Source organism: Balearica regulorum, chromosome 26, assembly GCF_011004875.1.
Source record: "Balearica regulorum gibbericeps isolate bBalReg1 chromosome 26, bBalReg1.pri, whole genome shotgun sequence".
Taxonomy (NCBI): domain Eukaryota; kingdom Metazoa; phylum Chordata; class Aves; order Gruiformes; family Gruidae; genus Balearica; species Balearica regulorum.
The window spans coordinates 5046078-5321231 of record NC_046209.1 but is presented as its reverse complement, the minus strand read 5'-3'; the positions used below and the strand labels follow the sequence as shown (position 1 = coordinate 5321231).

The following is a 275154-nucleotide window of genomic DNA, read 5'->3' as shown; positions in this document are numbered from 1 at the left end:
GCTTGTATGATGCTCTCTGTGGAAACCAAAAGCTAAAGAGATTTACAAAAGGATTAGACAGTTTAACAGTATTTGGTTACTTGTTTTTGGTACCTGGAAGCAATTTTTGGCTCAGATTTTTTTTTTTTTAGAAACTGGGAGTATATGTGAATGAAGAATCATTGTATGTTTGCCTCATTCTTTATACCTTTTCCCTTCAGCGTTTGCTACCAGCTGCTCTTGATCACCTGCTTACACTGGAATGATTGGCATAGATACAAAGTCATCCTTGAAGCCTTCCTCACATGTGGAGAGCAGGATACAATGGGTTGTGGTAGCCCAACCAAAATTATGAAAAACAACAAATGAAGGAAGGAATTTGGATTGATAAAATCTATTGATAGGAGATAACCCACCTGATGACATCTTCCATTTTTTGTGATCTCTTGCATCCAGTATTCTTTGGGAGTGTTCAAGGACAGGTAGACACTGTTTGGTGGCACTTTGCTTAGAAGTATGATGAGACAAAGAACCACAAATGGGCTTCACAGTTGCCAGATTCATTTGTTTGACTTCTTCTCTTGTTGCTGTGGATACTGGTGGCTGTTCCTGTTGACTTTTTTTTCCCCAGAAGGGGCATGTGAGGCTTAACCTAGGATAAACCTAGCCTTGGTTTAACATCACCTGTTTAAGAATGTCTGAAAGCTACTAGAGATCAGACTGAGTAGCACATGTAAAGTGATTAAGGGAGTGGGCAGAAGAGTGTCTGTAGAGTCAAAACAAAGCAAAATCATAAGTGCACACTAAACAGAGGCACTTCTGGGACTGTACTTCTCTGGAGATTTTTAGAGAGTCAGTAGACTATGTTGAGTTCCTTCCACTAGAACAGAGTTCAGTGCTGGGGTAGAAGGGTGCTTTCAATGAATAACCCTCTTGGGCTAGAAGTGTTGTCAAGTGTGTAATATCTGGCTAGTTCAGCTGAGCTGGCATTACTTTCCCTTAAGCCTACTGCTGCATTTGGTTCTCTCTTCTCTGCTTGACCAGTGCTGAACATAAACAAGACATTATTTTTTATTGTCTAGAAGGACCATCTTGAACTGTCCTCCAGTTCAGTTTATCATCTAAAACTTTTATCAATGTTACCATGTATCCGTATTCTCTTTGCATCTTGTGGTTGGAGTTCTGGCAAGGGTTGGTTTTTGTGTGGTACTTGTTGTTTCCCCCCCCAGTGATTGAAGGTGTTACTGCTCCCAGCTGTCTGCTGCCTCCCTGTGCTGGAAGCTGCAATGTGTCCTTATGTCTCAGTTATTTCCGTCTACTCCGTGCCTTAGCTTAAAATTCTAGTGAAAGTCACTTTTTGACTAACACTTTGGACTGTGAATTAGACCTGTGTGTTTCCTTCTTATGCTTGTTACTGGAATAAGAGCAGAGAAGAGGTTAACATGCTGCAGGAGAAAAATACATACTAGGTTACCGCAAGTGGTTATGCTGTGAATGAATCAGTCCTTTCTAAATAAGCAGCCCAGTGTCTGGTTCTCTTTTTACCAACAGGTTTTGTAAATGGCTTTCATCGTGCAATTTTTAGCTCCATCTAGCTACATTCCCTTTACACAGGAATTACATTAAGTGATTATTCTCTGTTCAGAATATTGTTGTTTGGGTGGTGTTAAGCTCTGTAATGCCTCAAAAGCATAAGTTATTTCCTGCCTTGTAAGTATCACACCAGCAACACCTCTTTGTGACAGTATTCACAAAAACCTAGGGAAAAAGGCTTTCTTCCTTTGTATCTTCACATGCAATTCCAGCTTATGCCCTGGAGTACAGCGAAGGGATTTGTCCTTGTGTCCTGCACTGTGATTTAGTGTGTGTCTCTGAACCTACAGCAGCACAGCCCCAAGTTATTGGTAGATGTCCCAGGGCAAGGGGTTTTTTTGCATATTTAAGAGTCAAAGGGCAGATGGTCTAAAGAAGAGCCAGGATTAGAGGAGGAGTGCTGTAAATCCTGTACTTGATGGTGCAGAATCAGTGCTTGGCCTTTGGGCAATTGTATTTTATATGGGGAAACAAAAACCAAACAACCAAACATCCAAAGCTTAAGTTGAATAAAGCTTGAAAGAATTAATTCTTTTAAAAAAAGAAGTAAGATTGCATGGATAGACAACCAAGTCCTTTCTGGTATGTGGTATGCTTGTAAACTAAGGCTTCTCAGCCCTCATACTATCATATTTTAGTTAATTTCAGAAGTTTTATGAGAATAAAGTCTATCAGGAACTTAATTATATCCTGACTGCTTTTAATCAGTCTTCTGAAGACCAGATGGGTGAGTCTGTCATTGGTTCAACTCTGATGTTGATGATGATAGGCACTCCTAGGAATAGCATAGTTTGCTTTCTTGTTTCTACATTTTATGCTTTGTTATGAAATTTCTGTTCCTAAAGTCGGTACATTCTGCTTTTGGCACTTCTCATTCCCTGATTGCTCTGTTTCTGAATTTCCATTAGTAATAGTTGTTCTGGTATCCTTTCATAAAAGCAGTAGCAGCAATTTTAGCTATCTGATATACCTTTCAATAATCTTCCATGGTATGTTTTGTTATGTCCCACTGGGAATAAAAATTAAATCTTGTCTTTGGGACTAGATCACATATAATTGTAGGTGCGTATTAATTGACAATGTTCAATATAGAATGCTTTTAAACAGAAATCATATCGTATGCCCTTTTTTCAAAGAAAGCTATGTGAAGCCTAGTGCTGTGTTTCAGTTCTTTGATAGATAGTCTTTGAGATGTTCTCATACCTGAATACTTTTTTATCCTTAGGTGAGTGGAATCAAGAGTCTCTATGAGTCTGAACTTGCTGATGCTCGAAGAGTTCTGGATGAAACCGCCAAAGAGAGGGCTAGATTACAGATTGAAATAGGAAAACTGAGGGCGGAACTGGAGGAGTTCAATAAAAGGTAAGGAAAGTCCTGTATTTATTTATTGTAATTACAATGGACAATATTTGCAGTGTGGGGAATGATACTGTTCATGCTTCTTAAAATGCCTTGGTGGGTGTCTTTTGGAAGCATTGCAGATCAATGAGAAGACACAGGCTTGTCAGAAGGAAATTCCTTAGCTTGTTGCTACAGCTAGTCAGAGAAGATAATCCAACCAGTATTTGCACAAATGTATTTGTAGATATAAGATTAGTATACTCTGATTTTAGCAATTCAGGCATCTAGAGGCTGTAACAATCGGTTGTACTGCTTCTGTCCTACTGTACCTCTTGTTATGTGAGCATGCATATGTGCAACTGCTTGATAAACTGGATTGAGAAACTGATCTAGATTAAAATTGACTCATCAAACAGAAATGGCCTAATAAACTGGCTACTGAAGCCAAATGTAATCCATTATTTCTATTCCTCCTAGGGAGTTTTTACAATGAAATACTGTTTAGGAGTTGAAACTTCATTTCAGAATGAATATATGTGGTGGCAAAATTATTTTTTTTTTGCTTGTGATTGAGTTTTGGTACCTATTTTAGTAGGTAAGATTTGGGAGTTACAGATTTTTCCTGAGCGTGTCAGTGTGTACATCACCTGTGTATGAACATCGTTGGCCATAAAATTGCTTTTAATCCAGGAGTGCCAATACAGGCCTACTGTAAGTCTTCCATCTCACTTCATTTGCATCTAAGTGGTTGTAAAAGGAATAAAGTGTTTCGTTCCCTTGTGTTTTTTCTGACTAGCTAATTGATTTATAATGAAGTATTTTTGTTTTCTCTGTAAAGTTTGCTCTATCACTGGATCTTCATTTTTCTGTGCTGGGCCTTCTTGTTAAAGTCCGCCATTGGAGATTTTTTGTGGACTTTGCCCTTAAAAATAACTGTCCAAATATGAAATAACTAATTTGACTAAGTCACTGTAAAGGCTATTGAACTTGGTGCACAGATCATACCAGAGGATATGCCTGCATGTGGTCAGATGACCTGTGTGCTAAAATTTACGGACTCAGTTAGCTAGGCCTTTGTTAAACATAAAAAAACCCTATGGTAACTAGGTCAGATGTAAACCCCTGAAGTTAGGTGAGAGGACTACCACCCAGCCCTGCTGTGATGTTCTGTTGGCGCTGATTTCTCTTTTAGAAGCCTTAGGCCAGCAGTCTTGGCACTTATTTCAGACGATACATTTTGCAAGGCACTTGGCATTACACGGCCATCAAAGTTGTCTCGTCTCTGTGATAGCAAATACTTCCCTTGCTTAACTTTAAAGCAAGCTCCAAAAGAGAGCAGCAGTAGTAACTGGGAATTTGGTTCATCTCTCCTGTTCTGCAAGATGCTTATTTGTGTATTTTGATTAAGGTATCCTTGTCAGAAGTATCTTCACTTGGCAGCTAATGAGAATCAGTGACAATTGATTCTGGTTCTTTAGCCTTTTGATAGTGCTGAGAGGTTTTACTAATAACTTGTACAATGTCGTGCACTTAAAGTGATGGAGATGGTGTTTTCCCTTGGATCATCTCCCTTGCCCTTTCTTTTGACAATTGAGTTACCCCTTACCAGTCACTTCAGTAACTGATTAACTCTGCCAGACTAATTTCAAACTTCTCTCTTTTTTTTGTTTTCTGAGGTAGACTAAATATGAGGAAAATATACCTGGTTTTCTATTTTTCTCTCTGTTCTTACAGTTCATAGGAGTAGAATTGAATTCTTCCTTGGCTTGAAAGTTCCTTCTATCAGATTACAGGCATCCAGAGGGACTGGAAGCAATGTACTTGGAGTGTTCTCAGGGTGCCTACCTTGGGTCACATGGAAGGTTATACTTGTGACATGGCCAGATTTTAAATGTGATTCTTGCAAATGCGCCTTTTAAGAGCCTGTTGGCGCAGTGTCCGCTTGACACCTAGCTCATGACTGCAGTCTTCCTTGCCCATGCTGATGGTCAGATGGTGCTTCTCACAGGCCAAGCTTGCTTCGGTGCTTTGAGAACTGTGTATAGTGGAAGAGTAGGTTCATGTATGATTTTTATGTTCGCTACGATTACCTTGTAATTCCAGAGCTGGACACAGTACTGCAAGGTGGGGGGAGTCTCGCAAGAATGGAGTAGGTGGAGAGAATTCCCTCCCTTGGCCTGCTTGTCACACTGCTTTTGATGCAGCCCAGGATACATTTGGCTTACTGGGCTGTGAGTGCACACTGCCAGCTCATGTCCAGCTCTTCATCCACCAGTACTCCGAAGTCCTCTGCAGGGCTGCTCTCAATCCTTTCATCCCACCAGCCTGTATTGATACTGGGAGTTGCTCTGAACCCATGTGCAGGACCTTGCAGTTGGCAGTGTTGAACCTCATGAGGTTCATTCACATGGGCCCGCATCTCTAGTTTGTCCAGGTCCCTCTGAATGGGATCCTGTCCCTTGGGAGTGTCAATCACACCACTCAGCTTGGTGTCATCTGCAAGCTTACTGAGGACGCACTCAATCCCACTGTTTGTGTCACTGATGAACATATTAAACAGTACCTGCCCCAGCAGGGACCCTTGAGGGACACCACTTGTCACTGATCTCCATGTGGACATTGGTCTGTTGACCTCTACAGTCTGGATGCGACCATCCAACCAATTTCTCATCCACTGAGTAGTACATCCATCAAATCCATCTATCTCCAATTTAGAGAGAAGGATGTTGTGGGGGACCATGTCAAAGGCCTTACAGAAGTCCAGACAGATGACATCCATAGCTCTTCCCTTGTCCGTTGATGTAGTCGTTCCATCATAGAAGGCCACTAAGTTGGTCAGGCAAGACTTGCCCTTGGTGAAGCCATGCTGGCTGTCTCAAATCACCTCCCTGTCCTCCATGTGTCTTAGCATAGCTTCTAGGAGGATCTGTTCCATGATCTTTGCAGGCACAGAGGTGAGGCTGACAGGTTGGTAGTTCCCAGGGTCCTTCTTTGTACCCTTATTTTTAAAAATGAGTGCAATGTTTTTCTAGGCACTGGGGACTTCACCTGACTGCCATGACTTTTCAAATACGGAGAGTGGCTTGGCAACTAAATCAGCCAGTTCCGTCAGCCCTCTGGGATGCATCTTGTCAGGTCCCATAGACTTACGTATGTTCAGGTTCTTAAGGTGGTCATGAACCTGATCTTTTCTTACAGTGGGAGGGGCTTCACCTTGTGTTGATGACCAACAGGTCCAGTATTGCATCCCTCTGGTAGGGCTGTCTATTACCTGGCTTAAGAAGTTATCCCCCATGCATTCCAGGAGTCTTCTGCATTGCCTACAGCTTGCTGTGCTACTTTTCCAGCAGATGTCGAGGTGGTTGAAGTCACCCAGCAGGATAAGAGCCTGTGAGAGCGATGCCTGCTATAGCTGAAGTAAGAAGTCTTCGTCAACAGGTTCCCCCTGATCTGGTGGTCCGTAGTAAATGCCAACCACAAAGTTCCCTGTGCTTCAGCCTCTAATTCTTACCCATAAGCTTTCAACCTGCTTGTGGCTATTTTTCAGAGAGTGCTCTTCACAATCTAACCATTTCTTGATGTGGAGGGCAACCCCTCCACCCCTCCTTCCTTGCCTGTCCCTTCTGAACAGTCTGCAGCCATCAATAGCTGCACTCCAGTCATGGGATTCATCCCACCAAGTTTCAGTAATGGCAACTAGGTCATAGCTTTCTAGCAGCATGGTGGCTTCCAGCTCCTCCTGTTTGCCCATGCTGCGTGCATTGGTGTAGAGGCACTTCAGCTGGGCTGTCAGCTGTGTCACCTTTTTAAGGTGTGTTCTTCTAATTAGTTTGAGGTGTTTCACTGGTGTTTCCCTGTTGGCTCCTATTACCTCAGGAGCCCCTGGCTCATCTCTGTAAGACTTCCAGTGTAGCCAGCCTGTTTCAGAGCACCAGGCTGAGGGCCTTTGCTGGCGCCCCATCCCTCTGACCTTAGCGTGTCATCCCACAGCTTGTCAAAGGCAAGCCTGATATTATCTGCCCTCTCAAGCCCAGTGTAAAGCTCTGTTGTTAATGAGCCCCGCTAGCTTCTGGACAAACAGAGAGGGGGCAGATAATATCAGGCTTGCCTTTGACAAGCTGTGGGATGACACGCTAAGGTCAGAGGGATGGGGCGCCAGCAAAGGCCCTCAGCCTGGTGCTCTGAAACAGGCTGGCTACACTGGAGCACGCTGGAAGTCTTACAGAGATGAGCCAGGGGCCAGCCAGTCAGTCACCTTCATCAGGGGCCCAAGTGAAATGGCTCTATGCAAATGAACATAGCATGAGGAACAAATGAGAGCAGTTAGACATGCGCATGCTGTAAGGTTACGAACTCAGGATCATGGAGATGTGGTGGGATGGCTCCTATGACTGGAGTGTTGGGATGGAAGGACACAGGCTCTTTAGGAAGGACAGGCAGGGGAGGTGAGGGGGGTGTCATCCTTTATGTCAATGACCAGCTGGAGGGCATGGAGCTCTGCCCGGGGATGGGTGAGGAGCTGACCGAGAGTTTATGGGTCAAGATTAAAGTGAGGGCAGGGAGAGGGGACATTAGAGTGGGGGTCTGCTACAGGTCACCTGACCTGGAAGACCGACTGGATAAGGCTCTTTGTCGGCAGGTAGAAGCAGCCTCCTGTTCATAAGGCTTGGCCCTCATGGGTGACTTCAGTCACCCCGATATCTGTTGGAGGGGCAACACAGCAGGGCACAAGTAATGCAGGAGGTTGATGCAGCCTAGGACGTGGTTGGCTTTCGGGGCTGCAAGCATGCATTGCCAGCTCATGTTGAGCCTCTCATCCACCAAGACCCCCCAACTCCTCTTCCTCAGAGCTGCTCTCAGCCCATTCTCTGCCCAGCCTGTAGTTGTGTTTGAGATTGCCCTACCCATGTGCAGGACCTTGCACTTGGTGCAAGTTGAAGCATCGTATCTTATCTTAACTAAACTTAAACCAGTTTCCTGTGAGGGAGATTTTCCAATAATTTCATTCATTGTCATAAAACTGCCTGTGTTTTTAAACTGTTTTTGTTAGGGGTATTTTTTGTGGGAGTTTTGGTTTTTTTGGTGTTATTCACAATACACATATGTATCCTTTACCACGTTCTTTGATCAGCAGTTGAGTTACAAATAACGATCAAGTTTAAAATGTAAATTAAGAAACAGAAAACACTTTGATATAGGGGCCTTCACACTAGGACAGTTGTTTTGCAATGAAAGCTAGTAGATAGAATTGTATGTGTTTGCTATTTGCAGCTTTTATTTTTGTTTGAAGATGCCAGTAAAATAAGAAACAAATATCCTTAAAAGAAATTGAACATGAGACTTGTGGGGGGGGGGGGAGTGCCACATGTGTAGTGTGGGTGATACTCCATAGGGAAGGGATGCCGTCCAGACAGAGGGACATCTTTGTTGGTGACGTGGACAGTGGGATTGAGTGCACCCTCAGCAAATTTGCTGATGACACCAAGCTGTGTGGTGCTGTTGACATGCTGGAGGGAAGGGGTGCCATCCAGAGGGACCTGGAGAGGTGGGCCCATGAGAACCTCATGAAGTTCAACAAGGTGAAGTGCAAGGTCTTGCACATGGGTCTGGGCAATCACAAATGTGGGTACAGGCTGGGTGATGAGTGGATTGAGAACAACCCCAAGGGGGACGACTTCATGGTATTGGTGGATGAAAACCTGAATATGAGCTGATAGCATCCTGGGCTGCATCAAAAGCAGCATGACCAGCAGGTCGAGGGAGGGGATTCTACTGCTCTACTCCTCCAGGTGGGGGTCTCACCAGAGCATACTGCACCCAGCTCAGGGGTCCCCAGGACAAGAGAGACATGGAGCTGTTGGAGCGAGTCCAGAGGAGGCCATGAAGATGATCCGAGGGCTGGAGCACCTCTGCTATGGAGACAGGCTGGGAGAGTTGGGGTTGTTCAGCCTGGAGAAGAGAAGGCTGCGGGGAGACCTTAGAGCAGCCTTACAGTACTTAAACAGTCCCTCACCATCTTTCCTGTAGACCTCCTTTATCAGGGAGTGTAGTGATAGGACAAGGAGTAATGGCTTTAAACTGAAGGAGGGTAGATTTAGTTTAGACATAAGGAAGAAATTCTTCCCTGTGAGGGTGCTGAGGCCCTGGCACAGGTTACCCAGAGAAGCTGTGGCTGTCCCTGGCTCCCTGGCAGTGGTCAAGGCCAGGTTGGATGGGGCTTTGGGCAACCTGGGCTAGTGGAGGGTGTCCCTGCCCATGGCAGGGGGTGGCACTGGATGGGCTGTGAGGTCCCTTCCAACCCAAATCAGTCTGTGATTCTATGTGTTTTACAATGTGTGCAATACATACATGTATGTACAATTGGTATCTTGAACACAACTCGTGAATTTATATGGAGCCAAGTTCATAAAGCAGTTGAATAGCTTCATTTTATAAAAAGTGAAATATCTTTAGGATGTTCTAACACTGTATGATCTAAGGAACAGCTTAACTTTTTAGTTTAAAGATGTTTGTATCAGGAGTAGGGACATATTTTTAAATTTAGGATTAAAATATTGTTGTAACAATAGACATTCTGATACTGTTCTGAAGCAAGGATGGTTCTTTCCTCTGTGTTATTTAACAGCTTCCAGCGCTTTTGTGTGTATCTTCAGCTGCTTGACAAAACTTTTGGCTGCTCGAGGGATGGAGGGAATGAGTGGAGGAGATATAGATGGGAAAGTTTAATTTACTAGTGAGATGCACAACATTTTTGCTTTGGTGGAACAGCACCTTCTCACAAGGCTGCTGAACCAGACCTGGTGTAGTGATCCAGGTGCTGTTCAGTCATAGCAGAGGTAATTTTGATGGCCTAGTTAAGGGAAGTCTCCTGTCCTGCTGTTCATGAAGTATCTGTTCATATCTTTACCAGCGTCACAGCACCCCAGGTCAAGCGAAGCCTGGAGGTAGATATATGTAGGCCTCATTCATCTGCTCCTTTTAGCAGTCTTCCTGCTTGAGCTGCAAGCTCCCAGCTCTGAGTTGTGTGACTGTCTTGCTGCAGCTTCCTCTGCCTGCATAGTCATGGAAATGTTCCCTTGAGCAAACTTGGCTGCTTTCTGGAAAAAAAGAGCTCTAGAGGGTTACCCTAACCTGGTGTCATTCAAATAACATCTCAACAGACAAATCAACTGCCATTTGTAACTTCCAGGCAGCTCGGAGACCCCCAAAAGCAGGTTGCACTTGTATAAAGCCTTCTGTCCATTTTTTTTGCACGAAGACAGTAAACCAGGCTGAAATTATAAATGCAAATAAAAATATGAATGAGAGCAGCTTGGAGCATCTTCCAGTGTCAGTGTTCATGAAGGAGCAGGAGTTATTTATCAGGGTCAGGAATTCTTTATGGTGCTTTGTCAAACTGTATTGAACGTTTCTGTTCATTCCCATCACCCTGGGCATACATGCTGCCTGGCTTCTGCAGGTGGGAGGAAGCTATGGGCTGGGTAAGCGTACACTGCTGTTCATACTCCGTGTGAAATGGCATTTGCCCTTTAGGTATTGCACAGACTGAAGGGTTCTAGATCTGATTGTCTGTGACACATGCACAGTAGTGGCTTGTTTGTGGTGCAATCTGTTTTGAAGACTCTCTGGTTGCTGCTAAATATTTGGCTTTTAAGTAGAAGTCATGTTTTGTCTCTGTCTTCTGCAAGCTGCTGAGCTTGAAGACACTGCATGGCTGTTGCAGAACAGGATTCGCAGTGACAGCTTGGGCCAGTGATTCAGAAAAATTGCTTACATATAAATGAAAACAAGTTCAGATATCTACACTAAGGAATGTAGAGAGAACACATGAGCCTCGCAGCAAAAGTGTATCACAAAATAATTGTACCAATTTATTCTGTAGCTAGAAAAAGATGCATATGCATACTGAAGCATGTAAATAAATACTGTCAGTAGCACATACCACTACCCATAAAGCAGGATTTTTGTAAAATAATTCTGGGCATGATATTTCATTAGAGTTATGGGCAAATTAGAAATTCAAGAGGACAGTACAAGATCAGAAGTTTGGGAGCCAAGACTCAGGATTTGGGCTGGGGAGGAAGGTTTGTATGATCTAGAGCAGTGGTTTTCAGCTTTTTTTTTTTTCCTTTGCAAACATAATGTTTTTTTCCCATGTTTGCAGTTGCAGACCAAATACAGAGTTTTTTAGGTAGTAGGACTCCTCTTCAAAGTTACTTCTGTGGGCCCTTAAAAGCAGCTCTCTGACCACAGTCTGAAAACTACAGATCTATAGAAGAGAAGTTTGAGGAGAGGGAAGGAAAAAATGGATTCTAAGATGGTTTAGGAGAAAAAGACAAAAAGCTGTTCCCTGCATTCTTAGTGGTGTGGGACTAGAATAGTGAGTTTAAACTGTAGCAAGGAAGGATTAGTTCGCATAGCAAAACAGTTTTTAATAACATAATGACACACACCTAGAGAAGCTGCAGAAAGTCTGTATGTTAGAGGGAAGGGTAGACAAGTACTTGGTGGGCAGGAGGAAGGATGACAGTGATGATTTCTGTTAGTTGGATATAACAGTTCAAATAATCATATTTAAAGTGACTAGAGTTGCTTTACTTGTAATCAATACTGCTGAAGAAATACTGTTTTATTCCTGAAAGTTGACTGCATTCCCACAGTGGATTACTTTACTACTTTGTGTGGGAATATATGCTAGGGAATGGGCTTGGCCACATCAAGAACAAAACATTGGGGATGCTCATGGGCTTCTTTGGGAGATGCATGCACTCTGTTTCTCAGGGCCTGTACTCCAAAGTGATAGATGTCAGCAATTAAACGTGCGGTGCAGCAGTGAGATGAAAAAATACTCTTTACACCTCGTGTAAAGAGAGCTTTACTGTCATCTCTTAGCTGTCAGAGTTGCCTTCTTGTTTTTCCCTTGCCTGCCTGTGACATGTTCTTTATTAGGCAATACATATGTAATACAGTGGTACAAGCTGTGAGTTTTAAGAGGTGTTTATGATTTTTATGATTACTTTTATTAGCTGCATTTGCAGGTTACTCTAGGAGCCACCTAGTGGTACACTAATCCTAATAAAATGTGTATAACAACAAAATATCTGTAGTTGTAACCAAGACATGCTCAAGATGTCTGTGCACACACATATAAACATAATTAACTTTTGTTTTTTCAGCTACAAGAAGAAAGATGCAGATTTGTCTGTGGCTCAGGGTCGCATTAAGGATCTTGAAGTGCTGTTCCACAGAAGTGAAGCAGAACTCAATACTGTCCTCAATGAGAAACGCAGTCTGGAAGCGGAGGTGGCTGATCTGCGTGCCCAGCTTGCTAAGGTATGGCAGTGAATTCTTCCTTGGTTTAGCACAGGAGAGGCTGTGTATTGTAAAACTCGTTATTTTTCTTTGCAGTTAGTATATAGGCTGAACATCATTGATCCAGCTTGCTTTCTGCTGAACCTTTGCCTGCCCCTCTTGGATATAGAACTAAATTGTAAGAAATCCCTGTAAAACAACCGAAGCAACATAGTGTTTTAGAACTTTTGCTAGTCAAAAGCTTTTATTAAAAAATTTCTAGTGTTTCCATATTTGTGAGATATTAGGTTACTAGATGTTGTCCTTTGTAAGGTTCTGCATAATTTTAAACTTATGCTGGACTACCCAGTGGGACTACGCTAGCAAGAAAAAGAAGAACATCTCACATATTGTGCTTGAGAAATTAATAATACTCAGATCCAGTATCGTATTGTATTGAAATAATCCTATGTTTTAAATAACTGACACCCAAACATGAAAGCTTGTTTTAAATATTCATAAGCACACACACTCTATCTTTCTTTTTTTGTTAGATTCTTTTGGAAAATCAGAGGGTTGATATTAGATTTGTTGTTGTGAATAATTGATCCAAAGATGTCAAATGAAGACCATAAAGGGATTATGGATGGACAATAGGGATCCAGACAAAATTAAATCTTTATCTTTAAAATTCTTTACTAGGCTGAAGATGGTCATGCTGTGGCAAAGAAGCAGTTGGAGAAGGAGACACTCATGCGTGTGGACCTGGAGAATCGGTGCCAGAGCTTGCAAGAGGATCTGGATTTTAGGAAGAATGTGTTTGAGGAGGTATTATCAACCTAGTAATCTCATCATAGTCTTGGGTTTATGTAGCTTTTGTTCAAACTGACTATAAGCAATTACTAACTAGTCCCTAACTAACAGGTAGGGAAAATCAGTATTATCCTTGCTATAAACAGGTTGAGTAAAAAAATAGTTAAAGGTTTTGCAAGAGTGACGTGGTACATCAGTGGCAGAGCTGGCACAAGAGCCAACTGACAAGGGTATTGTCCCATGAGCAGGAATGTAGCAGCTGACTGCTGTGGGAAAGGGAGTCTTGTTCCCCCTCTCTGGACCTGGTTACATGGCCCTACTCCTTACTTGCACTAGCTTTTGGCGATTGTTGAACCTGACTATAACCTGTTTTCATTGACAAGAACAGTATGCAACTACCCTGCTTTTTGCAGGGGTAGTTCTCTGCCTGTTTAGGGAGTTGAGTTGGCTCGTAGTGGTTCTAGTGAGGACCAGAGTTTTTATAAAGTAAATAGTGGGAATGCACAGGTGGGGATTGGGAAAGGGAAGCATGACCTTCTCACTGTACCAGATGCAAAGTGCTGTTATGTCTTGCGAAAACCAACTCTGTCCTTTGGTTCTTCTGCAAGCTCATTCAGTTAGTGGCTGCTGAGCAATTGCTTGATGCTTCTGCCCTTCATGTCACCTATGCTAGTTGTGATGTTTGGCTCACCATACACCAAACAATTTCAGCCTGATTAACTAGTAAAATACTTAGGGTTTTTTGGTTGAGTTTAATTTTTGCTAGCTTAGTGGCAGAGTTATGTCTTACCATGGAATCAGATGAGCGCCCAGGCTGGATTAAGGGATGGGGCAGGGCTGTGTGGCTAAGCACAGGGGCTGGAGCAGGGCAAAGAAACCAGCCAGGTAGATCACCCTGAGTTGTACTGACCATCATCTCACTTCCATGCCCTGGAGTAGTTGGATTGCTGCACGCGACTGCAACAACAGACCCGTGCTTGGTTGTAGGGCCTTAAAATAATTTTGCTTCCTGAGGAGAATTGTGTTGCTACTGACTAAAGGTGAAGCTAAATGAAACAGCAGAAGCTAATCTTAAAGCTTGCTGTGCTGAAGTGGGAGCGTTCCTTTAGCCATCCCTGGAGCTCTTTGATCCTTCTATGGACAAGTTCAACACACGAAAGAAAAAAGGAATTGGTTTCCTTTGGGTTAGTGAATTCATTTGGTTTGATGAAGGGTCCAAAGCTCCATTAAAGTTAGAACATCGTGATTGGGAGTATGGCAAGTGAAGCCTGCTTATTCTACTGAGGTTGAATTGCTAGATCAGCTCAGCCCTTCACCTTGTACTTTGTAGCCCCCCATGGTATTTTTGTGGCCTCCAAGGGGTCATTGCCTAAAGTTACAAAGAGACTGCTGCTTGCTAGTTTTCTTGGCATAAAACCTCATCACAGAAGGGAAAACTTCTTCCAAATCACGTCAGGGCACGTTGCTGTGAGAAGGGCAATGCTTCTAAGAGTCTATTTTTAGATGTAGAGCATTTCTTCAAAACAACTTGTAAACTCGCTCTGAATTTGTGTTAGCCTGCTATGACTCCAGTTTAGGCATGCAAAGTGAGCCTTGCTCCTCCTCATGGCCCTGCTGCTACCTTCAGGCCTCCTCCCAGTACTCAGAACCACTCCCTTGTTGTTGTCCTACCCTGAAGGGAGAAATTGTTTCTTTCTCATACTGTGCATTCAGGCCTGGCCAGGTCTCTACAGGGCTCAACAGGAGTAAGTGCATGAGTAAGTCTTACCTCACTAGTTTGGTACCAGTGTTCTAAGCAGAGAGAACTTGTACTTCTCTAAAAATGCACATTTTTTAGTGCAAACTCTGAGCAGAAAAAATTATTGTTATGTCTTCAGCATTGCTTGGGTTGCTGCTTTATTACTAATGTATTCAAAATCTAATGAGTAGAGGTCATCCAGTATATAGAAAAAAGAGAGAAGATCTGCATATGCTTAAGAGTGAAATTTGAAGATGTAGTTTTTTTCTATAATAATTTTTTTTTAATGTATGTAGTGGTCACAAAAGGCATTCATTTTTATCTGACTCCTTGTAGACTGCTATTCTAACATAGGGATATATATTGAGAAGGAAAGGGTTTGTAGTGCAGCGCATGGAATCTCTCTTTGCTATGTAAAAAATGTATGTTTTCTTCCCTCCTTCCCCCATTTTGAGTTTTGTAGCTCCTTACTTAAACTGTATATGGGTATTTTTAAGTCAGTTTTTAAGTTGGATCACTTTTAAGAACTGTGTCCTGCCAAATGAGAACGGTAATTTGCACGTGATAGTACGTGCAGTAATTCTTAGGCTTAAATGCCTTTAGTACTGTAGCTCCTATATATTAAATAATTAGTACTGAAATAGTTAATTGTTGTCTGAATGTAATTGCTTGTACTGTTTACCCTAATGTGGGAATTTGTCCCCATTTTTTGTGTGTGTTTAGGAAATAAGGGAAACAAGAAAACGACATGAACATCGTTTGGTCGAGGTGGACACTAGTCGCCAACAGGAGTATGAATCCAAAATGACTCAGGCCCTGGAGGATCTGCGAAATCAACATGATGAACAAGTCAAACTGTACAAAATGGAGCTTGAGCAGACCTATCAGGCTAAGGTAACTACTGCTATCCACAGCACTGTCTGACAGGAAGTCCAGTCGGTGAGATAAAACCCTTTCCGTCAGCCCTACTGTCTTTAAGGAGATAAGTAATTACAATTTGAAGAAGCTTTGTCCAGTGTTCATATGCCTCCTCTGGTGCTTGTGCACAGATGCATTTCCAGGGAGGGTATAGAAAAAAAAAAGCCAGGAATAGCTTTAGTCAAGAAAGGCCAATGTGTGAGAAAACACGTGGAACTGTTAGTCACTGTGGAGGACGCAGTGGGAATAGTGGATGTCACGCAATAGCTGATCAGATGATGTCTTCTGCTATAAGGTTTTTTTTTCTTCCTCCAAAATGGAGGTGGTGGTGGAGACTTGCAGTAGGTGCAATACATAGGCTCCAAGAAGTTGGAGGGATGGGTCGGAAAGCTTAGGGAATGGCTGCATTTCAATATGGGCTTTTGCCTGGATGCAGCGTGCTTGCAAACTAGTATGGACATACTGGGAAGGGCTCCATGTCTAAGGTTGCATTGTCACCTTACCTTTACTGTGGCCGTTGCTATGTTCTTACGACCCCAATACACTTTTAAATATGTGTAAGCCTTATCACATTTCAATGATCTAAGTTCTGGATTGGAAAATTACTAGATGCAATTGTAGTTTCACTGGTGACAGGGAAACTTCAGGCAAGGTATTGGACCTTTTTTGACCAGCTTTGGTGATGAAAACCATGCTATATATAATTGGAAATCATAGAATTGTTTGGTTGGAAGGGACCTTTAAAGGTCATCTAGTTCCAGCCCCCCTGCAATGAGCAGGGACGTCTTCAACTACATCAGAGCTCAGAGCCCCATCCAACCTGACCTTGAATGTTTCCAAGAATGGGGTATCTGCAGCCTCTCTGGGCAACCTGTGCCAGTGTTTCACCACCCTCATCATAAACAATTTCTTCCGTACATCTAGTCTGAATCTACTCTCTTTTAGTTTAAAACCATTACCCCTTGTTCTATCGCTACAGGCCCTACTGAAACATCTGTCCCCACCTTTCTTATAAGTCCCCTTTAAATATTCAAAGGCCACAATAAGGTCTTCCTGGAGCCTTCTCTTCTCCAGGCTGAACAACCCCAACTCTCCCAGCCTGTCTCCATAGCAGAGGTGCTCCAGCTCTCTGATCATCTCCGTGGCCTCCTCTGGACTCGCTCCAACAGCTCCATGTCCTTCTTGTCCTGAGGACCCCAGAGCTGGATGCAGTACTGCAGAGAGGTCTCACCAGAGCAGAGCAGAGGGGAAGTGTGAACATAGGAGTAATTTAATCCAGGAGAATGCTTCTTAAAATTCCTAATATTATTTTCACTCTTTTGGTTTATCTGCCTGTTGTCGTACATGAGTGCAATGCACCTCACTCAGAGAAGCAACAATATGTTTTATTGAGGTAAAATAATAATTTCATAGAGTTCAGTAAGTTTGAATGAATTTAATAAAGTTTAACAGTACTTTGATGGCAAGGTTCGCCTTATTAATTACTGCATGGAAGGAACGTACAAAGGAAAGTTGAGTTAGAATGATTCACACAGAGACCAGAGACGCAAAGAGTAAGGAGAAGCCTCCCATTGAGTCACGAGGTTCAGGGCGGTCCCCCTTTCTAAACTTCTTTTGGAACCTCAGTGCAGCTAGATCCAATTTTAATACCAGACTTGGTCAACAGTTTATGTCTAATGGAATTATCCATACAATGTTTATAATAATATTGGGTAGCTACATGGATTAGTAATGTTTCATAGTGTGAATTCAGCATGCTATCAGTCACTTATGAAGGATCTGTCTTGGGTAGGGGATCTCTCTGCCTTGGGTTAAGGAGGGACCTCTTAGTCTGACGTAAGGTATCTCAGACCTTGAGAGGCATCCCTGCTCAAGAGGAGAGTCACCTGGCTCACGATCCAGCTGCAGTTCAGGGAGAGCTCTAACCAGGCCCATCCTGATGGCAGTATTTATTGGGTGAAGTAGTTGGCTGCTAGTCAATAATATAGACAAGAGAGATGTCTTCATTTTAGCTCTAGTATCTTGTTCTGTGCTTTGGTTATCTTGCACTTTTGCATTTCGAAACCACCTAACCACCTTTCAAAATATTTTTCAAGACACCTTCACTCCCTTGTATGGGAGCCAGGGGCTGAAGTAGGTAGCCTTTGCTCTTATGACCAACAGGCAGATAGTGTGATCACGTGAACCACAGTTGCTGGAAACTATAAGGGTGCTTATATAATGGAAGGGCTAATAAACTTTTTTTTTTAATAGCATGAACAAATCCTATAGGAATAGGACTGAAATAGATTTTTCTGGTCCTTAGGGCATTTCCTTGATGTTATGCAATTCTTATCATAAACTTACCAGATTTCCATTTAAAATTATTTAAGATTAAATACCTTCTATTTTTTACCAAAAGGATTTTTGCAGGATATCTTAACTTAATGGAAGTGACTTATATAAAACTTGCCTTCCAGCTGGAGAATGCCAAACTGTCCTCTGACCAAAATGACAAAGCTGCTGGTGCAGCTCGAGAGGAGTTGAAGGAGGCTCACATGAGAATAGAAGCTCTCAGCTACCAGCTTTCTGGCCTTCAGAAACAGGTAAAGGGGCTAAATTTGCTTTCATCTGGAATGCAGAGCACTGTATTGTTTGGGTATATTCACATTTCTGTACCTTCATATTTTCTGAATTTTATGGAGAGAAATCTTATGTTCATTTGGGAGGGAGATGAATTTTCAACTTTTTACTGTATCCACATAGATGCCAACTGAGTTTTCCATTGTGCTGTCTACCTAGGCTAGTGCAGCAGAAGACCGCATTCGTGAATTGGAGGAAATGATGGCTGGTGAGCGGGAAAAGTTTAGGAAGATGCTAGATGCAAAGGAGAGGGAAATGACAGATATGAGGGACCAGATGCAGCAGCAGCTTACGGAGTACCAGGAACTGCTTGATGTTAAATTAGCACTGGACATGGAGATCAGTGCTTACCGAAAACTCCTGGAAGGAGAAGAGGAAAGGTACGTACAGATTCCATATTCTTTTCTTAGGACTAGCAGTTGTTAATTTAATTTCTTATGCTTAGTTTTTTTACTGTTTGAGCAGGAATGCCCAGATTTTGTTCCACTGAAGTCATACGGGCTTCACACCACAATGTGTTGCATGAAACACTCCCGTGGAACACTTGCAATTGTTCTTATCTGAACACCATCTCTATTTTATTTTGCTTTTTGTAATAGTCTCAGAGTACAGTGGAATATATAATTCTGTGCTTGACATTCATCTCCTCTTTTTATTTAAGTGCTAAATACTTAAGTGTTTTCCTGGTTTTAAATTATATGGCCCAAGAATAGTGTGTTTAGTAGTAGATATACTGGAGGGGAGGGTTAAGTGATCTGTGTTGCTCTCATTAGCACTGCTTTCTATGTCACATAATCATACTACCAGAAAATTTCTCAGGGATGGATAGCCCCCCTTCTCTAATATGAACTCTTCCTGACACACACAGTGAGGCTGCTTTTAGCCTTGGGGCATATTACAGTCTGGTTACTGAGTATATAGTAGCATTATTGCTTTGTGTGTAGTTCTCTGGATGAGTTAATTAAAATACTTGCTTCATTATCTTAAGGTTGAAGCTCTCTCCAAGTCCCTCCTCCCGTGTTACAGTCTCTCGGGCTACCTCCAGCAGCAGCAGTAGCAGTACTCCGCTTGTTCGCTCTTCCCGAGGCAAGAGAAAACGTATTGAAGCAGAGGAGCTTTCAGGCAGTGGAACAAGTGGAATTGGCACTGGAAGTATTAGCGGCAGCAGCAGTAGCAGTAGCTTCCAAATGTCCCAGCAAGCTTCAGCTACAGGAAGTATCAGCATAGAAGAGATAGACCTGGAGGGCAAATACGTTCAGCTGAAGAACAACTCGGAGAAGGTGAGTGTCAGCAGAACTCCTAGAAAACAAGGAGAAGGAGCTAAATTGAGATGTTACACAGCCTTTTGTAGCACAAGTAGGTGGAGTCACTTGGACAGCAGGAGCGACATCTCAAGGTGCAGCATCCTGCAATAATTAACCAGGGCATTAGAAAGTTGAATGTTCCAGCGTGCTAGCATGAGCGTAGTGTTTGCTGTAGGAACAGACCATAGCTTGTGTCCCAGATGTCTGAATGTGTGCTGGTGTCTTGCTGGTGTAAACAGCCTTGCTGGCTCTGGCAGAACTTTCTTGTGTGAAATGTGTGTCTTAAATTTTGCAGGATTTACACTTTAGACTATTGGTGGATATAGAAAACTGCTTTCAAGTTAGAATGCAGGTGACTAACCACCATGTAAATAATTTATATTTGCATTATTTCAATAACAAAGAAACCTAGAGAAAGCTCTGATGCTGTAAGTTCTGTTTCGTTCACCCTAAATAACCTTATGACTCTCTCCATTAGGATCAGTCTTTGGGTAACTGGAGACTGAAAAGACAAATTGGAGATGGAGAAGAAATTGCTTACAAATTTACTCCTAAGTATGTCCTCAGAGCTGGGCAGACTGTAACAGTAAGTTATACTTAACAGTATGTCAACAACAGATTATTTTATCGATGCTGTGGCAGTTGTAATTCTGATGTTTGGTACAGTCTGATTTGGTATATAACTTTTGGTTTCATGGATCTCACTTTAGAGGAGCAGGATTTCACTTATAAAAATGCAGAACAGAAATTGAATTTCTGTGTTAGCAGTTCAGTATTTAAGACCATTTCGGGCACAGAGAAAGTTGAAGAAGATATTTTGGGGGGTGGATCAACGGCTGTTTGCTTTCAAACACCTTTTCCCAGGTTTGGAACACTAATCCTGCTCAACCTGTTAGTGAAATAAGAACATTTCAGGGTATTCATTCAGTCTAGTAGACTTTATTTAAGTTTAAGACTAGACGTTCTCAGCCTTAACTATAGTAGAACAGCTGCTTTTCTATAATTTTGTATTTTATTTTCAGTCTGCAACAAATGTTCTTTCAGAAGAAAAAAAGGCTTTCTTTTAATCAGTTCCAACTATTTCTACTTAACTATTAATTGCTCAGATACATATAAAAGATTAAATTGATACACTACAAGCTGCATTTTATGCCTTGGCTCCATACAGTATAGTCATTGAGACAGTGGTAGGAGAAATTTGTATGTTCAGAAAAGAATTGATTGCAATAATATTTTTTTTTTAATGGCTAGTGTTACTTTTTGTTGTAGACTGAGAATAGTATCTTACTAGAAGTAATGGTGTAGGTAAAAGCAGGGTAAAACTTCCATTGGAATTCAGAAACAAAATTGGTATGTAGAGATAAGTAGAATTAGGGGGTTTGGTATATTTAAAAATAAACTGTGCATAAATAGCTAATTACAGAATGTCTTTCTCACTAGATTTGGGGTGCAGATGCAGGCATATCTCATAGCCCCCCTTCTGTTCTCGTGTGGAAGAATCAAGGCAGCTGGGGCACCGGAGGAAACATCCGCACATACCTTGTAAACTCTGAAGGAGAGGTAGGCTGTGTCTGTAGGAAAAAGCTGTGGGCTGGGTTATCTCAAAATTCTTTAATTTGGGGGGGCAGGGGGACATTGACAACAAAATCCTGATTTTAAGATTTTCCCTTTTGTTTTCTAAAATAAGACAGTTTATAATACTGAAATAATTAAATATCTGTATGTATCTCTGAGATTTTGGGGAAATTTTTTTAAAACTGTGATCATCATCCTGATTGTATCCATAGACTTTTTTTCCTATTTTAGAAAAACTGCTAGGAGAGAATTTGTTTGGAATTTCAGTATGTATTTTCAGAAGAGACAAAATAAGTATTGCTGGTAATTCAAAGTTACATTATATAGTACCTACAATATTCTGGGGTGCAATGTCAATACTAATATAGGAAGATAGCTGTCCTTTCAGTGTTGGAAGTATATCAGAAGATTTCATTTGGCAAAGGTTCCTGTGTATTCTGCATTGTCCTACATCTGCCCACAACGGATTTTTTTTAAAACCATTCCTGCAGAACACTCCTGCAAGGGAAGATTGTGCTTTGGCTGTTATTCGTAAATGTGCCATTATCCCAGCAATCTGATAGAAATAGGAAAGTGAAACAGACCACAGTTGTATCAGTTTTCACGCTGCCTTTCTTGCTGGCAATTCTGTGGAAGCACTTTGTGCAGGAACAGCAGCATAGGACAAGGTAGGAGGGAGGGTCATTTGTACAAACAGAAAGCTAACTCACTTAGTATTCAAATAGAAGTGGTTAAACTAGTATCTAAAAAAAATTTCAAATCCATGTCCATTCCCACTGTGGTTACCTTTAGTATCCCTGCTTAGGAGTGTACGTTTAGGGTGACTTTTCCACAAGTAGAAATTTGCACCTGTGATTTCAAGGGTGCTAGTGTACAGAAGAACTTCTTACTACTAAGAAGCATTACAAATAATTGAGTAATAAAGGCAGCTTCATGGGGTTTTAGAATTCTTTTTAGTGCCTGGTTTGGAAGACCATCCTGATAATTGATATATGCAATTGATATAGTATATTTAGTAGAAATTAGGAATATTCTTAATGCTCTGTAATCATACTGAGAAACTTTAGTTTCTCACATTATGATGTCTCAGACAGCTCCTAGCTGGGTCTGCTGTGAGCTTGTATAAAATTGACTAACAGCCACCTGAAACATGGGTGCTTCCTTTCACATCCCTAGGTAATGAAAGAAAATTCCTGAAGCCAAATTACGTTACCATGCCTTTTAGTGGATAGAAATAGGAATGTTGTTGTGGTTTGCAGGATATTACCAGTATTTGCTTGCATAGCTAACATGCAATCTAGGGCAAGTTGCTTTAAACCCTCCAAAATTTAACACGTGTATTATATTGATGGTATAGCAAAAACTTAGATATAGACTACTGGTCATCTCCTTATCTGTCATTTTGTGTAGGAAGTTGCAGTGAGAAGTGTTACTAAATCAGTAGTGGTGCGAGAGAATGAAGAGGAAGAGGATGAAGCAGAGTTTGGAGAGGAAGACCTTTTCAACCAACAGGTAATAAGATGCAGACCAGATCTTTAATTTGTGCCTCATTGGTTGGATTAATCAGGCATAAGATTTGGGGGGGACGTCTCTTCAACTTTTGCCAGCTCTGAGCTTCCTGGTCCATTTTTCCAATAGGTGCTTGCACAGGACGATCTTGGAATGGCTTGCAACCCTGCAGCATTACCACAATGCACATAGAGAGTATAACATCAGCAACTCCTCCAGGAATTGCTGCTTGAATCAGTAACAGTACAGCTTGAGCAGTGCATAGTGTCAGGTCAGGACATGACAGTGTTGCAGTGACATAGGCTATTTTCAGGGTTAGTACGATTAGTTTTAGCAGTCAGTGTTCCTCCCATTCCAGTATTTGCTTCTCTGTAAAAAAGAGTCTGTGGCATTCTTGCTGTAAGCAAGACTATAACCATTGGGAAATACAAAAACCAGGAAAGATGGAGTGCTTCTGTTGCTGCAAGCTTATTGGTTTATTTTCTGATAGTCTATACCTGTTACATCTCAAATACACTTGGGTTGTCTTAATAATACCACCTGTGTGTTTTCACAACCCTTAGTTAAGTACTGTGAAATAATTGACCAGCAGTCAGCAGAGTGAAAAGTAGAAAGATACTTCATACAGGTGATACCAGAAAATACTTTAAATACATTTCAAACTCAAGTGATTTGTTCGCCTCGTCAGTGGCAATTAGTAGCTCTTTTCACAAAGAACTCCTTCTGTGCAGGTTTGAAGTTCTGAAAGCTTTTCTGGTCTCCAGGAGATTGCACAGTGCATTTATAGTATGAAGCAACTGAAATAGAAACTTCTTTTTTTTTTTTTTTTTAACCTAAAGAAGCAGGTGTGCAGCATAGATCTCTGTCAAATGGAAACATCATTTGAAAGCTAATAACATCATGATTTTCATTTGTCATCTGTATCAGTGTTGAAAGTTGGAGATAAACCAATCAACCCATCGTAGAAAACTACAACCAGAGTAGCAGTGTCTTAGTGCTGGCAGTAGAGTGTGATGTCTGCTGTGCTTTCTTTATAGTTGTGATATTCCCTAGGCTTGCAGTATGAAAAGCTATTAAGAATTGAGTTCAACTATGTCTGTCTTATTTTAGGGGGATCCCAGAACAACCTCTAGAGGATGCTCAGTGATGTGAAGAAAGAAAAAAGAAACTATTGTTTGCTATTTTTTTCATTTATTTCCTTTTAATTTTGCTATTTTTTTCCCTCCAGAGCCACTGAAAACTATTTTTATATGCATCTTCTGATTTCTTTGAAGTTTACTCCTTGGTACATTTTTATAAAAAAAAATCAAAAAAAAACTTTACTGAACAAAACTGCCAGAATTTTTAATAGATTTCTTTATTTTTCCCTCTTTGTTGAAACACTATATTGGAATACAACATTTTTCCCCATACAGAGTTTAAAGTCTTATGTACAAACCTGCAGCAGAAAAGAAATTTTTAGCTAAAATGGGATGAGACTCCTTGAGTGTACGGTAAAACTATAATTACATATATAACCAGGATAACTAAAAAAAAAAAAAAGAAAAAAGTTTAAAAATGCATGTTGATCTGCAGGGCCCCAGAAGAGATTCACAGTAGTGTTTCCTTCGTACTTTACGAAATGGCGGTATCTTGCCTCGTATCCTCAGCAGTGCCCAGCTTAGGAAAATTAGACCCCATGTTCATTAAAAAAGGTACTCCACCTATGGAAGTAATGAAGGGAAGCTGCATTTTAGATATTCTTGGCTGAGGACCATGGCATCTTGTCCTACTCCAGAGTTTGACAGCCCAGTGGTAAAACCATTGGAGCCTGTCAACACCTTAGCTCCATATCATTATTTTAGAAGATGGAGAATGATGGGTGATTTCTGTTTGTTTGATGCATTTTGTATCTGACAGTGTCCCTTTAGCTGCATTTCTGTGGAGATAACTCTTGACTCCCATAAGGGTTAGTATTCATATAGTAATGCATCTTTAAGCACTAGGAAAAATACTTGACTGCTCCAAAGAATGTATTGGCTAGTGTACAAGCAAATGGGTTTTTTCACTAGTTAATAGTTTGGATACAAAATTTGGATACCATTTGATGCCAGCATAGAATCCTGTTTTTACCTGCACTCTTGAACTCTGATCCTGTCATTCAAATAGTTTAGACTCATCAAATAAGTGACAAGGTTTGGATGTTTTCGGTGGCTTTTGGACATTATGTTCTCTGAACAGTATTGTGACTGACAGATATAACCTAGAAAGTCAGTTTAGTGGCTTTGACTGATGGCTTTGTAATGCAAGCAGGGTGGGAACAAAAGGGGGTTTTTAAGCTTATGGATTTATTTTGCCACTTAAAAATAAATCAAAGATGCTACTTTTCTCTATTTGAATGGGATGACTGAATTACTGAAGTTGAACTAATAGAAATTTAGAATTATGTTTTAATCCGTTATCAGAAGATCCATTACAAAAAAGCAGTATGAAGATTTGGCTGTTTGGGCTAATGGGATAACTTTATTGATGTACTTGGCCGTTTTTCTAATGTAATTTTCCCACTCTGCTTGAGTAGAAGGTTAAATATGTAGTAAATCATGTCTATCTCTGTAAAATGTATCTAGTGAAATTATGTTTCTCAGACATACTGTTACCAATTACCTTTTCTAAATTTGTTGTTATCCAAATGAATGCAATCAATGTAGAAGTATTTTTGCAGTACACCTTCCAACCACTGGACAGCATTTCCCTTTCTGACCCACAGCTTCTATAATATACTTAGATAATGTTTGAGGGCTTTTTGCTTCTGGGTTGTTTTTTTTTCTAAAGGTCTGTATTTATTTTTTTTTTACATTGGCCAGTTTTCAGATTGCTTATTTTTCTTTAAGATTGTCCTGTAAATTTAAGATTGTTCTGTGATCTTAAATACTAAAGCAATGAGTGTGTAGTTCATTTGCATTTTTTCTGGGGTTGGTTTGTGGTTTTTTGCCTGTAAAGAATGGGCTAGAAAAGGCAGCTTGAATGAGGAAAAACCTCTTGCTACCTGAGCCATAGTTTTCTTAACAGCTACTGTATGGGAAATATGTCTTGTAGCCATAAGGACTGGTGCTTGCAGAACTTTTGTGAACACTTCAGTAACAGTCTGCAGAATTTGTCCTTCGATTTGGAACTGTGTCCTTTAACTTTGGAAACAGTGTATTTTATTCTTCAGTACCCTGTTGAGGTATATACAGGTGTTCATATAAAACAGTGATTGACACTCCGGAAAAAGCTGAATGCCAACAGGCTAAATGTGGCTGATTCTGTCACCACAGTGCTTTCTAAAAGGCTACTAAAAATATGAGAAATAATTCCAAGTTGTAAATTACAAGACACAGAAAAACTACTGTATTCCGCATACCTTTTTTTTTTTTTTTTGTGCATATCTTCTCTAGATGCCATGCTTTCCTCTTGCTTTTGGTGCTGAGCTTCAGTATAATGGCACTACCCCTTTAAAGTCAGTTCTCCATACTGGGAGGTTTTTTGGCTTTACCAAACCAAAATGCATTTTTTTTTTTTCCCCTCAGGATAATTAAAGCTTTTCGTTCAAATAAAATCCAGTGTTCCCTTGCCCTCTTTTCCTATTTGAGCCTGTATGTGAACCACTCTTGAAGAAGTTGGAGGATAGTCAGCATTTCTACTCCACTGTCTGATATCAGGTGTAGACCTTGAAGGAGAAATAGATTTGACTTGTTAGGAGAGAAAACATTTTAAGGCTTCTCTGATTAGGGAAATTAACCGGTATAGCTTTTATCAGAGTAGTTACTTGAGTGTAACTACTCATATGGATGTTCTTATTCCAGAAAAATAAGCAAACAACTTTATTCTGGATGCAATAGTAAAAATGATTCCCAAGTGATTCTCACTGGTTAAGAGGGGGAAGGAATAACAGCATAACTGGAGCAGAATAGTTGAGCCAATCTTTTCATTGCATAGATAATAACAGAATATCATATAAAATATCATAAATGCATACTACCTACTCCTAAGATCGTACCCTGTGAAAATGCTTGTGTCAGAACAAGTCCATCCATCTGCAGAACCATCGGTAACGTGGCGTCCTGCAGAGCAGGATGGTTACAGAGAGCCTCTGACGTTTCCTGCCACTTTTCTCCAGTGCTTCTATATTTGTTACTTTAGGTGTTGTGTTGCAGTGAGTTATTCCAAGCAATAGAGTAGCTACAATTCCTTTGTTGCTGCACAGCTTTATTTTGCAGTGCATCTACTTAGGATAGTTCCAAACTCTGGATTTGCCCTGACAAAACCAGTAGTTTACACTGAAGCATTGATCACTTGTCTCCAGCACTGTTTTGCCGTTAGATGGGAGTTGGCAGGCAGAGTTTGTGTTTGTAGCAGGAACCAAAAGTCTCAGGAATAAACTAAACATCTGCTTCCCATGACCTGTAACGTAAAGGCCAGACGAGCTTGTCATGACAGCTTGCATTAGTCATGAAAATTGTATTGCAGCGTGAAGCAGACTGTACTGTGAAAGGAGATCGCTTAATGTGCGTGTTTATCCTTGAGCAACAGGACACCTCATGTTCAGTTCAGGGATCTTACTGTTTTTTATACACCTTTTTTTCTTCTTTTTAATGCTCATCCTGTATAAAGGCCCTTTAACTGCAACCTGAACAGGGGTTAGTTAGAAGGGGCTTGTAGAAATCCTCTCTATACTCCAGAATATTTGAGAATGTTTCTTTTGTGTGCATCAGAAAGATTTTGATGCTGTATGAAAACATGCATGCTGTATGTTTTGTATCTTTTTGTAGTCTCTCACTTCCTCGCTGTTATGCCATTCTGTCTCTTCTTTCTGTATCTTCTTTTGAAAGTCTTATCTCTAAACAAAGGCATATCCATATTTGATACTGGATTTTATTGCCACTGTTGGGTCCAAACCCTGTGTGAGCAGGAAACAAACTGTTCTTGTAAACCAGTGAGTGGAAGGTGAGATAGTGATTGCATTTTTCAAAGCATTGTTTTAGCTGAATGTCAAGACAAATTATATTGGGAAGTTTCTTTTCTCACTTATAATGGCCTGGGAAACAGAATTTTTATTTGCCCTTCAATATGCTTAGCTTTAAACCAGTTTAAAATAATTTAAATGTGGGTTTTTTTAATACAAGACCATATTTACATGCAATTATTATTTGTAAACATAATGCCTTTCTTGAAATGCTAAGGTCTAGAGAGTGAAAAGGATGCTAATTATTCAAAGACTCTGTTCAGAACAGCACAAGCAGTGAATTGACTTGGAGTTCAGGAAAATAAAATGTGTTTTATTGAACTTCCAGATTTTCTAGTTTGCTTTTAATGAAGTGACAATTCTGTGTTGGTAAGGTAGATGTTACTGTGTATTCCAGCTACCCAGATCATCATTACACTAAAATTACAAGCAATAAGCTATTTAAACAAGTTTGAGCCAAAATGCTTTCCATTTGGGCACAATAGTACCTTCTCAGCTGAACTCTTATCTTCATAACAGTGATGCCTTGTGACTTGAATTGTGATTTTTTTTATTTTTATTTTTTTTAACACAATCTTTATTTAGATAGCTCTGGTTCTAGGTCACTGACCACCTCCAGTCACCTGCTGTGGACGAGTTTTTGGAAGGTTCAAGTTTTTAAAATAAGAAATTGTGAAAAAAGTTGCAAATTGAAATACAAAGACAAAATGATGAAAATGTTCACATGGAACTTATGAAAACTACATAATGATCTAGACTTTATCATTTCAAAGTGGTTTTTTTTTTCCTTTTTAGAATATGCATGCCAAATGTCTTGTCTTTTTCAATGATTTGTAATATACATTTTATGACTGGAAACTTTTTGTACCACACACTCGAATAAATGTTTTGCATTTTGTTTCCTCCTTTCATTTAACCAACACAGGCCACATGAACTGTCTGAGGTGATTCATCCCAGGGGACCCTCCTAGGTGTAGACACAGGGGACAATAAGCTATCCTCACTCCTAAGATCAGCTGAATCACGTGGTGTGCTCCAGAAGCAAATGAATACTTTCCTTTAAACTGTGGAAAGTGCTGTCCTCTCTGATAAATGGCACTGCTCTCAACAACAGCACAGAGAACAGCTTGAGTAGCTGGAGCAGATAAACTTAATAAAATCATCATAGAATCACAGACTGGTTTGGGTTGGAAGGGACCTCACAGCCCATCCAGTCCCACCCCTGCCATGGGCAGGGACACCCTCCACTAGCCCAGGTTGCCCAAAGCCCCATCCAGCCTGGCCTTGACCACTGCCAGGGAGCCAGGGGCAGCCACAGCTTCTCTGGGCACCCTGTGCCAGGGCCTCAGCACCCTCACAGGGAAGAATTTCTTCCTCAGATCTCATCTAAATCTCCCCTTCTTCAGCTTCAGACCATTCCCCCCCTGTCTTGTCACTCCCTGCCCTTGTCAACAGTCCTTCTCCAGGCTGAACAACCCCAACTCTCCCAGCCTGTCTCCATAGCAGAGGTGCTCCAGCCCTCGGATCATCTCCGTGGCCTCCTCTGGACTCGTTCCAACAGCTCCATGTCCTTCTTGTCCTGGGCCCAGCCCAAGGCCCAGCCGCCCGCCTTCAGGCCAGGCGAGCACCAAGCTGCGGCGTTACCCGGCAGTGCGGGGAACCCCCCCCCCCCCCCCGAGCTCTCCCCATGCAGGCACGTCTCCAGCCCCAGGACTTAAAAGCTTCCTCAGGGCCACCTCCACCGCAGTCGGCGGTGACGCCAAAACTCATCCCGCCACGGACCGCGGTGCGACAGGCGTCCCCGGGCGCCTCATGCGGAGCGCTCACCCCCTTCCCGCCTGCGCCGAGCGCGACGCGCACCAGCGCCTGCCCTTCGGGACACCAACCGGGCCTGCCCGCCCCCGCCGAGGCACCACCCGCGGCCCGAGCACCGCCCCCCCGCAGCCGCTGAGGGATGCGGCCCGGCCCGGCCCGGCCCGGCCCTGCTGGGGGGAGCGCGGCCCGGTGTCCCCGGGAGCGGCGGTGCCATGGGGGGGAGGCCCCGCCCGCCGGCGCGGTGCACGCTGGGAGCCGTAGTCCCGGCGAGCCGCCATTTCGCCGGCAGCGTGGGGGCCGGTGCCCGCGGTGACTTTGCGGCATGGAGAGCGGCTTCGGCTCCGACTTCGGCTCCGATTTCGGCTCCGGGGGTGGCGGTGGGGGCAAGCTGGACCCGGGGCTCATCATGGAGCAGGTGAAGGTGCAGATCGCCGTGGCCAACGCACAGGAGCTCTTGCAGGTGAGGAGGGGCCGCGGGGGGCGGGCGGGGGCTGTCCCGGTCCCGGTCCCGGTCCCGCTCTGTGCCGGCCAGCGGGGACTGCCCTGCGGCCCGGGGGAGCCCGGCCGTGCCGCTGCCCCTCAGCAGTGCGGGCACGGTGCTCCCGGCGGGGCCCGGCGGCTGCTCCGCGCCGGGGCCCACGGCCTCTCTCCCGGCCTCTCTCCGCAGCGCATGACGGACAAGTGCTTTCGGAAGTGCATCGGGAAGCCCGGCGGCGCGCTGGACAACTCGGAGCAGGTGAGCGCGGTCGGGGAGAAGCGGGGACCCCGCGGGCCACCCCCCCCGGGACCACCGCTGAGCGCTCTCCGTCCCGCAGAAGTGCATCGCCATGTGCATGGACCGGTACATGGACGCCTGGAACACGGTTTCCCGAGCCTACAACTCTCGGCTGCAGCGGGAGAGGGCCAACATGTGAAACGCCCCGGCTCCTGGACCAGGGAGGGACCATGCGGGGAAGGGACGAGCGGCCAGTCCAGGTGGCTGGGGGTGAAATCCTGGTGCCTTTCCAGCCCCTGCCATGGCAGAGCAATAAACCCTCGCTGAACCTTTTGCATCCATTGGCTTTTATTAGCACCGGCCCCAGGAGCGAGTGAATTTTCCAGCCTTGAGAGCCACCGTGAGCTGCTTGGTTTGCCTCATGCCCTTCCCAACGGTCCAGACTGGCCAAGGCATTTTAGCAGCTGATAAATCCCTGCTGAAAGGGCTGCGAGAGGCAAGGAGCCTTCTGTGGAAACGGGGGGCCAAGCCAGCAATACAGTCCCCTTGCCCAGGAAGCAAGCATGGACCCAGCCATCAGGTAGTTACCCGGTCCCTTTTCATCAGTGGAAAAGCTCCCGTAAGATGCTCCACACGCCACCCTTGGCTCTTTCTTCCCTTCTATTTGTATAGCTGTATGTGGGGCTCACCTTTGGGCTCGTAGGCTAAAGCAGGGTGTGGGGCTCACCTTTGGGCTCGTAGGCTAAAGCAGGGTGCTGGGGAGCAGGGGTGCGCTTATTAGGCTCGCAGCACAGCCTTGCTTGTGCAAACACGGTTGGGGGTGAAGAGCGTTGTTGGGAAGTACTTAGGTTGATTTCTTTGTAGAATAAAATGTGTTGTGTGGCTGTGACATTCTGTAACTTCTGGTTTGGCTCTGGCACAGACAATCCATCTTGGAGCCTACTTTCTAGGTGACATTTTTTGAGGGAGGAGCACTTCTGCAAGACAGAACTTGGGTCTGCTTTGGGGCTGAGCTCTATATTGTTCTTGGCTTACACACCTCTCCCAGAAAGATCGGTTCATGCTGTGTTGTCAGCAGTGCGCACAGCAGCTGGAAGAAGAGAGTATTGGAGATTAAAAGTGCCCATGCTTCTGTAGTGAGATTTTTGAAATTCCTTCTTTGGAAGCTCTTCTGTATTTTATAAAATATTTCACTGTTTGCTGGGGCAGGGAGACAGATTGGAAGGGTGACGTCTCCTTAGCTCCTAAGCACATTCAAAAGGATGTGGAAGAACCTGATTTCATTTAATCTCCCAATGTGGTGGCTTCTATGACGGTACTGAAGTGTTCTCACACAAGGTACACTATTAGGAGATAACTGGACATTTGGACTAATTGAAGCTAGAGCTTCCCACCCAGATTGGGCAGACGGACTACTTGAAAATGAAGTGCTTTCCAGCCATGTTTGCTTAGGGGCTTTTTTACTTTTCGTTATGGCTGTATGAATTTTGTGGTACTGGCTGTGCAGCAGTCCCATTTCATTGATGGGAGCATTCCACAAGTGGGCCAGCCACGGATCTGAACCCACCTTGAGCTGGAAGCCAGGTCTCCCACCTTGCTAGTGCTCTAGCTGGGAAAAGTGGTGGATCCCACTGCCAGCTGGATTGGGAAAGAAGAAACCTCTTGCTATACCCAAATGCAGAGCTTAAGTGCCAAAGACTAGGAAGGGGGTTGGGGTACTAGCTGCTCTTCAGTTTCAGTGGTCAAATCTAAGTCTGCCTAAGACTTGACACGTGAGCTCAGCAGTTTTTTGTGAACAAAGGTGTCTGCGTGCCTTACGCTGGCGAGTGGGACCTGACTTCCCACTGAAGGAGCCGCATGCTTGGGCACTTTGCTTGGGCACTTTGAATTTTTCCCACCTAACTGAACCAGAACAGTGGTCTGTGTGGCTGTGCCTTGATCTTTGTCAATGTAATCACCTCTTCCCTTACGCAGAGGGAGCTGGGGGCGTGAGAAGCCTGTCCCAATTCTCTAATACAGATGAGGGCCCGTACAGTCTAAGTCCAAGTGGTTTAGTCCTACCTTCTTTTGTGACCAAATGGTGAGCCAGAGGATCATCACTGAGCTTACCAGTACCAAGCACTCGGTGCAAATAGTAGCGTACATACCCTTTCCAAAAGCCGCTGCACACTGTAACAGCTCCATCAAGGCAGGGAGGTCTGAGGCTTCTGCAAGGACATACCTCTGGGCTGGAGCAAAGTCCACTTGTCTCTGGCAGATGTTTCTGGCACCCCCTCCAACTAGAAAGGCCACTTTTTATTGCGTAGGATGTTTGGCCAGGTCTTAAGATGGGACAGGCCTCATTTATTTATAGACAATGTCTAGAATTGTACCTTGCTATACAAAGCAGTTATCAAATGCCCTGGTGTCACAACTGCAGTGGGTCACACGACACTGGCATTTGCTTAATTTGCAGGCCATCTTCACCCCTTCCCGACATCAAAATAAAATGTACAATAGCTGAGGGGTTAGTGCATCCTCTGGCAATTACTCCTCTCGTTCGTCGCCTTCCCTGAGTGGCGAAATGCAGCTTCAGAGCTTGAGGTTCTGCGCAATCCAGCCCTGGACAGCTGTGACTTTGGTGTAGACACCAGGGAAGTGTGGTCTGGCACAGCCGTAGCCCCAGCTTGTGATTCCGGCTAGAAACCACTTCCCCGAGGGTTCTTTACATGCCAGGGGCCCACCTGCATCGCCCTGCAGAGAGAGGAAAGGGATCCTGTATTAAGCCAAAAAGGCAGCCCAGCTCCCCCAGCTGTGAGATGTTCTTTCTCTCTGGGACAGAGGAGCATTTGCTGTCCTGCTCCCCACCTCCCCAGACGCCTGCTTCCAAGCTAGAGGACTGCTTGGTGATGTACTTGCACGCACAATCTGAGGTTGGGGTTCTGGAACATGGAAAAGCCTGTTCGGAGGCACAAGAGGGTCATGTAACGGGCTCCATGGTATCCCTGGGGTCTCCTGCTTGTTTCCCTCCATGTTTCCCTGACCTCTCGCAGGTTGGTGGGGCAAGCAGAATGAGGCGTATGCAGGATGAACTTGGACAGCAGCAACAGCCAGTGGAGGTGGATGGACAGACAGCTGAGCTAGGGGAGGCACGGCAAGGGCCTCCTGAGAGAGTATAGCCAGGGGACTTCGCACAAGATTGCTCTGTCCCGGCCGCAGCATTTGCTGCTCTTGCACTCACTGAGCAGCTGTCGACGGTGCCCTGCGGGAAACCGGCACACACCATCCTGCTGCTGATCTGGACAGGGTAGAACGTTTTGCAGGCCTGGTCTCCAATCATGTTCACTGCTGCTTTTTGCAGATGCTTTGACATGAGACCTGAGGAGACAAGTATCGCTGTTAGCTTGGTGCAGAGCACGGGAGAAGCAGAAGCATGTGTAGGAGCGGGGTCTCTGCAGCCTTGCTTCCCAGAGACCTGCACTGGGAAAGAGAATCGGGTTCCTCCCCAGCAGAGCAAGCACAGGCAGGTCCCTTTGGTGTGCGGTTTGTCAGGCAGCTCGGCTGACCAGATAGAAATGGTATCAGCGTGGTCCTTGTACTGCAGGAGCACAGCTGGAGCAGCTGCTACAGGGATGGGGAGCACCGGGGCTGGCACGTAGAAAGCTTGGGAAGGCTGCAAGAGGGCAGGGGCGTAACCAAATGGAGGAGTACAGTGCATGGCCGTTGGGCAGGAGATTGTGGTGACACCAGCCTTGCCTGGGTTGGTATCCCCTGCAGGGTCTGGCCTGGCATGGGGCCGTGGAGTGGGAGTTGCAGATGTTTGGACTTGCAGGGTAGGTGGCACTTAGCTTCACCACCGTGGATGTGAGGGAGCCCGCTCAGCCAGTACCTCCTTCCTTCGTGGAGCCCCAGCCTGTGATGAAGCATCTGGCTCCTTCATGGAAGATGTGTGAATTGTCCGGGAGACATATAGGTTTGATGGTGTTGCTGAACTTGACGGGCGTGTTCAGCTCTAGCAGTGCCACATCATAGTCCAGGCTGTAGACGTTGTAAAAAGGATGCTTGTAGATACGGAATATTTTCTCCATTTTGCCATCGATGCCACTCAGGAAGGGTGTTCCTAGAAAGGCCACCCACATTTTGGGATCACTGTAACTGCAGAAAGACAGCAAACGCAGGGGTTAGGAGCATGACTCCAAAGGAGGGCCGTTCCTCTGGTCATGGGGCTGGGATGCACCATGGCCACACCGTGTGAGGCCAGGACCCCTGTCTGCATCACACTGTGGACATACCCCGGCTTTGCTCCACTCATTCCTCTTCACGCTTACCTGTAGGGACACATCTGCAATAGGGAGTGTGCGCTTCCAGTGGGGCACAGCATCCCAGCCACGGTGCTGGACTGCGAGGAGGGGCAGGAGCGGGTGGGCTGGGGGGAGTGAGGCCAAGAGCCAGCTGGCTTCACTAGCCCATCTCAGACTTACATATCAAAGCAGTGAGCTGCGGAGAGCAGCCACCGGTCGGCAATGAGGACAGCCCCGCACTTGTGCTCCTTGCGCCGAAGCCAGAGACTGACTTGCCAGGGCCATTCTCCTCGAGCCGCAGTGCTGCCGCCCACGATCTTGCTGAAGGCCAGAGCAGTTGTTACACCACAGTCTGGGACAGAAGAAGAGGCACCGTGGTTTTAAGCAGCCATAAGTGAAAGGGATACCTGCCCTCCTTCCATAGCGCGTGCCATGGGGCAGTAGGATGTGACGAATTTCGTTCACCCGTCTGAGGCAAGGCTTGGCAGACACGGTGTGGGTCAGGAACTTTTACTTGCTACCACAGATCACACCTTCCAGGGATGCAGTACGTGAGGAGGGAATGTTTGGATGGACTGGCTGAGCTGTCGCACAGCAAGGAACACGCAGTCCAAGGAACAGTCCCAGGGATGACAATACATCTTCTGGGCTGCCACGTTGTGCAGAGCTGTCTTGCCAGCTTGTACTAGGAGACTGACTGGCCAGAAGGCCTGTGTGCTAGGAAATGGGTTCTCATGTTTATAGCACAGGAGAAGAGGGCACATTCCCTGGCAAAAAATTTGAACCCTCCTCATCCAGCTTTATCTTGTTATAGGCTCTGGCAGCCTAAGTAGGTCCTGGACCACCAGGAGCTGGCCAAGGCCCCCAGTCTACAACGTGGGGGTGAAGACAGCCCACGCGAAGTTAGTGGGTTGCACTGGGGAGTCTGCGTACCGTAGAATGAGCCTGGGTAGCCGTCGCAGGCCACAAAGCCGTACTCACCACAGTTGCGCTCATCGAAGCCGTTGCTGCAGTCAACAATGCCATCACATTCGGGATTTTCTTTTCCAATACAGACCTTGCTGGAACACTTGAAGGTGAGGCTGGTACAAGGCACCACTGGAAGGCAATAACCCATGGCCTGCTCAGTATCTGCTGTGCTGGGGCTGGAGATCTCCTACAATATGTCAAACCCGTCATCAATTTTACCTGGGGTTTGGGTGGACTTAGCAGCCTCAGTGGTTTTCAGAGCTGTGGAGGTTTCTTTCATGGTTGTGGTCATCATCCCGAGGGTGGTTCTGTTGATTGGACTCGCAGCTGTTGTGCTGGGCTGGCGGGTGAGGATGGGTGCAGTAGAAGTTCTAGTGATGGCTGAACTGGAAGGGATGCCTGTGCCAGGGCTGGGCAACTGTGAGATGGTATCCAGGATCCAGTCTTTGAGTTTGGTAATTCTGGAGTACACACCGGGTTTCGTAGGCTGGGCACAACCAATTCCCCAACTCACAATGCCGGCCAGGTAAAACACTCCTGGGGTCACCTCACAGGCCAAGGCTCCACCTGAATCCCCCTGAGAAAGAAGCAAGGCAGTGGCTGCTCAGCCCAATCTCCCCAAGATAGGTCTACATGGAGCTGCCCCTCAGCCACCCTGGGAGAACTTAGCTAGCCCCAAACTCTTCTTTCTCCAGGCCTGCGAGGCTGTCTGCTGCCATGCAGTGTGCGTGCAAGACGTGAGTGTGCGGAGGCTGAAACTAGCGTCAATGTCTCAACCTGGCTGCACAGATAGAAGTGGCATTTGTCATGAAAGTGAATAGCTTGTGACAGCACCTTTCCACAAGTGAAGGACAGCCACCACTAACTACCACTGTCTCGCTGCCACGGGAGAAGACCTGCTTCATCCAGTACTCCGATCTGCCTAGGCGGAGCAGTGGGATGTTGGTCTAGGTCATGCTCAACTCGATGGAGCTTAATTTACTTTTCTAAAGCTCCAAGGCACTGCGCTGGGGTTTTTGAGCTAAGGTACCTGTGGATTACAGCCTGGCCACAGCTTTCTGGAACAATCCACAGAGGAGTAGAGAAATCCCAGACTCTTACCTGGCATGAGTCTATCTTGCCCTCCAGGAAGCCTGCGCAGATCATTCGGTCAGTAAGGGAGAAGTTGTAGAGGAAGTTGCAGGTCTTCTGGTCTATGATGCCCACAGAGGCTTTCTGCAGGATCTCAGGCTTGGTGACTGCATGAAAACCACAGGATTAGTGAGGGCAGAGGAGGGAAGTGGGAACTAACGGCTTTTAGACTGACTCGGCGTGTATTTCAGGAAACCAGGCTCTAATCCCACACGGGAGTTAAGTCCTACATGAGCTACTCTCTCAGCAGCCTGGAAGCTCCTGGCTCACCCCAGGGTGCAGTTGGCTACCTGTGCAAAGGCTACTGTACACAGGCAGCAAGTTTCTGTTGCCTTGACAGCTTACGGGCTCCTGGTCAACCGTTAGAGGGACAGTAGGACTTCTTTGGTAGTGTATGTGCCACCCTCAGGCCTTCTCCCTACAATGGGATCTTTGCTTTTTTTTAAATGGCTTGGAACATCTTTCCAGCTGATGGTGGTTGCTGAGGCTGACCTTCTGTCCTGCCAGAGCTGCAGCAGGCCAGTGGGGCCATGTCCCAGCTCTTGCTTAACATGGGAGAGCTACTGCGGGGAGCCCAGCAGGTTTTTCCCGGTTCCCGCCAAGCTGCTCACTCATTTTCTTGTTTGCTAGTGGCTTCTAAATAACTGCGGTTTAAGGTAGTGCTCTGCGTGCCCTTATTCTCACTTATCCTTGTGTTTCTGTCAGTTCCCGACTGTCCCCGTTACTGTCCCCTGTCCTGCGTGCTCCCGGGACCGTCTGGGTCGCAGCGGCACAGGCTTTACTGCCGAGTCTGTCGTTGCTGTAGAGCAAATCAACTGGTAACGCATCATTGCTTACCGTTCCCTTCTTGGAGGTTACCCCACCCAGAAATGACGCATTTCTTGCCAACAGGAAACTTCTGCACAGCGAGTGGGAGACAGATGGGCTGGATGTATTTGTTGAAGACAAGAGGTTTTGCCAGCTCAAGTACGGCCACATCAAAGTCCAGAATGATAGGGTTGAAGAGAGGATGCTGGATCACTCTTGTGACGTTTACTCTCACTGCCTTCCCATCTGTTCCATTTAGTGACGTTGTTCCCACGTAGGCTTCGATCTCTTCTGGATTTGTCCTGCAAACACGTAATCCTAAACACGCATGCTCACACACGTACGCCTAGCATGAATTCTGACATTTAAATTGCAGACAGCTTTACATGACCAGTGTGTGAAACCCTACTTTTCCAAAGCAGAGCCCAGCTCGCAGAAGAGCAGCCCTGCTAAGTCAGGCCCGAGGAACTGTTTCCAGCAGTGGCACATGTTGGATGTCTCCTGAAGAGCAGGTAACCACGTAGTAATCCTCTCACCTCCAGAAGTAGGTGATTTCGGGAGTGTTCTGTCACACAGATGGTGTCTCTATATTCAGTACATCCTGATGGATTTTGGAGTTTTATTGGGATTTTTCTAGAGTTGTGTTTTACTCCTCTTTTTTTTTTAACCCCATGTGAATTTTAAACATTCAGTTTAATGACATTTATGGTGAACTGCCTCTTTTTGATTGTTGGTGGTTATTTGATACCTTAGAAAAACAGTAAGAAGGCATTCCCTAAAGTTTGTCTGTAGGCTTGGGAATTGTATAGTCCCTACCACACACTTCCTTCCCACCCAGGTGTCGCTCTTCCCAAGTCTGGTCGGATCTGTTTTGTCACGCTTGCTATGGATGCTGTTCCACACCCAGCTCATCCTTTTCACAATGTTATTCTAGCACTGCATAACAATCTTTGAGAAGTCAGTATGCTGTGGATTACCAGCATCATACTGGTAATCTCAGTTGTTTTTCCAGTAATTACTAGCATTCACTTGCTCTTTAATTGCCACTGCCCACAGAACTGCTGTTCTCATGGCAATATCCACAGTATTTCTGCCCTTTTTCTGAACGGTAAAAGCTGATGGAGACCCATCATCTTCTGCAGACAGCAGAGAGCATTGCTTTTTTGCTATGATGTGCCTCACTTCACACTTGCCTACCTTGCATTTCACTCGCTGCTTTATTGCCCCGCTATTTAATGCATAAGGTTGTCTAGAGACTCTTCGTAGTTAATCCCCTACCTTCAGGAATTTTTATTCTTGACAAACACTATTCTCTTGCTACTCATTTCTTTATCTAGGTTATTTATAAACCCAGGCTTGGGCTCTTGCTGTTTAACAGAACTATGCAGGATTGAGCTGACCATCTTCCTTTTAACACCTGACCACACGACTCTATTTCCTGTATTACAGTCAAATTTAAGGTTAAATTTCTTAAAGAAACTCTCTGTGGCACCCGTCCTTTTCCACCCGTTAGATGTGTTGTCCTTGCTCCCTGCCCAGGCTACCTTAACCTTTCCCTGCCTCATCCCAGCCTCCCCACAAAACCCCTTTTACTGTGACTCTCTAGCTAGAACAAAAATTAATGTCCAATGTGTGTTCTTGTTTTCCCCCCAGTGCCTCCAGTGCCACAGCTGTGCGTTTGCCTACATGACCGCGTAGAGCTGCCCAACTCTGCCGGCGGGCAGGCGAGCTGGAACAGCAGTGCTGGCAGGGATGGACTCTTACTCATTGAAGCAGTGAGCTGCCGATACCAGCCAGCGGTCCCCAATTATGGTGGCTCCACAGAAATGTCTCGAGTCTTCTTTCAGGCTGACTTGCCAGGGGATCTCTCCTCTGAAAGCATCTGTTCCTCCCACGATCTTGCTGGGTTTAGAGAACCCAGGTCGTTCTCCACACTCTGAACAAAAGCCAAAGCGTGACTTGTGAGTACTCCTAGCAGAAGACAAGCGAGGAGAGACTTTTGCTCTCCCTAACCAGTAAGTCTGAGCAGGGTCAGGTCAGGGCTGAAGTGTGAGTCATCTGCCCAAGCCCTGCCTGCTGATCATGGCAGTGCCCGATGGTGGCCATTCACAGCCGTACGTGGGCTCTCACCCTAACTGCTGTGCTGCATCTTGCTCTTGGCAAGTCCTTAATCCTGTGCCTTTCTGGAAGGGAGAGTAACCAGCAGCTCTGTGCCTCTTTTAGCCTTGCCATTCCAGATAAAAAGTTAATAATAAATTTGGGAAAATACCCTACATCTGTATCTGCCTGCAGAGCTGCTGGGAGGGCTCCTTGGAGCTGACAGGTCATCCTCTAGACATCTGCCCTCCTTCCCTTCAGGGAGAAGATGCATGGCTGCTGTGAAGTTGCCGGCATCAACTTTGAACTGCTGGGAGCTCCTTAGGTGGTAAACAAAAGTGAGTGGTCAGGTTAAACAGCGTCAGATGCTGCTGCGTCTTAGTACCCTGTCCTGGGGCTGCTGGAGCAGACCACTTGCACAGCAGACAAAATTATCTATTCAGTTGCATAAGGAGCCCATGAAACTCATCTGCGCAGATACTGAGTGACTTTGCCGGGGTGCTCTGGGCTGAGCCAGGGCAGCCAGATAGTGTCACTTGTGCCTTGGCCCTTAGCACTTGGGCAAGGGTTGTGTGGGTCGCCCTACTGAGGGTCATTTCAGCTCAGCAGAAGAATGAACCTGACATTTGGACCTGTACCAGCCCCTCATCCTCCCAAGGTGCACTCACCCTGTGGGTGCTCATACCTTGTCGTCTCGATGCGGTCACTGGCTTGCTGGCGGCAGGGTCTGCTGAAGTGGTGGGGATTGCTCCAGTGGTGGTGGTGGTGAGCTCTTCAGAGCCGACCAAGTTGCTGTTAGTACTGGAGTGTATTAAAGGGACAGTATGGGCTATGGGAGTGGGGAACGCAGAAATAGCATCCAAGATCCAGTCTCTGAGTTTGGTAACACGTGTGTAAACCCCGGGCCGCCTGGCTTCAGCGCATCCGATTCCCCAACTCACGATTCCCGCCAGGAAAAACTTGCCAGATGGTTCTTGGCAAACCAGGGGCCCACCGGAGTCACCCTGCAAGAGAAGCCAGATGGTGAGCTCTCCCTGGGGACCCTCTGAGCTTGCCCTGGCCACCCTCAGCATACCTCTGCCGGACCTCTCTCTGTCCCTGTGTATTCCAGCTCACCTCTGCTTATTTGCTCCAGCCTAGCGATGAGTGAAGCATCTCCAGTGATGGCCCTTGGGTGCTCCTGTGTGTGGGCACACTGTCCTCCTATTGAGCAGTAGCCTTGTGCCCTTGATATGCCAGAAGAGCATAAGGACATCCTCCATAAAATCTAGGGTACCCATTTCTACTGGTTTTATCATTTGTTAAACTGCTGCTTTTAAAGGTTAAGCCCGGCAGCCCCTAAACAGCCAGATGATGGGTGTTCAGTGCATGATACGCAACCCAGGGAGACCATGCTAATCTTGGCAGGATGTTTCCTTGATTTGGCCGATAGTTCCCTGGTCAATTCTTTGGTACTGTGGGGCCATACAAGTGTCACTGATGTGGAATGTGGTGTCTGTGAAGCTGGCAGCACCTTCTGGGGCTTGGATTGCTCTAGGTGAGCAACCAGCCGGGTCACCTTCATCATCCAACCTCGAATCTTCCATTTTTGGCCTCTTCTCTGGTGTTTGTGCTACATTTGGTGCAGAAATATGAAGCGCTACCACCAGAGAAGTGCAGTTTTGCTCATCTAGTGGCTGCAGGTCCCCAGGGACAGCCATGGAAATCAGTCCTCCTCTCCCCACAGTCCTCCTCTCCCCACACGCTGTGAAAGGCAGGATTTTCTCCAGCTGACCACTTGCAGTTGCAGGCTGGATAAAGGCTAACTAGGGAAAACACCGAGTTGTTCACCAAAAACTGTTGTGTACGTTTTAGTTTCCGCTGCTGCTTTTTGCCACCCGGATTTTGATCTGAGGGCCTGCCAGGTACATAGGTAGCGCCAGCCCTGATTACAGCTCAGGAAGTGGAGAAAAGTAATTAAATAGCCAAAAGAGCCCCTTCAGCAGCAGTGCCCTGCTCTAAGCAGTAAAGAACATATCCTCATTTTTGTCTTCTGCAGTCTCTGATCTGTGCTTGCGTCCAAAGCAAGGCTTCAAACCCTGGGGGGGGACGGGACTGTCACCATGGTGTCAGATCCTGCTGCTTGATGCATACTGGGAGGGAAGAGACTCACGTGGGGAAGTGTGCCAGCATTCCTGGGCAAAGCTTACCTGGCAGGAGTCGATCTTCCCCTCCAGGTAGCCAGCACACAGCATCCTGTCTGTGAGGGCGTGGCTGTAGAGGCTGGAGCACAACGTCTGGTCCAGCAGCTCCACTGTCGCCTTCTGCAGGAACTCGGGTTTCACCACTAAGCGAGAAAGATGCGACCGTGAGCTCACCGCAGGGAGTCTTGCACGGGTCCATCCGCCCTTCTAGCAGCCCACCCCAGCTGGCCAGAGCACAGCCTGAGTTCCCTTCCCCGGTGCCTCCTGCACCGCTCACACCCCACTATGCTCCCTGCCACACTTTGCTTACAGAAATCCTCCTTGAGGTAGCCCCAGCCGGAGATAAGGCACTTCTTGCTGGTGGGGAAGTGATGCCCGGCCTCTGGCAGGCACACGGGCTGGATGTACTTAGTGAAGGTCACAGGTCTCTTCAGCTCCAGCACAGCCACGTCGTAGTCAGCTGTGTCGGCATTGTAGGAGGGGTGCGGGATGATCCGTGCGATGCCCATTTTCACTGCGCTGCTGTCTGAGCCTCTGAGGGAGGTGGTCCCTGTGTAAGCTGCCCACATGGCTGGGTCCTGAAACCTGGAAGAGACACAGCCGGGACCACGTGAGCCTGCAGCTCCAGCAGTGCTCTGCAAACCAGGGCCACCCGCTGCGCGGGGTGCTGTCTCCCGCCCAGCCTGCCATCTGCTCCGGGACAGGAGCGCCCCGTGGCTTCATCTGGGTGGGGAAGGAAACCAGGAGTGATGGGGCAGTGTGGTACAGCGGGAGCTTGAGCCAGAAGATATGGCAGTCTTTGGAAACGAGGGGCGAGGAGGTCAAGCTAGCATGGCCAGGGCTTACTCAGTAAAGCAGTGAGCAGCAGACACCAGCCACTTCTCCGTGAGGATTGCAGCACCGCAGAAGTGCTCGTTATTCTCTCGCAGGCTGACTTGCCATGGGAACTCCCCTCTGGATGCCTCTGAACCTCCGACTATCCTGCTGGCAGTCTTCATGGCGGGGCGGCTCCCGCAGTCTGAAAGGGAGGAGAGGGCCGGTGCATCACGACCCCGCTGGCTGCGCCCCAGCAAAGCGCTCTCAGGGGCGAGTGGGAAAAGCCGCTTCAGCTTCGTGCGTGCTCCCTGCGCGTGCTCGAGCAGCAGGACGTTGCCAGGGACATCACGGGGCAGACTTCAACCTGCAGGCTTGGAAAAGAGCACCGCAAAGCACTGGCCCATCAGAGCACACTCCCTGAAACTCTGCTAAAGCAAGAAATTCTGGGCAGACTTATCTTGGGGTAGTTTCACAAGCTCAGCCACCGCCTCGTGATCTGCTCCCAGCAGCTTGTGGGCATGTGGCACTTGCCCAGCGTGCCAGCCCACCAGGAAGGAGGGTCTTGTCATGACCCTTTGTGGTTGGTGGTGGGACCAAGGTGTTTCTAGGGTACAATTCCCCTCATCCCGATGCAGACATCTGCTATTGGCCTGACAAGTTGTGCCATGTCCTTGGCTCTCTTCAGTGCCCAGAAGACCAGTGGTGTTACAACTGTCAAGGTTTGCAGCAGTGGGTTGTGGCCCGTCCCCCATGTCCAGGAGACCTGCTGCAAGAGACTCACCGCAGCCCCTTTCATCAGAGGCGTCAGCGCAGTCTTTTTGGCCGTCGCATTCAGGGTTTTCTTTCCACACGCACTGGGTGTTGAGGCAAGTGAACGTGTCTCCAGGGCAGCTCCCTGGGGACAGCAAGGCTTGAGTCACTTGGGTCTTCCGCAGCCCTCCCAACACCCGTCCCCCGGCTTCCCCAGGGGCAACCGCCATGGTGTCCTTGTCACTCTGCTCCCTGGCAGTGCCAGAGTCCCTGCAGGCTGCAGCCGGGAGCGGAGCTGCGGCTCTGGTTGAGCTTGCAGGCAGAAAGGGGTGCAGGGCCCCGGACCACCAGGCTGTGAACAAGATGGGGCACAAAGGCCTCTCGTACCTGCAGCCAGGCCACCACCGGGAGGAGGCCACAGGTCAGGCTGGAGGGCACCCAAGGGAGCTGGGGCAGATGGCTCTTCCTGTGGCCTGGCTCTTACCTGATTTCAGTCCAGGTCTGTGGGCAGAAACCTCCTGGGGACCTGTGACAAAGGGGAAGGAATGGGGCTCAGTGAGGGCGTCCCAGCTGGGGCCGCAGGAGCTGTGTGTTCCCACGGACTGTGCTGCTCCCATGCCAGGGCTGGCAGAGGCTTTGCTTCATCTTTTTCTCCTGCCTGGCAATTGCTTTCCTTGCCCCACGACCAGCGGTGAGCTCCCGGACCAGTTCCCTTCCTGGGGGGGGGCCCTTCCTCAGTTTTCTCCACCATGGGCAGCGGAGCAGCGGCCATCTGCAGCCCTGCAGGCTTTGGGGATGAGCCCAGGTACAGGGAGACGTTCCCAAGAGCTGTGGCAGCGACCTGCCTGCCGGGAGCAGGAGCCAAGGCTGAAGCTATGCAGGGCTGTTGCCCAAAGCCAAGGGGTGTCTGTGTACCCTCCATTTGGGCTGCACAAGGCTCCCAAAGGTCCGGGGACACTGCTCAGCGTTGCAGGGAGTGCAGAGGGAACTGCAGAGGAACCCCCACCTTCATGTTTTCCAGGCACACGTTTGTTTTAAATCCGCTGGCCCTGGAGTCCTACGGTGGCATGCAACTCCCCAGTCACTGAAGGAAAGGCGAATTTCTAGACAGGTGGTTTTAGAGAATAATTCAAATATGAGAAATATCTACCTAAGCAGGAATTATTGCTACAACTCTGAGGACTGCCTAAGGGCTGCTGTACAGACAACCCAGCAATTAACCTCCTGAGGCTTGATCTCCTGTCCCTCAGGCTGGTTCCAGGTGCTGCAAGAAAAGCCAAAGAAGCTGCAATTTAACCTTTAGGTTCTGTTGCTGCTGCAGGCCCCCAAAGCTGCTCTTGCAGGGCAGAGAGCAGCGGGACAGCGTTAGTGCTGGTGGGGGACCTGAGGACTCCCCACGAATGTCTGCTGAGCAACTGCCACGATCTGGGGCTGTTTCTGCTGCTGTCTGGTAGCACCTGGGAGCCAGGCAGAGCATCTTCCGTTGGTTCGCTTGGGCGCCTGGCAGCACCTCCGTTTCCAACATCGCTGCTGGGCACGAGGCCTCGACTGGACATCCAGAGCTAAAGCCCTGTGGCAGTTTGGCTCTATATCTGAGCCACGGTTTGCGGTTTTGCTAGTGTCACCTTTGGGGCTGAGTGGCACCAGCACAGGGCACCGTGCTCTGGCTGCCCGGCAGCTGCGGGAGGAGCGTTACCTGTAAGAGAAGCTGAGGATATGGTGCCATAGGCAGCCAGGGAGAGACCCTGCTCGTGCAGGGCGGCCGCCAGCCCGTGCCTGAGAGCTTCCTCCTCCATGGTGGAGCTCAGGGGCTGGGAATCCTGGGCGGCAAAGCGGAGGCGGAAACGGACGATCACGCTCGAGTTCCCATTCCTGCCGGAAAACGGAGAAGTGATGGGTACAGTGGCTCTATGGTTAGTACAAGGGACAGGCTCCTGTGCTAGCTGCCTACAGGGAATTTGAGGGAAACAAAACTAATTCTTAATAATTTAAGGTGCAAGCTTCTCTGGAGATATGCTCGGGGTTGAAATGGTCATTTGCATTTTTTTTTTCTTTGGCCCCAAGTTCAGCTTTGGTTGAACAAAGCTGTTTTCCTCTGCCTTTCTGACTGCATTTCCAAATGAAAGAGTCCAGAAGATTGGTGGGATCCCAGAAGAAAATCCAGCCTTGACCAAAAAGCAGTTTCTCTTCATACTAGTTTTGAACAAGAACACAGGTATGAGCTCACCTTCTTGGTGGAGCTTGTCAGAATGCCCTGAAAATATGAGCTGCCCAGTCTGCGGGGAGAGCTGCCCACACTCACCTGTAGCCCAGGATAGTGCAACCAGTGCAGCTCCAGTCCAGTTGGGAGTCCTGGAAACTGGACAGAAACTGCAAAGCAAAGAACGATGGTCACACACTGACCGGGCAGCAGACCCCAGGGAAATGGGACTGGATGATGCCTGGGATTTTGCAGGGAGCTGGAGCTAGCTGAAGCATCTCTTGTCTCTGCAGGCAGCAGGAGCACCCATGTCCAGCTCACGTCTAACACTTTTCCCACCCTGGCACGAGGCAGCACAGCCCTTCTTTATGCCTTCCCGCCACCTCTCTTTTGCAAGGAACAGGCCTGAGCACACATTTCCCACTCTGCAAATGTCTCTTAGGGCCCTGCTGGGGCCTCTGGAAGTGCAGCTCAGCCCCAGAGTACCCTGCTGATGTTTAAGAAATCCCAGGTTTCCTCCTGCCCTTGGCATCCAGATCCTGCTGAATGAGAACAGTCAAGCTGGGCCCTGGGAACCGCCACAGTCTTTCCCAAGTCTTTTCCTGGCAAGCCCAGAGCAACTCACCAGCCTCTCAAGCGCGGGCGTCAGCACCCTGTAGTAGTCCGAGTTCTCCGTCTGTAAGCTGCTGTTGAAGGTGATGCCTTGCAGCTCCACTGTGTGCTCAAAGCTGGTCTCTCCCGCGGGATGACAGGCTGCCAGAGAGGGAAGGCGTCTGTCAGAGGCACAAAGGACACATGGAGGTTTGGGGCCATGGCTGGACCCAGCTTTCCTCGCTGTCTGCTTTGGACCATGGGTATCATGTCCTTTAGACACCCCCACCCACCCTGGTTTGAGCAGCTTGACTGTCCCTGGCCACCCCGGCTGCCTTGGGGATGCCCCGTGGCCGTGCCGGGCTACCTTGCACACAGGCAGTAGGAGAATTTGCACTGAACTAATCTGAACTTGAAAATGGTGGATTTTTGTCAGCCCTGAGACAAAAGGTCATGAGCAGATGGGTACAACCTGGTAGTGCAATCCCAGATTGGCCCCATCCTTTCAGGAACAGACATGGGAAAGGTGTGCTGGGTGGTGCTGTACACCAGTGGAGCTGTGCTGGTGGGATCTGTCCGTCATGTCAGGCTGGGGTCCACACCAGGGCGCTGGCCTGAGGTGGCATCTGGCCGTGGGGCACCCGAGGCAGCAGGAGGGAGGAGGGAGAGGCAAGGAGATGGTGGTCATGCTCTGGAGTGGGACAGTAAAACAGGCAATGGGCAGTGACAGGAGATGGCTGGGGCGGTGAGGGACAGTGACAGGAATTTGGGGAGCCACAGGCAGAGATTAGAGGAGAGGAACAGAGCATGCATGTCGTGTGACACCGGAGATAAAGTAAAGTCCAATATTCAGAATGTGAGTTGACTGCAGCCCTTGAAGCTTGTATGCATATGTGGGGAGAGCTGACCACATTTTCGTCCTCAGCAGAAGGCTTTTGAGGATTTTTGCTATGAGGACTGTGAGATGTGCAGATCATTTCTTTTTTTGGCGCAGATAAACTGAAAAAAAAACGTACCCAGCTGCACACTCACCCAGCAGGATCCCCAGGTAGAGGGCTGCCACGCTGCCCACTATGGTAGCAGCGATGGTTACCTTCCAGCAGCTGGCCCTCAGTCCCCTTCTCTGGGTGCCTAGCACTGGTTTTATCTGGTCCATGCTTTCTGAGCAGCTGTACTGATGTCCTCTGTGATTAAAAAGAAGAGGAGGAAAAGGACAAGACTGGGATGAAATGTGACACGCCAGCTATGGTTACCCCAGGAGCTCCAACCAGTGCGTTATCACAAAAAGTAAAAGGATGGATACGCACTGCATCCCTTGAATGTGCCACAGCTTGTAGGACCTGAGCACATCAGCCATGGTGCCCCCTCCCTGCCGTGCCCAGAGGGTGGTGGTAAATAGCTCCTTTTTGAATGGGCAACCTGTCACAAGTGCAGTCCCCCAGGGATCGATATTGGGCCCAACGCTGTATAATATCATCATAAGTGATTTGGATGGTGGGATCAAGTGCACCCTGATGAAGTTTGCGGGTGATACCAGAGTGGGGAAATGGACACTTCGGATGGGAGATCCGCCCTGCAGGAAGACCTAGATAGGGTGGAAGAGTGGGCTAACAAGAATCTTATGAAGTTCAACAAGGACAAGTGTGAGGTCTTGCACCTGGGAAAACATAATCCAGGAGTGCAGCACAGACTGGGATCCACCTGGCTGGAGAGCAGCTCTGTGGAGAGGGACCTGGGGGGTCCTGGTGGACAGCAAGCTCGATACATGTGCTGCAGAAGCAAAGCAAGCCAACAGGATGCTGGGTTGCATCAACAAGGACATCGCCAGCAGAGATCAAGAAGTCATTATTCCACTCAGCGCTTGTGAGGCCACACCTGGAATATGGTGTTCAGTTTTGGTCCCCACTGTACAAAAAAGATGTGGACAGGCTGGAGGGGGCCCAGAGAAAGGCCACCAGGATGATCCAAGGACTGGGAAGCCTGCTGTATGAGGAAAGGCTGAGAGAACTGGGTTTGTTCAGCCTTGAGAAAAGAAGGCTTAGGGGAGACCTCATCTCCATGTTCCAGTACTTAAAGGGTGGCTACAAAGAAGATGGAGAGTCCCTTTTTACAAGGAGTCACATGGAAAAGATGAGGGGTAACGGGTACGAGTTACTCTTGGGGAGATTCTGATTGGACTCAAGAGGAAAATTTTTCACAATGAGAACAATCGGCCATTGGAAGTGGTGGATTCCCCAACACTGGATTCAGCTGGATGGGGCGCTGGGCCATCTTGCCTAGACGGTGCTTTTGTCTAGATGGAGCTTTTGCCAAGAGAGGTTGGACCAGATGATCCTTGAGGTCCCTTCCAACCTGGCATTCTATGATTCTAGCGTAAAACCCACTCAGCTTTTCCTTCCTCAGTCCCAAAATCTGTCCTGCTGAGGGACATTTTGTCTGGTCACTTCTGCACTGGCCACTTCCTACCAGTTGAGAAGATGCTGTGAGTGGTTGGGCTGCAGCAGCAGCGCTTTACTGACGCTATAAATCAGGCTGTGACTTCAGCAGACAGCGAAGCTGCGGAGGAACAGCCTTTTCTGATGCAAATGCATCTAGCAATGAAAGAGAAAGAGGGAAGAAAGAGACCCAGGACACGGGGAGCAGCAGCACTGTTTCAGAAGAGCTTTTCAGTGTTTTCCAAGATCAGCAGCTCTTTAAACTGAAGCTTCTAGATAAGAGATTTTAAAAGGTCACTTCTTTGTGAGGCAGCAGACAGAGAGAAAGGGGAGAGGAAGGGAGAGTCTGTCCAAGATGCTTCTTTTTTCCTAACAGACCTCCAAATATTCTTTTTCAGCTGAAACTGAGCCTGGCCAAGATCGGCACGTTGGGCCCCTGTGTTTCGCTAACAATATCTCCATTTGACAATTCGGCTCTGGCTGAGAGGAGACAGGTAGGAAACATTTTTTCCAGTGGTCCTTGTGACCTAAATACATACAGATGAGCGATCCTTCCTTTGCTCTTTCAATAGGTTTTGGAGTCTGGCAGTATGCTGAGCGTGGAAGCTCAAGAATCTAGTCCGGATATGCTGACCGGTGCAACAGGGGTCTTGCTACCAATGGACTTGAAAGGTAGGACAACCACATCTGAGAACAAAAATTAACATCACAGACAAAACTGGCTATGGCTGGCTGTTATTTTGACAAGTTAGATTGAACTAATCTTGGCTGCATATAAAAAGTCGTGCGACAATAAAAGGAACTTGGGACCCTTGAAAGAAGTTCATGTTATTGATTGCACTGGCATTTTAACTGGAAAAAAATAGGATATTTAGAGACAGAGAAGCCTTCTACTTCCCAAAACAATCAAAACTTATCTTCTTTGCTCTCCCTTTTAGCATAAGGAAAGTATATTTCCTGTTGGTGTGAGTGGTGCAAGTTAAAAAATAATTAAAGACATGTAAATGGAAAGCCCATCTTGCAAGAGCAAAACAGAGTTGTTGGGGTTTTTTTAGTGAAAGAAAATAAGGACCAGCTATAAATACAAAGTGGAGATGAGTAGCAAGGAGCTATATACATTGAAAAACATCATTGCATAAAATCAGATGAGTGAAAAGTAAATTTTTGTTGCTGGGAGCAGAAATGGTGGGGGTCTCCGTTCCAGCCTGGTGAGCCCCATGGCGAGCACACAACTGTTCAGCACAAATCGTGGTGGTTCCTGTTTTCAGGTAGAAATTGGCTTCTTGCAAAACGCAGCAGCTCCTGAGGCTGAAGTGTGATGGTGACCTCCCAGCACTGCGCTGATGGCGACCCAGCAAAAGGGCTTGTGTTTGGAACACTTCCAGGGAGGGGGCATCTACAACAAATTTTTCTTCATTTACCCCCACGTTCCCTGGCCTCTTGTGTTCCACTACTGGGTATTATTTCTCTTCCTTTCCCTCTGCTGTGTCCCTCCCTTCATGTTTGTACCTCCTGAAGCCTTTCCTTCCACCTCCCCAGCCCTCTCCAGCTCTTTGTGCTGGGTGTCTCTCCCTTCAGAACAGGAATGCTCACAGCCCTAGCTCACACAGCTTTGCTCCATGCTCCCTCCTGCTCTTCTCCAGCTTCTCCTCCTGTTCCAGGTCTAGCAGCCCCGGGCAGCAGCCCTCCGCCACGAGGACACCAGCCTCTGATCTGTTGACCAGAGAAAAGAAACAGGAGAAGAAACACAGGAAAGAAACAGTGGTACCCGTGTCCTCAAAAGTCAACTTCATTTACAGATAACGAATGCGAGAGAACCTTAATGTCCCCAGACGGCAGAGTCTTTGTGCTGCACTTCTGTATTCTAGCATGTTTGGATGGTTTTCTCCAACCCTGGGATTATAAGGGACAACCGATATGCTGCAACCACTTGAGTAATCAAGTGTTAATAAAGCATTTGCTTTAAGCCACGTTAAGTTGGGGATAAGTCGCAGGGGAGTCTGGGCTCTCGGCACAGTAATGCTGTGTCTGCTGAGCCTTCAGACACAAGGGTTGTAAAACTGTCTCGTGGTCTAAGGTCATGCCTGTAAGTCCTCACCCAGACAGAGCCTTGTGAAATGATGGCACTGGTATGAAAAATATTTGCCTTGCTTGAGGCAGACAACAAGATTAGCAGCAAATCCACCTATAACCGCAGGAAGTAATGAGCATTTGGTCAAAGGTGAGCGAAGGACTAATGATTTTATCACTGAGATAAGAGTTGTGGCACTTCAGAGGAGGAATACAGCAGAAGCACCTGTCTCCAGAAGGAGAAAGCCCAAAACGAAAAAGCAGACTCCAACGCGCCTCGCTTGGTGGGTTCGCCATTCAAAATCACAGGTGCCAGAACAACAAACCACATCTGTGCCACCAAACCACAAGCTTGAGCAGAAGAGAGAAGATGGTCGCTTGCGGTAAGCGAAAGCAGAAGCATGACCAGAGGAGATGAAGAGGTGTCGCTGTGCAAAGAGGTCTGCTGGCAGAGCCTGGTGCCACCAATGGTGAAACTCAAACCTTTCAGCTAAAATGGGGTCAAGCCTTGTGCTTTTTTCCTTACAGTTGGGAATGTAATTGTACGCAAACGGGGCTCAGCGACTTGTGGCAGCAGCTACTGATAGAAAGTAGAATATTTTCCTAAGGGAGTGGATTTATAACCCGAGGTATCTGCTCACCCGCAGCGTTCCTCTTGGAGGTGCGTCTGGGTCAGCTGTAGTCCTGCTCTCAGCAAGCCCGATGTCACGGTGTGGGCCTTGTTTATTGTCCCTCTTGGACTTCAAATGTCTCTCAATTTACCAGTAAGAAGATCCTCTCCCTGCCTGCCAGCTCTGCAGGCTCAGCTGGGACGTGACCGACAGGCTGAGCTCCCCGGTGCTCCCGTTATCACCGGTAACAAAGGCTCTAACATCATTTCCACCCTGGAGCCGCTCAGCCCCGAGCTCTCCCTTTGGTAACAGACTACTGGGCAGATTTGTACCTGCAATTACTTTTTAAACTTTTAGCCGTGGATTACACAGTAAAATAAAGGCTGCCTTCCTCCCCCCCGACTGTGCTGGCTTGACAACTCGGTACAGATAGTAAATACTGAATACACACGGGGAGTATCCAGTAAGCAAGGAAGTGCCATTTTTGTCCAGGTACTTTCACAATAGGAGCACTATATAATTTGATACTTTTCGGCTCATGAATGGCCAAGAAAAACCTCACATGCTTAACACATGGCATTTCCTTTAGTGACAACCACCCTCCTCCCTTGGACACCGCGTCTGGCCCAGCGCAAAGGCGGCAGGAGAAACCCTGGTCCTGCTGAGGCTGCTGGACATACTGGGACCAGAGGGTCTTAGAGAAACCGGGGCTAAAGCAGGTGTCTTCATTTGGCAGATAATCACATTTTAGTCTTTCTTACCAACGTACATACATTGGAAGCAATGTATAAATTGCATTGTTTTGTACCTAGCTTCAGCCCTTATTACAGTTCGACAGGTAGACACTCTCACTCATGGGCACAACCCCCCCAGGCTGCCCTGACACCCCTCGTCGGCAACGCACGCTCCCCCAAAGGAAGCATTCGCACAGAGAAACCAGCCGGTGGGGAAAGGCGTCAGACAAGCAGAGACCTCACAGCATCGGGTTTTCATCATTGACTTCGGAGCCTACGGAATGAAACTCCGCACGTATCGATACGGGATAGCGTCAGCTGCTGGACTCGAGTGCTGCGGCTGCGTGACTGTGTAGAGCTTCAGTAAGCCCCTCCAGCCGGAGGCCGCAGGACACACAGACTGCTCAAATCCTGCACTGGGCAGTGCTGCCTCGCTTGGCACCTCCACCCCCAGGGACCTCCCGTGGGCAGGATTACGGGGGATGTGCCCGAACTCTCTGCGGGGCAGCCTCATGTCTGGAAGACAAGTGCGTGCAAAGCGGCACGGCAGCGCTCTCAAGCCCTTTCCTTCAACCATGGGAACAAAGCACCATCCGGCTGCAGAAACATTTACTTTAGCTCAAACGATGGTGCTATTCCAAGTCCGTGGAGGTCGCTACAAGATTTGTCCCATGCCCAGGTCAAAACTGCTCACAGTGTCACTAGCTTATTTCATACAGCGACGATGCTGCTTGTTTTAGCATTTAGGTCTGCTTTACTGCTAAAGCTGTGCTTATTTCCCATGAAGTACCCTGAAGGTTCTAGAATATTTCATAATTTGTCATAGTTTTTAAATAATGTAATATAGACCGTTCTCTGCATTTGTTTTCCAGAGTGTTACAAGAGAAACCGAAGACGTTCCTTAACCAGTACTTTCAGAGAAGAGGGTCTGGGGATCGCTTTTCACCAAGGCTCGTCCCTTAGCTCACACGTTTGGTACGCCTGGGGGACACGCTGGTTAACAGGCAAAAGCTGAAATCTCCTATAAAAATATAACCTGCAGGGCACAACTGGCGGCAGCGCCAACCTTCCAGAGACATTGAAAGGGGAGCCCAGTTCTGTGGCCGGTGTTGGTCCCTTCGGTCTGACGAGCAGAACAAATCACCTCCAGCGTCACCGACTCGTTTGTGCAAAGCGCTCCCAACCTTCCCCGAATCATTTTAGTGTCACGCGGAATCGAAAATCACTAAAAAGCACTCCAGGATCCCGTAAGGAAAATTATTTAGCCATAAGTGACTGAAAAGGAAGCACCGACGTTATTTGCTTCTATTACTTGAAAGACAAGGTTAGATGTTCCCCCCATCAGACAGTTAATTCAGAGACGAGCAGTTTCCTTCGAGCCAGCAAAGCAAGAGGCATTTCCCCAAGCATGGGGGGGGACCCAGCGGGGAGGAGCAGGCTCACAGCCCCGCTTCGGGAATCCCCAGGCAGCGAACCCTGCCCAACCCGCCGGGAAACTGAGGCCCAGGGCCCGGCCCAGCCCCGCCAGGCCCCCGGCCCGGGAGGGGAGGGCAGGGGAGGCTCTGCCCGCGCTGCCCGCCCTCTAAATCCGCCGTGGATGCTGCCTGCGGGACCGCGGGGGGCAAGGAGCACCCACGGGTGGGTGCAGCGATCGGAGAAGGTGCGAGTTTGTCTCTTCCCACCCGAGCCGAGGGAGCCCGACGCACCTTGACGGAAATGAAAAGGACTGTTAAGAAGGAGCAAGAGCTCACCCGCTTCGCTTCTCCCGTTGCCGCCGCGGTGGTTGTCCCCAGGCCCCTCCTCCCTCCCCCGAGCGGTGCCTCCCCGGACTCAGCCCGGGACTGCCCGGCCACGCCGGCGGGACACGCCGGGGGGGGCACAGGGGACTTTGCGTACGGAGCTTAAAGGCACAGGGCGAGCGGCAGAAACGCTTCACCCTGAAAAGCCGGTTTGTTTCTTCACTGGACTCGGGGTTTAAGCACTTCCCCCCCCCCCCGCCCCCAGCTGCCTGCGCTGGAAACTCGAGTGCCGCAGCTCCGGCTTCTGCCCAGCGCGCAGGTGGGTTTCTGCAGGTCTCCGCACGGCTCCCGCTCGGCTCCAGCAGCGTTTCTCCTGTTGGACCTGAACGCAGAATTGGTGCCCGATGTGCTGGTGGGTCACGCCAGCAGCGCTGAATTCACCCCGCTCACCAGGACGTGTCAGCTCCACGCAGCAAAACCGCGCTCGGTTCACAAGCGCTGGCCGTGCACGCAGCAGTAACGGGGAGCACTTCTACCAAACCCCCCTCCTCAGTCAGACATCCATAGCCCCTACAGCCCATACCGGTATCATCGTAACAATCTCTGTACGAGGAAACCGTCTGACTGCTGCACAGGGCCAGGCAGGGATACGCTAGATAAGAGCATCACGCACACCTATGGCAGAGGCTAAAACTGGCCAGGGTTCCTTGCGCTGAGGTTGACATTTGAGCCCACAAATGACCCTTCTGCCATCTTGAAAAGATGAAAAACACGAGAAAAAACTGAGAACTGGTTTTGCTTTAATCTGAATTTTTGCTTACCGCTTGACAGAGGCAGCTCTCACCCGATTGCCACTTCTGATCCTAAGTAGCTCCAACATTAATGGCAAACTTTAGCAGTGAGTGTGTTTAAAGAGCAAAGCAAGGAAAGAACATAAGAATTTTTAAATGATAAAATGATCATAGAGACTTCTCCGGAGCTGTTTTTTGTAAGAGCGTATTCGTTCATTCAGAACATCTGCTGCCCCACAGAACTCTCCAGACTGCGCAGCAACCACTGAAACCTCTCCTAAGCTTCCTCCTGAGCACTAATAATGAAGACTTGGCTGGTTAAAATTCCTCCTGCGGGTTCAATGAGCCGGGAAAATGCAGCAATCTCTGAATAGAAACATTTGGCTGTAAGTGAGGCAGTGAATGCCACAGCAGCCCCTGTCTTTACTGACAGACGGTGTGTGCCGTACATACGTCCCCGTAAAAGAGCTGAGCTGAGCTGAGCTGAGCTGCTTTATCTTTTATCAGCAGATAAAGAAGAACCTGCACATGTCTTTACGGGACTGGACAAGACAAAACTGCGTGACCCAACCCAAAAGCGATACGAGGAGGAACGAGCAAAATGTAGTAGGTGCATTAGTGATAGAATGGGGTAGAAAGGAGGAGTCTCTGCACTCCCACCGAGGGGCTGGGAGCAAACACATAAAAGTGAAGTGAGAAGACAGTCACTGTCGAGGTGATCACCGGAAACCAAACTCGCCAAACTCAATGGGGGCAGTCAGGGCACTCTGCTCATTGCAGATTTGCTGCACACACTATTACAGTGTACAGATAAAATAAACACCGCACTACAGCAATATAATACTCAAAATTCAACAGCACAATCAGGAAAACATAGTGATGCACCAGAAGGATTTAAATGCCTTTAACAGTATTTAGCTGGTTTGCTACGTTACACGTTGGAGCGCTGGAAAATGCTTTGCACAGGGTATATAATTCTTTTAATGGCCAAGAAAATTTCTAGATGCAAAATACACAGCAAGGTGTGAATCCTTTACGTGAAAGGATTTCAAAGGCCATTCCTTTCATTATGCTTCCTGGGAAAGCCTTTTTACTGACGGCATCAAAAAACCGAAGGTTAAATGGTTGTGTCTCTTGGTTCTCTTCCTGTGATACAACTGAGAAATGTCCCTTTGCTAACCTCATCCTACGTAAGGTACTAAATAAATGTACTCTTGATATGGACTTCTGGAGGTCACCCTACCACTCTAGTAGGTGCTACGTATCTTGCTGGTTTTAAAGACCTGCTACCTATGGCTAACATGACAGTAATAAGGTAACAGAGTGCAGTAAGCAGGCCAAAAGAAACCTCCTGAAGTTCAACAAGACTGAAGAATTCCACCCCTGAAATGGACAGATGCCATACGGTCCATGCAGCTCCTTAATGCCTTCCGCCTGTACTAGTCCATCCCCATGGTGGGAAGCAAACAGATCTAGGAAGAGACACTAGGCCACAGCTTGCTGCTCAGATGGTGTTTCCTCGTACCCTCCAGGGAAAAGACGATTTTTTTTCCCTGCCCCACACCGGAAAACATGGAACATCTGAGTGGCTATACCATACAGCTATGCCCTAGCAGAGGATGCATGCATACACGACCATGACAAGGCTAAAGACCATAAGAATAATTTGATGGCTACCTGGTCCTTTGCCCTCCTAACTTTTTTCCCCCTCAAGCATCTAGATTTTTTTATGGAAACCTCTTATGCAAGAACTAGTGACAGCTCTCCCGAGCTGATGCATCAAACCAAAAGTAAGTTGTAACAGTAGATTACTGCGTCTGCTCCGCTGCAGTCAACCAGGGAGGCAAAAGTGAAAACCCCCAGTACTTGAGAAACAGCTGAGAAGACTGGAGATTACCCTGGGTGAGAGCCAGGGGTTGTTCTGGACTTGCTCAGGAGCACCTGCTGGGAAGAGGGTTATTCCTAGGAGCCACTGGAGACACATAGCACACCTCTTCCCTGAGCTGCATCTCCTTCCAAGGAACTCTCCTGCTGCGAACAGTATGCAGGGGTGATCTAGAGAGTCAAGTCTGGCTTGGAGGTGATGCTGAGGAGAAGGGATGTGGAGACTGACAAACCATGAATATGAGAATCGTGTTCAAACAGAAAAACCTGAGATCAAAATTCAAAATACTGTATTTGCCTGAAAGCAGTTCCCACAAAAATACCGCAGATTCATACCTAATGTTATGCTTAAAGGTTAAAGAAATTCAGAGCTTTATATTTTTATTCATTATTATTTTTCTGTTCAAATAACTTCCTTCCATGCAACAGCACTGGGCCTGTGAATGCTGGAAGTCTGGGCTGCTGTGGTTCTTCATGGCGAGTGAAAAGCTCTCTCTTATTTGTTATGTACGATACGCAGTCTTTATTCCCTTCTAAAACACAAAAAAAAAAATAAAATCATTTGGGTTATGTGGCAAGAGCTCTGGAAGCTGTTACAAGTGAGCTGTGAGTATGAAACTCAAGTGTGTCCTTTAGTTGCGGTATAGCTGGGGAGCAAGGTTGTCCCTGCGTGCACAGCCAGCGCAGTTAAGCCATCGAGTCCCTTGGTAGTCCCGGAACTCCCCACTTAATCATCTGCACAAGTGAGATAATGAACTGATTTGAGACGAGAACTGACTTGAAACTCGGCAATCGACTGCAGAGCTTCACAAGAAAGTATTTGAGCAATGGGTGCGGGAGCTCCCCAGGTGGGAATTTCAGCGTGCCCTGAAGACAGCCTTGAGGCAGCACCCATGCATAGACCAATTCCTGCGCTTAAATGGGCCATCGTCCTGGGTGGAGAATCCAGCCTTTCCTTCCAGAGACTCCCCGGGGGGATTCTTGCTGCAAAACTGAGCAAGCTGTACATAGATAAGATGCTTGTAGTCAACATAAACTGTTTCTGCAGATGCAGAAATGGTCACGTAGGACAGATCTTTACTAAATATGTAAGAGAGTTGGGAGATGCTTTGAATGGGATTAACCGATAGCGATAGATCACCCGCGTGGTACTGGTGGTAAAACCATGGGCCAGCTCTACGGTAAGGATTCAGCAGAACAGCAGTTTAGGGTCTCACCTGACCTGAGGATGAAGACATCCTCCTCTTTCAATGATTTAATTCCCCACTAGAGCACTACTCTGTGCCAAGACCAAGAACTTAGGTTTAGGGATTTTGTTTTGTTTTTTAAACAAATGCTCTATCCATGTCAGTGCAACAGATACAGTAATACAAAAGTCTTAGAACTTGTTCATGGCGCTAAATTTACTCTAGTATACAGGTATATGTTTAAATCTAGAATACTAATTACTGTTTCAACTAATATAGGATGAGCTTTGTGGCCAGACTGTATCTTAATATTTCCTAAACTTTATTTAACACAAAACCAGTCTTTCTGGTTTTGAACCCTCTTTGTCTGAACGGAAGTAGCTGGCTCTTCATTCCCCAGCAACAGACTGAACAGAAAGGCTGTCTTGCTGTAACTTTTTTTTTTTTAAAGCCAGGTAACACAAGAAATGTCTCAATTTTTGCCTTCCCAGCTGTATTGCATATCTGAAAGGGAAATGTAGGCCACGCTGGAAATCATGGGCACAAAAACCAGAGTGGAAATGTACCTGTTTTCATAGTTTGTACCATTCTCAGATACATCCATGACTCGCCTTGTAATTCAGCAGAAATTTACTATTTTTTAAAAAGAAAGGCTGTAAGTAACTGCCTGCCTTCCCAAGCAATAGCAGTACAACATGCAACAGATTAGTCAAAACCAATTGTACCAGTAGAACTATACTCTGTATTGTATCAGTATTGCATCAGGATTATAAAAGCAGGGAGAAGAGATGACTTGGGTGACTGCTTGGGGACGTGAAACACTGTTTCTGGCATTGAGTTATGCACTTTAGCAGAAAACTTGAAAAAGCCACGGACAACTTTTAAGAATTTTGTGTGGAATCCAGCTCAAGACAGAAACTGCGTGCAGCAATCCTTTAAATCACTAAGGACACTTTACATCCTGGTGCAAACAATAAAAAAAAAAAAAAGACATAAACAACTGGATTTCAAATGTAAAGGTGATACAAACCAGCCAAGTTCAGTTCAAAAATTAAGTATCTTTATTTTACAGTTTTAGAAAATTTTTACAGTTTTAAACTAAAACAGGCTAAAGGAAAGTAAATTCCAGTGTTTTTTAAAAGCAAAAAGAAAAGAAGAAAACCCACTGCAATTTCAGTTGACCAGTTATTTTCAAGTCTGTTTTCTTTCACCATATCTATGTATGTCTGAAATAGGCTTAATTACTCCATGGAAAATTCACTCTGCAGAAACCCTTGTGATATTTGTCATCTCTTTTCCTAAGATTCTGATCCCCCCACTGTTTATTTTGAAATAGGGTTTTTTTTCCCCCATGTTTCATCACAGAAGAAAGAAGCAAATCTACATTTGGTCACTGGAAATGCTATGTATTACAATGTATTTACATATAGAAAAATATATATATTATGATATGCTGTGCAATTGGATACAAGGCTGTAATTCGGTCAGAGAGAGGACTGCTATCAAAACCATGACGAGCTATATCGACACAGGGTGGAAAGAACCCACCCAGGCTGAACTGAAAGTCTGGCGCACGTGCTATGGGAAGACCTGCAGTTTTAGAAAAACAGAAATATTTACCAAAAATGTCTTTTACTGTGTGGAAGTGACATTGCCTTTTCTCTTGGTCTTCACAATGGCTCTATCTTATTGTCAGTACAGGAAGATATTAGTAAGGTGACATGTTCAGTTCTTTGTTATTACTTGCAAATAACAATAACAAAATATAATCGTACTTGTACCCTAGATATAAGATACTTGTATCATAAATAGAAGTCACAAAATTACTGTTTTGTCATCATCCTTGCAGACACCATGCACCAGTTTTGCAAGTCATCACCTAGCAAATACTACATCTCCTACAATCTGTGTGAGTTGCCCTCTTCACACAAGGGGGTCTACGATTCAGCAATCCCCTGAACTAAACCGATGAAACTCATATGCGTAGCGTATGCGATTAACTGACAGGGTAAATGAGATGCAAGATAAAAATCAGGGAATCCGAGAAGGACGTTCATTTTATCAGCATCCCTGACGCAGCTGTTGAGGACTGACTACATCCTTACAGAGAACTAATCCCTCATTCTTTATGGCCCGTCTGCACTTCTTTTCCACAGCTTTCCAGCCCCTGTGCAGGAAAAATACTTGAACTGAGTTTTCAAACCGGTCTCCCTACACTGGCCAGCCCTCTTAGCTGTTTTTGGGGTGGTTTGGTTTTGGGGTTTTGTTTTGGGTGGGTTTTTTTTGGGGGGGGAGGGGCAGCTTTTTTGTGTCTTTATTTATTTTTAATTAAGGGGCCAAACTGCATAGAGGATCTTAAAATACCAAAAAATATCATAGGTTTTTGATCACAAAACAATCCTTCCCTCAGCACCATATGAAACGGGCTTAAAAAGTTTAATCCTCATGCATACATATGCAGTTAAACATATGCATTCGCAAGTGCTAAGATTAACAACCTTTAGAATTTGCACTCTTCATAACACTAGGCTATATACTATTATTTGAACATTATTACAAAGTCCTTCCACAAAGACATCAGACATTTAAAACTGTTCTACTTATAATGATACCTCCCAAGAATAAACTTCCTCACTAAAAGCAGCTACTATCAAGCATCCAAGAAACTAGCATTAAACAAACGGGTATCTTGCTCTCATCTCATAAATCCTCTTTATACCACTCTAAATTTTTGCCTCCAGCCTCCCATCTGTTCCACGTACGAAGCATCACCAATTTGGTTTTAGTAACGTAACACTAGGATCGTTCAAACAGGACTTGCGTGCTGCTAGGATGTTACTAGAGCCCCAGTTCCTCCAGAGCTGGGCTGGATGGAGAATCCAAAGGAACATGGTTAAAAATAATGAGCAGACCATCCATTGTTAGGGCTGTAAATCCGTATTTTTCTTTAAACAGTTAGGTTTTGCTCTCATATATCGCTAGGCTGAGAGTACTGGAGCTCATGCTTACTGACAGTGACTTCTAGGATCAAAAAGATTAATTTTTAGTGTTAAAATGTGACACCGTCCCATGATGAATGCAGGATGTGACCCAGGCATCAGGCTGGGCTACGGTGACCAATTCCCGGTTGCACGCTTTCAGACAGCACTAGGAGCTTAATACGAAACAGATTTCTTCTTGCTCTCGCACAGCCTGTGCTGGCTCTATGAAAGTTTGAGAATCAAAAGGTTGTTAGAGAGGACAAGTGACAAAGCATGAGTTGAAGACAAACAGGCAGTAGACGTTCACACCAGCACACGCAGACCATTGCCATTAACTGGCCGTTACGGAGAAGTAAGGCTCTCTCCCCATCCGGGCTTGCTGCCGTGTCAGTCTGTGGTAACATCTGTGACATGCTCTTTTGAAGTCTCCCCTGTGAACTATGGAAAAAAAAAACCAACAAACAGATTCTGACCCAAACCAGACTGAACTGCATCACTGTGGGGTTTTTTTGGTTGGTTGTTTTTGGTTGTCCCGCCCCAGTCAAACTAAACCTGAACCAGTTTTGAAGCTTTTGTTCAATGTGAACTGGAACAACTTCAGTCAGAGCAGAATAAAAAACCCCACTGGGCTGCAGAAAATGCAGGTCAACGATTGTGCTCCTCCAAGACCTCACCAGCTTCCTACCGTCCCAGCCATTGAAAGCTTGGATCCACAATGGAAAAGCGGGAGGTTTATGGCATTTTCCTGACTACAGCTACACCTTTAAGATGAAAAGGACTATTTTTATCCTTTGCAAACTTCTGACTTAAGGAAAAGGTATCAGCTACGACTCTTGTGTACCACCCAGCACTGAAGGGCTGTTCTCCTGGCAGCACCACTGAACCAGCTGCACAGGCTGAACAGGGTACTGCTGTTCACAAAGAGCACCCCGCTCTCAACACTGCAAATCTTTCAGCAGTACTTGACTATTAGGTGGTGTTTTTCCGCTACTGCAGGGCACCCTACCGGCTCAAGTCACTAATTTTAAAGAAGCTACGATGAACTTGTTTGAGACCATGTCTCCGCATGTTTTCAGCTAATGTTTACATTAAACACCTGAAGAAAGTCCACAACATACAGTGCACGTGTGACAGCAGTAAGCAATTTTCAACCAAAAATTTCTAGCCTACAGATCATCTCAAAGATTTCTCAGAAATAAAGACATGGATGAAATTTGCTCTCTGGAGCCAAGCTTGCATACTAACATGCAGGGAAGTATTGTAACTAACTTGATAAGCTGTCATGCTGCCTTCAGCTAAGGCAGATGGCTCCAAATTATCCCAGGACCACGTGCACTTCTAACCCTCGGCTACTGGCAGATCAACAACAGGACCAAGAGTTGCAATATTCCCAGCAGCTGCTAGGAAAACAGGAACAAAACTGAGTTCACTCCATCACATGAAGTTAAGTCCTCTACTAGTTCCTGAAACTATAGATGACTGGATAATATACTAGTTCCCAATTCAAGAAAATCCAATTTAAGCACATTATATATCATCTATCACTTATCTACAGATGGAAAACCTCATCTTTACTCCACATAATTTGAATATTTACCCACAAAACCAGAATAGGAAAAGGCAAAGGTGACACACTCACAGAAGAGCACATAACTGATAAACGTGGAAGATAGAGGACCAGTGAAGAGACAATTCTCTTGTGCCAGTGCCAAAGGAAGCTTCTGGTAACACACACGAGGCTGTCCTGTTCTGAAAGCGTTCCAGGGCAGCAGAAACATACAATACTATTCAACAAATTAATCATACATTTTAACAAGATTGTTCTTATCTCAGTAGAAAGAGCACTGCATCTACTTAACATGTGCTTTGATGTGGTTTCTCTCCAGATGATTTATCATCTTTAAATTAGCAAAAGTCTTTGCAATGTAAGATTTGAATTGTCAGGCACAATGTTTGCAAAACTCCATCGCAGCACTCGGAAGTTATAAACTGATTGCTGTGCGATAAAGTCCATGCTACAATAGCACTGAATTATACAAAGCCCGACCCTCAGACTACACCTGGACTAAAGGGGGCCTCTCGTAATAATAATGTCCTCACTTTCGTGAGGACACAGCCCTTCCACAGATTTTATTGTAAAACAGAGTTTACACCTGTCATGGAAAAAGGCACCCTCTCTGCAGGCTTTGGGCAAATAACTGGATCTGCTGGTATGTCTACATTTCAAACACTTACTTGTGTCAGTGTGGGGCGTGTCAAGTGTTAATATACACTGGTTGCACATTACTGCTTAGCCAGCTTATCTACCCATGAACGTACTACAAACAACAAGCTAAATGATGAAAGCATAATACAAAATACTCTGGTTTGTTGGTTTATCATCAAAGCTTCCATTAAAAAGAATTATTACAGGGCTTTACACTCTGTACAGCCAGTGTAGTGCAAGAAACCAGAAATACATGCACTACCCAACCATGGGGCTGAAGAGAAGACAGACAAGAACAAAACTGCAGGATCTTGCGCTAAAATAGCTCCATATAGGCATTTACTTCAAGGCAACACTGTCACCAAAAATAGGCTATTTTTAAAATTTATTTTTGCTTTTTTTTTTTAATTGTCTAGCCAGGAAAAGTTCTACAAACTGTGTGGTGAAATATCCAGGAGACACTGAGCATATGTGGACCCAAGTATTGTGTTTTGAAAGAGCTTTCAAAGCAAGAATCTGTAGGAGAACGTGGTTTGTAGTTAAGTAGAAAACTACCCTTATATTTTCTAAGCATTCTGTTGCCCATCAGATACTAGAGAACAAAGTAAGTGCTGCAGGTAAATACACAGCATCTCCCAAACAGCATATTAATGCTATACAACGTTAAGTTTTACATTAAGCTGGTCAGGGAAGTTTTGGAAAGACAAAAAAGTACAGCCTTGGTTTTTGATGGAAGTGGTTGAACTGCCCAGGATCAGGGTCTGAACAGTCGCAGCCAAACTGATGCACCAGAGTCACCTGATTTGTACAGTACTGGAATAGTCAAAGTACGTAACCCATTGCCGGTTTACATACTTTAACTGGAGATATTGCATTAAGTAGCTATTGGGTTTTCCCCGCAGTGATCTTTGTAGTTTTAAAAAAATAAAATCAAATCACACTTAAAACCCCCCAGAAACACAAGGTGAAGCACGTGCTCCAACCAGACTTACCTAGAATGTAATGTGAACAAAGCAACTGTTAAATGCCTACAAGTGTTACGAATTCTTCCACTTTAATTGAGTTATAAACAATTTGAGAAATAAACTGTTTCCTAACCCACAACATATGAGAATAAATGTTAAAATATGCTTCCAAGTAGATGACAATGCTTCATCATCAGAAAGCTACTGGCTTTTAAGTATATAAAAAGCTATTCCAAATAACATTATGACTGAAAGACAATCAAGGCAAAAAACAATAGAACTTTGAGTCATTCTCCAAACTTGTTTTCTTGCTATTTGTCAAGTTCATTATTTAAACACAAGATTGTTTTCTTAATTTAATATACATACTTATACAATGGCTTAAATTAAGGCATAATCCAGCTGGCTGAAGTTTTCAGTAAAATGTCTCTGTTGCTTTTCATTAGTAATAATTGGTTCAGATCACTGCTGGCAAAAGTAGCATAGTCCGTTAAAGAGATGATTGAAAAACAGATCTCTTTAGTAGTACTATCTTCCATTAAGGTGGTTTGTAAATTAAATGTAGCACAGGCCTTTGGACTCAGGAAGCCTTTCAAGAAACTCACCATTAAATCAACTTAGCAGTCAGGGTGTGAGGCTTTAAGCAGAAGCTGGTAAAACTCTGAAGCTGTAGTGTGGTTTTACAAAAAGCCTTTTACATTCTAGAGAAAGAATAATATCCACCCAATGTGAAACAGAGAAAAAACCAGAAGTTATCATCCAAAAAAAGCAGAGGGCAAGCTTTTTAAAGACCTAGCCAAAAAGACAATGGCTGAAATTTAACAGACAGACATTAAAAGAGAGCCCTTCAGAATCCAACTCAACATGCCAACTGGAGACTCTTAATTTAAAAGCATTGTCTCGGATCACATTGTCACTGTGATGACACTTTTGCAAATGACATTTTGGGCTCTCAGTACTCTGAAGAGTATTTCTTCCATGCAATTTGGAATCATATTCTAGGATCCTAGAATACTTCCATTTTCTATTTCAGTTTTAGTGTTTGAGGCTTTCTGGGATCGCAACTGAAGCGTAGAACAGACACCTTTGATAAAGCCAAATGTTCTTAGATGGAATAATATGCAAATCACATCATCCCTCTATGTGTACTAAAGTTGATGCATAAAAAAACCTCAATCACCTTATACAGGAAAATGCACAATTTCAGGAATATAAAGTGAGACCAGCTGCACCCCAGAAAGTTTTAAATTATCAAATTTAGTCCTTCACAATGTCATGTAGCAAGAGGTACGAAATAATAGGCTAGATCACAGCCTCATTCCAGAACCTGACAGGCCATGCTTTGGCTACTCTTGGGACAGAGAGAAAACATGACTGAGGCAGTTGATTAGTTACTGAGCAGCAAGTAGCTTTGTATTGTAACTGACTATAGCACCATATGTGCTCCCTTGGGAATGAAAACACCAGATTATTTTCTTCAGAATTAGAAATCACAATTGTATTCCTTAAACAAATAACAAGCAGAAGCTCAAAAACCCAAACATATCGACTTTTACTGCTTTACTTCAACATTTTCCCAGTGACAATACTGCCTATTACGGTTAGTATAGTGCTACCACCTATTTTCTTACTGATTTGGCCTGTATTTTATTTCTAAAACATTAAACATTCTTAATATGCTTTTGCTTCCAGACAGTGTTCTGTGACAAACACTGTTTATTTTCAGAGACAGCCCCTAGAATTCATACAAGTGCTTAGAAAGCTTCCTGCAGCTCCATTCATGCTGCCTCTTAAGCTAGACTAGTAGCCAACCCAGGTACCTGGAAGTAAAAACAAAAGACAAAAAAAGTTAAGAGATGCATTTAATGCACCACGGTAGTATAAATCCTTTCAGAGGCTGGTAATTTAACCATTCTCTGCATTTCCTGAATGTCAGTTTATACTAAAGCATTCCCTTGTATCAATGGCTTTGACAAGTAGGGAAAAGTAAAAGATGACAATAGGGAAAGTGCTAAAAACCTATCTTGTTTCTTTCAACGAAGCATTGTAGCAGACTTGTTCAATGCTTTTCCTCCATGTTAATCTACGCTATGCTAAAGCAGCAAAATAGCCACACAAGCACAGAGTACTGTGTAAATAAAAACTCTTAATACTACCCTGGTATAATGAAAATGGTCAAAGGCATTCACTAATAAAATGATCATTGAAATCCATACATCAGAACCCTTGTAGAGCACCATATTTCAGAAAGATGTTTGAAGTGTATAGCTGTACTGAAGCTGGAGGCAGAACATTCGTCGTTGGATTTGATGATCAGACTCCCAGTGAGGTTCCTCAATGAATGCAAACACTACTAAACCAGTCCTAAATACATACTGGTTTTATATGGATATGTTTGTGAAGGAAAATAAGGAGTTCTTATCACATTGTTTATTCCAGCTGTTTTTGCTCTGCATTTAGGCATTTGCTTTCAAGGTCACCCTTATTCTGAGCAGCTGGTTCTTCACTCTGTGCAATAGAAATTTCTGACTGGTCCGTCTTTGCGTTGGTATCAGCCAGCTCCTCTGCAGCTGAGATGGGGCCATGCAGATTCTTCACGTGGAGGGTAGGATTGGTCATTTGCTCTGTGTCTTGTTGAGAGGCTGGTACCTTGCTATCTTTGGGAAGCTCAGGGCAGTTGACAGGAGCTATCACCAAGGGAGGCTGAGGTAGGTCTTTCTGTAAATGAAAGATCACAGTCAGAATGATGGAAAGCAAGAATTACTGTGTCCAGTTATCAGGAATGATGGTCATACAAAAAGAAGATTAGAGGTCCATCATCTCCGTTATCATTCTCCAGTAGTGGACACATGCATACAGTTATCCTGTCTTCGTGTTTTATAGTACACAAGGAGATTTTTCTTTCAGAAATGTGTTTAATTGTTTTCTGTCTGATCGTTCCTCACCGATTTCAGATGCGCTCCGCTGATTACGTGGGAGCAGACAAACAGCACTTTGGCACTTCGTCACTCTCTTGTTTTTCCCCACCTTTACTATCAATGTACAACAATTGGTAACTTTTTCATTAAATTTCAGATTACCTCAAATATTTTTCCAACAATTCAGTTGTCTAGAGGAAAGTTGTGAAGGTTATCACAAATAGTTGAATAAAACTCACTGGGGAAACCTTTATCTTGATAGCTTTGCCCTTCAAGTAATTATTCAAAATCCATAATCATGCATCATGATAAAAATTATTCCTTTTGGAATCAAATTAATTTCACAGGTACCACAGTGAAACAAGTAATAATTTACTATATTGAACTAGATTTCTACCTTCATAAGCAGTAGGCTATGAAAAAATATGAAGAAAAATATTTTAAGGATATATTTTATATAATGTTATAAAACTACTACTAATAATAATAATAATTTCAGAGATCAAACCAGTAAAATTATGGCAGAATCAAGGATAAACAAGGTCTACTTTACTGTACACTAGCCACTTTAAGTAGCCAGAAACATTAAAAAAGAAAACCTTACTGAGGCAAAAAATGTAAAAAAGCAAACAATCAAGCAAAACAAAAATCTTTGGTTTTGTTTGATAATACTGCAATATTTTACTCAACTTTAATTCTAGTTAGGTTTTTATAATATTAGTATTTCTTGAAGACACTCATATCAAACTGGTATTCACCGCAAAGCCGCTGCCCGTCCAGAACATTGCAAGCTCCTTTCTCCAAAGAGCCACAAGGAAGCTTGTGAGAAGAGTACAGGGCACCAAGTAGAGGAGAGCGGGCTGGCCCATCTGCATCAATGCCAAGGCAACAAAGGTCACAAGAAGGCCTATGCCATAGGCTGGAAGGAAACAAAACCAGCAAAACCCAGTTATTCACATATAGCTCTGCTGAAGAACAACTAAGTAATTAGCTAGAGGAGCATTCTAACAGGAACTTTTTTCAAGTAATACGTAAAACAACATCTCCAGAGTTTTTTCAGGCCTCTTTAGACACAAGCATTATATACACAATGTAAATTTGGAATAGTGTTTTACTTAACAGAGATACTACAGTTTTCCTATTGATAACAACATGTTGTGAAAGTAGTGTGATTAGCCTAGTCCATACTGTGCAATAAAATCATTACCTTAAGCAGTCTGAAAAAGGCAAGATAAACAAATTAAGTATTGCACCTCATATTGTATTTATGAATTCAACAGATACAATTATTTTGACCGCTACAACACGTGCTTCTTGTTTGGCTCGGCTTTGGCTGTTTCTTACTATCCTACAACACCACTAAAAAAAAAAAAAAAAAAAGCCCGCTGTATGTTATAATTTGTTATTACTTTCTATTTAATTTCTGCATATATTCTGCAAAAATTATTAAGTAGAACAGAAGCAGCTAGCATCTCATATTGTAATTATTTTCAATTACATTTTCAGAACAATGAAGCTAAATCCAACTGATTTTTATTCAGGAACCAGATGAAGACAGACATATAGGTCTTGGAATGCGTCAAAGAAGAGCAAGGAAGCTGGTGAAGGGTCTGGAGCACAAGTCCTGTGAGGAGCGGCTGAGGGACCTGGGGTTGTTTGTCTGGAGAAAGAGGCTGAGGGGAGACCTGATGGCTCTCTACAACTCCCTGAAAGGAGGGTGCAGCCAGGTGGGGGTCAGTCTCTTCTCCCTAGTAACAAGCGATAGGACAAGAAGAAACGGCCTCAAGTTGCACCAGGGGAGGTTTAGACTGGAGATAAGGAAAAATGTCTTCCCCCAAAGGGTTGTCAGTCCCTGGAACAGGCTGCCCAGGGAAGTGGCTGACTCACCAGCCCTGGGGGGATTGAAAAGCTGTGTTGATGTGGTGCTTGGGGACATGGGTTAGGGGTGGGCTTGGCAGTGCTAGGTTTACAGTTGGACTCCATCTTAAGGGTCTTTTCCAACCCAAATGGTTCTATGATTAGCATAATCAATAATGTTTTATAGTTCTTCAAAATTATTTTTTTTCAGAGCACATTATGTTATTAGTGAGAGTTCCTTATATCTAGTTGAAATATCTTTTCTTGTGACTTAAAGTCCATTGCCTCACATCTTATCCCTGCGCACCTATAAGAACAGGCTGTCTCTGTCTTCTCTGCATCCTCACATTAGGTAGCTGAGGTAGAATCTCTTCTTTGCCATCTCTACTTTTAAAATCACGTGCTCCAGCCCGCAGCCATCTTGATGGCCTCCACTGGATTTACTCCAGTATGTCAATGTCTGTCTTGTTCCAGGGATCCTGGTTCTGGTTAAGACTCAGTCTTAACTGCCAGACTGAGAGGAATAATTACTTGTCTCATGCTGCTGACTCAATCTTGCTAACACAGCCATGTATGTGGTTAGTTTTCATTGCTGCAATACTACACTGCTGACTCTTCATTGATACAACATGTTCCTATTAGTTTCTGTAAACATATTTTGAAAGTACCAGGTAAGACAACAGTTTCATTTAAGTATATACAAGAGGAAATTATTTAAGATTTGGTAAATGGAAATATAAGCATCTCTAATCCTGCTGTAAGTCTCCAAGAGCCTAGATATTTTTTCAAAATAATTTCTAGAGCAATTTTTAAATGAATTTTTTTCATGACATTAACTGCAAACATCTAAGGTCTTGGCTAGCATAGATACTTTGTAACAAAGCCAAGAGAAATCTGTGAGATCCTATTCATCAGTCGTCTTTAAGTCCATGGCATGTAATGCTGTGGATTCTACAAACCAAAGAAGAAAACTAATTTAGAGGTGTTATAGCCATCATAACACAATTTGTTGCATCATAGGTCATGGATTTTTAGAATACACAAAAAGTTATGAAAAAGGTCAAAGGAAGATATCCCTAAACCTGAATTCTCATATGCAATAAACTCCAAGATTCATGAATCAAGAAACCAGAATGAGTAGCTAAGCATGGATAAAGATAGTGTAGATGTAAGGGTTGTAGTGAGACAAACCACGGTAACAAGAAGCTCCCCTTATACATAGGCTAAACAGCTCAGGAAAATGACATCAGATAACTTGGTGATGGAAGGTCTAGCCTCAAAAGCACTCTGCTAAAATACTTCTGTTTAATAATAAAAGGAGAAGAATAAAAAACCAAACTATGTCAGATGAGATTGATGGCATGCTTTTAAAGGCAGTAACTCCTACAGGTATTGTGTTCAAGAGTCACTGTTATACGTACCTATTGTGCAGGCTACAAAATAGACTCTGGACGACTGCACCTGAATATCAAATCTATGGCAATAGGCTACCAGTAAGCCTAGGAAAGGAAAGAACAATTACAATAGGCTTTCAATCCAGTCACACATTAAGATATACAAAACCATCACATTTTCTAGGAACTGTTAAGATTTTTTTTTTTTCCCCCTTCAACACTTACTGGGGCACCCTGGTGTTCAAGTACTGTGACAGCATCATTCAGTTTTATGATAATACAAGCCCAGTACAACAGAAGCACTCTAGTAATAAAATTAACATAAAATACCCAGATCCTAGATACAAAACATCATCCCTACCCTAACAAACAGTTGTCAAAATACAGCGTTCACAACAAGAATACGGGTAAGTTCATCCCTTCCAGCTCCTACTAAAGACAGTAGTAATTTATGGTTAATAACTATGCCTGTTATAGGTTGAGGGGAAGAGAGGATCCTGACAGGGATGACAGTTCATATTTCCCTACATACCAGAAAATAAGCAAATGGTTTCTCAGATTAATTCTGAAAGCCAGAAGATGCATACTTGTTTTCACCTGCAGCGGTGCCAGACATACTTCTACATACTACCTAAAGTCAAATCTGAGAGAAGGTCTGGTAGAAACACTGGATGTTGTGTGACTAACAAAATTATGAAGTTTTGAGTGGTCACTTATGTGTGTACTCAAATCATGTGCAAATGGACAAATAATTTCCTTTCTCACCACACTACTAAAGATGTCTTATACTATAAAATTAGTTGCTAAATCAGCTCTTGAGATTTCCCTACATTTCTTGACACCACTGCACCTGAAACTGAACCATAAGATTAATGTGCATTTAATTTCTTATGGAAAAAGCGATTAGTGCAGAAAAAAAACAACATAAAAGGTATACTCACAAATTTATCAGATTTACAGAAGTCAAATCAAACTTCCCACTTGAAGCAGAAGTACAAGAGGAAAAAACTAATATGACAGTGCAACAAGTAAAATTCATAACGTGCGAAACAAGAAATACCTGGAACTAAAATGTCTCCAAATCCTAGGAGAGAAAAAGGCCTGTCACACAGAGCCAATGGTGAGGAGTTCAGTCGCGGAACCTTCAGGACCATTGGGAGCTTAGAATGGGAGAGACGTATGCTTTATGAAAAGCTGTTTTCTCTACGTACTGACACAATCTACCAGAACTTGTTTCTGTTGTACTGAAACAGCAGACTTCAAATAGAGCAAATGTGGGTTTTTAAACGTTATAGATCCTTATGTTTAAAATCTTTTATTAATATTACAGACAACTAACGGAATGTATTTAACATAGGAGTGATGAAATACTTTTTAAAAAAACCAGCCAAGAAAACTCTGCATGACAGACATCTCAAAACACTGTATTAATTTCAAAGTCCTCACATACAATAGGGTATCAACTCTGCTACATAAAAAAATGTAGGTAAGCTGCCACATGCATAAGAAATAACTATTTATATTTCATTCTACTGGTTACAATAAAAGTCTCAAAAGAGTAAAGACTTGGACTTCCCCCCCAAGTGTTCCTATTTATTACATAATTCGCAATGTTGAGGCACAGTATGGCAAGGTTAATTGCAAACATGTATTCTCTTTAATACAGTACATTAAAGAAACTTTATTTTCTTTTTAATTTTTTCTTCTGTTAGTGCCAGAATAATTTTATCTACTTATACTATCATTATTGTTTTATATAATTCATTCTGTGCATAAAACTGAAACTAAAGGGTACAAAAGACAAGAACATAATAAGTTAAAGAAATTAGTATGGATTGATCCACTCGTAGTTCATCCTGCAAACTATTTTCCCATGCAACAGTACTACATGCGTTGCTGAAAAGAGACCAAACATCCTTAAATTAATAAACCCAGTTTTCCTACAGATTCATTTCTTATTTGTTTTGCACACTGAATCTCACCATCTGCTACATCTCACGTACTTTCCTCCCCGAGTCAGCCACATCATCTTGTGCAGCTCTGTGCGTACAGCTGGCTGCTGTCACACGGTACAGAACCACTGAATACTGGCTGCTGTTTTCTTTCTGTTTCCAGTTCACATTTTTCTCCTTTGCCTACAGCCTCAGGTTTTCATAAAGCAATTATCAAAACAGGGGAGGAGAGGGAAGAGACAGACTGATCATATGTTTTATCTCTTTAGGTAAAAATGGATATGCTTCATTAGCAATAAGTTATATTTACAAGTGTGGTCACATGTTTTTGTGAAGCTGAGCTAACCAGCTTCCTTATACTGAAACCCTTTTAAAGCAAGATAAAGGAAGACCAAAGCTGTTGTGTTGAACCACTAAAAGTCTGCTTTGATCTCTGTGTTTGGTGTTTTCCAGAGAGCTCAGGAGTGCTTAATTCCACATTAAATTCTTTTCAGACTGCATCTCCACTTCAGCTTTGTGGTATTTGAATTTTAGAGTTAAAAGTGTAATAGCTGGAAGTTAGTGCCATATTGTCCTGGTTTCTGCAGGGATAGAGTTAATTTTCTTCCTAGCAGCTGGTATAGTGCTATATTTCAGATTTAGGAAGAGAATAATGTTGACAACACACTGATGTTTTAGTTGCTGCCAAGCAGTCAAGGCCTTCTCAGCTTTTCATACAGGCCTGCCAACGAGAAGGCGAGGTGGGGACACAGCCAGGACAGCTGACCCAAGCCAGCCACAGGGATATTCCATACCATATGACGTCATGTTCTGTATAGAACCGAGGGTTGGCCAGGAGGTGGGGCAGCTCAGGAACCAGCTGAGCATCAGCTTCAGGTGGTGAGAAATTGTGCTGTTCATCACTCGTTTTGTATATTCTATTATTATTATTAATCTTCCTTTTCTGTCCTATTAAACTGTCTTTATCTCAACTCACAGGTCATACTTTTTTTTTTCGCTTTTCAATTCTCTCCCCCATACCAGTAGGGGCAGGGGGCAGTAAGTGAACAGCTGCGTGGTTGTTTTAGCTGCTAGCTGGATTAAACCATGACACACATTTTTAGACTACATACAGTACCTTTTCATGAGTGGCAGAATCCGATGGGCCTGCAGCCACCTCCACCATTATACTCTCCCCAGTCTAAAGAAAAAAAGGGAAAATTGTCAATCAGCACTTCACTCAGCAGGTCTGGGATCATTTAGGAACACACAGAGAAACAGGTCATTACACTTTGCTCTGTGAGCAGCGGGCACTAGAGAAATACTTTTACTTACCTTTGTTAGAAAAGGTGTGATAAATACAAAGAATACATCATACACAAAAAGAACCAGGAGGAGCAAGGTACAACCCTGAAGGAAGAGACAAGATACTTGGTATTTACATACTATGCATTAATAAACAGCAAAGAATAATTAGCAACTTAAGACTATTCAAGGCAAAAGCTAACAAAGACTAAAACAAGTCATCCACATACTTTTCTTAATTCCTCAAAATTTAGATGGAGGAATTTGGTCTCACATGCACCATATAAAAGAAAGTAATTCTTAGACACAAAATTACATGTTAGTCCCTAAAATTCTTTATCACGTAAAATCTGGAAATGGTGCAGTTTCAATTTGTTAGGAAATATTAAGAAGTTCTGCATTTTCTCTGGAGGATGCTAGGCACAGCTTGAAACAGTATCCACATTACTTTGGCCAATCTGTACAGGGAAACAAATTTATAGGTGAAGATAAATTGAAACGGAGTTTGAAAAGCTGCCTAGATTTGAAAAAAACACCAGAATGATGCATCAATTGTGTGTCAAATTTGAAAACAAAAACAAAACCAAAAACCCCAACCATAATAAAAAACCCCACAAGCGAGTGTGTGATTTACTAGTAGTCAACACTCTACAGAACTTTAAGTTACCAAAGACCACGCACAACAATCACATACCACTTACTGGTCTACATTATACTCAATGCATCCCTCTCTTGCAAGCTACATATGAATGGAAGTGCATTTCCAAGACAATGTACTCCATTATAAGTCGTTCCTCTGTTCAGCTATATACAGGCAAACATCCTCTTTTTACATCTGTTCAACTTTCATACCTTAAATGTAGGCAGGCGAATTGTTTTCAACATGTAAAGACAGAAAGCAATTCCCAAAGCATCTTGCAGAACCCAGGCCCACCTAAAGAAAGAGGAGAGTAACATTTTTGCAGGAAAGTAGGAAAGTCAGACCAAGCCTTGTCCTCACTAAGGACCTGCTTGGGACAAAAAAAAAAAATTATTAAAAGTACTTACTTGAAATCACCACTGGTGTCAGCACAGACTCGTGAATGTGAAGCTGTGCTTGATCAACCTGATAACCTTCTACAATGAAATGACTGGTTTGGTAGATGAGGAAAGAGCAGTGGGGATATTGTCTACCTAGACTTCAGTAAGGCTTTCCACTGAGAATCTCCCGTAAGCTCCTCAGAGAAACTGATGAAGTATAGGCTAGATGAGCAGACAGGTGGATTGAAAACAGGCTGAACAAAGGCAGTGGGTACCAAAATAAGAAGTGCTGGGGTCCTTTGGCCTGCATATGTGCATACACCCTTGTGTGCTGAGGGAAGCCTACAGTTGGGGCTGCCTCTTGATTGTGTTTACAAGTTAGGTATAGAAGTACCAAGGCTCTTTGCTTTACTCTCAATTGCTAGAATCAAAGAGAAGTAGGATTTGAGATACGAAACACTAAGGTTTCCCTAAAATCACTAAGGTCTAGATGCAGATGAGAGATTATCCTGTTGTGATCGATACCTTAGCACTTACTGATGGAGCTTGTTCAGGAGATACTCAGGTTCACTCCAGCTTTGACACAGAAAATGGATTTCTAGTGCTAAATATCCCAGGTAGGAATAGCTCTATAGTACTTCTTTACTGCTCAGTCTGACATTTATATCTCTAAAAGGTGTTTCAGAGTTTATGTTTCCTGGATTTAGGAGTTCTGTCAGTGAATGATCAACAGACTTAACACAGAAAATGGACCCCACAAATGCAATAACAGGCATTCAAGGCACAAGCAAGACATCTTTGGTACCATCAGCAGAAACACAAGCCAGCATTTCAGTTTCAACACAGAATCCCTGATAGAGGGACCAAAATGATGAAGACATCATGTATATATGGGGAAACTGGAGCATCTGGGAGTGAGGTAAGGGGTAAGAAAACCGAAACAAACAAAAAAAAACAACCCAAAAAAACCCTCTAATAAGAGTGGTAAGAACATGCTATAACTGGACACAGAGAATTACTCATACCAGAGAGTTGAGAGAAACTAAAGATCTGACAATCTTCACAGCTCTTATTCTCTCTGAGCAAATGCACATGCAGACCATCACCTGAAGAAATAAGTTAGACAACTTGCGTCCAACTTTCCATACTACTTCTGAAAAGCTTTCTTAAGCCAGAGAGATCAGAATACGGACTGGGACTGAGAGAGATTCAAGCTTAACAAGAGATGCTTTTCTGTAACTTAAACCAACAAGACAAAGATGAAGTACATAAGGAATAACTAAGAATTTCTGCCCAAGTCTCTAGTTTCTGTCCTGTCACTCCTAAATTCTGGATGTTTAGGCTTCTACAGATGTCAGTTACTTACACTATAAAGCATATTACAATTTCTAGCACAGAAACTAAAATATACACTTACTGATCTTCGTTTCTGAAGATTCCCCAGACTATGCTGACAGAGATACAAAATAGTGCCAACAGCAACATCCGGACCTGTGGACGCTTGTGAAAATAAGGCAAGTTGTTGTCTGGGATTCTGAAAATGAAACACACCAAAGCTACAATTGTCTATGTAGTTACCCTCCTCCTTATAAACATTTTAAAGCATGAAACCACTTTGTAAATCCCACGCCTATCCAACATCATAAAAAAGTAATTTTGCCTATTAAAAGTTTTAAAGTTGCCACATACCTACACTTTCCCAAGGGGAATCTTCTTACAAAGGGAGACAGACAACTGTAAAGACCAATTGAGGCAGCCAGGCAGAATATTCCTATGATAACATAGACTGAGAAAGAAAAAGTAGTAAGTTCAAGTAGGATAAAGTAAGAGATGCTTGTTTTCATATCCCAGCTGAACAAAGAACAGACAATCAAAAAGCATGAATGAAAAATAAGGCCTACATTTCACCAGTGAAAGTTAAATTCAGAGACTTCAAATGATTGTTGATTAGATTTATGCTCTTTAAGTATCTAATTCTAGCTCATTTTACTCAGGTGTACTTTATGCAATAGCTTCTTCAACACATCAAAACCTCTGTGCTAATATTCTTACAGTAAGTCATTAAATCACAACCCTAAAAGGTAATTTATGGTGAAGTGTTTATCTTCTCATTATGAATATACATGAGCATTATAAGGGAACTCTTTTTAAAATCACTCAGTAGCAAAATGAATTAATACAGATGGGATGCACCTTTCATAACTTCCTCAGAAATATGAGGATGGAAGTTCCAGTGCATTAGGCTCTCATGTTCTTTTGTCAATCAATTTGATAAGTGATCAGTAGAAATTTACCATCTTTATAAAGATTAAAAAAAATTGATCCTGGATCAGTAACTCAACTTCAGTTTGAACAGCAATAGAAAGACAAGTATACGTTTGAAAACACCTTTGACAAAAATAAAAGGTGGAAGACATTAAGTCTGTATCTACTTAATAGGCTTTAATGTTTGAAAGAAGCTCTATGATCACCCAATCCAACCTCACTAAAAGGAGGTATAGAAATCTACTCAGTGGGTTTTCTTACAGGGTTTTAAATCATATTGGGATGAAGAAACATGGCAGAAGACAGCCATTTCATGATTATTTTCACAGTAAAAATGCTCTTTAAATGATGGCAGCCTTGTGATACTGAAGATGTATCAATACAAATACAACTTTAAGAGTACCTAAGTGGTCATAGAAGAAATAAAGGAGGACCAGCATTGAGCAGCACATCACTACAAATACACAGATCATTATTGGAGTCACATCAACCGTTTCATCATCATGTTTCTCTGCCCCATCATCACGTTTGTGCTTCATGTACCGCCTGAAAGAGTAACATGGCTATAATCAGTCCATTCCTTCTGCAACAAAATATAAAAGGGCACTGAATCTTCAGCAAGAACTACACGGGGTTGCAAAACATGACACGACACCAATGCCTGCACTGATTTCCATTCAAGTCAGTGGAACTTCACATTTTACATGTATGTATGAACATCAGATATAACACAACGCATAAAACGGTAATTGCTGCACTAGTTTATCAAGAGTACTATTTTTCATTCACTAAGAACTCAACAGAATCCTGAAAATTACTGCAGAATAATTTGCTGACTTTAGACGAAATCCTGAAGTCAGGTTGTGTAAATAAAATAACTGTTAGAAATAAGCGTGACACAGATGACCTCCTCTGCCCAACTCCATTTACTGGCAAAAAGTAACTGTAAAATTTCAGTAAAAGATTCATAATAAACATATGTTAGCCATCTAATCAGATTATTTTGCACAATACTAGTAAGAACAATTTTTTTCCCCAGAAAATTTTTACGGTGAATTTTTGCACAAGCCCAAATAGGAAGCCTACTACTATCCAATTTTCCTTCTGAGTTTTTCAAATGTTTGGCTTTTTGACAAGGCAAAATACTAAAACACTCTACAAGCAAATTGTACTCTAATAATTTCATACAGTGACAGAGCCAAAACAAGCCTCGGGGCCTTTCAAATGTCACATCAGCATTTTCCCCACTCTGGTTATATAGACAGTCTCCAAACCTCATTAGCAGAACTACCAGGTGATCTTTGGACAAATACCGTGTATCTTTTTTTCTGTGAAAAATACAAGAAAACCGACATACTACTTTCCAGTTACTCACTTTTTCACATCTCTGCTTCCTGCCCAGTAGCCTCCAATTGCAACAGTCCCCACAGCCATGACAAATATAATCACCATGTTATAGTCTAGCACGGGCTCATTTGGCGCATACATCGCCCCTTTCACTGAGCTGCCGAAACTCTGTGGAGGTAAGTACAAGTTATGAAGAACTTCCAAAACACTACCTTAGCAAAGGTTCAGTTATTTAGTTTTCACTAAACAACCTCAGAATCAAGCTTTATTAGAGATACTTAAGAGCAATCTGTTGGCTCTACTATTAGTGATATTTATTTCCAGCACCAGGCTCCATTTTGATTGTATTCTGAAGATGAGAAATAACCTCCCAAGAGATTTGCATTTTTTTAAAAAGAAACATAATAATGCGATCTTCATGAGTACAACTCTCTACAGATTCAAAGCTCTTAAGATGCACTTCAAATACTGTTGAGCAGCAGCTCATTTAATAATATAATATACATTTAATATAAATTATAGCATTTAGTATCGAGTTTACCTTGCCAATATCTAACATATCAGTATAGCTGAGCAGAGCCACAGGAATATCAATCTCCTCATATTGACTTCTGTTACCCCCAGGAGGAACCTGAAAGACAGTTCAGACCAGGTAAAAATATATTCATTTCTGAAAATGTTTCTACTACTTCAAAAGGGTTAAAGTTGCAAATTCTGCTTCTGGCAATTTGGAAATTTTCTAGAAAGGAACATAACGACAGCAAAAACTCAAAGTCAAAATGTATGCCTGTTTCCAGTAAAACATAAGTCATTAAAGACTACAACAGCAAAATGCAGCAACCAAGCTGCGAGCAGTACCTTTTGCACATCAGGGTCATAGTTTTACGACTGATGTGTGCCTCTAGCATTGACTACAGTATTCAATACTACTAATTTTACAAGACATATACTGGTGATGGTCTCAGTACTCTAGATTTCATTGATGGTAGTAGTACGAGTTAAAAAACCAACGTCCTTCTTTGATTCCAGTATTTCATACAACATAAGGATAATTCTGAGCTCTTGACTTGAACATTACATGGGCTCTATGCACACTCTTCCTACTTAAATGAGCACCTCTTCTTGTTTCATTAATCCTTCCTTCAGATGTATCATTTCCATACATAGCTATGCAATGTACATACACACATAAACACACACACACATATATTATTTATTTTAAAAAGGAGTATCAAATCCCAGCAGTGAGCACTGAAGACAATATCTAACATCAGACGATTATCAGCAATACAGAAAGAGAGAAAAGGACTTACCAGTCTCTCTCTACTAACAATCAGCAGCCCACGAGCTCCATTTATCTGAGCAAGCCTCACTTTCTCATAGAAGGTGCAATTCCCTCGCATCACCATGGGGATTTGATTATTAAATCCCCCATCAGGTACATCAGAAGGAGAACACAAAACAGATGCTGTCTGGTCCTGCAGTTGCAAGAGTGACTGAAAAGAAAGAAATTAGTTAAATACATATATATAAAATAAAATTACAGAAGAAGTCAAGAGCAGAAACCACAGAGTTTTTCTAAAGGATAATTTAGAATTTTCAAGTAATGGAGTAATAGAGGATTCTCAGAGAAACTTGAAAATTGAAACAGTGCTGCCTTCTCTATTATGTAGGGTCCTGCCTTGTTTCACCTTATTGTACAGAATTCTGCTGGTAATAAAATTTGGGTTACGATCTGCACTTGCATTTGTTTTCTTCAGCACTGTTGCTCTTCTGATGCACGCATCCAGGATGTAGGAGTACAGCAAAGTGTTATACTTGCTAGGGTGGCACAGAGGGGCAGGCTGAGATGATGTAGGGTATGAACAGCTAGAAACGTACACACAGGCTGAAGCAAAGTATAAAAGCATAGGCGACAAAAATAAACTTCCATTTTGAAACCAACCACATGCAGTTAGCTGAGATTTTGGATCCTAAGCACCTCGATACAGGATTCTAAGCTGTTTCTCTAACTACTTGCAATTCAGAGATGTTGCAGGGCTGCCCCAATTCCTTAGTTTTGGCCCTCCTCAGACCCAAAGACATCTACTCTGGTATGTTTACAGAGGAACAGCCCAAAGACACTTCAAGGTTTTAGAAATAACAACGGTACAAATTGGTCCTTGCAACAAAACCTAAACAGAACTGGGCAAAGATGCTAATTGTTATTTGCAAGTTACCTGAAAAATGCAGTTGTCTACCAAATAACTGATTCTTGGTGCGAGCCACGCTAACAGAAGCAAGTCACAGCCTCACTCTTGCTAGGAGTTGAATTGTTAGGTTTGAGAAGTGTCAGGGTAAAGTTTTAACCTGAAAAGCTGCCACATGTAACACTTTGTAATTAGAAATCCATAGGTATGTGATACAATATCAAATACCTGTATAACTGACTCTACTGTTTTAGGAGGGAAAGGTAAGGGTCAAGCTGTCAGTAGTCCCAAGCTTGTTCAGAAAACAGCTGTCTCCAACTTGGCTCCTACTTTAGAGACAGTAAAATGTCCCTACACACAGTTCCTGGTTATCTAGGTTTCAGGAAAGCTTATCAGTTCTATGATAAGAAAAAAATGCAGAGTGAGCTCAGGTTGGTGCATTGCATCACCTCAGTTAAAAAATTGTACTGCTGGAATACTGAAGGGGAAGGAGGGAGAATGTCAAAAAAGGCAAAGGGAAAGCTGAGGAAGGAAACAGGGATAGGCAAGGGATATAGCATAGGCAACCTAAGTGCTCTGTGGAAGGCAGATCAGAACCCCTCGAGTACTTCAGTTTCTGTTCAGTGCAAGCTATTCTGGACTATATTAGCTTCTGCAGAGCTACTGAAATATATCTCCAGTCAATTTTTATGAGACTGGTTGAAACAAGATATCTACAGTACGGTCCCCAGCTCTCACAAATCCTAGAGTCTAGAATGACAGAGACTCCATGGGAAGCCTGCCGGGATCCAGTTGAACGAGACCCTAAGCCTCTCAAACCAGCTCCATGCATTTCTGCGTTCCCACTTCTGCTGTTGAAGCAAAGGGTACACAGTACACATGTACCGTCTACATGTGCTGACTTCATGTTACAGAGTCAAGTGCAAGAGTTTTAGCTGAGTCTACACAAGGCAAAGGCAGCTGCGGCATCTGAGCTATCTATGTATCTAGGGAGTAATTAAGACTTGATTATACATTGATAAGGAACATTAGCACTCAATCGGTAGATTAAGGAATACAATGATTAAAATGAACAGAGTACCAGTAAACTACCCCTTATCTTCCCCAATTAGTAGCTCATTCAAAGTGGATTTGCTGATTTCATCATTCAGTGACTGTAAGTTTTTCTCACCGAATAGAAAGAAGAATTGACTCAGTTGTCAGCTCATATGGCTTTGGATAATGCAGCAAAAGCTTGACACAGTTTGTGACTACTTATTCTTACAACTGGCAGACCTATGAACCACTGAGAAAGCACTAAAGGTCACAGTTCAGTAGATTAGCAAGGCCACATGGTATTTTTTTATTATACTGACATAAAAAAACTCCTTTCCAACCACTGGAAAGTGCCATTTTCAATTAATTGATCATGTTGTGCAAAAGATGTTTGTTTTTGAGCCAGAAATAGTCATTACCTCTGCATGCTGCTTGGAAAAGAATATTGCCATCATAGCACTGCCTAGGGTGATCTTAGATTAAAAGATTAACAAAGTAGTAACTTTGTTTTAGCAAACAAAGTAGTTACTTCAAATTCTGCTAATCCAAGTTAGAAATTAGAAGTTTCCCTGTAACAAAGGCACTTTTTAATACATTATTCTGTCATTGCTTGGCTAGGTACTTACAGCTTTACCAAGATCATGTGGCAAATGGGCCCACTGAGAGTTGAAGAGGATACAGTAGTCTTTTCCTTTGCTGCTCCCCTTCTCTGAAAGGACGTGTACCATCCCATACTCACAGTACACCTGAAAACATAACAAGAATTTCACTACAAGACTTTTAGGTCACGTGAAATAGCAGAAGTGATGGGCATAATTTGCTGTTGACTAGTCTGCTTTGTATTTTAAAGAAAATCTTTAACAAAAGATTCCATAAAGTTTCAGTATCTGTGCAGGGAGTACAGTGGAATTTGTTATTATTTCCATCATATTTCAAACAAAGACTTCAGATACCTTAGATTCCCTCCTATACAGGAACTGGTCAAAGAATCAATTGAAATCTCACTGAATGTTACTGGATGTTAAAAAGAAACCAAAACACAAACCAACAAAACCACCCCAAACACCACAGCTGGAACGGTGCATATATGTATATAACCAAAGCAATAGAAAAAAGCTGGACTACTGCAGAACAGATAAAGAGAGCTAGAATAAGAGGCTTGGCCCCTACTAACTCCTGAAAGTACAGTCTGAAGTAATGATCACTTCCAGATTCACATCGCTCAAAAACTCAGGCTTGGACACCTTTGCTGTAGGTCTGACAAAGACCCCACAGCATCATTGGCTCTCTTTTTACGTCCTAGGTAGCACACGTAGATTCTCAAAACTACGCACTGCATATACTTTTCACTGCTTCAGTGACCAGCAGTCACTGCTGTCAAATCTCCAACAATATTTGCTACAAGTAGTGAAGATTACATATCTAAGAGTTATAATTACATGCCTGTACTGGGTCTGGGTGGGATGGAGTTAATTTTCTTCACAGCAGCTGGTGTGGTGCTGTGTTTTAGATTTGTGGCCAAAACAATGCTGATCAACTAATGTCTTCGCTATTGCTGAATAGTGTTTGCACAGTGTCAAAGCCTTCTCTGTTGCTCACTCTGTCCCCTCCAGTGACTAGATGGGGGGGTGCACAAGAGGTTGGGAGGGGGCACGACCAGGCAGATGACTAAACAAAGAGATACTCCATGCCATGTAGTGTCGTGCTTCAGCAACGAAAAGTGAAAAGAGGCTTTTTTTTTTAAGGAGGTTAGCCGTCTTTTGCTCAGGAACTGGCTAGGCACTGTCTGCCTGTGGGAGGTGGTGAGTGATTTGTCTTTGCATCACTTGTTTTGCTTTCTTTCTTTCTATGTCTCCTTTGCTTATTAAACAATTTTTATCCCAACCCACAAGTTTTCTGGCTTTTAGTCTTCTTCCTCTTCCCTGTCACACTGAGGGGTGGGAAGAACGTGACAGCTTCACTCCAGTTGTTTATAGGTAAGATCCCTCAACTTGAATAATTAGGTCACCTTTAACTTGATGTTCAGCCTCTGGAACAGAGATGAGTTGCAGTAGAAGGACCATCTGAACTCTACACCGAATTACAGCCCAGGCTGCAGTCCTGAGCTGAAGAACCAGGAACACTACACCCAAAGCTGTGTGCACACATCATACACAGTTAGTCACAGACCGGGCTTCAAACATAACAACCTGGCCTACCATACTTCACTCAAAGCTCTCTTAAAACTATTACTAATTCCTCAGAGCTTCAAAAGGTACACAAAAAAACCCCAAACCCAAACCCAAAAAACTGAAAAAGACTCCACATGAAGCCTGAGTCTTCACCTAATCAAGGTATACTTATGGTATGTTATTTCAAGTTGATATGCAGCCTGGCTTCAGGTTGGAGCTACATCAGCCTTTACTGCAGCTGTCTCCGCACTGGGAGCAGCCCATGGTAGCAAGAATAATCCTAGTTGGCTTAATCATGGAAACTTCACAATTCTCCTGAAGAACTCCAGGAAACTGAAGTAGCAGAACCCAGATCCTGTAGGAATTTGGAGAAAGAGAAGAAGGACTGCAGAGAAAAGTAAACATAGTAACATGCAGCAAAGTATACCAGTTTAAGGCAGCTTCTCAGTTGTGATACGGTGTATGTAGTCTGTTTATTCAGCTAAGTGTTCTAACCACAAGTGCTCCTTTTAACACAAATATTTTCAGCTTCCCATCCCTGCACAATAACACATAGCAAACATAATAATTTCCTCATTATTTTGGTTATATCAGATTGTATCAGGCCATTTCCCAGCAAAATCAAAAGACCTAGGGGCTAGCATGGGCTGACTGGTCATCACGAGCAGGCACTAGCAAACACTTCCTTATTACAGTGTTAATTCACCAATCGTCTTATTCTTCAAGATGAGCTCTGTTCTTTTAAATATTTCCTCCCCTCCTTCCCTTCCCTGTGTTTAGCAAAAAACTCCAGCTATTTGCCACAGTGGGCTTTTTAACTCATATCTTAGCTATCCAACCATAGCACCTAAACCCATTTCAACAAAAGGAAGAAGTATTGAAAAATAATCCATTATTATTATCTTGAATTTTACTTTCAAGAGTAACAAGCCACAGAGATCCAAAGACAGACACAGACAAAAGACCAGAACAAAAGTGCTTCCTGCTTATTGTTACAGGATCTGACTAGGCTTAAAAAAAAAATGAAGTAGCACAGTTTTGAATATTGCATGTACAACTGCCTCCAAAATCTTCAGTTTTGCAGGAGCTAACTACCTGTAAGTTGAACAGCTTTATGCATTTGAGAAACAATCAACCTGTACAGTTAAAAGTTTTACATTTTTAAGATACGCATCTTTAAAATCAAGCAAATAAGTATACGGTGTGTTGCTACATTTCTATTTAGATAACCATTACTGGAACTCAATAATAATCCCCAAATGGCACACTGAAGACAGTAATACACAATTATGCTTTTTGAGCAACTTAGTGGATGCCCTTTAATGAACTATTAAGGGAGTAAAAGGTTCCTAATGTGAAGTCTCAAAACATTTTAGAAGCTATGTTTTTGTGTGCCAAAAGCCAAGTAAAAATCAAGGATGAGAGGCATTAAAAGGAATATGAGCAGGGCTAAAAGCAGAAGAGGATGTGCAGAGTTTTAGAAAGCCCATGAAGAATGGAGTCCACAGAGAATGTGGATTAACAGACATTTTACAAAGCATCAAAGCATAGTTTTGAAGTCTGTTAAGAGCTGCTACAAGTTTGTTCTTATCCTCCCACCTAAGCGGAGCCACAGACATCAGAGTTTCTTGTTTCAGTACCAGAGGGCTTTGATGCTTCCTGTTTTGTTTTTATTTATGTCACTAGGTATCAGACAACAAAAGTAAGTTCAAAGCAGTGCAGCTGATGCACTGGGATGGTGGCAACATTTATGATGTTTCTTAGTTCCTAGAGATCAGTCCGTATCCTAGACTAACCCATGAGGAAATGAAATCTCCTGTGCAGATCCTACACAATGTTCCTACAACCCCCAAGGGCTCTTTTCCAAGCGTTTGGATATCAAGCCCAACCTTTTTCAAACACTGACGGAAAAACAACAGCTGTTGTGACAACAAGGTGTTTTATGATACTTGCTTCTTACAGTACACATGATTTAGAAAGCACTACAACAAGCTTCAAAGGGAATGGCCTTCCTGGCCTCACACAGCAGAAGTAACTTCTCCCACTTAAGTACGGAACTATCTAGTTTCCCTAGATGAGTAAGGAGAGAGTATTTCTATTTAAATATTGTTTCCAGTCAGGCATCCATATTCAACAATGGTACAAGCAAGACCTCTGCAAAGCAGGAAACCTGCTAGAATCATAGCTTTATGAAGACTGTTGTATAATTAACACAAAGTGAAGCGGTTTATATAAAAGCTGCAAAACGACGAAAACGTTTGCACACGACAGAAGCGCAGAGTCTGACGGCACAGCTTAACAGGCAACTGAACCAATCGAGTAGTCTGTGGCATTAGAAGAGCACGCTTGTTTGCTCTGAACCTCATCAGACCCTTCCATGGTTTACTTAATGCATTTAAAGAGCAGAACACACCCAGCTTTTTGCTGAGTGAGGTTTTTTTGTCATGTTGTGAATTAATGTAGCTCAGAGACAAGCACTGGGGCTTGCAAGTTAAATAATGGAAGAAGGTGGAGAGGAAGAATTAAGCTCACCCACATTTCAAGAAACTGGAACGTGAGTGACTGAGCCAACCCGGTGGCTCATTCTTGTTCGTTCCTCCCTGCCTCTGTCCCCAAACTCACCCGGACACCCCATACACTTTTTCCACTTTCATTAGCTCTATCAGCTGATTTGGTCACCTGAACCTCAGAGATTTAACAGACACTAGGAGCTGTGTTCCTTGAAGAAGGAATGAAGAAGCTATGCCTACTCTTACAGTATGTATCATGCAAGACACAGAGTTCCCAAGAGCTGGGATGCATTCTTTCCTATGAACTGCATCAATCAGTTTGGAGACCATCAATAGCACGCAAAGAAAACTCTCCTTCAACAAGCACCATACAGTGGAGAGTTTCATATTCACAATGCAGCAATTCCATGAGACGAAATCGTCAATCACCACCCTAATCCAGAATTTCAGACAGTCTTTTCAACTCTTCAGACCTACCTCATAGGGCACTCTGATTTTAAATATAGAAACCATCATCTCAAGTCAATATTCTGCTGAAAGCCACTATAGCGAAAACCAGCTAGGTCCAACATGCTCACTGCAGATCATGTTTCTATACTCTTCGTTAGTCAAAGGACTAAAAGTCATGTATATCTGCGATCGTTACAGGACAACCAAGAGGTAAGCAATGCCATGGAGGAGTGGTCAGAATGAGAGGGAAGGGAAATGAAAAGTCAAGACTCAGATACCAAGGCAAGATCTAAGTGCAGATTGTACTTGGATCTGTAAGATCACACCCCTCTTTAGGTGTTTCCAAATGAGGACCCAGATTTGCAAGAGCCATGCTTCACTAGCCAAGCTGTTTGCAGATACTACCTCTCCCTGCCTCAGGGAAGAAACCCAAAATCCTATTATCCTATCTCATGAAAGGAGACCAAGATATATTCCAAATACGCCCAGCAGCACCAAGACAAGAGTAAACCATTGATAATGAGTACAGCTGGTGCACAGCAAATGGACAAACCAGCTCATTGTGAGAACTGTCAGCTTTGTCCCCCAGAATAACCCCATCCATCAGTGACTGGTGTACCACGGTAGTACAAGTGCATCAGAGCACTCCTCTCTGCCTCAAGCCGAGGATGATGTACTATCTAAAACCATACTGACAAGTGCAAGTACAAGAGATGTAGAAGTATTGCAAAATACAAGGTATTCAAAACATTTTAAATGAGCCAGCTTGGCTAACAGAAACATATTAGAAGCACGCAGTATGTTCGCTTTTTGCTGCTGCAGCAGGACTGTTTCAGCACTCTGGTCAGCCTGTACAAAGCTTGCTCAAGCATGGTAACACTATTCCACTGCACAAACAAATTAAATGACTTGTTACAGAAAGGAAGTATGCTGCAATGCATGGAGCTGAAGCCAAGATCTCCGAGTGGACTATCTCACCTGCTGTCCTTCCACACTGTGATGTGCTCACCTTTTCCAAGCTGATGGATCAAAATGACTCTGTGCGAGTCCTTGACCCATTCTTAAATGGTATTAATTTGTTGGGCCTATGCTGGCACTACCAGTCCACTTGAAGTATTAATAGAGATGCCAAAATGCACAGGGCATGTGGGAAATAAGGAAGGGATGACACAGGAAAAGATGATAGAGGAAGAGGAAAAAAGGGGATGATGCAGAAATAAAAAAGTAGTAGTTAACTGGCAACAAGACCATTCCGTAACTGAAAATCACTGGCAAGATATCAGTAAAGAGTAGGAGGGAAAAATTAGACTGTTATGTTAAGATGTTACACCAACAATACTCAAGAAGACATAGTACCCTCCAAATGACCTAATAAACAGTTAAGAACTTTAAATGACACTTCAACATTTTCAGAATACAAAACATGTGAACTTAAAAGGCAAAAACCTATGTACCATTCAATGACTAGAAATCCACTCTCTCCTGTATCAAGATTGCATGCCTAGTTTGTCACACCCTTAAAAGTTTATCACACAAAACTTACTAGTATTGTAAGCAATGAGAACACGAGACTCAAGACAGGCTATGGGGTCCGGTTCAGCAGAAATCCCCTTTCTTCTCTGCTGGCTGCTTTCTCAGAGTGAGTTTGTCAGTCAGGATGAACCCAAAGCCAAGAGCCATCCCTGCTGCGAGAATCTCAACCCCAACCTCTGGCCTGCACGCCCTTCCCGAAGGGCTGCCTGGAAGCAGGCTCCTGGCCCGACAGAACCACGTTTTAAGAACTACAAGGAATATGCCATTAACCATGGTGGGGGAAAAAACCCCGAAAAACTCAGCACCCACCCACCCCCCAAAAAAACCCCAACCACCAAAACAAACCACAAACTCCAACGTATACATGTAAGTACTGTTAAATCGCGGAGGACACACAACACAGAGTTTGGGGCTCAGCCAGCCGCCCGAACGACGCTTTTCCTCCAGAAAGAGCAGGCCGCAGCTCGGTCCCTGGCACCCCGCGGGCGGGCGGCCCGGCCCCCCCCTCCCCTCCCCTCCGGCGGGCTGCGGCACCCTCCCGCTGCTGCCGGCAGCCCAGGCTCTGCTCCGCGCCGTTACTAGCTACGAAAGGCGGCTCTCAGACCGAGAAACACCAGCACCACAGACCCGGCCAGGGCCTGCCACCAGCGTCGGGCCAGCGCCCGGCTTTGCCCGTGATCGCTCTCTGCCCGGTTGTTACCCCCTACATCCCAGCAGGGCTCCCCCTCCCCGCCCGAGACGTTGGGCCCAAGGGACTCCCATTCACCTGCGGCAGAAGATGCAGGAGCAGCCAGACACGGAGCCGGGCCCACCGCGCCGCCATACCGGGCCCGCTGCACCGCCGCCCGCTTTGTTTCCGACCGGGCCGGGTCGGGCCCTTCCGCACCGGGTAACCCAGCAACCCACCCCGGAAGTCCCGCCCCGTTTTTATGAGTCGCTAATGAGCTTCGCCGAGGTATAACGTCACTTCTGGCAGCAGCGAATGAAATGGCGAGCGTCGGTGGCGGCGGCGGCGGTGCGAACAAGATGGCGGTGAGGAGCGGGGTTTGGCGGGCCGTGCGGCCTGGTGTGAGGAGGCGATCGGGGTCCGGATCGTCTCTCGCTCATCGCTCCGTGGGCCCGACGCCGGGGTGGGGGGTTTATAGCCGCGGGGGCCGTGGCGGTGCCGGCCCGCTGCCCGGCTAGTCAGCCCTGGTCTCCTGCTCTTCCTTCGTGTGGAGTTGAGTTCTGCCTCGGGGCAGCCTTCGTAGCCGTGTTAACACAACAACAGCGTTAATAACACAACAACAGCGTTAATAACACAACGCGGCGTTATAACGCAAAAGCGTTACGGAGTATATATGTAACTGGGGAGGAAGGGCGGGGCAGGGGAGGGTTTTCTTTCATTCAGATTGCTTTTGCTCCTCCTTTTTCAGGATAAGGAGAAGAAAAAGAAGGAGAGTATTTTGGACCTCTCCAAATACATTGACAAAACAATCCGGGTGAAGTTCCAAGGTGGGCGAGAAGGTGAGGCAGCACTGGGCTCCGGGCCAGGGATGAGGCGTGAAGCTTGCTGTGTCTTGGCGTGTTTCCTCGCTCTTCGCTTTCGGGTTTTGTCTCTTGGGTGGTCATGTTGCTTCCTTTCAAGGAGAGGCGATGAGTAGCGGTTGCTTTTATTTGTTGCTGTTTGCTGTTACCACTGTGAAGATTATCTCTTTTAACTTTTCTGTTAATCCCCTGGCTGCAATTTTATCTTTTCATCTTCTCTTATTAGTTGTCTTCAACTGTCTTGGTTCTTTTGGCTGGTTTTTCACATTGCAAGGGTGGACTTAAAGCAGAAAAGAAACATTTATGGGGGTTACAATTAATACACCTGCCGTATCTTAACATACTAGAAATGCCTGGAGTTCGTAGATTGTTTCAATATATTTAACCGTGTCTTTTCATCGCTTTCGAGGCTCTTCCATCGTTGTTATCCCCCGGCCCCCCACTTGCTCCCTTGCCGTATCTATAGCTATCCATCCCGACGCAGCTGATAGTGCTGCCTGCAGAACACTTGTCTAGCTGATAGTTAACAGCATGCTGCATGGGAGATGCTTGGCAGAAGCTTTTGCAAAGCAAACATGGTTTAGTTTTAAAAATTCTCTGTTAAAACTCCACTGGGATCTGATGCTTACGAGGTTTTGGAAGTTACTTGGACTCCTGACTGATAAGTGTGGGGTTTTGAGTTGGTTTTTGTTTTGGCTTGGTTTTTTTTTTTTAGCTTTTGGAGAGTTGACAATTTCATTGAATCTATTGTTTTAGATTTTTCTTCTCAAAAAATTCACGCCAACTTCCTTTATGATCTTCATATAACACCTGGGATTGTAAGAGTCCCTTTACCATCATTGCTAACAGCCCAAATTAATGCTGGTAATCAACGAGTATTTTTCAAACTGGGAGATTCTGTGTAATCTTGCGATATATTTAGTGGCCAGTCTTGTGGAATCGTGTTCTGGTAGGACAAAGTGCTTGTCTGTCTGCAGTGCATGCCTATGAAGGCAGTGCTTGTGCTAAAGAGATTATATTCCAGGAGACCGACCACCTGGAAGATGGGTTTTCTGAGGAAAACACTTCATAATATTACAGTCTTGCCTCATTTTTTGCCATACCCCTTTGCAAAGGGTATTTCTTTGCGTTTGGTGTTTGGGGTTTTTTGTGTGGTGTCACTTGTATGGATTTGTTATGCTGAAGTATTCTTAAAATGCCCCTGAAATTGGCTGAAAACAAGAATGTTAGTATTTTGAAGAGTGTTTCAAAGAATTACTTGAAAAACCTGTAAGTTTCACTTGGCACAACACATACCGGTTTTTCATGTATTTGCACTTTGATAAAAAGGACACTGTTGAATATCTCTGGTCTCGTTTGCTTGATAGCCTTGCTGGAAGGAGGGAACAGAGCTGGAGAACTGAATGTGTCCTTCGTGCAGTCTTGTGTTGCCACATATCTGGTTTTGGTCTCTAATCATTGTTTTGTGTGTGATCTTCAATAGCAAGTGGTGTCTTGAAAGGATTTGACCCTCTTCTGAACCTTGTGCTTGATGGTACCATTGAATATATGCGAGGTAAGTAATATGCTATGTGTGTAAAGCTCCCCCCACTGCCAATAATTTTCTTAACAGAAATCTTACAGCTCTGTGACTGAATAATCAGAAACTGCAGGCTGACATCATCTGAACTGAGACATGTTTGTGATAACCAAATTGTAAAGGAAAGGGTAAGATAACAGAAATTAGGTTGAGCACATTCCCTGTGGTAGAACATTCTTGGTAGTCCTTGCTTGAGCTCCTCTTGTCCTCTAAAGCTTGAGTATAGAACACCAAATGAGTTAAAGTAGCATGTCCCCCTTCAGATAAGGCAATTGCCTTTGCCATTGTTTATACTGCTGGAGGGTTGCCAGTTTGTTCAAAGCAGGAAAAGCATCTCGGTGAGAACTAGTGTCTTACTGTCTTAAACTCTACTGTAAATGCAATCTTTGGATTTCTGTGGAACTAAAGCCTTTTATAGCTTCTTAGAACTAATAGAGCTGAAGTGTTTTTTCTTATTATTTGTTTCTTTTTCCCCTCTGAAACAGACTTTACCATATGATAGGACAGCATTTTTGAAGAGTATCCTCTTGTCTGCTTACAAGAAAGCACCTGAAGCTTTAATTTTATTCTTAGAAGGGAGTTTTAAAAGATGAATGTAATACTTTTTTTATCAAATATATTGACATCTCAAGGAGGGATAGAACTGGCTGTTGCTGTGTTAAATGTTTGTCCCCATCCACAGCCTTGTTTAGCTTGGTCTGGGAGTAGACAAGTGCATTCTTTACTTAGTGCAGTCTTTAGTCAGGGTCTTTTTCTGATGTGCGTTGATCCCAAAATGTTTGTTTATAATGGCATTTGAAATGAGACTGGGAGCTTTTATAATTACTTGTATGTATGCTTTTGGTTAGATGAATGAAAGGGCCTTTGAATTCTTCAAAAGATACATGTTCTGCTTTGCATACAGAGCAAAGTTCTTTATTGCTTACTGTGGCATGCGCTACTTTGAAAATCAGTAAATCAGTAATGTCTTGAAGACATCAGATATTACTGCTGCATCACTTCTGTAGTCTATATGTTCAATAAAACAATGCAGAGATGCCTGGAAAAACACTGTATGCCTGTGCCTTTTGAAGTTGATGGAATTTGGTTTCTTTTCCTTATGTTGCCTTTGTAACTGTGGATCTCTGCTTTTCAGATCCAGATGATCAATACAAATTAACAGAGGACACACGTCAGCTGGGACTTGTGGTCTGCAGAGGGACATCTGTGGTTCTTATTTGTCCACAGGATGGAATGGAAGCTATTCCAAACCCTTTCATTCAGCAGCAAGATGGCTAATGCTTTCTCTGGTTTGTCTCTAAGACTTCTCCGATGATCTGCACCCTTGGAAAACTGTCAGTGTGTGAGAAGCTTCCTGGTTTGGGGGAGGAGTTTGAATGTGTATTTGTTATTGTGAAAGAATGGTCAACTTTTATTTTTGTGGCTTCCCATAAATGATGAGAGAATGGGCCATGATGTGTAAGAAGTAAGTTCTGATTTTTATTTTTGTTTTCCTCAAATAAATGTGTAACTGTTGTTTAGAGCTGACAGAAGAGAATAGACTGTCATGGAATTGTCTGAGACCCTCTTGATCTTGTGAGTTTTGAAACAACCACATAAAGTTAGTAAAGAATGTCCTGAATATTTGTTATATTATTTACATTTTTAAATACATTAAAAATGTATTTAATCTAAAGCCTAAATACATTAGAACATGTTTTTCTTCCTCTTAGATGTCAGAACTCATCTGGAAAGTATTGTGTTGTAGTCTTCCTGCTGTTGAGTTCAGTCTTTTTTGCCTGCTTGCTCCAGTGCATGCAGGAAAATTACTTTCCTTGTCCAATACCTTGCCATCGCCTTTACAAGCTATGTAGCTAAGATCTCTTCTAGTACTTGTTCCAGATCTTGTGGGCTGCGATCTGTGTATCAGAAGGCTCCCACGCTTCTACAGGACTGGATTAACTTCTAGGATGATTCTTGGCTGAGTGACATTAACCTTATGGAAGTATCTATTTGATACTTGGAATTTTAGGGGAAGAGTATTTAAGATCCTGATGTTCAATTGTAGGCAGTGTCTGGAAATACTGCATATTTTTATATTGTAGCTGTCCACCTGTGGTTTTGCTTGTTATAACTTGATTTGTAAGTAAACATTTTTATTTCTTTTATACTGCAGAAATAGCAAGATTTGAGGAGTTTTGAGTGAATAAAAACCAAATTAATCTGTTCCTAAGTGTCTGGTTTTTAGTCTGAAAAAGTGCTCTACAGCTGACATTGCAGCTCTCCACAGTTGTAAATCTAAATTAAATTTATTCAAGAGGTGCGTAAACGCAGCAGAATCAGGAGGGACCAGATCAGAAGCCATGCTGTGCTCTAAGACAGGAAATCGATGAGAAGTTACTTGAGAGCATCTGGTCCCTTTTCTGAGGACCTGCGCATTTCTGTTAGGCATTTTAAAGGCTGTTTCGTAGAGGATTATGTGTCCGTAGGCTGTATGTAACCTGATTCTGCCACTCGCTTTTCCTGAGGACCCTTTATGAGGAGGCTGTGGCAGAGTAAGTTGTTTTGGTGGCAGCAGCAGCAATCTTGTTCCTAGAGGCTGTCAAGAAAACATGCCAAGGACAGGTTATTTTGGCTGTTCATCTTGGAAACAGCACTGTATTCCCATTCATAGCTGTTCCTGGGTCAGCTCTGAAATGGATGGGAACTGGAAGTAAATAAATTCCAGTTCAGAGTATCTGACTTTTCCAGGAGGCTATGAAACTAGAGACCAGTTGTCTTGTGTGGCACATTGCTTGTGTAAACTTGAGTGCTTCTGGATTTTAATTTCCTAGGGGTTCATTCTCTGAGTGCTTCACAGAGCAGTCTGAGTCATGCTCCTTCCAACATAATTTTTTCTCTAACACTACAAAACTTGTTCTTCATGCAATTGCACAATTCAAAAGAAAATCTATGGAGCAGAATTTGCTTGCCATCAGCCCAAGTAGAGGCTTGAACGGTCCCTTAGGTGGGAGACAGCTTGCTGGCTGTTGGTGCAGGATGTTGTTGCTAGCATCCCTGCGCTCTCTTGTTCTCAGAGTGTAGTGTCAGAAAACCTGTTGAAGCTCTCGAGTGGATTCCAGGCTCTAGATGCAGAGGATACAGAGAGATCTGCCTGACATCAGGTCACATGCATAAACTCTGGAGAGGGCATGTTTCCAGCATTTCCTGCTCAGTTAATCGGTTGCTCAGTCTTCATTGCAAGATACGTGACTGTCCTTTTCTGCAGTGCAGACTTCTAGGTTATATTTAGGAGTCAAGTACCTGAAAATAAGAAAGAAAATTATAGCTGAATTTTAAATGTGTATATGAGTTTCTATTGTATTCATTCCTAAATGTGACTCTCTATAAAACTATCTGTAACAGAGTGTTGCAGAAGCCTCTTGAAGAAATGCAGGAGGGAACCTCTGGGGGGAAGAAAGGTGCTCTTGATCCAGATAGTACTATTCTGCTTGCTCAACTCCACTGAGAAATGGGACTGAGTCTTGCTGGGATGGACCCTTAGGGATAATGGGCACTAGTTCAAGGTCACTATGCATATCTCTCCACTTAATAGCTCGGTCTAAACACTTTGGAAAACTTCACTGTGTGGAACCAGTGAGCTGTTGCTTGGACTATGACTATTTAGTGCATTGAGATTGAGGATGACCGAGTATCTGACAGCCCCTCTGGGTTTGAATGGGGGGCTCATTCCTTCCCCTCATATATTACTAAAGCTAAATATGTACTAAATATTGCTTGCTGTATGGAATTTCATATTAAACTTGAGCTGATAAAGGATGTGGCTTTGGGGAAACGAGTGTTTTTTCCCAGGAAGTCTTAAGCTTTCCTATGTTTTTGATTTGCAGAAGTGAAAAGTATTGTAATGAGTACTTTTTTCCAAATGGGTTCAATGCTCTTCTACAACTTCTTGATATTTAGTCAGTGCTTAGGAAGGTTTGGGTTGTTTCTCCTCTTTCCTCCTTGTAGTCCAGGCTCTGCTTGGCTAACAGCTCCCCTAATTTGCTGGGTTCTTACCAGGGTAAGGTAGATGCCAACTAAATCTGCATTTTTTTGGTTATATAGCTCTCCTGCTATTGCTGCTCTGAAAGCAGCAGGAAGGACTGAAGAGCAAAGCAGGAGGGTATAAAACATATTCTATTTTTAGGGCAAGATTGGCTTATCTTGTATTTATCCTTGCTAGGGGGATAATGTTTCCAGAGACTTCACATGAGTAAGGCCTGAGTTAATTTTAACTGCCTCGCAGTCAACAAGCATGGAGCCTGCACAAGAACCGGAGGAGCTGGGACCTCAGACTGAAGTGATTGCAGACACGGTTCTTGAGGTTGGAGAAAGACTCTTTCAGGTCAACCGTAGGGTGCTTTCAGTACACAGTCGTTATTTTGAAGCCATGTTTTTTGGGGGGGCAAGAGAGAGCTCTGAACACCACATAGTGATCAGAGAGATTGATGCAGTGCCTTTTCAGGCGCTACTTGAGTTCACTCGCACAGCCCACGTGCTTATAGATCAAGAAAATGTGACCAGCTTACTGGAAACAGCTGATTTTTTTCAGTTTGACAGGGTGAAACTGTTGTGTGAGAGATTTCTGGAGAGAGAGCTGCATGTTTCCAACTGCCTGGGCCTGATGACCTACTCGCAGCACTTTGCCTTTATAGAGCTCTATGCATCCGCTATGAATGTGGCTCTCACTCACTGGGGGGATGTGATGTGCCAGGAAGAATTTAAGGCATTACCCAAAGAAATGCTGATGCAACTCCTAAAAAGCGATGACCTCTTCGTTTTGCGAGAAGATGTGGTTTTTGACAGTATTATGAGGTGGATAATGGAGGACCCAGCAACGAGAGAGGAAGACTTTCTGGATTTGGTGGGTGAAGTCAGGGTCAGTTTTCTGAGTTTGTCCTTCCTCGATATCTTGGTGAAACGCAGCAAGCGCCCTGGAGAGACAGATACCTTTTCCAGACTGATAAAGAAGTTAGACAGCTGTCCTCCACCCAGCTGGCAAAATACGGAACTGTGTCCTTATGCTGGTCGGAGCTATGACACCTTATATGTCCTGGGAGGAAAGCATGACAAGGAACAGCAAGAATTATTTCTCTTTCAACCTAAAACGGGGACCTGGCAGTCTTGTTCTCCACTGCAGCGCAGGAACCTCACCCAATACGCAGTGGCAGCAGTAGGTAACTTACAGACCAGTGGGACTGAGCAAATGCAAACAGAAGTTGAGGTTTAGAGACCCAAATGCAGGGACTTCAGCTGCTTCTCCTGCAAAACTGCATTGTTCAGCATTGCTAAAACCTTATTCATGTTTGTGTTCATATTTGTTCAAAGAATGGTGTTGTTTTCCTTAGTCCTGGGAGAACGTTAGACAAGGCTGAATATTTCTTTTCATATAGCAGAAATTCTCCGTACATTAGATATATCGGGAGTGAGTCTAATGACTTCACGTTGAGCAGCATTTTTTTTTTCCCCTTTTCTTTCATGGTGGTTTTGACAGATGGTGACTTCTGATTTATAGTTAAGTTAAACTTAACCATGGATGTTGTGAAATCTTCATGCTTGGAGACTTTCAAGACAGCTCAATACCATGGCTTCCCTTATTTAGTGTTGGTAATAGTCCCATTTCAAGTGGGACTTTGGACATGAGTTCCTCAGAGGTTCTTTCCAACCAGTGTTTCCATGAGTCTGTTCTACACTTGGAAGGACTTACTGCATCCTGTAGGCCCAGCACATCTCTGCAGATGAGGAATCAAATACTACAAACTGATACAAAGAGCAGTGATTTTTCTCTGCTCATCTTGCACCTCATTGGTACAGCCCAAGGAGAAATGAGAACTTTAGTTCTCAGGAGCAGTTTTCAGCCTGTGTGTAATTGATACTTTTCTCTGCTGTCTTTCCAGGGAGCTTCCTTTTTGTCACAGGAGGATATTTCCGGGATGAGTTCGTGTGGTATAGTGTGGATTGGGTGCTTATCTACAATTGCCTGGACAATAGCTGGCTGGAAGGGCCTGCCATGAAGAAGTCCCGCAATAGCCACTGTGCAGTAGGAGCCGGGCTCTACCTGTACGTACTTGGAGGGAGCACAGATGAAGGGATAATCTCAGCAGTGGAGCGCATGGCTTTGATGGACTCAGAATGGGAAAGCATGAGTCCTATGGCTCAACCTGTGGAGAGAGGAGATGCGGTCAGTGTGGGAACCAGGATCTATGTGGTCTGTGGCCTGGATGAAAATGGACATGTATATGATGGAGTGCAAAGGCTGAACACAGAGACGGACAGCTGGGATGTCATCTCATTCTCCCCGCTTCCAAGGTAAGAAATAATCTTCTGGGACCTGGCAGGGGCAGAGAGGTTCTAGTGTCGGTCCTGGTCCAAGAAGAGGTTGGACTGGAGAAATCCAGAAGTCCTGTCCCGCTAACACTTTTGTGATTCTCTGTTTCAGTGGGACTCTTGATATGAAGACCAAGGTCATCCTGAGCATTTCAGGGGCCAGACCTTTCTATTGATTCTGACCAAGGGTTTATTCCCTCCCAGGTATGACCTCTGCATCACGTCACTGAACGGTGCTCTGTACACCATAGGAGGGGGAGCTTTTCGATTTGATGTGGAGACAGATGAATGGACCCAGGTGGATGAGGAATGCTTTACCAAGAAGTTCTTCATGGGATGCAGCACTGTGAATGGACGAATTTATCTCATTGGACAGAGGAAGGGGAACAGTGCCCTCCCTGTTGTAGTCCTCTTTGATCCCTACATTGATATGTGCCAGGTCATAGATAGCAAACTCCCTTGCCCCCTTCCTATTCATGGGTGTGTTTCTGTGCGAAGGTTTGATACGTGGCCGTGAGCGATGCCAGATCCAGCATAACCAAAAAGTAATGTGCTTTACAGCTGATGGGAGTTAGATTACATCAAGTTTGGTCTGTGAATTTTTTTAATTTTGAAAGTAGGTCTGTTCCTTTGTAACTTTGTCATCTTTTTTTTTTTTTTTTTCCATACCTGGCAAATGAACTTGAAGCAAAAACCAGTGAAACCTTGGTGTCTACACGAAGGTCCACATCACTGGAAACAGCAGTTGGCATTGTTATGGTACAACTCCTCAGGGCTGATGCTAAATAAAGGGCTGCTCTGACCTTTAACCTCTGTGGCTCTGTCCTTTGAACAGCTGGGAGAGACAGGAAAGTCATTGCATCAGCGTTAGAAAATATAGGAGGAGTAAAATAATATATCAAATAAAATAATATATCAAATACTCAGGTGTCCTAGGGATGGAGCAGCTGAGAGAATAGCTGCCACATGAGTCTCAAATGGAAGGGGAGAGTGCAACAGCACCAAGCTGGGAGGTTGTGCTACAAGCGTTACCGTTATCAATGCTGGCAGTCTCTGTTCTTTGCTGTGACATAGCAACGTGGAAAGGAAAATGTACTTAAGAGAGTTCCTGAGCTGACTGATTATCATCTCTGGAGAATGAGAGAGGCCTTAAAAACCGAGAGGTCCTGCTGCTGTGAGAACTCCATCAGGACAGCAGGAGCCAAGGAGCAGTAGCCAGAGGGCTCAGTCCAGGCTGGCTACTGCTCCTCGGCTCTTGCCCCTGTGTCAGCCTCCGGCCAGGCTCCAGCACTGCCAGCTCCGTGAGCTGAGAGCAGAGTTGGTGCTTCCCCAATGATGGGGCTGGCAGCAACGAAAGGCTGGGGCTGTTTTTTGAGTCCGATGGCCAGTTGTACTCTTGTGCCCTGGAGGCTATATGAATCTTTTAAAAGCTGCGATTCTCATGTATCACTTGGGGCTTTATAAGAGAGCATCATCCTTGATGGACAGGGCTAGATAATTCCTGGGTAAAGCCTTACACCAGGCGTCCTAAGGAAGGGTCTTGCAGCAAAGTACGGCTAGTTCGGGCTAGGCGACATCCTTCTCAAGGGCTGTGTCACCCAGAGAGGTGGCTGGCTGCCTCTCGGCATTGCTTCCTGCAGATCCGAATGTCAGAATCCTTCAAGGGAAGGTTGGGTGAGTTCCTTCTGCCTTTCTCTCCCACATCTTTCCTGACTTTATTTATATTTTGCCTTGCATAGGTCAGATGTGGGAGATGGACCGTGGTTCTTCACAGCAGCGTGTTCTAGTTTAATCATCCTTCATTCTCCAGCTCTTTGCATTTCTCAGGAACGGTTTTCCCTGGTAGTTGTGTAAAATGTGTCAGACCCTTTGGAAGCACACTCAAAGCCTGAGCAGAAAACATATTTTAAAGACAGTGTTTGTAGGTTTTTGTATATTATTTGCAGACATATATACACAGATTTATCTGTCCTCCCTACTTTCTGAGCCTTTTGAGTTAGCAGTGATGTCAGACTTTCAGCAAGCTTCTAAGATTTTTCCTACTGACATAAGATTTGATACTCTAAAAAAACCCCCACTTCTGCATCATACAAAATCTAGGTAAAACAGACTCTTTGGTTTAGGTGTGCCTCATTTTTACATTGACTTTAAATTTTATGTTCTACTACAAATTCTGAAAATGACATTGGATACAATATATTAGAAGGTGAAAAGTTGTCCAACCCCTAAACTATCCCATTAAAACATCAGTATTGTAACACTCTTATTTTCCAATTTTGAAAGTGAAACCTCAATGAAAAATAATACATCCCTATGGAAAGTTTCCATTTAGACTAAATTGTAATTTCTGGTGAAAAAGTGTGCATTTGGAAGAGTTTCAGTCACTTTCAACTTTAGGAGCCTTCTCCCTGAGTAGACATTCAGCTAGCAATATATTGTAGACACATGAGCTATTTTGTATAATTTACACAGCAAATACAGCTTGTATCAGTTGTCCAGGCCTTATTTGCAGAAATGGTTCATCCTTCCCCAAAGCCTGACCATTTTATACTATACAACTAAAAATTTATTTGCCCTTTAAGCTAGTGTCTTTCACATGCAAGTCCTTTCATGAGGTGGCTGGCAATGACTGCCAGCATCTTCTGAAATTGCAAGTCAGTTTTATCTTCAGCAGTTGTAAGTTATTATCTCATGAAGCTTTGGGAAGGTTTTGAGATAACCACAGTTGAGTGTCATAACTTCAGCAGCTTGTTCAACCCCTCTTCTCCGGTTTACGGTGAGACTTTGGCTTTTAGACCTTTCTTTCCATGGGTAAATGATCGTAGAGGAGTAGTAAAAGAATGGTCCCAATAGAAGAAGTGAAGGAAACATCTCCTGAAGTGACTTAGCTGCCTGTGAACGCTATGATGAAATTCGCTTCCATCTAGACACTGGCTGAGGCCGCAGGCAGACTATTGTGAGGCCATCTGTGAGCCTGTCTGGCCTTCCCCCCCCAAGTCCTATTTGGCCTCCTCACTTTTGAGAGTCTACCCGGTTCCTGGTGTTTTGCAGCAAGACCCGCGTTACTCTTTGTTCTTCGCCAGATCCTCCGCTTCGCTCCTGTCGCTTTCCTCAGTGTCACTTCGGGCATCTTTTCTTTTCTGTAGGAAAGAAAGACAATTTCAATGAGCAGCAAAAGCTCATGGTATATATTAGAGGCGACTAGTTCTGTTTTCGTTCACAGCACTGGTGTGTTAACCTGACCGCTAAAATAAAAATAACAGGCATGAGCACGTCCTTAAAGCCAGTGTTGCATTTGTCCCTGCATTGGGAGCTTGACTTAAACTGCCAGAGGTTGACTTTGTTATGGTTTCACCTAACTTTTGAAGGCTTTTTTTTTTTTTTTTTGGTCACCCTAATAATGTTCTTGTAAAGTGACCTTCTGAAAATAAGTTAGTATTTAGTCTACATACAGTTATTCTGCATATTTTACTGTGCAGGTTATTACTGTTGAAGCTCCTAAAGTCAACACATATTTGACCAGTGAGCATATTGACTGGTCTCCTCATTTTGGTACCATCTACAAACTTGATGAGAGTATGCTCCATCATTTCCTCCAGAAAAACTGTTTTTTCTCTTAATTTGGCTTCAATGAAGGGGTAGTTCAAGGTAAGCTGAAGGCATAACACCAGCACTGTGGGGTTTTTGTTGGGGTTTTGGGTTTTTTTTTCCTGGCCACAGATCCCCAAAGCCTTCACAAATCTACTGAAAGGCTACCAAGATGCCATCCACTTAGCTTAGGAAGGCAGGCCAGGGAACTGCCATCTCTGATGGCAAGGTTTCTTCCAATGATCCCTATACAAGTTCTGGCATGCATCAAAAGCCTGTGGAATGCACCCAAAACTCAGAGGCACAAATACACAGTGTTCTACCCACCAGGCTTACCTGATTGCTCCTTCCTTACTCCACTTTGGACATACCAAGAGCTTCCTGTTCTCCCCAACCACATACCGAGAAGCTGTTAGAAGGTGGAGGAGAAAGGACCGTGTCACTAGGACACAGCTGCAAACTAGAAGTGAGCTGCTGCTCTGATCTCCATGAGCAAAGGTATCCACACAACTCCCCACGTGTGACTTCAGAAGCTCTCGGGCTGTTTGTTGGGCATGCAGGAGTCACCCTGGATCTCCTGGTCTCTCATGAGTAGTGGTGGCACAAAGGAGACAAAGATTTTTTTTCATACCTCACCACAGAGGATGACACTGAAGATCATCTGGATGATTAGATAGGACCAGAAAACATGTAACAACTGCAGGATCATCAGGAAAGCGTTTATCAGACAGCTTACGATGAAGAACTGAAATTTTGTCACAAAGTAATAGTATGTGCTGTGGGAAAGAGAGACAAATCAGAAGAAAATTGTGAAATCAGAAGGGAAATTCTAACCAGTACAGTTTGTACCTTCTTTCTCTTGTAGGAACCAGTGCTTGCAACAGAAGGAGGGCACTTCCTACACACTGGAAGACTCGCACCAGGTCTTGAGCAGGAGTAGAGAAGACAGATTACCCTCAGACTCTGGCGGGGATGGCTTTAGGAGGATGGAGGAAGACAAATCCTAAAACATTCCCAGTGCCACAATAGCTCATGAGAAGTCAGCTGCATGGAAGCATCTCATCACCGCATGAGACAGCCCCAGGTGAGAGACAGTCCCTACCTAGGAGAGACAGTGAGACCGTGGGAATGGAGGGGCGGTGGCTGTGGCTCTAGATTAATTTAGTTAGTTAATTTATACAGTTAAAACCCTGGGTTTTTTTTCCTTGGGTTCCTGGGAACCTTCAGTTCCAGTTGGATTAATCTTTGAACGTACCTGTAGTGTCCTGTCCCCTGCCTTTGCTCCCCTCAGCATGGAGGGTCATCTCTTCAGAAGCTCAAATAGCACGCAATAGCCACGGTCAGAGAACGTTAACACATAACTCACATCAACGGGAAAATGACAAGCCGGGAGATGATGAAAACCACAGCAAAAACAATAAAGACTGCTTCGCAGACCCACTTCCATTTCATGTAATGGAGCATCTTGGCAAGCTGTAGAGAGACAAATTGCCGTATGTCCCATGTGCCTGCGTTCTTCTAGGGGGCTGAAGGATTCCCCGTGTCCTGCAAGGGTTACCGGGCTTGTGGGGATGCGTCCCAGTCCCCGTGCACTCGCGTACTTTTCCCCGAGAGCAGTAAATCTGATCCTTCCTAAATGCACTGGCACTGTAATACACGTGGCCCACTTGGGTGGCCACCGCACCCACACCCATCACGTGCTCTAAGGCACACAGTTCCCGGTGCTACCCACGGACACGAGCACATTTCTGCATTTCTGGGAGAGGGTAACTCACCTCTAAAATATAATCGGAGGCATCATGGACCAACATGACGATCATCCCAAACCGTATAAGATTGGCACAGTAGGAGACAAAGATCAGAGTGATGGTGGCGATGTGGTGGATGATCTGTTCCTTAAAGTCCTGGCATGAGAAGAGAGACTGTGTGCCAGTCTTACCTTGACCTGGCAGCACCTGTTCCTGGATGCTGCTGCCTCATTAGGACATGGCAAACACCTCCGCGAAGCATCGGTGCTCCCCACCGTGCTACAGCTCTCTGAGGTCCTGCACAATCCCAAGAACGTACGCATAGGTGCAAACATGCTAGAAGACAGATTTTTTATAAATTCTTCATGAATCAATCTGCCCTTGCAAAGTTCCTTTCTTAACACCCCATATTTTCCTCCCAGACACCTCCACTGTGTATGGAAAAGCTGGGGCAGGTCCTACCCACTAGCCATAATGGAGACAGCTCTTCAACCTCCCTGTACTGCCCACGGAGAGGGACCCATGGAGATGGGCTGGAGGTACTGCAGGTGGGGAATATGCCCTCTCACACAACTCATGTAAAGAGAGGACCTTGATGGGTGGTTCATGCCTACATGGACAAATCTGTACATGCAAAAAGGCAATGCTTGGGGTATAGGATGACTCTGGAGTGCTCTGTGGAGGGATTGGGAAGGGCAGCTCTGACCCAGGGAGGACCACTGCCAGGCAGCGTGTTCCTGCTTCTTCTGGGAGGCATTGCAGGTGGTCAATAACCAACCTGTCTAAAAAGACTATTGCAGTATTGGTAATTTTAATAGAGTTTCTGCAGGTCCTCTGGGATCCAGAACATGCTTTGCGAGAGCTGGGCAGAACCCACATCTGGGGAAAAGCATGAAGTTTCTGAAGAGAGATGTGATCCTCAAATTAAACAATCAAATGAAGCTGAGGTTGAACCTCAGCTTGTACAGTTGAGCTGCACAGCTCTGTGCAGTCTTCACTGCAGAATGAGGAGAGGGCAATGGTGGATGCTGGGTCCATGGGCCCCAGGAGGCCACCTCATCCCACACTACGAAAGCCGCACGTGCATCTACAGGACCTTCATCACAACAGTCCAGCTCCCCTCCCCGGGGAGGACACAGCCCCCTGGTTCAGGCAGCACCTGAGACCAGGGCTGGGAAGGGCCACGATGCCATGTTCACCCAGTGGCTGTGCCTTGGCCAGGCGTGGGGAGCCCATGTCAGCTCCTGGTGCTTCCCCAGGCAGGCAGGAAGGCCACACCACACACGAGCGGCACCCAGCGCAAGGTGCAATGGTGGGATATGAGAGCTGCAAGGAGCTCATGGGCTCGGGGGTCTTCGCCGCTGCATGCACGCCTTGTCCTTTGCACCCCCAGGGAGCTGACAGCGGGAGGGGAGAGCCTCGTGGCGGGGGCCAACCAAGCCAGCACATTGTGGTTGTGCTGCTGTCACTCACCTTCCTCTTCACGTCGAAGGGCAGGGTGGCCACCAGCGAGCAGTAGAAGGAGAGCTCCAGCAGGTAGAACCAGCCCAACGCGGGAGGGAGAGGCTGCGAGACAAGTGACAGGCAGCGTGAAGCCCTGCCTAGCTCTGGGGGGGTGGGAGAGGGGAAGGGTCTTCCTGGGCAAAGCCCCTTCATTCAACCTGTGTTTGGGAGAGCTGGGCTTGGTCATGCTTAAATTTTCACATTCCCTGTGACTGAGCCATTTGCCAATGCGCTGTCAAGCCCTGGCCAGTCTGCAGGGGGTCGGACACCTCTCATCTCCATCCCTGCTCAGAGAGGTTGAGGGATGTCCTGACCACCTGGTCCCTTTGGTGGCCACACACACAGAACCACTTCCAGCCAGGTTTGGGTTACAGAGAAACTCGTTGGGAAGAGGTGCCTCTTCAGGGCAGAGACTCTCTGCTTGCGATCATATGGAGCACCTATAAGGAGCCTGTAAGGAAGCCAGAGCCAAGCTGTTCCCCATGGTGCAAGGATGAGAGACAGCAGACATAAGTTGAAACAAGAGAGGTGGATGTAAGAAAGCTTTTTCATTATGAGGGCAGTCAAACAGTTTGCCCAGAGAGGTTGTGCTGGCTCCATCCTTGAAGATTTTCAAAACTAGGCTGGAGAAAGCCCTAGATAACCTGGTCTGATCTTGCAGCTGAGTGCTGCAAGCAGGAGGTTGGACAAAAGATCTCCTGGTCCCCCTTCCAATACAAATTATCTGGTGATTCCAGGTATTTGCTGCTCACCTGTTGTGGAAATCTCAGCCAGCACATTGTGTGGTCCCAAAACCAGGACTTCTGCGCAGAGAGAAGACAGTAGTAAGAACCCACAGCCTTCCAGTGACATGTAATGACCATATGAAGAAGCATGTCAAGAAGTTAATGAGCCCATGCTAGATCCAATCTGCCTTTGAGCTTTGGAAAAAGTGGTTGGCAAAAAGCATTTGTCATTAGTGAAGGCACAGGATGTCACACAGAGGGTCTTGATACGCAGTGGGCAGCAGCCACAGCCAGGACAGGGTCTGCTTTTGGCTGAGATGCAACGTCTGCGTGTGGGTATTAGTGGGGCATCACTTACACAATGATCTAAGACAAGGAGAAAACCATGGTAACATCACTCACACCTAGCCAGGTCCACCCAGGGAAAGGGGGACTGTTCTGCTGGATCAGCATTGGGGATGGTTCTGCTCCATGCCCCTGAATTTGTCACTCTTTGTCTTTGGACCCACAGTCATGGCCACACATGATCTCTGGATGGGCTCTTTGAAACTGCCCAGGGCCATCGGACTCATTTGCCATGAACGAGGAATCCTTGAAAGATGTCACTCCACAGCATTACCCTGCTCACATACTTACATCATAGAGGAGAGCCAGCCCAGAGAAGAATGAGGTGAAATAGAATGTAAATCTCCAGCTAAAACAGAAAAAAGCCAAGAAATTAAGACTTCCTCCAGAGTTGGAATAGCTCCCCAAGACGCTGCAAAGCCCACAGGGGAACCTACACTTGTTTGGGCTGGGATTTGCAGAACCTCAGCTCTGTTCACACATGGATGCGCTGCTGTTAAGGTAACTAAAGCATAGTAACAGGGTTCAAGCACTGAATAATTTATTTTTCAGAGGGGGAGGGAGAGTAGATCTCATGCCTGGTGGGGGCCTTTGTGTGCATACAGCATTAAACCTCAAGCAGAGAATCACAGATTGGTAGGGGTTGGAAGGGACCTCTGGAGATCATCTCGTCCAACCCCCTGCTAGAGCAGGATCACCCAGAGCAGGTTACACAGGATGGTGTCCAGGAGGGTTTGGAATCTCTCCAGAGAAGGAGACTCCACAACCTGGTGTTTCTCAGTTTTTACCTCCCTCCGTTCATGGCTCGCACTGCCTACTAACTCCACTTCATGGATTTATTTTATGCCCAATGATCCATGCTGAGAATATTTTAAAATTTTAATTTCGTATGAAGATCATCTTGAAAAGAAGTTTGACATGTTTTGCAAATGGCATTGCTGCTCAAAATCCCTCTAGCATCTGAGATTTAAACTCAATCTGCATCAAGGGCAGCGGACTCTTTTGAGGCAACTTTAACTTTTTAAAGTGAAAAGTGGAAAGGAAGGACGAAGCTGGCAGCCTGTGCAGTGGTGGGACCCAGCTTCATGGTACGAAGTCTGCTTTCGCAGCCGCAGCAGGCTTCTCTGGGAGTGTGCTTGGGGCTAAGGCCAGGGCCGGGGATGGTGATGGCGTGCAGACCTTGTTGGACGTCTTCATCACCAAAAGCCTCTGCTGGCCCACCTACCTGGCCTCACAGAACTTCTTCATCAGCCTGGGCCGGTCCTGGGCCCGCCGGTGCCGGAACCAGGTCTCCACCTTTTTAACCGGCAGGTCACTTTGCTTGGCCAGTGAAATCAGGTCCTCCTAGAAAGCAGAGCAGGGAAGCAGGACTCAGCCTTCCTGCGGTGGGCCGTCCCCACGTGGGTGGAAGAGCTGTGCTCCTGCAGGCTGCCTCTGCCACCATGGGTGCATGGCTCCCCGAAGAACACCTTTCTTTGGAAAAGAATCCTATCAGCTCTATTTGCACGTGTGAAGTCCCAAGTCATTTTGGCCATTTTAAAGCTCCGGGTCAGCAATATCTAAATGTGGGTTCGGAAGCAAGCGCAGGCTCGCCCTGGTTAAATTTTGCCAGCTGCACACAATGGGATTCGATGTCCTTGCTATAAAAGTCTAAACAAATTTTTTTCCACCCCGATGCAGTTTTGGCTGATAATTATCAGCTACAGATAGCAAACTTGAAGATAAAAGAAGCTTTGCCTTGTGATGATAAGAGAAGCACATAGTTCACTAAGTCATGTTAGAAAAAACATCCAGCTGTTCAAGTGACTGCACACTCACGGGCTAAAAAGCATCATTTCCAACATGCTCTATGAATTCCAAATAAAACTACCTAGCCGTAAGATTTATAAACTGTGATTAAAACTAATGTAAAGATGAGCTCAAGTAAAAAATTACTTTTAAAATCCATGCATCAATGCAAGTCATGATCTGGGTCCAAAGAGTGGTGGTGAATGGAGTTAATGCCGGTTGGTGGCCGGTCAGAAGCGGCGTTCCCCAGGGCTCAGTGTTAGGGCCAGTTCCGTTTAATATCTGTATCAATGATCTGGACGAGATCGAGCGCGCCCTCAGTCAGTTTGCAGATGACACCAAATTGGGTGGGAGTGTCGATCTGCTGGAGGGCAGGAGGGCTCTGCAGAGGGATCTGGACAGGCTGGGTCGATGGGCCCAGGCCAACTGTGTGAGGTTCAACAAGGCTCAGTGCCGAGTCCTGCACGTGGGTCACACCAACCCCAGGCACCGCTACAGGCGTGGGGCAGAGTGGCTGGAAAGCTGCCTGGAGGAAAAGGACCTGGGGGTGTTGGTCGACAGCCGGCTGAATATGAGCCAGCAGTGTGCCCAGGTGGCCAAGAAGGCCAACAGCATCCTGGCTCATATCAGCAATAGTGTGGCCAGCAGGAGCAGGGCAGCGAGCGTCCCCCTGTACTTGGCTCTGGTGAGGCCGCACCTCAAGTGCTGGGTTCAGTTTTGGGCCCCTCACCACAAGAAGGACATTGAGGTGCTGGAGCACGTCCAGAGAAGGACAACGAAGTGGTGAAGGGTCTGGAGCACAAGTCCTGTGAGGAGCGGCTGAGGGACCTGGGGTTGTTTAGTCTGGAGAAAGAGGCTGAGGGGAGACCTGATGGCTCTCTACAACTCCCTGAAAGGAGGGTGCAGCCAGGTGGGGGTCAGTCTCTTCTCCCTAGTAACAAGCCATAGGACAAGAAGAAACGGCCTCAAGTTGCACCAGGGCAGGTTTAGACTGGAGATAAGGAAAAATGTCTTCCCCCAAAGGGTTGTCAGTCCCTGGAACAGGCTGCCCAGGGAAGTGGCTGACTCACCAGCCCTGGGGGGATTGAAAAGCTGTGTTGATGTGGTGCTTGGGGACATGGGTTAGGGGTGGGCTTGGCAGTGTTTGACTTGATGGTCTTAAAGGTCTTTTCCAACCTAAATGACTCTGTGATTCTGAAGGACCTGTAGTTCTTCAAAAATAAGGAGCCTTTTACGTAGACTCCACCCAAATGGGGTGATGGGTGCCTCCCCACCAGAGCCAGCAGCTCTCACACTCCCCGCTCTATTTGATACGCAGCAGGTCGGGCGGTGCTGGGACTGCAGCCGCTGAACACGTTGAAAGATGCTGAAATATCCGCTTCTCTTCTTCCATGCAAGCGTGGTTAGCCGTAACTGTGAGGCTGGTTTGGTTGGGCTGGGTATCTAGGCAGGGAGGTGTTGCTTGCCTGGGCTCTTGGGACACCGGGACACAGGGGACACTCACCTCCTTTGGGGTCCTGCCCAGCAGAACATAGAAGCTTTCCAGCGTGGCATTGGGCTGAACTTTGGGCCTCAGCTTGTCGCTCACACCCAACCTCCTGCCCAAGGGCAGAGCTACGGTTCTGCAAGAGGAGAAAGAGTTCAGCCAGGAGAGGACGCGCCTGCCCACGCTGTGAGCCACGGTCAGCCAACGGCAAGATCCTGCCAGCACCGTATCCTGGGCGCGGACGCACTGCGTCGGGGGCCTAGCGCTGCCCTGGGTGCTCGCACACCCAGCCCCAGGGGTGCAGCACAACCCCAGCTACACATGCAGAGCCCAAGGGACCCAGTACCACTGCGGGGGCACGCGTGATGCCCAGCGCCTCTGTCAGGGACGTGCAATGGCACCAAAGCAAAGGTGAGGAACGCTGGATGTCCAGTAGAGACAACAATAACAACTACAAACTAAGCAATAATTAATTCCGCTGAGGCCCCAAGACGCCTTGCATTTCTCTGTGATGGAGCGCGCGCTGGTCCCCTATGTTCCGAAGCAGTCCAGACCGTGCCACAAAACCGGTCTGCAAGGGTCTGAGTGGCCCCTGTGCTCTGTGCCCAGGGTGGCAGCAGGAGCCAAGGTCGTAGCACACGGGGATACGCTGGTTCCCGCAGGAAATGTTAGCTTTGCGGGAAACCCCAGCAAGGCTCTAGTGGGAGGCACTGGTTTCTAAAACGTTGCTGTTTCTAGGAAGCCAGGCAAATGCAACATCTTTGAGGGAAGAACCTGATCACCCTGGAATTAATTCTGGCTCTTCCTACAGCCCGTCTGCCGCAGCTTCTCACACGGCTGCGCACAGCAGGCAGGAGCCTGCTCCCTGGAGAGAAGGGCCGGTGCTCCCCCAGCTCCTCTAGGTCACAGGAGAAAGTCCACGTCCCAGCTGAGTGCAGGTTTGCTGAGCACAGCCTTGATGCTTCATGTCCCCCCCCCTGCCCAAAGTCCTGCTCTGCCTGGGGAAGCGCCTGGGCAGCTCTTCCCGCACCAGCACACTGCCCTGCTTTAGCCGATCAGCTCCATTTCCTGCGTGCGAGGGTTGGTCCGTACCTCCTGATGTCTCTGTATTCCTGGAAACGGGGCCCCCCAAAGCCCAGCCCGAGTCCATCTCCGGTGCTGAGCCACGGGGACCTGCCTCATTTCTACACTTGAGCCCTGGGGAGATGCCTGCTGGTTCTCCAGCTCCGCTGGGGAGTTCCATTTCCCTCAGCCAGGCGAAAGCCCACAGCTAGGGCACTCGAGTGCATCATCCCTGACTGAACTGGGGATCTCTGGTGCCGGGAGGAGAGAGCAGGGCAGAGCTGGGCAAGGAGGAGCGGTGTGAGCAAAGCGATCGCACAACAAGCTCTAGGAGCCACGGTCACCCCCTCTTTCTGCCTCTGTGCTGAGAGTGGGGGCTCACATAGCACCTTTGGGAGCATCCTCTAGGATCAGGCTGAACCCTGGCTCAGCTGGGGGCTCCCAACACTAATGTACCCCAAAAATCCCTTATCTCTGTTGCAAGCTCCCACTTGGGCTGTCCCCAGAGGGACCCTCCACCGACAGCTGAGGTGTGACTGAGTGATGGACTTGCCTTTTCACGCCTGCTGGTATCGGTTATGTTACAGGTACAGGAGAGAGGGCAGGGCACAGAGCTGCCACGCAAATACCATATGCCACAAGCAGAGATTCAGCATCCTCAGGGACAATCCCCTGTCCACTTTCCAGTGGTCAGGAAGCAGGCAGGGATCAGTCTGGAGCAACCCTGCAAGACACTGGTGGCAACCAGCACAAGAGAAACCGGCTTCGCTGCACTCACCTTTCAAAGGTGCATCGGACAATGATCAAGAGCAGGGCACCAGGGATGCAGAGCAAGAGGTCCTGAGGCTGCGGGTAGCGTGTGCCTGCAGACTCCTTCATGTCTTCCCAGGTAGCTCCAGGTGGCAGCCAGTATTCATGGTGCCAGAACCTCTCTGACAGTCCCATCCTGGTCAATACGAGGGGCACAGAAAGCAGAGGCTCCGGGACTCAGCAAGCAGGTAGCAGCAAGGTGTAACGCTCCCTCCTAACTCCGGATTCCCAGCTCTCACTCAATCCCATGACTTCAGACTAGTTGAAATAGCATCACTTGTTCTGACCTGCCTGCGAGCTTGGAGGTGGGGTAAGATGTCTTAGTGTAAGAAAATAATTTAGTGGGCGTCAAGAAAGCAGCTAACTTCAATTACACTCTGCTGCACAGGTGACTGAAGTCCCTACCCGGTGACAGTAACAGCAGGGGCTTCTCTCTTGTCCCCTTTTTCTACCAGCCTTTCCCTTCCCAGGCTGCAAAGCCCTCACCTGTTCATCAGCTCTGACGCCTGGCAGAGGGTGTGGATGGAGGCCCCAGGTGAGACCGGCCACAGCCATGAAGATCTTCTGGCACCCTCTGGGCTCCCAACACTCTCAGCTTTGGTTCCTGCATCTTGCCCAGGAACAGACCACATCCTATTTGCATTTTGAACCACTGCACACGGAGCACTAAGTTGATCTACCACTGCCCCAAACTATTCGGAAGTGTTAACACAGCCCAGCACTTCAGGAGACTTTCTCACGCGCACCACGTTCCGTATTCAATCTCGCTTGTGTTTTATCACTTGGTCCCTCAGTGCCGTAAACCCCTCGGCAACCGCCTGCAGTCAGTCTGCATCATCATCATCATCATGAGGAACTTTCATTATCAGCCAATTTTGCTATCTGCCTTTCCCTCCTCCTTTTTGGGGCACCTGCAAGAATACGTGGCTGCAAAAAACCCCCAGCTGTCTCTCACGGTGAGCTCAGGTGGATTTCTTTAAGGCTGTGGTGAGGGACCTCTCCAAATGCCTCTGCAAAGCTGAGTAGGCAGCAGGTTCTCTCCTCCGCATGTGCTCGCTCACTGGGATGACTCCAGCAGAGTGAGACGTACTTTTCTCATGTACAGCCCATGGGGACTCTTTCCTATAACATTATGTTCACAAATTCCATCATTTATTACACTACCAGTCTGACCACTTGATGTCAGACTGCAGATGGCTGTAGCTCCTCACATTCCCACTCGGAACCTTCTTAAATTTTTCCAGTAACAAGATGACATGAAACAAAAAATGGCATTCCACAGCTGGTAGTTTAACTCCTTCTAGTACGAGTTTCCTCCTGATACTTGAGTGAATGCCACTTTGGGCGGGGGGGGGACACACATGAAGCATCAAGGCTGTGCTCAGGTTTGCCATTATTCAGTCTGTTCGCTGTATTACATCTTCATCCCCATCAGCTTGAGATGGATCCTCTTGGGATGCAGCCTTGGCAGGATGTCAGATATTGGACTTCCTTTGAGCTTCTCAGCAGGGAAGTCAGATGCAAACAGCTCATTGAATTTTTTGGCTCTAGCCTGATCTTGTCTCAGTGTTGTTGCTATATGCCTCGATTATCTACAACTCCTGCCGTCTCTCCAATGTTTCAGAGATTGGTATTGCCTTTCAAGTTGTTTCTCAAGATATTTCTTGGCCTGCTTTATTGCATGTTCACATTAATCTGCCAAAGTTACAGGTCCTTTCCACTTTCCTTGTCTGGACATGACTTCAGCTTTTTGAACAATGCCATGCTGTTTCTTAGGGACGCCCTTACCTGCAGGCGCTGTGTCTGTTGTACACGTGCAGTGAGAAAAGCAAGTGTAAGCCATCCAAATAAAATTTCCCTTGGGTGTACATGTCTACAGGAAAAAAATCACCTCTGATGTTTCCCGAGTGGGTGCAGGGGGAAGGGAACAACTGTCCCAAACTGCTCTTAAAACATGATCCGAAACAGATGTTCACATCTACTGGAGTCCAATGTATGTCAGCTGTAATTTTGGGCTAGGGTTGCCAGATGCCAGCCTGGGGGCCACGCTTTGCCCGTCCTTGCCTCACCCACCACACAGCAGCCTGGGAGCGCCAGTTAACGTTCTCTCGTAGCTCACCTGGAGCTGGACACCACCTCCCACAGCTGCTTGATAACATTACGTGATGCACGTGCTGCGTGCTGCACACCTCCCCTGTGCACGTGGGGTGATAAAGAGTCGGGGAAACAGACCGAGATTCTGCTGTGGTGCCCAGCGCTCCATCTGCTCTGCTGGCTTTTTCAGCAGTGACAGGCTTGGTGCAGGCTTCCCACAACAGCTTCCGTGTGCTGGGGGCTGATGCCCCTACCATGGAGGGGACGGAGGGAGGTGATACACTAAATTCATAAATGCTCTATCACAGCACTCACAAGCTTCCCAACACTGGTGTAGGCGTAAGGAGAAAAGGTGGAGTGATGTGGGGAGGAAGTTCGTTACACACAGAGCTTCTTTAAGCCTTATCAAGTTGATGGCAAGTAAACAAATTTGGCAGTTGATCTGCCCCAGTGACTCATCACTGTCATGCTCAGCTCCTCAGCTAAAAGCAGCACTCGGTAGTTCTTAATCGAGTCCAACAGCTCTCCGGAATCCTTGATGTATCCTTTCACAAGAACTAGGTCTGCCTCCTAATGAGCTTATCTCAATCTTCAGGGGACAGCAGAGCCCTGAGGGTGAAATTCAGCAGGCATCATGGTATGTCTGCACAGAGCATCGTGCAGACCCTGGGAAGCATTCTGCTCCTCCGGTCAGAGGTGTGATTTTACAGCAGGGATCTTTCCTAGACTTCTACAACCTCATGAAAAAGAAGAATAGACATTAATTTTTCTCCTCGTACCCTTGCAAGTCCAAAGTATCTCCCCAGTGCTGCAGTCTTAGACTTGCCACTGCCCTGGCAGTACCAAGCACCCTGCCCTGCCCCTAGGGCTAGCGCAGGGGAGCCCCAAAATGCCCCTAGTTCCAGGGCCAGGCACAGCTTTACCTAGTGGGAGACAAATCAGGCAGCTGCAGTTCTCTACTGGCACGGCGCAGTACGGCTACATGTCCTGGGTACGCAACATCCTCTCCGCACGCGCTGCACGCGTACCGGCCTTGGCAATGGTACCCACACGTGTCTCCTTCATCACACATCCACCTATAAAGCGCAACTAGCCAGGTTGTCTCCTGCTAGTTAAAGAAGTAGAAAAGAGCCCACAGAATCACACCTCTCAAAAGTAATTTATAAAGAATGTTTGCATTCAGTAGTACAAAATGATATAGAACCATCCCGCCTGAACACATCACCCGCAGAGGAGTTGCAAGACTGTAGACTCAGATTAAAGGAACATGACAGCATACAGAACACGTACTTTGAACTTCCAATTAGCTCAAGGTTTCAGAGACAGACTATTTTCAGCAAATACAAATTTCAATGACGATGCAGGAACAGATGTTCTCCTCCCAGAGCATGTTACTGCCCTGGAATCACCTGCGCTGGAACCACTTCTGCTCTGCAATTATCCAGTGTATTTTGACTGAAACCTAAGATGACCACGCACAAGGTCAGATCAAAGCGCTCTCAGTCACATCTCAGGTGAACTCAGTGGATTGCTGAAAACCCTCTTGTCCTTCTGTGCTGTCACTTGCCTTTTAAACATGTGCACCAACTCCTCAAATTGAGCATTTCCTTGGTCCATGTACCCCCCAGTTAGCACTGGCCCTTACTGGGCACATATAGGGAAGCGTCTGCATGGCCTTGGCAGTCCCTGCACTCGTTACAGTGAATCTGTTAATACTTTGGTTTCACAGATTAACTGATCTATAAAACAGAAATTCATGTCATACCAATTTGAGTCTTTTAAGGGATTACAGAATCCAAAGTCGAAGACTACACAGGATGTAAGATACAGGACATCTAAATGAACCTAATTAGAACTGCATCATGACTTCATGGACTACTGCTTTAAACTTGCTACTCTTGATATATCTGGGCAAAAGCCCTACAGTTAGACAGCCACGTTAAAGCATTATTCCATAAAGTTCAGCAGATCTTCTCTGGATCCTTTTTATTCTGAGGATAGGGGAAATGTATTCCCTTCTTGCCACAAGCTGACTCTGTAAACATTTCCCACTGTGCCAATCACACTAGGTGAAAACATGAGCACTTACTCAGTGTTGTCTTCTAGATTATCTAGTTTCTTGTCACCTCCCTTCTTCTGACTGTGTTTTCTTCCAAGACAGGTTTAAAGGATTACCTGACAGTTGAGACACAGCTGCCTGGATTTTCCAGCTCTTCCAATTATGAGTTGGGTGGATATTCTCTCCAATCTGGGCTTTGGAGTTCCCACCTTTGTGGCAATAATGGTGACAACAGAAGGGGCTGAGATCCCTAGCATTACAAAACTGGTCATATGGCACACAGCAGCACTTCTTTTGAGAACATGTTTTCTCCTATGTCTTTCCAAAGCTTTTATTCCACTATGTTCAGTTTTAATTTTCTGAGTGTGTATGGGGCACCTGTTTTCTCAAGAGGTGTCCCCGTATTAAGATTTAGAGTCTCACACTGACTTGTTAGCCATAATCATTAGTGGCAATAGGCCAGGGCCTCCAGAGGCTGATCAAGGCTAAACAGATTCCTACCAAACAGCATTAGATGGTTAAGACTTGACATTGCCAGAGTTTGTATTTTTTTTAAGTATTTTTCAAGATTAACACATTTAACAACAACTACGGTACAGTCTAATACAAGTCAAACCACTTTGATCCCTTTCTATCTGCTTCAAGGCTACAACCTACAGTAAGCTTTTATTGAAGAAAGACCAAAAACTTCCTTCAAATAACACTGACTATGAACACTTCTCCCCACGGGAAGCAGGAATTCAGCTATCTGCAATTGCACTCCATTTCATCTACACAATGAGCAAAACTGTTTCTAAAGGCGGTGGACTGGAGTCATCAAAGACCAGATGAGAAGCATGGGAACAGTAGCTATCTCTCCTTGACATGGCCATTGGTGAGGTGGGTTCTGTTGTTCAGTGGCTCAGACCCATTCCTCTGGATGTAATTGTTGCTTGTGACGCTGCTGAAATACGTGATCCCATTTTTCTCCTTTTCCTTAATATTTTCTCTTCCTTGATCCTTGTCGCTTTCTTCTGTGTCGCTTCTCATGTCCTTTTCCATCTACGGAAAAATGTAAATGAGAAGCAATACAAACATCGAAGTCTGCACAAGAAGCAGTGCTAGCTGAGCCACAGGCTAAACATTCATCTGCTACTTCAGCCGCTTGCCTTTGGCACACAGTGTCCTTTCCACTTTTACATGGATTCTCTCCATCTCTTTGATTTCAGACTCAGTGGAATCCTAGCTGTGATCCTGATAAACATCAGGAATTACCGTACAGGTTGAGAAGCAGCACCGAACCACAGATGCCTAAGGACTGAAGACAACTGTGTAGGACCGAGGAGATCCACATTGCTACTTTGGGCATCAGCATGTGGAAGAAGGATAGAGGGAGGCAGTTAATCGAGCTCTTTCACCTTTTCCAAAAGGGACACGGAGATAGGTTCTGACCACACTTGGCCTGGGTGGCTGCGGGTTGAGCACACTGCTTTGGACAGTTTGAAACAGTATGTTTTCAAACAAACCAACAGCTCAATAAAAAGCACTCAACTCTGATTACATTCAGTTTTATGTTCAGGTTTTTCCTCTTGCTATTGACTGAGAGATCTGTAATCCACTTTTATAAATATTTAATTCATTGCCTTCAAAGGAAGTCACAGAAGAAAAATGTGATGAAATGACAGTTTAGAAAAAGCAGCCTAGCATATGCTGGCTTCCCAGGCTGTTTCTACTCCGCAATACAAGATGCCAAAATTGGGGACAAATTCACAGTCTCACACTCCTTGTTAGAAAGAGTGCTCTGAGAGACAGCAGCAAAACCCTTCTGTGACCTGAGCTTTGAAAACTGCTCAGGGGTGTGTGTCAGCTGCTGCACGGACACCCATAGTTTCCATTTATTCTGCCTGCTCTCCTGGGGATATCTCCTGGATCCTACTAAGAAGTCTATTTGCTCTGATGGTCTTTCCAGAGATGACTACACCCAAATGCAGACAGGATTTGTTAAGAGTCTAAACTCTTAACTCTCTGAATTCAAACTGCCTCCAAGGACAACATGGGTAGGGGATGCTATCTTCTGAGAATAGCCTGGACCTCATGTCATTCTAGAATTAGCAGTTCAGGAACTACACAGGAGTCTTGATGTGCAGCATCAGGACAAATAGTAATCAATATTCCTAAATTTATCCATTCATGGCCATAGAATGTGGCTGAGGCCTTAAACGCAGCAAGATTCACAAAGGAACCACGTGAGTTACAACGATGTGTCTCAGGTTGCCTGTATGAGGGAATGAAACTGGTACTTCAGGATTTGGCTGAGTTCTAATTACTGGGGATTAGGGGACATCATGTGAGAAGGTGGTACAGATAATCCTGTAGCCAGAGAGGAAACTGTGGAAATCAGAAAGGCCCATGAGAAGAATGTGAACTTCTGACTGAGGGGAGAATTTAATGGCTCTCAAAAAGGGGAGAATGTCCTGTATTCTTGCTGATGCTACTTTGGATACTAAATATCAGCATTGAAACAGATCTGTTCAGGACAATTTTTCTTTGCTATTCACTGCTCAATATGGAAAGCTATCAGATATATTTTTGCATCAAATATGGCAGATAACTTTTAGATAAAATAGGGAAAATTCTGGATATGCTTCCGTATTTTTCTCCCAGATGGTTAATTTCTGATAAGGCTATTTATTACCTCATCATTTTACAATATGATAACAATGGTAATTCAGCCCACACTAGAATTAGGAAAACATTAAAAGGGCGTCTTCAGTTGCGTCTTAGTTTTCTGCCCTGTGAAGTTTCTGTTTCCTAATTTGCAAGTGATTTGCTCTGTGCTACCTTAAGGGAAGGCAGATAAAGAAAATGGGGGACAATATGGATGAAGCTGAGCCCTTAATGCCTGTTCTCAGTTCCCCTAAGACAGAATTCCCCAGTTGGATACTAATAAAACAACTCATCCTGGGCTGTAAGGTCAACTCCCACAAGGCACTGACTTGTTACTCCTGGACTATGTCCTTGGCATGTGACTAATTTAATGCCATTAAGTCATGTTTTTGATTTTGGGAAGAATTTCACGCTGAGCAGCAGTTTGGTCTCACAGCAAATAATACTATGGTCAGAAAGAGCTGGATGCATTTCACTTAAGTTTATACAGCTGCATCTCAGATACTTATTTAGGGTTGCTCTGTGACTGATAGAGATGAACAGCACTTGGGTGCAACCTGCAATGGATTATGCTTTGGGCATGCCTTTCTACTGCTACGAAGAGAGTCCAGACAGCTAGTTTAGACAGAAATATCTACTCTGTAGACATCTGCAGCACTGTAAGACAATCCATATGAAACATGTATTAATGATCCCAATGATGGGGCAGAGTGGCTGATATGCCAGAGGATGGTGGTGCCATCCAGCGGGACCTTGACAGGCTGGAGAATTGGGCCGACAGGAACCTTGTGAAGTTCAACAAGGGGAAGTGTGAAGTCCTGCACCTGGGGAGGAACACCACCAGGAACCAGTACATGCTGGGGGCTGACCAGCTTTTCTAAGATAAACCTGGAGGTCCTGGCAAACACAGTTGAACACGAGCCAACAATGTGCCCTCGCCCTTCCTGGCCTGCATTTGGAGGAGTGTTGCCAGCAGGTTGAGGGAGGTGATCCTTCCCCTCTCTCTGCTCAGCACTGGTGAGGCCACACCTGGTGTGCTGTGTCCAGTTCTGGGCTCCCCAGTAGAAGACAGACATGGACAATACTGGAGAGAGTCCAGTGGAGGACTGCAAAGATGATGAAGGGACTGGAGCATCTCATGTATGAGGAAAGGCTGAGAGAGCTGGGACTGTTCAGCCTGGAGAAAGGGAAGGCTCAGGGGGATCTTATCCAGGTATATTAATACCTGAATGGAAGGTGTAAAGAAGACAGCCAGGCTCTTCTCAGTAGTGCCCAGTGACAGGAAAAGAAGTGATGGGTACAAACTGAAACACAGGAGGCTCCCTCTGAACATCAGGAAACACTTTTTTACTGAGAGGGTGACTGAGCACTGGCACAGGGTGCCTAGAGAGGTTGTGGCATCTCCATCCTTGGAGATATTAAAAAGCTGTCTGGACATGGTCCTGGGCAACCTACTCTAGGTGACCTCGCTTGAGCCAGGAAATATGGACAAGACTTCCAGAGGTACCTTCCAACCTCAGCCATTCTGTGATTCTGTGATCTCAGTAACACTGTAATTAAAAATCCTGTACTACAAGGGAAGCACTTTTGCACTGGCCTCACCAATCACAAGTTTCCCTGCCTTGATTTCTTAGTTCTGTTACAAATGCGTATCATACTGGACCAAGTATTGGGATTCTTACTCAGATGTCACTGGCTTTGTTCACAGAAATCTCCCCTGGAGACCAATCCACATTTTTCTTGAACACAAGCATCAGAAGTGGACCCAATATTGTACTGACTCCTAAAAATTTTACTTTTTTTCAGTCAGCTTTCCCTAATAATATCGAGTGTTCCTTTCGCCTCACTGTTAGGAATGTACAAGTATAATTTCACTAGGGCAAGAAGGAATCCATCCCAGAGGAACCCCTGTGCTCCCACAGTGTCTAGGTGGACCCTCCCTCCTCACGTGATGTACAGGGGACTACAAACTGATCCATACCGTGCCCTGGAGGATGAACTTGTAGACCATGTGCATAATTAGGCAGGACCAGAAGACATGGAGCAGCTGCAGAATTATCAGGAGAGCATTCACGAAGTAGTATCCAAAGAAGGGTTGGAATATCTCCATGGAGTAATAGTAGGTGTTATAGAGCACTCTGCAAGAGAGAGGGAATTGCAGTGAAGGGAAAGTGTGTTGTTAGTAGGGTTCTAATTAAGCCCCAGAAAGCTCTAGTCACAGATGAAGTTTCAGGTCAGGCACCTCCTTCTTTTATGTAACACGAGCCAATTCTCAGTTCCCCACCAGAAATAAGCAGGGCAGAGCCACAGGCCAAGGACTCCTCCTCTGCAGTACACTTCAGGACTTTAAGACTACTCTATGAACTCCATGGCAGACCACCCTAGTTTACCCCAAGGCAGGTGCAACAGCCATGTGGCACTGTAGCCTACGCAAAGGGCAGGGACATATGCTCAAGGATTGAAAAGCAAAGGCTGCAGCAAAAATTCAGCACCCAGCTGAATTATCCTGTCTCTCAGAAGGCAGCTTTTCCATTTCCCTTGACTGCAGCAGACTCACGTGTAGGGGAAAATGACCAGGCGGCTGATGAGGAAAACAGCTGAGAAGATCATAAAGAGGCTGTCACAAGTTTTTTTCCACTTCATGTAATTGAATATCTTAGTTGGCTGGAAGGAGAAAGAACAATAAACAGCAGGCCAAGACAGTGCATCTGCCACATGCTCCAGGAGGCTAACGAGCCAGATACGATACAATCTGCATGCAGGTAATCAAGCATCTTCCTGGCTCTCTGCAGAGCGCCCTAGGCTGGGTCAGAAGATCAGTACTGAGTTATCTGTGAAACACCATAACATGTAGCCCATAGTGTGCCAGATCAAAAGACGCTCTTTGGCTGAAGAGCACCATTGCTAACTAGGCTTCACCTGGCATGTAACTCGTGGAGCTCACCTCTAGGAAGCAATCAGCAGCATCATGAATCACCATCACCAGTGTCCCAATGCGGATGTAATTCGCACAGTATGAGAAACTGATCAGGAAGATGGTTGCAGCATGGTGGACTATCTGCTCCTTGAAGTCCTGATGAGAAAGGGGACAGCAGAGAAAAAAAATACATAATGCACCTTCTGCCCTGGTTAAAGCATGCCTCCTGCAGGTAGAAATGAAATCTCTCTACCCAATGACTTAAGAAACCTCTTGCTATAAGGTCTTACTCATATAAGTCTTTTACCTAACACATTCTAGAAATGTAGGCAACCAAGAGACCCAGGAATGAAGAGTTTATGGTGTAAACTGACAATCTCACAACAGAGAATGCTCTTTCCCTCCACCAGTTAATGGTCCAATGATGGTGCAAATCAGAAGACAGAAGAGTAAGAGCCAATGGTTCAGTACAGACAATTTCAAGATAAAGACAGCTTCCTGTCACAGAGCAGTGCCCATATCCACCTCTGCTCTGTGCTCCTGGGCATGCCTACCTGTTTCATGACTATCTCATACCCCCAGGCTCGCTGATGGAGACTTACAACCACCCTTTATACTTACAAGGGTATATTCGCAGCCTCAACGCACATGTATGCCTAAGTAATCACGCAGCGCCCTGTCTATCGGGGCACTGGCACCTAGGAACACATACGACTTAACTGGCAGAGAATCATCTTTTCCTATCTCTATGATCAGTGCAGCCTAGAAAAGTCCCAGAAAAGCAATTTTTAAGTTTGGATTGAGGACTCTGCAGTGGTTTGCACCTTTCTGTATCAGAGTTTGTGTTCTCCACTTCCCAGAGGAGAGTGAAGCCAGTGACTGGGAATGGAAATTCCTGGGAATGAGCAAGGATAGAGTCCCCCAAAACCTCAGACTAGCACTACACATGTGCTCTTGAAGATCACTGTCCTGAGTGTTCAGCCTGGGTCCTGTTTGTGCTTGAGTCTTCCCCGAGGCTGCCACTCACCTTCCTCTTCACATCAAAGGGCAGGGTGAAGACCAGTGACCAGTAGAAGGAGAGCTCCAGCAGGTAGTACCAGAACAGGGAGGGTTGGAGAGGCTGTGAGAGAGGGAGAGACAGTGAAATACCCATTAGATAAAGCAGAGCAAGGCCTGGAAGTGAAGACTCTTTCTAGGCAAAAGAACATCAGACACCAAACCAACAAGACTGGTTCTTGCAGCTTCAGCGGGAAATACTTCCATTGAACAACGTGGTTACTTACTAAATGTCATCTGTGCTGAGGCAAAAGCAAATAGCAGGGGAAATTCCACTTTGCCGCACCATGCGGAACATTCAGGGGACCACCAGGAAGATCCTGAATATTTTTAGGATTTCTTCAGCACTGTGCAGTTTCCTGACCAGTCAGTATAGAGCTTTAAAAACTATGTAAACCATTTCACTATGGTGAAACAGGTAAGTAGTAGCTGAAGAAATCATTCTCTTCTTAGGATTCAAGGAGATGCTTCAGACACCTTGTTGTCTATCACAGATTTTTAGTTTAATCAAACTAATGGGGGGAAAGTACACTCCCAGTGTGAACAGTAATCTGCATTCTTCTGGGTCATTTTCTGGGGTTTTACAGCTGGAAAACTAAAAGATTAGACCCACTCAGCAAGATATGTGCTATTTAAAAAGTAATTTTTCACTGTTGTGGCACTATATGGACTCCTTAAACCCAAACCTATTTGATAAAAAAAAAAAAATTGCAGTGACTAAATGCAACTAGCATTTCCAAAGAATCACAGAGTACGGTGCTCCCAAATACTGATATATTTGGGTTTTCTCTACCCAAAGTGTTGATTTATGACCTTCATAGATTTTAGTTTCTCCTTTGTAGCACCAGCGACTGGCCAAAAGAGGAAGCACAGCTGGATGCACTGGTGCTACCAGGGGGGATATTAACATCTCCCATGCTGGTGTGTGCTGCTCACACTCTGGAGGTTATCCAAGTATGAGCTCTGGATCAGAAGGGATTTTTTTCCCCCAAAGATAAGATTATTTGGGAGAATTGGCATTTCTTTTGTCATTACCCCTAGCAAAAGGCATGGCCTGTTTAGTAGAGATTGTGTTTAATACATTCTTTGTTCCTGCTAACACACGGGTTTGTCCTTGATCTTTCTTGCTCTTTGTCAGTGGGACATTACTAGCTCTGATTTTGGTCTTTTCTGTTATAGATGCTGGAAAGCGTGTGTACTGGGTTTACGTGGCAAGGTTTTGGTAGTGGGGGGGCTGCAGGAGTGGCTTCTGCGAGAAGATGCCAGAAGCTGCCCCATGTCTGACAGAGCCAGTTCCAGCCAGCTGAGCCCGCTGCTGGCCAAAGCTGAGCCCATCAGCAATGGTGGTAGCACCTCTGTGATAACATATCTAAGAAGGGGTAAAAACTGCTGTGCAACAGTGGACAGGAGAAAGGAGTAAGGATATGTGAGAGAAACAACTCTGCAGACACCAAGGTCAGTGAAGAAGCAGGGGAAGGAGGTGCTCCAGGTGCTGGAGCAGAGGTTCCCCTGCAGCCCATGGTGCAGAACATTGTGATGCAGGCTGTCCCCCTGCAGCCCTTGGAGGTCCACAGTGGAGCGGAGGTCCACCCTGCAGACTGTGGAGGACTCCATGCTGGAGCAGGTGGATGTGCCCAAAGAAGGCTGTGACCCCGTGGAGAGCCTGTGCTAGAGCAGGCTGCTGGCAGGACCTGTGGCCCTGTGGAGAACCCACACTGGAGCAGTCTGTTCCTGAAGGACTGCAGCCCACTGAAAGGGCCCACAGTGGAGACGTCGATGGAGGACCGTCTCCTGTGGGTGGGACCCCATGCTGGAGCAGGGGGAGTGTGAGGAGGAAGGATCGGCAGAGACAACGTGTGATGAACTGACCGCAACCCCCAATCCTTGTCCCCCTGCACGTCTTGGGGGGAGTAGGTAGAGAAGTCAGGAGTGAAGTTGAGCCCAGGAAGAAGGGAGGGGTGGGGAGAATCACAGACTGGCAGGGGTTGGAAGGGACCTCTGGAGATCATCTAGTCCAACCCCCTGCTAGAGCAGGATCACCCAGAGCAGGTTGCACAGGATTGTGTCCAGGAGGGTTTGGAATCTCTCCAGAGAAGGAGACTCCACAACCTCTCTGGGCAGCCTGTCCCAGGGCTTGGTCACCCTCAGATGGAGAAGTTTTTCCTCCTATGCAGGTGGAACTTCCTGTGTTCCAGTTTGTGCCTGTTGCCCCTTGTCCTGTCGCTGGGCACCACTGAGAAGAGTCTGGCCCCATCCTCTTGACATCTGCCCTTTAGATATTTATAAGTATTGATCAGATCCCCTCTCAGTCTCCTCCAGGCTAACCAACCCCAGCTCTCTCAGCCTTTCCTCATACGAGAGATGCTCCAGTCCCCTCATCATCCTCACAGTCCTCTGCTGGACTCTTTCCAGTAGTTCCCTGTCTTTCTTGAACTGGGGAGCCCAGAACTGGAAGGTGTTTTTAGATTTGTTCTCATTTCTCATTATCCTACTCTGATTTGATCGGCAATGAATTAAAATAATTTCCCCAAGACCCATCTGTTTTGCCTGTGATGGTAATTGGTGAGTGACCTCCCTGCATGATAATACAGGAGATTACTATCACGCTAGAAACACTTACCAGCTTCTCTTGTAGGACAGAGGAACCTCTCCCAAACTTGGAATCAGATTTGTCACTTTAATGAAATTTAGGTCTCTTTAGTACATCTGCTGTGGCATCCACAACAGTATGATATAGGAAGGCTCCTGCTATAGAACAATCAATAGTCGCCTTCTCTACAGAGAATTCGGAGCACATAAAAGCATAAGGGGAAAGGCAGAGCAGGCAATAGCTCCTGTGCTCAGTAGGTGAAGCCCCATTCTAACTCTTTCAACTTCTCAAGTAAGGGGAGTAGGAATAGCAAAGGAGGCAGCTGGGCAAAAAAGTACCTGACTTTTGGTTGCTATCTTTGCTCCTTGTGTTGATGAACAAAGAACAGATGTTGTGGCTAGCTGGCAATTTTCATTGAGGTTATTCTGGTCTGGGCTGATAAGAGATATATGCTTTCCAACCCACTGGACAGCTTCTCACAGGGCTGTTGTGAAAAAACTCAGAATATACATTGTAAAACTGTAAGAGAGCATCCTCTAAACTCTATGGGAATGATCCTGTATTGCTACTGGCTATACTGCCAGTTCCACTGGGAAACAAACTCTTTGGGAAGCACTGTGGACATGATTCTTCAGTACAGCTGAAAGTGCACAGCATTCAGAGCATGTCCTCTGCTCTAGATACTGTCCACTGAAGTCTTCACTTCTCCTCAGGCAACATGTGCTTCTCTGGCCTCAGTCTCTTCTACAAACTAAACAACCTTGGAGCGTTCCCATTTTTCAGTTTCCTGGCTCACCTGGTCAGAACTCTCACTCTCCCTTTATTTCTGCAGTCTCCTCCTGCTTTCCTGACTCATCCTCTATTGTGTTTCGATTACACCAGATACAAAGAAGTTCTCCCTTGACAAGGATCTGGCTTTGAATTCTTAGGACTCCTGAGTCTGAATTTAATTCAGTGCCCTCTCTTTTGTCACTAATATAACCTGATTTTCAAAAGATACTGAAAGACAATACATGATTTATAACAGCAATTTGCCCTCTTGCATGACTCACCTGTTGTGGATATCCTGTCCAGCACTCTCTATGGTCCCAAAGCCAAGGCTTCTGTAAAGAAAAAGCAACATGAATGTGAGAATTTTCTTATCACCTAATTCCTTTAGTTTTTTACTACTACAGACTTTGTTGTGTTTTATTAGAGGCAGAGCTGGTCGCACCGTCTGGAATTCAGTTACCAAGACATTTCCACTGCAAGAACTTGCAGTTGCTTGTGACCTCGCTAATTTGTGGCTATTGCACTGAAATTTCACGTGCTGTTTAGCCCAGTTCCAAGTAAAATAGCTCAGGGAAGATTTCTACCAACTTGTTGCAGCCTTCTACAAGTTTGGGGTGGTGATGTTTTGAACATATCAAAATTTTCTTACAACTATTTCATTAAGAATCTCTGTGGTTTGGACAATAACACTTAAATGTGGTAAGAAGGCTGAAAACTTGTGTGTCAGGAACATGTTTTTTCCTTCAACAGTGAGGATCACACTGCAGTCTGTTAGGTAATGAACCTCTGAAAAGATCCTACTTTGTCCACACTTCATATAAAATTGGTAGTTTAGAACTTGGCAGCTTAGAAACTTTCACAGAAACATGGCAGCTAAAGTCCCCAAAAGTTCTTCCTGCATGGAGCATGCTCTGACCCTTTGCTGTGCTCAGATTTGATCAGAGCAAGCATGTCCTGGAGCATACAGTGATGGAACATATTCTACACCGCATCTGTAAGGGTAATTTTCTGTAACAGTTCCACAAAGCTCCAGATGTCAGAGCTAAGAGCAAGACGGCAATATTTCTTGTTCTCTCACCAAGCACCTTCTGGCGCATGAGAATTACGGAAGGGAAGCAGAGGTTTTTATGAGCAGTGGTAATTAGGAGCAGACACAGCGTCCTGCTGGCTGGGACTGGGGTTGGGAGTAGGATTTACAGCAAATACAGGCACATAACCAGGAGAGATGTGCAATATAGAATCAGAGAGGACAACCCAAAAACTCTGAAACAACTATGGCACACCATGTAAACTAGAAAGGAACCCCAGATCTCTGAATTTCATCGTTCCTCTACTCTCAGCAAATAAAACTGTTTTCTGGTGGCCTGCTCTGAGATAACTTTCCGTTGCTACCTGCTATGTCACTGACGCATGGGGAAGAGGTTTTTGCCATCAGTCTAAAGCTACTAATATAGAATTAAAACATTTTCTTTTTTCTAAAGAAAGAAGGGTGTTTCACAAAAACAAATGCACGTTAAAATACTACTCAGATTCCAAAGTAAACATGCAAAAGTCAGCAAATGTCACATGCAAACACGCCCTGTCACATTACTTCTTTGTCCTTCTTTATAATGTAGTAATTTCGGTACAATTTCAGGTAACAGAATAATTGCTATTTGCTATGGGATCCAGAGGTGCTGTCCGTAGGACAGACGCCTCCTCTTTTTTTTTGTGAAAATTGGAAGATGTGTACTGAATAAAGAAAAGACTTTCATGAAAAGTGAAGATGATCTTTCATTCCTAGAATGGCCAGATAACGTGCAAAAGAACCAGATTTCGCCCCTTCTGTTGCCACAGGGCTCTTGTACTATGCTAAGCAGGTTATCCATACCAAACTTTCATAGCTGGCCTCAAAGAATAGCCTTCTATTTTGATGTACAGATCCACAAAACACTGCAGTTGGGATTTAGATACCTTCGCTCCTCTGCTAGCTCATCCTGTAATCCTCACACTCCTCAAGTACCGTAAATTCTGACTTGAAAGTCAGTGTAAGTTCAAAAGTTCTTCACTTGTTACACTAACGAGAAGTTACAAGCACAGTTTGTGCCTCCTGCCTTGGGATCTGCAGGTTTTCCATTACTTAACCTCTCAGAAGGTGACAGCGTAGAAGACTTTTGCAAAGCTCACCTAGGGATTCAGATTCAGCAAAAGAGCCAGGGGAACCTTTAAAACACAGTCAGAGGATGACCGATGCCCCTAGTCCCAGCTTAGTGACCACAGCATACGGATGGCTTCTATTAACTCTTCTGCCTGAGGCAGTATAATTTATATCAAGAGAACTCATTATTTATCAAATCAGAGAAAAGGCAGAGGCATGAGCCTGAACCAATCACACCTTGGGTAAAGAAAAGAAAATTAATAAATAAAATTAATAAATAGCAGTCCATGCTCCAAAGGAAGTCTAAGCTTTTTACTTTAAACAGGTATTGGATAAAACACAGATAAAACAGGCCCTGCAGCTTCCATCTCAGGTAAGTGTTTTACCTCCTACTGCACAGAAATGTATTTTTACACAATTCCAATTGTCTTCTGCTTTGCCAGAAGAAGAAGAAACCTCTTGGTTTTTGAGCTGGAGTTTTTAAAATAAGCACAGTCCAATATGTTTGTGGTCTTGTAAGTGTGCTGTGCAGAGGATACACACTCACCTGGTGGGAAAATCTCTATAAGGAGGTCTGAAAGGATGTATTTGACAAGAAAACGTGCCATTCTTGCAGGCACTGGCTAGGTAGAACAGCAGGTGGCACTGCTTGTGTACTCACATCATACAGGACAGCAAGTCCAGTGAAGAAAGAAATGATGTAAAATGTAAACCTCCAGCTACAAACAAAACAAAGTACATTAGAATCCCATTCATTGACCACCAAACTGCAATTCTGTGTATCAATCACACCCATTCAAAGAATGACGCTATTAAGACAAAGACATACATTAATATGTTCCAGGTTTGCCCAGATCATAACAGGAGTGGCTCTTTGCATGTTATTAGCAGATTCAACAGACTTCACAAAGAGCAATTCTTCTGCTTTAGAGATGGCAGAAAATACAAGAATCTCGCTGACTAAAATCACCCAGATAATCATCCCAAACCTTCCCAGCACTAGCACATGCATTTGTAAAAGTCAAACAATGCCAATCTCTCTCCTAGGCTTTTGGAGATTAGGCATGCTAAATTCATTATCATGTAAAGTAATTAATCACTGTCTCAGTCAGGAGTTGGTAATGATTTACCCATATTAAACCCACAGAGAAGTACATGTGAACTGTTTGCGAAGCTCAGTGGACAGAGGCAGGTCACACTGAATATACACACATATAGTAAGGAATGAGGGGAATTTCACCGCAACAGAATAAACAAGTTGTTAACAGACAAAACACGGGCAATCTTCAAAGGAATAAAACTTATTTTTGAGAGAGAGACTCCAGCTGTCAATGAAGACAGACATAAACTGTACAAAGCTACTACGTCACATCAGAAAGACATTCTTTCTACAGACTGCAAATGGTGATAGAGGGCAAGTGGAAGGACACCATCCTTGGTGAGTTGAGTCAGAAAATTATTTACTGTTTACTATTTACTGTTACTATTTACTGCAAGTCAGCTGAGTGCAGGGAGAACTTAGATTTCATCTTGATGGAAGCAGATTAAGCATGGTTGCTTTACAACTCTTTGTCCATGGATTTTGTAAACATTTCTAACTGCAACTATCTGCAATACTATAAATAAATAATACACATCCTTTTTCTCTTTTTCAATTAGGGTTATTAGGCAAGGGTTTTGAATTAGAGGTTGAGTACTAAATGGAGCACGAGGCGATTAGCTCAGAGTTGATGCCTACCCTATGGATACACACTTTTAGACAGAGTGCACTGCAGGTATTTAATGAGTTCTTTCATCTCTGTGACTTTCCTAGGAGAACCTACTTCCTTACATGAACAGCAGAGCAGCTATTACTCCTAAGTAAGGTATTTAAACCAAGCTCAGGAGAATCTTCCTTTACTGTGGAAAGCTTAGCCAGGACTAACACTCACAGAACTGGCTGACGTTGAGATTTATTTTGTGCCTCCACATAATAAGGAGGATTTCCACACAGCTGTTTCCAAAAAGAGTTTTGCTTTTTGGAAAACACAAGCTTTTACATAGGCTCCCTTTTTCTGCCACTATAAAAGGGTGCTGGTTTTTGACTTTCAGGATGCTGAAGTCAACTGACAGCAGAATACAATCTAGCCCACTGCCTGCGAGTTTTGAAAGCAACAGTGTGCACAACAGTTGCAGAACAGAAGTTGCAGAAGGAATCAGCTTGCAGTGAGGCAAAGGGAAGTCAGGGGAAAGGCAATGCAAAGGCTGACTATTTTGGAGGCACCAAAACAACTGCAAAGCAGCAAGAAGCAGTAAGATGCAAAACAGTAGGAAGTTTTTCAGGTACAATTGTGTTTCAAAGCAGAATGCCAGTCTTAGAAAGTCAGGGCCCTACAGGCCCTGTAGGGAATAAAGGCGAGACAGGAGTAAAAGGAGACTTGGGAGTGAAACTAAAGGGGAAAAGCAAGGAATGTTTCAGTAACAGAGAAGCAGCAGAGAGTTACAGAAGAACCAAGCGGGGCAGGGAAGACCCAGGATGCTCTCTGCATAGGGTGGAGGGCAGGCTGGGAGGCAGGGAGCTGCCTGCGGAGCCCAGCTCCGGTGCAAGGCTCCTGCTGCTCCTGGCTTGTGCTCCCGCTCACCAGGCCTCACAAAACTTCTTTGACAGGCTGGGTCGGTCTGTGTTCCTCCGGCGCCGGAACCACCTCTCCACCTTCCTCACCGGCAGGTCACACTGTTTGGCTAAAGTGATCAGCTCACCCTGAAAAACAGGTGAGGCAGCAGGGGTCAGATCCAGGTTCGAAGGTTGGAAGAGGCAATATGGGCATCTCGTCTGACCCACCATGGAGCTCAGCCGGAGGCTCCTGGCAAGCCCAAATCTGTTCAGGCTAAGCATTTTTCAGAAAGCTAGCTGTTCTTAGCATAAAGACCTCAGATAGTAGAAAATCTTTCCGTTCCCCCCATAAGCAACTGGTTATTAATGCTAAATATTACAACTTTAAGTTTTTTATGTGAACTTCCCCAGTTTTACCTTTCAAACCCTGTTCTCGTCTTCTCACAGGAGTTTGTTGTTGAATCGCTCCCTCACCTTGTCTTAAAAGACCAAGTCCCTTAAATCTGTCACTCCAAGAAAGATTCACTGCAACCTAAATAATTTTTAAAGTTCTGCACTGAATCTTGTCATGCCTTTCAGCATTCTGATGCAGTATCAGCCAATAACCTGACCGATGTCATGAGCAGAGGCAACACCATTTTCCTACCGTATATTCTTCTATTGTGGTAAACCTGTTAGGGATAATGTTTCAACAGATTACCCACAGAAATCCTGCAATTACCTTCCTTCTTGTCCTTAGGCTCTTAAGAGGAGTTTGGCATGTGACGTGAAAAAAGTTTGTCATGTTTTATATTCCTTCTGGAAGTGTCACCACTTAATTTTTAAGTAAAGCAATAGTTTTTCATGGAATGCATTTACCTTAATGGTATCACTTGAGAGTAACTTACATAGTCCAAGCATGTTGTACAAAAGTATGTTCATTACCAATTTTCAGATGTGCTTCTTTCCATTCTTACTTAGTGACTTCTGTTCTTGTGGTGGAGACAAATGGAGACACTGATTTATGTTCTCCAACTGCTCCATAATGTGGAATTCCTTCCAAGAAGGAGGCTGTTGAGAATAGCAAAATCTTGTACTCGACAAGTAAAGCTGACTCCTAAGCAGGTGTCTGAGACCTCACGGGAGAGGGAGGAAGCTAGAAGACTGGCTGAGGAGTAACTCGTGAATGGAGAGAGCGAGGCAATAGCCTGTTGCACCATCCTTGCTCCACATCACACTGCTGTCAGGAGTCTCACGGCGAGGATACGCTCCGATATCCCAGATGCTCTGGGATAAAAGGGCCAGCTTCAGTGCAATGTAGGTGCCAGTAAAGCCCTGGGTAAAACCTGCTTGCAAAACTAGGCCTCGAGTTAGATCTCTGCGACAGGAGTGGTTTTACTGAGAAATGTGTGGCAAGAGGAAGGTCAGGGACCACCATACTGGCAAGTGTTCCTGAGAACACTCCTTCCCACTGCTGGGGAGGAAGGCTGGCTGCGTAACCCAGATCAATGCCTGCATTTTTATTTTAGCCTCCATTCTTTCACTTTTAACCTGGTACTGAATGTCCTGGGGCTCCACATGCCCCACTGCAGTACAAACCGTGCTGCAACAGCCTTTCAACGGCAGCAACGTGTTCCTGCTAGGACTACCCCTTGGGACTGGAACCCGAGCCCACTGCTCATACATCCTTCGGAAGGGTTAATAGCTATTGCTTCAAGGCCAAGAAAGCCTGCAAAAAAAAGCTGAAAGAAAATCTGATTCCTTTCCCTACCACAGAGGTCACATTCAGGGACTTCACTGACAAGGTTAAATCCTAGCATGGTCTGACAATTCACAATCCTGCCAATACTTTTTCCCTCAGCAGCAGCCATTATAACTCTGGATTATCCTGCCAAGTTCTTCAAGATCAGTCTTTTTATCTCTCATGGAAAACTACCCACCATTTGTCTTTGCAGTGTTCTGACACTCCTTACAAACTCTGTGATGACGGCCAAGGCTTTAGCTGGCTTCCTGAAAGGTCAATCTCAAACTCATGGATTGCACAGCAACAGAATGAGCCACCTCAGACTAGGAGCATCAAACAATTCACACCTGCTAAGCTGCAAGGACTAGCAACATGGGAGTCAGTTCAAGGCATCCCTCGATGCGGCAGGGATTTGCTAATACCTGAAAAGAAGCCATCACAGAATGGCTGGGGTTGGAAGGGACCTCTGGAGGTCATCTGGTCCAACTCCCCCTGCTCAAGCAGAGCTAGAGTCGATCCAGATGGCTTTTGAGTATCCCCAAGGATGGAGACTCCACAGCCTCTCTGGGCAACCTGTTCCAGTGCCTGGTCACCCTCACAGTACGTAAGTGTTTCCTGATGTTCAGACAGAGCCTCCTGTGTTTCATTTTGTGCCACAAGAAGGCAAACACAAGAGGGAACAGGAGTTGTCATTAATTCCTTTGGGAGAACAGTTTCCTGTCCATAGAAGTTTGGGATTTACATTTTTTGAATGCTACCTATAGAAAGCTGCTACTCCCACACATTCAGAAGCAGGACTGCTCGCTGATGGCATTTGCAGAATGACCCCTGTGCCTGGCTGGTCTCAGGTGGCCAGTGCTACAGTGGTTCCTGCTGCTTTGTTGAGCAAACATGAGTAGCATTACCAAATTTCAGTATTCCAAATGTGATGTCATTCGGCTAAAGACACAGGGGCTAAATCTAGAGGAAAGCAAAGGAAGACAGGACTCACCTCTTCAGGGTTCTTGCAGCGTGTACTGTAGAATGTTTCCAGCATGGGGTTGGGCTGAGCTTTTGGTCTCTGCTTGTCTCTCACACCCAGTTTGCTACTGAGGGGCAGGGCTATGGCTCTGCAAAAGAAAAGATAAAGGTTCAGCCAAAAATAGAACAGTGATTTCTGGTATCACAGCACTGTTAAAACATGTTGTAGTATATAACAGCTGCCTCCCACAGTGAGGTGCACGAACGCTGCACAAACAGGAAACCTGGCAAAGCAACGTTTTTAAAAAAGGCCTAAATTAACTGCATTCTCCTTGAATTTCTGGAGAATTCGTTGTTCCTTATTAATCACTACCTTTTACACACTGCCACTGGCATGCAGTTAGTCTCGTTAGAAAAGAGAGCAGACTGTCTGCCTAGAAGAGCTTTTTAGTACTGTTGCTGGACACTGAACATGAAAAATCTCTGGAAAACCTTCTCTCTGCATTTTGGTGTAGAAGTTCTTGGCTTAAGGTGCTAACAGCTTCCCTGAACAGTTACTGGGTTACCAATTGTAAATCAGTGTTGAGGGTGGTTACGAGCTGATGAATACCATGCAGAGGAAGCGAGTGCTGAGACCCAAGCCTGCTCTGCCTGGTCAATCTTCATGTTGTCCAGGCAGGTCCTCTGATTAGTTATCCCTAATGATTCAGACACACAACAAGATTTCTTTTCTTTTTTTTCTGTACAGCAAAAAAGCTGCGGAAGCTACTTCACTATGTAGGTGTTTAAAAGTGTTTTACTTAAAAAATAATATGGGATATATTTATAACTGTGATTATACGGTGTGGTTGCCTGCATTCTCTTCTAGCCATACAGCCCATACTGCATATGCGTGCGTGCTTAGGTACTATTCCAGATCAAGCATCCTTCCAGAAGGATCTTTGGAAGTTTTCTTTTCAAGAACCCATTTCTTAATTTAATTAACCAGTATTGACAGCAATTTTATAAACAGACCTGCTACCTAAGGAATGCTGTTAACTTCTATTACATTAAGGCATAAACCACAGGATGGTTACACATTTTGCTCACTCGTGTAACAGCTGACTTCCACCTTTCTTTTACACAGCCAGCCCACCAGCCTGTATATCACTTGTTCTTTTTCATCGTCTCTGGGAAATTCCTTTGGCATCACTGGCTACAGGAACGTTCAAAGAAGTACCAAGACCAATGAAAAAGATATGTTTCTACAATGAGACAAGAGCCAGGAGTAAGTGTGCTTGCTAGCTACTTTCCAACAAGACACACCGTTATCACAAAAGCTGTGTGAAGGACCTGATCATTTTCGGTGAAATTTAGCAGCACCGTGGCACTGCTGCAACCGGCAGACTGCTGGATAGCAGAGGAATATAGCCATTGTTGGGAATTTTGGCTTTTAACTCTGATTGTTCTTAAGAAATGTTTCAATTATATCTTATGATTTGTTTAGTATCAAAGGGGTTAACAGTAAGGTTGGGCCAGCAGGTCCTGTGCTAAGAACAATGACACAGTATTTCAATGATAGCCCTAAGTATACCAAAATTTAGAAAACATTTACCTTAAACTCTGCACTAGGTTTTGGTTCTTATATTAAGCAGTTCCTTGAAGGAGGCCTGATCTTTCTTTTCCAAAGATAAGTCATTTGATACAAGCTCCTCTGCAGAGGAAGATGTAATCAAGTTCTGTTGTTGAACCACCTTATTACAGCTTCTTATCAGTCCACATCAGGAACTGAAAGGTCTGAAATCTTCCAGACCCATTAAAAGGGAAAAGAATGTTTCTGCCGGGTGTCAGGGCAGCTTGCCAACAAGTTTTTTATTGAAAAACTATTTAAATATCCTGACTGATTTCTTAATTTCGTTTAATCCCTGTCTTCTCTCTCTTTCCTGCTGGTTTGTTATGGTCATAACATAAAATTTTACTATAACAGAAACAAGCCAGTTGCAGCTGATGAAGACAGGGTGTAATTAACCAAGGTTACAATTACTTTGTTGTTGAGGTTTTGAGTTTAACCATGAATTATGGGACCAATCCTACTTTTATGAACATCATTGGGAAATCAAGGCCTGAAATTCTTCCTAAGGGACGCTTGTACATGTTGGATGTATGCTCTGACTCAGATTTCAGTTAAATCTTGTTCCAAGCACAATTCTAAGACAATGATGCTTCTATGATTTCAACATCACAGATTCATAATCTCTGTTGCAGGGATGGTCTCATCATGGCAGTTTATCAGCTCTCTGGAAGATGGACAAAGTTCGAGGACTAAACTGTACCACTCTCCACAGCTAGGTAAGGCAAGGCACAGTCAGCAAGAGGAGCTCCTCTCACTTCATGGTTTACACGGGAAAGTTCACGCTAAGGCATTTTATTCAGTAATCACCAAAGAACAGTCTGTCTTCTGTGAAACCTGCTTAAGTCGAAACTAAATGGATTAATCATGAAGGGGCATAAACTGATACTCCCCTACCCTGCAAGACAGTGGGCTACACGCCTTCTGCAGAGGCTTTCAGAGTTAGCATGAGATACAAGAAATAATTTAACTTTGGAGGGTGTTGTGGTTTTTTCTCCCACAAATGTTTTTGATTTTATAAGGGTGCCACTCTGCAAATATCCTCCAGTACTACGAAACACAGAAGCAGCGAGAGCAGCAACCAGAACTTCTATTCTTTGAATTGCACAATCTCTTTTAGCCTCATGCTTCTTTTGGCAGAGGGCTATCCCTGTGCTCCCAGAATAGTCTCTACCTTCTCTTGCTTACAGGAGAATGCTTCACATCGATTAAACTGACTGTTCCATGTGATACAAGATCTCAAGTCACTACAGTGCTACTGTCCAAACTGAGCCGAGTCAGTTCAGAGTTTTCAATTAAATACTACGACATGTCCCACATCTTCACACAAAAAACCTGCCTACAAGACCCAACAGGAAGCTGTTTGCAGATACTTCCTGCTGACTGATCAACAATAAAAGTCTCGGTACAAAATTAATTTCAGAGAGATCCATTTCAAAATAAAATACTTGAAAAGGGTGTCCTCTTCTATTTTTCCTGTTCTGAGTTCAGGTATCTGTTCCCTGCAGATCAACAGTATCTCTTTCTTTTAATGTACACCACATGGCTCATACTGGCACAACCCTCCTAAGAGACCTAATCTTTCTGACTAAAATCCTCCTCTGGTGCAATTTGGGAACTATTTGGATTCAAATTCACTGCCATTTGCCTTCAGTTTCTCAGCATCCAAAAATCACTGGTCAAGTCCAAAATCAGACAATTAAATCGGATGTAAATTCTGTTTTTCAACTGTTTAACTATCCCTCAAAGTGCTTCAGTTCCCACATTTTCCTAACCATATAGGCAACAAACACTTTGTAATAGAAGCTGTGATCCCTTCAGAATCATAGAACTCCAAGAATTTGATTTTTATGGAAAAGAGTCTCAAACATTATAGAACCAGAAGAGCAGGTGACATCCCTGCTTGCAGACATATGTCCAGGGAAAAGTTCTGCTAAGGTATACAGGTGCTTCAAATCAGGCTCCAAGTTATGGGTGCAGGACATATCTCCTACTCACAAGCACAATCTGGAAACATCAAAGGAAGGGGAGAGGTTTCCAACTTCTTGGTTCCCTCTTTTGCCAGGACATCATTACCCACCTTCCCCAGCACCTGCTTCTGTATCGTGGCAAAGACGATGAGCACGGCAGCAGTAAGAAGCCTTCTGCTCTCCAGCACTGAGTGCCCCATTTCCCCACCTTCCCCAGAGCAGAATGGCTGACAGAAGAGTTGCTTCACCGAAGTGTGAGCTGTTTCTTCTCCCCCCCCAGGGCTGCACCCACAACCTCCTCAGCTCTCCCAGGCCCCACCTAGCTGCTGCATGTCCTCTTCTCACAGCCGCCACCTAATCCACAGAACAACTGGTGGTTAAAAGGATGTCGCTGTCTCAGTTTTTCCCAGTTCAGCCAGCAGGTGCCAAGGAGAGGAAAATCCATGCTCAAGGAAGCAGGGTCTTTCCCAGGTTTAATCTCCAAACCATGAACATGGAACCGTTGGCCCAAGCACGGTGGCTGATGCAATTATTGAATGAGGGATTGCAAAAAATCCCCTGGACTGCTCCTGCCTTTTAGTATTTTCCTGGAGTTCTGACACACATTAATGACGTGAACACATTACAGCGTTTCTGAAATCCCAGAGCAGGCACCACCAAGAACACAGAGTGTATCTAGAGAAAAAACGCTTTGCACTCGATGCAGAGTTGCAAGTAGAAAAAATTGCCAGAGGCCAAGCTAAAGCCACCAAACCCAAACTTGTGTACTACTTACATATCTCCTACTCTTTTAGAACCACAGACCAGATGTACAAAGCTACAAAGTCAAGGCCATCTACATGGAGAATGAGAAATAACACATACATCCTTTCAGTCTGCAATTCTCAAACTTTGTGCAAATTATTTTAAACAGGGCTAGCACCATCATACATACAAGGTAACGGAGAAACACTGGACTTGATTCATAGCTCCCATTCGCTAGGGAAAGCTTTCTTCTCCAGGATGAACTGAACGTGAAAGAGTAATGATTGAGAATGAGAAAATGTCGTGCTGAAATGAGTTAGGACAAACAAGAATACAGCTCAGAACACCGGCTTGTAATTGGCATAGGTTATATACTGGTATGATTATAGGTTTCCTGGACCTGTAAAATAGGCTTGTGATACGATCTTTTTTTAAGGGTGTGACAAGCAGCTTTTATTTAATGAAGTTTGTGAATCAAAACAGCTTTAAAATTAATGAGTAGGACCAGGCCTGTGGAAACTCTCCCAGCTGAGGGAGCACTTAGATGGGAAAGAAAGAAAAAAAAAAAAATCTTTTTACCTGGCCGTCAGCATCTTAATACAGATGGAAAAGATATTTAGATTGACTAGGAGTGGTGTGGCAAGAGGAAGGATAAAGAGACAGAGGCACAGAAGCACAGAATCAATGCTGAAAGGGACCTCTGGAGATCATCCAGCCCACCGCTGCTGCTCAAGCAGTCAGCTACAGCAGGCTGTGGAGGGCTGCGTCCAGCTGGGTTCAAGTATCTCCACAGATATGTCTGGTACTGGGGAGCCTAGAACTGGGCAGACCTAGCCAGTGGAGGACACGGGCTCACCTCTGAGCTTCACACTGCCAATGTGTCCAAGTCACCGACTGACAGTGCCTGCCTAAAGGAGTACTGTACCCAGTCATGTCTCGCAGATCAGCAAGGAAGAAATACGAGTCACTTGTGTTTTAATGGTTACCTAGAGCACCTTGGTTCCTGCATCAGTAGAGGTAACTGAGATGCCTATGTCCCCAGGAAAGTGCAGGATAAAATTCACAGAATTTAAGGAATGCACACTAAACATATTGTTTACAAAGAAGAGATTTGGATTCCAATTTTGTATCATCATACTTAAAGAATTATTCACGCATTTGGTTTTAATAAAAACCTCCCAGTTATAGCCAGGTTTTTTTACATAAAAACATTCCCACAGGAAAGCTCCAAATCATTTCAACTGCTATAAGCTTTTCCAAGCTGCCCTTGTATCACAGAGAATCTGGAGAAGAAACATCTTTCTAGCTAGAGAGGTCTGCTTCCATTTTCTTGTGCAGCCACTTTTCAAAAAAGGATGACAGAACATTTTTTAAATTATCTTTTTTCCCCTCTTTCTAAATTTAAAACCACTGTAGATTTTGACTAAGCTATTTGAAAAGGATACCTCTTCAGACAGCAGCTAGGAATAGTGATTTTTTAATCCAGTGAAAACCACTTTAAAAAGTATTCAAAAATCATGAAAGGGGACTTACTCTGCAGTCTGGACAATGGCTGACACTACAGTAAATCTCAGTTATCCACCAGCAAATCATGTTGTGTTGCAGACCACACTAACTATTGACTAAACTGCACAAAGCAACAGTACCAGCTCAGGACCTTTAGGAAAGGTCAAAGTCAATGAACCCAGCAGGATTCCTAGCTATACCTTTGTCGTAACACCCAAATTTTCTGTGCTGAAGCATAATGTGCACAACACTCAAATGGCTCTGGCCAGAAAGACCCTAGAGCCGACCCTCAAAGATCATATCGCAGAGTCTGCAAAGAGCAGCAACAAAAGCAGGTCTGGTAGCAGAAGGAGAAGAACAGGAGAAATTCTGGCAGCCCAGCACTGGAAGGGTCTGTGGCAGGCTTCAACCCAGAGGCAGCAGCTACAAATGTCTCCATGTGGCACTCCCAAGGAAATGACAATCCTGAACCCAGAGCGGACATGCACACGTTTGTGTGGTTATGTGGTGCCGATTCTGAGGCCAGACGACTCAGCCCAATCTAACACATCTTATTCAGGCTTGTCTGTCAGGTGTGATACCCCAGATCCTCATTACCCAAGATAAAGGACACAACTCTATTTGGGTAGTCTAAATAGGACTTCCACTGCACTCAACCCAGAAACAGCAAGTAATGCACAAAAGAACACAAAACAGCACATCTGCCTTCTAAAACACAAGCATGTTTTAAGTGCAGGAAGTCATATTGCTTATAATTAGACCTTAAGGGTAGCGTTTGTGTTCTATATTCAACACACTTGTTTAGCCAGTATGCAGGGCTGGAAAGAGCAGAAAAACGTACCTCAGCAGACTTTATGACCTGGACTTTCTGTGGACCTTGTCAGTCATACATTAGCACAGACAACAGAGCCAGCTTTTAGACCCAAACTGCCAGCATTATCCCTAAAAAAACCCCCAAACAGTACTGAATAACTTACCTTTCAAAGGCATATCGAATGACAACCAAGATTAAAGCAAAAGGGATACTGAGCAGGAGATCACGAGGCTGAGGGTAACGAACATCTTCAGACTCTTGCATGTCCTCCCAGGTGATTCCTGGGGGCAGCCAGAACTCATGCTGCCACAGCCACTCGTACAGAGAGCGTGCCATCCTGAAGGAAAAGAGACCAGAATAAACTGAGGACAGCCTCGCACACAGCAAACCTGTCAGCACAAGCCAGCGAAGCAAAGGAAGGATTACACCCTCGCTGAGGTTGCATCTGGCTGTGAAAGCAGAAGAGGTGTGGAATGCATCAGTGCCCAAGGAACTGATAACCTGCTCGCAGATTTTTATCGGGTGCTTGGTGTCTGCTGACTCCTGGCACAGAATCAAAAAAGGGCTAAAATGGAGATAAATGCCTCCAAATTCAACAGAACATTAGTGTTATTCTCAGCAATCGGAAAGCTTTAAGTTTAATACTGCAGCATCTCAGGTTCATAGGCTCCTTTCTACAGGACTGACAGCCTGGTATCACGAGGATGCAGCAAGTCTGCTCCAGGGCTGGCTGCCAGCTGTCCTTTTACCTTTTACATGTACATACCCTTATATTTTAGTAGCCTTTGATGTTTTGCATTTATTTGTTTCTGTTTACACACTGCAATTCCACTGTGTGCATGTATGCGTATATATGCATAATAATTAATATTATTCTGAGACTTCTCCTTTAAAAAAAAATAATTAAAAAAAAAAATCTATCTTCTGCTTTAAATGATTAAGGAAAGTACTTCCAAGTAAGATTTTTGTGTTAACTGGTAAGAAGCTGGATTCTTAATGTAATTTTAAAGATCATGCCTGAAGGTGGAATTTACATACATGATCAGAGAATTTAGCAGCATAAAAGACAGCAGAATGGGTGTAACGAAGCATTAAACACAAAAATACTGTTGCTAGATAATTCTACCTCATACACAAATATGAGCGGCACTGCCCTCCAATACAGGCTGCTCATTCTAGCTGGCAACAACAAATACCCCAAACACAAGCTCTGAACAGAAAGCAAACAGACTCTATGCAGGCACAGAAGGAGGAAAGGGAAAGCATGGGAATGAGATGCCTCTTGAGATTGTCTGAACAGCACACGGGAAATACCATGTTATGAAACCAAGGTGAAAAGCACATAATTTAAGCGTCTGACCTGAGTATCATATAGCATCTCACCCAGTGGAGGCCCAAGCCCTGGCCCATTTTCTGCAAGGAGAACCACCTAATGGATTGAAAATGAATCATACACTTGATTTTGAAGATATCTTTAATTCAGAAGTAGTTTCTTTGTTAGTTAAACTGAAGATCTGCCTTATTACAGAATTTTGCAGAGTCTGAGGGATATCACGCAGACCGTAACCTCTTTTCCTGATTCGGACTTAATTATTCATCTCAATGTGTCTATCGATCTGCCTACAACAGGGAACAACAGGACCCTATTTCTTCAAATTCGAGTCTCATTTCTCCTGGAGCATACACAGCCAATTCGGTATGATGACAAAGATGATTACAAATATAGGTGTAATTGATACCAAGCGGATGCAAAGTTTCTGACCATTTAAGATAGACAAAGCAGGAAAACACTTTCCCCTTTTCCCCAAAGAAAAACCATCTTACTAAAAATGCATTCTTCTCCTCCTACCTGCACTCAGCTGATTTCAGCTTTTGATACCAAAACCCACGACATAAAAATACCACCTAAAAATCAGGAGCCTGATATACTGCAGAACTGCAACCAAAGGAAGGGGCAGTAAGGCTAATATCCAACTTCACTAGCACCAAAAGAACATCCAGGTCTTTTACCAGCTTTCAGTTTGACAATAATCACAGTATTTTCTTTCTGGTGCAGCTTCTCGGACTCTGGAAACTGCGGTTTTGCTCCTACTTCCAGGCTGTTCTCCATTCCTTCTGCTACCTCTTCTTCCAGTGCAATGCCTGGACAAAAATCATTGGCACATAAGACAAGATAAATATGGTTTATAGACTCTTCAAAGTCTGTTTTAAGAGTCCGACAATCAAGATGCAACAGTTTTTAAGTTGCCTGCCAAATCCTGAGTCTCTACAACTCTCTGGGGCCTAGAGTATAACCTAAATTCCCCAATCCAGGCTGTTTTAAAGTGGGAACATCTGCCACCCGCTATCTGTCCCCTTTTCCTCTGGCAGGGCTGTCGGATCCTTTAGCGCTAGTTCTCTTTCCCTCTCGAATCACCAAAGGCACCTGAAGCCAGGATCACGGGAAAGTGGTGACACAGCTCGCTATGCATTAAAAAGCAGCTAGCTGAAGCACACGTACATATATGCTAGAGAAATCTTTTCAGACTACTCAATAAACATGCTATCAACCAGTATAGCTGCATCTGAGTGACACAGACATAAGCCCATGGGACAGGCTGGCTACTGCACTGAACCTCAGAGCCTCAGTGAACCCTGTTTTCTGGATGTCCCAGACTCTCTTGTAGACTATGCAAACACAGGTTTCTGCACAAAACTCTACAGTTAAAAAGCAGAAAGTGTCTATGTAGACACAAACCACGTAAGTATGGCCTTAGCCTACAAGAATTCAACACACTGTCACTATGAAGTGTTGTGACAGTGTTCCAAAACAGCTTGGGCACTTCAGATAGGTACTGGATACCAGCTTAGAAAAGTCAAATAACCTGAGCAAGGTGTCTGAATAACAAAGAGCTTTACAAGGCATGAAAGACACCAACCTCAAAAGTGTTGGTAAACTTTCTTAGCTGTCAAAAATCTCCGCTCAGGAAAAGCACCAGGACATCAGGAATACCTAGGATAACTACAGAGAGAAATTTCACTTCCTCCCTGCCTCAGCGCTTCAGAAAACATTTCTTCAGTACCACAAGGTTATCCCACAGTGTGGAGACACCAAGCATGCCAGGGCAAGCTGCCATAATAGCTAGCTTTGCAATTACACAACCAAGGATTCTCCCTCCAAAACCCTATATACTGGCAGCAACACAAAAAGATGCAGCGCACACTTGGTAGAGGACAGCAGCTGAACTCTGCCAGGGCTCTCTGTGGGGAGCATATAAAGTAAGTTTTCCAATTTGCTTAGGGGGAATATTCTTGGATTCAAAGCGCTAAGGAAGTAAACAGCCATTATCTAACGTACTCTCATGTGCAAACTATATATAGTCAGGATAACCTTCCTGGAAGATTTCTTCATCTCTGCAGCTATCTTTACACGTCACAAACATACAGAAAAGGGTACAGTGCGAAGCAACATATTTATCTTTTGCAGTTTACATAGGTCCAGTTCCTAAGTCAAGACAGCTGGAAAGCTGAAGACAAGGGTGTGTCTAGAATTGAGCACTCACAGAAAACCATAAGCAGGCTCATTTCTTCCTCAAAAGTTCTTTATGCCTCAACGGAGCACCCTGCATTATTAGTTGTAGCTTTGTAATAATATACAGGATGAAGCCCTCCAGCTCTGAATACAAGTGTAACAGAGAGACAGCCTCTCACACAAAGAGTTCACCAAGGACAAAGGAAAAAACCAACACTGCAAACCACTCTCCCACACCTGACACTAAACAGATTGTCGTTAGGATTTCACAAATGGTAAGCAAATAGTAAAACGCTAGGAGAACAGCATTAAGTTTGTCACAGAAAATACATGTAAAGATGAAATCAAGAATAGAGAAGTATCACAGCTATGTCATGGGGATAGGGAGGACAAGGCTTCAGCGTTTACTGAGCCTATACTGCAACAAGATTAGGCACTCAACATGCAATCCAAGAAAGCTCCCTTAAGCTGACACAGCTACACGGTCTTGAAGCAACTGGACTCTATGCAGCCCAGCAGCTCTGTACACCGAATTTACTTTGTTAAATCTTGCCTTTCCTGATTTTTTTTTTTTTTTTTTTTTAAACTTGGTGGCTTTATCTGAATCCTTAGAGTTACAAAGGTCTCTGCTGTCAGGCTGCACTGAGCTGCTCCAAGGAAAGCAGAAATTGCTGTGCTGGCCAGCAGGAATGCACCTGCAGTATCTGCACGCTGCACCAGAGAGCAGCACTGCAGGGTTCCCTGAACCCCGAGCCATCAGAGATCAGGAGCACTACTACACTTAAACCCCTTAGGGACGTATTTATATGCAGTTTCACTTTCAAAGCAGAACTGTTTAAGAAGCACAGCATCTACCTCGGAGGTTACTCCTTGCCTCACAGGTTAAATGGCTAAGCAGGTTTACCCAGATAATCTAACCATTGCTTACATCTTCAAAGAGTTATTCTGCTGCCTCGCTTACAGAATCTATTCCCAAGCTAAATATTAATATACAGGTAGATGAATACTCATGTAAATTTACATATGCGAATATAGGACATAAGGGTGGAAGAGAAATATATATAGAGAAAAGACGTATGAGTCTTCGTAAAGAACTGGGTAATGACCCCCTCAGTCTGAAGACTAGGTGTAGTATCTGCCCTGCAGTTTACAGCTACAGCATTACGCTAGACATTACTGCACTAGCCACTGTTCACTGCTTGTACCATTAAGGTAATATAAAGATCCATATAAAAGAAAAGATTGCACTGGAGTTTTCAATTTGCTTTTAAAATAAGAAAAACATCCGTATTTTTTCCTTTAAAAAAAAAAAAAAAGCTTACACTGGAGTTTTTAACTTGCTTCTTGACTAACCAGTATTCCTCCCCCTGCAGCAGATGCTGGTAACATTGATGTGACAGTAATTTTGGTCTTTGCTGTAGGAATTCTGAACCCAATAGCACAGAACTTCCAACTTCTTTCCAAATTCCAACCTACAACTTGCTGTTTCCTCCTCCTCTCTACCTCGGGAAGCTGTTAATTTTAGGAATAGCCAAGACTTCACTGGGCGATTTTCGGCTTTTTGCTATGACAGGCAACAATAATCCCTTCAGTAAGGGTACTGTGCCATATCGGAGGTGTCTCAATGTTTTTGCATCAATTGCTCAGACTAAAAAGCTGTTCCTAAACCCTGTGGTGGGAACAAAATAACCACAATGAAGAATTTTAATGGCATTTGGTTTTGCACAAGTTGTTCTTACTGTTTATACAACAATACTTTTCTCTCATAGTTCACTGTCTAGGCTAAACAAGTCTACTGCTTCTAATCCTCTCTATATTATATATAGCTTATACAACTAGCTATAGCCAGGGAAACAGAAAAGCTTTCTTCGCGCATTCCTCTGTTTCTGACTAGATTCTGTTTCTGAGCAGGATTTCAGAGAGAAGTGTCTAGCATTAATATCCACAATTTTTAATACAAATTTCTGCCGTTAGTCCCCAAATACCCAACTCCGCACACTGTGCTACTCAAGGTCACCTCATTCCTCTTACTCTGGTTACAAAGGCCTTCCAGCTCTTGATTATACCAGAGATGGTCCATTGTCTGCGAGTGGATTACACAGGTTTGTGGGTGGACAGTGCCACAGGGACCAACATCCCCAAAATGGCTCTGGGCCAAGCCGTTTAGGTCTGCCAAGTCTTATTAGCTTAAGTGGAGCATCATGCTAATGAATCACTGCCAGAACCAGCCCAGGTATTCCTGCAGAAGACTTCCTGGTACAGCCAGTTTTCCCAGGGCTTCATTAACCACAGCAGCACAGTACTGCCATGGGGGAAATGATTAGTTAACGTGGAAGCACACCACCATAAGGATGCAGTTACGTGGCTTCTTGATTCAAGTTGCTCTATTTTTTTCCATGGGGCTATGCCTGAAATAATTAAAACCAAAAAAGCCTCTTAAATCTTGATATGCTGGAGACCAAAAGGGAGAGCTTGTCTTATCTTCATGAGAAGCAGCTGGGGTCAAGAAACAGAGTCCTCTGCATATTTATAAAGGTTCCCTGTTATTTCAAATTGGAAGAGCCATTGTATTCTAGTCCTACTCTGGTCCATACTTCCTGAATTTGGGTTACCACTGCATGTTATGCATTTGAAACTTTAACTAATTTTGCTAAGAAATCAATTATTCAAGAATTCCATGGGTGAAGTCTCTCCTGATAGCTCTTCCAGGCAGCTTCTTACCTATTGAACACTGTCCATAATGCTGATGTCTTCCACTTTAACTAAAACTACCTGTTACAGCTACGCAAGGGAAGTTACAAGATCAGACGTGATGTTTACTGCACCTCTCTCAGGCAGAAATAAATAATTTTAACAAAGAAAGCTCAGATTAACATGACACGCTATCTTGTGAACATCCATATTATATTTCATCTCTTCATCTCCGTCTCCAGGGTTTGGTTTGTTTTTTTTTTAACTTCACACTAAAGATCACAATACTGGGATTACAGTTGTTGGGATAATTTTTTCTTCAAGTACTTTTTGTAACATTTTTCATACATTTTTTTCTAACATATATCAAGTGTAGTCACTAAAGATTTGGTAAAATTTATAGACAAAAACCCCATTGCTCCAGGATTATTTATTACATGTGCCATTATTTTCAGCATGCTGAGATGGAGATTAGCTAGTTCCAGTCTCCTGCCTGAAGGGAATACATTAACCTTTTCGAATTTCACTTCAGCTTTGACATGTTCATTTCCATTTCCTTATCCCTGTTAGCTATCCTGGCATCATACCTGCCTTCTGATATTGCCTTATCTGTAACAACATTTCCTTTGCCTCAGACCCCTCTCTTTCCCTATCCTTCTGTTGGTTCTTCACCATTTTAAGACTTTTTTTATCATCAAGTGAATTTAACCACGGATGGACAGTGTCCAAGGGACTCAGCTGAAATTTATCAATTAGGAAAAATGCCTAAGAATGTCCTCCCATGACAAAAAAAAAAAAAAAAAGTTATCAAAATCTTTCCTTTTAGTTCCAGTCCACGAACCACCTCTTGACCTACACTCTCTTGGCATGCCTTCTCTTCACTCAGTCAAAGTAACTTTCCTACAAAACCCATCACCCTCTACACGTCCAATTTTTTAACTTCTTTCGAAGATTATCATAAACCTGCTTGCTCCAGCCATAACTGATGCAGAATCTCTAAACACACGGACTGATTCTGGTATGAATCTTAGGTACGAATCTCTTTTTACCTGCAGCTAATTCTGCTTTATTTCTCCTCTGTTCCTCAGCTTTCTCATCTCTTTCTCTTGTGATTCTGAATGCCTTTGTCTTTTCCCTAAAACTGCAACTTCTGGCAGCATCTCCCCTTTGTTTTTGCATGAAATAAGACTGTTTTTCAACTCTGACTAGTAGTGAAAGAAACAAAACCACGATCTATTTCCCTTTGTAACACTATGTTCGGCAGGCTCACTCTCCTCATCCAGACTTTGCTCTCCACATCCTCTTCTTTGGAAGACGGCTGAAAATTTGAAGTTATTTGTGTAGCTTGCTTTCTCCACCAATGACCAGTCATCCTCAACTTCCTGGCTTTCAGATGTTCTCCTCACATAGATCTACCAGCTGACATTTCCTATCAAATTATTTCATGTCTGCTGTCCGCCCAAGAATTAATTAATTTTGCAATTCTCCACCTTTTTCAAGGACCTTTTCACTATTTGTTTACTTCCACTACTAGTTGAACAGAAGCTTGATTCTTCACTCCTAACCTTAAAAGCAGAAAGGCAAAATTCACCTCCACCACCCCCTGACTAAGAAAACATCTCTTTTCAGCCCACTGAGAGAGCTGGGTTGCTCTGCCTTGGTTCCTAGAATTTCCACCTTTTCACCAACATTAATCCTATCTCATACTTTGGTGCAGGCTGGTCAGGTGCTGCTCTGTTCAAAGGCAACAATTTTCATATATACCCTCTTTTGGGAGGGAGATCTCTGTCCCAGAAAAAGCATGAAATGCCCAAACACTAGAAGCTGCAAATAAAAGTCCAGCAAGAAACAAACTTACTTACCCAGATCTCCAGGGAGCAATACTGCCTGTAGCAGGGGGGTTGGAACTAGATGATCTTTGAGGTCCCTTCCAACACAAACCATTCTATGATTCCATACTCTCTTTGCCCTTACCCAGCATAAATTGCTTACTAACTTCCATACCTTGTGCTCCGCTTGCCAGCTCCTCCGTTGCTAGGCTGCTCTGACTGCCGAGTATTTGGCTCCCAAGCAGACTGCCAGGTGTGACCGCCAGCACAGGTTTCAGGCTGATGTCACTCATCCACGTCAGAATGCAAATCAGACAGCTCTTCTCACTCGATCATCCCACACTGAGGGGCATGAGTACAACACCTTCATTTTGCTCAGTAAAAAACAAGTACTGGTTTAACCAGTTAAAAACAAGGCCGGAAAAGGCACTGAGTACGTCCGGCTTCACCATGCCTTTGGTCAGGAGGTATTCAGAGCAGTGGGCCCAAATTTTTCTTAGCCTTCCTCTTGTTACCAGGGTACGTACAGAAGCCCTTCTGGTTGCCCTTCACATCCCTCACTCCAGCTGAGCTTTGGCTCTCCTATCTCTATTCTTGTACGCTTAGGCAACACTTCTACATCCCTCCTGGCCCACTTCCACCCTCTTGATACTTCCTTTCTGCATTTGAGCTCAAACAGCAGTTCCATGTTCATCCCTGCTGGCCTCCTACCATTTTTGTTTGCCTTCTTGCTCGTTGGGATGGACTACACTTGTGCTTGGAGGAGGCAGTCCTGGAAGATCAACCAGCTGTCTGGGCCCCTTTGCCTGCCAGGACAGTCTCCCCTGAGATCCTACCAAGCAGATCCCTGAACAAGCCAAAACCTACCCCCCTGAAATTTAAAAAAACCCAAGAACTTACATGCACATTTTGAAATACCACGGCTGTTTCTGCCATATTCCTCCTCCAGGAACCTGAAGATGCTTCCCTAAGGGTGAAGAAACCTGGGTTGAACTGCAGCACCCGTTGTCAAACTAGTCTTAAAAATAAAATGCTGTGTTAAGTTACCAGTGTAAAAAGCAGCAGAGACAAAAGCTGAAGACCTTTGCAGGCTGTCTGGCACTTACCCTATGGCTGTATTATTAAATGAAGTAACATTCCTTTATTACTTCTAGGGCAGGGTGAGGTACCTTAAACCTTGTTGTCCTGACACTTGGGAACAATCATTATTCCACTACTGAATGCTAACTCTACAAACAAAAGAATTCTCAACAAAAAAACACTGGAAACTACATGCTGTTTTGTAAGGCACAAGAACACCATGTTCTACCATCGCTGTGTAAAAAACTGCAGATCATACTACATCTTAGTAAGAACATCAGACATGACTAGTGTCCAAGTAAGGCAACTGAGGCATCCAAAATACCAGCTAGAACATCTCCACAAAATACATAAAGACACATTCCCAGATCTACATGTGTTTCTTGCGAGAGTTCAAATATAAAATGCAAGAAGGAGGCACTTATAAAATCCAAATGAGCTACCTGGCAATTTCTTTGGATTTTTTCCTTCATTCTTTCTTCTAATGCCTGCAATTTCCTCCAGTCTTGCTGTAGAAATAGCAGTCACTGGCTGACATCACTTGATAGAATTGAGCAAGAAAATCAAGTTATTGGCCTCAGGCCATAGTGAGCCAAGAATTCAGGTTGGAAGATCACACAAAGAAATCAAGAGGGAGCTTACTTCCACCTGAACTGCTGATGTCTCCTTTATCTGAATTCATCAGTACCAAACAAAGCAAGAGTCAGGCAGCCATAGTGAGACCTTCTCCCCTTCAAACCAAGTTAAGAGACAGTAAAAACTGCCAAAAAGCTTTCTAAACAGAAATGCTATTTATCCCCGAAGACTATACCAACAAGCAGTTTGTACACCAGTAGAAGCATTTTCCCAGATTTGGGAAGGAGAAAGGGACAAAAAGGAATCACACACTGTGAGAATACACACTGAATAAAGCTCAAAACTTTAAGCATGAGCAGCAATAACTTTGTGAGATCCTCAAAACTCTTCGAAAGGCAAGTTCTGGCCTTACAACCCAGGTCCTGTGCATGGAGGTTCAGATGTTGCAGAAACAGAAAATTTGCCCAGACCTGTCAATATGATACATGCCCCAGACACCTTTTCTACTGTGAACTGAAATTTTTCAACTGATTATCAGTATTCCTGCTACTCAACAATTACATATCAGGCGTCAAAATGTTTAATTCTAACTTAAAAACTGGGAAAAATAAAAAGCAGGTAGTAGGTTCAAGTTTCCAAGCCATACTCAAATCACAGTAAAATGCCACACAGTTCTCAATAAAGCCTCTTTCCTTTAAGCTCATGGGACAGTGCAATGCTTGTTCAATGTATTACCTGAATCTACAGCCCTTTCAAAGCATAAATATTTGTAAACAGTCATATGGTTCTGGTCTGAGAGCTCTTCCTCTTCTGCCCTGCAACCTCCAGCCACGTGCTCGATTCTGATGTTTGTAGCAGCCCTCAGAAGCTCTTCATCCCTAGTTGGACCTACAGTTCCAACTTCCCTGCAGTCCACAGCTTCACCATTGCTCCTTATTCATACAGTCAACCCCTACAGGGAGTCAAGCACTCAGTTATACTTCTCTCTCCCACAAATGGGCCATTTCCCCAAAGATGTGCTTTCTAATTCATCACATCAGGAACTTTGTGAAGCACTGAACTCCTGAACTACTAATCTCAGGTCAAAATGAGAAAATCAGTTGTGATAAATAAGGAAGACAAAGGGACAGATGTGCATGACTTCTCTGCCACAGATACAGCAAAGATAAAACATCAAAGTGGAACTGGATCATCTTGAATGCCAATGCAGATTAGAAAAGCACTTATCTATGAGTCAGGATGAATTTGTTCACATGAAGATGAGGGAGGCATCCTATATTACAAACTAGTATACCTACGAGATGCAGAGCATGACTTTTCATACAATCCTTATTCTCCTCCCTTGTGCAGGAAGCACACAGGCTTTAATTACTTTGTATGAGCTGGCCTTGAATTTCAGTATCAACAGTTCCATCAGTTTCCCAGGTATTTGTTCCCACAAACTCCCCAGGCTGTTGCAAAGCTTAGAGGAAAAAAAAAGAAATTTAATTAGTCTAAAATTAAGATTTTTCTAAATGATACTCTTATACCTTTAAAATTAGTACGTTTTCATTATTATGCATTTCGAAACACAAAACTTAAAACGTTATCTGAGACTAACATCTACATTCCCAACATTACTGCAAAAGCAAAATCCATTAAAAACATTGAGCAAGAAACAGCAACCAATAGAAAGATTTCCCTTTCTCCAAGATTAAAATAATTGTGACTCACTTTTCACAATCATTACTGCTTAATGAATAATGCAATGTATCATATTATGATGGTGTATTGGGTTTGCATGGCAAAGAACCAGGACAGATGGTTATTTAAAAAATTTGAATATGAATTATTCTTGATTAGCACAGATAACTTAAAAGCCCTATAATATGGATAGCTTATAAAGCAGAATGTAAAACTAAGTTCTTTCAGCAGGCACTGTCCTCTGTTCTTTGCTGGAATAGTATCTAAAATCAAGAGAACCTGTCTCCAACCGAGCTTTACCTATTACATAAACAAATCATTATGGGACAGTATATTTGTCATGATACTGAAGGCTGCAACCACACCGTGTTACTTATCCAGTAATTATGAGATGGTCTCTGAATTTGACATACAATGGAACCATTTTAATGAGCAGTCCTGCTGAATGCAGACAGAGAGTTTCTGTCAGATTGCTTAGCCTCGGTGGTCTTCCTGGTCTTCTCCTTATTAACACGGTCGCTCCTCAAGCTGCAGATTCTGCCTCCTGCTCCGCTAATGAGGAGTCCCTGCATTACGCTGCAGGTGTGAGGGGACTATGACAGATAACTCAAACGCCACATTTATTCCTCTCTCTACAATACATATATTAATTTATCTTCACTGCAGCCAGTTGTTCTGCCCTGCCTGACCCAAGACAATTACGCCTACAGCTGCAAAGGGGGAATATGCCAACCCACAGGCCAGACCGACAGCCACAGCCATTTGGATCCCTCTGCACAAAGTCAGCACCTCCAGGTCTAGCAGCACAGTCCTGATTCATGCTGGCTGAGCTCAGGGTTTATTTTTAAAATACAGATACTAAGGGTCGCTTTCTCCTTGCTTCAATTCACCACAAATAAGTTAAGAAGAAAAATCACATAGAAATTATTATTTTGGGGAATTCTGCCTTCAAGCTTTTACTGCAACATCATCTCTAAACAGAAAAATTCCTCTGATCTTTTCTTTGAAAACATTAAACATAAACTCTGACATAACATCTTTCAAATCCTCCAGAAGGAGGCTATCTTTCATATATGTATGAAGACAGAAAGATGAACAATAAGGAAGCAGTTGCCTCAAAAGCTCTGATAGTACACTGGGGTAAAAATAACACTGCTTATTACAAAAAAAAAAAAAACCCTGAATGTTTACCTTTTTCAAGATTTTTTTTTTTTTTTGCCTTATCTATTTTGATTCAAAACCTTGGCACTTGCTTGGTTGAAAGGCGTATGCCATATCCGTGTCTGTGGCCATTTGTGCAACAACCTCACAAAACAAAATATTTGATTAATTTCTTGCTTTTTGGAACTGACTTTTAAAACAAAGAAACTAGTTGTTATCAAAACCAATTTCAGTAAAAGCTAAATCAATCTTGAAGTTAATGGAATTACTGCAGTTGGTCCCCTTTGAGCATATTTCCTATTTTTTTCAAATGAAAGCTACTCTTGAATTAATTAAAACTAGAACATATTGGAAAAAGGAGTGGGGAACATACATTGGATTCTTGACATTGCTGTGTAATTACGGACAAACATGCTGAGGTATACTCTTCAGTAAACATGAATACACCACAAAAATTACCCCCAACACAACAAACAGCCTTGAGTGGATTTTCAAAACTGGGGAAATGACATTTGATTGATCTATTTAAGAAGAACCTGTCATGGAATGCCAGTGGAATTAGATATTAAACCTTCAATACCGATACACTAAAGGTTAATACATGCATATGACAGGGCCCCACAATAAAATGAAAGCCTTTATTTGAAAGAGGAGGGCAGTCAAGGACGCAGAACAAGGACGTACAATATATTTCAGCAATCTGTGGAAACCAGCCTATGGCTAGAAGGCCAGCGTGCGAGACCAGGACCACCACTGAGTCACATCATGAGTGCGTAGCAGGACCAGGGAGAGCAGCTCTATCTTTATCCCTCGATGGCAAGGATGCAACTGGTGGAAAGCAACGCTTTGCACACCTCAGCCCTTCATGCCGATTTGCACCAGACGTCAGTCTGAGCTGGGTAATAGCTCCTGGAACTGACCTCCCCAACAAAACAAAACAAGAACCTGCACTGCATATGCCAGGGCTTTATACCCTGCTAGGCAGGGATGCAGTGCCCCAGCTCTTGGCAGAGCTTCCTATACATCTCTATCAGATGTACTCCAGGTCTAGAGACTCTGTTACCTGGAGCTTTTAGAATACAACCTGCAGTGTGTTGCATTGCAACAAAAATGGTGGTATAAATTCTAAACCTGTGACATATTCCATTGAAGTGTTCAAGTACACTATTAACTAGAATGAGGATAATTCATTTTACTAGTAGGAAATAATTACACGATTTTGGCTTTCTAAAGAGCAATCTATTTTTAAGTAAGTTCTTGTATCAGATTGAGACTTTTGGCTTCCCCTTTCCCTTTAGGTGAAAGCACGGGTTTTCTCCTACAGAGAAGAAAACTGGAAGAGACATTAGAAATGCAAGCAGGATATAAAACATAGAGCACAATAAGCAATCCTGACCCTGGAAATCTTATTATGCTTTTGTTCTTATCAACAGGCTCTAAATTCACAGCTAAAGTAGAGTCAGTTCAAAACTGCACTCCTCTCTCTACATTGGATTTTAGTGTGTACTTGTTATGTCATAGTAATGTTTGGATGCATCCAAAGAGTCCAAATTAAAAAAAAAAAAATTGATTTTCCAGACAGTGCTGTGAAATAGGGACTCAATTTTCAGCATTTCAGAGAACAAGTACATGTTAGTTACAGCCCACAGTACAGAAAATCAAGAAACTATTTGTTTTGACTTGTGGATGTTAGTCCTCTGAGATTCTATAATCTCATTTCTTGTAACTTTGCTTTCACCAGAACAAAGCCAAAGACTGTAGTATGGGCAATCACAGCAAGGGAAGAAACAAATGTGTTTTCTTTAAGATTATATCAATGGGTGGAGAGATCCACTATGGTCCTTAAAATGAAACTGCTGCTCTTTCCAGCCTGAGAAGATTCCCCTGCTGAGACGGGCTCCTTATAACTTAGAGCCAGTGTAAACCAACACTGCCATCAAAAAGACTAGACCCTGACCTCCACCCGTTCCTGACCAGCACTCCCGCTTCACTGCCACTACCTCCCCATACTCAATACAAGAATTTGTGATGTTTCACAGAGAACCAGGCTGAGAAAAAGTTTTGGGTCAAAACTTAAACTTTTTTTTTTTTTTTTTTTTTTTTACTCAGGGTTGATTTTACCCGACTCTGGTTCCTCACTGCAATTCACTACCTGGCTTCAAAATCATTTCTGCAGGTTCAATGCAAGCTACGAGAGAAAAGCACAAGTGGGTTGAGGCAGGCAAAGGTGTTATGTCCTCTTTCTACAGAAATGCAGCTCAAGCTGATCAAACTGTAGTGTTGCAGAAAACACCTCCATTCAGCTCCAAATGTCCAGCTGCTACACCATACCTGGAAATATCTGGAATCATGTCATCAAGTCCTTACTGGCCTCTGTAGAAGAAGCCAGAAAAAAACCCACCCCAAAACACAAAATTAAGCCTAAATATATTATATATGCAGCCCAAAGCAAATTCTGACTATACACATGCAACCAACTTGCAGGAACCCTCAGCATCACATCACATAAAACACTGTGCCTGTGTTTCTCCCATATTTCTCTTAGGGGTGAGTAGCAAACTTATAAAACTTTCCCCTACTCATCTTAGACCTGAAAAAGTAATGTAAGATAACATTCCAGTTGTGTTTTACTCTCTTACGAGAAAAGGGCTATAAAGATCTCAATCTGAAGATTCCCTGAGAGATCTTTCATTTAAAACAACTGCTTCCAAAGTCTTGAGAAATCATCACAATGTGGATAGGTGGCAACCCAGCTGCTACAGAACGGATGTTAGATCACTCGATGTGCTGCAAGCAGTGTCACAAACCAAACTCTTTTACACTAGTTCTGTGTGCAGTGCTCTCCAGAAAGAGAAGTCCCATGGCTGTCAGTACCTTGGGAAAAAAATGAGGCAAAGCTAAGAAGTATGCCTAGATGGCCATAGCCTTACCATTGGCAGCTGTATTGACTAACCACTCATTTACCATAATCACTATCCACAAGTAGAAGTAACTGGTTTCCAGTTTGATTTTTGTGTATCGAGCCCACATATGCTGCTTCCTAGAATCAGAGAATGCTAAAATGCATGATCTACAGAGGCTTTCTCTTCCTTCGCTGGCCTGTGAAGTATTGCTCTCTGCCGTAAACATTTCATAAAAGAAAAATTTGTCAAAATCTATGAACCCAGAAGCATTTTTTTCCCCAAATGCTCTGCAGGGAAGAGTTTAAAATATTATAGAAGCTGGTGTTAGAATACAGAATAAAAATTTAGAAAAACAGTATTAATTTTCTTGATATATATCTCAAAGGACAGAAAGCAATCAGACTTTCCTGACACCTTTCCGCTTCTTGAGCCCTCTTGGGCTCATGAATATAATCAAAGATCCTGATCAGCTGCCTTTCAGAAAAATTCTCAATTGCAGGAATGGCTGATACAGTTGTTCTTGCGTGTTCTTGTGTTTACTGGATACTGACAGGTCTATAAAAAATTGGCTGTTGTTGTGATATTGACTCTTCAGAGCTCGTGATCTCCTTCAGAACAGATAACATTTAAGTTCTGCACTCAAAAGGATGTCAGAAAACCACAAGTAGCCTTCAAAACCACAATACAAATGCCTTCCATCAAGCTGGTGACCTTCTGAAGAGAACTCCCTCAAGTGGAGAGGTTTTAAAAAGAAGCCTTCTTTAAGTCTATTTCTGCCAAAAAAGTGCATGCTAGAAAACGGAACTTTTAAGTCTGCGACGATGTCTGCACAAGTACACAACCTCAGGGCTTCAGAGTTCAGACAGGTCGGTGTCCCCGCGCAGACTTGGGGGGTAAGAGCAGATAGTTTATAGACATCATTTGCCTCTCTCTTGGTAGAGTAGGGTCTCCCCAAACACTAGAACACGGGAAAAGGGCACCAACTCAGAAGAGACATTTTTATTTTGATTAGAGCTGAAACATAGCATTAGCTCCTCAAGCACAGCCTGTAGAGCTGGCAGTAGGAATCTAGTCTTTGCCACATGTGAACACAGAAACAGAGTCTCTCTGAATTACCTGCATCACAGACTGCAAAAATAAATCCAGTTTCTGTGGATTTAGGCGGACTATAACAGAAGGACAATGTAATAATAATTTTTCATTGCAGGTATTTGTTCTCCTTCCTGCCTGGAAGCAGCTAGCAAACTGAGAAATCTCTACTCTCTGCTTTACCTCCTTAATATAACTCCAACACGAGATGGGAATTAGATTAAGAAAGTTAATATTTTATATGAATTTCACCAGTTTGTAACAGCTAATAAGCCAGAACAGGTATTCCTCACTCAGCAGCATTGATTCTAGGTAAAAAGCACTTTTGGCTTAACATCAGATACACTTTTCAATGTTGCCAGCTTCTTTGCTGCTCTGAACACCAGCATCTCACAAAGTCTGTTATCTTCCAACATACAACCTTAGGTTAACAACATAAAAGCTTTTTTTTTTTTTTCCCCTTAAAAAAAAACCCAAACCAAAATGGAAATGGGGTAAAAGCTCCTCTGCATTTTTAAGTCTCCCTAAGTCTCCTATCTTGATAAATCTGAGCTTGCAGATACATCAATCACCAGCACAGTCTCACATCTCACAACCGGTTAGTTGTCCCTGTTGGCCAAAGGAGAGATTGGCTCCTGTGGAGGACAAATATCACCATGCTTGTCCTCTCAAACACACCCTCCATCTGACTTTTGCAAAACTTATCGCATAAAACTTCATGTCACACTTGCAAAATAAGGAATTACCTTTAAATGCTGAAAAATTATGTAGATAAATAAGCAAGCATTTTCAAATCTGGCTAGCTAAAATTCACGTGTCTGACTTCACACTAAGCATCACTATCCGTCCCTGAAACACTCCTCTCATGCTCTGATACCTGACTTTAGTCTTACTCAACTGCCAGTGCTTCCTAAAACCTACCATCCGATCTGGCTTTAAATGATTCCAGAAGTGGAATTTCCTATCAAGCATTTGGTTTGGGTTTTTTGATAACTTTAACCTAAGATTTTTTTTTTTTTTTGGTCCTTCTACTACATGAATTTTGACCATTACAGAAATCTTTTGAAAAAGAATCACAATCACAAACATATTCTTTCAGCCTCGCAGCCAGCTTTGTCATCCTTTTCTCTGGGAACAGTTTGCACTACCAGCAACAAAATCTTCCCTCAATTTCAGCGTTTTTCACGCAAAGGGTTAAGTACTGAAGACTCAGTTAAGAACTACCTACAGAAGGCCAGAATGGCTTCTCAAAAAGTACCACCACGGTGGACCTTCCTCGCCGCAGGCAGCTCAGTAGAACCCTTTATTTCTGTACTGATTTCATACGGTCTGGCTGTGCGGTACCAGCGGCGCAGAAACTCCTCCGAGAAAGCTGCGCGAAGGATTTTTCTTCTGCTCCGGGCTGTGGCAGCCAACAGGAGCCCACTGGGCCCCTTCCCTACCCGGGTGCCCCTCGGCAGGTTGGAGCCAGGTCCTCGCACCTCTTCCCTCAGAACACGTCTCCGCCGGGGCGGGACCGGCATGAGGAGCCGATCCCCGAAACCCCCCTTCCCACCGTGGATTCTGCAGACCGAGCGGGAGCCCGTGCCCCTCGGCAGCGCTCACGGCCCAGGCGCCGTGAGACCCCGGCCCCACCGCCTCCCCCCCGTCACCTCCCGGGCACTGCCTGCTCCCCCGTTACCCTTTCAGGCAGCCCCCCGCCCCGCCAACGCCCCCGAACTCTCCCTCTACCCTCCCGGCACCAACCAGCCCCAGGGGCGGTTCACCCCGCCGCCTACTGCCCCGCTCACCTCCAGCCTCCCCCGCCGGGGCGGCGCCGACCCGCTCTCCGCGGAAACGCGCACCGCCCCCGGACTCTGCGCGCCCCGGGCGGAGCGAGGAGGAGGCGCCGGGCCGGGCCGGGCCGGGCCGAGGCGGGGCGGGGCGGGGCCGGCCCGGGCACTGCTCTGCTTCCCCCCCGCCCCAGCCCGGTGCCGGCCAGTCCGGGCCTCTCCTCGCTCAGCCGCTGCCCGCCGCCCTCCCGCCCCGGGGACGGCTCGGCGCTGGTGGGAGAGTCCTGAGGTGAGGGCCCTGCGGCCCCCGGGGCGGGGTCTCCCTCAGGGCTGTGATGGGCACCCAAAGGCACCGGGCCGTAAGCAGGGGCACCCAGGCCTGCTGGGGATGGGGCACGGAGGGGGTTTGGGAGGACAGGTGGGTGCTGCTGACCCTGGAGTGCTTCACCCTGTCTGAACCTTGCCAGGAGCGATGGAGCACACGGGAAAGCTGAAGGAAAGCTTGGCCTGTTCGCCTTCCCCCAGAGGGTACGAATGTCTCCAGAAAGAAAGGGCTGGAAGGGACAGCCGTGCTAGGACATGTGTGAGGTGACGCAAATGACATGGCAGCCCTAATGCAGATGGTGTCCCGGCAGAACAACGTCACCAAAGTCCCAATTTTCTGTCATATGTCACTGCAAGTTAATACTGCCGTTTGCACAGTGCCATTTATAGATGCCAAAGTGAGAATGAAACGCCAATGAAATAGCCTAATGGTTATTTTATGTGCACCTTTCATGAGTGCAAATAAAAAGAGAAAGGTGAATTTTCATCACAAGACCCTTGCTCCTGTTGCAGCCTGATGGAAGAGACAGCCACTGCCCTGCTGAACCAGCTTCTCCTTTTCTTGTTGTGCATGCTTCCCCTTTTTTTTTTTTGCCTGTAACTCTCCTAAAACTCCTTACAATAAATCTGCTAATTTCATGCCTGAGCACCTGCTCTATCACTTGTGTAAAAATACATTTTAAATACATGTATGAACGCATGCCCACACAATTATATTCTAAAATCCAAACATGCATCAAGCAGGACATACAGCAGCCTATAAACACTTGAGTGGATGATGCTGGAATCCATTTCTGCAGTTCCACATTTCGTCTTTTGCCAACAATGAATGTGTTCAGTTTAACCCAGCGTTTTCTTCATAAGTGAAGAAAGAAAGAAAGGAAAACAAAAGTCCTTCAGCAAATTGCAGCTGCTCTTTATATGGAAAAACAGTGGTTAACATACTGCATATTATTTCAGTCAAAACAAGGAGAAAGAGCTAATACTGTGGACCACAGCTTTGGAACCACTGCAGTGCAGCTGTGTAGATTTTAAGGCCACCAAAAAAAAATAATCCTTAAGATGATCTATTCTGTCCTTCTGTGTTACACAGGCCAAAACAAATTCCACCCCATCATTCTTGCTTTCAAGTCTTGGGAGTACAGACCACGTGTACTATTATTGTTTGCCAGTGTGCTATAACGCATTCTTGGAGCACTTAAGACTGTTCTCTCATCTTACTAAAATGCTGTCCATCAGCTCTTTATTTCCAGACTTTTCTAAAGCTGTACTCAGCACAGTTACGATGAGCATGGTTATAAACACCCGTGCAGATAGAAATGTTGACAATTTCAAAATAAATACAGTGACTTCTTGTAGTTTTCTCACTTACACATTTTAGTCCACATGCTTTGTTCCAATCAAGCAATACACAATCAGGCTCGTAGCAGACTGATGGGTTGAAAAGAGTTTCTACTCCAGTAGCCAGGTTGCCACAAGCAGAGTAGTATCCGGGCAAATGTATCAGCGAATATATTTGTATGAGGTGGGAGGGCCCTGGAGTTACAATCATGTCAGGAATCTCTGGCCATATCATAGTCTCTTGGGGGGACCCCAGTGCTCCTACATGCAGGTAGTGATCCTGTAGCTTGTTGTGTGGCATCACTGAAACCAACTCAAAACAGTGCTTGACCTGCAGTGTCTGTATTTATAAAGCCAGCTTTTCTGGGCCTGATCCAAAGCCCACTGATGTCAATGAAAAGCTCCCACTGACTTCCAAAGGATTTGGATCGGGCCTTCCATGAGCAAAAATCTGCTCATCTCAGTGTGTGTGGGGTGCAACAAAAACATGTAAGACCACTGGAGCAAAGGAAGGGGCCATGTTCAGGGTGTTTGTCTTGGCTTGGCTGTGACTCTCAGTAACGGTGGGGTAATATGAGTCCTGCCACTCAGGAGGAGCAGCCTCTGTGTAATCACCAGCACACAGACCAGTCGCATCATCAAAGCACAGCACAAACCTGCAAGGCTCCACACAGCAAAGCAACTCAGAACACAAAGCCTTAGTGAGGAGCCCTGACCTGGTGCACAGGGCTATGACCCGTGCATGCCTCGTCAGTTATAAAAATCGTGGTGAGTTTTGAACTGTGACTATGACTGCTGAACACTGTCCCTCACTCCCATTGTAGAGAGTCCTCCCTTGAAGCCGTAAAAGTTACCGGTCTTTTTGGGATATGTACCTCAAGACATCCAAAGGGAGCTGAAACACAAAGATGGATGCACAGTCTCCTAATATCAAGCTTCTTCAAGTCATTTCATGAAATAGTTAGGATCCAAGGTACTTAAAAATCACTTATCATTTTCAGAATGTAGGCTGCTGAAGCCCTGACGGGTTAGTACTTATATTACAATAGATTTATGAGAAGAAAAAAGTTGGGTTATTTTTAACGTAATCATTTATCCACCAGCCGCCCACTGTGAGCAGGACAACATTGTGTTCAGGTGTCAAACAGGTCCTCTAGTTGTAGTCTATGAAAGAGTCACCCCCTGAAACCCTGTCCAACAAGTCCAAAGAAAGCTCCGACTGGGCTTGATGGTCAGTTTGGCTGTCAGCTCTCCAGTACCGTGCTGGGTTGTGATGTGCTCTACTGGAAAAGCCAAAGTGTGGCCTTTGCTAATGCGGACAGCACCCTCGTGTGGAAAACCACCGTCCCTGCACACCCAGCCTGGCTTGGTAGAATCAAACTCCAAACAGAAACGAACGCTGATAAGCATACAGCTGGGTGTGCGTGAGGGTTGGCGATGGCGAAGTGAGCGCTCCTGCATGATGTGTCACACGGTCTTGGACAGAGGTGCTGGGGACTGCAGCCTTACTAGTCCATCTTCCCACCAACAAATCTCACCTCGGTTATAGCGTGGAAAATAGTTGGATTCTTACATTTCAGTTCACGTCACTCTGAGTCATGGCTCTCATGACACCTCATCCTACCATCTTCCTCATGCACCTGTCAACCCTAAGGATCTCAAAGCCCTTATAATTCAAGACCAGGACACAGCATATCCATGGGATTAGTTCATCTACTCCTGAAATATATCCTGTTTATGAAGAAATGGGGAGGCTGTCTCTTCAGTAGATATGGTCATTCCTCAGATCTTAAGACAGGATGCTGTGAGACAGTGCCTAACTGCAACTGCATCGATAGATCAGGGAAGAGCCTGCAATTATTTACACCTGAAATCTGATAACATGCTGTGGCTAACATGACTGTCCTTTTGAACATGCCTTTCTGATTTTCACTTCGTGCCTCTTTGTCAAAGTGGAGTTAGGTTGGGAATTTGGAAGGAGTCATCAGTAACAAACAAACTCAGAAATCTAATTTCCTGTAGGTTATGGTCAGGCAATGAGGGTGACAGTGGATAGATACAATGGCTTCATTTATGCTTCTCAAGAGGAGGCCCAACCATTATTAACTGCACCAAACCTCCCTTTCTTCTAGAAATGTTGTTCTAAATCGGTGACATTACTCACGACAACAGCCCTAGCTCTAACAGGCTAAGGAGTCTTATAGTCTTTATGTCATCAGCTAAGCTAGGTTATTCAAAATAAGTCTTCACCTGTCTTCACAGAAAGCAGATAATTCTGTTCCAAGCTTGCTGTCCACCCCATCTTTAGAGACTGAATTCTAGCTCCACTTGGTTGCCTCCACGTCTGCTTGCTCACTACACCTGACTCAGCACAGTTTCAGCATTGGCTGGGGTCAACAGGGTAATGGGCATTTACATGATTAAAGTGTACCAGGAGTCCAGCTCCATTTGCAGTTGAACAAAATATAATGCAATAATATAATGCACTGCACACGTAAATGTCTCAGATCCTGTTTCTCTGAAGGCCATCAGAGCCTGCACATTACAACAGCAAGAGCTTAGTTTCATTTACAGCACCTTGACAAATGACAACACACAGGTTGTTCTGACCATGCGGTTGGTTTCACCAGCTACTGGATGTTCACCATACTGTCTTACACTGGACGCGCTGACTTATGTATAGCATGTCTTGTGGTTACATTGAAAAATCTTTGATTCAGCAACTTACACCCAGATCCTTGACTTATTTTTGTATTATCACAAAATATGACAAGCAACATGAACACACCAAGGAAAAACTCTTTCATATACTCTCCTAGACATAGCGCACTCGGAGTGCTTTGAGCAGGTCTCTACCATCTTAGTAACCCTGAAATGCAGAATAGCTAGTGGGATTTAAAGAATATCTTGATTAGGAAGAGATTATATATATTTGCAAATCACATAGGTCTCTTTCTCTCTCCACCCACCAAGGGCTAGTCTTGTAAAAGCAGTGCCTTCTATGAATTTTCTGGAATAACAGCTCCCTTTTCATGGTCACCACCGTCCCAAGAGATTCTAACACTATTGATCATACTATTCCCTAGGAAGATAATGTGCAGTTCCCTGTTACCACCATTGTATGGATATTTTTGTTAATCTGCTTTTCTTTTTCCCTCTTAGGTCATCCTCAACTCTTGGTGCCGTTCAGTTTCTTCACTTGTTTCAAGCCTGATACAGATTTTTTTATTTGGGGGACACTGGGTCTCTCCCCCTTATCTGTCTCTCAGTGGCTACCTGCTACCTGGACTCTGCCCTAAATCCTGCAGGTGACAGGTGATGGCCCATTAACACAGCTCCACTTCCTCTCTTTCCCACTGCCATCCCCACTCTAATCCTCTGCGTCTGCCCTTACTGTGCCATTTGGTTTGTAAACTCTAATGTTCAGAATGACAGGGAGGGCTCAGACACACCGTGCAGAGACGGCACGTCCCAGTGCTCACTGTAGTCCGCTTACCCACTTTTGCTGCCGGCGTCCACTGCACTGCCTCACTTGCACATTTTTCTTGCCGTGTATCAGCCTGACTTGGTTGTCCTTGGGTATCCTTCCAACCTTGGATATCCAGAGAATATTGCCTGGTGCCAAAGTTCTGTAGCTTGAGCCGAAGCTTTGTGAGTGTAATAGAAAAAAAGAGAGATACAGACACCATGAGCACTCTTGGGTGCTGTGCACCCCCCACCCCACAATCTGAGGCTCTGTGGGGAGGCACATGGGAGGAGCTTTGTTCCTATTTTAAGTACAGACCGAAATAGCCAAGAGCCATTTTGTCTCCCCTGTGCACCCTGGCAGGATTTGTCTTAAGTACCTCAAAAGACTGCTACTGAGTGTGCTGCTCCAGGGGATTAGAGACAGGAAAGCTGTCCCTGGATCTCTGTCCTTCTTGAAAGGGCTTCTAAATTATACAACCTGTGGCTAATATTAGATAGTGCAACTTCAGCAAGCAATCTGATGCCCTTTCCGTACTGCTTGGCTCTGCCCACTCCTTCTGTGACCTCAGCCTGCAGCACCATTGTCCGGGTGAATGTCAGGACCCCAGGACTCACATCACTGGGCGCTTAAGGGTCAGTTGCTGAGGTCCCTGCTCTTCCAGCCCCCTGCTCTCCACAGAGAGAGAGGGAAGTGTCCTGAGAGAGCCCAGCAGAGTGTCAGAGCATCCCCAATTCCGCTTGCACAGCCTGTGCAGCAAAGCAATCAATGATGTGGCCCTCCTCTGGACTCGCAGCCCGCCCACCGAAACCAGGCAGTACGGAGGCCTTAAACCCCTGGCCCAGGGCTCTGGCCCTGTGCCACTCCCAGCCCAGGGACCCTCGCCTGCCCAGGTTCCCCGCACTCCCACACGCTTTAAGCTACGGCTTGCCGTTGCCCAGGGGCTGCAATATGTTCAATGGAACGGGCGACACAGCGCTGCCGGCCGCCGGCAACGCCAGCGTCAGAGCCCGGCCAGGCCACATGGCCCCCCGCAGCACCGGTCCGCACACACCACCGCAGCGCTCCGGGGCAGCCCCCGGGAGACCCTGGCATGGGAGGAAGCTGCGGAGCAGTGGGAGAGGCTGCGGGGGGGAAGGCAGGGGAGACGCACTCATTGCTCCGGTACGGGAGTCCCCGCTGCCCACCATGATGGCGCTGGCCCCTGCCAGCCCTGCTCCCGGGGAGGAGGTTACGTCCCCTGCCCAGCAGAGGCCGAGGTGCTACCCAGAGGTTACGAAAAAGAACAACTGCCCCAGAAAAAGTATCCCCCAGGTTAGGGTTATGGTTAGGGGTTAGGAGTTAGGGTTAGGGGTTACAGTTAGGGTTAGGGGTTAGGGTTAGGGGTTAGGGTTAGGGGTTCAGAAGTTCAGAACTGCTTTCAGTCCTGGCACTTACCCTTTGGGAGACGTTGCTGGAATATTTTGGTTTTGCAGCCGGGCTCTGTGAAGACTGGGAGTGAATGTGGCATCCCTTACATGTCAATCCAAGCGCAGAGGCCAGGTGTTGGTGTAACTGTGAAAGGGTGCCATGGGAATGGCTACCAATAGCTGAACATCTTCCTCCATGTCTTAGGACCTGTTTTTTCCTGTCTTACAATCGGTACAACACAAACACTCTTTTCCCTTTTCTTTCTTTTCCTCAGTTAAAGAATATATTCCCTTCTTGTATTCTGAATCCATCAAACCATATTTCTGTCTAACATTCAAATCTCTCCTCAATGCAAAGAACAAATCTACACTGGCTCACCTAGCCACCTAAACAGACCTAACACCACCAGTTTCTGGCCAGAAGATTCATCCCAGAAACCCCTTTCGGGGCTGGCACCTTTCGCCTGGGAGCAGGGGTTAGACGTTTTCAGTTTTGAGGCTGGACTCTGGTAAAGAGTGAGAGAGATGTAGGGGGAACCATTAAGGGTCCCTCCTTTTGCTCAGAAACCCACATCCAGTCCTATTCCAGCTCCTGTCCCCTGGGCTGGATCCTTTCCCTCCCGAACAACTCTGCAGAGAGCTCCATGCCCTGTTACCACTATTTTACTGACATCTGGTGGCAGCTGCCTTAAGAAGGAAAGATAAGTGGCCCTTCCTTCCTTAACCTGTGCCTGGCCTCCATGCCTGGCTTTGGGTTCGGCTGGTGGGCCCGAGGGACGCACCCAGGCCTGGAGCGTGAGGCCGGGGCTGGATGGTGAAGGCAGTCCCAGGCCTCCCAGTAGCCCCCATGGCAGGGAGCAGGGTGCAAGTCCAGGCCATGCTGGTTTGGGGTGAGCCCCTTCTGCTCCCCCACAGAGGGAAGCAGCAAGTTCCTTCTGTGCCTGTCCCCTGGGGGGGGAGCACCACGGAAAAGCAGACGAGCATGGCCTAGGGACACCCACCTCAGCCGCCTTCTGAGGTGAGTGGCTCTATGGAAGCAGTAATTACGCATGAACGCTAATTACTTGGAACCCCACACTGCATTCCTCGGTCGCCGTGAGGTGAGGGGCGCCTCCCCTCAGCCAGCTTCACGCTCGCGCGGGCTCGGAGGGCGCGAATATCACGAGCCGCCCGCCAAAAACCATCAAGGCGGGTTTCCGTAGTGTAGCGGTTATCACGTTCGCCTCACACGCGAAAGGTCCCCGGTTCGATCCCGGGCGGAAACACCTGTTTTTTCCGGGTTTTGTCTTTTTTGGGATTCCCCCCCCCCACTGCCATTTCATTTATTTAATCGCTGTTCCCCGTGGGGAGGGGGCGCGACTGCCTAGGTGGGAGAGAAGTAACGGCACCGTGTGCAGCGCCTGCGTCCTGCCGCGCCCGGCTGGCGACAGCTGGGGTTCACGTGGGTAAAACGCAGCCTGGCGGGGCGCTTGCCGTGCAGGCGCGTTCAGAATTAGGTTTGAAATCGGTGGGGAGCGGGGGAAAAAAATAAAATAAAATAAAAAAGAAGAAAAGGAAGCGCTGCGTTGGCCGGGAATCGAACCCGGGTCAACTGCTTGGAAGGCAGCTATGCTAACCACTATACCACCAACGCCCGGCGAAAGTGCTTTCCCCGGCCTCCCTCAGCAAGCCGAAATGCCTGGACCCAACCATCATCCAGCGGCGGGGGGGGGCGCTGCACAGCAAGCGCTGAGAATAGCAGCACAATCGCCCCACGACGGCAAAAAATGCTGAACTAGGGGCCCTTCTCGAAGGCTGCGTGGGGAAAGAATGTTCTCTTTGGGCTTTTCTTACCCTCCGTCAGCCTCAATTGTCTCTCTACCCCCCCTACTAGGGAGAATAGTTCGGTCCTCTCGCAAGCGTGTCCCCCCCCCCACGCAGTGGTTCCTCCCCCACCCCCATGAGTTGGTACTTTCCCCTCTCCTCGCGCTCCCGCCATCCCGCCCCGCGCGCTCCCGCCACTTCCGCCGCCGGGTGAAAGGTCGCGCTGTGGCAGGCCGCCGCACCCCCCCCCCGCATCCCCCCCCCCCCCTTCCCCCGTTTCCGGGGCTGCCCAGTGTCCGGGACATGGAGCCGGAGTGACGGAGCCGCCGCCGCCGCCCCCCCCCCCCGCCCTCCGGCAGAGGAGCCGCCCCCCCCTCCCTCCCTCCCCCCCCCCCGGCCCGTCAGGGGGAGGTCGCCGCGCCCCGGGGTGAGTGAGGAGGGGAGGGGAGGGGAGGGGAGGGGTGTTCCCTGGGACCGGCGGGCTGGGGGCTCCGCGGCGGGCAGGGCTCGGCTGGGGGAGGCGGAAGGAGTGTTTGCCCTCCCCCGGGGCTGGGGGGTCTGTATGTGCCCCCACCCCCCCCGTGACTCGTGTTCCCCCCCGGGGTGGGGGGGCGGCCACCCCTTGTCCTGGGGGGGTTGGGGGGGCGGTGTGTGTTGTGCCACGGTTTGCCCTCCGGGTGCGGGGGGGCGGCCCGGCCCTGAGGGGGTGGGTTGTGTTTCAGTGCCCCCAGCGTGTCCCCCCGGGGCGGGGTGATGGGGCCGCACGCCTGGCCTGGGGGGGGGGGGGGGGGGGGTTTGCTCCCCCCCAGCAGCCTCTGCTCTACCCGGGCAGGTGAGAAGCTGCTCGCTCCTCTTTTTCCACAGGCAAAGCGGAGGGAGATGGGGGGGGGGGGTGTCCCCGGGGCTCCCCCCTCTCCTGCTGACCCCTGGCCCGGCCTTCCCTCCCCAGCGAGGGCAGGAGCTCCCTGTCAGGGCTTCCAGCCCCCCTCATGGTGCAGAGATGGACACGGGCTGCTGGCAGCCTTTGCCAGAGCTTCTCCCTCTGTAAAGAAATCCCCACCGGTTTATTCCACCCTCGGTTGCTTTTATTTTTTGGTGAAGGAAGTCTTAAAGCTCCCGGCCGTGACAGGGACACGTTTGTAAGGGCTTCTCTAGGTGACTGTGTTGCTCTGGCTCTTCCTGAATTCACCAGAAGGCCCCTCAGGGTCTCGCTGACAAATGAGTATCATGATTCATGCCAGGTTTTTGATCTCTCATGTCTGTTTTGTTCAGTTTCTTTCTCTCTGGGTTCAGCATCAGAGGATGTTATTGTTTCTTTTCTCTGTGTGAGCTATGGCGGGTGGGATGAGGGTGAGATGTTCCTCTGAATCGTTAAAATCACAGAATAACTGAGATGGGAAGGGACCTCGGGAAGTCTCTAGTCCAACCCCCTGCTCAAAGCAGGGTCAGCTGTGAGATCAGACCAGGTTACTCAGCATTCCTGGGCATCGCTCCTGTTACCCTTCGTCCTTGCATCAAAAATTGCCCTTAAATTACTGGATGCTGCTGCTTCATCCCTCTCTGTTCTCCTCTATAGTTTGGGAACTTTGCTGCTGGCACTTCTTTGCGATGCTTTGTCTCTCCTGATCCTCCGTGAGTGCGATTTTTGGTGGAGAAATGGCTGTTTGGGCAGACCAGGGCCCTCAGCAAAAGATAGTGGCAGGTCTCGGGTGTGTCTCTGATTCAGAGCTCTCTTGAAGAGGAGACAAAGATCTTTGTACTTGGGTAGAGAGGACGATAGTGAAGGTAGCGCCTTCTTATGCTCCCGGAAAATGGGTTTGTGTGGTGAGCCAGGGTTCCTCCGTTGTACCAGGCTGAGGCAGAGGGAAGCAGCAGTCTGGCTTGGAAGACAAATGTGTTTTTTATGTCCCAGGTGGGACTGTGACGCTGTTGGTAGTGGGGCTGCTGACCCTCTGTCTGGCTCCTTCTGCTGTCCTTTGTTTGACTCTTGCATGTAAGTGTATGGACCAGACCTCTGTTTCCTCAGTTCTTAGTAGCTCATACTTCACAGAATGTAAAGATTTTGGGAGGGGAATGAAAGGAAGGGTCAGTACTGAGGATTCTCAGATTTTAAGAAGAAATTTTTAGGAAAGAAAGAGACAGGGCACAGAGTTCAGAGTCCCATTGTTCAGGTGAAGAAATCTCTCTCAGATTTATCTGTGTTGTTAATATCCAGCTTGTGATGGCAGAACAATTTGGACTGTAAAATGCAAACCAAGGATTTTTGTTTGTGCCTCCGCGCTCAGTTGGAAATGTGACCTATGGAGGATGCTTTTATACAGCCTTATTCCTATGTCAGGAGAAACTGCAGTTATATGAAATTTGCTTTTTTCCTCTTCCTTCCTAGTTTCCTGTCCTGCCCAGCTTTCCGAGTAGTTAATGCAGAAGATAAAGAGGGTTCGTCTGGAAAACGAGACTGCAGGAAGTTGGAGAAGGTATGTGTCCTGGTTACTCCAGGGCCTTTACTGACCTTTAGGTTGTGTGGGACAGATCAACAAGCACTTCTTAGAGGGAATGAGGTTTCTGAAGAATCCCAAGTATATAATTCTCCCCGGGGAGCTCTGTGTCAGCATGTGTGGGTCAGGAAGTGACTCAGGAAGATAACTTGTTTCACTGACTTCCAATTCTAAGCTTTACAACTTTTTTTTCCTGTGCTGATGTCCCACCTGTGCTCGCTTGTTGTCTCCAGAGGAAAGCATTTCCCCTGAAGGGAGGGCTTGGTGAATGTGTGCCTGATCCATCTAACCCGGCCAGGCAGGGTAGAAAAAGCATGAAAAAGATCTCCAAGGGATAGCTAGATGTTTTTGGGAGTGGGATTAGCAGTGCTTCTGCAACAACACTGAGTCATCTAAAGCAATGCCTCCGCGTGAGGACTGTAAAGGACAGTGTTTTCCCAGTAAGGTGTAAATCTCAGATGCGCTATACTGATGCCAAAGTTTCAAGACCATCTAAGAATAAAATTGGTGTCCTGATCCAACTCACCTTTGAATAATTTAATCCCAAAATTCACTCTGCGATTTCAGTTAGGTAAATTACTCCTTATACTTGTATGTGATGTTGCCAAATACTTGCTACGTTTTGGCCAAACTGTAGCAATGGATGAAGCAATTGGTTTTCTTTTTACTCTGTATGGTGTCAGGACCTAAGCTTCCTGAGACTCTGCCACGCTCCAGCTATGATAGTGATGTTTCCCAACACTTTCACATAACTTGGTGTGATGGCTGCTTTGCTTATCCCACTACACTGCTCTGTTTTAGTGTCAAAATCACCAGGATGAGAACAGTACCAAGCTAAAAGTTGTGTCTTTTACTTCCCTAGTGTAAAATCATGTCGATATAGTTTGGAAGGGACTCCAGCCTCCAGTTCAGTTTGGAACAGTTGCCAGTATTACATTTGTGGACTCTTTGGAGCCCTTAAAGGTGCAACTTTCCCTTGTTGAGGAGTCAGCCCGGGTGAGCGTAACCTAAGGGTCAGGCATCTTGAGCCAAAGCCAGATTATTTTAATTGACTTGACTTGCAGTAGCATTGGGTTGAGAGAATTGTACTCAGTTTATAGGGTTTTGTGGGCTTCCTGTCATGTGTTTCTGATAGGCAACACTTCTGCCTTCAGATGTGATTTTAGTTGCCGTAATGGAGACCCTGGATATAGGCAGTAGAGGCCACAGATGCTCTCGCAGTCTTAGAACATCCCGTCACGTTCTCTTTTGTGGTTTCACTTGGGCTTCCTGCCTGGCTTTGATTGGAAAATACTCTTCTTTATTCGTTTTCAAGCTGTGGATTTACTGCTGGGCAGTACGTACCAGGAGTACCTACAGATTTATTTCAGGAGCTTGTTCTTGTGTAGTTATTCACACATTTTGTACAATTTAGGGGCTTAGCAATTTGAAGATAGGGTTATATTTACAGCCCTTGTACCATGTGCCTGTAGTTTAAGGAAATCCAGATGTACTTTGGTTTAGGTTTGCTCGTTTCCTGCTGTAATTGCCTAAGATGTCAAACTAGGTGAGAACTTCCTTTTCCAGAGTTTGTTAGAAGGTGCAAGCTGGTGAGGAATCCTCAAGGAACACTCAGGCTTCTCCTGAAAAATACTCAATGTAGAAAATGGGCAGAGGCAAGTGTTTTCTTGTGGTGATATAAATAACCATCCTTCTCCTTTCGTCTGATTTTTCTCTGCTGGGAAAGAACTCCTTGTGCATCTTACCGAGGCTGAAGTCTTCAAGATTTGGTTTATGTGTAATTCTCGCTTAATCCTTCATCTCAGAAGCTGCTCTCCTGTCAGAATGCAGGTCACCACCCCAAATGACAGGTGGCATTCAAGAAACATCTCATTTGAAAATGTAAATCTTGGGACTGCTGAGGACAAGGCTTTTTTTGGTGTGATCCTTAGTCACTGTTTTGCCCTCTTGAATCTGTGTCAAAAGTAGCGATTCTGTCTCCTTGGAGCAAACTTCTCCAGCCTAATTTTTCAGTAAACTGAAGTTCTTCTGAAATTCTTTGTAACATTCTTCCAGATACCCCCAAACCAACTAAAATGTCCTCATGGAGGGAGGTTCTTCAATGGAGTGACAGAAACTGGTTTCCCTAGTCCTAGGCTCATTCCTGCTTTGCAATAGATTACATCATTGACCTTGGGCAAGTCTGTTAGTCCACCTCTCCTCAAATTAACATTTGCTGTAGTTGCATGTGGAGGCGTTTTCTGTAGATTCTCGTTCAATAACTGCTAGCTCAGAAATGTACGAGGAATGCATGCCACGTTTCGCAGGATACATCCAGGGTCTGTTACTGCCGTCTTCTTTCTGTTAGCAAAGACAATTGTGCTGTTTTCCTGGTTTGCCATCTCTCCTACTTCATTCCTGGCTGCAATAGCTCTTCAGGTAAGTGAGGTGCTGTGCTTGGGCTTAAACCTCTCTCTCTAAGTGATGAACAGGCTTTCCTGTAGGGCAGGAAAGGGGGGGCTTCGCTTTTGTGGTCTTCCAGGGCAGAACTTTATGTGCCTTTACGATAGGTCATAGCTTTGATGACTTATCCATCCAAATTCCTGGGGTGGTTTTCTTTTGAGTCAAGCTGATTATTTTCTGCACCAGAATCTGCTGTTTGTACTTCATTTAACAGCTTATTTCTAGAACCAGTCCTGGGAGAGTGAATTTTCTGAAGTTAATATCTTCATTTACAGGACTCGATATGGAATGGGATATGGACTTCTCCTTTCGATATGTCGATGTATGTTTAAAATGTAATCTTTGAGTGCAGAGAATCCTTGGATTTGTGTGCCTGTTTGAGTGCCTGCTCTCTTAAGCTTGTTGCGTGCTTAGAGCTTTCTCTAAGCAACAAAATGTACCTGCTTGATTTTAAGGCTTAATTTTCTCCCTCAACTGCTCCCTCAGTTTTTTGTCCAGTTCTGAAGGGGAAGAGAGGATGACTGCAGTGGACACGCTATCAGACAGCTCTGAAGTGGTCGAGATGGAGGATGTGCCTTCCCAATTCCAGGTGCAAAAGCATTCTTGGGATGGCCTGCGTGACATTATTCACAGCAGCAGGAAGTATTCGGGCATGATAGTGAACAAAGCTCCCCATGATTTCCAGTTTGTCCGGAAAACAGAAGAGTCCAGCCCGCACTCTCATCGTCTTTATTACCTGGGTAAGCCAGCATGCCAGACGCCAGGTGTGAATATGTTACAGGAGAGCTTCCAATCTAAACAGGCGAGGAAAAGGATGGGAGGTATCTCCGTTTATGAGCTGGGGGAACTGAGATGAAGTAACATTGCTCAAGGTTTGTACGCTCAATCTATAGCAAAGCTGGAACTCAGCAGAGACCTCTCCAGTCCCAGACAAGCCCTTTAACCACAGCCTTTCTGCTTAGTGACACGGGGAAGAGTTGGCCAGGCAGACCTACCTCATGACAGAGGTATGAATGCGGTGTCCTTTTGCGACCTAGGCCAGTCCAGGTGATGAGGCAAGAGGAGTTCCTCAAACTCAGGACTATCTTGCGCCTCTGTAGTTTAGGCGAAATGGGATTTACTTGATTGATCAACCAGACTGATTTTCCAAGGAATTTGCTGTCAGTAATTACAAACTGTATGTTGTGAGTTCTAGGTATTAATGGCAGGGTGGTGCTTTATTAGGTACTGTGTAGGTAGAATGCTTTCAAGAGTAGGGGGGGGAAATGAACTACTAATGATATTCACAGGGAAATATCCTCTTCCTCACAGTAGGATTGGAAGACAGCAGAATGCTGTGCTGTACAGGTCCCTCATTATAGTTGGAGCCACAAAGTAATTAGTGACAGAGTGGCTGGATTTTAGCACCTGGATAATTTTGTGGCTGGTAACATGGGAAGCTTTATAGACTGTAAAGAGTTTGTTATGCTTTGGGGCATGAGCTGATCATTACTGGGCCAGTAAAGAAATTGCCTGATGTGCAACTCTGTAGAGCAACTTCTTTCCTGAAGTGACCCTGCTATTTTTTTGTCTTTTTTTTTGAGTTGTCGAGTGTAGATCACTGTAGGACATAGGATGCTGGATTTGAGGGACTAATTTGTTTTGTCATCAAGCAGCTCCTGCGTGTCAGTGACTTCATTTGTTAATAGTTCCTCATACATTCTTATGACACAACTGCTACTATGAAGGGTAGTATCCAGAGTTAGCTTATTTTTCTTGTTGAGTCTGAACAGTGAGACTTGATTTAAAGCTGAATGTATTTCAAGGCCAAGTTGACATTGGTACAGTTTTTGATCTAGATGACTAAAGAACTATGGGTCTAAGTGGCTAATTTAGAAAAAAAAGTTGTTCTGCTGTATGGAACGGCAACCAGACCAGCTACCAGCTGGTTGGTGCTCTGCATGGGTGTGACTGTTACAAGAGCCAGAACCAGGAATGAAGATACACGAAATGTGTTTTCAGTGTTTTCTTCCTTAAGGAAACATACAGGGCATAGAGCAGATTGATCCGGCATTTAAAATCAGTATCTGCCAGGTAATACTGGGGTACTTCTCCTCAGATGTTCCTAATAAAGGGTAATCGCTGATTCTTTCTGTTGCCATAATGAGCATCTTCTGAGTTGCTTACTGTGTGCTATTAAATACGCATGAACTGTTGAAATGGGTTCTAAGTGTTTTACATCAGCGTGCTGTTCCTGCCCCAATGTTAAATAACGTTTTCAAGTTATGTGAATGCTGTTAGTGACTGTATGCCAAGGAGTAGGATAAAGAATTCTGAAGAACTTTGCTGTTGAAGTTGAATTCTTCACTGGTGAGCAAAGTATAATGTCTTTTGGGGAGGAAGGCAATATTTTTCTTGTAAATCCTGATTGATTGTAGTCAGCCTGAGGTCAGTGTAGAAAGTACTAATATAATAAGGAGAAAGGAAGTCCAGGTCACAGTCGTATGAGTGTCAAATGTGTGTGTATATATAGTAATTTGTTCCTATCTCCATTTTTTTCTGTTTGGACATCTTAAATAATTCCTGGGCTTTCCCCATAGAATTTTATGTTGTATCATGGCAGATGCTGCTTATATTAAACACCACATGCTCAGCATTTTGGTGTTTCTGTATCTCTGAGGATTATATGCTCACATATTGCTTTGCTTCCTGAGCACTTATTAATATTTTAGTTTTAATTTTAAGTAACCATACTGCTGGGTTAACCAGCTACGAAATCTTTCTCTTCTGCCCAGAACATGTGCAGAGTAGACATATTTCCCTATGTGAAATTCTGATCTGGGGAGTCTCTACAGCACATGTAGAGGGCAAGTTCATAGTCTTTGATCATGTGTCAGGATATTTTATTTTTCGTGGTCGTTTTGGAAATTGGATGAAGGCCAACAGCTTATTTTGATAACCACAGTCAAAGGCTTATGTAAAATGGCAAGGTATTTTAACTATGTAGTGTACTGTTTCATATTTGAATGGGGTCTCTAGAGCTTGCAAGCTTTTTCTTCCTGTCTTGCAGGCTGGTGTGTTGGCCTGAATGAGGTCCCTGTAGCACATTTCTGGCTGAGAAATGTGGAGAGTAATGTTGAGTCACCCATTCAGGGAGTGGCTTTTTTAGAGTGGATCTAGGGCGTGGGTTGAACAGTCCACAGAGAGGAAAGTTGGACGTAACTAATTCTGAAAAGGTTGGTTAGTGTTAAGTCTTGCTTGGGGAAATTTCTAAATCAATGAATATCTAAATTTAAATAATTTAGGTATTTTGTGATTGAATTGACAGCTGGTAAAAGCCTCTGGACAGCCCCAACCCCTCTGTTATCAGACTTTTTTTTTTTTTCCCCTTCAATTTGCTCTTGGTCCTCTTTGTCCTGGCTAACTAATCTTAAGTAGGATGATGGTTTTTTTCTGCCTAATAGGAATGCCATATGGTAGCCGAGAGAATTCCCTTCTTTACTCAGAGATTCCCAAAAAGGTACGGAAGGAGGCCTTGCTACTCTTGTCGTGGAAGCAGATGCTGGATCACTTTCAGGTAAGCCAAAGCGTGAAGAGCCTGGGTTGACAGTGCTTGCGAGAACTGGCTGGTGTTGTGGGGCTGGTGTAGCGGTTACTACTCCACTGAGCAGCAGAGATAATAACGTGGCAGCATATAAGACATGGAGAATGGTATTGGTAGGAATGTTGTATTGAGAGTTGCTTTGCTTCATAATATAAGAGAGTCATTTGTGTGTGCAATGAAGCTGGCAGTGAGTATGAAACAGCAGTTGATGTGACAAGCAAAGGGCTGACCTAGCAAAGAGGACTCTAAACTAGCATGTAGTCTCCCTTGGACTATAAGCTATCAGGACAGTGCGTCTTTCTTCTGGGTATCTTGTCTGGGCTCTCGCTGTGCTCATTGATGTGCTCTGCAAAATGCCTGTCTGTCATCTTTCCTGCTTTTAAGAAAGTCAGGAAAGTTGAATTTAAACTGCTGCTTCTGCCCTACGTTCTATTGCGAGTGAACCAGAAAGGAGGTAAATTTTCTCCTCCCTGATTTCAGTATTTTAATGTCCTTTGTCACTGACAGCATTGATGAAGAGGAGAGTGGAGGGTGTTTGTCTTCTCTGTTGAAAAGGTTCCTGGTGGAATTTAGCTGTCTTGACCCCATTTGGAATGCTAGTCCCCTTCAGGGTAATTCAAGATCCCCGGAAGAGCTTTTGTTTGCAGTGTCTGACATGGAAACTGTTTGTGAAGGCTGTAGATAATGTCATTAAGTTAATTGGTTACATCTGATTTGCATAAGCAGAGCAAGTGCAGCTGTCCTCAGTTCATGCTGAAGAGCCAACTGCAGAAATGATGGATTTTTCAATTCAGTCCTCTTATGTACAGGGAACTTTGGGGCATGAGGTTGGTTTAGTCCTCCTGGGCCACACCTGTGGCCTAGAGTACAGTAGTTATGGACCTGTACAATAAGACTGCTCATGGGTTTTGGGTGGTATATCATATTTTGAGCATTCACAGACTAGCTAGTGCCAGTCTTGCAGCATTCCTGTTCTGTGAAAGTCTCTTTCCTTGCAGATTCTTTCAGATTTTCCTTTCCTTCAATACTAGGCAACCCCTCATCACGGGATGTATTCTAGAGAAGAGGAGCTCTTGAGGGAACGCAAACGACTTGGTGTCTTTGGTATAACATCTTATGATTTCCACAGTGAGAGCGGCCTGTTCCTCTTCCAGGCCAGCAACAGCCTCTTTCATTGTCGAGATGGGGGCAAGAATGGTTTCATGGTGAGTCTGCTAGCAATTTTGTGAATATCACCTGAAGTGAACTTAATGGTTTTGGTTGGAGATGGCTGCATGGCTAGTTTATGGTCACTCCTCTTGTGTCCTGTCAGGGCTACTTTTGCCCTTGTTTCGTGGGCTGTATTGTATCTGTGGCTTAGGCCTTTAAATCTGAAGCTGGAAGCTGATTTAGTACAGAGCCGTTGGTGTGTGTGTTGCTGTAGGTGTCTCCAATGAAGCCTCTGGAGATCAAGACTCAGTGCACAGGGCCACGAATGGATCCCAAGATCTGCCCTGCTGACCCTGCCTTCTTTTCATTCATTAATAACAATGATCTGTGGGTAGCAAATATTGAGACGGGAGAGGAGAAGCGGATGACATACTGCCATAAAGGTAACTTCTTGCTGGATTCAAAAGGAAATTCCTTCTGACAAATTCGGGCTAGAAGGGCTCATGTCTTCATGGCTTATCTCTTACAAGTATGTTCTTCTTTTGGATCGGCTTTTTCCAAGGAGATGTAAATGCAGTCTCTCTTTGTTCCTCTCCAGGCTTATCCAATGTTCTTGATGACCCCAAGTCTGCTGGTGTAGCCACTTTTGTCATTCAGGAGGAGTTTGATCGGTTCACGGGCTATTGGTGGTGTCCCACAGCTTCCACAGAAGGTCGGTGTTCTGCTTATCAAATTCTGACATTGTAACTGCTGTCGGCCGCTGCTATGAATGATATTTTGAGCAAAGTTTTGCTTTGGCCTGGGCTTGGTCTGTTTCTGGGGAGGCCACTTGAAAGAACAAAACACAGAGGGATTGTAATTGTGCTCTGAAGAGTATTTGCAGGTGGCCACGAGGAGCTGTAGCTATACAGGAGATGTGCACTCTGCACCACAGTGTACTGCCGCAGTGCTCCAGGCAAGTCAGAAGCAGCTGGAAAACACTGTAGCAAACATGCTTGCTATCTGTTCCTAGGTTCAGAGGATTTAAAAACACTGCGGATCTTGTATGAGGAAGTGGATGAGTCAGAGGTGGAGATAATTCATGTTCCTTCACCTGCCTTGGAGGAGAGAAAAACAGACTCCTATCGGTACCCCAGAACAGGTAAGCGAAATACCGCAGGGCTGCTAATGCAACTCTTGACTCCTGCTGGCAGCAGCAGTGGAATTTGTGCTGTAAACTTTGCATGATTAATCTAGGCACTTACTAGGATGTCGAAGCTGGTTGTAAATGTCGAGGCCTAATTGAGTCTCTGAGCCCAAAATCTACTGCAAGAAAGGAAGGAGATTTAAAGTTCAGTGAAAATGAAAGGATTGCTGAGAAAATGGAATATATTTGGTGGCATATTGTGGAATACATTTTTGAATCCCTCCTTTCTTCTTCCTCTTGAGAGCATGTACAGCCAACTAGGCAAGGCAAAAGCAAACTTTTCCCATACCCAAAATGACTCTTGTGCTTACAGTGGTGTTTGCTCACGTACACAAATTGATATTTGTACATTCACGCACAGCCATTTTAGTAGGACAAGGGTCAGTTCTTCTCTAGAAGCTGTATCGTGTATAACCATGGAGTGTTCAAGTTGGTGATCTTGGTATTCTTTCACTCCTCTTCTGCAGGCAGCAAAAACCCCAAGATTACATTAAAACTGGCAGAGTTTAAAACAGACAGCAAGGGTAAGGTAAGTGATAACAGCTCAGGATGGCATATTGCACAGGAGGGCTGACTGCTTCTGAAGCTTCCCAGAGTTCAGGCAAGGTCACTAAGAAAGCCTAGATAGCGCTAGCCTTTGTTTCCATCTTCTTGTAACACCCAGTTCTATAATGTGTTTATCCAAAAAAAGAGAAAAAACTTTAAAATGATGAAGAATATTGTTCTGGTAAGAGGCAGCTGGGCGAGGGGAGGGAAGTGAGAAGTAGTGTTAGCCTGGTATACTACGTTGCCAAGAGCAGAGCAGGAAGGTTGAAGCCCAGTCTAATCCTGGGCTTCAGTCCCTGGCTGGATACTAAAATAATTTTGCTTTGAAGCTTGTTTTTCCCCTTCCTTCCTGCCATTTGTAGAAAGCCTTGCTTCTCCTGGCCTGATCCTTGCTGATGCCAATAGTTGTTAAACTTCCTTATTCCCCCATTCCGCTGAGCTTCCATAGGAGGAGGTGAGGAGGTCTGGTAACAGTCTGATCTGATATTGGACCTTCCTTTTGCTGCAGATCCTGTGTGCTCAGGACAAGGAGCTGGTGCAACCATTTGCTGCGTTGTTTCCGACTGTGGAGTATATTGCCCGTGCCGGATGGACCCGAGATGGCAAATAGTACATAAGTTTGGTTTTTTTTCTTCCAAACTAATGCTCCCAAGGGCTTCCCTGGCTGAACTATGTTTATTGTAGGCATGACCTGGTTTTAAAGCCATGAGTGCCACAAATGGCACCATGAGTATTTGGCTTCTTCAGTGTTATAATTCCTAAAAGTAGGAATTAATCAAATGTAGACCAGAGTGACAAGCTGTGGGGTTTAAGTCAGAGCTGCAACCACAAAGTTAAATGATGTTGATACATTAAGCGGGCACTCCTAGGGAATTCTTTTGAGTTTAAAATGTTTAACACAAGTACAATATGCTTTCTGCTGAAAATAAGAATGCGCTGTAAGCAACTTTATCATTGCTCATTGGTCTGGTTTATGATCAATGCCAAATGTTTCATGGGAGAGCGGTCAGTTTGCATGGCACTCCAAAATGTGATGGACAGTCTTGTGCTGGCCAGCATTGCCTGAAGAGTTGCAGAATTCATACCAATCTGATTGGTTTGAAACTTTAAAGCTTTAATTTTTTTCCTCTCAAAAGCTTGCTTGACGGTTAACTAGTTTCTGTCCAGATCAAGTTAAGGTGACTTAGCTGTCTTTGAAGATTGCATTCTGTAACTCATCATTAATTTTCTGCTCTGGAAACTAAATTCACACAGCTTTGCGGAAGGTAATCCCATAGGTGGTTCTTATGTTCTGCACCAGAGCTTATCTAAATGTGCTGAATATATCGGTTCATGAAATCCACAGTCACTGAGATGCTAGGACAGAACCTGCTCTTTTGAAAGTCTGTCTTAATGGTGAAACTTCCCTTGATGCGCTTCCAGGCCTTGGGGTAGCCGCACTATGCAGCGGTGGCTTGCCATCTTGTCATGTTGAGAGGCCTGCAGTGCAGCACCACTTCAAATGACTCTCCTTGGAGAGGAACAAGGCTGAGACTGAAGCGACTCCTTCACTTGGCAGTTGTCTTAGGTCTGTGCCTTTCCCTGCTAGTGCAGCGCGCAGTGAGGAAGCCACAAATGGATCACTTTGAGAGCGATCGCTTCAGTTTGTTAGGAGCTTGCTAGAAAACAAATAGTGCTTCCTGATGGAGGGGCTGTCCAAGGAAGACTTATGTTCTGGAGACAGGGTTCTGTTAACAGTGCTCCCTTGGAGGAGACACTGGCAAATCTGTCAGATATCTTGTCTGAACGATACCCCTGTGAAATACCAGAGATGTCTGGCAATACGTGTTTGTTGGCAAAGCTTCCAGGAGATTAGAAAGCAGCAATGATGAGAAAACCTTTGCATTCAGATGCCTAAATCCCTCTGCCAGCAGGAGGGAAAAAGGGTTGCATGTTCTGAGAGTCAGAAAGGGACATCTATTTTGTGGTACTGACGTTCACCTCCAACTTCTTTCCCCAGTGCCTGGGCTATGTTCCTTGACAGACCTCAGCAGCGGCTGCAGCTAATCCTTTTGCCTCCAGCACTCTTTATTCCAGTCCCAGAAAATGAGGAGCAGCGCGCTGAATTTGCCAAAACCGTGCCAGAAAATGTCCAGCCGTTTGTGATCTATGAAGAAACCACTGATGTGTGGATAAATGTAAGAGGCTCAGGGCTGGGAGGAGAACACAGGCTGCCCTTTCCTCCCCTACAGTTAACCATTTTCCTCTTGGCTGTGTGTCCGGTTTAGTCCATGCTCCAGCAGACTGCTTTGCTACTCAGTAGTGCCAGATTTGGTGTTAATTCAGGGGCTTTGATAAAGCCATGAGAAGGACTTTCATGCAGTCAGCACTGGAAGAGATGAGGATCCTGCCATCTCCTTGCAGTTGGAGCTGTTCATTTAATTCTTGCTAACATTCTTGGTGAACACAGGCATTTTGGACACTGACACTTTTGCGTGGAACACTGCCATTCTTTTGGGGATATTTTATTTCAAGATTAAAGCTTTTATTACAAGAGCAACCCTAATCCCTGGAATTTGTTGTGGTTTTTTAGGTAGGTAATGGACATAGGGGACAGGGAATAAACTTCAGCCTCTAAGATTAAGTATCTTGGTACTAAAGTGACAAAGGGACCTGAAGTTCACACCATGGCATTCCTAAGGTGTTGGAATAGCAGCCACCTAGTGGGACTCACGTAGCTGAAATGTCTAGCTCAGAGGCAAGACTGGTGCTGGTTTTGGTGGCAGCCATGGAGAGCCGGGAGCCACGTGGGCTTCTTTGTGGTAATAGGAAAGTATGGAATGGCCTTTTCCCACTAGCTGCTTGTCTGAGATATTTCTCCCCCCTCTCCTCTCCTTTGAAAGCCCAGCAGTTTAGCACTGACTCCCTTGGCTATGTCTCTGCTGTCTCAGTACTAATCACTCATGGGTCTTTTGCCTTGTCTGACAGGTTCATGATATCTTCTATCCTTTCATCCAACCGGAGGGAGAAGAGGAAGAACTCTGCTTTATCCGAGCCAACGAATGCAAAACAGGTTTCTGTCACCTGTACAGAGTCACAGCGGTCCTAAAGCAAGGCAGCTATGACTGGGCACAGCCATATGTCCATAGTGAGGGTAAGAGCTGCAATTTGTCGGTATTTCATGTTGGCGTGTTGTCTTTTGGGGAAGGCAGTGATTTATTCTCGTGTTATTTCTTCTAGATGATTTCAAATGTCCTATCAAAGAGGAGATTGCCCTGACTGGTGGGGAATGGGAGGTGTTGGCAAGGCACGGATCGAAGGTAGTGGTTATTTTTATTCTCTCCTGCAGTGTTACAGCTCTGCATTGTCTGCCCACCGTCCTGGCCTATGCCCTCTGTTATGCCTAGGACCAGCTAGAACTACTTAAGGTTCATTTTGTTTCTGTCTTTTATTGCTGCCCCTGCTTTCCCCAGAAGTGCTGTAGTCCAGTGCAACCAATTGCCTTTTTAATCAGACTTCAGATTGCTCCTTAGGTAAATCCCATGAGTGAGTCAGGCCATAAAAAAGGACACAAGTCTGAGGTTCAAGAGCAACAAAGAACTATTTTGTGGAGAACCTTGGGACTGCTGCCTTTGCTGAAGCATTTTAACCCCAATGAGTACTGGTGAATTGGAAATATGTCCTAGTGCTTAGAGTGAACTCTTGGTCTCCAGCTGATCCCTCAGTAGAGCCTTTAGGAGGAAGGCAGCTGGGGAGTATAAAGCAATTTAGAATATGGAGAAACTGTATCTGTTGTTGGTTGCAGAATAGCCAGGAATGAATTTTTATTAATCTTGTAGAAACGTAGTTCCATTTTTGCTTCAGGAATTAACTGAGTCTGATCTTTAATGCTCCCAGGTGATTTCTGTCAAAATAAAGACCTTGTCTGTTCATTTCCAATTAATCTGGATTTTCACTTCTCGCTTTTTAAAAGGCCTACAGCTCCATGCATTTAGTTTCTGCTGCTTTTCCTCAATCTGCAATTAACCTGCTGTCCTTCCCCATGTGGATTCTCACTGTACATGCTGTTGATTTTGGCCATAGCTCTTCCCTGCATGTGTTATGGCTACAATTGTGTTAGCAGCAATTATTTTGGTGCATTTGTTGCTCCACAGGGCTCTGCCTGGTTTTCCCGGCCAATTGAGTTGGATATTTTTTCCTCCCTTTGCTGTCCACAGTGGTCTTCAAACTGTGGGTTAGCCAGAAATAGCATTTGGGCTTCAGCATTTGGAAACTGTAAGGCAGAAAACAGTTCAGTTACTGTTGCTGGATCAATGCAGTATTTAAAAGCTGTGGTCTCTATTTTTGGCTGGCCAGGTGGTTTTAGAAGCAGCTTTATCTGGGTATTAAAAACATATTTTAATGTGGGTCAAAGGTTGGTACTGTTAGAGCTATTAGACTGATCCTTCCACAGATGGGAATTCATTATCATGATTGCTGGAAGAAATATGCATATACCCTTATAATCCAGACATACTACAGGAAGGTGCCATATTTAAGTACAGAATCTTCCTAGTTTCACCTACGGGGAACACAGCCAACTTTTTATGCTCCTTAGTAAGCAAACACTTTGAGTCTCTCAGAAAAGCTGAGTTTTTGTTACTCCATTGGACTATATGGAGTTCTCCATAAGTGCTGCATGTCACATCAACAGTCCCAAATGCCACGAGCAGTCCGTCATGGTCTGTTTGTGTTTTAAGCTGACTCTGGGGACAGGCTGTTTGAAAGGAACTGTAGTTGTCATCCTTCTGTGGCTGAGCCCTCTTTTCTCCGCATAGATCTGGGTCAACGAGGCCACGAAGCTGGTGTATTTCCAAGGCACAAAAGACACCCCGTTGGAGCACCACCTCTACGTTGTCAGCTACGAGTCTCCTGGAGAAATTGTGCGACTCACCACTCCAGGCTTCTCCCACAGCTGCTCAATGAGCCAGGTTTGTTGTTTCTTGGATACCAGACGCCCTCGTCTCCTGACTGACAGGGATCCTAACTAGGAATGGTAATGAATCATGACCAATAATGAGTCCTGAGGGTGGCTCCGTCTTGGTTGCTTGAGACGTGGGAGCTTTTGTCTGAGAACTGCATGGAGGAGATTAGGTGTGGGAAAAGAAAGACTCTGTTCCCCTAACTCTTCTCTCTCCCATCTGTAGAACTTTGACATGTTCATCAGCCACTACAGCAGTGTGAGCACTCCACCTTGCGTGCACGTCTACAAGCTCAGTGGCCCCGATGATGATCCGCTCCACAAGCAGCCCAAATTTTGGGCCAGCATGATGGAGGCAGCCAGTAAGTCCTGTAGAATGTGTCAATGTTTGGTTATGTCTGTGATTACTCTTCCTACTAGTGGTAGCCAAAGGTGATGGAGAGGGAAATGGCCCAAGTAACTTCATTCTAAGGGAAAATTAATTGTATTATCTTGCTGGGGAGATACCTCTAGTGGATGGCTTATCCAGGAAATGGTAAATGGGCTTTTAAGATGTTACTATTTCATGCTTTGAGTGAAAGCAGTGCTCCGGGGTGCAGGGTTTACATGGCTGGGATTTTAGGTGTTTCTTATTCATTATGTGTCTGAAGAGGGAAGGGGCAAGTATCTGGGATACAGTGGCTACTTCATTCCATGGCTGTAAAGTTCTAGATACAGCTCCCAGCAGCACCTGAACCCCTCCTGCAAATGTCTTCTCCGTTTGACCCATCCCTCTTCTCAACCTTCCACATCTTGCTGTTGTGGCATAGAGTCCTTGTCTGACAATACCTAGCTGCCGATGTTTTCCTGTGTGATCCTTCACTCTTTGTGTGGCCTGTTGCCCTCTGCAGGCTGTGTGTTTCCCAGTGCAAGGCTTCTCTGAGAGGCATTGCGAAGGCTTGGTATGGTTTGGTATTGAAAGAGCCCTGACTGGGAACAAAATGAGCTTGTTCAGGCAGGGTAGGAGGCAGAGCCAGGCCAACAGTTACTGCGTTGCTAGTGTCTGAATTCCTTCTGCAGGTTGTCCTCCAGATTACATCCCACCTGAGATCTTTCACTTCCGCACTCAGTCAGATGTTGAGCTCTACGGAATGGTCTACAAACCTCATGATGTCCAGCCTGGGAAGAAGCATCCCACAGTGCTCTTTGTGTACGGAGGCCCTCAGGTAATAATCCGGATTGTTGACTGCTGGTGTTGGCCGTGGGATTGCTGTCCAGGGCAGAGCTCTGTGTAGCTCACTCATGCATCAAGGCTTAATGTTTTGGTTAGCACTAAGCCCTGGATCTCTGTTCTGACCTCTGCTTCAAACCTCAGATGATTTTTTCCAGCATTTAGTCTGATTTGCATGGCTCTGATAGCTCAGTTCGTGGCTGCTGTCCAGTTCAGGATCCTATGCAGCGGAACAGACAGAGGGAAGGTACTGAAAGGCAGCTGCTCAGCTCTGAAACTTTGCTTCTCTCCTGCAGGTGCAGCTAGTGAATAACTCCTTCAAAGGAATCAAGTACTTACGGCTAAACACGTTAGCATCCCTAGGCTATGCTGTGGTGGTGATTGATGGAAGGGGTTCGTGCCAGCGAGGACTCAAATTTGAAGGGGCCCTGAAAAACCAAATGGTAATGTACTTTTGTGGCGGAATCTCTGCTCGTTTGCCTTTTCTAAGGCTGCACGTTTCCTGTGTGAGTGTTGCTCTTGTATTTTCTGTCTCTAGATTTAGAAAGCCACTAAGTTGTGCTTCCTTGTTGCCTTTTAGGGTCAGGTGGAGATAGAGGACCAGGTGGAAGGTTTACATTATGTAGCAGAAAAATACGGGTTCATCGACTTGAGTCGGGTAGCCATACATGGCTGGTCGTATGGGGGTTTCCTCTCCCTCATGGGTCTTATCTGCAAACCCAATGTCTTCAAGGTACGTCTGGATGTGGGGCTGTCATCTCGGGACACTTTGCTTTCTCAGCTTCTGTAACTCTTGGCATACAGAGTTGGCTTTTGTGCTTGATGTTTCTGATGGACAGGTGAAAATGTCCCTCAGTCCTGCCTGTAGCTCCCAACTGGAGTCCTGCATTCTGCCTACAGGTCGTACCTGTCTGAGGCTTGATGAGGATGGAGTTTCTGGGATGGGGTCCTTCCCCAGTGACTGAAAATGGAGGACTTAGCCTAGCATCCAATGAGCTAATCGATGAGCTATTCCTAATCCCTTCCCTGAGTCCCCAGCATAGTTTCTGGATCATTCTGCATGTCCCCCTTGAAAAGGGATAGCCTTTAGTGCTTTTACATGGGAATTTGCCCCATCGTGACTATAAGAGGAATAGCACAAGGAGGAGTCTGGATTTTATGTGGGTTTGCTGTAGAATAATTCTGGTCTGAGTGACAGATCAGTCCAGAGCTTGTTTTTCCTTCCTCTTTAGCACGTGATAATTGAGGCTGTCTCCTGCCACCTATTTGTTTGACAGATTGCTATAGCAGGTGCTCCTGTCACAGTTTGGATGGCATATGACACCGGGTATACCGAGCGGTACATGGATATCCCAGAAAACAACCAGCAAGGTTACGAGGCTGGCTCTGTGGCATTACACGTAGAAAAGCTTCCCAACGAGTGAGTACCGTGGGGCTGAGTGATCTGCTAAAAACCTGCTCCCGGGTCCTGCTTGGTGCCACCAGTTGCACTTCTGCTGAATCCCAAAGACTGGGTGGATTCTGATCCCGTTTAATTTTAACTCGCATGCCTGGTCGCTGCCTTCTGCAGCGAGCTGGGGCTGTTTTACCCCCAGCCCCCTTTGCCGGGGGGGGGTTGAGGACCATGTCCGTGGTCTTACACTATTATGGCAGCCTGTCCATTGCTCGGTTTTGGCTTGCCAACTGGCAGCTCTTTGCTTGCACCTACTGCAGAGCTTTTTGGGTGGTTTCTTATCCTGTCTCTCATCCCATCTCTAGGCCAAATCGTTTGCTGATCCTCCATGGCTTTTTGGATGAAAACGTGCACTTTTTTCACACCAACTTCCTGGTATCACAGCTAATCCGGGCTGGAAAACCTTACCAGCTGCAGGTAGGAGGAACAAGAATGAAGTGGGAAGGTTCCTTAAATCTGGAAAGAGGGGGGAAAAAAAAAAAAAAACCTGTGTGTCCTGGAGGTGGGAGAAGGTGGAGGCAGATGGTCCCACATCTTGTTGCAGTGTAGATGGTAGTAAATGCCTAGTTTGACTCTAAGAGCTGGCCGGGAGGTGGCACTGTGGCTGTTTCAGTGCTGGCAGATGTCACTTGTCTCTAAAAGCATTTGCAAACAGGGCTCATGTCCTCAGGCCTGGAACTTTCCTTCTCCGCTGAGCTGTTGCTGTCTCACTTGGCTGGTGGCAGCAGAGGTGGCCGACTCGCCAAGTGGACTAGCAACACCGCCAGCGCAATGAGAGGGGAGCTGGTGCTCTAGACGTTCCCTGGCACCTCTTTGTCCCGATGGAGACGGGGTTGAGGGAAAAGAGCTGACGTGAGGGAGGGTTGTCTGTGCTGAATGAGCTGCTCCTGGCTAACTGCCCTGTCTCTCTTCTGCACAGATCTACCCCAACGAGAGACACAGTATTCGGTGCCCTGAGTCAGGAGAGCACTATGAAATCACGCTGCTGCACTTTCTACAAGAATACCTCTGAGAGCACAAGCCTCCGCGAAACTGGACACTGACAGCTCACCTTCCCCTCCTGTGCCCTGCCACCGCCACCTCCCTCGACAGCCACCTCAGCCAGAGCACAAATGGCTGCGTGCCCGTGACCGGGCTGGGTGTCCCCCCCCCGAGCGAGGGGGTAGGCTGGAGGGCACCTTCCCTTTGGACAGTGCCACCTTCTTCCACTTTCCAAGCTGGAGGTCTGCCCCTGCTCGGCTGCTCGTCCTGTTCCTCTCCTCTGGCCTGGCTGTTAATGCTTTTTTATTTGCTGCTACTCCCTCTATCCTGGGAATCAATGGACAGTGGTCTGTCATCCGAGGCTGAGGTTTGTGTCCATCTCTCTCTTCCTCCCATCCTTTTCCCCTTCCACTGCGCCTCTGCAGTTCCCAGACTCTTACCTGCAAGAACTCAGTGCCTGTGTTGGAAACAGAAGAGCCGAATCAGCAAGCTGCCTTAAGCCAGGAGTGGGAGGGAAGAGAGAACTACCTATCGTTAATCCCCCGGGGAGCTGATCTGATCGCTGCTGCTGCTGTGTCCTGGCCCTGCTGCGACAATGTGGAGCCCTGGGATGTGACGAGAGCTCTACAGAAGCATGCAACACTAGTCTTTTCTATTTTTCAGTTTAATTTTGCAGAGCAGATGGAGGAAGTGGCTGGGGGTCGGTAACGGCGTCCTCTGATACCTTTCTCTAATGGCCGCTCACAAGCAGAGTTGTGCCAACAGGTAGCACGGCAGCTGAAGCAGCTGGCTACAACCAGAGATCATCTCTCCGGAGATTACAGCAGCATTTAGGTTTTTGCAACACAAGATGGATGATATTTATGCAAATCCTCCCTCCCTCCGTTCTCCGTGCTGCCTCCCGATCCCACCTTCTCCTTCCCCGACACCCTGAGCTTTCAGATGTGCACTGAAATTGGCTGTGCTTCAGTTCTCTGCGGGTCAGTGACTGTTCCCCTCGCCCATCTACTCAGCAAATGCTCTCTTCTGGTTTTTATTTACCTGGTCAACAGGAACTGCAGTTCTGGGGAGGGGGGGATTGAGCAATCACACCTCAGGGGAGCACATACCCCCCTTAAGCCAAGGGTTCAGCCAGGGGCAAAAAGGAAAAGGAAAAAAAAAAAACCCCACCCAAATGAACCACGTTGACTTGCCCTGGAGTATTTTAAGTGCGTATTATGAAAAGAAAATATTTTTATGGATTCTTATTCTTTTATAATTATGAGTGTAAGATGTAGCGACTCATTAAAATATTGGAAAGAGACGCTGGCTGGCATTTGTGCCTGTTTTTGGAGTGGAGGAGAGGGCTCAGGAGGAAATGGCAGCTGGCTCACGATAGCCAAAGCCATGTCTGTGGTAAAAGCAAAGCGCTCTGTTCGGATTCTGTGCCGAGCAGTGGAGAGAATATTAAATCCCTGATGTTCCTCGGGGGAAGCATGATCCAAGCAACTGAAGATGCAGGGTGGAGAGTTGGGAATCCTGGACTGTTCTTGGCTCTGCCATTAAGGCGCTGCGTGACCTTGAGCAAGTCAGACATCTCGTGCTTGCAAATACCAGCCTTGGCTCTGGGGGCTGGTACCTCGCCCAGCGCCCCGACTCCCTCCGATGACTTGGGGGGGTGCAGCTGCACTGATCCCAGCGCTCCCAAGCACTTGCAGCTCTGATCCCACGCTAGGACACACGGAGCTGCTTTTTGCAGGTGCTGGGCCTGCCTGTGCTCGCCCTCTCTGAAGCTTAAAGCTTATGAAACCTGGCCTTGCTGTTTGCCTTTCTGCACGGGAGTCAGGCATTAATTAAACTGCTATTAAATGCCCTGAGGGTGCAAGCTTGGAGCCTTCTGTTTTAAATGCAAAGCATCTTACAGCTGGAGCATTTTGTTCCCTGAATATGGCTGTGAGCATATTTGTTGCCCCCTTTTTGTCCCCTGTGCCCCAATAATTGTCCCGACTATTGCAGTTGTGTTTTAGCTTCTACTACATGTCCCGTTGAGTAATTTCTGGTGCAGCTTTTGAGGTCGGAGGGGCGGAAGAGGACGTAATGGAGGAAGTTGCATATCTCTGAAGTTTCCTTGAGAGAAATCTGCAGACAGAAAAGTTGCTCCCCTTTCTCCCTGCCTTCTTTAGCGCCGGGTGGGTGCCAGTGGATGGTAAGCAGCTTTATTTTGCAGGGTTTGTTTCTTTTCTATCTTAATCTGAACTGCTTTTTCCTGTCCCAAAAGAGTAAGTGTTTCCTAAAACGTCTGCAATGCACTCTTAAAACACTCTCGTCTAGAAGAGTTTACAAATCTGTCAGCTCTTTTGATCCTCCAAGCTTGCTTCTGAAGCTGTAGGATTATTTGACGCCATAAAAAGGGGTTGGTTTTCTTCTTTTGAGGATTGAGAATCCTGAGAGGCATTAACCGGGAAATCACCTACCGCAATCCTGAGCTTTTCAATATGTAACAGGCTCTGTCGGGGATTGAAATCCAAATGATGTGGGAGGCCCCCACCCAGCTGTCCTGTGGGAAAGGTAATGGTGCAGCTGGGTTCCCGGAATCTCTCTCTCGGATAAAGGATTTGCAGCTGTACCATGAAGTTGAGTTAATTTCCTGAGCGAGCGGTAACGGCTGGAGGAAGCGGCGGGTGCTGTAACGGGGGCCAGGGAAACCGGACAAAAATGACTCTTCCTCAAGAATTGGGACTAAGCATGAGAGCGGCTTGTGAGGCATTTCTCCCACGAAAACTCAACGTGTGGGGCTTTATTTTTAGGCGGAGGATGTGGAGGGAGAGCAGATGTTCTCGATGGCTTATTTTTAAAACAAAAACACTGCTCAAGCTACAAAATTAGCTTGGAAAAGCCACCGCTTGCCCTGAAAGATGCTCGAATGGAAAACTTTCAGACATCTTCATTCCCAAAGCATGTGGAATAAAGGTGCGACGATGGCTCTCGCTCTTGGAAAGCCGTGTCAGTGGAAACTGTGTTTGGTGCTTAGGGATGTCTCTGGCATTTGATCTCTGAAGTTGCTCAGAAATACCAGGGTCCATCAAAGGAGACGCGGGGCACGCGGTGGCGATGTGAGGAAGACAAATGGCTGCGGTGGAGGGGGGCTGGCGGCGACGGGAGCCAGGGCTGGGGGAGGGCTGCGTGTGGATGCTGGCAAAAAGAAAGGGTGTAAATTGATATTGGAAAATCCTCACGGAGGGATTTTGGTGAAGCACGTATGCGCGGGCATCCCGCTTTCGTGCTGGGACAGATGCGAGGTTTCAGTCATCGGCGTGGAGCGGCAGCTCCTCCACCTCCCCACCTCTGTAAAAAACCTCTTATCTCCGGTTCCAGCTTGAGCCCCTTGCTCTGCTGGTGCAGACTTTTGCGGGTGCAGATTTCCGCTGACTTTCAAGTGAAAACAGCTTCATCCTGGCCCAGCAGCTGCAGCTTTTGCTCTGCTGGGCTCTTCTGCTTTGCCTCGAGTCCCAAAGCTCGGAGGCTGAGTTGTCTCCAGCCAAGAGGCAAACCTTGCTCCCGAGGGGTCCGGATACCATCCTGCCTTCCCTGCTCACTCTTTTGTTTGGGGCTTGATCCTGCTGGGTGCCGAGTCCCCGAGCAGGCACGGTTAGCTGTGGTGCAGGGAGAGCTGGTCCGGTGGCAGAGAAAACCAGCGGGGTTTTGCAAATAAAAAGAGCGGGAAGAGGCCGTAGGGAGCGTAGTGGGGCAGGGAGGGGGGGGAGCCCGCGCTGTCCCCGCTGCTCTCGCTGCCCTTTTGTCTGCGTTTGCCTCCTCTTGCCATCCAGGCTCCGCTCTCTCACAAAGCCCCTTGTTCCTCTCCTAAAAAGGACAGTTAAATGCCACCCAAAGGACGGCTAAGACCTCCTAAAGCTCCTGTCAAAACACTAGCGCGGCCACACGAAGGCCGATCCAGCTGAAGGAACCAACATGTGTCTCTTCCCTCTGGCTCAGCCGCTCTGTTTGCATTTCTCTGCCTCCCCCTCATCTCTAATTTGGGCTTGGAAAGACTCGTCCTGCTCCCAGCCTGTGGCCCAGCTGGAAGCCGTGAGGCTCAGCCAGGGGTCCCCGCTGACCCTGCTCTCGCCGTTCCCCCCAGCTGGGTGCCATGGCCGTGCCGCTGGGGCTGCTGCTGGCCCTGCTGGGCTCCGCCGCGGCACCAGATCCGGCCCTGGAGGAGGCCTGGGAAGGGTGGAAGAGCCTCCACGCCAAGGAGTACCTAGGGGTAGGTCCTGCTCCCCCTCCCGGCATGTGCCGGGGCTGGCTCCGAGGGGGTCTCACCTAGAGCCACCCATGTGCACCCACCCTGTCCCGTGTCCCCGTGCTCCCGGGGACATTTCTGATGCTGCTGCCGCTCTTCCCCACGGCAGGAGGCAGAGGCTGCCCGCAGGGAGGTCTGGGAGAAGAACCTGCGGCGCATCCAGCAGCACAACCTGGAGGAGTCGCAGGGGCAGCACGCCTTCCGCCTGGCCATGAACCACTACGGGGACCTGGTACCTGCCGACACCCCCGGCACCTTCCCTGGGGTCCCCTCCCTGCACCTGGGGACTGCACACCCCTCAGCGCACCCAGGGCTCGAACTGGGGACCGGGGACCCCTCGATGCACCCAGGGTTTGATCCAGGGATCGGGGGTCCCCAGCCTGCTCTGCTGGGGGCTGGGTTGCTTCCCGGGGGTTGACCGGCCGGTGGGGAGTTGCAGTGCTGCCGGCCAGGCGCTCGTGGCATCACGTGAATTTTCCCTTGGCGACCTGCAGACGGACGAGGAGTTTAACCAGCTCCTGAACGGCTTCACGCCGGTGTGGCAGGAGAAGCCGGCGCTGCTCTTCCAGGCGTCAGCAGACGTGAAGACCCCGGCGGAGGTGGACTGGCGGGCGAAAGGCTACGTGACGCCCGTGAAGAACCAGGTGGGCACTGGGAGGGGGTCTGGACGGGGCTGTGTGATGGGTGTCGGGAGTCTGGGCAGCGGAACCAGGCGGCAGCATCCCCCCGAGCACCAAAAAACCTCTGGGCAACCTAGAGAAGCAGCTCCCATAGTTTTGCCTGCTGCAGTTTTGCAGCTGAGGAGCTGGAGAGCAGTACCGGGGGCATCACAGCATTCCTCTCCGGTGGGTTTTGGGGTGATGCTGTGACACACACACACACACCCCCCCCACTGTCCCCATCTCGCCCAGGGGCACTGCGGGTCATGCTGGGCGTTCAGTGCCACGGGAGCCTTGGAGGGGCTCGTCTTCAACCGGACGGGGAAGCTGGCGGTGCTGAGCGAGCAGAACCTCATCGACTGCTCCCGAAAGCTGGGCAACAACGGCTGCCACGGCGGCTACATGACCCGCGCCTTCCAGTACGTGCGTGACAATGGCGGCTTGAACTCGGAGCACGTCTACCCCTACATGGCCACGGTAAGGGACGGCGGGCGGCCCCGGGGACACAGCAGCGCGGTGCCGGTGGGTCCCAGCCCCAGTGTCACTCTCCTCCTCCTCTCAGGACACCTCCAGCTGCCGGTACAACCCCCAGGATAGGGCGGCCAACTGCTCCACCGTCTGGCTGGTGGCCCAGGGCAACGAGGTGGCACTGGAACAGGCGGTGGCGGCCATAGGCCCCGTGTCCGTGGCGGTGGACGCCAGTGGCTTCCAATTCCACTTCTACAAGTCAGGTACCATCTCGCTTTCTGGGGCGTGGATGGGTAAACTGAGGCAGGGCTGCCTCGCTGCAGGGGTGGGCTGCTGAGCCCTTGTTGAGCCCTGGAGTTTCCCCAGGGCACCCGGCCCAGGGGGAACAGGATCCACCACCCTGCTTTCACCCAGAGAAGAAGCGATCGAGGCCGCTTCCCGGCTCACCCCAGCTCTGCTCTTCCCAGGCATCTTCAGCAGCATGTTTTGCAGCCAGCGGGTAAACCACGGCATGCTGGCCGTGGGCTACGGCACAAGCCAGGAGCAGGGGCGCAACGTGAGCTACTGGATCTTAAAGAACAGGTAAGGGCTGAGGGTCTCCCCCAAAACCTGCTGCCCCTTCCACCCCGTGCACGGCCTGCACCCCCCTCCTGCGGGGGCCGGAGCTGCGCAGAGGGACGCGGCAGGAGCATCCCTGTCCCCGTCTCGCTCGCCCTCCCCGAGCGGGGCTGTGCTTCTGTGCCTGGGAACATTCTCCATTTCTCATTCTCCATTTGCTCCTTCTCCATCTCCTCCTGCAGCTGGTCGGAGGTGTGGGGTGAGCGGGGCTACATCCGACTGCTGAAAGGCACCGACAACCAGTGCGGGGTGGCCAACCAGGCCAGCTTCCCCATGCTGTGAGCCGGGCCAGCCCTCCCTCCCCGCGCTGCGGAGCCAGGGCCGTTTCCTTCTAGAAAGGGGTTTTTGTTTGTGTGCGGTGAGAAGCAATTAAAATTGGTACGGTGAGTGGCTCTGTGCCTGCAAACGGGGGCCAGCCACGGTTTGGTGGCCAAGCTGATGCAGCCGGTCCTTTTCCTGGTGGGAAAGGCAAAGCTCCTTCCGCACGACGCTCGGCGAGAGGCTCTTTTTTTTCCCCTCCTGTGCCTTCCCTCCCAGCCCGGCCATCTCCTTCCCCTCCCGCGGCCCCTTTTCCTTCCAGCTGCGTCCCGAAGGCCGCAGCCAGGGCTGGAGTTTCTGCCCGTGCCCGCAGCTCTGCCTGACCCTGCAGAGACCGAGCCGCCGCCGCTGCCCCTGCGCGCCGGGCTCTAGAAAACGCCTCTTTACCCCATTAAACCTGCGTGACAAGGCGCAAAACAAACGTTTCCGTCCCGGCCTGCTTTTTATTTCCTCCCGTTCCTGAATTTGGGGGATTTAGTGCCACGCACTCACAGCCCCAGCGAGCTGGAGGGTGAGCGGGGGCCGGGCTGAGAGGGGCTGCGGGGCTGGGCCCGTGGCAGCGTGGGCTCCCCAAAACGTCCCACGGCTGCCCCATATCCCCCGTGGGAGCACCCACACAGCAGAGCGTGGCCCCGGGGGGGGGGGGGGGGGGGAGACACCTGTCTCCGTGTCCCCTTGTCCTGTATCCCCGTGGCTCCTCGTCCCGGCCGTTCCCCTGGCCCCACGGTCTCGGCCCCACGGCGGCCCCCCAAGGGTTAACCCGCCCGGGCTCCCTGCCCACATCCAAGATGGCCGCCGAGGCGCTCGCTGAGCGGCCTCAGCTCGTATTGACCCCTCCCGCCCGCCGTAGCCCGGGCTTCCTTTTCAAGATGGCGGCGCCCAGCGGGAGGAGCGGTTGGAGGCTGTGGGCCGCGCTGGTGCCCGCCGTCCTGCTGTGCGTGGCGGCCCGGGCCGCGGAGGAACCGAGCACGGCCGACTTCGATGTGCGGCCCGGCGGGGAGGTTCACTCCTTCTCCCGCAGCCTGGTGAGAGGCGAGGAGGGAGGGGGTGAGGAGAGGGTACGCGCCTCTATCTGATTGGCTGTACGCCACGTCGCTCCTGCTTCCCGCCGCGGGGGTTGGCTGTCAGCGAGGGAAGGCGGGACGAGCTGTGGAGTGTAGGGGGGAGTCTGGGCCTGGTTGCTAGGGGGCCGGTTGCTAGGGGCGGGGGGACCCGGCCTCTGACGGGAGTAGGGGAGGGGGTCCCCGAGGGGGGGTCTCCAAAGGGAGGGGGGTCCCCAAGGAGAAGGGGGTCCCCGAGGGGGGGTCTCCAAAGGGAGGGGGGTCCCCAAGGAGAAGGGGGTCCCCGAGGGAGGGTCTCCAAGGAGAAGGGGGTCCCCAAGGAGAAGGGGGTCACCAAAGAGAGGGCGGTCTCAAGGAAGAGGAGAGTCCCCAAGGAGAAGGGGGTCCCTGAGGGGGGTGCATCTCCAGCAGAAGAAGGTCTCCAAGGAAAATGGCTCCCCAAGGTGGGACGAGGAGGTACCCAGGGAGGGAGGCTTGCCATGGAGATTGACCCCCAGGAAGAAGGGGGTCCCCAAGGGGGGTTCCCAAGGGGAGGAGGTACCCCAAGGGGGAAGAGGGGCTCTCAGAGAAAGAGGGTCTCCATGGGAAGGAGGCACAGGAAGGGGCCCTATGGAGAGGGGGCTGGGAGTCCCTGGGCCCCCACCCCAGCACCGTGGGGTCCTGCTGACACCCCACGGGGGTGAGGGCTGCACGGTCCCGGCTCTGTCTGTGCTCCGATGAGGTCTGGACACGGACATGGTCCGTGCTCCTCCTCGGTCACCCCCGGGGTGAGACCGCTGGGGGCTGCACCATGCCGGAGCCCCGGGAATCCTCTCGGGTGTCCCCAGATCTCACGTCATTGTCGAGAAGTGGCTGATGGTGAACAAAGAGAAGGTCCTGCTCGAGCAAGGCTGCTCATCGTCTTCTTCTCTTCTTCCAGGGGGATTACACCTGCACCTTCACGTATTCAGCTCAGGGAGGAACGAACGAGGTGAGCTGGGCAAACCTTTGAGTGTTTCCCTTACGCTCGGTTTCTACAGCTGCACAGAGTGAGACGCTGTTCAGGATGATTTTGTTTGCGATGAGCTGATTCCAGGGACCAGGAGCTGTGAGGAAGGGTGGTTGCACGGTTTCTAACGCTGCATGTTTGCAAAAGTAACTTACTGGATTTGCTCCCTGAACAGAAGCGTCCTTCGTGTGTTACGGTGGTGCAGTGGTTCGCAAGGCCGTGACATTTGTAAGGCTTATTAACAAATCTCTGGGCTGGATATCTCTGGAGAACAGGGAGTTACATTTTCATACCTCAGTTAGTAGGAAGGACCTCGTAGGAGTAATTCCTGTGCTCTTTAGGAAGCTTGAAGGTTTTTGCAGCTCGTGTCGCTGCTGCAGTAAGTGCTGTGCAGATACACAGTTTGTACTTTCTTATCTGCAAGTCCTGTTAGAATTGGGTCCTTTTCTTTCAGTGCAAAGGGAGGTGAGACTTGAACTCATTTCTGTAATAACTCTGCCAATGAAATCGTGGAGAGGAGAGGGTGACCAGGCCTTGAGCTTTGTGCAACGCAAAGTAAAAGGGGCCACCAGCAAGTGTGGTGCAGTTACGTTGCGTTATTTTAGAGCTGTTGAAACTTTGCCTGCAGCTGGGAAGGGGAGGTGACTGGCCTCAGGGGGGAGCGGGAAGCGGGAGGCTCTTGCCCACGTTCACTCTTTGGACCTTTCCCCTCTGCAGCAATGGCAGATGAACATTGGAGTCAGCGAAGACAACCTGCTCTTCTCCTGCTCTGTCTGGAGGTGCGTTCTTTAACCTCAAACTCTCTGAGGCAAAAGTAACAAGGCGGCAGGTGGGATCTGGGCCAGGGCCCCTGCTTCCCGCCTGGGTTTGCCTCCCTGCGGGGCAGCACCGGAGGGCTTTCCCCTCCCCAGAGCCGCTGTGACTCTGGGTGGGCTCTTCAGCCAGGCGGCGGCTGGTAAATGTGCTTCCCCCCTCTCCACCCTCCTCACTAGATGGAGCTACAAGAGAGTCAGAGGTGGCTGTGGCAGGAGGGAGCCATGAACCGCGAGCGGTATCTGCACCTCCGCCCCCTCTGCCGATGTCACAGACTGCTTTCTTGTTGCAGGCCCCAAGGGAAGTCTTACCTCTTCTTTACCCAGTTTAAAGCTGAAGTGAAAGGAGCCAAGATAGAGCATGCCATGGCTTATGTAAGTCCCAGCTGATCGCGTGGAAGCAGGTGTGTGGGAGGCTGTTATAAAACATGAATTGGACATGGAAAACATTTATTAGACGTCTGTCCAATAAAATGTTCTCCAGCACATCCCTAATTAGAGAGCAGTGGCAGTCAGGAGGGGCCGCAGGTAGGCTCTCCCGCACCATTTGTTTCTGCTCCCTCAATGCCATCGGGTTGTTGCTGGCGTTGCCGGTGTCGTGACTCCGAAAGGCACTGTCCTGCCAGGGTGCGCTGCACAAGGGGAGTCTCGGTTGGCCTCAACAAATTGGATGTGACGAAGTAAATAAAACCTCTGCTGGTGCCTTTGTCTGGTTCGTTCTTCCATTTCCCAGTCGTCAGTGGTGAGGCTTTCAGGTACCTGAGCAACACAAGTTCGTGGTTTAATAGGAAATGGAAAAATAGCCAGAGAATTTCCTTCGGATTTCCTATGTGGATTTAATTCTTTCACTCCACATGACTAAAATACAGGTTCATTCTTCCTCAAAATGCGCTGTTGTTTGTTTGCTTTAAATACAGTAACTCCTTGGATTGCCTCAACTGCTTAAACCTTCTTCCTTCCCATTTCAGTCTCAAGCTGCAGTAGGTGGACAAAGCGACGTCCCCTTAAAAGAGGAAGAATTTGCAATCACCGAAACGACAGGTCTGTGACCCAGAGAACTACGTGAGAGAGGGGTGGTGTGGGAGACAAGCCTGGCTGTCTACCGGGAGACGAGTATTTAAGCTTAACGCAGATGGGTGACGACGTATAGAACAGCGCGTGTTACAGTCAGGGGTATAGTGCTCTCGATCCGTAGCTGGCAGCAGGATTTTGCGGGTCTCGTTCCAGTGTAAATGTTAAATTAGCACGGGGGAAGAACGGGTTTATCACAACGTGCTTGTCGCGTGCGTAAGAAGGAAGTGCAATGCCCGACTTGCTGGCTTTATTGTCCTGGAAAGGAACCAGCAGGGCTGTTTTGTTCATGCCTGACCATCTGTTTATCCTGTGCTTGTTTTCTCTCTTTCTAGTGTCTCACAGGGAAGGCAAGTTCCGTTTTGAACTGTCCAAACTCATGATTGTAGCAAAAACGCCCCGTGACGAGCTGTGACTCGGAGGCCAGTGTTGGGCCGGGTGCTTTGGCCGGAAGAGCATGGCAGATAAAGAGGATTATTTGTTAACTGTGGGTTTTTTTTGGTTGGCCAAACCTTTTATGTTTTCCATATTGAAATGTGCTAGGGTCCAACGCAAGTGGGGCTTGGAGGTGTTAAGACAGACGCATTCTGTCTTGTGTCAGAGTAACAACCTGCTTTGCAGCTGGAAACCTCCTCCGGGACTCCTGATCGGCAGCCAACCGTTCTGTCGCCCGCTTTCTGCTTGGTTGATCTGCTGAATATGGTAAAGCTCCCCTCGAACGGGGGCTCCTTATCTCCCCTGCTAGGAAGAGCAATGCAGAAAGATAAGTGGCTGGATTTAAACACTGTTTGCTAAAGGAAAGTTGTTAACTCTCTAGTCTCTGGAGGGGGGACAGGATTTCTCTCTCTGCAAGCATGACAGGAGGAAATAATTAAATTGGGTGGGAGGGGGAAGGAAGGGAAAAAGTTGGCCAAAACTGATTCCTTGTTGAGCACGGCTACCGAAAACCGTCGCTGGGGAGGATGTCCTGGTCCTGCCCTGGTGCAGAGCGTGGGGTGGGATAACTTGGCACGGGGAAGGCAGAGCTGCTTATTCTGACACAACCCAGGAATCAGTCCAAGCCACACTTTCATGTCTTAGTACAACTGCAGGACTATTTTCTACGTACAGAAGTGATTTTTTTCTTATCTAGAGTAATAACAGTGAGGGAACGTGGAATTCCTTTCCTGTGTAAATACAACACAAATAAAGAAATAAAAGCATCGCGTGCTCTCGCCTGAGTTTGCTCTGCTCTGTGACTCCTGCCCCCTCCAACGGGACGCCCGGCGAGTGCTGCGACCGTCGGCGTTTGCTTGGCCGTGAGGAGCCGAGGTGTCGCGGGGGAGGCTGGAGGCTGCAGAGGGTTTGCAGGGCTTCTGCCCACCAAGAGGAGACGCAGCGACGGGAGAACAAGGCTCCAGCTGGAAGTTTGCGTAACCCAGCGCTGTCCTGACGGGCGCTTTGCCCAGAGGTGATGCCCTGGTTTTTGGCAGTCTAGGGGTGCTTTACACTGAGGATTTTACAAGCTCTCTTTTCCAGGCTGTTCCCGGATGTTTCTTTCTCTCCTGCGCGGCTCCTTCCGGATCTCCAGACACCTGCAGGGCCCAGGAGCGCTGCGGGTGGGGAGGTGAGTCCCCAGCGTGCTCCTGCCTGAGCTCCCAGCCGTGTTTAGGGCGCTGGTGTTGCTGGTCTCTGGCCTTTCTCCCAGTTTAACCAGTTGTGTGGTGGGAACAACAGCAAAGGGAACCGAAGGGACTCGCTTCCCAGACTTGTCCAGCCAGGGTTGGGATGGGAAACCCGGGCTGTAAGGTGGCTCTTCGAGCAGAGAGCGTGTTCTCCAGGGCTTCTTGGGACAAAAAGGCAAGAATTTGGGAACGAGGTGGGTGTTTGCTGTGGGGCGCGGGGCAGAAGTTTCCGATGAGGTGCCTGTATTTGAAGGAAAGCTGGTGCCAGGCATTCGGTGGGTTAAGAGTGGTCCTGGGGCGCACGAAACCCTGGGGACAGAGGGAACAGCCGTGAGTCAGGCTCATCCGCGCAGAGATGTTTCATGCAATTAAGGAGCATCTTGCAGCCGCTGCCGACACGCAGCCGAGAACAGAACAGCGAAGCGTTTCGGGCTGTCAGCGCAGCAGCCGTCGCCGCATCCATCAGCCCCGTTCCGCTTTGCCTGCTCCGCCGCATCTGCCGATAACTCCACCAAGCTGTTTCCAGCTCCGGCTCCTCTTGGGCACGTACCTGACAGCTGCCGCGAGCCCGGGGAGGGGGACGGGAACGTCTGTTCTCAAACGCCACGTGCCAAAGGCCGACTTCCCCCTGCCCTCCCCGAGGGACCAACGCCTCGGCGGATCTTGGCCGCGTTCTGCTCCCTGCACACCTATAAACGTGCTTTACCCCCCTCCCCGAGCTGCATCCCGCAATTAAATAAACTGCGATAGTTGGAGCCAGGCCTATGAAACGACAGAGATAGGGGCTTTATTTCTTTTTTTTTTCTTTTTAAAATCTTTAAGGCTGAAAGTTATCAGTGCCTCGAGCCAGCGGTGGAACGGGAGCAGCGAATGGGAGCCGTGGAGCCACTCTCTGCCCGCGAGCGTTGGCAGCCTCCCGTGCCTGGAGACATCCCACGGAACAGGAGGCACAAGAAGGTCGCGGAGATAAGGCCAGCTGAGATTGTGCGGCATCTTGTATACTAAAAGGGCAATTTTCGGTGTTCAAAGCCAAGATCGGCGGGTTGGAAGCGGGCCACGGCTGGTGCGTCCGTGCTCTGAGCGCGCAACGCTTTCACAACACACCTGTATTGAATTCCGCAAAGGTGCCCATTGCTTTCTGCTCTCGGGGTTGTGCTTTTTTTTTAGCTCCCGCTGCGCAGCGAGGGGATGCGGGGATGCGGAGGAGCACGCGTGGGTGTCTGCAGGGGAGCAGGATTTGCGCCCCCCCCCCCCCGCCCCGGACCCTGGACCTTTTCTATCGGTTTGCGCTGGGTTTTGCACCACGTTTCCTCCCACCGGTTCAACCCCGGCCGTGCAAAGCCTCGCGGAGCTGGGGCAGCCTGGGCAGCAGCGACGCCAGGGGACAGCGAGTTAAAAACCCCAGGTCGCAGAGAGCAATCGCCATTTAAAAAACAAAACCAACAGCCCCCGGCCGCTCATGTTACCGCTGTCAACCGCCTTTGTATCAACCGCGTGGAGCACCCAGGCCAAACTGTGAGTTTATTTAAATAACTCATCGAGGCTACAGAGTTTGCTAAAAAAATAACAACCATAACTCAGTGGAGGACATGTAAAACGTATGAAATCCCAGGGAGAGCTTTGGACAACCACCAAGGAAGGTGTTGGAGCCATCACAGCGGTACCGTCACGGGAGGCTGGCGGAGAGAGTCGGGTCTTGGGTGAAGGGGTGTGTTCCAGGGTGGCAGGGAAGGAGCAGGTACCTCCAGCTCCCTCCCTGCCCCAAGGGACAGCCGCTCGCCCAGGCGAGGTGGGATCCTTCCGGTCTCCAGGACTTGTCTTTTAAGAGGCCAAAGCCCATTGTAGCCTCCAAGGTGCAGAAGCACCTTCCTACCATGGGCAGCACGAGCCTGGACCATGATTTGCTCCCACCATGTCATGGAGCTGCTGAAGGACAACCATGGGGCTCCACAACCCTGCGGTAATAGGCTCTCCCAACCGTTCATCCAAGCAACCGCCCACCCGCTCAGAGACACCTTGGAGGTGTCAATGCACCGCAGGTCTTTGGTTTGGTTTTCCCCCAGGAAGGTTACGACAGAGTTCAAGGTGAGGAGCACCCAGTTCCTTGGACTCTGAGCTAAGAGCACTTGGTGGGCAAAGGAAATCAAACTGTACAGCAGGAGTCCAGAAGCCCAGGATCATCTGGAAAGGACTCAGCCCAGCACAGGGAAGGGTTTGCAGACCCTGGGCAAGGGTTAGACAAAGTCAAGAGGTTCAGTCTTTTGTAGAAATGAGGAGAAAATGAGTTAGCACTACAGAGGAGAAGAGGATGTCAAGGCTGGTGATGGTCAAAACAGGCGTACATCCTGTCCTCGGTCTCACAGGAGGCAGAGTCCGGCACTCGCTGCCGATGGCCCATCTTGGCCAACCTCATATGTTGTCCTCCTCCAGCATCTTGTTAACCCCTTCGCAGATCCTCTTCAGGTGGGTGCGGTAAGGCTCGGATGGCCCGTAGAGAGCCGAGAGGAACTCATAGTCCGCAAAGTGGTTGAAGACGTGGTTGATGCGGGAGTGGGATTTGGCTGTCAGGTGGCCGTTGACAGCCTGGTGCAGCAGGTCCCGGCACTCTGTGAGGACACCCGACATGACCCTGCGGTCAAAGGTGAAGTCTATCTGGTGGAAGCTGACGGCCGTCATGGCCAAGGTATGCACCTTCTTGCGGAAGCGCTCCATCACCAGTAGCTCCTCGGGGTTGAACTGCCCGTTGCGGTAGAGCACGCCCAGCTTCATGACGATCTTGATGAGGTTTTTGATGATCTTCTGGGCCTCTTTGCGGTTGTGGGTGTACTCCTTGGTGGCCCGGTAGAGCTCATCCAAGATCTCGCTGCTGGTGTCATCGATGAAGACGTTGGCTATGGTCTTAGTAGCCATCTTGCTCAAGAGCTTCTTCTGGGCCTGCAGGGCCAGGTTCTTGGTGCTGAAGGTGTCCATCTCTGCAGGCGGAAGAGACACACACACACACACACAGAGAGAGTTCAGCCCATGCCTGGATCAGTCCCCACCCCCTCTCCTCCCCACGCAGCCTTTTGGGAGCGGAAAGGGCAGCTCCAGCCAACGGCAAGACCGAGACGAGCTCCTGGGTGCCAAAGGGAGAGCGCTGAGCTCACGCCCCGGGTTTTGTTGGTGGGATGAGTTACAGGGTGTTCCCATCTTCCCTCCCCCGGACTCCGGGGAGAAGCTACCGCGCGACGGGCAGCGCCGGAGGCGAGCGAGCTCTCCCTACCTGAGCGTCGCCCGTGACCCTCCATCCCCGTCTCCTTCCTACGACCGGTGCCGCCCTCCTCCTGGTGCAGGAAGGACTCTTGCCCCATCCTTTTAACATTTTTCTTCCTTAAACCCTGACTCACTTCCTGCAGGGTGAGTTCGGGACAACCCAGGTGACGGCTGAGTCACCCGCTGCAGCCGGCACAGCCGTGCACTGGCGTACAGCCCGGCGCCCGCCGAGGCCGGGGCGGCACGGCCGGTTTGCAGCACCCACCGACACATGTTGAAGTCCCGTTTGCCGGCGCTGCCCGCCCCGGTACGCCCGTGCCGTCAGAGCTCGGGCTCGTTCCGCCGCCGTCTCGGCTTCCTCCGGAGCCAGCACGAGCATCGCGCGGAGGTGAATAATTCGGCAAGCCAGAAACCTCACCCCCTGCTCACCTCCGGCCCGACTTGCCGGCACCTCGGCAGGACTAAATCAATCATCTCAGGCAGATTACGGCTTTAAAAACTGCCGTGAACGAATAAAACGCCACCGACCCCGGAGCTGCATCTTGCCCCTGGAAATCGCGGAGCTACAAATCGCGGGGAGGCGAGAACGGCGCGATAACAACCGGCTCCCGCGCCAGGATGGACGGGCAGAGACGGGGGGCGCTTACGCAAGAGCCTGCACGTGGCACGGTCAGCCTGGCAAAGCGAGAGCGGGGAAGGGATGGGATCGCGCTATAAATACATCACCGGGGAGGGGAGGAGAGCTGTTTAAGCTAAAGGATGCTGCTGGTGTGAGAATGGCTGCGGATAAATCGGCCGCGGATATAGAGAGGGGAGGAGGGGGGCGGGGGTCTCACCTGCAGCCCCCGTCGGTTATTGTAGCGCAGAGCCCAGCCCGTCCCCATGGCGAACGACCCCGCGGAGCCCAGCGGCCAGTGCCGGACCCCTCCAGGGATCCTCGATCCCGCCACGGAGCGCGCGCGCCGGGCTCTCGGGAGCAAAGCCTGGCTTCCCGCGGGGCCGAGGCTCCGTCTCGCTGCAGCCGGTCGTGCGAGGGCGATGGTGCAAGGACAGTGGTGCAAGGGCGATGGTGCGAGTTGAGTCCCGGCTTCCCGGGCATCGTCCAGCTGCCGGCGCCCCGAGCTCGAGGGCGGCCGGGGCTCTGCGAGGGCGTGAATTAAGCAAGCGGTAACGGAGCCGCTGCCACGGGCGCCATGCGAGCTGCCGCATGCGGTGTTATTTACAGCCCTCAGGAAAAACACAGAGGTTTGTAAGTATTTCCTTCGATGCGAAAACATTGATTTTTGCCAGCGTGAGCTTCGAGCTGAGGCTCTCGCGCTTAATAAGACAGAAATGACAAAACAGAGGTTGCTCTCGCGGAGCCGTCGGCAGCTCCCAAAGCGGGTCGGGTTCATTTAACGCCCACGGCCCCACGTGCGAGACGCTGCCGGAGCCGAGCCCGGAGGGACGGGCAGGATGGGCAGAGGCAGCGCGGCTCCGTCTTCTCTCCCTTGGTTGTAAGGGGACTGGCTCTGCCCGCGGCGGGCAGGCTCTCCCGGGAGGAGCAGGGCTTTGGGACCCCGGAAACCCCTTCCCTCGCGTCCCGCAGCGATTACGGGGTGTCCTGGGCTCCCCGCCGGGAGCGGTGCCCGCCTGAGCAGGAATTCCCATTCCTGAGCTCTCGGGGTGACCGCAGCCATAAAGCGAGTGCAAATTCCACCTACGGAGCCCATAAAAAAAAATAGGAACCGCCGGCTCCCGCGAGCTGCCCCCTGCGCCCACGGCTCCCAATTAGCGCCTGTAATCACAGCTCAGCCCTCCGCTCCCGGCACCGAGTAACGCCTGCCTGCCCCGCAGCCCTCTCCTGCTGGGGACTGGGGACGCGAGCATCGCTCGTGGCGGGGGGGAAACTGAGGCACGAAGCAGCGGCTGGTGAGGGGGTGGGGGTGGTGGTGGCGTCTTTCCTGGATCCCAAAAACCGCGACCTGCTCCTTCTCCAGTGCCCGCCGGCTGTTCCGCAGGTCGCTCTCTGCGAACCCCAAGGAAACCCAAGCTCACCTCCCAGCACGCTTGCTCCCGCTCAGCACCGGGCAGGTTGACCCGGCACCCTCCGCACCACGCTCTGTCCCACCAGGACCTGCTGACTCAGCACCAACCGGGAGATTTCACCGGAACGAGCCGTTTTCCTGCTGGGAAGGGCCCCGCAACCCCATTGTTCGCGGAGGGGCCGCTATCGGTGCGCAGAAGAGGCAAGTCTTGCCCCGACGAGCAAACTCAAGACCGAAATAAACCACCCCGTTTCCTTCCTGTCGCTGAAGTTTCCAGCCCTGCTCGGAGCTTGTGTTCCCCCCCCCCCGCCACCTCCTTCTTCTTCTTCATTTTAATGAAAACACCCTCCAAAAACCCAGCTGCTTCTACTGAAAAAAGAGCAGCCGGGCGCTCTTTCACCGAGTCCCTCCCTGTTCCGGAAGAGCGCGGCGGGGCTGTGGTCCCAACGGTGGCTTTGGCGACAGTCACAGCCCTTTTTTCAGAGGTTTTCCACCCATTTTGCAGGTTTTGGGGACGGGGGGGGTGTTGCAGCCCTCAGCAGTGGCGTGAGGGCTCGGCCCGAGGTTGGGACATCCCGACGTCCCGCACGAGGTGGGGATTCGGTGACACAGCCGAAGTCCCTGCCACGGGGACGGACACGTGCCAGCGCCGGGGCACCGCAGCATCCCGGCTGCACCGCCGCAGGGCAGGGCAGCCGAGGACCGAATCCAGCGCTGGCAGAGGGCGGGCAGCACCGCCGGCAGGACCGGCGTTCCTCACCGCCAAGCCGGTACCCGCCGGCACCTCATCCAACACCCGGCTGCAACCTCAGCCCCCGTCCCACGGGGACCCCCCTCAGAAAACGTCTCCTACACCACGGCGGGCGCGAGCGAGAGCAGAGTCCGGCCCTCTCGTTAAAAAGCATCAATTAAAGCTCCGGGCTGCAGGGGGGGGGGGAACACGAGACCCCGTCATCCCACCAGCACCTGGGGCCAGCGGCGCTGGCACGTGCCACGGCAGAGCCGCCGCGTGAGCGCCGGCTGGCAGCTCGTTTGCAGCGGAGGGGCCGAATCCAGCAGCGACGCCGTCGCAGGGTTATTTCTCCCTGCCCCAAGGAGCCCCCGGCCCCGGCCGGCCCCAACAGCCGGTACCCACCGGCGGCTCCGTGTGCTCATCGTGCCCCCCCGCCCCCCCAGCTGCCTTGGCAGAGGGCTGAGTATTTCATGCGAGAAAGCAAAAGCACTTCAATAATTTATGGGGCAGCGCGGAGCACGAGTGCAGCGCGAGGGGAGGGCTCTGCGAAGCTCCAGCTGAGAGCAGAGACGCCTCTGCCTCCTCTTCCTCCTCCTCTTCCTCACCGGGGCCATATTAACTTGTAGCCGTCTCGCTACAGGCTTCCTCCAACGCAGCAGCGTCGTCTCCCGTAAACCTTTAATGGTGGAGATCGCCCCGGTTTTCCCTCCATCCGTTTCCTCCCGCGCCTTCCCAAAACACCCCTGCTCCGCACCCCGGCACCTCCGGTGCCCCCGAATCCTCGGCCACACGCCGGGGGCGGGGGGGGTGGATGGGATCCTGCCGCTCCGCTCTCCATCCTCCGGCATCGCTTTCCACCACCTCCCCGCGCCTCCAATCCCCATTAATTAATTAAACCCCGCCACCGCGCTAGATTACAGGAGACGGGTCGGAGCGCCGGCGCGGCACAGGGACGTAACCGGAGAGCCCGACCGCCGTCACCAGCCCGTCCCCCGCCACCCATGGCCCCTCCGGCTTTCAGACCCCGTTTTACCAGCGCCGGGGTGGCAGAGGAGGAGGAGGAGGAGGAGGAGGAGGAAGGAGCCGCGCCGCCTTTTGCAATAACCATCCCTTGCACGTTGCCATGGGCGCAAACAACACCGAGAGCCGCCGGGTCCGGCGCGCGTGTGCCGAGCAGGGTGAGGCCAGAGAGGAAGCCACTGAGTAAACACCTCGCCCGAGGAAAAACTCATTTCTTGGCAAGGATGGTAAAAGACTCCGGGAAGCACCGGGGAATGCCGCGGGGAACGCTGGCATCACCTCGGCCGGGTACCGCGCGGCACGGCACGCTCTCAACCATGTCCCCATCGTTGTCCCCACCGTCTCGGGTACCCCCTCCTATCCCATAAGCTCCTTCCCGCAGGTGCCCGCGCCGGGGCTGCGAATGCAGCCCCGGCGCGGGCACCTGCGGGAAGGAGCAGAAGTTTTTTGGTTTCTCCTTCGCACCAAATCCGGCACGCACCGATGCCTGGGAACGCCGATCCGCCCCGGCAACTCCGACGTGCCTGTGCAAGGAACCAGGCAGCCGATCCGAGGGGGCTCCAGCGATGCCAACCCCGGGCGTGGGCGGTAAATCCCGCCGGCGCTTCCCGTTCGCCGGCACCGCGTGGGAACGGGATCCCGGCACACGGAGGAGATGCCGACCGCGGTTATTTTGGCGCGGGGAAGGGTGATGCCGGTGCCGATTTGGGATGGGGGGGGAGCTGATCCGGCGCCGTACGGGGAGGCAGCTGCAGCATGGAGAAGAGGAAGAGGGGGAGGAAGGGGGGGTTATTTTGGAGCATCTGTCTCGCCTTCCATTTCCTCCTTTTCTTTATCAAGCTGCCATCGAGCCGCTCTCTCCGGCAGCAACTTCCTTTCTCCTTCGCTCGGAGCAGACGGAGGCTCAGGAGACTCATGGGGAAGCGGAAAACGGAACGGGGAGAGCTGGGGGGCAAAAACAGAGGCCAAACCGCCGTCGGTCCGTCCGTCCGTCCCGCGGCGGGGGCCTCGGTGCATCGCACGCTTCCTGCCCCCGGATCGGTGAGGACAAAGCCACTCCGGGAGGGAAGAAAAGCTCCACGGGATAATTCGGATCCGGTGCTGGACTCAGGGTCGGCAAAGAATATTTATGACCCCCCCCAAATCCTTCCCCCCGCACCGGAGCGGGTAAAGCTGTGGTTTTACACCCAATTCCGCGGCTCCGGGCAGGATCTGGCCTCGCCAAAGGGATTCGGCTCTCCGGGACCGGAGGAGTCTCATCCCTCAGAGCCCCGGGGACGGGCAGCGGCCGGGTGCGGAGGAAGGACGGGGCGACGCACGGAGCCAAGCGCTGCCGTGGGGCGTCCGTCCCTGCCCTCGCACCCGGGATCCGGAGACGTCCCCATGGCGGGGGGCTCCGGCGCCTTCTCCGAGCTCCCGTTAGCCGTCGCCCGCCGGACCCGGTGGTGTTTCAAGCCCCCCTCGGATTTCCCAGCGCTTTTGGGGGCGGATCGCCCTCTGCCCGTCTTCTCCCCACGTGGGGAAACTGAGGCACGGCCAAGGGCTCCCGGGGAACAGCCCCGGGCTCTGCCCACCCAGCAGCTCCCGCCCCTCGGGGCTCCCCAAACCCTCGGTGTGTGTCCCCGGGGCTCCTGGGGCCGTGCTGCCCCGTGGGCCGGGTGGGGCCCCCGGTGCCCGGTGTCACCGGGGGGATGATGGGGGGGGGGGGGGGGAGTGGTGTGGACCGGGACAAGGCTGTGCTCGCCTCCGGGGACGAGAGGCTTCACCTCGCTGCGGGTCCCGGAGTCGGAAGCACGAACCGGGCCGGTACCGAGCGTCCCCACCCCCACGGACCGGGGGAACCGGGGGAACCGGGGGGGGTACCCGGGGGGGGCCCGATCCCGGCAGCGCCGCACCAGCGGGCAGCAGATCCCGGCCGGCCCTTACCTGCTGCCTGCCTCAGGGGAGCGCGGCGCCGGGACCGGGGCTGCTCCGGTGCCTCCGGTACCCCGGGGCGGAACGGGACGGGACGGGGCGGAGCGGGGCGGGGCGGGGCGGGGCCGGCCGGGGGGAAGATCGCTTCCCCCGGCGCCTCTCCCTGCCCGGGCGCGGCGGTGTCCCCGCAGCCGGTGCCCGGTGCCCGGTGCCGGCGGGTCCGGGCCTCCCCCCCCCGCGGCTGCGGCCAAGTCCCGAGCGGGGCCGAGCGCGGCGGCGGCGGAGGGGGCGGGACCGGCGGGCGGTGCCGACCAATGGAGACGCGGGGCTTGCTACGAAGCAGCCAATGGGAGCGCGCGGCGGGGGGTTTTCCCCCCCCGGGGGGTGGGAGAGGGAGCGGGGCGGCCGTGGGGGTGCGGGCCCGTCCTGCGTGGGTCGGTCCCGTTAGCGCGGCGTGGGGCAGAGGGCGGCGGTGCCGTGCACCGGGCCTGCCTCGGGTCGTACGGAGCCGCTCGGGTGACGGGGTACGCGGGAGGGTGAGGGGGTTCCGCGTGGGTGGGAGGGTCACGCGTGGGTGCTGGCGGGGCGTCGGGGTGTTTAGGAGGGAGCTGATCGATCGGGCTGAGTGTCAACAGCACCGGGGGAGGATCCCGCAAAGTCCCCGCTCGCTTCCCTGTGGGGGGTTCTAGGTGTGCCGTGGGGACGTAACACCCGTGGGAAGGGGGGTGGGGACGGCGTGGGGGTCCGCGGGACACCTGCTCCGGTGGCAACATTCCCACGCCGGCCCCTCTCCACCCCGCTCCCACCCTTCACCGGAGCAGCATGCCAGGGTGTGCAGGCGGCTGCTGCACGGGGGGGCTCGGGGGGGGGGGGGGGCAGTGTGGGCCTGGCATCACGGGTAGCACCCCACGGCACGTGCAGGGCCGGTTTCTCACCGGGGCGTCACGGGAAGCGCCCCGAGCCGGGCAGCCCAGGCCCCGCCGCCGGCCGGCGTCAGCCACGTGGAGTTTTTAGGCCGGGGTGCAGCAACCGGGGGGGGCCGTGGGGGTCAGCAAGTCCCTGTGCCGGGGACCCCACGAGCCCCACGGTCCCGCTGAGCCACGCTGAGGTTGGCACCCCCAGCCTGAGCTCCCCAGCATCCCGACTGTGCGAGCATCTTCCTCCTCCTCCTCCTCCCCCCCGCTGGGTGCAGGATCCTGATTCGGAAAGGTGGCGTTAAACAGATTAAAGGTGGGATTTAGAGTGGATTAAAGTCTGGATTAACCGCAGCCTTGACTCGAATCTTGGTCTCACGCAGCGGCTGGGAAGCGAACCTCAGCCCCCCTCCCCGATCCCCCCCCCACCCCACGGGGGTGCCTGACACCCCTGGGGCATCGCCCACGCCAAGCCCCCGCTCCTGCCGCCGCCGAGGATTTGCTCCTGGCCCCACGTTGTGCCGGAACAGCCGGAGCAGCTGTGGCCGCTCTCCCGAACAGTTGCGGCATCAACCTGCCCGGCGTAAATCCCCCTCCTGGGCTCGGCTCTTCCTGGTGGCCACTCGCGGCGGTGGGAAACGAGCCGTTGGCCGGGGCCGGCGCCGCACGGGCCTGTGGGCTACGGAGCCTGTGAGAGACCGGGGTGGAGGCGGTGAACGGAGCTGGGGAAGCACCGGCAGAACATGGTGGCTCCCTGCTGGCAGGGCTGGCTTCTGCTCGGTACCGTGTCCCCATCGCTGCCGGGTCCTGTGTCCCCATATCTTCTGGGTCCTGTATCCCCATCCTTGCTGGGTCCTGTGTCCCCATCCCTGCCCTGTCCTGTGCCCCCATCCCTGCCTGGTGCTGTGCCCCCATCCCTGCCGGGTCCTGTGTCCCCATATCTTCTGGGTCCTGTGTCCCCATCCCTGCTGGGTCCTGTGTCCCCATCCCTGCCCCATCCCATGTCCCCGTCTCTGGGACATCCCTGCAGCCCCGGCTGCTGTGCTCACCCCTCTCAGGCCGTTGCTGAAGGTGCCACAGAGGGTGACAGGATGGGCTGGGCATGTGGGGGGCACCCTGCTCCCCCCAGTACACCCCCAGTGTGCCCAGTATGCAGCCCCCCCCCCCCAGCCTCTCCCCGGGAGCACCTCAGGGCCAGCCCCCCGCATTGCACAGCTCCCCACCTCGCTCCCAGCCCCGGAGCCCAAACCCTCCTGGGGTCCCAGCAGCGGCTGAGGGGGTGCTCGGCCGGGGGTGAGCCCCAGCAAAGCCCCATCCCTGCTGGGTGGCACCGGGCTCTGCCGCGGTGGATGCAGCAGCCGTCGCCGATCAGCGGGGGACGAGAGCTGGCACTGCACGGAAACAGAGAATAAAAAGGAGAAGAAACAGGATCTGGGCCAGCTCGCGCGCTGTCTGTCTCTCCCCCTCCCCTTTCCTCCTCTCCTCCTTTCAAAGAAATGAAATGGTGTTTGCGATGGCTCCTCTCCCGCACGCTGAGCATCGCCCCGTGCTCAGGGGGGTCTCATCCCGCTCCCGCTGGCACGACGCATCCCGCCTCAGCACCCGGCACATCGGCACCAGCCCCGGCCGCTCCCCACCTCTGCGGCCCCTGGCCGGGTGCGGGGGGGGTCTCTGCTCCGGGCAAGGGGGGAGCATCCTCGAGAGGCAGCGCTTGAATAATTCAGGAGAGCTCAGCAAGAGAAACAGGAGCTGCTGCCCACTGGAGAAGAGACCTGGGAAGGGCACAGAGCCGCTCTCTGCCCCCCCCCCCGATCCCCCCTTCCCTTCGTCCCCCGTGTCACTTTGTCACGCCACTTCGAGGACCCCGTCTCCATCCGCTCTGAGAGCAGGATGCGGGTGGCCCAGCCTGGGCACCAAGGGGACCAGGTCCCCAGGAGCACCCCAGCGCCAGCACCCAAGGGCACGCTTTGCTGAGCAGGGGGACAGGGTGGGCACGGGGTGTCCCCAGCACCCACGTGGCCCCGTTGGGACGGACCCCAGCAGCTCCTGGGACAGGGAACAACCTCACCCCCCCCATAAAGCCCCTTTTGTCACCGGGGCACGTGTGGGGTGGGGAAATACCCCCGGGGAGCGCTGAATCCCCCGAGCCCTTCCCGTTCCCCGGCATTTTGCATTCCCATCGCTCCCCTCCCGCGCCCCGCACAGCTGCGCCTCGCCACAATGGCCCCTTCTTGCCGCATTACCGGTGCCGGCCGCGCCACCTCGGCCCCTTCCCCAGCGCCGACCTTCCGCGCCAGCAGCCGAGGCGGAAAAATTCATCCCTGTAAAAACAAAATCCATCCCGGCAGCCACCGGCTCCGGTGGAGAACCGCGAGCGGGGGATGCTCTCCCCGGCACGCGCTGGACCAGTTATCCCGGAGATGCGCTGAGATATTTGTCCGGTATTGGATGGAAGAAAAGGGGTGCGGAGGTGTCACTTAGGGGTGCTGACAGCTGTGGGGGTGGCTGGCGAGCCCTCGAGGCTGCCCCGAAGCCGTGGGGATGGGCTGTGACTGCAGCAGGACCATCCAGCTCCGGCATCCCGGGAACTGGCATCCCGCTGCACACGAAGCCGGAGCATCCCCAGCGCGGACCCTCCTGAAGGGCTGCGGACCCCCGCTGGGGTTGTCACACCCTCCAGGGACTGAAGCAGCCCGACGAACTCCGGCCAGGAGGAGAAGAAAACGGGCAGAGCCCAGCACCGCCACGAGCATCTCGGTGGCATCGATGTCACCAGCCGCCATGCCGGTGGGACCCGTGGGACGGTGCGGGCACGGCAGCTCCCAGGAGCCGCTAATTGGTCACAGCAGTAGACGTGTTGCCGTTAACGCTTGGGACTGATAATTAGAGGTGTTGCTCCTGCCGTACCCCGGGGAGCTGCTGGTCCCTGGGCTCCCGTGAGCGCTCACCGGCAGGAATTACAGCCGTATCCCAACCCCACGTGTTCGCTCCCGGGAATCCGGGGCCGGAGGAGCCTCTTCCCGGGCTGGGAGGGTGCCCTGAGTCCCAGCGAGTCCCCCGAAAGATTTGTGCTTTGGCTTGAAGGATCTGAGGAGCCGTCGCTGCGAGGACCAGCTCTGCAAGGGCCGGATCCGGGCAGCGGGAGGGCAGGTTCCCTCCAGGAACGGGTTTTAAATGGGGACCCAGCACCCGCTGAGCCCGAGGGGTGACACTGGGGGGCGGGGGGGCATCTTTGGGGTGGCGGGTGCAGGTGGGAGACGAAGGGTGATGAGACGAAGGTCCCCGGGGGTGGAGCAGGACGCAGCCGTGTGAGCTGCACCCTGACATCACCTCGTCACCGCGCGCTGGGGGGACACTGGGGACCAGTCCCCGGATTTAACCCCTTTGCTCCTGGTGCCCCTTTCTGCTGGGACAACCCCCCCCCCCCCCCCCAAAGAGCAAAGGGGCTTCCGGGGTCCCCAGGCGCCAGGACGGTCCCTGCCGAGCGGCGTCCCCCTGCCACCTCTCCTGGGCACTGCCCCCCCCCGCCCCTGCCGCACATCTGGCCCCCATGCCACAGCTGGAGCAGAACCCTTCTGCCTGCGCGTGTTTGCTCGCAGTACAGCGGCGGCGAACGCCGAAGCTCGTTAGATAATTAAAGCTCGGTCGAAGCCGTCATCAGCGAGCGCTGCTCCTCGAGAGGCTGCGGAGCGCTCCCGTCCTCCCGGCAAGGGACGGCGTCGGGACGAGGATGCTCCGGGGGAGACACCCTGGGGAAGGGGCTGCGGCAGTCACCCCCCCGGCAGGAGGCGAATCGCCAGCCCCAGCCCGGGCACACCGACGGCACGCCGTGCCATCGCCCGCGCCTGTGCCGACGGCAGGCTGGGGGCAAGGGGTGACCCTCGTCAGAGGGGCCGTGAGGCTGAGCCCCGGATGCTTAATTTGGGTCTGGGGGCTGCTGAGAGGGACCCGCAGCGTGCTGAGCCATGCCGTGCCGTGCCGTGCCGTGCCGAGCTGAACGCAAGGCCCCGGGCACGCTCCGGCTGCGCCGACCGGGACAAAAGCAAATGTAGGTTAAACACAAAGCGACGCGGCTGCAGCACACGGAGCCCGCTTGGCGGGGGCTGGGGCGGGCGCCCGCCGGGATCTCCCGCTGCAATTAGCTAATTGCTCCGTATTCCCGCGCGGGGACCGGGGGAGATGCTGGTATCGCTCCCCGCTGTGCTCTCCCTGTGCCAAAGCCACCCCCGGGGACGCCGTCCCCTCCCCACCAGCCCCCCGTCGTGCTCCGCTGCAGCACCGGGGGGATTCAGGCTGGAAGAAGGGGGAGCACGTTGCCCCCCCCCAAAACCTGCTGCCCCCGACTCAGCCGGATGCTGCGTCCCCGATGTCACCTGCTGGGGACGCTGGGGACGATGCTCTTCCTTAGCAGCGGGCACGGGTCTGGTTTTCCCCCACATTTTGGGGACGCCCTGCTGCACCCCGAGGCTTCGGGACCCTTCAGGGCCAAATTCTGCCCAACCCGTCGAGCGGCACCTGGGGAGAATGTAGGAGCCTGTGACGTCATGATGACATCATCAGCCGGGGAGGGCCCTCGTTATGTCACCGTGCCGGGGGGGGGGGAGGGAGCCCCAGCCTTTTGGGTGATGGCAGCGAGGACAGGGGGGATGCAGGGGCAGGCAGGATGCTGATGACATCATCAGCATGATCCATGACATCAGACAGTGGCAATCAAGAGGGGGCAGAAAGGGCTCCGGGCAGGCTGGGCCGGGGCGTGGAGGAGGAGGAGGAGGAGGAGGAGGAGGAGGAGGAGGAGGAAGACGCCGGTCGCACGGAGCAGCGTCCCCAGCTCGTGGCCACAGGTTCTGTCCCCGTGCTGGTGACGTATTGACTGACAATTCTTAATCAAGTGGGTTATTAATTAGCAGAAGAAGCCGGCTGCTTAATCCCCCCCATCCTCGGCGGGGCTCGGAGCCGGTGTTGACGCTCCTGGAGCCTGGTAGCGCGGCACGGTCGGCAGTCGAGGCCGGTGCTGCCAGGAAAGCGCCGCGGCAGCTCCAGCACCCCACGCCTCCGCCGCGCCGGCCCAGAGCATCCCGCTGCCGGCGGAAAGGACCGGTTACATCCCGCCGCCGTCCCTGGAGCTCGGGGCGTGGCCTCGCCCGCCGTGCACGTTGGTGAGCCAAAACCCGTGGGATTTCACCCCAAAACTGGTGGGTGTCACCACGTTCCTCACCGCAGCTGCCGCCGTTTGCCGGATCCGTCCCGCGTTTCGCTGCCTCGTCTCAGCCGTCTGCCGAGATCCCCACGGCGGCGAGGGGGCGAGGGGGTGCGGGTTTGCTCCCCGAGTCGTACCCGTGGTACGGGGCCCGTGGCGTCACCGCGCGCCAGGCTGGGAGCGTTTTGCTCGCCATTTTGGAGCAAACGATTTAATTTTGGTCCTAATCCCTTCCAGCGCCGGGCTCGCTTACCCGCGCGGCTGTCGGCAGAGATTTCCCATCCCTAATTAAAGCTCGGCGCGTGCAGCGGCTATTCCCCGGGGACGTTTCCCTCGCCTCCCCATTTCCCGGCAAGATCGAGGGGATAAACCACCGTTACGGGAAAGTTAACGCCGGTGGCAGCTGAGGGGACGGTGACAAGCCCCGAGCCGGCAGCAGCCGCCTCTCCAGAGGCCGATTCCCCCCCCCCACCAGCAGTGCGGGACGGCAGCGGGGGCTCGGGGCTCACGACACGAGTTGGGCAGGTCTCAGCCCAACGTCACGCCGTGTGGCGGCTTCTCACGGCCTCACCGGGTACGTGGTGTCACCGCGCAGCTGGGTCCCCCGGCCGAGTGTCCCCGGACCCCCAAAACTGGCAGGAGGGGAGGGGTTGGGGTGCCACCACCCCCCGCGGGCAGCACCCTCCGTCAGGGCGAGCGGAGCTGCCTCCTCGCAGGCAGCCCTGCCTGCACCCCGCCGACCGACCGACCGACCGACCGACCCCCCCGGCACCCACGCTCGCCCCCCCCCGCTGCCAGCCAGCCGCCCCGTCACCGCGGCACCCGAAGAGCCACCCGCAGCCCCCCGTTTCCCAGGCCGGGGCGGGGGGGGGGGGGATGCCCATTGCAGGCAGGGATGCTCCCCGCTGCCTGGCACGGCCGCTGCCTGCCTAACCGCGCTGGAAGCACAACAGATGGCGGAATGGCTTCAAGATGGGCTCCTGCGGCACGGCGGGGCTGGCGGGCTCCTCCGCTCGCCCCCCTGCCCGGGGACACGGGGCCCGTGGGGTGTCGGGGGGATGAAAACATTCGGTGCCCCCCCATTGCATGGCTTTGTGCCCGCCGCCATCCCGGGGTGCGCTGCCCTTCCTGCCCGTACCCCCAGCACCCGCCTGCTGGCCCCGGGCGGCAAAAGCCCCTTGGGTGCTGGGTGCTGGGTGCTGGGTGCTGGGTGCTGAGTGCTGGGTGCTGGGTGCTGGGTGCTCACCTCGGGCCTGGCGTGGGACAGCCCCAGCCCTGGGGGGCTCTTAAGGGACCTCGCGGCTTCTTCCAGCCAGGCCAGGGTCCTGCCTGCGGGAAGGATGCGGCCCCGCTCCCCTCGCTGAGGCCTGTTGCAGGTCCCGGCCCCAGCGGTGCTGCCACGCGCCAGGCTGTCCCGCCACAGCACCGGGGCCCAGCACCCTGCCACGGTGTGGCACCCCCACCCTGACCGTGCTGGGGCTGGGCCCCATCCTGCACGGCTGTGCGATGCCAGCACCCAGCGCGGCTGTGCTGCACCGGCACCCAGCACCGGCACCCAGCATGGCTGTGCTTCGCTGGCATCCAGCACCAGCACCCAGCACCCAGCACCCAATCCGGCTGTGCTACACCTGCACCCAGCACCTAGCACGACTGTGCTGCACCAGCACCAGTTACCAGCACCCAGCATGACTGTACTGGACTGGCACCAGTTACCAGCACCTAACCCAGTTGTGCTGCACCAGCACCCAGCACCCAGCATCCAGCATGGCTGTGCTGCACCAGCACCCAGCACCAGCACCCAGCACCCAACCCAGCCATGCTGCACCAGCACCCAGCACCCAGCATCCAGCATGGCTGTGCTGCACCAGCACCCAGCACCCAACCCAGCCATGCTGCACCAGAACCCAGCACCCAGCACCCAGCACCCAGCATGGCTGTGCTGCACCAGCACCCAGCACCCAGCACCCAGCACCCAGCATCCAGCATGGCTGTGCTGCACCAGCACCCAGCACCAGCACCCAGCACCCAACCCAGCCATGCTGCACCAGAACCCAGCACCCAGCACCCAGCACCCAGCATGGCTGTGCTGCACCAGCACCCAGCACCAGCACCCAGCACCCAACCCAGCCAGCACCCATCCCTGGCACCCAGCACCCATCCCGGCCGTGCAGCTCCTCCGCCTGCCCCCCCCCGCGGCACACAGGGGAGAGGTGCGTTCACGGCGGCTTTGAGGAATTATTTACAAGGCAGGTGACCTCATTCACTCAGGTTGATTTTCCCCCGTGTCACTCCAATTCCGTCGTGGTCCTGGCACCGGCAGGCAGGCGGCACGGCAGGTACCGCGCCACGGGGCCGGACGGGGGCTGCTCCGCTCCCGGCGAGAGCCACAGGCCCTTTCTCAGCTTGGGAATAATAGTAATAATAATAATAATAATAATAATAGAAGATAACTATACAATAACTATAAGCACATTGTTATAATACTATAAATACAGAATATAGATAATATAAATATATCATTATTAACTGTAATGTTATTGTTGATATTAATATTGACATTAATATTAATATTGGAACCGTGACCTCCCTCCTGTCCCCCTGGGGACCCCCCACCTCCCCGGCTGTGCCCACCCTGCCTTGCCCGGCGCAGACAGATCCGCAGATGCCCAGGCAGGCGGGTGGCCCGGGGCTGTCACCTCCGTGGGGTGTCCCCAGGCGGGAGGGTGGCTGATGGCACCCTGGTTGCTCTCTCTGTAACGTGTCGCCTTAAGGATGGGGGCTGCAAGGACGCCGTCAGGTTAAAACTGGAGATATATGGAGATATATTTATATTTAAAAAGAAACGTTCTTCTCTAGGTTCAACCAGATGCTTGAGTTTATTTTAAAAACGTATATTAAAAAATAGTGTGTGTATATATATATATAAAAAACGTCACGTGTGTATGCATGTGCGTGTGTGTGTGTATATATATATATATATTTATTTGGTCCCCCCCAGCACGGCCGCCGATGAGGCTGCTTCAGCCCCAGCCCAGCGCCCGCGGGGAGAAGACGGAGGGTGGGAGCTCGCCGGGGGTTTCCAGGTGGGGGGTGCTGGGCCCTGGGTTGCAGGATGCGGCCGTGGTGAGCCGGTGCAGCTCCCGCAGACCCTTCCCAGCCGCTCGTGCCTCAGTTTCCCTCCCGGCTAGGCGGGAAGAGCGTCCCCGGAGCAAGCAGGAGGGGAGGCTGGAGGAGGGCGGGGGGCAGCTGGGGGAGCCGTCGGTGGGGAAGGGCTGAGCCCAGGGACGCGACGGACAGCCACGCGCTGGGGGTGGTGACAGACCGGGGCCGGCGGTGCCCCCGGTGCTGCTTGGCCTGGTGCCACGGTGCCCCAGCACCCTCCCCAGCACCCCCAGCAGCATCCCCCCGGCCCAGCATCCCTCCAGTAGAGCATCTCTCCGGCCGAGCATCCCACACCGGCCGACGGCCGATTCCCTGAACCAACCTGCCGATACCCCGAAGTCCCCCCCGCACTGACGATGTCTAACGAATCCGGGCCCGCAGCGGATCAGCGGGGCGGCTGCCCGTCGCTATTGTCGCCTGACAATGGGAAGCGCCCGGCCCCGCTCCCCGAGAGCGCTATTAGCCCAAATATTTGCTTCCCGTCTCCAGGGTGACGGGGTTGCCAGCGCTCACCCACATCCCTCCTTTGATCATTTTCCTCTTGATCTTCAGCGCGCCAGTTCCCGGCGCTCGTCTCCATCTCCCTCGCCTCGTGGGGATGCGGGAGCCGCAGCGTCCGGGCGCGGGGATGCTGCGGTGGGGAGGAAGGCAGGGCGGGGGGCGGTGGAGATCCCCCCTGGGGAGGGACGATGGGGAGCACAGGGCTCGGTCTGGGGGACCGTGGGCAAGGAGCTTCCCTTTGCTGCGCCTCAAGTTTTTTTTCCCCCTTTTGGCCCGTTTTCAGCCTGCCTCACCTATGGACACTGCACAACAGGAGATGGGGCTGCGATCCTGCCCTCTCAGGGACAGACCGGCCGGTTCCAGATTCAAGCACCTGATACAAACCCCATGGCCACAGCCACCATCTCCCCATGGCCACAACCACCATCTCCCCATGGCCACAGCCACCATCTCCCCATGGCCACAGCCACCATCACCCCATGGCCACAGCCACCATCTCCCCATGGCCACAGCCACCATCTCCCCATGGCCACAACCACCATCTCCCCATGGCCAAAACCACCATCTCCCCATGGGCCACAACCACCATCTCCCCATGGCCACAACCATCTCCCCATGACCACAGCCACCATCTCCCCGTGACCACAGCCACCATCTCCCCACATACAGGCAGGGCAGTTCAACGACCACAGACAGGAGGACGGACACTTATCGGTGGCACCACGGTCACCCCACCATGCCGGGACACCACTACCCGGTGCAGCGTGGTGGCAGAAGCTCCAGGGAAGATTGATCCAAGCTTCTCCCGCTCCTTCCCCCTCCTACACACCCTTCCTGGAACAGGTTCTTCCCAGCCCAGGGAGCCAAACGGAGCTGCCGGCAGCTCGGGCTTGTTTCCATCCCTCCCAAAACTCACCCGGGTCCAACACCGGCTCTTGGCAGGGGGACGGAGCCGGGAAATTTGGCTTTCCCATACCCAGCACCTTCCCAAGAAAAAGGGGAATTTTGGAGCCAGACGGGATCAGCTCCAAAATCTCCGGGGATTTGGCGGTGGCAGGGGAGGGACCGACAGCACCGAGTGATTTCTAAGCAGCGATTTTAAAAAAACAAAGCGAAATCTTTGCCAGGAAATGTTATTTTGATCGCTTGGGCAACCACAAGTCATTTTGAAGCGGTGCTTTGTGTTCGGAAGCGGACCCAAATAGAAAGGAGATGGGGAAGGAAAAAAAGCCTGGCCCAGCACCGCCCCCTGCTTCCCAGCCCCTGGTGCAGGATCCGGCCGGGCGGGATGGGCAGTGGCCCGAGGGTGTGGGAGAGCTCTTGGGGTCCCACGTGGCGCTGGGGTGGGTGCTGTGGGGTGGGAGCGAAGCCACCTGGAAATCCCACAGGAGCTGGGATGGAGCCACGGTGAAGGGTGTCGGGGTTTGGCAGCCGGTGGGGCCAGATCCGCACCCCTACTTTATCCCCCCGCTGCGGTACCGCGGTGGGTGCTCAGGGGATGCCGTCGTCCCTGGTGATGAAGCCTTCTCCAGCGTCCCCATCCCTGGGCAGGTGGCCCCATGGCCTTTCCCTCGCAGACACAAACCCAAACTCCTTCGCTTTGCGACGCCTCGACCCTGCAACCCAAATCCCTCGGGGAAAAGGGCAGGATGCGGCATCCCTTCCTGAGAAACCTCAGTGGTGACCTGGCTGTGGGCGCTGGAGGTGAAGGGGGGATGCCTGGAGCACCCCCTGCCCAGGAGCAGCACCGGGCCAGGAGGGACCAGGAGGGAAGTTATTGCACGGGGACGGAAGGGACAAGAGGGGACCTGGAGGGACCATCGTCAGCGGGCCAGGAGGACCAGGAAGGCATCATTGTCCAGGCCAGGAGAGACCTGGACCTGTGTGGGACCAGGAGGGACATTGCCGGAGAACCAGGAGGGACATTGCCGGAGAACCAGGAGGGACATCACCGCAGGGCCAGGAGGGACAAGGAGAACCTGGAGGGACCAGAAGAAACAAGGCTTCAGGACCAGGAGGGATGCTGTCACGTGGGGCCAGGAGAGACATCGTCAGAGCAGCAGAAGACACCAGGAGGGCCACCATGGCAGAGCTGCGTGGGACCAGGAGGGACGTTGGCACCAGGTGGGAGCACCTGAGGACACCGCAGCCGGGGGGAAGCGGCAGCGCGGGTGGTGGGAACGGCCGCGGCCAGGCGGCCGGGAGAGACGTGCTCGCCCGCACTTTGCAGCGTGACGGTGATTAAGTCGCTTCCCTTCGTTATGGTCCCTCGGGGAGGTGTTAAACAGCTGCTGATAAAGACGGATGGTTCTGAAGTGGCGTCTCCGGAGCCTTTACATCCATTGAATTTCGGGAAAAGCCACCGAGGTGCCCACAGCCACCGGCCAGAGCAGCAGCACCGTTGCGCCGGCAGCACCGGCAGCACCGCGGCAAATGCCTCGTGCCGAAGACCGGGTCTTCGGGGCGAGATCTCCATAGCGGTTGGGGTGGGGTGGGGGGATGCTGGGCAGGGTTTTTAGGGGACTTGGAGGATGCCGAGGGTTGGCCGTGAGCCCAGAGATGCCCTGGGGAGGAGAAGGGCGACCCGAAGGGCTGCGGGAGGGAAAAAGAAACGGGAAGAGAAGGAGAAACCCGGCAGCGACCGCCCATTAAAATTCATGGAACCTGTTCAAAAGCAGAGCGCGGCGCGAGCTCCTGGCTGCTGCTGACAAAGCCGCCGAGGGGGGTGTTGGGGGCGGCTCCGTACATCTGCAGACCTGGGGTTTAAAGCCCCGTTCTCCGGCCAGGCTCCACCCGGGTGACACGGTAACGAAGGGGGCTTCGTTAGTGCCCACCCGCTGCCGGGCAGAGGTGACGGATGGAGGTACGGAACCTCCACCTCCGGGCACGTCCCTGGACCACGGCCACCCCTTCCCCTGCCAGGGGACCCCTGAACCCCCCCCCACTCCCCGGATGCTGATTTGCATCTCCGAGCTCATTTATTTTCCCTTTTCCCATATATTTTTAGCCCCCCCCCACGCACGCAACCCCCCTCCCAGCTGCCTGCAAACGGGTTTAACAAGCCACAGCGCACTCCTCTCACCGTAATTAGCAATGTTTCTGCAGGCAAATGGCAGTCGGGAGTGGAAGTGGCATTTCCTTAATTAAAACAATTAATTAGGGTGGGGCGAGAGGGAAGATAAAACATCTTCCCTATAGAAATGGCTCTCGCAGCAGCCGCTCCCCCACGGTGGTGCCAGGGCTGTCGCTTCCCAGGGTGACGATGTCACGCGCGTCCCTTTGGGTGCCCACCCTTGGGTGCTGCCTGCGCCGCTGAGCACCTCGGGGTGCCCCTGGGACCCTGATCTCAGCTCCTTGACTGCTTGTCCCGAAATGTCACCGTCCCCGCTCTGGCCAGGCCCCAGCCGGAGCATCCCGGCGATGCCGGCAGCGTGCCGGCCGGTTCCTCGCTGGGGTATAAATATCCGCGTGTTACTTAGCGACTAATTGCACAGAGCGCAACAGCGTGGCAGGGGGGTGCCAGCCCCTAATGAGGATCTGGAATCACAAGCTGCTAATTACCCCTGTGCTGAGCTGCTGCTTCGTTACGGCTGGGGTCTGGCCGTCCAGCCGGGCCGTCGGGGTCCCGCCCGCATCCCTCGCGGCATCCCCCGTGCCAGGGTCAGTGGGGCGCATGGAGGCCAGATCCAAGGGTCTCCCCGCACGGACGGCCTCTCCGTGGGCACCCGCATCCCGGGATGCTTCCGTCTCCGCCGCAGCCCCGGTCGCGTCCTTTTGGGTGAAGGGCCCCAGCCAGGCTGGTGGGGCGCCCGCTCGGCGCTCCCCGGGTACCGGCTCCATCCCCGCGCGGCCTCGGCCTCGGTGAGCGCGGCTCCCCGGCCGGGGGGGTGCGGGGCGGTGTGCCGGCACCCCGGGCTGCTGTGTCCGGCTGCGGGACCCACGGCCGGGGAGGCTGCGCTGCTCACGGTGGGGTGCTGAGGGGGTGCGGGGGTGCGCACGCGCGGGGGGGTGCAGGGGCGTGAGTGTGCATGGACGGGTGCGTGCGGAGGTGGGGGCGTGCACGGGGGTGCACGTGCACGTGCAGGGGGTGTCTGTGCACGTGGGGCTGTGCACACGCAAGCGCGGTGCCGGGGTGGGGGGGGTGTGTTTCAAATCAAGGCCCTTCCACGGAGCACCCCCAGCCAGGCCGGGGACCCCCCCGCCACGCCGGCCCTTCCCCAGTGCCGCTTTTCCTCTCGCTGATCCCACCCCCCGGGCTGAGCCGGGGCCTTTTCCTTCACCCCAGAGCACCAGCACCCCTCGGTTCTCGCTGGCTCCCCGCAGCACGAGGCTCCGGCGCTCCCCGGCACACGCACCCCCCGCTCACGGCGCCGGATTGATCCCCCCCCCCCCGGTTGAGCCACGGTGATGCCGCCGCCGCACCGGGTGTGTTCCCGGGGTCGCCTTTCCCTTGGAGCGAGCGGCACAGAATTCGGGGTACCCAGGAGCATCCCTCCGAGCTCAGCATCTCCTCGCGGGGGGACTTTTCTTTCTAGGCTCTGGGCACGGCGGGGATGGTGGAAAGTGGGTCCCGGGTAAATATCTCCCGGCGGGCGCGTGCGGGGATGCTGCCTTCACAGGATTTACAGCTTCAAAGCCTCTGCCTCAAAGCCTGCAAATATCTTTTCATCATTTCAGCCGCGGTCTAATTACCCGGCTGGCCGCCGGCGCTGGCCGGCTCTTCCAGGTACAGCCTCCCCTTAATAGCTGGGATTTATTATTTAAATGTCGGGGTTTTTTCGGCTCCCGTTGCCCGTTCAGACTCGGAGGGTGCCCGTGGGGTGCTGGGGGTCCGCACCCCAAAACTTGGGCAGCCTGAACGGCCGGCACCCGGCGTTCACGCTCTCAGCCTGCTCTCGGCCGTGCCGAGTTATTAATTAAAGGCAAGGTATCGTTCCCCGCTTCATCCTGGCTGTAATTAGATGGTGGGGATGCCGGGAAGCGGCGCTGGCTGACGCTCGCCGGAGGGGGATGAAGGGAACCGGAGCCGTCCCAGCTCAGCCGGCGCATCCCGGTGCTGCCCGGCCCGCCGCAGGTGCTCCCCAGCCCCCTGCCAAATCTGGGGTGTTGGGGGGCGGGGGGGGGTTCTGCTCCGCCGGGCTCCGGTGATCGGCGATCCCGGCCGCCGTGCCTTGGCACAGAACCTCTGGGCCAGAGATTTACAGCTGGCACCAACCCTGCCGGCCCCGGGGCCGCGTGCCGTGATGGATGTGGGGAACGGCCCCGGCCGCTGGCGCCCGTTAATTATTCGCTTGGGATTGATGAGAAATTGCAGCTCCCGCTAACGATGGCAGCCAGCTCACCTCGCGGTAACCGCAGCCAAGCGAGACGGCGGCGATGCCGGGGTCAGTGCCGGCTGTGCCGCTTCCCCGGCTTTTTGGAGGGGCTGCCTTTTCCCGCAGCCGGCTCAGCCGGGAGGATAATTTACGGTTTCGTATCAGCGCCGCTGATCTTGGAGCCTTTCCAGCCTCCTCTTCCCTCTCCCCGCGCCGCTTTTCCTCGAAAGCCGACTTCCCAGGATGGGATCCAGCTCCTCGCCGGGCCACCGCGGTCCCCGGCATCCCTGGCCGTGCCGCCCCTCGGGGACCTGGATCCAGCCGGTGATGAACTCATGCGTGTGCTGAGCCGCCACAGGGCTCAGCAGGTCGCTGGCACTGCCTGAGCCGGTTCTCGCTCCCGTTCGAGGATGCTCCGGTGCTCCAGCCCCGTGGGCAGTGCAGGATAGCACCGGCCCCGCGGCCTGGGAACCTTCTCCCACCCTCACGGACCCCACCAGAGGTGTGCACCCACCCGGGAGCCCCGCGGGAGCGTGGGCACCCCAGCACCCATTTGCAGAGGGTGATTTTTTTTTTTTTTTCTTTTTAAGCTGCCAAATTGCCTTTTAGTGATTAAAGTGCTCTGTGGGATGGGGCGCGGGCTCTGGCAGGGGAAGGTCGGTGACAGGACGTGGTGTCCCCACGGCCGGGGAAACAGCTCCGGGGCCACCAGTAGGCTCCAGTTTTGGGGAGATTTTGGTGGATTTTGGTGTTTTCTTGCTGGCTGTTGGAATTCTCTGCAGCCGGAGGAGAGGCAGAGGCAGGAGCAGGCGGCTAAAATAGGCAGAGCCCCGAGGATGCGGTGCCGCGGCGGAGCCCAGAGGCCTCGGTGATGGGCACCAGTTGGGTGATGCTCCTGGAGAGCCCGGTGAGCGCCACGGCACGGGCAGGGTTAAGGTGAGCGGCCACAGGCAGAGCCCTGCCGGAGGGATTAGCCGTGTCCATCGATCCCGCGAGGTGTTAAGAGACGTCGGAGCATCGATCAGAGCAAAGGCCCCGGGTGGCAGCGAGGCCGAAGGCTTCCCCGGGCGGGGGGATGCAGGATCCGGCCTCGGGGGCTGGAGGCCAAAGCGGGGTGTGTGATGCCCCCCAAGGCTGCTGGATCCCCCCCCCCACCCTTTGGGGACAGAGCGTGCCAGGGTTGGGGACACGCCACGGCGTGATGCTCGGCCATGGGAAACGCCGATGGAAGCTCCCCGCGCCTGCCAGGCGCCCGCGGCGTGCCGGCTTGGCACTTCACCGCTGCAAACCGCTCGCTGGACCGCGTCCCGGGCGCTCGCGGTGACAGACGGGGACGTTGAACAAGCCACGGGCTGATGCCCAAAGCGACCGGCCCCGCTGCTCCCGTGGCACCGCGTGCGGGTTTGTCCCCCAGCCCGGGACGTGACGGGTACCGGAGCATCACCCCGCCTCGCGGCACGGGGTACCGCACCCCCGGTGCGGAAATAACATCCCGATAAAATTACAGGATCCCATTTTCCTGAAAAGAAAGGAAGGGCTAAAGACAAAAGAGGCCGTTTACCAACCAGCTGGCAGCCCAGGGAAAATTGCTATCGAGGTAAAAAATCACAGATTAAGGGAAGGAGAGAGCTGACCTTAACTCCAGTCCTCAGACAGGGAGGAAGGGCGGGATTTTCACCATTTAATTGGGGTTTTTTAACCATTTTTTTCTCTCTTTTTTTTTTTTTTTTTTTGCGGTTTGCTTGCTCCACTTCAAAGCTGGGAGTGCATAATTTTTTACTAACTCGCTGTAATAACAGCATAAATAAATAATAATAACCCCCCCCCCAGCTTCTTCGACTCTGATTGTCCTTGAATTTAGCGAATTTGGCCGTTGTTCAAGAAAGCCCCGTGTGTGTCCCCAGCTCCTGGGGTTTTATCCTCTTGGAGAGGGAACGTCAGAGTGTCAGGATTGGGATAAATGCTGGAAAATAGCTGATGGGGGGGGGGGAAAAACCCCCAACCAACCAACCAAAAAAAAAAAAAAAATCAGCCTGGGTTCAGCAGCCTGCTCCGATTTTGTGCCTTTGTTTTGGGTGAAATTCTTGCGATATCTTTTCTCTCCTGGCCGTAGGAGGGGATTCTCCCCTCGGTCTTGTCTCTGTGGCGGGTGTTGCCTGAGCTACCCTGGGCTGGGGGGGGGCTTTGGCTTCGGCCGTGCCACCCGGCGAGCGCCGGCGTTAGCCACGCTTGAGGGGAAAATCACAATCGCTGCCGGGGCCGGCTGTTCCCCGGCAAGAGCCGCTCTGCCAAAGCGCATCCGTACGGGGGGCCGGTGGCACCCGCGGCGGCTGCCGGCCGTGGGGCCAGCCTGGCTGGGGGGGCTGGTGCCAGTGGCTGCTGGGGAAACTGAGGCACGGGGCAAGGGGCGGTGGGGTGCAGTGGTGTCGGAGGGTGGATGGGGGGGGACACACATGCTTCATCACCCCGTCACCACGCTGTCACCTCGGTGGGAAAATCCTCTCCCCCCCCCCCGCCGCCTACCCCGAAAGCCTTCGCTCTGCTCCTCTTCCTCAGCAGGAGACAAACCCGAAGGGTTTTGTCCTGGTGGGGAGAAAGGGGAAAAGCTGGGGAGGTGCGAGGATGGGCGACGGCTCTTCCGAGGAAAGGCCGAGTGCGGCAAAACCCCTCAGCAGGGACCCGAGAGGAGGGGCCCCTCCTTGGGCCCCCCCCGGCATCGCTCCATCGCTGGAGGGAGGAGAAAGGACAAGGAGGTTGTGAAAGTCGCCGGCTCTGCGCGGGGCAGGAGGTTAAAAATAGCCCCCGGCCCGGGGGGAGGCTGGGGGGGGCCGTGGGGGGCCGTGGGGGGCCGTGGGGACAGGCTGGGAGGGAAGGGGCCGTGGGCTGCGGGGGGAACCCCTGGACTGGGAGGGACGGGGATCCCCTGAGCACATCTGGATGGGGAAACCTGGGTGACGGTGAGACCAGCTGGTTTGGGGACACAGGGGCAACAGCTGGATGGGGGAGCCCTGGGGGGACAGTGGGAACAGCTGGAATGGGGGGGGGCACAGCTGGATGGGTGGCCATGGGGGATGGTGGGAACAGCTGGAATGGGGGGGCACAGCTGGATGGGAGAGCTCTGGGGTGGCAATGGGAACAGCTGGAATGGGGTGGGGGGCACAGCTGGATGGGGGAGCCCTGGGATCACGGGGCGAGCAGGCGGAGGGACTGCACAAGGCTGGCAATGGGAACAGCTGGATTTGGCTTTGGGAACAGCTGGATGGGCGAGCTCAGCGATGGCGACGGCCACAGCCCGGTGAGGCTCCCGGGGCCAAGGGGCTTCCTGGGCACCCCCGGAGCAGCCGCGGAGGGTTTTTGTCTTTTCCGATGAACTTGCTGAAGTTACCACTCGTCTCCTGGAGCAGGGAGCCAGCAGCGGGGTGGCAGGAACGAGGTCATTAAAGCAGAAAGAAAAATACATTAGAAACGTTCAACTGCTCAGTCTAGCCTGAAATGTGCTTAAATCAGCCCCGAGTAAACAATGAGATGGGATTAATCGCAATTAGTTTTCATTAGAAAGGTGGCATCACCCTCCCCTGCTCCCCAAGGGCTGGGGATCTGGGGATCACCCGGCCGCATCCAGCCCCGGGCAAGCGGGTGGCAACGTCCTTCCCAAGCTGGGTGGCTGCGGGGAACCAACCGCTTTATCTCTGCCGAGGCAGCAGCCGGAGCTTCAAAGGGAACCTGCAAATCCGGCGTATGCAAAACCCCAGCCGGCACCGCAGAGAAACAGGGACGTGGTTTCTCGGCCTCTGCCAGCCCCTGGCTGCTGCGGCACGGGGCAGTGCTCGGCTTCAGGGAGATGCTCGGCCTTGGGGTGATGCTCGGCCCCGGGGTGATGCTCAGCCCTGGAATGATGCTCGGCCCCGGGGTGATGCTCAGCCTTGGGGTGATGCTCGGCCCTGGGGTGATGCTCAGCCCCGGGGTGATGCTTGGCCCTGGGGTGATGCTCAGCCCCGGGGTGATGCTCAGCCATGGGGTGATGCTCAGCCTCGGTGAGATGCTCGGCCTTGGGGTGCTGCTCACCCCTGGAATGATGCTCAGCCCCGGGGTGATGCTCGGCCCTGGGGTGATGCTCAGCCCCGGGGAGATGCTCGGCCTTGGGGTGATGCTCGGCCTTGGGGTAACGCTCGCCCCTGGGGTAACGCTCGGCCCCGGGGTGATGCTCAGCCCTGGGATGATGCTCAGCCTCAGTGAGATGCTCGGCCTTGGGGTGCTGCTCACCCCTGGAATGATGCTCAGCCCTGGGGTGATGCTCAGCCCCAGGGTGCTGCTCGGCCCCGGGGTGCTGCTCGGCCTCAGGGCGACGTTTGCCCTCGGGGTGCCGCTCAGCCTTGGCACACAGCCCCAGCGTTTGCAGTCCCCCACCTTCAGGCAGGACTTTCGGGGACGGGGAGGAGGCGGCTCCGGGAGCTCTCAGGGATGCGTCGGGAAGGGACGAGGACACCGTGTCCTCCATGGGCCCTGCGGTTCGAGGCGCTGACGGCTGGTGCTGGGCTCCCCGGGGAGCCAGGTGCCGCCGCGAATGTCACCGGGGGGGGGGGACTCTCCGGTAGCCAGCGCGTCCCTGCGTCCCTTGGAGGCTGGCAGCTGGCTGACACCAGTCGCCAGGTCTCGGCTCACCACCACCCACGTCCCAAAGACGCCTCCCCGGCAGGAGGGACGGAAAGGACCTGTGCTGCCTCCGGAATGGGGCAAATTCAGTCATTTCTGGGGCTGCCCCACGCGTACACGGCATCTCCCTCCCTCGCACCAGGAGCGGCCGTGCCCGGCAGATCGTCGCCTTCTCCCTGATGGCATCAGCCTCACCGACAGGTAGTGATTTGTAAATATTTAAAAACCCAACTCAAATTGCCGGTTTGCGGCCGCTGCCGTGCCGGGCGGGCGAGGGCTGCGGGGAGAAGGCAGAGCCCGGCCGGATGCTGGGTGAGCCGGGCGAACCCACATCGCGGGGTGCGCCCGTCACGGGTGGTGATTGATCGCCGGTGCATCATCGGCGTCTGCGCAACCCTGGGGTCCTTCTCGCCCGCCCCCATCATTAGCACCCGGAAAATGTTGGGTTTCTGGCTGGGAAAACACAGCAGATCTGTACATTAAACATCAAATTATAAAATTAACAGATTCAAACTGAGGAATGATTTGCATGTGCAAATTAACTTAATTACCACTCTTCCTCCCCCGAGCGCCACAGCGTGCTGGGGAAGGGCCGGGCACGGCCACGGCCGGCGGCAGGTGCTGGCGCCGGGGACCCGGCGGTGAATTTAGGGGGGGGGGTCCAGCGGCCAGATGGGGAGGTTTGGGGGGGCCATCGCGATGCTCGCAGCCGCGCGAACGGGGGGACACGCGCTCGCGCACACGCGCGTGCACACGTGCGCGCGTAGCCACGCGCGCCCGCCCGGCGGCACAAAGGCGGCTCTGTGGTGCGGTGCCCGGCTCCCGGCACAGGTGGGTGGCGTTGGCGCGGGACGCCTGAAAGACGGGCCTGTGTGCGGGCAGCCTGCCCGCCGGGGCTGCCAACGCGGCATCGCCGCCGGCACCCAGCGCCGCAGAGCTCCGGGGCAGGCAGCCAGCGCCGGGCGCCCGCCCCGGCGGCCTCGCCTGCAGCTGGAAGGCACGGGGAGGCACGCTGCCTGCGCCGCGGGGCGCGCGCACGCCTGCACACACGCGTACGCACGGGCGTGCACGCGCGCGTACGGGCACGTGGAGGTACGCTCCCGCACCCGCGCGCGCCCGCATTTACACACGCGCGTGAGCACGCACCGCGCGCAGCCCGCTGCCCTGCCCCCAGTGTACCCCATCACCTCCCTCCTGTCACCGCGTCCCCCTCGTGCCTCAGTTTCCCCACCTCCCCAGCCACGATGCCCTCAGCACCGGGACCCTCCTCGCCTCGCTCCGCAGGCAGCACCCACGGGTCCCCGCACCGCCCCGCACCCTCCCCACCCGTGGAGGGGGGATGAAGCCCTGCCCCACGCCAGCAGCACCCATGGGGTGTCCCCCCCGGCGGCAGCACCCATTCCCCAGGCGCAGGCTGACCCCCCGCCCTGCTCCCATCTCCGCGGCCAGCTGCCGCTCCCGGATCCAGGCGCAGGGAATGGCCGGGAGATCCGGGCCGGGATGAGGCGGAGTGATGGGAACAACCTGCTGGGAATTACCTCCCACCGCTCCCAGTCCCTCTCCTGCTTCCAGTCCAGCTTTGATTTATTTTCCCAGTCTCCCTCGTGGCACGATCCGACCCTTGGGCGCTCCTGTGTCTGGAGCATCCCCAGGCCAGCACCCAGCGCCGGGTGCTGTGGGCACCCAGCCACGGGGAGAGGATGGGGGCCGGCCTGGAAGGATGCTGTACGATTCCCAGTTTGCCCAGTGCAACCCATTAAGAGGGCTGCTGGCCGAGGCAGGGCCTTCCTGCAGGTGCGGGCAGGCAGCGAGCAGCAGCTAACGAGGAGCCAGGCAATTAGCCGGGGTCGGGCAGGGCTGGAAGCGGGCGCAGGGGAGTTTTCGTAGCAGGACCAGAGCTGGGTGCCCTGCCTGGCCCCCCCACGCCCCCCGGGGAGGGCTGCGGGTGGGGGGACGCGCCTGGGGCTGGGTGCAGGGGGTGTCCCTGGAAAAATGATGCTGCCGGCTGGTTCCCACCCGTGGGGCGAGGAGAGGACCCCCAAGCTGCGGTACCTGACCCCCACCCCGAGCCGCCGTGCCCCACGGCGGGGTGGCCCCGGGGCTGGTGGGGCAGCGGGTGTCCCTGGGGACCCGCCGTGCCCCAGGGCCCTTTGGGGACCAGCCCCGCACCCTCCCGCCCCCCCGGGCACCCTCCCCGCCGGGAGGAAGGAGCGCAGGGTGCCGCTGGGGGTTACATCGCCACGGGGGCGGGGGGTGCCTGTCCCGGGGAGGGGACCCTGTTGGGGTCCTGATCTGGGGAGGGGGGTGTCCACCAGCGAGTGTGGGGGGTGCTGTGAAGGCACTGCCCCCCAAAACCCCTGCCTGGGCCCCAGCAGGGCTCAGGGGGCCGGGAGGGGCCGGGCGGGAGGATGGCACGGGATCTCGTGCCGAGCCGTGCCGGACGGGGCAGGCGTGCCGGGACAGGCCCGGGGGGCCGCGGCTCCACCTCACGCCACCCCGCACGCTCCGCGTGCACGAGGCCGGCGGGGCACACGCACGCAGGGACCGACTTCCCTCCCGGCCCCCCCCCCCGCCAACCCCACCGCAGAGAACAGTACCGCTCGTCACACATGTGGCCGCAGGATTTATGGCGAACCAATTAGCTCCTCTGCGACTCGCTCTATTTGCGAAAGGTCAAATAAACCCCACAGCCTGGGAATAAATCTCGAGGCGGAGGCTGTGGATGAGAATAACCCTCCCCGAGCGGCCGTTTTCCAAACCGCCGGCCAAAATCCCTACCCGGGAGAATTCCTGCGACCGCCACGGCCGCGGGATGCTGGGGTGCCACGGGATATTTGGGTGCCGCGGGATGTCGGGGTGCCGCGGGGTGTTGGCGATGTTCAGCAAAAGGCATCTCGGCGATGCTCGGGGGAGGCACAGGAACTGGGGAGGAATTAATTCGGAGGAGTGTTAATTGGCTTTAATTAGCCCCAGTTTGGCCAGCGTGGGGAGCTGAGGGCTGGGAGCGTGTGTGAATAGGTCAAGGGGCTTGGCGGTGTCCCCGCGGGGACGGTGACTCAGGCGCTGAGCCACGGCTGCGGTTTCCTTCCCCTGGAGACCCCCCCTTCCGGAACTGGCAGCCCAGTGTCCGTCCCCCCCTTCCCGGGGGGTGGCTGCCCCCTTCTCCACCCCGGGGACCGGGAGGGACCGGAGGAGAGACGGGAAGAGGTGAATCAGAGGAGGCGTGAGAAACCTCCTGCTTGCCAGGGCAGGCTGAGCACTGGGCAGAACTCAGTGCACCGATGACACCGAGCCAGGCAGGAGATGTGCTGCCACAGCCCCGGCAGCTCTGCGGGATCCGTGCTTTGCTTCTCCGGAAAGCCCGCCGGCTGCAGAGCCGTGACACCGATGCCGCAGGTCGGTGGCATTGCCCGTGGCGCACGCTGGCACCCTGGGGGGGCTGCGCTGCGATTTCCCATCCCGAGCATCTGGGGGGGGGGGGCAAACGGTTTATTTCTGACTACCCTGATTTGGCTTTTTTCAGGGAAAGTTCAGCTAAAACGGGCTGGGGAAGCAGATGGCGGGGGGGGGGGGGGACGGCGGTAAAGCGTCGAAGCAGTGACAGCAGACGCACCTTCTCGCCGCGCTGGGCCCCCACCCCACGTGCCAGCCCCAAACCCTGGTGTGCCCCCGCAGGGGCCCCCACCCTGGCATCCCCTGCACCCTGGGGTGGGGAGGTTTGGCTTCCCCTTGCTGCGGTCGGGCAGCACCCGTGGGGCACAGAGCGGCTCTGAGGGGAAACTGAGGCAGGGCTGCGGGGGTCGCACCGGCTGGCGGTGCCAGGGAGGGGAAGGGGGGGGGAAGCCCCTTGTGCGAGGGGAAACTGAGGCGGGGGCCCGGGGGCTGGTGGTGCCGGGAAGGGAAAGGGGGCCGGGGGCGGGGGGAGCCCTCTGGCAGGGGGAAACTGAGGCAGGGGGGCAGGGAAGCAGCAAAGCGGGGGAACCCCCTGGCCGGGGGGGGGTGCGGGGCTGAGGCAGGGTGGGGGGACGGGGTCCTACCGCCTCTCCGTGCCAGGGATGGGGGAAGTTGGGGGGGGGGGGATCGGTGCCACCCCCCGCCCGTGCCGGGGAGGGCGGGGGGGGGGCGGGGGGGGGGGGTGCTGAGGCGGGCGGGGACGGCTCCCTCCGCCTCTCCCCTCCTCTCCGCGCCGGGGGCGGGGGGGCCCCGAGGCCGGGCCGGGCCGGGCCGCCTCCCCGGGGCGGGGGCAGGGCGGGGGGCGCAGCCGCTCCGGGAGCGGCGGTGGCGGCGGCGGCGGTTCCTCCAGCGCCGCTGTTGCCGGAGCGGCCCCGGTGCAGCCGCAGCCACCGGGCGGGCCCAGCTCCGGCTCCGGCTCCGGCTCCGGCCGCGGCCCCCCCCCCCCCCCGCGCCGCCCGCGGCCCCGCCCCGCCCGGGCTCCGGTGCCCCGGTGCCTCCCGCCGCGGCGGCGCGGAGCGGGGCCGGGCCGAGCCGAGCCGAGCCGAGCGCAGGTGCGCGGAGCCCCGGACACCCCGCACCCCCCCACCGGGACGGCGAGGTAAGAGTGCGGCCGGTGCCCCCCCCCCCCCCCCGGCGATGCGGTCGGGGCCGGTGTCGTCGTCGTCGTCCCCCGGTTTATCGCTCCCCCCCCCCCCCCCCCCCGCTCCATCGGTTGCCCCCTCCCGGGGGAGCGGCGGGGGGGAGGGGATGGAGGAAAAGGGGGGTGCCCCCCCCCAGCCCTCCCCCTCCCGCTGCCGCCCGCTGCTGCATTGGGAAGCGGCGCTTTTGTTAGCGGCTCTCCGGGCGGAGCGGGCGGAACCTTGAAGGGTCACGGGCTGGAGGGGCCCCCCCGCACCCCCCGGTACCCCCAGCACCCCCAGCCCGCACCTCTCTGCTCCCCATCCCTGCACCCTGCGGCCCCCCCCGCACCGCCCCCCCCCCCGCACTCCATCCTGCATCCCCATCCCCACCCCAGCGCTCCTGGGGGGCCCCCCCCCGGCACCCCAATCCTCCCCCCGCAGCCCCCTCCGGCACCCTGGGCACCCCCCGCACCCCCAGCCCGGCCCGGCACCCCGGCGAGCCTCCCGGCACGCGGATCCTGCACCCCCAGCCCACCCCGGCACCCCAGAGACCCTCCCCGCACCCTGAGCCCGCACCCCCCTGCCCTCCCCAGCACCCTTGTCCGCCCCCCAGCACTATGATGTGTGTCCCCCCCCAGCACCTTGGTAACCCCCCCAGCACCGTGGCTTTCCCCCCGCACCCCCATCAGCCCCCAGCACCCCAATCCCGCATCCCTCTCTCCAGCCCAGCACCCCGGTCCCCCCCCCGCACCCTTAAGCCCCCCCCAGCACCTCAATCCCGCACCCACCCCCCCCATCTCCTCCACCCAGCACCCAGTCCCACCCCCCTTCCCCTCCCACGCCCCCATCCCACCCATCAGCACCCCGGGCCGGCACCCCGACCCCCCCCCCGGCACACGGTGATGGGTGCCAGATGCTGGGGGGCTGGGGGGCCCCCCCCGAGCTGGGAGGATGGAGATGGGGGGGGGGTGTCCCTGTTTCATCGGGCTCCGTTTTGCCTCCACCGCCTCTTTGGGAAGCAGCCAGGGCTTGTTGTTTGGGGGGGGGGGCAGGAAAAGGGGGGGCTCGTGTGTGCCCCCTCCCGTGCCACCTCTGCTGGGCTGGGGGGCCGGAGGGGCTGAAATGGGGGGGCCCAGCCAATGCAGCCCCAAAAAGGGCAGAGGAGAGCGGCGAGGGCTCAGCCTGGGGGGGGGGGGGTTGGTGATAGGCCCCCCCCCCCCAGATAACCCTGCAGGGCTGGGGGGGCAGGCAGAGCCCCCACAAATTGGGGGGGGGGGGTGTGCCTGGCTCTGTCTCGCTGGAAACTTGGTGGGGACAAGGGATGGGGGGTGACACCTGGCAGAAGTGGGGCACCCCCCGTGCATGGGGGGGGGTGCTGGTACCCCCCCAGCGTCAGGCCAGGGCCGGGGAGCCCCATGCAGGCAACACCTGCGGGGCTGGGGGGGCCCTGTCCCCCCTTTTAGGGCTCAACACCGTCGTACCGTCTGCAGATTTGGCGGGGGGGAGGGTAACCCTAAAATAACCTGGGGTGGGGGGTGCTGAGCCTGACCCGAATCCTGCCCTGTCACCCTCACCACAGGGTGCCTCGGGGACCCCCCGGCCCCCCCAGCCCCGCCGCCCTTGCACCCACATAACCCAGGGCAGTCGGGGTACTGCGCCCCCCCCCGAGCCCCCACATCCCCCAGCCGCCCCCTCCGGCCCCCCACAGGGCAGGAGAGAGTGGGGGGCCTTGGGGGGGGCCCAGCAACCCCCAGGGGAGTGGGGGGGGGCCGCGGGGCCGTGCTATCGGCTCGGGGTGACCTTGGGTGAGCGGCTGCCTCCTGCCGTGCCTCAGTTTCCCCTGAGGCCGTGAGCCGTGGGGGGGTGCAGCCAGGAGCCCCCTGTCCCCCCGGTGCTGGGTGCTGCACCCAACCACCCCGGGGAGCAAAGAGGGGGGGACCTGCCACGAGTGGTCCCCCCTCGGGGCACCCACCGCTGCTTGTCCCCAACGCCTGGGAGAGGTGGGGACCACGGTGGCACATGTGGCACCCCTTCCCCCCCCCCCCCATCTCCACTCCGGCACCTTCACCCCAATCTCTTCAGCTCCGCGTTGGCCCCGGGGGGGCCCCAGCGGGGCCGGATCCTGCTCCGGGGATGCACTGGGGGGGGATGGCTGAGCCCCCCGTCCCATCCTGCTGAGACGGCCCCGGGGAAGGGGTGCGTTGGCTGGGAGGGGGCCCCCTCTGTGGCCCGTGTCCCCCCCCCGGCAATTTTAGCCACAATTTAGGCCCTGAACTGGTGACACTAGAGGGCAGCTCCTGGCTCTGCGCACAGCCAGGCGGTGCAGGATCCGGCCCTGGGTGCCAGCACCCTGGCAGCACGGTGTGAGGGGGGCTGTGTGCGTCCCCCCCCCCGGTGTCTGCAGGTGAGTGTCCCCGCTGGGTGCTGGGGGCCGGATCCAGGCGGGCGCTGAGGCGAGCGCAGGCGGCGATGGCCCTTTTGCAGCATCCCCGGGGTGACACGGGAATTGGGTCACCGCTGTCACCGGGGCACGTGGCTGCGGCGCGGAGTTTTGGGGGGGGGGGGGGGGGGAAGGTTTTGTGCACGGGGGAGGCTGGAGGTGCTCCCTTTGGGGGGGTCGGATTCAGGCTCTGAGGATGCTGGGGCGCAGCTCAGCCCCGCCGGCGGCGACGGTGCTGCCGGTGCTGCCACTGCGGGGGAGACGGCTCCTTCCCCCCCCACCCCGGGAACCGCTTCCCGAGCTCTTCTCCCTGCCGTTCCCATAAACAAAGGGAAAGCACCAAATTCGGCAAAACCGCCGGCAAACCGGGCTGCGCCGCCCAGGTGACCGCAGCGGGCCGGAGGTGGCCGCGCACGCGTGCGCACGCGTGTGCACGCGTGTGGCTGTGCCGCTCCCCGTGGCAGAGCTGTCCCCGGCCGGGGGGGGGTGGTTCCCGGTGCTCTCCCTAAACCGGGAGGTTTTCGGTGCCCCTGCAGCTCCCCAAGCCCTGCCAGGAGCCCGAAGTCACCGGGCAGGGTGGTGACACGCCGGGCTGGGTGTCACCGTCCCCCTCGCACGCCCCCTCGGCCCTCGGAGCCGGCATCCCTTGCAGCTTGCTCTGCACGCCGCGCCACGTGATGGTTCGGCTCCCAGTTAAACCAGTGGCTCCCGGGAGGGCTCTTCCCTCCCCGCCGGCTCTGCCGTAGCGGCTCTGGGAGGGCTCAGCCCGGCCACGAGGCCCGTGCCGGCGCGATGCTCGCCGGGTACCGGAGCTGGATGCAGATCCCTGCTGCAGTGCCGGACGCGGTTTGTATCCCTCGACGAGCTCGAATATTTTTAATTAAACCTGCCAGTTTGGATGCGATTTAATTTTTCAGTGGGTTGAGCCGCGCCGGCCCCTCGGCGAATCTCCCGTGCCGGGGCTGCTCCAGCCGTACCCGTTTCCTGGCGTTGCCTTCGGTGAGCTTTTCCTACCGCCTGCGGAGCGGTGGCTTTCCCGGTGCCGGCACCTCTCGCTGCGCCGGGTGAGCGGTTTTCCACCGGCCCAGGGTGGGATGCTTTCACGGTGGTGGCGGTGCGGCGGCATCCGGCACGCGTTCGGCAACATAAACAGTAGTAAAGAAACCCAAGAGCGAGCCCGGTTCCATCTGGGCTGTGCCGCTGCGCCTGCTTAACCCGTTTGCGCCCGGTCGCTCCCGCCATCGTGGGTGCTGCATCCCGGGGGGCTCCGGGGTCTCTTCGTCCCGTCCCTCCGTGCCCGGGACGGTGATGGAGGCAGCTGCCGGACCCCCGAGAGGATGCTGCCGGATCCCTGGCGGCGCCCGGCCCACCCGCAGGGGGGGGGACCCGGGGACACCCCCCACCCACCCACCCGCCCCGGCTCGTCTCCGGGGACCTTCAGGCTTCGGTTGCGTCCCCCGAAAAGGGTGGCGGAGGTTTCGGTTCCCTTCCGGAAGGAGGGAGGGAGAGGCCGAGCGATGGTCTGGCGTGGAGGAGATCCCAGCGGGGCTGCCTCGTGCTGACGGGGTTTGACTCCCGATTTAATTACAAGTTTGTCAATTTAAAAAAAAAAAAAAAAAAAAAGGGGGTGGGGGGTGAAGATCCCTCTCATCTCTTTGTGCCGGTTAATTAAACGGCGGCTGGCGAAGCCACCGGTCCCCGGAGGGGGTCCCGGGAGACCCCAGCCCCGGGGCTTGGCAGTCACACCTCGGTTCCAGTTCCTCCCAGTTCAGCCCAGTTGGGTCCGCCGGCAGCAAGGCCGGCCGTGGTTGTGGCAGCGGCGGCGTGCCGATGCGCCGTGGCTAATCCCCGGCTCTTCCCTGTGTAATCCCACCCGCCGGGATAATCTCATCGAACCCGGCGGTGCCGTGGCCGAGCTCGGGGCCGGGTTTGGTGCCGGCCGGATCCGGGGCTGGGGGGTGGGGGGGGGGGTGACACACGGTGGCCCGGGGGGAGCGGCGGCTGCGGACGATGCCAGGCTGTGAACGTCCGTGGGGCGTTCGGGCATCGGGTGGGGAAACTGAGGCACGGAGCGGGGGACAGCGTGTGACGTTGCAGTAGCTGGGGACCTGGTCGGGGGGGTGGCAGCCACCCCCGTCCCCGCGCCGAAAACAAACCCGAGGTGACGGAGGAGGGTGGGACGGGCAGGGGCAGCGGTGGCAGCAGGATGGGATCCTCAGCCCCATCCGTCATCTCCCGCCGGCGACGTCGGCGTAACGCGCCGGGAAAGGAGGAAGCGTTAAGGCGGCGATTTGGGAACGGGGATCCGTCCTCGCCCCGCGTGGGGCCGGATCCTGCCCGGGGCGGCAGGTAGGGAGCCTTGAGCTGCAAATAACCCCAGCACCCGCCCCAGCACCCGCCCCAGCACCCGCCGCGCCCCAGCCTGCGGGTCACCTGTCGGGGAGCGAGCCGGCGCGGCGTGAGCTCAGCGCTGGGAATAGCCCGGGAGCACGGCCCGGGGCCCGATCCTGCCCCGCTGGGCGGCCTCCCCGGTGCGGGGGTGCTCTGCCCCCGCACCCCCCCGCACGCCCCGCTCGAGCTGGATGCGTCGCGCGGCCCCCGCTGTTTGCGTGCACCACGCGTGCACGTGACAGCCCTGTGCACACGCGTGCACGCGTACGCCGGCCCCGTGCACAGGCGCGTGCGCAGCAGCCCCGTGCGCGCGCACACACACACACACAGAGCGCCTGGGTGCGCACACTCCGCACCGCTCCTGTGCGCGCCCGTCCCTGCACACCCCTCACGCGCGTGACAGACGGTGCACAGACACCTGCACACACGTGACGGCCGCTGCGCACACCAGCGCTTGCACAGACGTGACGCGTGGTGCACGCTCGTAACAGCCGATGCACGTGTTGACGCCTGCACGCACGTGACACGTTGCACACGCACCGGCACGCGCATCTGCCAGACACATGTGCCAGCCCGTGCACACACCAACGCCTAGACACGCGTGACACACGGTGCACACGTACCTGCACACGCGTGCCGGCCAGCGCCTCTGCTGACGCCTGCACGCACAAGACAGCTGGCGCGCGCGCACGTGACGCCCGCTGCGCACACCGACACCTGCACGCGCGCTCGACACGTGGTGCGCGCGCACCCGCACGCAGATGACGCCCGGGGACCTTTGTCGCCCGTCCTGCCGTAAGCTTTGCGGCGCCGGTGGCCGGGAGCACGTGGTGGCGGTGAGGAGGGGGCCGGGCCGGCCCGGCGGGAGGACAAGGAGCCGTTTCGAGGGCGGCGAGGAAACACCCGACCTTCCGGCGAGGCGGCGAGCGCCGAGGCAGCGGGGCTGGGCGCGCGCCCGCAAACAATGGCCCTTTGTTCCGCGCCGCCGCTGGCATCCCGCATCCCGGCCAGCATCCCGCACCCTAGCCTGCATCCCAGCCAGCATCCCGTATCCCATCCTGCATCCCACTCCACATCCTATCCTGCATCCCGTATCCCACTGTGCATCCCAGCCTGCATCCCAGCCTGCATCCCGCATCCCACCCCGCGTCCCACCTCCAATCCTGCATCCCACCACGCATCCCGCATCCCATCCTGCATCCCGCATCCCATCCCGCATCCCCCATGCCCCCCCCGTGCCCCAGCAGTGCCAGCACCCAGCGCCCGCGCTAGCCCGGCTCCGGTGCGTCCCGCAGCCCGGTGGGGGCTCAGGGTGCCCCCGTGCCGGGGTGCCGGGGGGTTTGGGTGTCACCCCCTGTGGCTCCCATCTGTCCCTGGGCCGTCGCAGGAGTCGGACCCCTGTGGGATGGAGCTGGGTCACGCCCGGGAGCCTGCAGCCTCGCTGCGAGGAGGAGGAGGAGGAGGAGGAGGCTGGGTTCCCGTGCGGTGGTCCGTGCCCGGCACCGGCAGCCTGGCACGCCGGCTGTGCCGGGAGCGGGTTTGCCAGGGGTGGCCGTGGCTCCTGTCCCCAAGGGTGCCCTCGTCCCTTGGTGTCCCCAGGAGGTGGGTGGCTCGGAGGAGACTGGGGGGCCGCCGTCACCCCGGGCACAGGGCGATGCCGGGGACGGTGACGCAGCGGGGACCCCAGCACCGCAACCCCCCGGCGCTTGCCCGCACCCCTCACCGCGCTGTTTGCCCGAGCGGATATTTAATCTTATTTAACTACCCCGCAGTGTTTTGAAGCCGCCGGAGGAGCAGCTAAAAGCCCCGTTTTCCCGGCCGGAGCAGAGCAGCCGAGGGCAGCCCGTGCCGGGGCCGGGGGGGGGAACCGAAATGGAAATAAAAGCACCAAAACCAACAACTAAACTTTATTAAAGCTTGAAAAATGAGCAGGCTGAGGGGCTGCGCGCTCGCTCCCGGCCTCCCTGGCACCTCCTCTGGCTCTCCCCGCCGCTGGGATCCGGGGGTTGTTATTGTAGGGTTGCTTTTTTTCAGGATTGGGGTTGGTTTGGGGTTGTTTCGGAGCGGCGCAGGTGTGTGCGGCAACTTCCCGGCTGGGTAATGATGGGGCTCCGTGCCCTAGTTTGTTACTGTAGGGTTCCTGATTGGAGCTGGGTGTAAACAGGGCGGTTTGTTATTGTAGGGTCTCCCATGTGGAGCTGGGTTTGGCTGTTGGGGTTGAACCAGAAGCTGCGTGTCCCTCTGCCCGCTCCGGGCTGGGATCCCTGGGGATGGGATCCCTGGGGATGGGGGGACCCTGGGGATGGGGGGTCCCTGGGGATGGGGGCACCCTGGGGATGGGGGTACCCTGGGGATGGGGGGACCCTGGGGATGGGGGGACCCTGGGGATGGGGGATCCCTGGGGATGGGGGTACCCTGGGGATGGGGGGGTCCCTGGGGATGGGGGGTACCCTGGGGATGGGGGTCCCTGGGGCTGGGATCCCTGGGGATGGGGGGTCCCTGGGGATGGGGGGTCCCTGGGGATGGGGGGTCCCTGGGGATGGGGCACCCTGGGGATGGGGCACCCTGGGGACAGCGTTCCTCGGGGCCATGGGCTCCCTGGGGACGGGGCACCCTGGGGTGCACAGGGGAGGCATGGTCCAGGTGACCGGCAGGGCTTTGGCTGGGGGCTCCCAGGAGTGGTGGGCAGGCTCAGGGTGGGAGCAGGGGGTCCCCCCATCCCATACCTAGGGGAAACTGAGGCACGAGGCCGGAAGCGGTGACTCAGAGTGGCCGGACCTGCTCCTGCCAGCGGGACCTGTCTGCGGCCGCCCACGGCCGGTGCAGCCCCGGGGCCACGTGGGTGCTCAAGCGGGGTGCCGGGGTGAGGCTTGGCGGCCCGAGGGGACCCGGCGAGGGTGCAGAACCCCTGGGGGGGCACAGGAGAGCGGGAGGACGAGAGGGGTGAGTGTCTCTGGGGACAAGGGGGGATGGCTGTCTTGGGGGGGGACAGGAGGGACACGGGGGGGTCTGCAGGGACAAGGGCCTGCACCCTGCCTGCCACCCCCCCGTCCCCTCCGTGGGGTTTATGATGGCGCGAAGCGTGACGCCTCCTCGACAGGAAGCCATCCTTAATATGCAGATGAATATGTATTTAATATGCAAATTAGCATGCGGCTCTGGCCGGCCACCAGCACTGCCCTGGCGTGGTGGAAGGGACGTGCCGGGGGCACCCAGCACCCATGGGTGTCACCCAGCAGGTATCGAAGGTGCTGACAGCACCCAGCGGCTCGTGTCACCCCCCCGTGCGCCCGCGGCGGGTGACGGGTGCGGGGACAAAGCCACCCAAAGCGATCGTGGGGTCCCCACCGTGCCCGGAGGCCCGTGTCGGGGGGGGGGGGTCAGACCCCCTCGGTGCCTGGGGATGTCCTGGGGGGCCCGGACGCCTGGGTGCCCACCCCGGGGGGTCACGGGTGCTGGGGAGGGGACGGGGACGGGGGCTATAAACGGCAGCTGTAAGCGGAGCCGGTAACCGGAGCGGGAGGCCCGGGGGGACATTTGAGCCGCTGGCTGGGCCACGGAAGCGCCAAGGGAAATGGTGGGTGCTGTGTGCCCCCCCCCACCCTGTCCCTGTCACCCAGGTGGGGACCCCCCGCCGGGGTCCCCCCCCGTTCTCTTGGCACCCCCCCAGCTCTGGGGGTGCTCACTGCCTGCAGCCCCCCCCGGGAGGTGCCACTTGGCTGGAGGGGGGGGGCACACACAGACCCCGCTGGCGGGGGCCAGGGCCAGGGCCAGCCCGCCGTGCCAGGTGGCCGGGGTGACATTTGCTCCGTCCCCGCCGTGGGGACAGCTGCTTCCTGGCTCTGCCATCTGAACCGGCCCCGGAACGGAAACCCGGGGGGGCGCTGAGCCCCCCAGCCCCGGCGGCGGCAGCAGCTGGGTTTGGGGGGGGGGGGGGGGTGTCCCCAGGGCAATTTTTTTTTTTTTTTTAATTTTTTTTTTGGGGGGGGGGTACTGGTGGTGACCCCCGAACCCCCTCTGGGGCAATGAGGGGGTGCTCCCACCGAGCAAGGGACCGGGTGCCCCGTTTTGGGGGGGCTGGTGGGTGGGGGGGGGTAGCGTTTGCCTTAATGCTGTTTATCAGTGCCTCATTAGCATATCTAATTGCCGATCGCTTATTGGCGCTGGGTACTTTCTGAAGGAAATTACCCCAAAGAGCAGACGAAACCCGGCGTTAGCCCTGGGAGAAGGGATTGGGGTGCCGAGGGAACCCGTGCCCTCCCCCGTACGGGGGGGATAATGCACCCCTCGTCAGGTGCCTCCTAACGAACCCTGACTAATTAGGGCCTGTGGCTGGTCGTGATGGGGTGCCGCTGCTGCTGTCCCCCCCAAAAAGCTGTATTTTAAGGGAATTCAGGGCACGTGTGCGCCCCATTTCCCAGTCTGTGCCCCATTGCCCGTGTCCCCCCCATTTCCCAGTGTCCCCCCCCATTTCCCGGTGCCTTTCTAACGGATCCCGCAGGAACGAGCCGGGATCAGCTCCGGGTGCGCCGATGGCCGGTGAGGATGGGGGGGGGGGACACAGGACCCCCCCCCCCTCGGTGCCTCTGTCCCCACCGTGGCTCGGGGGTGTCACCAGGGTGTCCCCGCTTTTCCCGGGCGGCTTTGGGAGGGGACGCGGGGGTGCAGCTCGGGGTGTCCCATGGGCAGCCCCCCCCCCCTCCCCGGGTCCCCGGCTGCGGTGACAGCTGCCGGTGGGGGGGTGGGGGGTGGCTCCGGTTACGGTGACATCAGCCCCACCTTCGCACCTGGCGCGGGTGGGGGGCACGGGCCCCCCCTCCCCTGGGGGTCCCTGGGGGGGGTGGGGGGGGGTACGTGACAGCTGAGCCGCTTTCCAGACGCCGGAGCCCCCAGCGCCGTCGGGGCGTCCTTGGGGGGGGACACACGCACGCTGCCCCCCAGCTATGGGACCGAGGCGGCCGGGGCCCCCCCTGCGAGCAGTGGGGCCAGCAGTGGGGCCAGCAGTGGGGCCAGCGGTGGGGCCAGCAGTGGCCGTGCCGTAGGGCCAGCGGCGGAGGCGGCCGGCAGAGCTCAGGTGGGCAGAGCGGGGGGCGGTTGGGGGGGGGGGCAGGAGCCACGTCCCGGTGCCCCAGGGAGGGGAATGGGGTGGCACAGCCCCCCGGTGGGGGGGGGGGGGGGCTGGCAGCCCGCTCTGTGGGGTCACCTGGACCCCGCTGTGCTTGGGGATCACTGCAGTCACCTCCTGGAAATTATGGCATGGGGGGGTCAAAACTGAGGGGGGCTGCACCCGCGTCCTCCCCCGCACCCCTGTGTTGGGGGTCAGGGAGATGCTGGGGGGGGGGGGGGATGGGGCGAGCGACCGCCTCCCCCCGGGCTTTGTGTGCAGAGGGTGAGGGCTAAGCGTGCCTGGACACGGGGAAACTGAGGCACGGAGCAGGGAGCTGCAGCAGGGGCGAGGACAAGGGACGTGCTGGGGACACCCGGGCTGGAGACCCCCCCACACCCCCCCGGACCACCAGCACGTCCCCGGCACGGCCGCCCTGTCCCCACCCGCTGCCTCAGTTTCCCCGCAGCCGTGTTGGGGACCTGCACGGTGACCGTCCCCTCTGCCACCGCTGTGAATGGATCCCTGTTTGTCACCCGTCCCCCCGCTGTGCCCCCTCTCCCCCCGCCCGCTGCCTTCGCTGCCTTTTCTTCGCCCGCACAATCGCGGGCATTTATGTTGCCGGAGGCTCCGGTTACCCCGCGCCCGCTCGCTGTCACCACGCAGGCTGGGGGGGGGACACGGCGACACCGGAGCCCCCACTTGGGGTTACGGGCACCCAAAGCTGCGACGCGACCTCCCCGCACCCCCAAATCCCACCCGGCGTGGGTGGATTCTCGGGTGGCTGATATATGCTGAGCCCTCCCCTTGGGCTGCATTTTGGGGGGGGGGGTATCCCCCACACTCCCTGGGGACCCCACGGGGACGTTTAAATTTGGTGATTTTTTGGGTGCTGTCGGTGTCGGCCGGGGCGCGCCGGGGGGAGTACGGTGCGGGGACGGCTCGTTTGGGTGACGAGGCTGGGCCAGGAGCCCCCGAAAACTGGGGGGGGGGGGGGGGCGTTGGGGGAGCCCCCTAATTCAGCTCAGGTGGTAAAAGCCTCTGCGGCTTTAATTAAAGCAATTAAATTGTTAATGGCTTTTATAAACCAGCTCAGGCACAAAAAAGAGATTAAAAAAGAGGAATTTTCCAGGCTGGCCCCCGGGGGCCGGGCCCGTCCTGCCTGGTTTGGCACCCCCGGCAAATCGGGGCCAGCGGCGGGTGCCGAACCAGCAGCTCCCGGTGCCAAACCCAGGTGGGTTCCCTCTTTTTTGGTGAAAAACTCCGCGCCGCCATCCCGCTCCTCTGCACGAACTCGTCGGTAACACCAAACCTCTGGCTTTGGCGATTGCCGAATTAACGGGGGGCAGTGCCGTTGGCTCCTTGGGCAGGTGGGGAAACTGAGGCACAGCCCTCCCCCCCCAGGGGTCCGTGACACCGCGGGGACGGGGTGGGTGTCCCTGGGGTCCGTGACATCGTGGGGACGGGGTGGGTGTCCCTGGGGTCCGTGACACCCCGGGGACGGGGTCGGTTGTCCCCGGGGGCCGTGGCACCAGGGTCGGGTCCCACGGGGGTCACATCCTACCCGGGGGCTGTGACACCGCGGAGGGGACGAGGTCGAGTGTCCCCGCTGGCGTCGCCCGGCGTCCAGGCGCCGTGACCCCCAGCCCCACGCAATGTCACCCGCCCCCCCCGCCCCCGGCTCCCCGCAGGGGACGCGGCGGCAGGAGGGCGACGGTTCGATCGAACCCGCTCCCTGCTCTCACGGAATTGATGATCAATTAAATCACCGCCTGGCTGCTAATTACCAGCCGTACCCCGTCCCCGCTGCCCCACGGGGCCGGGCGGCAGGACGGTGAAGGTGCCGGGGGGGGCCGGTGGCGGTGGGGCCGTCCGACGGCGGGGGTCCCACGGCCCGGGCCGCTCCGACGTGTCCCCCCGGGATTTTCCAAGCGGTCCCGATGGCATTTCGGATGGGGGAAGAGTCTCCCTGGGTTCCTCGGTGTCCCCGTGTCCCCAGCCCTGCCGTGCCGCCGTGGCTTGGTGGTAAAGCCCCAGTTTGGGCCCAGTAGCCCCAGTGCGGAGCCGCGCAGGCGGGGGGCGCGGGGGCCGCTTTTCCCAGCATATTTGAACTTCTTCAGCCGGGGAAGGACTCGCTTCCCTCTCGCTGCTGACACCCCCCCCCCAACCTGCCCCCCGAGACCCCCCCCGGATCCCCGCACCGGTGATGGGTTTGGGGTGCGGGTGCTATGGGGGGGGGTCAGTGGGACGTGATGCGGAGGGAACCCCGGCGTCCGGGTGGGTGCTGCCCCCCCCCACACCTCTTCCCGTGCCCGCAGGTGCGGTGGGTGCCCACCCGTGTGGGGGGACACCATGGGGCCGCCCCCCCGCGTCCCCCTCATCCTGCTGCTCCTGCTCGCGGCGGAGAGGACGGCGCGCGGCACCTTCCCCGAGGAGCCCGGCCCCATCACCGTGGCCCCCGAGGACTGTGAGTGCCCACCCAGGGGTGCAGGGTGGGGGTCAGGGTGCTGCATCGATGCGCTGGGGGGGGGGACACACGCCCGTCTGGGCACAGGGTTTTGGGGTGCAGGCAGGAGGGGGGCACCCACGGGCAGGGCTGGGTGAGGGCGGTGACCCCGGCTGGGGGAACAGGGGTGGGTGGGGGTGCCCCAGCAGCGTGTGACCCCCCCGTTGTGTCCTGCCCCCCCAGACGTGAAGCACTACGCTGTCTTCGTGGGCCACGGGACGAGCCGCCCGGCCGGCCCCGAGGGTGGGGGGACCCAGCGCCTCAACATCCAGCGCATCCTCAAGGTCAACCGGACCCTCTTCATCGGGGACAGGTCTGAACTGCGGCACCCTAAAGCCCCCCCCCCACCCCGGGGGTGGGCACCCGACACCCACCCCAACCCACTCCCTGTCCGGGGCACCCCAAAATCTGCGGGTTGGACACCTCGGGGGGCTCCAGCGGGGCTGTCCCTGCCCCGGGGATGCTCATCGCCCGCCCCAGCACCCCACATCGCCCTGGGTGCGTGGGGGGGGTATGGTGGGTCCCGCAGCCCCCCCGGCACGCCTCGTGTGCCCCCCAAGCGTCGCGGCAGGGTGGTGACGCCCGTGTCCCCCTCCCCAGGGACAACGTCTACCGCGTGAGCCTGGAGCCCGCCGGCGCTGGCGAGATGCGCTACCACCGGGTAAGTGCCGCGTGCCGGGGTGCCGGGGGGGTGGGGGGGGGGCGTGGGGGGGGGCTGCCGGCTTCTCCCCCGCCCCACGCTGGGTTCTCTGCCCCCACAGAAGCTGACGTGGCGCTCGAACCAGCACGACATCAGCATCTGCCGGATGAAGGGGAAACACGAGGTGCGGGGGGGGGCGGGGGTGTCGGGACCCCCCTCCCCCCGGGCAGGGACCGAGCACCCTCTGCCACCCCCTGTGTCCCCCGGTGTCACCCTCCGCCTCCCCGCTCCCTGCCAGCCGTTTGTGTGTCCGTGATTTATTGGCCGCTTGGATAATTGGGTTTGCAATTAATTACTTCGGGCCCGTGGAGCGGAGCAGGCGCAGCCCCGGCGTCTGCCAGAAATCCAATTTCCAGGTCCCGTAAATGCCATTTTGGGGTGAAAACACCCCCCAAGCCAGACCCCCGGCAGCGATGGGGACCTGGGTGGGAGCGCCCAGGGGTGGGGGGGTGGGGGGGGGGGGCTGCCGGTGCCGCGGGGTGACGGTCCCCTCTCGCCGGCGCAGGCAGAGTGCCGTAACTTCGTCAAGGTGCTGCTGGTGCGGAACGAGAGCCTGCTCTTCGTCTGCGGCACCAACGCCTTCAACCCCGTCTGCGCCAACTACAGCGTGAGTCACCCGCCCCGCGCCGGGACGGGGACACCTGGGACCCCCCCGTGTCACCCACCCCTCCCCGTCCCCGTCTCGCCGTGTCCGGGTGACCGGCTCTGCGGGCAGGGGAGCCCGCTGCCCGCGTGGCATCCATCGCTCACGGCCCCGTCTCGCCGCTGCAGATGGACACGCTGGAGCCCGTCGGGGACAACATCAGCGGGATGGCCCGTTGTCCCTACGACCCCAAGCACGCCAACGTGGCCCTCTTCACAGGTGGGTCAGCGCTGGCACCGCCCCGGCACCGTGCCGGGCGCTCTGCCCGCCGTCCCCCGCCCCGCGCCGGGCTGACGCCCCTCTCCCGCGCAGGGGGGATGCTCTTCACCGCCACGGTGACGGATTTCCTGGCCATCGACGCCGTCATCTACCGCAGCCTGGGGGACAGCCCGACCCTCCGCACGGTCAAACACGACTCCAAATGGTTCAAAGGTGCCTCCCGTGGCGTGGTGCCCGCCACGTGCCGCGCGGCACCGGTCCCCGTCCCCTCTGACACCGTCCTGGGACATCCCTGACGCCGCCACTGTCCCCACAGAGCCCTACTTCGTGCACGCGGTGGAATGGAGGAGCCACGTCTACTTCTTCTTCCGGGAGATCGCCATGGAGTTCAACTACCTGGAGAAGGTGGGAGACATCCCCGCGGCGGCCTGAGACCCCCGGAGCGGGGACAGGGACGAGGGGACGGCCATCGGCGTTGGGTACCAGATGGTGATGGGCGTCCGTCCCGTAGGTGGTGGTGTCCCGGGTGGCCCGGGTGTGCAAGAACGACATGGGGGGCTCGCAGCGGGTGCTGGAGAAGCAGTGGACATCCTTCCTCAAGGCCCGGCTCAACTGCTCCGTGCCGGGTGATTCACACTTCTACTTCAACGTCATCCAAGCCGTGACGGACATCCTGGAGCTGGACGGGCGCCCCGTGGTGCTGGCCGTCTTCTCCACGCCTGCCAACAGGTCGGACCCTCTTGTGCCCCGCTGAGACCCCCGGGGCTGGGCTGGGACCCCTGTGGGGTGCCCCAGCGCCCGTAGGGGACATGGGGGCCAGGTTGAGGTGTTCACCCCGTGCCCACGTCCCCCCCCAGCATCCCCGGCTCGGCCGTCTGCGCCTTCGACATGACCCAAGTGGCCGCCGTCTTCGAGGGACGTTTCCGGGAGCAGAAGTCGCCCGAGTCCATCTGGACGCCCGTCCCCGAGGACATGGTGCCGAAGCCCCGGTGAGCGCCGTGCCGCGGGGACGGGGACGGGGACGGGGACGGCCAGGGCTGGGACCCGCAGGGAGGGTGGTGGGGACGGGGCTGACAATGGGGACAGGCACAGGGACGGGGAGAGGGACAGCCGGGGCTGAGAGCGGCCGGAAGGGTAGAGAGGATGGGGTCGGGAACGGGACGGGGACAAGAATGGTGACGGCCAGGGCCAGCACCAGCTGGGATGGGGACAGGGATGGGGACAGGGATGGGGACAGGGATGGGGACAGGACCAGCGTGGCCGTGGGGACGCTGAGCCGTGCCGCGGGCGCAGGCCCGGGTGCTGCGCGTCCCCGGGGATGCGCTACAACTCCTCCAGCGCCTTCCCCGACGAGATCCTCAACTTCGTCAAGACGCACCCGCTGATGGACGAGGCGGTGCCGTCCCTGGGCAACGCGCCCTGGATCCTCCGCACCATGAGCCGGTGAGCGCCCCGGCGCAGGATCCGGCCCGGGGAAGGCTGGGGGGGCTGCGGGGTGCTGGCGGGTGCTGGCGGGTGCCGGCTGGAGCCTCTCACGCCACCCGTGCACGTGCGTGCCAGCACCAGGAGAGCACTGGGAGACCTGATAAATCTCATAAACTTTGCAGTCGAGATTGTCTCGTCCTAATTAAATCTGCCTTAATTGCTGCTTGATGGGGAATTAATCAAGCGGCGCTCTCGGGCCACGGCTTCCTGCCGGCAGGGCAGCCAGGGCACACGCGGGGCTGGGGACACGGGGACGGGGACACGGGGCTGGGGCTGGGGACACGGGGCTGGGGACAAGCGTGTGGGGCTGGGGACAAGCGTGTGGGGCTGGGGACACGGGGCTGGGGCTGGGGACATGGGGGTGGGCGTGTGGGGCTGGGGACCAGCCGGGATCCTGACGAGGGACTGGGGAGATGATCTGGGCTGGGTCCCAGCTGGGGTCTGGGTGCAATCCCCGCTGGATCCAGGCAGAGTGTGGGCAGGAGCCTGAGTGGGGTCCGGGATGAGTCGTGGGTGGGATCTGGGAGGGGGCTGCCTGGGTCCTGGCTGGGATCTGGACCACTTTCCAGTTGGGATCTGCACGGCCCCTCGCGCTCCCTGAGGACTCCCCGCTCCGGGCCAGCCGCAGCCTGTCCATCCCCCCACCCTGCCTCAGTTTCCCTCCCCCCGGGGACACGTGAGCTCCCGCACGCCCCAACGTCCTGCTCCGCTCACACCGTGCAGGTACCAGCTCCGCAAGATCGTGGTGGACAACGCAGCGGGGCCGTGGGGCAACCACACCGTGGTCTTCCTGGGCTCCAGCACGGGCACCATCCTCAAGTTCCTCATCCAGCCCAACGCCAGCGCCAGCCCCGCACCCGCCCCCCCCGGCAGCCAGAGCGTCTTCCTGGAGGAGTTTGAGACCTACCACCCCGGGAGGTGGGTGCTGGGGTGTCAGGAGGGAGGAGAGGGATGGGTGGGGTGGTCAGACGGGTGGGTGGGTGGGTGTGTAAGTGGATGGATGGATGGATGGATGGGTGGGTGGATGGGTGGGTGGTTGGGTGGGTGGTTGGGTGGGTGGTTGGGTGGGTGGATGGGTGGATGGGTGGATGGATGGATGGATGGGTGAGTGGCTGGCTGGATGGTTGGGTGGGTGAGTGGTTGGGTGGATGGTTGGGTGGGTGGTTGGATGGATGGGTGAGTGGATGGATGGATGGATGGATGGATGGATGTGTGGGTGAGTGGTTGGGTGGACGGTTGGGTGGGTGGTTGGATGGATGGGTGAGTGGATTGATGGATGGATGGGTGGATGGATGGATGGATGGATGGATGGATGGATGGGTGGATGGATGGGTGGGTGGATGGATGTGTGGGTGGATGGATGTGTGGGTGAGTGGCTGGCTGGATGGTTGGGTGGGTGGTTGGATGGATGGGTGAGTGGATGGATGGATGGATGGGTGGATGGATGGATGGGTGGGTGGGTGGATGTGTGGGTGAGTGGTTGGGTGGACGGTTGGGTGGGTGGTTGGATGGTTGGGTGGGCAGGTGAGTTGAGGGATGGTTGGAGGGGATGGGTCAGAGGGATGTAAGGGATGGATGGGTGAATGGGGTGGGGGGAACAGGAGAGATGCCCCCCTCCGGACCAACCTACGCTGGGCCCAGCTCCATGGCGGGCAGGTGTGGAGCAGGGCCGGGGCCACGCTGAGCTCTGCCCCATCCCCAGGTGTGGCCGGGACACGGAGGACGAGCGGCGGCTCCTGGGGCTGGAGCTGGACAAGGCGGCGGGGTCCCTGCTGCTGGCCTTTCCCCCGTGCGTGGCCAGGGTGCCCGTGGCTCGCTGCCAGCAGCACTCGGGATGCATGAAGTGAGTGCGCCGGTCTCAGCTGCCCCCTGGGCTGGGCAGGGCTCGCTGCGGTGGGGGGGAGCACGCGGGGAGCGGGAAGGGGTCACCTTCGCATCCCAGGAATTTGCCCTGCGCCGCGATCCAGCTGGGAAGAGCTCAGCACGGCCGGGGGAAACTGAGGCACGGCGTGGTGTGGGGTCAGGGTCCCTCGTGGGGGTCTGGGGTGTCGTGTCCCGTCCCCCCCCCCCGTCAGGGCTGATCCTGACGTCTCTGCTCCCTGCCAGGAACTGCCTCGGGAGCCGGGACCCCTACTGCGGCTGGACGCCCGAGGGCTCCTGCGTCTTCCTGGAGCCCAGCCCCAGGTAACGCTGCCAGGCCCGGGGAGGGGGACGCTGGGGGACACGGGAGGGGGACAGCGGGGTCTCAGGGGCTCCCCGAAGAGCTCCTGCAAGCCCCCCTACCGCTGAGACCCAGCAAACTCATTGCTGGCTGAAGCAAGCTGGGAGCCCTCTGCCAGGCTATTTGGGACCGGCTGACACCCCCCCTGCCCCCCCGCCCCGATTTGTACCCCCCCAGGGTGGCCTTCGAGCAGGACATCGCCGGCGGCAGCACGTCCCACCTGGGCGAGTGCGAGGGTGAGCGCGGGGCAGGGACGGGGCTCGGGGACACGGCGGCGGCACCGCCGGCAGCTCACCGTGGCCGTCCCCTGACGCGCGTGTCCCCTGCCATCACCCAGGGCTGGTGACGGAGAGCTTCGTGGACGAGCCGGACGGGCTGGTATCGGTGAACCTGTTGGTGATCTCCTCCGTAGCCGCCTTCGTCATCGGCGCCGTCATCTCCGGCTTCAGCGTCTGCTGGTTCATCGGCCACCGGGACCGCAAGGAGCTGGCACGCCGCAAGGACAAGGAGACCATCCTGGCGCACAGCGAGTCGGTGGTGAGCGTTAGCCGGATGGGCGAGCGGCGGGCACGCAGCGGGCAACCCGGCGCCTTGCTGGCCCCGCTCATGCCCAACGGTTGGCCCAAGGAGTTGGGGAAGGTCACCCAACACGACCTGGACTCGGGGGTCCTGCCCACGCCGGAGCAGACCCCGTTGCAGCAGAAACGCTGCCCCGGCACCCTCCAAAACTGCACCTGGGAGCAGAGTCACAACATCATCAACGCCGCGTTGCGGGACCCCGGCGGATCCGGCACTACCGCCGCCGGTCGGCTGCACGCCGGCTCCGGCCGCTCGGCTCGCGGCATCCCCCTCTCCTGCCACGCCATCCTGGTGGATCAGGAGCTGGAGGCCGAACTCAGCGACTCCTCGGGTGACGGCCATTGGGCTCGGGACCCCCAGGAGGGTCCCCGCACCCGGCAGCACCCACCGGCCGGTGCCCGCCGCCCACCCCGCAGCTCCTACGGTGACTTCACCGGCACGCCGCACCCCAGCCCCGATCGCCGACGGGTGGTTTCGGCACCCGGCGGGGAGGGGGGAGACTTTACCGAGGGGCCGCCCTGGCACCCCGAGCAGCTGAACTTCAACGCCAACAACGGCACGGGCCGCCCCGGTGCCCACCTCAAGAGGAACCACACGTTCAACAGCGGCGAGGCGCCGGCGGGCGGTTACGGGCGACACGGCACGGCACCCCGGGCCCCCGGCACCGGGCCCCCGCGGGCGCTGACGGACCTGCACCACCTCCTGCGCTACGGCATGGAGCGGACTCCCTCGGGAAAATAGGGTCCCACCGCGCGCGTGTCCCCCGGCAGGGCACCCGCGGGGTCCCCTGGGCGCCCGGGGACAGGGAGGGGCGGCCGGGCAGGAGCTGCGGGCACGGGGCGAGATGCGGCATGGGTGGGAGTGGGGACCTGGGTGCCCCCCCCCCCCGGGTAGGGTTTGGGGGTGTCCCCGGTTGGCGTGGGGCAGTGCCCCGCGCTCCGGCTGCTTTGGCCCGGGGAGAGGGGGGGTCTGTCCATCCCGTCCCCTCCCCAGGTTGGACCCAGGGACCGCAGCACCCTGGGAGGGGGATCCCTGGGAGGCAGCAGGATGGATGCACGGACACGGGCACAGCTGAGGCAGGGCCGGGCCCGTGCCCCCCCCCCACCCCGCTGCCCCTCGGCCCCAGCAGCTGCACCCAGGCATGGGGCGGGGGGGGGGCTTATGGGTGCTGCCAGCACCCTGGGGACACCCGGCCCGGGGGGTGCCGCTGGGCTGCGTTGGTTGCGGTGATGGGTCACGGTGACCATTTGGGGTGCAGGGGAGTGGGGGGCCCTAAACGTGTGTGTTATCAGGGGATGGGGCACGGTCCCCCCCCCCCAGCCTGGGGTCGACCCCTGCCCAATGCCAGTTTGGGGGGGGCTCACCCGTTGCCCCCCAGAACCCTCCTCCTGGAAAGCACAGCCGGGGTGCGGGGGCACCGCTGGGGCTGGGGGGTCCCCACCGAACCCACTCTCTGCTGGCAAAGGGTGCCCCTTCGGTGCCCCCCTGCCCGGCCCTGGGGCGGCGGGTCCCCGGGGTGGGGGCAGGCTGTAAATAGGGTGGGGGGCGGCGGGCGTCATCGTCCCCCCCCGCCGCGGCCATGCATGCGGCCGCCCGCGGTCTGTACCCCGCGGCCCCAATAAACGCCCGTTACCGGAGGCAACTCCCCCGCCGCCGTCTCGGCACCTTCTTGCGCCCCCCCGGGACCCCCCGGCCTCAGGGGGCCGCAGCGGGCAGGGGGGTGCTGCCGGCGGGGCGTGGGGAGACACACGGGCCCCAGTGTGCAAAGTCCCCGTGCACGCACACGCAGCCCGCTCCTGCGTCCCCGCACACTCACCTCCCCTCGCCGTGGGTGCACGCGCATCCTGCTGCACTCCCACCCGTGTTCACGCACCCCACCCACCGTGCACCCACACCCCTGTGCTCCCACACCCCGTCCTCACCCCCTCGGGTCCCCCCCACCCCGGGCACCCGCTCCCACCCCGGGCACCCGCTCCCACCCCTTCTCCCATGCAACGAGTTTCTCCATGCTCAGCCCGCAGCAGCCGCCGGCCGCGGCTCAGCGCCCCGTGGAGCCGCTCGGGGGGGGCTTTGCCACCGAGGCAGGGGTGCCACGCGGGGTCCCACGGCTCCCCAGCACCCACGGCGTGCCGTGCCTCAGTTTCCCCCGTGTGGGTGCGCAGCACCGTGTGCTGCCGGTGGCGCGGCGGGCGCTGGGGTCCCCCGTGTCCCTGGGAGGGATGAGGGTGGAAGGAGGGGTGTCAGTGCCGTGTCCCCCAGGGGCCGGGGGTGGAACGCAATGGGGACACGGTGACACCGGCACCCTGCCCCGGATGCCGGCACCCTGCAATCTGGCAGCGAAGGCGGCGATTTCCCAACCGGCACGTGAGGCAAAGCCAGCGGCCCCCCCGCGGGGTGACAGCCACCGAGGAGCGGGGCCGGGCCCTGAGGAGCCTCGCGGGGCGGTTGGGAAGGTGAGAGCAGGGCCGGGGGGCTCGGAGGGGGTCGGGGAGGGGGAGACGCGGGGGTCGGTGCCGTGGCCGTGGCCTGCCAGCCCCGGGGTGGAGAGAGCGGGCGACGGCACGGCGACGGCAGGACTTGCACAACCGCGGCGTGACGATGGCCGGCCTGCCCGCAGCCCTGCACCATGACGCCGCCGAGCCGGATCCTGCCCCCGCTGCTGCTGGCGCTGCTGGCGCTGGGCCCCGCCGCGCCGTGCTCCCCCCGACCCAACGCCACCCGCTTCGTCTGCACGGAGCCCACCCTGAGCACCTTCCCCGCCGGGCTGCCCCCCACCACCGCGGCCGTCTCGGTGGAGTTCACGGCGCTGGCCGCCCTCCTCCCCGCCGCCCTGGCCGGGCTGCCCCGGCTGCAGGAGCTCCACCTCTCCTCCAACCGCCTCGCCGCCCTCCCCGAAGGCCTCCTGCGCCCCGTGCCCGCCCTGCGCGTCCTCGACCTGACCAACAACCTCCTGGCCGATCTCCCCGCCGGCATCTTCGCCGCCACCGGCCACCTCCGGCACTTGGTGCTGCGGGGGAACCGGCTGCGGGCGCTGCAGCCCGCCTGGTTCCGGCACCTTCCCCGGCTGCGGTGGCTCGACCTGGCCGCCAACGAGTTGGCGGAGGTGCCGCCAGCGGTTTTCCGCCCGTTGGGGTCCCTACGTAGCCTGGATCTGTCCCGCAACCGCCTGGCGTCCCTGGCACCGGGCGCGCTGGCCGGGCTGCGGGCGCTGGAGCAGCTCGACCTGGAGGGGAACGGGCTGGGCACGCTGCCGCCCGCCGCCTTCGCCTCCACGCCGGCCCTGCGCCTCCTCTTCCTCCAGAATAACGAGCTGCGGGAGCTGCCCGCCGGCGTCTTCGTCCCCCTGCGTCATCTCCGTGTCCTCGACCTGGCGCGTAACCGGCTGCGGGCGCTGGAGCTGCCCCCCCGGCCCCCCGGCCCTGCCTTGGACCTCGACATCTCGGGGAACCCCTGGGGCTGCGAGTGCCCGCTGCTGGCACTGCTGCGGCGGGCGGCCCCGCGGCTCACGGCCACCCGGGACACCCTCTGTGCCAGCCCCGGGCGCTACCGGGGACAGGAGGTGGCCTCCGTGAGCCGGGCTGGGGACACGGGCTGCGAGCCCGAGGGGGACGGGCAGCGCTCGCTGGACCCCTAGGCACCCCCCCCCCGCCCCCAGCACCCCTGCACGTCACCTCCCTCCCCGCCACTCTGTCCGCCGGCTCTCTGGGGGAAACTGAGGCAGGGAGAGCGGGGGTGCAGCTGTCCCCACGCCAGCGGCCCCCGTGCCCGTCCCGTGATGCCCGCCCCAGCGGCCCCCAGCCCCTTCCCACCCGGCTCAGCCTGTCCCGCGTCCCTGTGCCCATCCCGCCTGGCACGCGTCCCTGTCCCCACCCCGCAAGAGCACATTAAACAGGTCACTTGGTGCCACCGCACGCTTTCTCCTGTCTGTTGTCCTGGAAGTCCCTGGGGACGAGGCGGTGACGGGCACCACGTCCCCCAGCCGTGGAGATGTCCCCTGCCCGTGCCCGTTCCCACCCAGGCCGGCCCGGCCCCCTCACGGTGCCACCCCCAGGGATGACCCACCACCCTCTCCCACCCTTTGGGGACACCTGGTGTGGAGATGCTTGGCGTGGGGACACCCGGCGTTGGGTCCCTTGGGGTGGGGACACATGGCAAGGAGACACTTGGCGATGGAGATGCTTGGCGTGGGGACACCCAGCATGGGGACACGTGTCAAGGGGACACTTGGCGATGGAGATGCTCGGCAAGGGGACACCCAGCATGGGGACACGTGTCAAGGGGACACTTGGCGATGGAGATGTTTGGCGTGGAGGACACCTGGGTTGGGGACGCTTGGCATGGAGATGCTTGGCATGGGGACACCTGGCAAGGGGACACACCTCAAGGGGACACACGTCAAGGGGACACTTGGCATGGAGATGCTTGGCATGGGGACACCTGGCAAGGGGACACACGTCAAGGGGACACTTGGTATGGAGGTGTTTGGCATGGGGACACCTGGCACTGGGTCCCTCGGGGTGGGGACACTTGGCATGGAGATGCTTGGCGTGGGGACACCCAGCATGGTGACACATGTCAAGGGGACACTTGGTGATGGAGGTGTTTGGCATGGGGACCCCTGGCAAGGGGACACACGTCAAGGGGACACTTGGCGTGCAGATGCTTGGCGTGGGGACACCCAATGTCAAGGGGACACCTTGTATGGGGACACCTGGCACCGGGTGCCTCGGGGTGGGCACTCTGGGCCTGGGGTGGTGCCGGGGGGCCCCTGGCCGCCCGCCCAGGACGGGGTGTCCCCGCGGTGTCCCCGGGGCGCTGCGGACCCCCCGGGGCAGGATCGGGCCCCCCACGTGGCGGCACTCCCCAAAGCCCGCCCTCCCCGGCCCGTCCCTCCCTCCTATTGGCGGCTGCGCCACCCTCCCCTTCGCTGATTGGCTCCCGCCGCCAACTATGAATCCGGCGCTGGGCGGGGGCCGGGGATCGCCACCGGCGATCGCGATCGGGATCGGGAGTCGCGACAGACACACACTCCCCGCCCCCCCCCCCGTAAGTACTGCCCGCAGGAGCTGGCGGCAGTGGGAGGATGGGAAGCGGGCCCGGAGGTCTCTGGGGGTCTCCCGGGGGGTGCCGGGGGGTGCCGGGGGTTCGGGGGTCCCCGGGGGTCCCCGGATCCGGCCCCGGGGGGGGGGGGGGGTGGCAGGGGGCAGAGCCCGCCCGGGCTGCTGGGAACGCTGCGGCTTCAGGGAAGCGGGGGCTGGGGGGTCCCAGGTGTCCCCTCCTGCCCCCCCCCGCCCCGGGTGCTGCGGAGCACCCAGGGACCCCCGGGGAACCTGCGCCCCCCCCCCCCCGGGACCTGCCCCCCAGGGACCCGAGGGACCCCCCCACCCCCCACCCAAGGGACCCCCCCAGGAGCTCGGGAAGCAGGGTGCAGCCGCGGGGACACCCCAAGGGGCCGGGGGGGTGAGGGGGGGGTGAGGGCTGGGGGGGTCCCTGCGGCGGGTCCCGGGGCTGCCCCGGCCGAGGTGCCGGTGCCCGGTGGCACGTCCGCAGGGCGGGCTTGCGAAAGGCGAGGGCAGGCTGCCTTCCGGCCGGGCCACCCACAAACCCAAACGGGGAGGGGGGCACCCCAGAGGGCAGGGGGGACCCGACCCCGCTGCACGGCACCCCCGTCCCCGAACCCCGTCCAGAGCCGCCGTGTCACCCCCTCGAGCAACCCGCCCGCTGTGTCTCCCACTCGTGTCGTGAGCTGTCGGGTCTCAGCCCTCGGGGGGGGGGGGGCTCGGCCCCACCGCGTGCCGCTTTCTTGGCACAGGGAGCGGGGGGCCGCGGGGGCTCGGCCACCCCAGGGGTCCACGCCGGGCTGAGCCACCCGTGGCACCCCCACGCTCTTTCCCTTCCCTCCGCAGCCACCGCTACCATGTCTGCCGAAAACACCGCGCCGGCCCAGGACGGGCAGGAGCTGAAGGTAGGGGTGCAAGGAGAGTCGGGGGTGCTGCGGGCATCGCGGGGGGCCCCCGGCTCACCGCCATCCCCCCCCGTCCCGCCCCCAGCAGAGCGTGGTGAGCCGGGTGGCCGGCCTGGCCCTGGTGAGCTCTGCCTGCGGCGCCGTCTCCACCGCCTACGCCTCCACCAAGGAGAGCCACCCCTACGTCAAGTCCGTCTGCGACGCCGCCGAAAAGGGGGTGAAGACGCTGACGGCGGCGGCGGTGAGCGGGGCCCAGCCCATCCTCACCAGGCTGGAGCCGCAGAGTGAGTGGGGCTGGGGGGGGGGCAGCACCCCATGAATTTTGGGGTGCCTGAAACCTGTCCCTAGCGGAGCTCTGGCCAGGCAGCGGGGTATTAACCCCATCTCTTTCCACATCCCCAGTTTCCACCGCCAACGAATACGCCTGCAAAGGGCTGGAGAAGCTGGAGGAGAAGCTGCCCATCCTGCAGCAGCCCCCGGAGAGGGTAACGGTCTCCCCCGGGGGACACGGGGGGGGGGTCCAGCCCTGGGCGAGGTGCTGGGACAAGGCGTTCCTCTGCTGTCCCCCCCCAGGTGGTGGCAGGGACCAGGGAGCTGGTGTCGTCCACCGTGAGCGGGGCGGTGGGCCTGGCCCGCGGCGCGGTGCAGGGCGGCGTGGAGAGGACGCGCTCGGCGCTGAGCACCGGCGTCAGCACCGTGGTGGGCTCTGGCGTGGGCCGGCTGCTGGCCACAGGGGTGGACACGGTGCTGGGGAAGTCAGAGGAGCTGGTGGAGCGATACCTGCCCGGGACGGACGAGGAGCTGGGTGAGTGCCAACCGTGCCGCGCCGGAAACCATCTCCCAAATTTAGGGGTGCCGAGAATTCCCCCACCCCCACCCCCGCCTCCGCCCGGGACCTCCACCCCATCGCTCAGCACCACCCCGGCATCGCTTGCACCCGGCGCCCCGCCGCCGCTGCGACACCGCGCAGGGGACGGTCCCCACCCCGCGGGAACCCGAAGCTGGGGAACGCGGCGCGGCAGTGGGTGAACTCTCACCTGGAAACCAGCGAGAGCAAATATAGCCCCGTGCCGCCCGCCCCGGGTATTTATAGCTCGGCACGGGGTAGCAGGGGGCAGAGCCGACCCCGTATCGCGGCAGAGGTGACCGGAGAGGCCACCTGGCTTTTTGGTGACACCTCCGCGTGACCCCACTGGCAAAGCATCCTGCAGCCGGGTGTCCCCGCGGAGGACGGGGGGTGCGGAGCTCGGGGGGGGGCTCATCCCGGCGCCGGCGGTGGGATGCTCCGGTTCCTGGTGCGGGACGGTCCAGCCGTGTGACCCTCACCCCCCGGTTCTCACCGCCCGGCAGCGGCGGCGGGTGTCGAGGTGGCCTCACCGGAGCTGCGGAGGCGACGGCAGAGCTACTTCGTCCGCGTGGGCTCGCTCTCGGCCAAGCTGCGGCACCGAGCCCTGCGGCACTCGCTGGGTGAGCTGCAGCGGGCACGGCACAGCGCCCAGCACGTCCTGGCCCAGCTCCACCGCATCTTCGAGTTGGTAAGGATGCGGCGGGGACCGTGCTCAGCTCCGTGCCGGCCCGGGCACCCCGTGGCGCGGTCCCACCCCGCCGTCCCTTCGCCTAGATCGAGCAGGGGTGGCAGGGCATGGACGGGCCCCTGTACGGCACTCAGCAGCGTCTCCACCGCATGTGGCTGGAGTGGAGCCGGCAGGATGCGGTGCCCATGGAGGAGAGCGAGGTACGGGGCGGGGGTACCGCGGGGGATGCCGAGGGGTGGGGGGGGGACCGTCCCCGTGGAGGACGCCAAGGGATGGGCGGGCAGGGGGAAGCGTCGCACCCTGGGGCTGCTGCTGCCCGCCGGCTGCCTTGCAGGTGGAGAGGCGGACGCTGGCCATGCTGCGCGGGCTCCTGCGCCAGCTCCACGCCGCCTGCGCCCGCCTGGCTGCCAGCACCCGGGGTTTACCCAGCAGCGTGCAGGAGACGGCGGGACACGTCCGGCACGGCGTAGAGGGCGTGCAGGCTTCCCTCTCCCGTGCCTGCTCCTTCCACGAGCTGTCAGGTTTGGTGCTGGAGCAGAGCCGGGAGACGATGACGCGGGCGCAGTTGAGCATCGACGACCTGCTGGAGTACGTGGGGCAGCACACGCCCCTGCCCTGGCTGGTGGGACCCTTCGCCCCCGTCCTGGTGGAGTACCCAGAGGACGTCCCCACGGAGATGGCCAAGTGGGAGGGTTGCATCACCATGAGGGAGACGCACGAGGTCCCCGCTCCCCCGTAGCTCTACAGCCGGCACTGAGCCACCGGGCCCACCAAACCGGGGGGGGGAAGCGCCCACCCGCCCGCAGCAGCGAACCCCGTTCCTGCCGGGGACGAGGTGACGATGGACTCTGTGACCTGGCGTGGGACCCCCGATGCTGCAGCGGGGGACGCGTTCGGGAAGGGAGGGGACGGCGGCAGGCAGAGGATGCGGTGTGTGCCCAGCCCTGCCCCTCCGGTGCGGGGTCCGGGGCTCCCCGTGGTGTCCCCGAGCCTGGGGCGCGTTGGGATTTCTTGTCGTAGCAGCTTTAAAGAGGAAGAAACCAACTTTTTAGGCCTTAAAATGACTCACTGTCCACAGCACAGAGCCGCCACGTCGGGGGGCGCGGGCTCACCCCGCAGGGAGGGTCTTGCCCATGGGGTGCCGGGGTGGGGGAAGCAGGGCGGGTGCCGGTGGGGTGCTGGCACGGAGGGTGCCGGCAGGGTGCCGGGGTGGCTGGACTGTGACCCGCGGCCGTGTGGCACTGAACTTCGTCCCGGTTATCACCGCGGCGGGGCTGGGCCCGGCGTATCCCTGACAGTGTGGGTGCAGCGTGGGGTGTCACCAGGTCCCCTGGGGCCGCCTGTCCTGCTGCCGCCGGCACCCACCGGGATCGGTCCGACCTCCTCCGCGCCAGGTGGGGGGACACGGGGAGCCCCCGAGGCGAGGGTGGGTTTTGGGGGGGGATCAGTGCCTGATCCGTCCCTGAGCGGGGGCCGGTGTCCCGGGGGGGTGATGCGGCCTGGCCCGGGGGCTCCGGGCCCGGGGGGGGGGTTGGGGTATCCTGGGCCCGGGGCACGATCGCGTCCCGAGGGATCGGGGGGGGGGGGGGGGCGGTAAGTGCAGCCCGGTCCAGGGGGAAGCTGGTCCCGGGGGGTCCTGTCCCGGGGGGGGGGGCGGTACAGCCCGGCCTGGGGGGTCCGTGCAGCCGGGGCCGGGGCCGGGGCCGGGAGGGGTCGCTGCAGCCCGGGGCCGCTCCCGCCGGTGGGTGCTGCCGGCCCGCCCCGGGCCGCCCCGTGGGGCGGGTCCCGGTCACATGCGCTCGGGGCCGGGCTCCGGGGCTATAAGGGCCGCTGGGGCGGGACCGTGGCGAGTCGGGGCCTGGGCTGTGAGCGGTGGGTGTCCCGGTCCGTCTGGGGCACGGGCAGGGCCTGGAACCCCCCCCTGTCCCGGGGGATCCCAAGCGGGTGGGGGCCGCCCCGCCCTGGGGAAGGGGGTAACGTGGGGTTCCCCATCGTGGGGGGTGTTGGGGGGGTCTGACCCCGCTCACGGTCCCCCCGTCCCCCCCAGACCCGCCATGGACACCAGCGAGCCCGGCACGGCGCAGCCCAAGGCGGAGGAGCAGCAGGTCGGTGGGGGTGAGGGGGGGGTTTGGAGTGGGGGGGTCCGGGGGGGTCCCTGCCCGAGGACAGGGCTCTGTGTTAGCCCACTCTTGGGCATCTTGGGGGGCTCTGTCACCCCCCCAGCTTACCCTGACCCCTTCACCCCCCCCAGAGCATCGGGACGCGGGTGGCCAACCTGCCCCTGGTGAGCTCTGCCTGCGGCATGGTCTCCACCGCCTACGCCTCCACCAAGGAGAGCCACCCCTACGTCAAGTCCGTCTGCGACGCCGCCGAAAAGGGGGTGAAGACGCTGACGGCGGCGGCGGTGAGCGGGGCCCAGCCCATCCTCACCAGGCTGGAGCCGCAGAGTGAGTGGGGCTGGGGGGGGGGCAGCACCCCATGAATTTTGGGGTGCCTGAAACCTGTCCCTAGCAGAGCTCTAGCCAGGCAGCGGGGTATTAACCCCATCTCTTTCCACATCCCCAGTTTCCACCGCCAACGAATACGCCTGCAAAGGGCTGGAGAAGCTGGAGGAGAAGCTGCCCATCCTGCAGCAGCCCACGGAGAAGGTAGTGGGGTGGGGTGACATGGGGTGGGCAAACGTGCCTGAGGTCCCCCCCCCGCCCAGTGCTGCTTAACAGGGGGTTGTCCACCCCCCGACCAGCTCATCTCGGACACCAAGCAGCTGGTGACATCCACGGTGACGGGGGCCAAGGATGTCCTGACCAGCACCATGGCTGGTGCTAAGGACGCGGTGACCAGCCGGGTGACGGGTGTGATGGACATGACCAAAGGAGCCGTCCAGGGCAGCGTGGAGCTCACCAAGTCGGCGGTGAGCAGCGGCGTCAGCACAGTCATGGGCTCGACCGTGGGCCAGATGGTGGTGAGCGGGATGGGCTCCGTGCTGGAGAAGTCGGAGGAACTGGTGGACCATTACCTGCCCATGACAGATGAGGAGCTGGGTGAGGAGCTGATCACAACCCCTTGGAGATGTGTGGTGGGCCGGGGGTCCCCTTGGAGAGGGGTGGGTAGAGCCTGGGCAGGGTGATGCTGGCTCTACGTGGGGGGTGGGGGGGCACCTCAGCAGCTCCTCTCCCTCAGCCAAGCTGGCCACGGCCGTGGAGGGCTTCGAAACCGAGCAGCAGAAGCAGCAGCAGAGCTACTTCGTGCGCCTGGGCTCCCTCTCGACCAAGCTGCGGCACCGAGCCCTCCAGCACTCGCTGGGCAAGCTGCAGAGCGCCCGCCACAGCAGCCAGGACGTGCTGGCCCAGCTCCAGCGCACCCTCGACCTGGTAGGACCCGTCCCTCTGTGTGTCCCCCCCCCACCCCGATGCCACCCTTGGGCTGCGGCAGAGCACCCACGCCAGGCTCTGCCTCTCCTGCCAGGTGGAACACCTCAAGCAGGGCATGGACCAGAAGCTGCAGGGAGGGCAGGAGAAGCTGCAGCAGATGTGGCTGGAGTGGAGCAAGAAGCAACCGGGCGGTGGCAAGGACCTGGTGCCACCAGAGGTAGGTGGAGGGCAGAGGGTCCCTGGGGGCACCCGGTGTGTCCCACCCACACACCCCTCACCACCCACTTGTTCCCCCGCAGCCGGTGGAGTCGGGCACGCTGGCCCTGCTGCAGGGCTTGACGCAGCAGCTCCAGAGCTCCTGCCAGCCCTTGGTGTCCAGCCTCCAGGGCCTCCCCGCCAGCATCCAGGACGTGGCGGGGCAGGTCCGGCACAACGTGGAGGAGCTACGGGCAACTCTCTCCTCCGCCGCCTCCCTCCAGGACGTGACGGCCAGCGTGCTGGCCCAAGCCCGTGCCCATGCCACCAAAGCTCGCCAGCTCATGGACGAACTGGTGGAGCACGTGGCCCACAACACCCCCCTGACCTGGCTGGTGGGACCCTTCGCCCCCTCCGGCCAGCGCCTGGTGGACCTGGAGATGAAGTAGCATCCTCTGGGGTGGGGTGATGTTGGTGTCACCCCCAACCCCCTCCCCAAGTCTCGCTAGGAGCATCTACTAACCCCTGCCTGGCCCACCTTGCCCATAACCTTCGTGCCTCTTGGGACGGGGACCCCTCTGGCCCCCCCCAGGTGCAGCTCTGGCCCTTGTCACCTGCACCAGGGCTGTGCAGCAAAGTGCCTTGGTTCCCCCAAGTGCCTATGGGGGTCACCTCCAGCCCCCCCGTGGGGTCCCCTGTGTCCCCTTGTCCTCGGTGCCTTCGAGCCTCTGGCCGTGGAGGGTTGGGGACAGCTCGTGCAGCAATAAACTCTGGTTAGTTTTGCACTGGACTGAGGGTTTTTTTTTTGGGGGGGGGGGGGGTCCAAGGTGGTGTCACAGTCACCATGGCTGCATCCCACCCCAAGCAGGGGCCTGGGAGGAGCTGCTGGCAGAAGGGATGATGTCATAGCCCTGCATGACATCACAGGGGCTGGGGCTTCTAATAAAGTCACCGGTGGGCACAGCCTGCTGCTGCACCCCCCAGGACACCAGCCTTGGCCCCCCCCCCCCCCCGAGCAGAGCCCATGGCTGAGGGTGAGTGAAGGGGGTGCCAAGGAGGAGCTGCCCCCTAAATCCTGGGGCCCCTCGTGCCCCCTGCCCTGGGTGGGAGGGGGAGGTGGGACCAGGGCTGCCCCAGGGGCGAGATTTCCCCCCAGCCCATGGGGGGGGCTCAGGCGCAGCCCCCTGGCCCAGCAGTGGTGGTGGGGGGGCAGGGCAGGACCTGCTTTTCCCCCCCCTTGGGGAGGGACAGGCACCCCCACCCCGTGCAGTGCCACCCTGCTCTGGCCCCCAGACCAGGCGTCACCCACACCACGGGTGACGATGGGCCCAGGGCGGGTCAGTGCCAAGGGCCGAGTGGGCCCCCATGCCCCCCCCCGCCCCCAGTTCGGCTCAGCCCCTCGCCCTGCACAGCTTGCCATGCGCTGGGTGCCCACCCGTCCCGCCGGCAGAACCCCCATGCGCCTCAGAGGAGATGGACACCAAGGCCCCCCCCATGGGCATGACCCACCCGCGCCCCGTGGGTCAGCGCTGTGTCGTCGTCCCCCCCCCGCAGGCAGCGTCGCCTGGGACCCCGCGGATGAGGCCACCCCGCAGGCACCCCAGCAGGTACCCCTGTCCCAGGGGGCTGTGCCCCCGCTTGGGGTCCCGCAGGTCCCTGGAGGGGCCCGGGGCCGTGTTGGTGCAGGGGGGGGTGTCTGACGGCAGCCCCCGTGTGCCCCAGGCTGCTGCAGGCTCTGCCCCGAGGGGCTCCCCCCAACAGCCGCGCGTCCCCGAGGGCAGCGGTACCACCATCCCCGCAGTCGTGGCCACCATTGTCCGCGCCTCGCTGGGCCCCGCCGCGGGACGGCTCTTCCTCCGCAGCACGGAGCGGGCGCTGGATGCGGCCTGGCAGTGGCTGAACCGGCACCTGCCCCTGGGTGAGACGCAGGCGGGTAAGAGACCCCGGGGTGCTGCGGGGGGGGGGTGTCCCCTTCACCCTGGGGTGCTGCTGGGGGACCAGGACCCCTGGCACCCCTTTTCCACCCCGTTTTCTCCCGCAGTGGACAGGGCCGCAGAGGGGCCGGTTCTCTGGCGCAGCCCTCTCCTCGCCCTCGGCTCCCTGTCCGGCAGCGCCAAGAGCCGAACCGTGGCCCTGGGCCAGCAGCTCCGGCAGACGTGGCTGGACACCCCCCACCACCTCCTCCTCACCGTGGTGAGAGCCGACAGTTCGGGGTGCTGGGGGGGCAGGGGATCCCCACCGTGCCCGGAGCCCCCCCCGTGCCCACGCTGCCGTTTCCCCCCGCAGACGGAGGCCGTGCGGCAAGGCTTGGAGGAGCTGCTCCGCATCAGCCAGGGGATACGGATGTGCAGGAACCAGGTGCAGGCAAACCCCTGCCCACACCCTGCCTGCGCCGGCACCCAGGCGAGGCCGGCCGAGGGGTGCGGGACCCCCGCGCTGCTGCCGGGGCAGGCACTGGCCAGAGCCGGGGGGTTGGCGCAGCGGCTGCGGGACCCCTTGGTCCAGCTGTGGGCTCGGGTCGGGCAGCTGCCGGCCCCGCTGCAGCAGGCAGCGTGGCGAGCCCAGCGCGGCGTGGCCGAGCTCCGCGGAGCCTTCAGCCAGGCCGGGACCCCGCGGGAGCTGCTGGGGACCACGCTGGCCCAGGGACGCGAGGCGGTGGCCCGGGTCTGGGAGGCGCTGCGGGTGTTCCTGCTCCAGCACCAGCCAGGGCCGTGGCTGCAGGATGCGTCCGGCACGGTGGCACCACGCACCCCCCCGCCGCACCCCCAAACCTAAGGGTCCCCCAAGTTCAACCAGCCACAGCAACCCCCCCCCCCCCCCCCCCCCCCCCCCCCCCCACCGTGCCGTGCGAGGGTCTGAAACCCCGCTGCGTCCTCGGTGGCACCAACATGGCTCTGTTCACGTCCGTGTCTCGGCGTTCATTCCGGTGCCGCCGTCTGCAACGGTGGGGGCTGCAACAGCCAAAGGCCCAGGGGGAGGTCGGGGAGGGGGACGGACACCATCCACCTTCCCCAGCGTCGAGGCCAGGGTGACCCCGCGTCTCCCCACACCTTCCCAGCCCACGGATGGGGCTGAGCCCCCCCCAGGACCCATCTCATCCCACCTCTCCCCTTGCCTCCCGCTTCCCGGCAGTTGGGCAAGAGGCAGGCGGGGGGGGTGGGTTTTTTTGGGGGGGTTTATTTGGGTTTTGTTTACACGGAGGGCATGAAATCAGCCCTGGGAAAAAAAAAAACCAACCACCCTCTCCCCAGGGCAGAGTTACAGCAACAGCGGCCTCAAAGCGGGGTCGGGGCATCCTCCCTCCGCCCCGGCACAAACAGGACTCGAGGACGCGGCGTCTGGTTGAGCTGGGAACATCTTTATTTTTACACGTACAAAAGCTTCCGATCTTTGCAAAAGAGCAGACAGACAGACGGACGAAGGTGCTGCCCAGCACAAGGCAGGATGCTGCCGCGGTTCAGTCCCTCCCCGGCCGAGACAGGAGAGACACTACACAATTTTTACTGGTTTTTAACCCAAAAGCTGGCGCCCAGCCCTGCTGCCTCCCCTGGGGCAGAGGGACGCGGCTCCAGCAGCTGCCTCTGGCCAGAGCGATGATGATGGTGGGGAACGGGGCTCGGAGAAGCCCCCCCTGTCCACAGCAGAGCCCAGCGTGGGCACCAGAAAAATCAAGCACAAAGCAGCCCCGTTCAGCTCACCCAGGCCCGGCGGGGACAGGGACACCCATGGGTGCCTGGTCCTGGCTCGGAGGGTGGGCCAGAGGGAAGGGGGGGACGTGGGGGGCATTTTCCAGTCCCGACCCCGGGCAGGGGGCTGCTGCCGCCCTCCCCTTGTCACAGTCAGCGATGCCTCAAGAAACACACACTGGGGCTCCTCGTGTTTTTCATTAAAAAAACCTTTATATTCATTTCATGTCGGTTGAAATCACAAGAAATTAGGTGGGAGGGAAAAACAAAACAAAACAAAACCAACAAAAAAAAAAAAAAAAAAAAGAGGGGACAAATACAGACAACCAGCACAGCCCCCCCCGCGGTCGGTGCTTTCGCGGGGCCGGGGGCACAGGACAAGACCAAGGACATCAGCTACTGCGTGACTTAGTGAAGTAACTCAAGCAGGGGACGAGGCAGAGGCCGGTCTCCCTTTGCAGCCCCTCCGCCGCCTCCTCCTCCGGGCGGGAGCCGCTTCCTCAGCTCTCCTCCACGTCATCCACAGCCTCTGACTCCCCACGAGCCCTCTCCCGCTCCGGCCCGGCTCGCTCGGCCTTGGGATAGTCCTGCACGCTGCTGGGGGAGAGCACAGGCGCCTCAGCGAGCGTCTCCCCTGCCCGTTTTTGCCTTCCCCTGCCTGCGGCAGCCTCTCTCTCCTGCACCCCGAGCTGGGAAAAACCCAACGCAACCCACGAGACCCCCCCGAATCACCCACGCGAGAGCCCAGGCTGGGCGTGCAGCAGACCCAGGGGAGCTCGCGACCCCCCAGCTCTGCCCCTCGCACGCTCACTTGTTGTGGGTCTCCTCGGCGGACGCCTCCGGCTCTCCAGCTCCCGGCCCTTGGTTTTTGTCCTTCTCCTCTGTGCCCTCCGATTTTTGGGACAGGGATTCACCGTTCACAGGTCCCGACAAATCTAAAGGGAAGAGAGAGGCTCAGACACTGGGGTCCCCGCGGCGCACCTCATCCACCCGGACCCCAAGGAGCCGGGCAAGCCGAGGACCGGCGGCCAGAGGTTGTCTCCATCCAGGCAAGGGGACAACCGAGGGGACCCCAGCTCTGGCCTGACCCCGACAGCTACAAGACGGGCCCCAGAGGCTCCATCCCCAAGCCCAGAGCGGATTTTCCCCATCGGCTCCTCCGGGAAAGCCCTTGCAGCAGCACCAGGACGTGCCAAGGCAGGGACCCGGCCACGATGGTGGAAGATCCCCGTCACCAGCTGCCTGCGCAAGAGCCTGAGCCAGTGTCCAAGGGCGTCTCCGCATTCCTCCGTCTCCCCGGTGCCTTGGACCAGCGCTCAAGCTGGCAGCGAGGAACCGTCCTGGCCCAAAAATCAGCCCAGAGACACCCAAACCAGGGCGTGGGCCTCAAGGTTTGCCCTCTGCTCTCACTGCCGCGAGCGTTCGCTATTCAGTTCTCAATACGAGGGAGCGGCCACCGCCGAGGCCAAGAGCCACCCCTGTTCGTGTCCCCGGTCCCCAGCGGGACAGGATGTGTCCCGAGACGGGCCCCGGGATCGCTACGTGCCCGGACCGAGACACGCGGGTAGCGTTACCGGCATTCGTCTCCTCTTCCCCCTTCTCATTCCGTGTCTCCCCTCCCGACAGCTTCTCCTGGCCCTTCTCCGCCTCCCCCTTGTCCTTCTCCGGCCCGGCTTTGTTGCCTTTCTGGATCGCCTCCATCTTTGGTCCCAGGACACGCGACTTCAACCGGGTGTAGACTTCGGCAGCTTTCTCCATCACGTCCTTGTTTGCTTTATAGCGACGGATCTGCATCAGAAAGAGGGGGGAGGGATGCCCTTAGAGCTGGGGTGGCTCGCTCGCTCCGTCCAGGCAGGGGCTCAGCCCTCCGCCCTACCTTCTTCAGCGTAGCCACCACGTCGGTGTGCTTCTGGAGGATGTGAGAGGTGACCTGGAGCGTGCCCAGCTCCTCTAGTGCATTCAGACACCGCTTGATGTCCTGCAAGGATGGCACCAAGATCAGAAGCTGCCTGGAAGTCTCCCTGTGGGCCCCCCAGGGCAGCGCCGTGTGGAGCAGAGTCCCCTAATGCCACCCAGCACCCGGAAAGGCAAGAGGAGGCTCGGCCGGGCTGAGCACCCCCAGGGATCGCAGCCTGACGCGGTGGCCGAGGACACGCCGAGCAGGGACCTCCCAGGCCAGGCCCAGGCTCTCGGGCACTCACCGGGTTATCCACCTTCAGGGCAAACTTGATCTCGCTGTGAAGTTTCTGAAGCTTCTCTTCGACTGTGGGCTCTGGAGCAGCAAGAGAGACAGGTCGAGACATCAGGCCACCAGCGGAGAGCACAGCATGGCCCCGAGCCCAGGGCCTCTCCCCCAGCAAGGGTTTGGTTTCCTCCTGCACCTCCAAGGTCCAGCACATCCCCGGGGGCCTCTCTGAAGAGGATGGGTTGGGATATGCCAAGATCGGGACGGGATGTGGATACAGGGAAGCTCACCGTCTCTCCACGCCCTGTAAACACTTTCCAACACGATGCTGGGACCACAGTGGTGCTGGGAAGGGCCCTGTGGGAAAGATCCCTCCCCTGGGACGGGGGAACCCACCCTGGATCCCTTCTCTCCTTCTCATCCCCTCGGTGACAGCAAGCAACAGCTCTCTCACCCTTTTTCTTCTCCATCCTCCTTTCGGGCATCAGGTCAGATTTCTTCCGGCCTCGTTCCACTTTCAAAGGTCTGTGGGAGGAAAAGGAAAGAGGGGAGGTGGTTTGGGTGAAACCTCCTGCTTGCCGCTGGGCTAACAAGAAGGGTGACGGCACAGGTCGGTGCATCCCCCCGGCCTGCCCGACGGTGCGAGCCGGGCAGCGGAGCCCCGCCACGCTCCACCCACGCTTCCACCCACGTCTCCCGGCTCGCAGGCAGACAGGAGCCCTGAGACAGCAGCTCCCCCACGCCCCGGCTTCCTGGGACTGCAAACGGCAAACCCCAAAGCGATACCCCAAGGATCTTCCCCTTCGAGAGGGAAAACAGCAGGGAAGCTCAGCCTGGTGCCCCCCAACACCTCCTGCAGCCCCTCCAGCTCCAGGAGGCAGGAGGGGGGGGTGAGAGCCCGGCCCCCCCCACGGGCGCTGCTGGCTCAGGGGCAGCTCTGCGGGGACCCCCATCCCCACCCCGCAGTGTCGGCCAGGGAGGGCCGGGCAGCAGCAGAGGAACGGCCCTGTCCCCAGAGGGAGAAAGCACCGAGGCGGGGAGGGGAGACGCTGACTTGTTCCGTGGCTTCTCCTCTGCTCGGCCCCTCTTCTCCTTCTGATTTGGTTTCCTTGACAACTCCGAGGGCTGCTTCTTCGCTGGCTTCTTTACCTTGGAGGAGAGAACAATGCAGGCGAGAGCGGCAGAGCCCTCCCCGCTGCGGGAGGGAGACAGTGCCCCGGCCGGGCGGGATCCGGCACCCGTCACACCTCTGCTGCCAGTCGGTTTGGGTGCAGGGGCGTCCCCCGCACGGGATAAAACGGGACTCGGGTCGCAGCACAGCGGTAAAAGTAAATATCCTGGAGCCTCAGGTGGCCCACCCAGCCTGCAGAACCTGGCTGGAAGACCACCCCCGCATCCTGCCGGACCTCAAGATTTTTGTGCTGCTTTCCTGGCTCCCCCTCCCCAGGGAGGAATTCGCCAGGCCAAAAGGGCGACCTCGCCCCTGCCCACGGGCAGCGCGGTTCCCAGAGCCCTCTGCAGCTCTTCCCTGCGCTTCAGCCAAACCTGGCTGACGCTCTGCCAGGCTCCGGGGAGGGCGACGGAGCAAATCCGATGACTGTGGTGGGAGGGAGAGCTTCACAAAGATGCAAGACCCATGGCTGGATGGGGCGTCGTGGGCCAGGGGAAGAGCTCCCGTTTACAAGGCATGGACGTGCCTACGGCCACGACCCTTCCTGGTGCCCCCTGGGCCACCCCGGGGTAACGCAAGATGGAGACAGCGGGTCCCTGCCACCCCTGGAGGTCCCCGCTGACCTGTCCCGAGGGGACGGGCTGTCTGCGTGTCCCCAGCTCCCCACAGCTCCGTACTCACCTCTTTCTCCAGCTCCAGTTCAGAGTCCGAGGAGGATGGGGCCTTGGTCCGACCTTTCCGGCCCTTTTTGGCCACTTCATCCTCCGCACTGCTGTCTGAGTCTGAGTGCATCTCCTCGCCCTTCTCCGCTTTCTCCTTCCTCTTCTCTTTCTCCTCCTTCTCTTGCTCCCGGAGCCGACGGATCTCTTCCTCCTGCTCCCTCTTCCTCTTCTCCTCCAGCTCCCGCCGTCGTTCTTCATCCCGCCTCTTCCACTCGCTGATGCGGTCCACGTCGCTATCGCTGTCACTGCAAAGGACAGAGCGCGCTTGGACCCCTCGCGCAGAGGGGAGGTGGGTGACCCTCCAAGCCCAGCCCCGAGGGTGACGGCGTCCCAGCTGATCTCACCTGTCGCTGCTGGAGCTGGTCGGGACACGCTCGGGCTTCGGTTTCCTGCCACGGGGCTTGGGAGGGGGTTTCTCAGCTGCAAGACAACGGGGAGATGTTCAGCAGGAGCCCTGGGTGTCCCTCTGTTAAAACAGCCCCAAATCGGGGGGGCAGAGAGCTGTTCAGATACGGGGCCGGGAGGCGTCCACAACGGAAGGAGACCCCAGAGCCTCGGGAGCCCCCATCCTCAGATGCTCTCTAGTCCCCCGAGGGAGCCAGCAGCGGCCTGGCAGTGGTAGAAGCAGCTTCCTTGGCGTTACCTGGCTTCCTGCCTCGCGGAGCCTTCTTCACAGACACATCCGAGTCTGAATCGGAGTTGGAGTCCGACTTGGTCATGTCCACAGTCGCATTTCCCATTTCCAAATCTGAATCCACTTTGGAGTCTGAGTCGGAGCCGGACTCCACTTTCTGCAGGCACAGAGCGGGGTCGGACCGGAGGGGTGGCAGCGGTTCAGCGGCGTGCCCCAAACCAAAACACAGCAGCGCGGGGCACAACCGCGTCGCTGAGGCATCAGCGAGGTCCCTCCCGGCACCAAACCTGCGCCCAGCCCGCGGCAGAGCCCTGCTGCCCCCCCGCCAGGCAGCACAGACCCCAGACTCCTTTCCAGCCTCCCTCCCGCTGCGCTGCAGAGTAGGGGTCTTTTACCTTCTTCTTCCTCCCCCCTGCTGGCATCCTCCGGGGAGCCCTGGCCACTGGCTTCTTCTCGGGAGTGAAGTCCTGGAGGAAAACACAGATATCAAGAAACGGGAACAGTCTCACGAGAGTTTCAGAAGCCGGTCAGGTTCCCTCAAGCCACTGCTCCCCCAGGCGGCGATGCAATTCCTACAGCCCTTTACCCACCACCCCGCCAGCTTCCACACAAGCGTATCCCAAAATCTTCTCACCTGGTCACTGTTTTTTTCCGACTCGGAAGACGTTTCTGAGTTCTCCTCTTCTGTCAGGGAGGGGCTGCCCTGATCCAGGTCGCTGGAGGATTTCCGAGGTCGTTTTGCCACCGGCATCTGATAGGCGAGAAGTGACAACGTTGAGAGAAGCCGGCCGCCCCTCCAACCACCACAGAAAGCCAACGCTCGCTGGGAAAGGGCTTTGCCCAACTCTTCCCGACTGTCCCTGCAAGAGCAGCCACACGCGCTCACAGCTCCCGGCTGCAAACCACGCCAGGACGCGGCCATCTCAAAGACAGCTGCGACACCCCCAAACACGCGCTGAACCCCATTTCCCACCGGAAAATCCAGAGGGAGTTGGTTTCTTCACCACCTCCACCACAACCTGCTGCGTGGTGAATGAAAGCTGCAGCTCAGCAGCGGACCCGAGGACCGTATCGGCGACCTCCTGGCCAGGACGCCCTCCTGGCCCCGCTGCGTGGAACCGCCTCAGCCCACACTCACTTTCATAGCCAGCGGTTTTCGCTTGAGCCCGCTGTGGTCGCTGCCTCGATCCGAGTCCTCATCGCTTTCCATTTTCTCCGCGGCAATTGCGGCCATAGCAGCGTCTTCCTCATCGTCACCTACGTCGCTTCCCCCCATCGGGTCGTTCTCGGGAACGTCACTGTCCGAGGAGCTCGCAGGCTAAAGGCAGCGGGGACGAGAGTTGTGTTATCGCCCCAAGGGGCCTGCGGCGCATCGGGGCGGGAGGGGAGAGGAGAAGGGGCACAAAAGGGCGACGAGCGATGGACGGCAGCGCTGAGCAGAGGCGTGCGTGCAGAGCGGTGTGGGGCGGCCTCCTCCCCCCAGCACAGAACCCTTCGGCATGGCTCAGGACAACGTGACCTGCACCCCCTTTCCCAAGGCCCCTCACGCACCACCCCGAGACCGCCTCGGGATCCCCCAGCTCGGCTTCCACCCGCTGCCGCCGCCTCGATCCCCTCTGCCCCCCATCCTCGTGCTCTGCCAAAGACCCCCCGGAGAAGCCCAGACCTGACAGCCCCTCCTGGGCGCGCAGACCCCAGCCCTCCTCTGCCCTAACGGCGCCAGACAAGTGGGGCTGGGGGGCTGGGTTCAGCCTCTCCTCCGGCACCAGGGAGCAGCCCTTCTCCCCCGGCGGGCTGGCCACCAGCTCTCGACTCGGGTCAGGCCTCTTCCTTCTCAGATGGCTTCACCCCAAAGCACTTCGCACGCCTTCCCCATGGGAAAGGTCCACACGAGAAGTCCAGCATGGCGACCACCGCTCTTCCCGGTTGGGGTATCCTGTGTCCTGTTCCCTCACTCCCGCGTAGGGAAGCTCTCCTGGCTTCTCACCAGCTCATCATGAGGTTCCTCACACCAGGACATCGCACCCGTGGGGTTTCCTAGAGCTGGGATTCTTCCAGTGCTGGAAAACCTCTCCTCGTCCTTGACTGTTCCTCGCACCTCGCTTCATTTAGGTCTCGAAACCAAAGACAACCTCTACTTCAGTCTCTTCTTGTGCTCCTCCAGGTATTTTGGCCACAAGACACAGTTGGCGTTGGTGAACCCTCAGCCTTGCTGGAGCTGCTGGCGTCGCCTCGGTCCCTCACCCCTGCTGGGAGCTGTCGGTGGAGTCCCAGGACAAAGCGGGTGCTGTCCCCTCGCCATCACCAACCTCCCGCCCAACAAGCTGAAGTTGTTCTCCAGGTTTTCAAGCACCTCCACGGTCTCTACCTTACCCTACGTCTGAGGTCTTGGGTCCGACCATCTCCCACAGCTACTCAAACCACATCCTCTGTCCTGCACCGGCACAGCCGGGGGGGCTCGTTCCCCGAGCCTGCCTACCTCCAGACCACCTCGTCCTTGTAGCTCACCTTAAAAACCTTCCTGTGCCTCTTCAGACCAACTGCCTATGAAGCTGCTTTGGACGCCTTCTTTGAAGATCGCTATACAATAAATTGTATCACACAATTATGGTTACGAAACGCCCACGCGAGCAATTGACGGCAAAGAGCCGTCTCCCGGCCTGCTCTGAAACCCGCTGAAGGAGCAGCCCGGTGCTTTTTGGCTCGGGACCTCAGAAACGGATGAAGAGTGGGACTGCCCAACAGTCCACGCGCAGGTCCGGGAGCCAGGGACAAGCAAGCCTCAAGTTCTGACAACAAAATCCTCCGTGGTTTTGGGCAAGCGGCACAAAGCACATCCCCGGTTCCACCTCGAAGATGGGGCAAAGGCGTCTTCCTCCAGAGGAGGAGGAGGGCTGACTCCCTCAGGAAGGGAGAGGGCAGGGAAGGGAAGCTACTGCAACCCCGAAAAAGCCGATCTGCGAGCTGGAAGCGTGTAGGCACCGCAGCAATGCGAAGCAGAAAAAGGAGGAGAGCGACTCGGAGGAAAGGAGAGATGGAGGTGCCGGCAGCCCACGTCCTCGCTGCCCCCCCGCCACGCGAGGCCCACACTCACCGGAGGGGCACTGTAACTGGCGTGAGGGTTGTTCTGGATTTCCCACAATCCCTCGTTGAAGCCTTTTCTCTTGTTTGGTTTCCCATATTTGTCTTTATATTTTTCATAAGGGAAGAGATCTTTAGGGCCCAAGAAGGCACTGGAGAGAAACAAAGCAGAGGTGAGCCCGGAGCAGAGGCAGCGGGGCAAAGCCCGGAGAGGGGAGCGAGGCAACGCTTACGTCTCATGGGTGCCGAAGAAGAAGATGGGGTACTTGTTCGGTGGGGGTTTCACAGCGCCGTCCGCGATGTCATCGATCTGAAAGGAAACCCAAAGCAGGAGGTGGTCAGAGAGAGCGGCTTGAGCACATCCTCCGCAAGGCACGTCAGCCCCGGCTAGCAGCGTCGGCCTCCCGCACCCGCTTGGAGGCAAGCACGGCAAGAAAGCACCCGGACGGGGACCTTGCTACGCACGAGAGTCCCACTGCGGCGTCAGGGCCCGGCGGGATCTCTACAAGAGTAACAGAAGGGATCCGGCACGGATGCTCTACGGCTAGAGCTCAGCGCGAGGTCGTCTCTCCACCGCCGGGCTCAACGCCCAGGGAAACGCGGGCCTTGTGCTACTCCCCAGAGATCCATCGCACGAGCCGCCTCGGGGGGGGACGCCCGAGGGAAGCCCCCTCCAGCCTGGGGTTGGGGGGCGATTGCTCCAACGGGGCGGCCTGAGGGTCCTTCCTGGCTGCAGACCGGCCGCAGGAAAAGCCCCGCCGCCAGCGGGACGCGTGGGCCACCCCGTCTTCTTCCCACGCGCGGCTCCAGCGCGCCCGTCTGTCTGCTCCACGTGGTCTGGGCTGCGGGCAGAGCCGCAGGCGGGAGCCTCGGGGTGCGCGGGGGCTGCCCCGCGTGCCGGGGAGGTCTTCAGGGCAGGGGGGGAGCCTTCCCCAAAAGAGCAAGCGAGCTAAAGCAGGAGGGGCTGCAGACGCCGGCAGCGCGAGGGCTCTCCTGGAACGACCGAGTCCTCTCGGCGCCAGGCCAGCCACGACAGCGTGGGGACGGCGGGGATGGCATCCTAGATCTCACGGCGTGGTGCGGCAAAGCATCGTCGTCTCCGGCACCCTGAGCCTCCCCGGTACCTGCCAGCCCTGATCGCACACAGTTTCCACCTGCCAGTCTCTTCCCATCGGACACCTTCAGCGGACGAACCTGCCGGGACCCACCGCAGACCCCCGTCCGAACTCCCCGCGAGCCGCCTCGCGCTGCCCCGGTGAGCACGTCCTGCACCGGCCCCTGCTCTGCCCGCTCCTCCGGGTCCCCTCCCGGCACCACCGCGGCACAACGCTGTCACCCGGCCGGCGGGACCAGTTGTCCCCTGCTACACGCGCTCCGTCGCCCCATCCGCACCCCCCGATCCTGCACCTCTTGAGCGCTCGGTGGCAGTTCCCCCCCCCGCGCACGTCACGCCCAGGCAACCGTCCCCAGCGTGTCCCCCCCCCCCGTCCCCGCCAACAGACGGACCCCAGACCCCCGCAGTGTCTCCTCCCCAGTGGGGGACAGAGGGTGGGTGACATCCAGGCTGGGAAGGGGAATGGCGGGGGGGGGGGGGGGGTGTCTCTGTGGGGGCAGGGTCCTGCTGGGCAGCGGGAGGATGAGGATGGAGGGCGAAGGGCAGAGCTTCTCCGGGGGGGCAGGGGCACCCCCATGGGGTCGGGGTGCCTGGAGCACCAAGGTCCCGGGGTGCAGCAGGGGAGGGGGGCGGCAGGGCTCGCCCCAGCAGAGAGGGTCCCCGGGCCAGGGGTCCTGGTGGGTGAAGCAGGGCCGAGGCCCCCACCCCAGGGGGTCCGGGTCTCCCACGGGTGCAGGGCGAAAGGGAGGGCTCAGGGTGCCACTGGGGCAGGAGGGGGGGTGTCCTCCCGAACGGGGCTGTCAGACACCCTCCTGGGCAGGGGTCCCCCGGGTCTGCCCCGTCCCTTGCCAGGTGCAGGCACCGCAGCGGGACCCCCCAGCCTGGTGCCGGGTCCCCTCCCAGTACAGCTGCCAGCGCGGGAGCCCGGTTCCAGCCCCAGACGCCCCGTCCCAGTCCGGGTTTCTCCAGCCGGGTACAGGTGCCAACACGGCAACCCCCTCCCGGGGTCAAACCCCGGCTCCAGCGGGGGTGCTGGCGTGGGACCCCCCACCCCCGTACCGGGCTCCCGGCCCTCGTCCCAGCACGGCTGCTGAGGCGGGGTCCCCCCCCATCCCATCCCGGTACGGGAACGGGTCCTCCCTGCCAGTACCGGGGGCCGCATCCCGAGACAGACACCGGTCCGGGACACCCCGTGCCGGTACCGGGTCCCCATCCCGGGATGGCAGCCCCAGCCCATCCCGGGATGCTCCGTGCCAGCGCCAGGTCCCCACGCCGGACCGGGTGCCGTTACGGGACCTCCATCCCAGTACGGGTGCTGGTCCGAGCCCCGTGTGCCGCTACCGGGCCGCCATCCCGGGACAGGTGCCGGTACCAGGGCCCCCATCCCGGTACAGGACACCCCATCCCGGTACCGTTATGGCATCTCCACCCCGGTGAGGGCCCCGCACCCCGGCACAGGAGCCGGCAGGTGTTCCCCATCCCGGTACGGGATCTCCATCCCGGTACGGGATCCCCGGCCCGGCCCGGGCCTGCCGCCCCGGTGCGTGTCCGTGTGTCGTGTGTGTCCCCCCCCCCACCACCGCCGGCGCGGTCCCGCGGTCTCACCCGGGCCGGCCAGTGCGGGTAGCCCTTCATCTTGGCGAAGACGAGGTCTCCGGGCTTGAAGCTGTGCGGCATGGCGGCCGCGGGGCGGGGCGGCGGCGGCGGAGGCCCAGGCCGCGGGCAGCACCGGGCAGCGGGGCGGGGACGGCCCGGCCCGCAGGATGTCCCACCCCTCCCTCCCCGCGGCGCCAGCTTCCGTTGGTTCGACTTCGCGTCGCTCCGTCGTCTCGTCCAATGGAAGCGAAGCGAGGGCACGGCGGGATAACGGGATTGGGTCGCGCCGCTAGAGGCGCCGAGATGGGGGTGCTGAGGGGCGTGGCCAGAGGGGGCGGGGGAGGGGGCGGGGGTGGGGTCGGGACGGGCGGGGGGTGAGGGGCTGGGGGGGGACAGGGCTATGGGGGGACAGAGCCATGGGGTGAGGGGGGGACAGAGCTATGGGGGGACATGGCTATGGGGAGGACAGAGCTATGGGGGGACAGAGCTGTGGGGTGAGGGGATGGGGGACACAGAGCTATGGGAGGACAGAGCTATGGGGTGAGGGGGGGACAGGGCTATGGGGTGAGGGGGAGACAGAGCTATGGGGGGACAGAGCTGTGGGGTGAGGGGGGGACAGGGCTATGGGGGGACAGAGCTATGGGGGGACAGAGCTATGGGGTGAGGGGGGGACAGAGCTATGGGGTGAGGGGGAGACAGAGCTATGGGGGGACAGAGCTGTGGGGTGAGGGGGGGACAGGGCTATGGGGGGACAGAGCTATGGGGGGACAGAGCTGTGGGGTGAGGGGGGGACAGGGCTATGGGGGGACAGAGCTATGGGGTGAGGGGGGGACAGAGCTATGGGGTGAGGGGCTGGGGGGGGACAGGGCTATGGGGGGACAGAGCCATGGGGTGGGGGAGAGAGCCATGGGGTGGGATCAGAGCTGTGTGGTGGGGGCCAGGGCCAGGCCAGGCTGCACAGCCATGTTAGCAGCTGTAGGGACAAGCCGGGCCCCAGGGTGAGGGGGGACATGGGGGACTTGGGGGGGTTTTGCACCCGAGCGTGACCTCCATGGTCCCCGGCGGGGGACGCGGCTCCATCGCTGCGCGGGCTCAGCCGAACCATACCGGACTCAGCCGGTGCCGCCGGCCCTGGGGGCTCCTTCCCCTGCGCCTGGGCCGAGGGGTTGTCCCGGTGGGACCGGGGCCCGTCTGGTCCGGGGTGGGTGGGCAGGGTCCCCGGGACGAGGACAGGCCGCCAGCGAGAGGCGGGGGGCAGTTAGACCTGCCTTACCTACCTTTGGGGTTAAAACTTGAACTAAACCCAGCTAAGCCGGAGCAAAACGGTGTCAGGAGTCTGCCTGGAAGCTTGCGTGGTTTTTAAACCTGGTTTTAACCAAATCCGGGTTTTATGCCAGGGCATGGAAACACAAACAGTTCACTGTCCGCACCGGGCTCACATCCCGAGGCGGAAGCGGTGCCAGAGCACCCAGCGCGTGGCGAGAGCCGGGCCGGTCTGACCCACGACCCACGCTCGGGGGAGAAAGTATTTACAGGGCGATTGTG

The 275154-nt window shown here is 52.1% G+C and overlaps 17 protein-coding genes and 2 non-coding genes across 44 annotated transcripts in view; 12 read left to right on the top strand and 7 right to left on the bottom strand.

Annotated features, from left to right (window-relative positions):
- Positions 1–24286, top strand: part of LMNB2 (lamin B2) — a 33008-nt gene extending 8722 nt beyond the window's left edge. Inside the window, exons 2-12 of the mRNA XM_075736183.1 lie at positions 2798–2934; positions 12090–12246; positions 12907–13032; positions 15479–15649; positions 18133–18258; positions 18455–18675; positions 19284–19575; positions 20078–20185; positions 21040–21159; positions 22585–22686; positions 23794–24286. Of these exons, the coding sequence (XP_075592298.1) occupies positions 2798–2934; positions 12090–12246; positions 12907–13032; positions 15479–15649; positions 18133–18258; positions 18455–18675; positions 19284–19575; positions 20078–20185; positions 21040–21159; positions 22585–22686; positions 23794–23835 (1602 nt within the window). The 3' untranslated portion in view covers positions 23836–24286. The remainder of the gene's footprint in view (positions 1–2797; positions 2935–12089; positions 12247–12906; positions 13033–15478; positions 15650–18132; positions 18259–18454; positions 18676–19283; positions 19576–20077; positions 20186–21039; positions 21160–22584; positions 22687–23793) is intronic.
- Positions 24287–29718: 5432 nt separating this feature from the next.
- Positions 29719–30534, top strand: TIMM13 (translocase of inner mitochondrial membrane 13). The gene is made up of 3 exons (XM_075736184.1): positions 29719–29942; positions 30150–30218; positions 30298–30534. The coding sequence occupies exons 1-3, from the start codon at positions 29805–29807 to the stop codon at positions 30394–30396; spliced, it is 306 nt and encodes a 101-aa protein (XP_075592299.1). The 5' UTR covers positions 29719–29804; the 3' UTR covers positions 30397–30534.
- A 1970-nt stretch (positions 30535–32504) lies between these two features.
- Positions 32505–53688, bottom strand: TMPRSS9 (transmembrane serine protease 9). The gene is made up of 20 exons (XM_075736181.1): positions 53623–53688; positions 47054–47205; positions 46056–46183; positions 45533–45600; positions 44927–45102; positions 43715–43756; positions 43262–43375; positions 42511–42682; positions 41975–42249; positions 41671–41807; positions 40167–40485; positions 39149–39320; positions 37415–37686; positions 36548–36684; positions 35666–36023; positions 35459–35575; positions 34658–34829; positions 34066–34331; positions 33418–33554; positions 32505–32930 (listed from the first exon to the last, which is right to left on the bottom strand). The coding sequence occupies exons 2-20, from the start codon at positions 47175–47177 to the stop codon at positions 32769–32771; spliced, it is 3348 nt and encodes a 1115-aa protein (XP_075592296.1). The 5' UTR covers positions 47178–47205; positions 53623–53688; the 3' UTR covers positions 32505–32768.
- A 10225-nt stretch (positions 53689–63913) lies between these two features.
- On the bottom strand, positions 63914–88478 carry SPPL2B (signal peptide peptidase like 2B). 2 transcript variants are annotated; one of them, XM_075736177.1, is made up of 15 exons: positions 88316–88478; positions 81512–81631; positions 78975–79157; positions 78203–78292; positions 77690–77829; positions 76718–76860; positions 75739–75835; positions 75467–75583; positions 73882–73963; positions 73060–73134; positions 72863–72925; positions 70854–70953; positions 69821–69898; positions 67301–67461; positions 63914–66342 (listed from the first exon to the last, which is right to left on the bottom strand). In XM_075736177.1, the coding sequence occupies exons 1-15, from the start codon at positions 88370–88372 to the stop codon at positions 66055–66057; spliced, it is 1794 nt and encodes a 597-aa protein (XP_075592292.1). In that variant the 5' UTR covers positions 88373–88478; the 3' UTR covers positions 63914–66054. The 2 variants fall into 2 exon arrangements, with proteins under 2 accessions (XP_075592292.1, XP_075592293.1); XM_075736178.1 differs by having other exon boundaries at positions 67233–67461; positions 88316–88460.
- A 33-nt stretch (positions 88479–88511) lies between these two features.
- Positions 88512–92337, top strand: LSM7 (LSM7 homolog, U6 small nuclear RNA and mRNA degradation associated). Its single transcript, XM_075736180.1, has 4 exons — positions 88512–88581; positions 88965–89055; positions 90560–90631; positions 91791–92337. Exons 1-4 carry the CDS (start codon positions 88537–88539, stop codon positions 91931–91933), a joined length of 351 nt encoding a protein of 116 aa, XP_075592295.1. The 5' UTR covers positions 88512–88536; the 3' UTR covers positions 91934–92337.
- Positions 92338–94780: 2443 nt separating this feature from the next.
- LOC104630311 (kelch-like protein 23) lies at positions 94781–97809 on the top strand. 2 transcript variants are annotated; one of them, XM_075736179.1, is made up of 4 exons: positions 94781–94997; positions 95226–95850; positions 96571–96982; positions 97205–97809. In XM_075736179.1, exons 1-4 carry the CDS (start codon positions 94929–94931, stop codon positions 97515–97517), a joined length of 1419 nt encoding a protein of 472 aa, XP_075592294.1. In that variant the 5' UTR covers positions 94781–94928; the 3' UTR covers positions 97518–97809. The 2 variants fall into 2 exon arrangements, with proteins under 2 accessions (XP_075592294.1, XP_010311160.1); XM_010312858.2 differs by having other exon boundaries at positions 94781–95850.
- A 2136-nt stretch (positions 97810–99945) lies between these two features.
- Positions 99946–110190, bottom strand: LOC104629303 (ceramide synthase 4). Its single transcript, XM_075776274.1, has 10 exons — positions 110024–110190; positions 108202–108319; positions 106135–106253; positions 105201–105258; positions 104592–104642; positions 103810–103902; positions 102364–102492; positions 101955–102061; positions 101220–101364; positions 99946–100140 (listed from the first exon to the last, which is right to left on the bottom strand). Exons 1-10 carry the CDS (start codon positions 110188–110190, stop codon positions 100063–100065), a joined length of 1065 nt encoding a protein of 354 aa, XP_075632389.1. The 3' UTR covers positions 99946–100062.
- Positions 110191–113293: 3103 nt separating this feature from the next.
- On the bottom strand, positions 113294–161926 carry LOC104629599 (ceramide synthase 4). Of its 13 annotated transcripts, none has more exons than XM_075776384.1 (15): positions 150806–150821; positions 149226–149393; positions 147176–147293; positions 146451–146617; positions 139628–139673; positions 138408–138581; positions 131633–131750; positions 128947–129065; positions 126987–127044; positions 124470–124520; positions 120799–120891; positions 119799–119927; positions 119412–119518; positions 118836–118992; positions 113294–115249 (listed from the first exon to the last, which is right to left on the bottom strand). In XM_075776384.1, exons 4-15 carry the CDS (start codon positions 146566–146568, stop codon positions 115058–115060), a joined length of 1362 nt encoding a protein of 453 aa, XP_075632499.1. In that variant the 5' UTR covers positions 146569–146617; positions 147176–147293; positions 149226–149393; positions 150806–150821; the 3' UTR covers positions 113294–115057. The 13 variants fall into 13 exon arrangements, with proteins under 13 accessions (XP_075632499.1, XP_075632500.1, XP_075632501.1 ...); XM_075776385.1 differs by having other exon boundaries at positions 149230–149393; XM_075776386.1 differs by lacking the exons at positions 149226–149393; positions 150806–150821 and adding an exon at positions 156558–156639.
- A 2345-nt stretch (positions 161927–164271) lies between these two features.
- Positions 164272–164344, top strand: TRNAV-CAC (transfer RNA valine (anticodon CAC)). Its single transcript has one exon. It is a non-coding gene; the product is annotated as a tRNA-Val (tRNA).
- A 296-nt stretch (positions 164345–164640) lies between these two features.
- Positions 164641–164712, bottom strand: TRNAG-UCC (transfer RNA glycine (anticodon UCC)). Its single transcript has one exon. It is a non-coding gene; the product is annotated as a tRNA-Gly (tRNA).
- A 353-nt stretch (positions 164713–165065) lies between these two features.
- DPP9 (dipeptidyl peptidase 9) lies at positions 165066–186169 on the top strand. Of its 3 annotated transcripts, none has more exons than XM_075736189.1 (21): positions 165066–165309; positions 167269–167356; positions 170306–170559; positions 173263–173375; positions 174434–174607; positions 174826–174994; positions 175150–175263; positions 175564–175692; positions 176205–176266; positions 176792–176892; positions 178283–178460; positions 179251–179416; positions 179503–179582; positions 181080–181232; positions 181449–181584; positions 182282–182427; positions 182729–182875; positions 183013–183165; positions 183710–183852; positions 184191–184302; positions 184805–186169. In XM_075736189.1, the coding sequence occupies exons 2-21, from the start codon at positions 167301–167303 to the stop codon at positions 184895–184897; spliced, it is 2679 nt and encodes an 892-aa protein (XP_075592304.1). In that variant the 5' UTR covers positions 165066–165309; positions 167269–167300; the 3' UTR covers positions 184898–186169. The 3 variants fall into 3 exon arrangements, with proteins under 3 accessions (XP_075592304.1, XP_075592305.1, XP_075592306.1); XM_075736190.1 differs by lacking the exon at positions 165066–165309 and adding an exon at positions 166375–166514; XM_075736191.1 differs by lacking the exon at positions 165066–165309 and adding an exon at positions 166857–166875.
- A 720-nt stretch (positions 186170–186889) lies between these two features.
- Positions 186890–191629, top strand: LOC104632958 (procathepsin L-like). 2 transcript variants are annotated; one of them, XM_075736193.1, is made up of 8 exons: positions 186890–187051; positions 188984–189109; positions 189255–189377; positions 189640–189789; positions 190057–190281; positions 190367–190535; positions 190740–190854; positions 191073–191629. In XM_075736193.1, exons 1-8 carry the CDS (start codon positions 187049–187051, stop codon positions 191170–191172), a joined length of 1011 nt encoding a protein of 336 aa, XP_075592308.1. In that variant the 5' UTR covers positions 186890–187048; the 3' UTR covers positions 191173–191629. The 2 variants fall into 2 exon arrangements, with proteins under 2 accessions (XP_075592308.1, XP_075592307.1); XM_075736192.1 differs by having other exon boundaries at positions 186914–187034.
- A 352-nt stretch (positions 191630–191981) lies between these two features.
- MYDGF (myeloid derived growth factor) lies at positions 191982–196360 on the top strand. The gene is made up of 6 exons (XM_075736194.1): positions 191982–192233; positions 193189–193239; positions 193975–194036; positions 194363–194444; positions 195038–195110; positions 195476–196360. Exons 1-6 carry the CDS (start codon positions 191997–191999, stop codon positions 195553–195555), a joined length of 585 nt encoding a protein of 194 aa, XP_075592309.1. The 5' UTR covers positions 191982–191996; the 3' UTR covers positions 195556–196360.
- Positions 196361–198299: 1939 nt separating this feature from the next.
- On the bottom strand, positions 198300–206011 carry TNFAIP8L1 (TNF alpha induced protein 8 like 1). Of its 3 annotated transcripts, none has more exons than XM_075736197.1 (2): positions 205763–206011; positions 198300–199776 (listed from the first exon to the last, which is right to left on the bottom strand). In XM_075736197.1, the coding sequence occupies exon 2, from the start codon at positions 199772–199774 to the stop codon at positions 199214–199216; it is 561 nt and encodes a 186-aa protein (XP_075592312.1). In that variant the 5' UTR covers positions 199775–199776; positions 205763–206011; the 3' UTR covers positions 198300–199213. The 3 variants fall into 3 exon arrangements, with proteins under 3 accessions (XP_075592312.1, XP_075592310.1, XP_075592311.1); XM_075736195.1 differs by lacking the exon at positions 205763–206011 and adding an exon at positions 204318–204585; XM_075736196.1 differs by lacking the exon at positions 205763–206011 and adding an exon at positions 202094–202332.
- Positions 206012–228802: 22791 nt separating this feature from the next.
- On the top strand, positions 228803–250002 carry SEMA6B (semaphorin 6B). 4 transcript variants are annotated; one of them, XM_075776593.1, is made up of 18 exons: positions 239826–239897; positions 239940–239971; positions 242320–242468; positions 242691–242820; positions 243108–243168; positions 243269–243331; positions 243713–243814; positions 243979–244069; positions 244163–244282; positions 244386–244474; positions 244581–244798; positions 244927–245058; positions 245363–245512; positions 246278–246472; positions 247257–247397; positions 247661–247738; positions 247953–248011; positions 248113–250002. In XM_075776593.1, exons 1-18 carry the CDS (start codon positions 239841–239843, stop codon positions 249093–249095), a joined length of 2850 nt encoding a protein of 949 aa, XP_075632708.1. In that variant the 5' UTR covers positions 239826–239840; the 3' UTR covers positions 249096–250002. The 4 variants fall into 4 exon arrangements, with proteins under 4 accessions (XP_075632705.1, XP_075632707.1, XP_075632708.1 ...); XM_075776590.1 differs by lacking the exons at positions 239826–239897; positions 239940–239971 and adding an exon at positions 228803–228888; XM_075776592.1 differs by lacking the exons at positions 239826–239897; positions 239940–239971 and adding an exon at positions 229715–230044.
- A 741-nt stretch (positions 250003–250743) lies between these two features.
- Positions 250744–252265, top strand: LRG1 (leucine rich alpha-2-glycoprotein 1). The gene has a single exon (XM_075776667.1). The coding sequence runs from the start codon at positions 250981–250983 to the stop codon at positions 251986–251988; it is 1008 nt and encodes a 335-aa protein (XP_075632782.1). The 5' UTR covers positions 250744–250980; the 3' UTR covers positions 251989–252265.
- Positions 252266–253340: 1075 nt separating this feature from the next.
- Positions 253341–256896, top strand: LOC142605295 (perilipin-3-like). The gene is made up of 8 exons (XM_075776661.1): positions 253341–253404; positions 254261–254319; positions 254408–254603; positions 254722–254804; positions 254893–255124; positions 255670–255854; positions 255941–256054; positions 256189–256896. The coding sequence occupies exons 2-8, from the start codon at positions 254272–254274 to the stop codon at positions 256591–256593; spliced, it is 1263 nt and encodes a 420-aa protein (XP_075632776.1). The 5' UTR covers positions 253341–253404; positions 254261–254271; the 3' UTR covers positions 256594–256896.
- Positions 256897–257659: 763 nt separating this feature from the next.
- LOC142605267 (perilipin-3-like) lies at positions 257660–260210 on the top strand. The gene is made up of 8 exons (XM_075776511.1): positions 257660–257726; positions 257902–257959; positions 258106–258301; positions 258420–258502; positions 258598–258895; positions 259035–259225; positions 259320–259442; positions 259525–260210. The coding sequence occupies exons 2-8, from the start codon at positions 257909–257911 to the stop codon at positions 259867–259869; spliced, it is 1287 nt and encodes a 428-aa protein (XP_075632626.1). The 5' UTR covers positions 257660–257726; positions 257902–257908; the 3' UTR covers positions 259870–260210.
- Positions 260211–263297: 3087 nt separating this feature from the next.
- Positions 263298–273780, bottom strand: HDGFL2 (HDGF like 2). Of its 4 annotated transcripts, none has more exons than XM_075776505.1 (16): positions 273619–273780; positions 271133–271209; positions 270913–271051; positions 268957–269136; positions 268453–268569; positions 268214–268285; positions 267828–267975; positions 267529–267604; positions 267144–267429; positions 266346–266440; positions 265746–265816; positions 265308–265378; positions 264983–265084; positions 264681–264894; positions 263918–264041; positions 263298–263703 (listed from the first exon to the last, which is right to left on the bottom strand). In XM_075776505.1, the coding sequence occupies exons 1-16, from the start codon at positions 273688–273690 to the stop codon at positions 263607–263609; spliced, it is 1941 nt and encodes a 646-aa protein (XP_075632620.1). In that variant the 5' UTR covers positions 273691–273780; the 3' UTR covers positions 263298–263606. The 4 variants fall into 4 exon arrangements, with proteins under 4 accessions (XP_075632620.1, XP_075632622.1, XP_075632621.1 ...); XM_075776506.1 differs by having other exon boundaries at positions 263459–263700; XM_075776507.1 differs by lacking the exons at positions 270913–271051; positions 271133–271209 and having other exon boundaries at positions 273619–273773.
- Positions 273781–275154: the final 1374 nt, after the last annotated feature.

Excerpts from the sequence above, each read along its gene's own strand:
- SEMA6B (XM_075776593.1), top strand. The coding sequence starts at position 239,841 with ATGGGACCGAGGCGGCCGGGGCCCCCCCTGCGAGCAGTGGGGCCAGCA. Across the intron at positions 243,332-243,712 it reads GGATGAAGGGGAAACACGAG|GCAGAGTGCCGTAACTTCGT; the intron begins GTGCGGGGGGGG and ends TCGCCGGCGCAG. Across the intron at positions 247,739-247,952 it reads TTCCTGGAGCCCAGCCCCAG|GGTGGCCTTCGAGCAGGACA; the intron begins GTAACGCTGCCA and ends GTACCCCCCCAG.
- LSM7 (XM_075736180.1), top strand. The coding sequence starts at position 88,537 with ATGGCGAGCGTCGGTGGCGGCGGCGGCGGTGCGAACAAGATGGCG. Across the intron at positions 89,056-90,559 it reads GTTCCAAGGTGGGCGAGAAG|CAAGTGGTGTCTTGAAAGGA; the intron begins GTGAGGCAGCAC and ends GATCTTCAATAG. Across the intron at positions 90,632-91,790 it reads TACCATTGAATATATGCGAG|ATCCAGATGATCAATACAAA; the intron begins GTAAGTAATATG and ends TCTGCTTTTCAG.
- LOC104629599 (XM_075776386.1), bottom strand. The coding sequence starts at position 146,568 with ATGAGTGACATCAGCCTGAAACCTGTGCTGGCGGTCACACCTGGCAGT. Across the intron at positions 131,751-138,407 it reads ATTCGATATGCCTTTGAAAG|AGCCATAGCCCTGCCCCTCA; the intron begins GTAAGTTATTCA and ends TTTCTTTTGCAG. Across the intron at positions 129,066-131,632 it reads GCTGCAAGAACCCTGAAGAG|GGTGAGCTGATCACTTTAGC; the intron begins GTGAGTCCTGTC and ends CCTGTTTTTCAG.
- LOC104629303 (XM_075776274.1), bottom strand. The coding sequence starts at position 110,190 with ATGGGACTGTCAGAGAGGTTCTGGCACCATGAATACTGGCTGCCACCT. Across the intron at positions 106,254-108,201 it reads TGGGCAGGACCCCAAAGGAG|GAGGACCTGATTTCACTGGC; the intron begins GTGAGTGTCCCC and ends TCTGCTTTCTAG. Across the intron at positions 104,643-105,200 it reads GGCTGGCTCTCCTCTATGAT|AAGTCCTGGTTTTGGGACCA; the intron begins GTAAGTATGTGA and ends CTCTCTGCGCAG.
- LOC104630311 (XM_010312858.2), top strand. The coding sequence starts at position 94,929 with ATGGAGCCTGCACAAGAACCGGAGGAGCTGGGACCTCAGACTGAAGTG. Across the intron at positions 95,851-96,570 it reads ATACGCAGTGGCAGCAGTAG|GGAGCTTCCTTTTTGTCACA; the intron begins GTAACTTACAGA and ends CTGTCTTTCCAG. Across the intron at positions 96,983-97,204 it reads TCATTCTCCCCGCTTCCAAG|GTATGACCTCTGCATCACGT; the intron begins GTAAGAAATAAT and ends ATTCCCTCCCAG.
- LOC142605267 (XM_075776511.1), top strand. The coding sequence starts at position 257,909 with ATGGACACCAGCGAGCCCGGCACGGCGCAGCCCAAGGCGGAGGAGCAG. Across the intron at positions 258,503-258,597 it reads TGCAGCAGCCCACGGAGAAG|CTCATCTCGGACACCAAGCA; the intron begins GTAGTGGGGTGG and ends CCCCCCGACCAG. Across the intron at positions 258,896-259,034 it reads CATGACAGATGAGGAGCTGG|CCAAGCTGGCCACGGCCGTG; the intron begins GTGAGGAGCTGA and ends CCTCTCCCTCAG.
- LRG1 (XM_075776667.1), top strand. The coding sequence starts at position 250,981 with ATGACGCCGCCGAGCCGGATCCTGCCCCCGCTGCTGCTGGCGCTGCTG.
- TMPRSS9 (XM_075736181.1), bottom strand. The coding sequence starts at position 47,177 with ATGGACCAGATAAAACCAGTGCTAGGCACCCAGAGAAGGGGACTGAGG. Across the intron at positions 43,757-44,926 it reads ATCCTCAGCTTCTCTTACAG|GTCCCCAGGAGGTTTCTGCC; the intron begins GTAACGCTCCTC and ends CCTTTGTCACAG. Across the intron at positions 34,830-35,458 it reads CTTCGATGAGCGCAACTGTG|ACTGTGGTGTAACAACTGCT; the intron begins GTGAGTACGGCT and ends CTTCTGTCCCAG.
- MYDGF (XM_075736194.1), top strand. The coding sequence starts at position 191,997 with ATGGCCGCCGAGGCGCTCGCTGAGCGGCCTCAGCTCGTATTGACCCCT. Across the intron at positions 192,234-193,188 it reads ACTCCTTCTCCCGCAGCCTG|GGGGATTACACCTGCACCTT; the intron begins GTGAGAGGCGAG and ends CTCTTCTTCCAG. Across the intron at positions 193,240-193,974 it reads CTCAGGGAGGAACGAACGAG|CAATGGCAGATGAACATTGG; the intron begins GTGAGCTGGGCA and ends TCCCCTCTGCAG.
- LOC104632958 (XM_075736193.1), top strand. Across the intron at positions 189,378-189,639 it reads TGAACCACTACGGGGACCTG|ACGGACGAGGAGTTTAACCA; the intron begins GTACCTGCCGAC and ends GGCGACCTGCAG. Across the intron at positions 190,282-190,366 it reads TCTACCCCTACATGGCCACG|GACACCTCCAGCTGCCGGTA; the intron begins GTAAGGGACGGC and ends TCCTCCTCTCAG.
- DPP9 (XM_075736189.1), top strand. The coding sequence starts at position 167,301 with ATGCAGAAGATAAAGAGGGTTCGTCTGGAAAACGAGACTGCAGGAAGT. Across the intron at positions 179,417-179,502 it reads GCCATATGTCCATAGTGAGG|ATGATTTCAAATGTCCTATC; the intron begins GTAAGAGCTGCA and ends TATTTCTTCTAG. Across the intron at positions 182,428-182,728 it reads TTGTGTACGGAGGCCCTCAG|GTGCAGCTAGTGAATAACTC; the intron begins GTAATAATCCGG and ends TCTCTCCTGCAG.
- TNFAIP8L1 (XM_075736197.1), bottom strand. The coding sequence starts at position 199,774 with ATGGACACCTTCAGCACCAAGAACCTGGCCCTGCAGGCCCAGAAGAAG.
- LOC142605295 (XM_075776661.1), top strand. The coding sequence starts at position 254,272 with ATGTCTGCCGAAAACACCGCGCCGGCCCAGGACGGGCAGGAGCTGAAG. Across the intron at positions 254,604-254,721 it reads CACCAGGCTGGAGCCGCAGA|TTTCCACCGCCAACGAATAC; the intron begins GTGAGTGGGGCT and ends CCACATCCCCAG. Across the intron at positions 254,805-254,892 it reads TGCAGCAGCCCCCGGAGAGG|GTGGTGGCAGGGACCAGGGA; the intron begins GTAACGGTCTCC and ends GTCCCCCCCCAG.
- HDGFL2 (XM_075776505.1), bottom strand. The coding sequence starts at position 273,690 with ATGCCGCACAGCTTCAAGCCCGGAGACCTCGTCTTCGCCAAGATGAAG. Across the intron at positions 267,430-267,528 it reads ACCAGCTCCAGCAGCGACAG|TGACAGCGATAGCGACGTGG; the intron begins GTGAGATCAGCT and ends TGTCCTTTGCAG. Across the intron at positions 265,085-265,307 it reads CCCTGAAGGTGGATAACCCG|GACATCAAGCGGTGTCTGAA; the intron begins GTGAGTGCCCGA and ends CCATCCTTGCAG.
- TIMM13 (XM_075736184.1), top strand. The coding sequence starts at position 29,805 with ATGGAGAGCGGCTTCGGCTCCGACTTCGGCTCCGATTTCGGCTCCGGG. Across the intron at positions 29,943-30,149 it reads ACGCACAGGAGCTCTTGCAG|CGCATGACGGACAAGTGCTT; the intron begins GTGAGGAGGGGC and ends CTCTCTCCGCAG. Across the intron at positions 30,219-30,297 it reads CGCTGGACAACTCGGAGCAG|AAGTGCATCGCCATGTGCAT; the intron begins GTGAGCGCGGTC and ends TCCGTCCCGCAG.
- SPPL2B (XM_075736177.1), bottom strand. The coding sequence starts at position 88,372 with ATGGCGGCGCGGTGGGCCCGGCTCCGTGTCTGGCTGCTCCTGCATCTT. Across the intron at positions 73,964-75,466 it reads ATCTTCAGAAACGAAGATCA|GTGGGCCTGGGTTCTGCAAG; the intron begins GTAAGTGTATAT and ends CTCTTTCTTTAG. Across the intron at positions 70,954-72,862 it reads ATTCTGCCACTCATGAAAAG|CTCCCAATGGTCCTGAAGGT; the intron begins GTACTGTATGTA and ends TCCCATTCTAAG.